This window comes from Leuciscus leuciscus (genome assembly GCF_965113295.1).
Source record: "Leuciscus leuciscus genome assembly, chromosome: 2".
Lineage (NCBI taxonomy): Eukaryota > Metazoa > Chordata > Actinopteri > Cypriniformes > Leuciscidae > Leuciscus > Leuciscus leuciscus.
In genome coordinates, this window is record NC_138726.1 from 43,385,013 (window position 1) to 43,595,846 (window position 210,834).

General features: G+C 37.6%; 5 protein-coding genes across 26 annotated transcripts in view; 1 reads left to right on the top strand and 4 right to left on the bottom strand.

Moving 5' to 3' along the window:
- Positions 1-15,427, bottom strand: part of sox6 (SRY-box transcription factor 6) — a 147,940-nt gene extending 132,513 nt beyond the window's left edge. For 2 of the 4 annotated variants that reach the window (XM_082150038.1, XM_082150037.1), the window contains exons 1-2: positions 15,052-15,427; positions 12,356-12,472 (exon numbers count right to left, since the gene is read on the bottom strand). The gene's annotated coding sequence lies outside the window, so the exon portion shown is untranslated. Of the gene's footprint in view, positions 1-12,355; positions 12,473-14,045; positions 15,032-15,051 lie in introns of those variants that run through there. The other 2 variants (XM_082150039.1, XM_082150040.1) reach the window with 2 other exon arrangements.
- Positions 15,428-26,361: 10,934 nt separating this feature from the next.
- Positions 26,362-128,559, bottom strand: plekha7b (pleckstrin homology domain containing, family A member 7b). Of its 17 annotated transcripts, none has more exons than XM_082149783.1 (28): positions 128,410-128,556; positions 128,227-128,303; positions 127,989-128,046; positions 80,592-80,675; positions 69,590-69,701; positions 67,414-67,518; positions 66,867-66,939; positions 66,399-66,499; positions 59,782-59,957; positions 53,911-54,345; positions 52,333-52,867; positions 48,445-48,528; positions 48,061-48,186; positions 46,997-47,113; positions 45,326-45,394; positions 44,439-44,519; positions 43,646-43,795; positions 43,441-43,542; positions 42,326-42,488; positions 42,031-42,191; positions 41,757-41,948; positions 41,555-41,657; positions 40,236-40,327; positions 39,216-39,434; positions 37,251-37,433; positions 36,496-36,629; positions 34,386-34,528; positions 26,362-27,066 (listed from the first exon to the last, which is right to left on the bottom strand). In XM_082149783.1, exons 1-28 carry the CDS (start codon positions 128,490-128,492, stop codon positions 27,044-27,046), a joined length of 3,981 nt encoding a protein of 1,326 aa, XP_082005909.1. In that variant the 5' UTR covers positions 128,493-128,556; the 3' UTR covers positions 26,362-27,043. The 17 variants fall into 17 exon arrangements, with proteins under 17 accessions (XP_082005909.1, XP_082005900.1, XP_082005912.1 ...); XM_082149774.1 differs by having other exon boundaries at positions 42,326-42,491; positions 128,410-128,554; XM_082149786.1 differs by having other exon boundaries at positions 42,326-42,491; positions 47,060-47,113; positions 128,410-128,552.
- An 8,027-nt stretch (positions 128,560-136,586) lies between these two features.
- On the bottom strand, positions 136,587-138,705 carry rps13 (ribosomal protein S13). Its single transcript, XM_082150509.1, has 6 exons — positions 138,600-138,705; positions 137,964-138,012; positions 137,791-137,869; positions 137,125-137,294; positions 136,922-137,022; positions 136,587-136,664 (listed from the first exon to the last, which is right to left on the bottom strand). Exons 1-6 carry the CDS (start codon positions 138,620-138,622, stop codon positions 136,631-136,633), a joined length of 456 nt encoding a protein of 151 aa, XP_082006635.1. The 5' UTR covers positions 138,623-138,705; the 3' UTR covers positions 136,587-136,630.
- Positions 138,706-139,940: 1,235 nt separating this feature from the next.
- On the top strand, positions 139,941-149,158 carry nucb2a (nucleobindin 2a). Its single transcript, XM_082160742.1, has 13 exons — positions 139,941-140,111; positions 140,627-140,767; positions 140,978-141,085; positions 141,168-141,300; positions 142,275-142,378; positions 143,035-143,220; positions 143,303-143,393; positions 143,488-143,546; positions 145,366-145,458; positions 145,588-145,677; positions 146,624-146,794; positions 146,892-146,952; positions 148,442-149,158. The coding sequence occupies exons 2-13, from the start codon at positions 140,627-140,629 to the stop codon at positions 148,669-148,671; spliced, it is 1,467 nt and encodes a 488-aa protein (XP_082016868.1). The 5' UTR covers positions 139,941-140,111; the 3' UTR covers positions 148,672-149,158.
- A 551-nt stretch (positions 149,159-149,709) lies between these two features.
- caprin1a (cell cycle associated protein 1a) lies at positions 149,710-161,656 on the bottom strand. Of its 3 annotated transcripts, none has more exons than XM_082160714.1 (19): positions 161,515-161,656; positions 160,692-160,823; positions 159,935-159,997; positions 159,747-159,833; positions 159,308-159,546; positions 159,151-159,233; positions 156,246-156,398; positions 156,108-156,157; positions 155,892-155,975; positions 155,437-155,616; positions 155,273-155,363; positions 154,642-154,694; positions 154,453-154,563; positions 154,239-154,319; positions 152,867-153,020; positions 152,546-152,746; positions 152,340-152,446; positions 152,180-152,240; positions 149,710-150,358 (listed from the first exon to the last, which is right to left on the bottom strand). In XM_082160714.1, the coding sequence occupies exons 2-19, from the start codon at positions 160,821-160,823 to the stop codon at positions 150,294-150,296; spliced, it is 1,995 nt and encodes a 664-aa protein (XP_082016840.1). In that variant the 5' UTR covers positions 161,515-161,656; the 3' UTR covers positions 149,710-150,293. The 3 variants fall into 3 exon arrangements, with proteins under 3 accessions (XP_082016840.1, XP_082016839.1, XP_082016838.1); XM_082160713.1 differs by having other exon boundaries at positions 152,546-152,704; positions 154,239-154,367; XM_082160712.1 differs by having other exon boundaries at positions 154,239-154,367.
- Between the last annotated feature and the right edge of the window lie 49,178 nt (positions 161,657-210,834).

Here is a 210,834-nt window from a genome sequence, read left to right on the forward strand (position 1 = left end):
GACAGGTCGTGCAGACAATCAGAGTGGATATGCTTCGGCTGCCTACAATAAGCATTTAAATGCAAATATGTCTGATGCACAAAGAACCTGCAACTTCTGTCAGTGGCAACATAATCAACCTGCAATTGTCTCCTGACTCAGAGTCATTTCCAGTGACAAGGTCTAAGCAGCAAGCATCTGTATTCAAATTACTGCGCTATTTAAGGCCGCAGCCTGTACAGGGATATTTTTCCAACAGTAAGCCGTGGTGAAAGTCAATCATATGGTGAATTACACCAGAATGGAATCAATCGATCCAGAAAAGATCAGGTTACATCCAGGCCCGGCGGTTGCACACAAATTATTTGTCTTGTTCTTGTTCAGACGCAGGAGCGTGTGTATGGCAAAGTCCCATTTTTCAAATATTACATTTGCAATTGAATTGAAACCTTCATGGTTCACATTCTCTATGAATGAACAGAGACAATTTAAATGAAGAGACGTGGTCAATAATAAAGAAAAATAAGTTGTGTGCAGTATTCTCCATTAGAAGAATAGAAGAAACCTCGATTAAGTATGCCAGGAGAGGCCTTGGTTCCCCAATGATGGGTTTTGTGGTATGTAAAATCTGAAAAATATTTCAGGTCTCGATATGAATGATGGAATAACAAAAAAAGAGGTTACGACTCATTGGTACTTGCATTCTTCCTGCACAAGTTCACTTTTAATTCTTTTACCAGCAAAGCAGGGAGGAGTACATTGTGCTCTAGGGTTTTGACTAGTGGCTTCATGAAAATCCAGAAGCATTCTGCCGTGTTTTTCTCAGGGAGAGCAAAGGTTAGAGAAAAAATAAAGTAAAAAATCTACTTTTCTTACAAATTTCTTTTTAAAGTTCAAGAGCATTCTCAAATTCCTGTTTTCACTGTGTTTGATTCAGTTCAATGGGAGGATTTGTGCTATGAAGATCATTAAATAATTCATAACGCTTTTCATTTTTGCATCTATTCTCTCTAAAACTCTTTTTAAAAAGTCTTACAGCAACAATGCCAGCACAGATGTAAATCTTAACCATTGAAAAAATCATTTTCTCTTTTATTTCTAAAAAAAATCACCTCAAAATCCACAATCACTCAGCATATGCAAACGAATCCATTAATAAGAGTGAAAAAAAAAATTGTTGGCTTGAGAATTCTTCTTCGTTCTTAATTTTCTAGAGAGGAAAATGATTTAAACGATGGACACAAATCTCAATTGACATAACTGGGAGTCACACACTCTCCCATATATACAACAGCTTCTCTGACTGTACGAGATAGAGAGAGCTCTTCTCTTCTCTGTGTTTCCCTTCTTACCCCCTCAGAGAAAACAAATGTAGTGTTTGAGTCACTGATCGGTGGTGTAATTGAGTTTAACACTCCTTTTCTGCAGGAAAAAAAGAGTCTTTGAAATGAGGAGGTCAAATTACCTCTCCAGTCAGGCAATAAATAAGTCAAACAAGGTAAGGGCTCCTGCCAGCATATTTTAGTGCAGAATTCAATTAGTGAAAAACAAGATATGCGTGGTTCTTCAGTTAGCTATTAGATGCACGTCCTTTCCCATGATGCTCTCATTTTGCACAAGGCAATCAGGCTGGAGTACACCGCTGATGGAGGACAGCTTTAAAGAAATCCACTCCGTCCCAGTGGTCGTGGGAGTCTTGGCCAAATTACAGTCACATGACCAGTGCAGGCAAGTCGGAGGGTGAGATTATTGTTGGTCTTTCTATGCCCTCTCGCAACAAGCCACAGAGCTATAATATACCAAGTCTAATATTGTTAGAAAGCCACAATCTAAATAACAGTGCTGAAACTGCCGTTAAAGGGATAGTCACCCAAAATTTTAATTATGTAATCAATTACATGCATGACCTTAAGGACAATAAATCCTGTATGACCCTTTTTCTCCAAAAAAAAAAAAAAAAAAAAAAAAAAAGATTTAGAAAAATGTTGTTTTGTACTCTATTAACTACAGTATACCTTTTAAGAGACACTCTTAAGTTTCCATATAGTGACTGAGGTTTAAAAATGGACAGGCATAATATGTGGCGTAATATAATGTTTTTTCCACTATGAAGCTGATATACTGTATGGAACAGTTTCCATTGATTTCTGCACGGGAGTGGTGTGACGCACGTCAAGCGTGTACTTGAGGGCAGTTGGACAATGTATAGAATAAGAAAGCAAGCTGGGAGGCACACGAAACACACATACACGGACCCACACTGCAACACACCCAACTGGCTACAATGTCGCCTTTGTGACATAATGCTCCTCGCACAGTGGATTTTTGGAAAATAATCCAACTTTTCCTATCCTACGCATCCAGCAATAACAACTGACATCACAGGTTCAACCATATGCCCTGTGGTGCTCGTGAACGTTTTGCATTTTCTCAGCACATAGGGGGGTAAAAGAAACACTGTAAAATGGTTATTATATTCCAATCATGCCCAATGAACCTATTACAGCATGGCACAGGCCACATGAAACCCGAGGAACCATGAGGAACCATGAGGAACCCCAATGCTCAAAACAACACAACAGTTGAGAAGCTAACAAAAACAGAGGGAAAAAAAAAGGAAAACTGAGAAGAAAATAAAGACGGAAAAACTACTATGAACCATGTGTGTTTGTGAGATCTGTTTCTCTTATGAGAAACAGTCTTTCCCTGCGAGGTCCGTGAATGTGTGTCAAATGCAGGGACTCTAGCGAGATGAGAAGCTCCCCTGGTGTCGACACACACATGCTCTATAGCTCTAGTGGCCGTTGATGCTGACATGAGGTTAACATTATCACCGCTGAAAGCACGACAGGTGGGTCACATGAAAGGTCTCTAATTTTCTCTTGCAAACGGGACACATGGTTCATATTATTCTCTAGAAAAGCTGACAATGCTCCAATGAAAATATCAGGAGGCTTCCACCACCACTACTGTTCGCCACACACTATTTTCAAATGTATCTTAGATTATGTAGCAATGTAAATTTGCCCTGCCTACTGGGCTTTAGAGGGAAGATTTGGAGGGAACCCGAAACGTAAATAAATAAATGTGGGGACTTGAGGAGGCATGTGGGAAAGTGTTTAAGAGCTGGGTGTGATGTGAATACAACACGACACAAGCTAAACACACAATCGAGTCCTGCACCTTCCAAAGAACTCAAAGAAATGTATATGAATAGAACAATACAAATTTGCCTTCACCTGAAACATCTGCACATCACTGCTGTTTACATGCCATATCTGTGTGTGCATGCTGAAAGAATCCCATCTGTATAAAATATCGATGCTACACTACTTCTATTTTGTGCGGCTCACAACAGAGCCGAGGCTCAAGACACAACAACACAGGCGAGAATTTTTTGAAGTGAGCTGAAAATACAACTCTTTTCTAAAGTGTTTGAAAAGGCTGCCAGATAAGCAGCATTTAGCCATAAATTCAGAGTCGGCGCTAAGCTTTTTTATGTATAGCTCGCAGAGCGCAAAACCATGCCCTGCTGAAATCAAAAGCGGTAATAGTCAGGTTAGCCACTGTCATTCTAAGAGGGAAGTCGGTTGTGAAATTGTAAAATTGTAAGGCTCTGGCTGTCTATTTCACAGCCTACATTTTATGAACGCTCTCTGAAATTATTCATAAAAAGAGGCTATCACATGGCAGTCAGTGTTTGAGGCTCACAAAGGTGAGGCGAGAAAAGACTCAAGCAATCCTAATCTGCCTGCTGAAGACGGCCACTAATAATACGCTCCTTTATCTCCTTTGCTTAAACAGTGCATACCTTGAAGTTCACAAAAACGTGTGATTCTCATCGAGCTCTCCAAGCGCAACAGAGTGGAGAGAGGAAGAGAGAAAGAGAGAGAGAGAGAGAGAGAGAGAGAGAGAGAGAGATCAAGAGAGAGAGAGAGGGAGGACATTTTCCCCTTCACATTCCTCACAGATTCAAGTCCAATTTGCTCTAAAAGTCCTCTGCATTAAGCCCGCATGCCAGGCTGATAGAATACAAAAACAGTCAAATGCCGTCCATCCCACCCTTGTTTTCCCTGATTATACTTGGCAGCCTTCGTACATTGGCCATACAGAACTTAAGACACTACAAAATAGAGAAAAAAAATTCACTCGATTAATTCCCGATGAGCAGGTTAACCCTCTTCAAGAATGATTAAATTAATAAAAAGTTCTAAATATGGCTTCAAACCAAGCTGTTAAAAAATAAATAATAAATAAATAAATAAACTTGATATACATGAATAAATAAATGTCCTAATGTTCTTTTAGCCTCAAAATTACTATATAAAAATATTATATGTATTTTCTCAGTATATAAAATATATTCAATTAATATTGCTATCAATTAAAAAAACACACAAAAAAAACACACACACACACACAATGACATACCATGAACACTATATAAATTAAAAGATAGGCCTTGAAGAATCATGGACTTCAGGGCCTTAGCCTTGAAGAATCATGGACTTCAGGGCCTTAGACAGTTTGAACCTTCTGTAGAATCTCTACCTCATGAGGGTGCCTCAAATATCCTGTAATGTACTTAGGTGCCTAGAGGTTCTCCGAAAAGTTCTTCCATGTGCCGTTTCATTTTTAAAGTGTAGAATTATGTGAAAGGCTCGGATGTAATCACTCAAAGTGGTCTGGAACACACAGTTTAAATGATTTAAAACTGCTTCTAAACATCTACTATAGACAATGCCATACATCAGAGGGTTAAGAGAGCGAGCGAGAAGCTGGACATTAATGGGCCGATATCTATATGCACATTTTCTGCCCAATAGCTAGAGCTGAAAGGGCCCAGATGAAATCTGTGTGGTAAAGATGATATCATAGCATTGTGGTTGCACAGCAGTCTGGCAGACATACCTCACTCTAGAGAGAGAGAAGAAAAAACAAAACTCTAAATAATATTTCTCCTTGCCTTTCCCATTTGAATATTCATCCCGTTTCCACGTCCCCAGAAACTCTTCTAATCAGAGTCACTTCCCCTTTAATCACTGGGGCTGTAATTATGATTTGATAAAGCATTTTAACGCACTCTTCAGTGTCACTCACATATCTATGCTTGGAATACCGTATTAAGAGCTGTCAGCCCTTAAGGGGAGCACTTCCCAAACAGTGCTGATCCAAATATGGTAAACACGCCCATCAGCTCTAATTGAAATTATTACAGGTTTGAACATGCTAACGCTACAGCTAATGTTCCCCCTGAAATCGAGCAAGTCTAGCAGACTCAGCTAAGATTCCTCTACCTCCCTCTCATGTGCAGTAATTGTTTAACCCTGAGTGGAAGTGGATGAGTGCCTTTTTTCACCCTACGCCAAAAAAAAAAAAGAAAAGAAAAAAAAAAGAAAAAAGAAACAGGCCTGTGTAGCACTTTCCTATCCTGCTTTTCGCTTTCTAATTCAGTCCAACACAAGGCTTGAAGGAAAAGCCTCTCTGGTTCCATGTTCATCTTGGAAGAGCAAGCGCTCTAGGATGATCGTTGACCACAAGTTGATAATGATGACGATTTAATTAGAAGCCTCTCTCTGGTCTGGAGTCAGCCCAAACTCCTCCACCCTGCAGATGGAATAAATTTAGCAACAGTGAAGAAGAGTAGGGCCATCTTTTGCTCCTTTCTTCCACCGCTCCCTCCCCCTTCACAACTTCTCTTTCTTGTCATCTAAGTACCACCTCCAATCAGAGACAGAAAACATTCTTCCCCTCTGACACCACACCGCAAGTCGTTCATGCGCCATCATCGCTCAAGCTTGCATCCCCTAAGTGCGCATGCACCTCAACGCTCCCCAATTACCAACACGTGGCACTTTGAAATATTAATACAATGCTTAAATAAAGTTTTAAGTAACACTCTAATAGTAGTAGAAGCTGCTAAAAATGATCTAGGAGGAGAGAAGTGTTTTCAAGGTAACAGCAGGAGCAGCTCCCGGCTCTAGTACCAACTGGAACAAGGTGAAAAAGGCCTGGCTCTGGGACGACCAGCGTTGTGGAGAAAATGTCTTATTTGCATCCTGGCAGGTCTCGGGGGTTTAGTTTAGCCCTGTGTCATAGTTTCGGTTTCTTTCCTGCTAGAGATTCCAGTGTGTGCTATGAGTGAGCTTTTTTCAGCTGCAGGCCCATGACGGAGCGCCGCAGGACGACATGCCCGCCGGTGGAAAAAGGCTGGTGGGGCTGTAAGCCTGCCAGGATCTTCCCTTTATTCCAGCTTCCCTCTCTTTTTGTGGAGTTCGTATGTTCCTAAACTCTGGCCTACGATGAGTGATTCAGAGTGATTTTTTGAGAGCCAGTGTGGGTATGCTGATAGATGTCAAAGAGGCTCCAAAGATATGCAGGGGAGGCAAAACCGCAATATTTTCTCCATTATTACAACAGATTTCTGCCATCCTATAAAATAAAAAAAGATCACTACATTACAGCCCTTTTGACACCACAACTAAGAAAAATGAGGGCTTAAATTATGTCCGTAGACCTTCCTGCCCAAATATTTAACATGACAAACTAATGAAAAAGGGGGTCATTTATTTTATTCAATTTCAATTTGTTTTCCTCTGCAAGAAAACATTCACCTTTTCCAGCCTGGTGTTTTCACTTTGGTGTGATTAATACATCCTGGCAAAGCCAAAAAGAGAGAGAGCGGAAGAGGAAAGACTTCACTTTCAACATATAATAAATTACCTCAACAACACCACAAAATGTGCAGCTTTTAAGCGTGTCCATACTTTAAATGTGAATTCTCAAGAAGATGAGATTTTCTTGCGTATGTATGGATTAGAACCGAGTGTGAAATCTATAGTGGGACTGGATTCAAATTACTTTAAAATTTTACCATTGAGGTTTAGTCACAATAACAAATGTTCATTAAATTTCACAGTCAAAAAAAGGTCCATTGTCTATTGTCAACTGTGTAGTGATGTATGAAGAACGGCTCCCATAAAACTCACTTTCAAACCAAGAAATGATGTGAACTTGAACTCGAAATCTGTGTTGGAAAATATTTCACCCTCAAGCGAAATTCCTGATTATATGGATTGGATTTCGTGTGGACTATTTTGCACATGAAAATTCACCAAACAATGGTGAATTGACCGCACCTTTAGAGTTTATGTCCAATATCTTAAAGCCAGTAGTGCCATGACTCAGGAATGATGAATGATCCCTATGGGATCTTCTGGAACCTTCTTCACTCCAAACAGTTGCTCCCAGCTCTGCAGCTCTGAATTAAGACCAACATCATAAACTGCTGAGTCTCTTCACGTAGAGACCATTGAGACAAGCCACGCTCTAAACTGTGCAGGCTAGAATGGCAGATCAAGCTAACACACACACACACACACACACACACACACACACACACACACACACACACACATCACATCAGTTGCTGTCACCACTTGACCCATCATCAAAAGCTGTTCATGGACACATCCATAATGATAGTCAAGGGCTTTCTCTCAATCTGTCTGTTTGCTGCTGCATTACATCTTATTACATTGGCAGTCAGGTAGCAGAGCCTTTTTCTTATTCAGAAAGAAAGAAAAGAGAGATGGAGATAAGTGTGAGGGAAGGAGAGAGAGAGAGAACACTTGTGGTTTGGTCTGCTGAAGCCATTTTCTTGTGACGCACATGTACACCGACGGCAGAAAGACTTTAAAACTGCAAGTGGGTGCACATAATCGCAGAATAGGAAACAAAAGGGGCTGGTTTATAAAATACTTCAGTTGAACTACTGTCAGACACACAGCCACAGCATTCCTCCCTTCTCCTTACCAACCTCCTTTGTCACTTTAATTTGCTTCTGGCATTTTGCATCCTGAGTTTCCACACATACACACACACAAAAAAAACTGTGGGTGATGTGATTTTGGCATCAAATCTCCTGTTTTTTCCATACAAATTTCCAGACTTTTAGATGTCCTATCAAAAAACATGCCTGCAATTAGCTCCAAACTTCAGCATTTCTTCATTCTAGAAGATTCTCAATAACACAAAAAACAAAGTCTAATTCATTACAAAACTGTTTAAGAAGATAGCAACAGGGTTTCTTTCACAAAACAGAAAAGTCCCAGGGAATTCAAAGGCCCTTTTGTCTTAAGAGGAACTCAACCTCAGGGTGGATATTTCTTTGACAGTTCTTAACAAAAATAATTTTCTATGTTGTGAGGGCTAAATCATGCCTTCTATCCCAAACACGCTAGAATGAACAACTGATTGAAGTAAATCAACTATATAAAATATATGTATATATAAAACATATTAAAATATGTAGGCCTATATCAAACATTTTAAACATTATATTATGGACATCATGTGTACCATCATGGACTAACTTACTGTGGTTTGTGATCCATCACATAAGACAGACTTATAGGAATCTAGAGCATCACATATTGACCTGCTTAATCACATGCGTACTATGAGAGTTAGGTAGAGGGCAATCTGCCAGCTTGATCTTACTGGCTCACATTTGATCTAATAGCAGAGCATTCAGAGTGGGCGGAGTCTTCTGCCGGGGGCTGCACAATCCCTTTGTAATGGAACACAGAGCATTTTAGGATAATGATCAATTATTCTCTACCACGAAAGGCCAGGATTATCACAAATCTCGAACTAAATAGTGCCTAGCTCCCAACACTGTCCTGATTCCCTTAATCCGTGTTTGACAATGATTTAGCTAACACAGCACACTTTCACCATAAGATGATGTAAAATGAAATTCACATTGTGAAAGTGATAAATACTAGAATAAAAAGCCACTAAATTTGTTGTTTAGTGGAGTTGCAGGCATGTAAGAGGGAATTACTGAGTATCAAAAATGTAATGCTTATTATACTAAACTCAATACACATCATTCCTACCCCAATAAAGCATGATGAATTCTACCTCTTATTAATAGTAAAAAATAAACAAGAAGCCTATGCAAAATCATAGTACTTTCCAGTTAAATTCTTGATGGCTATATAACAGTACAGCATTCTGCAGACTTTTTTCAGCATCTACAATAAAAAAGTGACAGTCTAAAAAGTCTAAGATAAAACACAACATCTACCAATCAGCAATATTTACTACTTTTACAAATGACATTATATAATAATTACTTATAAATGGAGGATGAAAGAGGTGAAGTAAAAAATGCAAGGACAATTACGAACAGCAAAGGACTAGTCCTAAACACAGAGTCCATATCAACAGATTTATTTTTATTATTTATTCATGCACCAATTAAAGGTTAAGCATGTGCCAAAGCCTGTGTGTCAGAGAGCAGCTGTAGTGAGCGAGAGGGAGAGAGCGGCCACAACAAGAAGGTTAAGGAAAAAGCAAACTAACTTTGTCTTGAAATGGTTTTGGCCAGGAGACAAGCTCTCCACAAAAGAGCACGGACTGGCATAAACATTTGTACAAAATTATAAGTGCATTTGGAGACGCATGCAGGAGTCAACCGCCTGCACACGGTTCCCTACGCTCACTCTCTCCCAGCAAACCCTCCACCCCAGAGCGCGTGTGTGTATACAGGCTCCAAACCACTGCATTTTAATTACTGCCAGCAAGCACAGCAAACCCCTTTGAAATGGAAATGGCCTCAGAATCTTCCTCTGCACAGCAGAAATCATCTTCTGATTTGAAAAAGAAAAAGAAAAAAACAATATGCTACACCACAGCCTAGACCTGATAATGCTGATTATAACCACCAATAAAGCCAGTGTCAACAACCTCACAGTCCCAGAGATCCCTAGCATTAAATCTACATATTCATGTATGCTTATAAAAGAGCTAGGAGAGAGAACGATAGGAAAATATTTTATAATACAGAAGGCATATTTGTCATGCACCTAATTTCAAAGAAATGTAGGCTTTATGTGTCATGCAACACTAAGTTCGGGACATTTTGATTTAAGCAATAGTGTGTATTGATGGAACACATTCAAAGAGCAGCTCTATTATTGTGCTAGCACATCCTGTTATCAGGAAAATGCTGTGAGAAGATGAGGAAAAGAAAGCATTTAGTAATATTTTGGAGTGAAAAGCATCTATCTCTCCAGTTCATTGTGCAGCATCAGGCCATAGGTGAACATGCGTTTTCAGTGGAGGGAAAAAAAGCGTGGCCTTCATTTACAAAGAGTGTCCAAGACATCAGAGACGTCTTTAATTTTTTTCCTTGTGCCATTGCAACGTCTAGACCTGAGGTTGCAAAAGGGCAAAAAACGAAATGTTGTAGAGAAAAAAGGCCTTTAGTCTGTCGCTGAAAGACACGGCCACCTGTATTGGAATTTCACAAGGCCTCCTAAGCTATAGCTTCACTATCTTAGTTTTTCAGAAGCAAGACTGCAATTTGGGTGTGTTGTTAAGCCGCAGATAAGTATAGGTTGGATAATTTATACTTGCTCAGGAGGAAAGAAATACTTAAGACCTAATGTTAAAGGTCTTCACAAGACTACATATCTATTTATTTACTATCTGTCATTTGATTGTTACAGCTTTGATTTCATTTTGGTGCGTCCAGGGTCAGCATTCCTGCCTATGTAAATCATTAAATCATACTAGAAAGCCCTGAGGATCTCGAGCAGCTGTCAGCTTGCCATCTTCATTGATGACAATGGATCTATCATTTTGCAGGAATGCAGTGGACGGCTGCGAGAAAAGACACTGCATGCACTTAAACATCAGCATGTGTATAATAATAAGAAATTCATGCTTTATGTAATGAAGATCATTCAAGATCTGAATATCATCCACAAGAAAACGCCACCTTCCTAGTGTCTTCCTTATTTCGCTAATTAGTAGACAGAACTTACTATAATTAAAAGTGCAGCAAAGCTTCAATAACACATTACAGAAACTTGAGAGATTCTGCCACAAAAGGGGAAAAAAGCCTTCTAATAAACATGTTGCCATCGGTTTTGATCATTGTTGAAATATTCCACAGCAAATTAGCTAACACTTATAAAGACAGATGTCACAACATGTGCTGCCACATTTCCTCCTCATGCATTCCTCCCCTACGGCTGGCGTGCTGCTTACCTTTACCAGGCCTGCTGTTGTTTACCTCCAGTGTTGTTTATCATTAGGATTCTGCTGGCACTGTTCTAACCCCTCCAATACAAGACAGAACTATAGGCGACACTTACACCTGAGCATCTAACACAACCTCAACTAGCTCTTTTCAACTAAATATGTTACTGTACACTGGGTTACGCACTACTGCACAACAAAAATAAGATAAAAAAATTAACAAGAGTTAAACCAAGAGTATTCGTTTAATAAATTATTAGATGAAATAACATTTTGAAAGAATTGGCTCTGATAAGAATGTGATTGTTCATAAATAAACTGCTTGAGCTCAAAAAAAATTATTCGCTACACTCACTTCATCCTTTACTTTATCTTCAAGATATACATCCACTTAAGACGTATAAACAACATCATTTCAAAGATTAAAGACATACTGCTTTACTAAAGTAGGAAGCGATAAGAAAGGCCAAATTAGGTCAATGAAAATGTAAATAATAAAACAGGCAATAAGTAAAATGCCAAAGCTGCGTAAAACCATTGAAAACTGATTAAAACTCAAAATTACTGGTAGAGAAATCTGAGACAATATTTCTCAAGTACTAAAACATATGGCAGACAACCTCTAGAAACAACAGACTGTGGCACATGAAAGAGAATTATTCAAAGTTCATTTACTGTCCAGATTTTAGGACTGATAACGCATTCAACTGATGCCAGCTCTGCAATTAATGTTCCCAAGAAAGTAATCAAAAGTCCCTTTATAACAGAGAACATAATTATAGCTAAACAACTGAACTTATTATATCCTGCACAGAAAAGTGATTCTCTCATTTCAAAATGATTTATATGAAACACTGAGTATCAAATAAATTGGTCTGATATATTTTATGTATCTTAAAATTATATTTTGTATAAATTTATCATACAATAATTTTGTATGCATTTAAAGATTAAATGAAATGCATTTTGATGGCATGGAATTACAATCACTCAGTCACTGCAAGGTATCATAATGACACTCCGCGAGTGTTTGAACGATTTAGAGCCTCATGATTCAATCCCTTAAACGATGAAATGCCTCAATTAAAAAAGGCAAAACTATCATCACTGCATAATAATCTCTAATAAAATTTTATTAATCCGCATGAACTGTAAGAATGATTAGAGTAGCCTATTAAAAAAACTTAAAAAGACTAAAACCCTACTTCACACACTACGTGTTAAAATACATATTCCAGCTGTCAAGTCTCAGAACATAAGATCTATTCAAAGACAAGTGAGGCATCGCAGAATAGAATACGGTCCAAATCTCTGAACTTACTGGCACCATAAGCGTTCGTCTGCGATCTGTCGGTATCTGCTCGCCGGATCCAGTTAGGAAATGCTCTTTACTTGCACAAAACCACAAGTTCCTCCCCAAATCCACGGGCAGAAAGTCCTGAAGAAAAAAACAACAACATCATCAACGGAGATCGTCATTATCTCAAACGCTTTCATCTCAGCGAAAATGAAAGTGCATTTGTCTGTGAAATATAGTTATGAAACTGCGCAAAAACCTTCAATCATACTTAATTTCTGTCCATAAAGAAAGCATTTGGAAAATCCAGTCTGCATGAAAAATAAGATTGCATGAATAGGCTACTGCGTTTAAACTTGAAACAGCGAGCAGTGGAGTTAAACAAATAAAAATAAAAAAACACTGATGCGTACTACATTTGTGAAGTGTGTTAACACTAATAAAATAGGAGGGATTTGTATAAATTCATTAGATTCTGTATTGGCAAATAACACATTTGATTCCTTTTTAAATCTCGATGAATTAATACAGGTGGTCACGGTCTGTCTTTTAAATGCATGACTTTAGAATAAGTAAATAAATGTAAGGGATATAGGTGAGACCCTTTCTCAAAGGCAGTGAATAAGTCTATCTCTATTGCGTGCAGCACATCCCTGTATAGCAATCAGGACAATGTGCTGAACTGGCAGTCTAATTATAAATGTTCCATTGGGCTCCAGTGCCATCTTACCTTATGAGGGAACAGCTAACAGCAACTGCTCAAAACAAAATGCCATTACGGGCTCAACTTCACCCCAACAGAGGGACAAGCCAAGGGGATTGTTTTTCAAACAGCCCCCTCTCACTTAAGACAAGAATGTATTATTAGACACCCGGTTATTCTTACAGACTAGACACAATTTCAGGAGAGAAAAACTAGCAAAGTTAAGCTGTGTTTAATTAAGGTGTCAGGTTGCGTCCCTGACGGGAACAACAAAGCTTTTGTGTTTCTGCGAAAAGAAAAAAAGGAGGAGAGTGTTTCGCTTTCTAGCGCCGGAAAAGTGTTTAACGAGAAGTAATTTATGTGTATTAATTTTTTTAATATTTTAAATGTCCCGTTTGACGTGTCTGAGGGGGGCTTCAGGAGTTTTTAAAAACCAATACATTCCGTCATAGCCTACGTCGGCGTGTTGTGTTATGTTCCTTATTAAAATATTATCGCATCTCGTGCAGCAGTCGAAAAAAGGGCTTATCTGTGTGGTATGAGGGTCTACTTTTGGGAAACACCCATGAGATGATGGGCTATCGGTGTCCCACAGACTGAGTTCACACATATTGCGCTCCATTTGTCCTCTCATACCTCACCGCTCTGTTTCTGGAAATCTCAAAAGCATAATGCATAGCACGAAACTTTAAAAAGAGGCAGAATAAGGATAATGCAAAGTGTAAATCGCGTATAACGGAAAATACACGTTAAAATTATTTTACTGGATTTATTTTAAATTGAAATTCACTGTGAATGTAATTTTAAACTACTAGCTATTATATTTTTTGTGTAAAGTTTTTTTTATTTTTTATTATTATTAGGCTATTACACATAGCCTATCTGTTTGACGTTTTAAAACAAAAGCGATAAGTACGTTAACAAACGTTTTAATAAGCGCCTTAATTTCTCAGATAAAATATCACACATTCTGATAAAATAAATAAGAAATAATTCCCGGAGTTCACTTACTTTCAGTCTGAATGCAGTGTATATCAGAGCACCTGGGAGATTAAAAGGAGTCTGCTTGTCCAAGTTGCTTATTGTCTCTAAATGGTTCAGCTTTAGATGAGGACTTCATTTTAATTTATGGCTTATGCATTCTTCAAAGGTCAATATGCCTGACCTCGAGCGAAAGTTGAGAAACAATTCCCATGCTCGCTTAGAGAACAATTTTGCCTTCAAACATTTTTATTTTTTTATCTACCTGCTTAGCTATCTCTCGCGGGCTGAAAAGGTGTCTGATCTTAAAAAACACAAAGCATGTCCAGTTTTTAATAGAGAGAAAGTTAAAACGACGTCGAATCGGATACTTGCCAGTATACCACCTATAACAGCGCTTCTCCCGTTATTGTCAATGAATAGTACCGCTCTGTGGACAAAAGTGAAATTACCTCCGGTGTAGTGAACTTATCCGCCGTCCGGATGACAACTACATGATATCTATTACTCAGAAATAAAACTAATTAAACAGCACGGCACCTGGAGTTATTATCATACGTACATCATTAGAAATCAAACCTGCGCATCATTGTTTCCTTTCGGCGCGTGCGTTTGTGAGCAGACTACACTACAATAGTTCAATAGCGGACAATGAAGTACAAACAAAACATTATAACTGCTGGGAGAACATACAAGAACCGCTTGGGTGATGTCTGTTTAACTTTTTTCTGTTAGTCGACAAGATTTTTGCGTTTTTTTTGTTAAGAAATAAGCTCTTAATCGTTCCTCGTCATCGGTCTACGGAGTAGAATATCATGCGTCACTCTTCGTTGAAAATTACCGTTTAGACAAATATCAATCCTGGACAAGCAAACCCTTTCAAATAGTTTGGACACTTACTGTAAAGCTTCTGTAAATAACACGTGAATGTATCGATACGGTAGCTGCGGTGTTACGACGCCAAAAAGACGATAAACACAACATGACGAAAAGACACGAAATCACGGACGACAGGTTATCAATGATAAAAGTTTACCTTGATGTGAGCAGGGTACCAAAACAAGCGCTCGTCTTCGCCGTATCCCGTTATTGGTTTTGAAACAGGTTAAAGATAATGAACACTGGAGTGTAGTAGCAAAGAAAGAAGAAAACTGAAGTGTGTCGCTTCCACTGACCGTAGAGGGAATCCCGCTTTGGCTGAATGAAGTTGAACTGTCAAAACTGCTGAGAGCAGTTGTAAGTATATTTATCGCGATTTCCTCTCTACTCTAAAACAGAAGCGACAGAAGACGATGGTTACTGCTGTCAATCTTGGCAATCAATGCAAGCGGCCATGTCGCAAGTATTCAAAGCATTTCCCGTCGTGCAACATCAGAAAGTGAGTGGCCAGGGCATTGATCTGAGGAAAGAGGCAGGGCTCCCCCTCCCAGACAACACATGAGAGAGAGAGAGAGAGAGAGAGAGAGAGAGAGAGAGAGAGAGAGAGAGAGAGAGAGAGAGAGAGAGAGAGAGAGAGAGGTGGGGTAGAATAGTGTATTGTGAGGTGGAAAAATAACTCAGGTGATGTACATTTTCATATGTCAGGATATTGTTAGCCATATAACATTTCGCGTTAAATACATTAGTAAATATTCACGCGTCAAGTCATCTGTTAAAGTTATAGCCAAGCTATTTAAAAATAAATGGGTTATAAATTAAAACTCATTTGCATTTGCAACGACCATAGTGCTGATTAGGAAAAAGCTTAGGCTACTATCTCTATAGCCCAATATGCAAATTTTGTTATTGGATTAAGCTGGAGATAGGGACTTGAACATGATATAAAGGTGAAAATGTAAAGATTGTGATTTCACTGCTTTACACGACGTTTGAGGATAACATGTTGAAAAAAGTTCTAAGCGACGGCACCAAAAAAAAAAAAAAAAAAAAACTTACCTATGAGCATTTTTATGGAATTTGAAGTTACCTATAAGCTAATCCTCACGCCAGAGGAAAAATCGTAATGTATCTATCCCACAGACGTTTATTTTGTTATAAAATTGAAAAATGGTTAATTCCGCTATATAAGAATGCTTACTGCGTATATTTATCCAACGCGCCTTCTTCTCAAAAGATTTTAAAACAGTGTTTTACACCTGGAACGATTATTGAAGTTAGTCTTGTGCCACTGCCAACAACCAAAGGCCATCTCAGGTCATTCAACAAAACCGAATGTAGAAGAATCATGTTTAAAAAGCATCATATAGCCTACAGTTAGGCTATTATAGCAAATTATTTGATCGATATATTGATGAATTAGGGCATTGTGATCAGAATTTAAACTTATAACATCCAGTGTCTCCCTGAAACTATGGGGAAATAATTTCATTGTCTCATTATTGCAAAAAATAAAATAAAAACTGATTTTCTTTTACACAATAAGCTGTTTAAAATTGTAGGCTATTCCAAATTAATTTCACGGACACAGGCATGATGATTACTCGAATTAAAGTCAACGATTTTGAAATAAATCACAAATGTTTTACAAACCTGTTTTTTCGCGAAGCCTATAATATTTTATTATTATATTATTAAAAAAAATTTTTTTTAAATCATATATGTTTGGCTTAACACTGTCTGATTTGTTCACATCTGTGAAACGGTTTCCTTTACACTGGTAGCCTATATAAATATTTAAGAAGTTACCAATAAAGTGCATGAACAAAATACGGAGACTCTCTCCAGACAGCTTTTTAGACGATCCACCGTGTAATTATATTAAGTTGTGAAGAAACTGTTCGCTCTTAAACGGACAAAGATCAGGTCAGATGAGTTTGAGCCTATATTTGAATGTGCAGCGCACTTTAGGAATGCTGGTTGGTCAGACTGTGAAGATAAAAAAATATATCTATATATCCACAACACTGACAGACTTATGCAGAGATCGGAAACATAAATACAGTTCTGTTCAGCAGTTACAAAGACATGCAGTAAAAACTAAAGTAAGTAGTTAAAAAAAATCGCATTTAGCCTATAATAACTGTCAACTGTCGCGTTTTTTTTATTTTTTATAAAATTGCTTGCATCTTATTTTATTTATTTTGTGGTGAAAATATCATAAATTCAATACGAAAGAAAACAATACATACACAATACAATGTTGTACTTACAATGATAAGGGCAGATGCAGAAGAAAATGCTGTTTGTTAACTGAAGAGTCACACAGGGCTAAAGAAAGGGGGAGATAGGGAGGGAGGAAGAGTGAGAGTGAGAGAGAGAGAGAGAGAGAGAGAGAGAGAGAGAGAGGGGGGGGGGATTAAGGATGTAGCGGGTATGCCAGAATAGATATCCTTTCACAACATCTCATCACATCTGTTCTGGCTCTTGTCTGTCTTTCATTTTCACATTCCCTTTTTTCCTGAGAAAAATCCTATCCACGCGTCACATCTTCATCCCCAGATTCTATCTACACCAAAGAGAAGATTAATTATTCAAACAAAGCCTTGCCTTCAAGGCAATAAAGCCACTGCACTGAAACTTTTTTTCTTTTACAGCCTACCAGCTGACACCGAAAGTATTTAAAAAAGTTTCCCTAAACGCCTCATTTTCAAACAGTGACAATCATTAGGCTACTTTTCAATCTGAAATTCGTTTGGCTGTTCGAAATTTCAGCTTAATATAGCGAAAAGGTGCAGACATATTTTCTGACTGGTTCATTGATGTCGATGTTCTCCCACAAGCTGAAAAATGTAAACAGGCACATTCAAACTGCCACCGCGCAAAACACTTCATGAAATAAAAAATGCAGCCAACAGTCTTCAGACAAGTGTTTCTCTGAAGGTAAACACAGGCTGCGTCTCAAAACCAAGTGAGCTGCCTGACTAGACAGCATTTTTAGGCGTCATATGGGTATTCACCGTCAAGGTAGCCAGCTCAAACGGGTTTCAGACCACAGAAATTTAGTTTTTGCCAGAAAGTAATTATTTTATCATTCAGTTGTAAAATGTATTTTGGTGGTTAGTATTTTTGTGTGTGTGTGTGCCATTATTACGTAGTAAAAAAGAACGTCTTACTTTTTAGGTAGAGTTGCGCTGAATAACAACCAGAGCTCGTGTGCTCCTGCAGAAGGCAGGTACAGCGTCAGGTAGACGCCGCTCATCGATGTTTTGGACAGGGCTAATGCGCCACCCATTGATTACTCGAGGAATTACACCTCTGGATTGCTTCTTAATACTTGCAGTGATTGTCAAGTAGGATGTGTTCTTATTTTTGAAATCTTTTAATTTTAAGCTAACGGTTAGATATGGGGTTGAGCTTCAACGGCATTCTTAAACCTAACAATTGTATTTATTATTTGTATGCATTTTAAAAAAAACGTAAATGAAAAAGGCATGTGGCTGCTAGTCACATTATCAGAGGACCAACAGTAAGTCTCAATTAAAAGAGAAATTCTGACTAATGAGCTTCTTCAATCTGCAAATTTGAGTCAATGTGTAAAAGACCACAACGTTTTAGAGAGCTGTAATAAAACTTCTTTTAAAACCAAATTCTTTTCATGAATAAATTGTAAGTTTGTTTTATTTAATCCTTGGTTATTGCCTCTGATGTAGTTTGGCCTTGACTGCAAAACAGTCACTCAAATACTTATAGGTTTTAACAAGGACATGATTCCTTTTTGTCTCCCTAATAGTGTTCAGGTCTTAACTAATTAGCTCTGAACAAATGTACAAGTCATTTTTTGCGGTCCCTTTGACAAAATCCTAAAAATCACAAGGTCTTTTCTGAACTATGAGCCTGTAATTAAGCATTTTGCGGGTGTGAGCGAGCGGGTTCAAGCCTGTAGGTCTGGTCTGGACCAATGTTCTGTCCAGCTCGTTAGAGAAAGAGGCAGCATTCATCACATTAGCATATCATGAAATGCTTTGATGCATCGTGAAATTCAAGCCTAGCCTATTAATATTTAAAAAAGGCCTGCATAAAAATCAACATTTTTGTTACATTAAATTAACATGTGTTCTTCTCCAGTTCTGCATGTTTAATTAGGCCGCACTCTTCTGTCAAAGGAAATATGGAGGCTGCCATATGATTTGCTGTGATTACTTGAGAACTGGCAAACAACACTTCACAAATATATTTGTCTGATAGATTCAAATGCCTCACAGAGGATCTGCGTATGAGAGGCCTCTATTGAAAACTCATTTCAGACATTTCCATAGCTGCAGGAGCCATGAAAATATGTCTGATACGTTTAATTAATGAGCGATACATTTTCAGCCAAAATCTACAGAACCATGTGTGTGTTGCTCAATGAGACTTAACACACTGGATGTAGATTCTCCACAACAACTTCTATTTAAACCTTCCACGAAACAGCCCCGTTGTAGTCTGGAGGGTTTCAGCATCACTCAAGGGTCTGTGTAAAAAAAAAAAAAAAAAAAAAAAACGAGAGAGAGAGAAAATGACACACTGCAAACCATTATGTGGCAGGAAACACAGGAAGAGGTAATTTAAATGTCAGTGGTTGGAAAACCAAATCCATTATTACGTTTCAAAGAGTTTATGGACATTTTAATTAAATATAAAAGTATTGTAGATAGGACATGTGCATAGCATAACTTGTCAAATAATCTAATAATGAATAATCTTCAATATCAATAATTAAGATTCCAAACTCTTTGTAGTTGGATGGTCTTTGCATCTTTATCTGCATCACTTGCATCTCTGAAACAAAGATCAGTTGTATGACATTTCAACTTATTACCAAAACACAAAGCAAATACAATTACACCCTTAAAGGGATAGTTCACCCCAAAACAAATTTTGTAATCATTTACTCACCATCATGTCATTCGAAATCAGTATGACTTTCTTCTGTGGAACACACAATAATTTATTTCAAGACGAAATTTTGTCCAAACAACACTGGACTAACACTGGACAAACAACACCAAACTAAACTCCCCCAAAGTTTATAGTGAGAAAATATCTTCTGAAAAAAAAAAAAAAACCAGTAAATACTGTACCCATTATTGTTGCACACATTATTATCATTAATATATACGTATATCTTTTTGCCTTGTATTATCACTCATAAAAGGAATATAGGGAGTGTGTTCCATCTAGTGTTTTTAAGGTTTAGTAATCAGAGGGTTTTAACAGAAAATAATAGTGGTTTGGATTCATGAATGTGCTGTAAAATTTAACATGTTTGGTAAGAACAGCAAGTTACATTTACAAGATATTTCTTGTAAAGGCGTTCTTTAAAGTTTTAAAGTATTACAATTTTATGTCCTTAAAAAAAGACTCTTTAACAATTATGTCAGTTTTGTTCTGTAAGCACAACCTCTCTGTAAGGTAACAAAAGCAAGAGAATAATGGCATAAGAGCGCTGTGAGAGCTGTTATTGTAAAAATCAAGCATGTTCCACAAGGTCAAACATAAAACAGTTTTGTTACTTAGAGTCGGAGGTCAGAGCGCTCTATCTACCACACACTCCAAAATACAGTAAATGCCAGAATCTCTAAAATGAAGAACAGCCTAGGAAGTACTGCACTTTTACATTAAAGTTATGTAATTAAAACATGCCTCATTTGCATACATGCAAATCATGCCAGTCCCATTTGGAACTGCAAAGTGGGACACTGTTCTCATTTGCTGACCTAAATATTACTCGTCACTCTACATTTCATCAAAGTTTTTTATTAGTATTATAATTTCCTTTTAAGTTAACAAGGAACAGTTGATTAATTAAACGTTTAAATGAAAGAAAGCTACATGCTCTTAATTACATCATGACTGTGAGCTTCAGCTTCTTTACTCTAGGACGGTTTATGAATATGTTCTTTCCAATTAGTGTAAATCTACATAAATGCAAATCTAAATGACTACGTCCCAGATCCCCTGACGAGACTTTCGGATTTGATTTGACTTTGATCAAACACCAATGGTGCAAGACTTCCGTCCAAGTTTTACATTGGGACAAATCAGTTCGCCCTGTGGTTCTGATCTGACAAATGCAGATTCAAGGTTCAAACATTGTATTTCTTACACCATAACAGAGTTAAATGGTTAACTGTGAATAATGCATGGTAGATCATTAACATCTAATACACACAAAAAATGTAACAGAACATTCTTAATTGGGCTTCTCAAACTCTTGAAGTTATCTTAAAGTAAGGCTTTTAATATTGACCCTGGTAGACAATTTTCAATTCAGCAATCCACAGTCTTTGTTAATGGAGGGTAAATATGCACATGAACTTCCCAACCCATTTGAAAACCCCCTAAAGAAACATGTAGCGCAGAGCTGGTGCAGAACACAACACTAGAAGCTTTAGGTGAGCCTCATTAAATGGTTTCATCAAAGATTAATTGGCAGGTTTTGCAAACACAGCAAGAAAACGAAGCCGAAGTGTTGTGTTTTTCTGCCTTGAGACAGTGCTTCGCTTTAATTTGATGCGAGAGGTGCAGCAAAAAAGGCTTCCTGAAGTTATAAGAACTGTTTGGATGAACTGAAAAGCCCAAGGACATTTACCTCATTTATGTTTACAAAAAGCCCAATTCACTGTAGGTATTGTAAATGCCGGGCATTTAGGGGAAATGTTTCATTGCTTTGTTGCGCACAGCACTTTTTATGCATGCAGAGGTAATCGTTTGTCTGGAACGATTACGGTTTCTCTCTCATCTGGTTTGAAGCAGAAAGCCAAGATGTTAGTCTCTGTGAATTTTAACATCTTTATTGTTCTCGAGAACAAACAAAGACGGCTTGACATTTCAGATCATGAGTAAATCTTTGCTCTGCTGTACTACTGAAGATGAGGCAGGACTCGGAGGTATTATCCGCCTACATTCTGTTCTAGTTTTATCTATTCTTCTGTTAGATATGCAGGAATGTGTATAAAAGAACACTGAATGATGTTAAGCCGACCTCCTCAATTATTCAGCGTCTTTCACCAAACATATAGATAGTAAATCAATGGTGATAAAAGAGCATATATAAGATACCGTTTTGGATTCAAAGTACCTTTTGTATTAGAATCTCATCCTCCCTTAGGTGAATGCATAAGTCAGATGCAGAAGCTATGAGGATCCCTGCTGTGTTGGGAATGCCATGTCGAGACAACACAAAGTCTTAAAACACGGTAATTGTGTGCCTTTGAATTATTAGCACCCGGAGAGACGTGGATGGATCTGGAAAGGAGTGAATTTGTGATTTCAGCTGAATATCATTTGTTGGGTGCACACAATGGATATCATAGTGAATCTGTGATGTCCCTTCACATATAAGAGTCAGGGCAATGAAATAAGAGAGTGAAGAAAGGACGCATGCATATCATTGACTGGCATATTGCCAGAGTGCCTAATGTGGCATGTAACAATGTGGCTTCTTCTCCAGCTCAATATGCTCCTATTCACACATACAGGTTTGGCTACAGGTGACTCGTTTCACAGTTTGGTGCTTAGGGGAATGGAGAGAAACTGAAATGAGTTTAGAGAGACCAGACAGAGATTCTTCAACCCCCAAAAAAGTTTTCTGAAGAGCAATCCCTCCTGCAAAGGAAGTTTTCTTCCTCTAATGTATTTTTTTTCTTTCAATACAGTGCTTTATATGCATCAATCACATGCCACCATGTAGTAATTGAGTTTGATATTAACCACCTATAATGCATTATAATACCATTTGACAGATAATAAAAATGACTATATGCAGCAGATTGATTCTTTTTTAAAGAAATTAATTTTTTCATTCAGCAAACAGTAAAAACTTTTACGTCGTAAAATAAAAAAAATAAAAAAATAAAAGAATTTTGAAAAAAAAAAAATATATATGGGTTATTGGCCCAAAATTGATAATTCTGTCTTTAATTACTCACCTTCATGTTCCAAACCCATAAGACTTTCATTTATCTTCGGAACACAAATGAAGATGTTTTTGATGAAATCTGAGAGCTTTCTGTCTCTCCATTGACAGCAACGCAAGTACCACTTTCAAGCCCAAGAAAGGTAGTAAATACATCATAAAATTAATCCATGACTCCAGTGTTTTTAACCTCAATTTTATGAGGCGACACGGGTGCTTTTTGCGAGAGAAAAATAAAATAAAAAACTATTTACCACTTTATTTACAAAATCTCCAACACATTAACAAGAGCACCATGATGCAATGTGTTGTGTTGACGCGAGAACAGAAGTTGTTACGAAAATGCATGTTGGAGATTAATATTTAGTAAACGAACGAATGTCTTACTGGTTTGGAACGTCATGAAGGGGAGTAATTAATTAGACTTTAATTTTTGGGTGAACTAACCTTTTAAGCAGCATAACTCTTTCAACTGTGAAAATAATAATAAATGTTACTTGAGCATCACATTAGTATACTGAAAATTCAGCTGTCAAGTATAGGCTACATTTATCGACACGTATCTATACGTTATTTAAAATGATAAATATTTCACAATATTACTGTTTTCACTGTATAGATCAAATAAATGCAGCCTTGGTGAACATAAGAGACTTTCAAAAACATTAAAAATGTTCAATGGTCTTTTATGTTATAAATATTAAATCCATTGAGTAATTTATATATTTTACTGGAAAAGTAAAATTATTATATATTTTACTGGAAAATTATTTTACTAATAAGCAATATAATTGTCTATACAATTCAAAATAATTATAACAGAATACATTAAATGCATTTAAACAACAAATGTAATAGACCTGTGAGGCTACTAATATTTTGTGAAGAAAGAGCCCCTGAATTGTATATTTTATTTTGTCACAATGAGACAAACTTGGTCATTTTAAATAAAGGCTACATCATGAACAGAGGGTTATGAGAAATCGCTTGCATTTGTACTGCAAAACCAGGCCTAAGTTTGTGTAAACATTATGTTTTGTTTTTTGGGGGCATACAGTTGCGTCCACACATTAGGTTCATGGATTGCAGTGTGCCTTTGACCTTATAGGGGCCATCTGTGGTTCTTCACTACTAAACGCACTTTGGCTTCTTTTGTGCACTGTTTTATCTCTGTTTATCCCTCAGCTGAATAGTGGCATAAACTACTGGAGTTTTGTCAGCATCGATTCAAAAAAGCAAAAAGCAGGGCTTTGGGCCAAGCTGTCAAACTCCAGGGTCAACATAGCTTTCATTCTTAAGACAAGGTCAGAATAGTTAAAAACCACTCCGGCCGCTCAGATTTCACTTTGAAACAGGTGTGCTATTTACAGAATGGAATGATTTGAGCCGCTCCAAAACACATCATGTTTTGACAAATTTATGGAGACTCATGGAGAAATGCTGCACACAGTTTTAAGCTAATTAATTCAGTCACTCCTAGACATTTAGTAAACAGTCGCCTCCAATTCACCAGAGAGCATTTGGAGTAGTACTGTGGAGAGAACACCACCCAGATTCATGTCAATATTGACAAATAGTCTATACTCAACTGCATATTTGTAAATGATTCTTGGCAATGACTACAGCTCTTGCCATGGACATTATTGCTGAAAATCCCCACAATCCTCCTGAGAGTTTTCACAGTTGGGCGGTGGATAAAGAGCAATAATCCCCCCCTCCCCTACCCTCCCCCTCCCTCTCCCTCTCTTCAATCTATCGTTCATTCATTTAAATGAAGGACATTTACAGTATTCACATTTAAAACAGCATTCCTTCTGCATTTCCAAGGAACATCTATTCTATCCTAAACAGCCATGTATTCATCAAGAATTGAATTACATCAACATAATGGCACCTGTGACGTGCCAGAACTTCGGTATGGAATAATGCAGTAGATGCTCAAATGAATTGGATTGAACAAAGGTTCAATGTTTTTCAAACACTCAATGTCACAGAATCCTTGGATGACAAAGCGTCTAAATACAGTTGTAGGCGTACTTGCATACGTGTCTTAAAACTTCTTTGAACGAGTGTGAAATATTTTGTGGAGCATTAGTGCGAGAGACATTCAGTGCATTTAACAGAACAGGACAGAATTTGCATAATGGGTTTTTTCTTATTCTCTTTGAAATCCAGAGTGCGGAATAACAAATGTATATGAAATAGCAGCCAAACATCAATAAATGGAAATGCCACAATTCTCTGTGGATGGTCTTGGGTGGATTTCTGCTGGAGGAGGAAAAACAGCCCGCTTATTGCAAAATAAGCAGAAAAGCGGATGTGATCAAACTCATGCCCACCAGGCTCGCACACACACACACACACACACACAGTAGCCCACCTCTCCCTTCTTCTAATCAGATGCAGTGAGATGTGGCAGCTCCTGCTGTGGAGCTATGGGAGGAGCAGCATGTCTCACAGGTGCTTTCAAAGAACAAGATACAGCAGTGGAGAGACTGTAATTACTCTCCAATTACAGATAAAGATCTCACTTGAGGGCTGCAACACAAAGTGTCCTAACAGCCATGCAGACCCACTCACACTACAACTCAAAAAAAGTCCAATCAAGAGCGTCTTAGGAAATGTCCTTTGCAGGTACAATGATAATCATCATCATGTAAAGGATGCTTTTTTTAATTGTGGTATTCAAACTAACTTAGTAACAGATAAACAAAAGTGGCGCTGAATCAGTCAGCAAAACGTGGAGTTGAAATAAAGGTCTCGATCTTAAATGTATTCTAATATTTCTCTAATAGATTTAAGAATGGAGACCTTTATATGCATTTTAATTTCACATAGCTTTCTAAATTTCTGATCAGAATTTAATAAATAAATCCAGAAGGACTGTGGCAGACTTTTGCACAGTATTGTATATTTACATTTATGCATTTGGCAGACGCTTTTATCCAAAGCGACTTACATTGTATTTCAAGGTACACATTCAAATTCTTATCAGTTCTTGCTTTCCCTGGGAATCGAACCCATGACCTTGACGTTGCAAGCGCCAACGCTCTACTTTTTGGAAAGCTAACTATAGGAAAGTTTTTTCCTTTTAGGAAAGCTAACTATATTATGTATTAATATATAGGAAAGGTATATATTAAATGCTGATCAAAACTGTAGAAAGCTGTGTGAAATCCGAATATTAAAATGCTTATGTTTATAACCTTATTTATCATATAGTGGTCAAAACACTTAATGCACATTTTAAAGGAAATCCTTGAAGTGATGATGAGAGCACATTAATGGGCAATAAAAAAAGTTTCATAAATTTCTCTGTCTTCAGAAATTGTTTTGGGAGACTGGAGTTGATGACTGCTTTTAATGCAATGCAAATGTAAAACCCTCAAATCATTTCTCAAATACCTTACTTGACATCACTTTTCCTCTGAAGATAAAAAAAAGACTGAAATTGTTATCTCTCTCTCCTTCTTTCATTGATAACACAAACAGAATAAAAGACAAATAGCTTGTTAATATCTTTAATATTTACAATTTCTTAAAAAAAAGAAAAAGAAAAAAAAAGTATGCGGCATATCCCTCCCCAACCCGTTTCACACAAATTCTGTCTGAAAATATTATTTTGTTATTTTTTCCCCTAACTTTGTCAACAAAAATAAAATGCATTTGCAAGCTAACTGGAAACTGGCAGTGCTGGATACATAAAAATAATATTTCAAGTGATTTGGTGTAAGAATATCATCTGAATTGACAAAATACAATCAACATTTGACATTTTTGTACCCTTCATGTTTATAATGCGTCACATTTATAATACTTTTTTTGTCATTACATTAGCATTGTATTTCAAACTGAAATCCATCCAGACTTCTGTCTTGCCTTGAGAAGTGAAACATGAGCTTTTAAATGTTCTCTACAATACGGTGCATATTAAAAGTGCAATAATGTATATAAAATGGCTCTCTATATCAGGGTTATCATGGTTAGATCTTGTACAGCATATGCACAGCAGTTTCCACAGCAAAATGTCCATATCAAATAAAAGCTCTACAAAAATGCTTGTCAGAAGTGAGTTCCCATGTGAGTCCAAAAGTGCACTAACGTCATCTCTAAATGTGAGCGATGTGATTCGATAAGCAGAGTTTAAGTTCGTCCACCACTAGTGGGGTTTTCAGAATGTGACAGCACCTCAATATCCAGACACAGCTTTGGCTAGAAAAGAGATAAAGAGTAAGAGATGTCAAATGTAAAGAAACAAAGCGAAACAAATAATATAATACACACTTAAGAAAAAAAAGGACCCACAAATAAGGGTGTACTAAAGTAACAAATTTGTCAATGTGATAAAAAGAAAGAAAAAAGTTACAGTTGAAACCCATGTTTTGCAAGTACTCAGTCTGTTAAACTCAACTGCCTTTTTTCCCTTTAAAAAAACAACAACAAGCATTTCCTTCAGGGGCGGATCTACCGGGGCGGGGGTGGTAGCTGCCACCCCAAGAAAAATCATTGCCACCCCAGATTTATCCCAGTATAAAATATAAATTTACACAGCATTTTCTGTACCGCATTTTAGAAGCTGCACTTTAATGTGATGAAAAAAAAAAATATATATATATATATCAACACGCACTGTGCAGTCAACTTCCTTAACAGATATGACTCTTACGGTTCTTTTTCATCCACTTTCATCATGGATATATTTTACATCCGACAAAATAAAATGAAACCATTAAGTAGATCCCGATCACAGAAACTAATAGCAGAATTAGGTAAGAATCTAGTTTTAACCAGATTTACATTTTTGAAAGACAGGCTTTAAGTTGGCATGACAAAGTATTTTCTTAACATTTAAAACCGTTTGAAGGTGAGGATAGACAAACCGATGGGTGTTCTGGGTTGTGGTTCAAATGCTGCTATGTAGTTGCTATGTGGTTGAGGTTCTGGGTGACCTTCTGTAATGTCCACATACAAACATTTCCACCTCTGTTAAGAAGTCTCAGATCTTTAATATTTAATGAGCTCAGGGACATTTAGAATGTGTTGATGTGTTCTTTGTGCCCTGGATATTGATATTTTGTTATTTGGGGTCCAAGCACCAATGCTGAATTGGATAACTAGTGAATTTATGATGCTAACTACAAATTCTAAACTATCAGCCATTTCAACTGAAAGTAGAAGGTTGTGATATAAATGTTGCATAGGATAAGGAATATTTTAAGCCTAATGTTTTACTATCAGTTTTCATTACTTAGAAAGGAAATAAATGCATTGATTTAGTTCATTTGTATAATTATGGTGTACTGACAGTACAGTTTGGTTTAATTTGGTATTAATATTTTGGGGATATTTAATTTAATTTTATCAATCAATAAATTCAACTTTGTTGTATTATTTTAATTTAATACTGTGAAGCTGCTTTGATACAATCTGTATTGTGAAAAGCGCTATACAAATAAACTTGACTTGACATATAAATCTGTGAAATGCATATACATTTAACTTTTATAGACTCCAATAAAACATTTTTCAAATTTAACCAGATTTGATTAAATATTGCTTCCCATTTAAAATGAAGAAACAATTGTATTTGTCTTTTTCAAGATATTCACTTTCATTTGAAATTGTCCTGTGACATCCTATGACATGTGATTAATCTCAATTTAAATGTTAAATAAGTCCACACTACCACAAGTGCCTTACAACAGTAAACATTTTTAAAGTGGTATTTTTTGTTTAATCTAACAGTATGAGAGTGATTTCCTTTGAAAGTCCGTTGCCCTTTTGACGAATGTGTGTTGCTGTAACCTGATTCATCAAACCCTAACTTTCAGTGAAGATTCAACTTTTCTGTAAAAACAACATCATAAGATTCATTTTAATTGGACTGCTAATCATCCACATGGGCCATTGGTGCATGGACCCTGATGATTGCCTCTTGTGGTTATATTTTGATTTTAACTATAGTAGATGTAGTATAGATGATCTAGTATATTTTAAGCATAAACGAGTGAATGCTTGTTTGCTTTGGTGTTGCCACCCCTCACAGTCCTCTTGCCACCCTATAAATAATTTTCAAGATCCGCCCCTGATTACCTTACTAAATAGCAGACAGGTAAACACTCTCCACTCTCCTTCTTTCAGTGCAGCATATTACATGAAGACAATGTTGAGCTAAACACACTTCAAACATGACATGCATCATGCAGCTCAATTTCATTCAAATGCTGCTGAAACAGCAGAATAACACAGGCAGCTCAGGCATTCAGTGATTAAATGGACTGGCTAATAAACGTATAAAATGTACAGCTATGAGGTGACTCGCATCTCTCGTACAGTATAATCATGGTGGGGTGCGGCCCACAAATAAAATATAAAACTGGGTTCAAGACTTAAAAAATTGTCTGAAAAAGGAGATTTTTAACCTTCAGAAAAGTTGATCGTTAACATAATACTCAGAGTATTAGTGACTGCTTAATATCTGCTAACACTTTATTTTGATGGTCCCTCAACTGACATTCTACTGACTATATCCTATACCTAACTATAAGCTACTAATAGTTAGTGAATGGGGGGATTGTGGGACAAAGCTAAATATTACAGTTATGGTGATTAATATTAATTACAAATAGAAATTAGTTTTGACTACATCAAATTGAATATCAAATAAAAATACCAAAATAATGACATTGCATGCTTTAAGGCTTCAGGTATAAGGTAAAATAAAATTAAACTACTTTTGATGCTAGGTTCATTTAATTATTAGATAATGGTTTATGTAATAGTTCTCATTGCAAACAAGAAGACATTTGAGCCTTTAACACATTTAAAAAAGTAATGGGACCAGAAAGTGTACCGTCTGTGTGGACAGTGCCTTGTATATAAAATGGCTCACGGCAGGCATATGTCAAATGAGAAGGCATGGCAATGCACTGATTTAGGGCATGCTGGGAAGCAGAACGTCACACAAAAGCAGGTGAAAGTGGGACAGACATAGTGAGCCATTCACAATTTTTCATGAACTGCACTGAAACAGCTTTGTAAAGAAAAGTACATCTAAAGTACTTCTAAAGTTTTTTACAATACCCTGACTGCCATTCTGTTCTTTATTTCAGTCACAGACATCAACATGGCGAAGCTCTTTGCAGATGGCAAAGCAAGTGTTGTTTGGCAACACAACGATAAGTGCTGCCTCCGTGATTCCCAGAGTCTTTGTTAATTACAAACATTTCACAAAAGACAGCATTTGTTTATGGCTTTTTAGGCTTATCAGTACACAAAAAGCCAATTTGCACACAATTTACACACCTCTCTATCTCCAGATGTGGAGGCAGTTGTTAAAGGGGGGCCAATCTACACTACTCATGAAGTTACTAGTACAGCACAAGCCCTGATGAAGCACAACCATGCAGCATGCAGACAGAAAAGGTGTCAAAACACACAAGGAACAATTAGCAAAAGCACATTAGCGTGCTAAGCGGTTAGCGGTTAGTTCTTACTTTGTTTTTTTTTCTCTGATTAGACAAAGGTGTAGTGAAATCCATTGCTCAGGGGAGGGGGAGCAGACTGAGCCGTAGAGACGGCAGCAGGAGTGGGGGGAGGAAGAGGAGGAGGAGGAGGAGGTTGAGGGAGTGAGGTGGGACTGTTAACCGGCGGTGAGGCTAAAGCAGAAACAGGAACAGAGGGGTGTACAGTAGTAACACACAGAGAGCTAGTGACACAGTTAACTGCTGCTACATAAAACAAACAGCTTTTTGTAGGTACATAAGACTGGTCTGAGGTCATCAACGCGGTCAAACTTAAAATGATAGTTCATCAAAAAAAAAAAAAAAAATCCTCAATTACTCACCTTCATGTCATTCCAAACCTGTATGACTTCCATTCTACCAATGTGTAACGCAAAGGGGGACCTTTTAAACAATGAGCTGTACTGGTTGCTCTTGCTTTCAAAAAGGAAGTAAAAAGCACAATAAATGATCATAAAAATGGTCTGTATGATTTACGAGCTTAATACAAAGTCTTTTGAAGCCATACAGGTTAGTTATTTACTGAAAATTTTCTGCAGTAGCTCTCATTGGCACATTCGTGAGAGAAAACCGGATTTAGAAAAAGGAAACATTTTATTAGATTTAGCCTACTACTACTACAAAAAAAAAAAAAAAAACAAGAACGAATACTGTTATTCAGCAAGGATGCATTAAAATAATCAAACGTGACAAAAAAAATAAATATATATTTTACATTGTTACAAATATTTCCGTTTCTATTTTTAAATAAATGCTGTTTGTCGAGACTTTAAATCAAAGAATCCTAAAAGAAATTATCAGGATTTCCACAAAAATATTAAGCAGCACAACTGTTTTCAACATTGATGATAATAAGAAATGTTTCTTGAGCACCAAATCAGCATATTAGAATGATTTCTGGAGAATGATGTGCCATCACAGGAATACATTACATTTTAAAATATATTAAAAACATTTATTTTAAATTATAAAAAATATAGCCGTGGTAAACATATGAGACTTCTTTCAAAAACATTAAAAAAAAGAAAAATCTTACTCATCACAAACTTTTGAACAGTAATGTATTTTCAGTTCACCTAACTGAAAGATCTGGTTCTCGAGTTCAACTCACAGAATATTAACAGAATATTCTCACCAAATAATGACTTACGTTTTGGTCATCTAAATTTAAAAGATTAGGAATATCTCATGGACCATTGACAGTGCTTTTGAAACCTTTTTAAAACATGAAATCCCAAGTGCTCATAGGCACTAACTCCTCCTTTTGGTTCCAAGTTAGAAATAAAGTCATATAGGTTTGAAACAATATTAGGGTGAGTACATTTACATGTTTGGCAAATTATTCCTTTATCCAAGGAAGTCTACCAGCTTTAACCAGGTTGACCTTGGCCCCTCTAGCTGGTAGTCCACCATTGGACCAGTTGGTAGCAGTTCAATTCAATTTTTTATTGATAGAACAGACATGACATAAAACAATGTTGCAAAGAGGGTTAGTGGAACCAGGCGATGTCACAAGCCAACACGTGTTGCCCTCATGTGCACAACAATTCAATATGCTAAGAGAATGCACTGTAAATATCAGAAGTTGAGAAAACTTGAGGCAACCAGCTTCAGGACTTTGAGTACTCAACTTAAGGAAAAATTGTTGTATCAACTTCAAGTTACTTACTTGTGGATCCCAAGTTTTACATTACATTAAGCTGATCATTAATATTACACAAGTAACATAAAACTTAGTTTTGTTGTATCAGTTTGTTGAGCAAACTGAAAAGGTTATACTTCTATACACCGAAACAAGTCGTATATACTCGTATATACTTTGAAATGGAAGAAACTTCACCAAAGAGAACACTTATCACTCTGATGGTGACATTAGTTTAAATTGTACTGCAAATAAATCATTAAAAACACCAAATAAAGCTAAAACAACTATTATTTCTGGAAAACAAACATTTTTGTCATCACATGCTTTGACTAAAAACACAATTATTCAAGTGCATCATCAGTGATCAAACTGAGCATGCTCAGCAGCCTGTTAACTGGACTCTCACAACCAAACTTGATATTGTAAGTTCTTGCTGTTTAATATTTTTAAGTTGCTCATACTAATCAGCGTAAAAACTGTAAAAAACTGTTTTCTACATTCGATAGTTCATTCAACTTTTAAAATAAAGTTTGCCTAACAAAAAAAAAAGTTTTTTTATGTATACTGTTTGCTTAAAGACCACAGCTCTGACTACTTTAGTCTTTACTCAAAATAAATGCACAATGACGTGCAGAAGTTGATCAAAACCCAGACCTGCCCTTACAGATGAGGTATTCTGACATGTTCTCCAATGCTAATTGTGGACTACGCCATACTGCCTTACACATTATGATCCATCGCGTCAGGACGAATTGACTGCAAATCTGTGTGACTAAGAGAGACTGCTCCCTGTCTGAAGGTTAGACCTGGCAGAGTGAATGAGGCCTCTGTAAGAACTAAAGATGAAACGATGGTGTGCTTTTATGCCATTTCAGAAAGATGTTCAAAGTGCTGCCACGGGATGCAGAGTGAACAAGCCCCAGTGCATATTCAACTGGGTCATTGATCGGCTCTGAAAAAAATGGCCTCATCAAGAGATTCCTCCCAGCCTGAAAGATCCGACATGTCTCCCAATTAGCAAGCATCTTTACTCGTCAGATCTGCGCTAATAAGGAATAATGTTCAGTTATTAACATTGCGGCTGATAGGCTTGGCTTTGCTCTTTCTTCTTCCTCATCACGCCTCCATTACCGATGTTTTGAAACGGGGTGGACCGTTTCTCAGAGCGTTCACAGTTATTCCGTAGTTGTCAGAGTGGCGGTTTAGGAAGTTTTATTGGCACTGTCAGATTAGAATTACAAACAACTGTTTCTGAAGGGTTTTCTTCACATTCACCTTGATCTTTTCAGAGTATTTGAACTGTCAAGGTGTACTGCAGACCATATCTGAAATTAATCTTTTCAAATGGAGCTGGCGGTCATACAAGTGTGAACTGATTGTATGGTTATTAAGGGCTACTCATTCATCTTCCTAAAGCCTGGTTCACACGGGACGATTTTAAAATTGTCGGCCGATTTTCCAAACCTGAGAGACCCCACACACGAGGATAAAAAATCACGGGTCTAACAGTTTTGGTCGTACAGTGTGTGGTGCGCAGCCACACGGCAAAATCAACACATCACACACGAACCGATTTGACTCCCGAGCATTCCCAGATCAGACGGGAAATCGCGCAAAATACCTCGAGATCAAACGTGACTTCAGAGTAAACAATCATGGCGGACGAAGAGGATGCAGTGGCAATAGTTTGTAGTTTGTTTTTAACCGGAAAAAAAACGTTATCAAAAGAAAAGGCGATGATCTCTGACGTCCACCGGACTTTCTGGTGCGCCATATCGCCGGCTGTTTTGATTATATTTCCCGGAGTTTCCTCACTGCCTCGTCACCTCGCTTTCTGATTGGCTACACTCCACAGTCCACAGGCTGCGTGCTCGGGGGACACCACACACAAGAAGAAATCGGGCCAAATAAATCCAACATGTTGGATATCCCCGATTTGAGATCGGAGCGGTCCCGACGTCCTTCCGAGCAGACGAGAGCAGCCTTAACACACCACACACGGCAGGAATATCTGATCAGATTATTTTACGATAATCGGAGCATCCTTAAGATTGTCGGAAGGGGTGAATCGGGGCTAAAATCGGCCTAATTATCCTGCCGTGTGAACCAGGCTTTAGCCTATCTTAACCCACATTGTGTACACCCTGTCCTTGCACTTGCCATTTAACATGATTTGTGCTTTTCACAGTAAGTTACTTACTGCTAAAAACATAAATGTACATGTACAGTCTGTAATTTGACTAATAAATGCCATGTAAAATACAGGATGTGTTTCCATAGAATATGGAGTGTATTAACAAGATACAAGTAATTTGAGGAGATCAGTTCACTGTGTAGAACAGTAATCCTCCTGGTTAGTTTACCTGCCACTTGTTTGCTCTTGAGTGAGGCCTCTGATGCTAAGGCATAGGACATGGTGATGATTCTCTCCTGCTCTTGAAGAGCAGAGTCTATGTCTGGAAGCACTGGCTTGTCTACTGCTGCTGGAGGAGGTATATTCTGAACACTTATGTACACACAGACACAAAAACAAAAAACAGGTACACCAGAATGAACTCACAGAGAAAAGTGTGACAAAAATGTTCAGATTTCTATATCAAATAAATGCCTGTTTGAACTTTCCATTCATCAATGAATCGTGAAAAAAATCACACAAAAATATTAAGCAGCACAAGTGTTTTACACATTGATTATAAGAAATACCCTTTGCACTAATTGTATAAGGCCACTGCAAGATAATGCTGTGCAATATTTTTACATGCAATACCTCACTTCAGTTGCCAAAGTTATTGTACTGAATTTTATTATACTTATTGTGTCGTACAGTACCTATTGATGTTGTGCTGTTACGTGTGGATGCACCGTAACTCATTTTGTTGTATTTTAAGCAATGACAATAAAAGGGAAATTAATTGAAATATTTATTGAGCATTAAATCAGCATTTTAGAATGATTTCTGAAGGATCATGTGATGCTGAAGTCTGTTGAATATTCAGCTTTGCAATCACGAGATTAAATCACATTTTAAACAATTTAAACAGAAAACTGCTGTTTTAAATTGTAATAGTATTTCACAATATTACAGATTTTACTGTATTTTTTAGAAAATTCATGCAGCCTTGGTGAGCATAAGGGACTTCTTTCAAAAACATAAAAAAATCTTACTAACCCCAAACTTCTGAATGATGGTCAATAGAGGGTATGCATGTGACGTCACCGTCGGCCGGCAAACATTGGTTTTTAGCATGAATGCAGCAAAACGCACACAAAACACATCTAAAACGGGAAAGAGCTTTGAGATTAATTGTATAAAAAGATTTGTCAAGAAATCTGAGATATATTTTTACCAACTGCAGGAAGCTACAGAAAAGAGAAGCAAATGGATCACTGCAATTCACAGAAACAACTGGACTCCAGGCAGCAAAATGTGGATTTGCAGTTATCATTTTGTGTCAATACGTTGAATTTTGGGGTAAAATAATACCCTATATATTTTATTGTTATATATTGTATTGACAACTCATCAATTAAACATTTACCATCTTAAATTCTTCATAATTGGATGTTTTTTAAATAAACACTGACAAGTTTAAGGGCTGGACGATATGACTAATATATATATATATATATATATACTGTATATACTATATATATATATATATATATATATATATATATATATATATATATATATATATATATATATATATATAATATATATATATATATATATATATATATATATATATATATATATATATATTGTATATACAGTATATATATATATATATATATATATATATATATATATATATATACACACACACTGTATATATATACTGTATATATTTACATTTATATTTATTCATTTAGCTGACGCTTTTATCCAAAGCGACTTACAATTGCTATATATGTCAGAGGTCGCACGCCTCTGGAGCAACTAGGGGTTAAGTGTCTTGCTCAGGGACACATTGGTGTCTCACAGTGGATTCGAACCCGGGTCTCTCACACCAAAGGCATGTGTCTTATCCATTGCGCCGCCACCACCACCATATACATACATACATAACGTTGATATAAGTGATCACCCAGATTTAGCCCTACCTATATTATATTTATATAAAGTGTTCACAGGCATATTTTCTTTATGCATTTCCCCGTTGTCGAAATCAAGCACATATAAATGTCAGGAAACACGATTTCTGGCTGCATGTCAATATCCATGGATCACTGGATCTTTGGTAAGGTGTAAGGAACACTGTATCGAGTCTAACATTTAGTTTAAACTGAAAATCATTTGTTTTAGTCACGTTTTCCCCTATTAAATCTAGTGATGCAGCAGCTCTTTTGCCACTCAGTCCAGCTGAGGGGGCGTGTTCCGGCGGGAAAGTGACGTCAATGCATACCCTCTATATAATGTCAAGAAAACATCTATAAAGATGACTGTTTTAAATGAGACTGATCTGTCAGTACCTAGACTTAGCCAGGATGCTCTTGATTCGTTCCACTTTACGATGCCGGGCCTCCATCTCCTGAGGGCTGAGGGGCTCTTCTGGATCCATGTCCACATAGCGCTCAGGGATGGCCACCTTTTGAGGCTTTGACAGCTATACAGGCATTGAGACCAAACATACACCATCAATCACTTTAATCTGAAATCTATTGTCCATATTTTTATTTGTAATATTTTCTTTACTTTATAAATGTTTCATTCTTGTAAAAAAAACCTTACATTAATGTATAATATGAAACTATAAAAGGCTAAACAATTGCTGTAAAATAATGAAACTTTTTTAACATTCAAGTGTACTTTGCAATGGTTACTGAGATTGCCCTTTAATTAAACTCAGGTAGTTCAACCAAAAATTTCGTACTTTCTTCTGTGGAACAGAAAAGGAAAATGTAGGCCCATTTTAAGAGGCTGCTCACTGCAGAGCCGATGGGTGGAGCTTGATGGTCAAACCACACCCTAATCCTACCCATAACCCTATCGTTAAACATAACTCCAGCCATTAGGTCCATGTAGGTGGAGCTGGATGTCATGTGGTTCTGCAGTGAGCACCACTTGCATTTTAATGGACTCAACATTTGTGGTCTCACTCAACATTCACTTTTTGTACATACAACACAAGCGCATGGTTACTGAGCATTTTCTGATCCACACAAGGAGGAAATTATGTCAGAATTTTCATTTTTAGGGGAATTCTTCCTGTAAGTAGTATGGTTACCTCTTTGCTGAGGTCCAGCTGGTAGTCCAGAGGCTCCAGATCCAACTCTCTCATGGGTGTGCTACTCAGGGTAAGCCATTCGTCTGAGTGAGAGCGCTGTCTCTCTTTGTGTTCGACTGGTCTCTCCTCACCCTGCACGGCCCGCTCCAGTAGCTGCAAATCAAAGTCTTGCTCTCTTCTCCACTGAAGGCACACAAACACACAGAACCCTGAGACGGCCAATCTAGATCTTACACACATCCAACTCAGGACATGAACATTTTAGTAGTTCTTATGATTTACAGGACAAGAAAAATTTACAAAAAACCCAAAACATTTCCAGTTACACTGTGTAACGCTCAAGAGATCTTAACTAAGGAGAAATGAATTTTCCCTGAACCTTAGACACAATTTAAGCTAAAATGACCTTTGCGCTGCACATATCAGTTTACATCCAACATTCATTCTTTACATGAAAAGTTTAAAGAGGGGAGCCCTGCACAAAAACAACACTCAAAACTTGGTTAAACTGCAACCATGAGCATAATTATATATTGTCCCAGTGCGCTCCTGTACCTCTGTACCATGTAAAAGTGATTGCGTCTGAAGTGTCACATGTTCAAGCTCTCAAACCGTAGCGTACAACACTCCTGCAGACCAAGAAAGACGCAATAAAAAGCTCCATCTGCGACTTCATTTACATGCTTCATTCCCAGGCTTTATTGTGCTTACTGGAAAGAAAATAAATCAGTGTGTCGTGAAATAAACTGCGGTTTCACATTCACAGTTGACAGAAAAAGAACAATTACCTCCTTTTGCTTTTTTACTAGCAAAGTGTTTATTTTCTTGTGCAAAAATCTACAAAAAAGATAGAGGAAATTGCTATGCAATTGATTTTCTCTTTGCAAATTATGCTACAATTCACTGTTATATTATTATTATGACCATACAAGTGATTAAAAAACATGTTCAGTAAGTAGTACAATTATAAACACAACTCATTCATACATCACCCAGGCCAATACATTTTGGTAAAACAAGGAGTATTACAATTTTTTAAAAATAACAAAAGCCAGGGTAAGTTAAACCAGGTCTGGTTTTGTAAAATTAAATTATATATTTTTTAAATAAAAAAAACAAAATATGATCTTGTCATTTATTCTGTACAAAGAAGGCCATAACTTGCCTCAAGTCAGACCCAAATTGCATGAATTTTTTTTATTTTGCAGGTTTTGGAAGAATTGTTATTAGAAAGCCAGATGTGAAAAGTTAAATTTGGTAAAATTAGTATAAAACAAAAAAATGCATGAGTGAGGTAAGCACAATATAGTCTGGTTTCACACTTTAGTTATGCTATAATTATTATGGTTGAGTGATGAACAGCTAAAAGGTTTGAGAGCTTGTTGTGCTTGAAATTTAGTTTAGTATATGAGTCCACTAATACAGCAGACATTGTTTCCCATACATTTGAGCATTGGGATATTGTTATATAGGTTAAAAGAGCATTTTGATGTTAGTGCTGCCTTTGGACTTTTCAAACACCCCACAAGTAAAAGCACACTACTTTGATTCACCAACCCAGAAGAGCTGCTCCCTTGAGATCCATGTCCCAAGTTTAAAATTAAACACTCATATAAGTCATTACAACATTTTGAACCTGTAATGAGAGTCAATAGCACATCAGCTTTCATTATTAAACACATTAGTCCACGTCTTTCATTGGCAAATAGTATAACTCCCATCTGTCCTTATTCTGTAGCCCATCCAAGCGTCCCGACAACATATGATAAAATCTCTCCTGTCTCCTTCTGTAACACCTCCCACAAACCCACTTACCTGCGGCAGACACTACTACGGTAAAATGCTGATCGCATTAACGCAAAATCTTACAGTTCTCCATCAAAACAGTGTAAATAGCTGAATGTACATTTATGTCAGGGTGATAATCCTCTCTGGAGGAAAACATGTCATTGTGCTCTAACGTACTGATCCCAGGTCTGCAGACACGGGTCTGGATGCCGAGGAGGAGGAGGAGCGAGATGTGGAGGCCTGGCGCTCGCCCTGGCTGAGCGTTCTCTTGCGCTCCCGTACGAGAGCCTTTTGGTGACGCTTCATCCTCTCCAGCTGCTCTTCGGCGCTCATGCGTCCGCGCTGCTGCACGATCTCCCCAGAGTACAGACGCTCCAAGGCACTCTTTGGTCTCTCCTAGGAGACACCAGAGGATGTGTTAATAATGCTGAAAGAAACCGGACCAAAGCAACAGCGGGGACAAAAACATGCGTCAACGTTTCCCAAAAATATTAAACAGCACAACTGTTTTCAATATTGATAATATGAAATGTTTATTGAGCGGCAAATCAGAATATAAGAATGATTTCTGAAGGATCATGTGAAACACTGAAGACTGCTGAAAATTCAGCTTTGCCATCGCAGTAGTAAAAATTGGTAATACATTGTAATGTTTCAGAATATTAATGTTTCTACTGTGTTTTTGATCAAATAAATGCAGCCTTGGTGAACATAAAAGACTCCTTTCAAAAACTTTCCTTTAAATCTTTTCCTTTCAAACCAAACTTTTGAACAATAGTGTACATTTAATCACAATATATTATGGAGACAATTTAATTTAAGTGATTTTGTATGATGTGTTGTTAATAATGTGTGAACAGTCAGTCAAGAAAGGGAGAATGAGAAAAGAAGAAAAAAACTAAACAAGTAGAAGTGTCCATTTCGAAGATCTGCTGTGCTCATTTCTGTTAACATTTTCTGCATGAATCCATCAGGGTTGGAGACACACACTGCGTTCACAGTCTGCATGGCAACACTACGGCAGTAACTCATTCGCAAAGTACAGTCTGGCTCAAGCCCACACTGGCTGCTTTTATTTCATGTGCTCAGCGGTTTGTACTGCTGCTGCATCTAATCAACCTGCCAAAGCAAACTATGAGACCCTTTATGTCCCTCTGCCTCTCAATAGACACTCTCAGGACTTGTTTGGCTTCCTACCTTCAAGCTTGTGGTGGTGAGTCCTCTTCTAAGGGTGACGAACGATGAAATGTTTGATGACTGGTTCAGTCTTGAAGATGAGCTAGTCAAACCTAACAGAAGTTGGACTGGATTAGACAAATCTTTCAGACCATCTCAAATTCTGAGCTGAGAGATCATACTTTTAAACGTCAAACATCACTGCCCACTGAGTAACCTGAGTCTTCACATTCACATTCACACTTGGTACGCAATTAGGCAAGCGTGTTTTTTCAGCTATGGGCACTTGTGGCCCTGTGGATGCTATTAAAGCACAATTGTTTTTAGTAGTTTTAATTTGCCTGCTAACAATGTCCAACAGTATGTACAGTACATTCAAAAGTTTGGGGTTGGCAAGATTTTTTATAAAAAATTAAAAATAAAGACTCTTATGTTCACCCAGGCTGCATTTATTTGATCAAAAATAAAATAAAAACAGTAACATTGGGACATATTAGAACAAATTAAAGTAACTATTTTATATTTTTAAATGTAATGTTATTCCTATGATGGCAAAGTGTCTCATGATCCTTAAGAAATCATTATATTATGCTGATTTGATGCTCAAGAAAAATGTCTAAATTATTATCAATGTTGGAAAAAAGTTGTGCTGCTTAATATTTTTGTGGAAACCATTATTCTTTTGGATTATTTTGGAAACATTATACAAAGGATTCTTTGATAAATAGAGAGTTCAAAAGAGCATTTGTTTGAAATCGAATTTATTTGAAACCGATTTAATGCATCCTTACTGAATAAAAGTACTAATATCTTTAAAAAGGATATCTTACTGACCCCAAACTTCTGAACGGTAGTATAGCTGTTTCAAAGGAAAATTCTGTAATGTTTTTCTGAAAGTCATGCACATTTTCACCTCAGTATAATTTATCATCACATCTCAAATTATGCATTGTGTTTAACAGTTGAAGAAAATGATGGTGGTGGAAATGATATATTTCACCTATTTGGCTCTTTCGTAGTTCGTAATGTTAAGACTAAGTTCACATTCACAGCAAATTATGTATCCTAAACGTATTCATTAATATTTCCACACTTGCAGAATTTGTCGAAATTCTCCAAATGGGAATTATTGAAGATGGGAAGCACCTGCACAGGCTACAAAGAAAATATACATAATAATTAATTAGTAGTTAATAATTAATAATATTACTTGCGGATTGCTTTCACATCACCAATGAACTGTACTGTGGTTTACATGAACCAAACCTCGCATTCCCTTTTCAGTGAGTGTGGTAACCTTGTGCAAACCTGAGTCTGACTGTGTACAGGTCTGTGTGTACCTCTGTTTGGTAGAGTTTGGTAGCCACTGTCACGGCTCAAGCCCCCCATTTGTCCACCAACTGCCAGCAGTTCAGGCTCACTGAGGAATGCCCGGATCTCAACCTACAGTCCCAGAAGAATAGAGCTCAGAACTATAATAACATTTAACCACTAGCACAGATGACAGTTGGCCTTATCCGGGTGCCATTGAGTGTCACAAACCTTATGATCTCCGTTAGTGTACTGCCCGATCTCACGGTCACGCTTCCGCTCATCAGACTGTCGTTTCAGGCCCCGGACTGACGTGTGGCGGATGACGGAGGTCTCTTTGGGGAGAGGGGGCACAGCTGGGGGCTGTTCATCTGGGCTGTAGAGGTGAGGCAGGGGGGGTCTGGGTGGAGCATCTTCCTCAGGCTGCATATGTAAACATAAACATCCATAAATACAGATAAATAGACTAAAGTAGTATCCTGATTACCTAGTTTCACTCACTCACCCATTTTTGCTTGTGGGCTGGGTTTGAGAGCTGCAGGGGCTGCTGGGTAGACTGCACCGGGCTGAGATGGGGACTGGACTGAGCAGCTTTCAGTTCACCCATGGATGGAGTGAAGAGTGAAGGCACTGCGGACAATGACGCTGAAGGCACGAGTTTCCTCTCTGGGACACGCAAATATCCCAAACGTCGACATCACAAAGCAAAAAAAAAAAAAAACACACAAAAAAACACATGTATTATTATCAGTAGCATCTGTACGCAGTGAGATGCGAGTGGTGATGTTTGACCTCAGTACCTCGGTCTGTGCTCCAGTGCATGGGAGTGATGGCAGGCAGGGGCCCGCTCTCACCTGGATTACGCACAGAGTCAATGGTCACTCTGTAGTTGGCTTTGCTGGAGCTCAGGCCTGCAAGCACATCCTCGATCCGCCACAGCTCCTTCCTCAGCTGAGACTTCTCCTGCTGCACAGTAGCACAGAATTGAATAATTTGGGATGAAATAAAATGGTCCAACTATTAAACTGAATAAAAGAGTAAATTTAAGCCTGAAACAGGAGGGATCAGAATACAAGTGCGCATACTTCAGTACATAATTTTATGCATTACATTTACTTAAATAATAAAACTGAATATATTATTTGATATGCAAATACACACACAAATAAATATATATAAATATAATCAGAATATATAAATGCTATTCAAGTGTATAGAATATTGAAAATGAGTGTCTGTCTTTCAGTATTCAGATCATTAATATAATATAATATAATATAATATAATATACAGTAATAGAACAATATTTTTTAACAAAAATCTAAATTAACCAACAGCTTAAAAATAGAATAGAATAGAATAGAAGTACTTTCTTACTGCTGTGAACACTGTTAAAAAAAATATGATGACCCTGAGGCTTGTCTTTGATTTTCTAAGAGGCAAATTTAGAGCTCAAAGGGGCACTGAAGAAAGGATAGGATTTTCTCTTATTTGTATTTTCAGAACAAGCCATAATTTATTGACTCTGTCTGTGTGCGCTCTCACACAAACACTTGAGAAATCAATAATCTTAGACACGGTATGCCTTGTTCTTATGACTCTATCACGCTGATCAAAAACTAACATTAGATCTTCACTCCGGCTCCGAGAGCTCCATATCTCTTTCATTACTTTGTTCTTTCTCTATCAATTACCGGACTGAGAGATGCATGCTGAATAGAAAAGGAGACACGGTTTAACATCTTTTGATACATTTTGCCGCTCAAACAGTATTGATACTTTAGTTTGGAAGTATGCATTAAAGGGATAAAAGCTGAAAAACAATTTTGGGTTTGAGTAAAGAAAGACCTCTGTCCTTCATTTACATTTTGAAAAGAGCTAAATCAGCTTGGTGTCATTTTCCTGTGGGTCTGACCTGAGAGAGAGCACTGTGGGTCATCTGGTCTTGAAGGACTGAACGCAGTCTGTCCACATCTCTCTCTAAGTGGCTGTATTCTCCCCAAGCGTTCTCCATCTCCTGTTTAACACAGAGCAGAAGCAAGCCTCAATACTAGTGCAATAAGCTGATATTAGTATTGCATTGATATTCTTGAGTGTTCTGTCAGTGTATGTGTCCTCACCGTGGACACCTGTGAGATGTCCGCCCTGATGTGGACCACATCCTCCCGTAACAGCTTCTGCTGATAGGCGATCTTTTCTGCATGGGCGGGCTGGTCCTGGTACTGTTCCATCTGCTGATGGGAAACATCCAGAACTGACTCGAGCTTGTCCTAGATAAGGTGAGAAACAGAAGACGATGCAGATAAAGAAGTTCGAAAAGAACTAGCACTAGGGACCCAAAACATCAGGTTGGACACTAGGTTCCTCTGTGATTAATGAATTCTGAAAACAACATTTCATTTAGGTCAAGATTTGCTTCATGTAGTAACATCTAAAATTAGATCTAAAACCGGTTATTTAATATGGCTGAATCAATCTGACTATATTAGGTTATAACAGCAAAAGTCATTTTAAAGGCTTAGATCAAGTAGAAATAGATCTTCAAGCTAACAATTGCTTTTTGGGGTCTGTTAGATTTTTTAAAATGTTTTTCAAATAAGGCACTTTCGCTCAATATTCCTTAATATATTCATGGAAACCATGACACTTTTTCAAAGATTCTTTGATGAATAGAAAGTTCAAAAGAACAGCATGGAAATATCTAACTTTTGTAACATTATTTTGTAATATTATAAATGCCTAGGATCAATTTAATGCATCCTTGCAGAATAAAAGAATACATTTCTTACAAACAAAATCTTACTGGCCCAAAACTTTTGAACGGTAACGTGCAAAGTTGACATCTTGCAACACATATAGCATCAACGTCTGGGTTACTATACGGAATTTAGATGAGGAAAAAACACAAAGCACCTTATCTTCTTTGAGTGTGCGTATACTGGCCTCCAGTTCCTGTAGGATCTTGTCTTGCTCGCATAACCTACTAAGCTTAACCTGGGAGACAATCACAAACAGCAATAAATCATGGTCACCAAACAGAAGGCATGACTGAACTGAATCCATTAAAGTATACAAACATATCAAACAAGAGGGCCGACGGAAAACATTCTTCCGCTATTCCATATTCAACATCTTCCACTATTGAAGATATTCATTAGCATAAACTCCATGCACCCAAGACAATTTTGGTGTCATTATTTGCAGAAACAAACAGCATTTTCTCAGTGAAAAATGGGTTACAGGGTACGTGCGCGCGTGCGAGAGAGACGGAAGCTGCAGAAGTGTCTTGTTTACGGTCTTCTTCACACTGCCTGTTTATTCTCCACTCTGTTTATCATTCCCTCCAATTAATTATTAAACTGTTATTATTTTAGAGCCATATATTGTTGTTTTAACAACATTAAATATTCATCACACAGATAAATCCACCAACAAAATTCGTATAAATTGTTAAACCGAAACAATGTTAATGATGAAAAGCCAGTACTTCCAGATTATTTACCTCCAATCAACTGAAAAACTGCGAGAGCACTGGAATACAAAAATCAAACTGAAAAATTTACAAGCCCGAAGTATAAAACTCCCATTGCATGTATTTTTCTCTTTAAATTGAGCATTGAATATAAAAAGCCCTCGTCAATAATTTCAATTTCTTCTTGACACCGAGAAAGCTTGCTTCTCCCCACAGTGTGTACAAATTCAGGCTTGAGTAACAGCTTTTTGTGAGAAGCAAACAGAGAGAACGAAAGGGGAGGTCATGATCAGAAAGTGGGCATTAATAAAGAGAGAAGAGAACTTACATCTATGTCACTTTCAGCTATTTTAACAGGCCGAGGTGGTCGATCTTTAAGAGAGTCACGTCCGGTTACCTGTTGACAAAATGTAAAAGCTCATACACTTTCACCAACATTAGCATCTACATCAAGACTATGTTGGCTGTAAGGTTGCATCGATCAAGCAACCAACAAGACTGCACATTCTATTGACAAAATGTTGCTGAAATCATGTAAACAAACTGTGCTATGGCAAACTAAAAGAACAAGACCGTAAAATCTCAAGATGAACAAACAAACAAAAAAAGCATAAGAAAACAAACCAACACTGTTTTTGGAAGCTCTGAGATGATGTGTTTACCAACAAATAGCAACCGGGGTATTTGGGGAGAGCCGCAACGATCCACCCAAAGCGCTGTTCTGTCTCTGGCAAAGTATCAATACTTTCATCGGCAGTGAACTTGACATGAACTCATGTGGGAGTGAATCATTTAGTGATAAACAAGAGTTAGCTAAAGGATACTGCATAAGTAAGAGCAGCTGTCAGTAAACGTTCCCTCATTAACAGAAAACCTCAGACGCTAGAATAATTAGTTGATGCTTAATGTTTGTACTGAAATAATTCACATAATGGTCACAGTTACAATGCAATCTCTATGACAAACCCTCATCAGTGCAGTATTGATATTTTACCAAAAGAACAACAACAACAAAACAAAAAAAGCACATGCATATGAGTATGACTCTGCAGATCATGTGCAATGCACACAACGATGGTCACATGTTGTGCACACGCCATCCTTACATTCAAACAGAACGCACTGTGTACCGAATAGATGAGAGGTTCAATACTTTTCATCTGTTTGAAATGAAGATAAAAAGGGTTTCTGTGAACTGTAGGTATAACTTTAGTCATACATTGGAAATATACATTGGAAATATGAATGATTAATTAAAGCAAGTAATGCACTCCACTTCAAAGAGGGTCGGAAAAGTCAGTGACCATAAAGTTTGTGACAAAAGCGGAGAAACTCTATATAAGATATATAAATGTTACTAGGGCTGCACGATATATTGAATTGATCAAAATATTGTGAATTTGCATATTGCAATGGCTTTATGAAAAATCTGGTGCATTTAGCAATATAACGGGTGAATTATGTATATGATGTGCATTACAATGTTAGGATGAACTATATGCCTTTCTCCACTGACGTTCTGATGATCAAAGCCTTTCTAAGGAAATGTGTTTTAATGGATAAAATGATTGACTACAGGGGGACTTTAAATTACACGCATCACATAATCGCATTATTTAACAAGTTACTGTATATCACATTTTTCTTCAATATCGTGCAGCCCTAAATGCAACTGTACAGAAGGAAAGACAATTCAGAGTCAGACTCTAGCATCCATCTGACCTTCAATTGACAAACTCTCCTCCTGGACTCTTAACATTTGCAGCCATCACTAGTCACTACATCCATGCATCCGCCAAGACTTTAATTGCTAAATTGCAGCATAAAATCTGATTTTTAGCAATAAAAGCTTAAAATGACGCATTGCTCTCTGTGAATATTGACTGATGTAAATGTAATCATCGGTTTCAAAATTCACTCTACACATCCTTCAGGGTTAAAGAGCAGAGCAGCCGTTACAGAGAATAAGGAGGGGGAATAAATCAGGAAGAGTTTATGCCTTGAGGAGAGAGGGAGAAGATGGGCAGAGGAAGAAGGTGAAGGCAGGTCCAATAAAGCCCACCTTCAGATCTAGATACTCCAGGTCCTTCTTCAGCTGGATGTAAGTGTCATCTGCCTTTAAGTGGGAAATGAAGAAAGAGGTCACATGACTTATGGCTAAGAGTACAGCATTCAAGAGTGAGACTGATTTTCATGGACACTGTAAAATGCTGATATATTATAACACCAGTGCATGTTATGGGTGATTGACCCTTGTTTTTATTCCTACTGACGACAAGCATCTTTAATTTGTACTCGGACTGATACACTGTTGAAGGTGTGAAATAAGTTTATTGAATTAGTAAATGATTTGTTTCTTCACTCTAAAGGTCTATACTTATTTAGAGCATGAATTTTTGTAAAGACGTGATTTAAGAAAATGTGAAATGGACCACTTTTACACAGAGTGCAAACATCTGTGTGCAGTAAAGCATTTTATAACAATGCTGTAAATGTTGTAGAATACTAGTTAAGTTTTAATGTGCAACCCTGCAACCGACAGAGATATAGAGTGTGGAATGGGAGTGGGAGTGGGACACAGCTTATGTGTTACTATTTACCAAATGTTTAAACTAATTTCTGAGTACCTATCTGACACATTTCATATCTAAATTTCCATATACACAAGTAAACCAGTGATGTTTTTTATATTTTCTGTTCATGGCAACATTCAATCATGTGAATGCAGGCAAGTCAACAAGCAACATGCTGTTAACATCTGAGAAGCAATCTGAGGATCCAAAATACAAGAGAGGAAGAAACTACAAAAAAAAGTCCCAAAAAAAGCAAAATGCAGAGGAAAGGTTCTTCAAAAACACTAAACAGGCTGTTACGTCAAATTGCGCAGCCCAAGCTGTAACGTTCTACCGCAGACTCCATGCTAACGGAGAGCTAACACCAAACCAACGCAGTCACAACTAGAACCAACAGCGCACAACTTTAAAGATGAGCACAGAATGGGGGTTAAGGAAAGGGGGGTATGATATGCTCAGGGTGGGTTGAGGGGGAAAATGACCCTCTGACCTGCAAAATGGGGCCTGAGAGGCCGTTGTGCTGGTTCTGCAGGTGTGTGAATGTGTCGCTGTGCACGCTGGCCATCTTGGCCTGGTGTCTCCTGAGCTGGATGAGCAGCAGGGTCAACTCCTCCGGCTGCAGGACAGCGGGGAGACGGGAGAGAAAGCACTTCAGGAGGTGACCACCAGGGCAGCGGTGAGATGTTGTGAAATTTGGCCAATAGGAGTGGCCAAATGCAACTGCCAGGCTATAACGGCATATCTCAGATCACTTTCTCAAAACTAGAAAGCAAAACGCTCCTCGTGGCCGAAATGTAATCTACCAAGCAGATCTTCTGTTTCCCTACGTTTCCAAGATAGGTCTGAAAAAGTCTGTTCTTTATGGAAGTCTTACCGTTTTTCCATGAAGACTTGGTGCACTGACTGTGTGTGTGATGTAGCCCATCATTGGCATGGATCTTCTTTCCATTTGCGAGGTCTGCAGAGACACAAAATTATACAGAATGGTGGCGTTGAGAATGATAATGAAGAAATTCACAGTCCTCTCTTACTACTATTCTCAAATTCTCACTTTTAGTTGTGGATACTGTAAATGTTGTAAGTCAAGTAAAAGTCAGTTTAAAAAAAACTAGGGCTCAGCAGAGCACATTTTCCTCATTCATCTGTTTCTTTTAGTTAAGAAAGTGTGTGCTTGATTTCAAATGTGCCACAGGGCTTTGAGGGTTTGACAGTTTTGCTTAACATACAAAATTCTTCATCTAGTCCCATCATAGCACCTCAAAAGGACACAAACAACAAGAGATTTAATTAACTACACATAAATTATCTCCAACCTGCTTTCTTAAAATAACATTTGTTTGCTACCAGCAGAGTAGCACTGTAGACTCCGTTTCCAATGCGAATCCCACGGCACTGCATTTTTGCTGTATAATAGGTTTTTTATTTAAATACAAGATCAGAAGAAAGAGACCACTGCTGAGGCGGTTTATTGGGTGCTTTGCTTAGCCTTTGGCAAATCTTATCAGCTAAACAGTGTAGTGATCCACCGTGGAGGTCCATGAAACCACTCTACGAAACACACTTTTAGCCTTTAAGATGCATCTATAGATAGGCTTCTGCAGCTGGGTAATTGACATCACAGGTCGAGCAGTGACAGCAGTGTCTTTCTGTGTGATATATTTAGTTTATCTGAAACTACTTTTGGAAAACAACATTTCTAATTCTTCTCTAATTGTATACATGCAGTACTTGCTCCTCCATATTAATTGAGAGATTATAATTCTGTACTTTCAAAAACAAACCTGTTCAATATTTTTTTTAAACAAATATTAAAATACTTCACACTGCAAAACTTGAAATGGTCACAAGCTACACCACCAAAATAAACACTTTCCGTATTACATTTTATGTATGCATTTTATTTACAATACTTTTCAAAAGTTTGGGGTTGGTAAGATTTTTTTGTTTTTGAAATGAGTCTCTCATGCTTACCAAGGCTGCGTTTATTTGATAAAAAATACAGTAAGAACAGAAACATTTTGAAATATTTCTATAATTTAAGAGAACTGTTTTCTATTTTGATATATTTTAAAATATAATTTATTCTCGTGATGGCAAAGCTGAATTGTCAGCATCATTACTCCGGTCTTTATGACTGTGGGCAGTCATGGCCTAGTGGTTAGGGAGTTGAACTGGTAACCCAAAGGTTGATTCCAGAGCCGGTGGGAAATGACTGAGGTGCCCTTGAGCAAGGCACCTAACCCCTAATCGCTCCCCGGGCGCCACACAAAGGCTGCCCGCTGCTCTGGGTGTGTGTATCCACGTTTGCAGTGTGTGTGTGTGTTAACTACTCACTACTCTGCTCCTAATGTGTGTGCATTAACTTGGATGGGTTAAATGCAGAGGTCAAATTCCAAGTATGGGTTACCATACTTGGCCGTCACGTGTCACTTTCACTTTCACTTTATTGTCACATGATCCTTCAGAAATAATTTTAAAATACTGATTAGAAAAAAACGTCTTTACTGTCACTTAAAGGTACAATATGTAAGAATTTTGCATTAAAATATCCCAAAATCTCAAGGCCAGTGTTATATATTTGGTTAAGTTGATTACTTACAATATCCCAAATGTTTCCAACTATTTTTAAATCGTGAGAAAATTGCGATTTTAACCAAGGAAACGGGGCGTTAGAGCAGGGGGGAGCTGGGAGTCGCCAGTCAATTGCGTCATATCCGCGTCACCCTCGGTTTCCGCTCGTACTGCGTGGAGTCCTGGACAAATGCGGAAGTTGTAGGTCTAGTTGTAGCGTCTATCAAGCTACAAACTTTAGCTTGTTTCTTGCAGTCGTTATGGTACACAATTATTCTTTACCGATTGCAGCTGGTTCTGTCGACAAAGCGTGCTTAATTTTATATTTTCCAAATGTAGCATTCGGTAATAGTTATGTTTATGTAAGAAAAGTATTATTGCTTTAGATTTGTGTTTAGTTTATTGACATTGTTTATCACGTCTGGTGTTTATGGCCATGTAAATAAACATAGCATGTGTTATACATAAAGATGAATCAGTATTTTGGCAAATGATGTGGGCATGTTCGAATGTACTTTTACAACAATTGTTTAGAACATGTAAAACTGCGCAGCGTTATCACAACAATGAATTCAACAAATACAGTAACATCTATGAAGTATTAAACCTTACTTTTCTTGCGGTTAATTCATTTTAATGAAATAAAAGTGTGATGAGGTTTAAGAGTCAGGAAGGAAGGAGACGCGTCGTCGTGACTGGGACTCGTACTTTATTAAAATAAAGCAAAACAAACAAAAGCCGCGCACAACGCGCATTCACCGTGGCAACCGCGACGGCTCAAAACAGTTCAAAAATGAGAGCTCGGATCCACCGGTTTTCTTCCTCTGCGTCCAATTTTCTCTCCAGTCTCTCTCTCGTTCCAGCGCGGCTTATAAGCGGTCTCTCCACGCCAATAATACTGCAATAAGACACAGGTGCATTTGCACTTGACCTACTTGCTCGTCTCTTTTCTCTCCCATCACAGACCGCGCTGAGCCACGCCCCCCTCGCCACAAAAAGCATGTCATTAAACGCAACATTTATAAAAATAGAACTTAGCCTCATCCATGAACATGATTTTTCGATTCCCGTCTGACTGATTTACATCCACGGTGGAGTTTAAAACGACAGTTCCCATCATTCCACGCTCCTTCACATCGTCATCAAGCTACGCCGTTGTTGTTGTTTGGAATGTAGCGCCCTCTAGCGGCAAAAATTCTTGCATATTGTACCTTTAAGATAAATGTAATGCATCCTTGCTGAACAAAACTATTAATTTATGTTAAAAATGTTTTACTAACACCAAACTGTAGTAGTGAACAGTAGTGAAAGGTACTCATCTCCACTCATTTATATACAGTGGGATTCAAAATTATGACGAAATATTTAAGATTTCTAAGTCAAAAATCAAACAAGCAAATTTGTCACAGTGATGCTCTTTGAATCATTCTCAAAATCATGCTGGAGAACATAATCATCGGGTTTTAAACAAACCTGTGGAGTTGGAGCAGCTTAAATGCTGCTGTAAGTAATGCATAAGTAAAAAAATGCAAAGACATTCTAAAAATAAATGTTAATTTTTCCCACTTAATTTATGCTGATAATTGTTAAGCTGACAATAATATGTAATGAAACCATAGTGAAAGCATTTTCACTAGTAGTCTCAGATTTTCAGATCCCACTGAGATGTTCTTTGTGGTATCACTACATTGACTGAAGCTGTGTTTTTCTTCCCATCTGTCTTTTGACAGCTTCTGTGAATCTTTCAGTTGGAGGCATGTAATTAGTGAGTTCACACGAGTCCCAGCGTATGCAGAGCAGAAGTGGGTGACAGTATGTTAACTTGTAAGAGGCACAGAGGCTTCTGTGACTGCCGCTGCGTGTGAATGTGGCGCTGGGAGCGCTGCTCTCATGTGGGGGGTGTAGCCGGCAGATGCTACAATTTGTCACACAAACAACTTCAGCGACACACATAAACAAAAAGCGCTCTCTTTAGACACACCCTCTGCACCTGGGAGTCAAACCCTGAGAGAAGACTGTGTGAATCCTGGTCACAAAGTCCAAATCAAAGCCTGAGTAGAGGGAAACTCAAGTTTTCCCATAACCCTTCACGCCTTTGGTGGTCAAGGCTCCAGTGGTCTGAACAAAGAGAAGAACTTTCCACAACTAATTTAAAAATGTGAGATTATGTGAACTGCTCCATGTTCCCTACCTTTGAGATCTGGGAACATATTCCTCTGGGAGAACCCAAACTGGGTGTGTCCACGGTGGCAAAATCATCCAGCGGGCGCACCGTCACCCTGTCGGAGGGCGTGTGGGGCCTGCGTGGGGATAAGGACCTGGAAGGGTGCCCGGTTGGGGGCATGTCACATGGTGATGGTGGCACAGATATGGATCGTGGCATTTCCAGAGTGACCCTGAAGCCAGACGAGTCCATGTAGTCAGGCCCGGTGTAGATTGGCGCGGTGGGGCTTCCGTGGCGGAACTGTTGGCGCTGCTGCCACTCGTACAGTTGCCACACCATGCCTTCTTTAGTGGCCATCCGCTCGTCAGTGGACATACGAAAGTGACTAAGACGGTCGTGGGCGTACTTGTAGTCACTAGGCAGGTTGCGGGGCACTGGGGGGGAACTGCCTCCGGAGTGGTGGCGAGCGGTCTTTGGCAACGACTGGTACGTATCCATCATGACGGACTTAGGCTTGAGAGGAGGTGTCCGTCTGGGTAGGGTGTACTCAGCAGTGGGATGGCTGGAATTTTAAGTTTTTTACTGTTAATATTGATGCTCTTCTCACTGTTAAGTAGCATACATATGCAATACATACACAATATTTATATAAAAACAATTATTATTATTTTTATTTTCCCTAAAATGTTTTTATTCTGAGCTGAGAAACACTTTGAGCTGCAAATTAAAGTATAATAATAATAATAAATTCATATTTTATAATAATAATAATAATAATAATAATACATTCATATTTTATATCTAATATTTGATTCTTCTTCCTATTCTTATTCTAATTTAATTTAGTAATAAAATAACATTTTTAATATGTTATAGATACTTAATATTTGATAAACTTTAAAATATTTAAATATGTGCTACAGATATACATTTCAGAGAAAAAAAAACTATTGGGAAAGTTCTGTTTAATACAAAGATTATTTTTTAAGTATCCTAGAGGATGGTTCTTATTGTGAGTGCAAAAATGTAAATGTAATTTCATTTTGAGCTACAAATTAAATTAATAATAATAGCATTTAATAATATAATACTTGAAAACATAATATTTGAATTATTATTATTATTATTATTATTATTATTATTAATCAAAATAAATTAATAAAATAATACATTATATAATACAAATGTAAAAATAAGAATATAATTTAATATATATTATAACCAATATATTATAGATAAAGTTAATATATATTCCACATATATATATTTTTACATTTATTCTAGAGATTGACTCTTATTGTAAGTGCAATAATAGAAATGTAATTTTTTGGGTTTTGCTAACTTAGGGAGATGATATTTTTTTCAGTAGTAACCAAAATGCGGTTGCTAGAACTACTGAACACAAAACATTCCCTTTAATATTCAGTGCGTTTTTATCACAACCACTAGAGGGAGCTCCTATTTAAGAAGAAACCATATGGATACAGAATCCCACAATGGCTCAAGTCCTCAATGTTACATCATTTAATGAGCTTATTACACATAGCCCTGTAATTTTTTCTCCATCACAGCACATATAAGTTTGTCTTCGCAAACAAAACTGACCTTTTGGGATCTCCTTTCTGCACCTTCACCCAGTGCTCGACCTGAGCCAGCGCAGTTTTCCTTTGTACCTTTTTCTCTGTGTCTGTACGGGGGACGAGACCCCTCTTATACACCACATTCCCGTTCTGATCAGGGGGCATGCCCGAGGAGGGCAGCCCGTTCCTGTGAGAGGGCACCGTGGACGACGGGCGAGAATGGGCACCTGATTGGGAAAGCCCCTCCATCTCCCCAGTGGAAATGGTTTTAACAGGATCCTCCAACACTTCCTTGCTGTAAACATAGCACTCGTCCCCATCCCGCTCCGGCCTCAGCTCTGCCACCTCTACATGCAGCGTCTGCTGGAGACCCTCGGTCTGGGAGGAGCTTTTGATGCTGCCGCAATGGTTGGTCTGAGGGACTGCGTGCTGCTCAGGTTTAGAGCTTCTTTCGGCCTCTCTGTGGAGTGAAAGGGAGTTATTTGTTAAAAGGAGTAGATTGTTAAATACTCTGAATGGCAAACATTAGTATTTTAGATTTTTATGTACTGTTGTATGTTCTTATTTCATTTATTTGTTTCGTTTTATATTGTGGTGTGTATTTTATGTATATGTCTACTACGCTGCATCCAATTTGCCCGCAAGTTATCTTAATAAAGTTGAACTTGATTTAATAGTTAATATTTAACCTTCAAAATGATCTGTGACTTATTGGACTTATTGTCTTTTAAAAGTCTTTTATCTAGACTTGAGTCTTGGGTGGGTCTAAAAGCTTCTGACAGAAAGTTTAGAGTAAAGATGGGTAATTTCTCCAGCTCTATGGCACCTCTGACCTGTCTTCCACAGGGCTCTCTTTTGGCTCCTTCTCGATTTTCTCTATACATGCTACCTCTGGCCGCTATTCTAAGGAGTCATGGCGTATCCTTTCATTTTTACGCAGACGACACTCAAATTTATATTCCAATCAAGAGAAACAACCCTGCAGCGATGAATTCTTTTCTGCGATGCTTAGAGGAGGATAAAGCATGGCTAGCCCAAAATTTCCTCTTCCTAAATGAAGATAAGACTGAGGTCATTGTTTTTTGCCCAAATGAAAATTCTCAGTGTATAAGTCCAGAGTTAGAGAGTCTATCGTCTTTTAAATCCCCAGGGGTGAGGAACTTAGGTGTTCTTGTTGACCAGTCTTTAAAATTTGACAAACAGATCTCATCCGTAATCAGTTCCAGTTTCTACCAACTTCGTCTATTGGCTAAAATCAAAGGCTTTCTCACCCCGAAAACTCTGGAAATGGCTGTTCATGCATTTATTGCGTAGATTACTGCAATTCCTTACATTGCGGTATATCAAGTTTTCAAATTGCTTGTCTTCAGTTAGTCCAAAATGCTGCGGCCAGACTTCTACATAAGTGTCACAAATATGACCACATCCCTCCGATTCTCAAATCTCTACACTGGCTGCCAGTTCGACAGAGAACAGATTTCAAATTTCTAATCTTTGTTTTTAAATCTCTTCATAACTTAGCTCCTGCCCATCTCTCTGAACTTGTCCATCCCTACACTCCTTCCAGAAGCCTAAGATCAAACGACCAGGCTCTGCTGGTAGTCCCTCGCGTTAGACTCAAGCGTGCATTTGCGGTGGCAGGGCCACGACTCTGGAACACGCTGCCTCTAGAGATTAGAACTACTCTGTCTGTTTTCAAGTCTCTGTTAAAAATACCTGTTTTCTTTAGTATATTGATCTCTTCTATAATTCCGGAAGCCCTGAACCGCAACAACAACAAAAAAAAATCCGTAAAAAAAAAAAATATATTCTAGCATTTCGAGATTAAAGTCGAAACATTTCGAGATTAAAGTCGAAACATTTCGAGATTAAAGTCGAAACATTTCGAGAATACAGTCTTCTGTAGAAGTTGCGTGTGTGCTTGCCGTTATTTCACATTGCCGCACAGGCATTCATGCGTGTGCGTGCGTGTATGTGTGTGTGAACTGGAACTACACAAAATAATAGCTTTACTTTTATCTTGCCTTTCAACAAAAGGAAAATCTACCAACATGGCATTAGGCTATAGGACGTTATAAAATATACTGCGCCGAAATAGACTTTAGCCATTAGCCTACAGGCGAAAACACTTTTCAGACTGGATCAAGATATCCAGCTGAATGAATGCATGAATGAGGCATTTATATAGCGCTTTCATATGTTTACTGTAGGCCTACACTTAAAAGCGCTTTACAATCATTTCAGAGAATCTCTCCTCAACCACCACCAGTGGTTATATTATATAATATTTTATATTTGAGAAACACACACAAAAAATTCAGAATTGGAAGCACGTCCTATGCACCAGTGGACGCGCGCCGTTATGAATGCACACACACGCAACTTCTACAGAAGACTGTATTCTGGTACGTTTCGACTTTAATCTCGAAACGTTTCGACTTTAATCTCGAAACGTTTCGACTTTAATCTCGAAACGTTTCGACTTTAATCTCGAAACGTTTCGACTTTAATCTCGAAACGTTTCGACTTTAATCTCGAAATACTAGATTTTTTTTTTTTTTTTTTTTTTTTTGCGTTTCAGGGCTTCCGTATATATTGGTTGGTTCTACTATTTTATATTTGAGTTTGATATTGTTTTGCCACTCCTGTTTTTACATTCTATATTTGAGTCTGACACTGCTTTGTCACTCCGGTTTTAAGGTTTTGCTTAGCTTTGCAGCTCTTATTTGTGTTTTATGTGCTGTTATGCAGGTTTCACTATATTTTAATCTGGTTGTTCTGTAAAGCACTTTAGTCAGCCTAGTGGCTGTTGTAAATGTGCTATACAAATAAAGTGAACTTGAACTTAACTTATTGTTGATATAGAAGTAAAAAACAGAAATGAGTTTAGACTTTTGAATTAATTCTTATATAATCTACAATTCAATGTGTTGATTTAATGTGCTGATAACTGACCTTGAACTGACTGTCTCTTTCTTTCGTGGAACATCAAAAGAAGATTTTAGCATTATATCTGAGCTGCTTTCTTCTATAAAATGAAAGAGGAGGGTACAGGGACTGTCACACTCCAAAAAGGACAAAAATGCACCATTAAAGCATCATAAATGTAGCCCATATAACTCATGCACTATATATTTTATACATATTTCAATATTCAATACTGTGTTCCTAAATTTGGAATGTAATATTGCAGAAATATCATTACGACTGAAAAAATAACAGTTTTTTGTTTTAATATATTTAATAATTTATTCCTTTGATGGCAAAGCTGAATTTTCAGCATCATTACTCCAGTCTTTAGTGTCACATGATCCTTCATAAATCATTCTAATATGTTAATTTGGTTATTAAGTTGGCAAATAAGTTGGTTATCATCAATGTTGAAACCAGTTGTGCTCCTTCCTATTTTTGTAGAAACAGTCTTGTATATGATTACTCTGTGAAGACGACGAAATGCACGAAACGAAACTATGCCTTGACATATTTTCCTTGAATATGTTTGACAACTGTGGTCACCATTGACTTTCATTCCATGGAAAAGAGCAGCTTAAGCATTCAGCAACCCTAATTCTTTTTATGCTCAATGGAAGACAGACAATTGGTTTCAAAAGACACGTGCAATATTCATTAACAATATTCAAAATAATTTTTGGATGAGCTATTCCTTTACGTCACATAACCTGACAATTAAGTCTAATTTGACCAGATACGGCATAATAAATAAACAAATTTAACAATTAATACAAATGCATAATTTAGCACAATTAATTAATTAATTTCAGCTACTTATTTGCTTTATTAGATCAGACCAATGGTCATCTGTATAAATCTGTATACAATTAAGAAATTATTTTAAAAGTCAATATTTAAAACACATTCATGAAACATTTACAAGTGAAACTAACAACAACAAAAAGGAGATCTGAAATGCATCGAAACACTTCACTATAAATCAGATTCATAAAACTATCTTCACATGCAATATTGTGAATATATCCCTAGATGGTGCTGTTATTTTACATTCAAAATCTCCCTCAAATGAACCGAGGGCCTACAGCAGAAGGTCAATTAATTACAATACAGTACAGCAGCACTAACTGACATTTTACTCCTCGTCATGATCAGACTCGTGGTCTGGTATCAAAACGACACGAACAGTAGCACTGCCAACAATCCACGTGCTTTTGTGAAAGCCTTTGCCTACAAATTGCAACAAACACAGCCACTACACTAGTCCAACCAACCATAAGCAAAATTATGAACCACCTTCATGGTTATTAACCACCTACTCCTCTTTTTTATGTACACTATAAAAGCCCAGCGATAAGGAAAGCCCCAGGGACAAAGCCTCATGTAAATGAAGAGCATGGGGGCAGCACACTAACATCACGCCCCAGTCTGAGTGCTGTGTTTGGGCCGGCGGCTCACAGTCAGCTGCATGCAGCGTGCCGCAGTGATACTCCTCCCCAGAGCTGCGGAGTCAAAGTGTACACAACTATGGCACTGTGCCTTCTGCACCAGCAGGTGAGTGAGAACACCACACTGCTTTTGCAGTACCCCTGATCTGTGGATCAGACATGAGCTTAAATCACTACAACACATCATACATCTACAGTTTATGACTGCCATGAGTCCTTCAAGTGACTTAAAAAGTTGTTATTTGTTTAAAATAAAATAATAAAGTTTTTTTATTTGGATTCAAAATTCACATCTTAAAAAGGATCCAAACATTTTTGGGGACAAAAAAAGAGAGAGAAAAAAACCATCCCCAAAATGACTTTTTAAAAAGTTGCCATGTCACATACACAACCAAGTCAGCACAAAGAGTAAAGCTGCAGTCACACCGAGTGGACAACATTTACTTAATGCAAACCATGCAACCTTTGAATTCGTGTGTGCTTTGAATTCAGCCAAAAGGTTATTATGTGATTATTTAGATGAGGTTTAGGTCCGCTATAAGACTTTGTGCTTTGTAAATTTGCAGGTCAGATTTCACCAAAATTTGGTACACATTGAAAGATAACCATTCTTTGAATTGACTTGTGCTGCCAGCCTTCTGAGTAAGAAATGAATAGAGCTTAAATAAAGCTTTAACCTTGATCGTCGACTGATATGATGTCAATGAGATCGATTAAATGTTCAAGTAGTGCAGAAACCAGTTAAGACAACTTCACTTCTGTTATTATTATCCGTATTATTTCTGCATGAAATAATAGAAAATATCAATCCTCACATTACATAAAGACGTGTAAAAACATATAACATTAAACATTAAGTGACAGTATAATGAGGGTTTAATAAAGGAAGCTCTAGAACAAGTGGAGAGAAGAATTAATACTGTACTGGGTTAGAGCTTGTTCTTAAAGAAAACATGAAATGGCTTTCATAATGTATTTATCCTTTTAATGCGTCATATTTCCAAGACAGAACTATGTAAGGTATTTGTAAAGACAAAATCCATTGGGGTTTGACTGGACCATGCAGGACTGAAAAATATTATACTGATATATTATTGGGTAATATTATTTTTCTCCAACCATGCAGCCCTGGCCTTGTAAGATATAAAAAAAAAAAAAAAGTTGTTTAAGAGGCCCTTTTTATTAAAATAAAGTGCACTGCAATGAATCCATTAAAGCCAGGAAAATGTATTAAGTGTTTTCAAACTACTATGCTTTTGTATTTTTATGTATTTTAAATTATATTAAAATGCAACCAAATTACATAAAATACTTTTGCTGCCTGTGGTTCCTAATCTGTTTTATGTCTGGTAAATAAAATTCTTAGTAAGGGTTATCCTATAGTTTTTAATAGAATACATTGCCCAGGTTTCTTAGATACGGATTTTGTTGAGACAGCAGCCCTGAGAGAAGAGTTGTTGCAGCAGGAAGAGACTGACCTCTTCACGCCATGGCTTTGCATCAGTGCGGACTGGTTCATGGCCCGGATCCAGCCATTCATGTCCTCTTGTGTGTCGGCGCTGAAGTAGTATGTCCTCATGCCACAGTGCTCGGCCTGCGAGCCAATCAGAGAATTCTTATTGTAAATGTAGGAGCGCATTCCCGTGTGGCAGGCCTGAGGGAGAGACAGAGATACAGAAGGGGACCGTCATCAGTGACCATGTATAGAGGTTGCACGTGCATGTGAGGCCCCGGACCAGCGGGAGCCCCAGTATTGCTGTGACAGCACCACTGTCATTGTAGCAAGCTCAGACGTCATGCTGAACTGCTCTGTTTATTTTGTTGATCTGAGCACAGGAAGAAGATTACCAACCAATGATAACTGCATTATCATTGTTACAAATATTTCCATGCACTTCTGTCAAATGATCTGCACTAGTGCAACAGGTACTGTGCAAGCATTTGAGACTTTTGTTGAAAAGTAGGCTAATTGTTGTACTACAGTCAGACTATGCTTCAGAAAATGGAAGCCCATTATGCATCAGAGTATAAAAAAATTGTAATTGTCAGAAAATGCAATATAAACTTTATACTTATTGAGATAGAAAGTCGCAATTGTGAGATGAATGCAACCATTTTGGGTCAGTAAGATATTTAAATGTTTTTGAAAGACGCCTCTTATTCTCGACAAGGATGCATTTATTTAATCAAAAATACAGAAAAACACAGTAACATTGTGTCATATTATTACAATAAATTTAAAAAACTGTTTTTAATTATCACTAGCCATTACTCCAGTCTTCAGTGTCACATGACCCTTCAGAAATCATTGGTCCTCAAGAAACATTTCTTATTATTAATGTTGAAAACAACTGTAAGATATAAAACAGCGCTTATGACCAGCAGTTAAGAGAAATAAAGAGTGGCAAAAACTTACACAATCGCAGACTCACAAATTGCATTACAAAATATAAAGCCTCAAATGTGTGCAATAAAAACACTGAAGGAAGAAATAAAGTTACAATATTGTCACAACTTTGAGAAATAGATGTCAGTTACTTGTTTATTTTTTTTACTCTGAGGTAGAAACAGGCTTCCATAAAATAAAAACCATCAATATCAGAAAACCAACATTGAAGATCAGAACTACTCCGCAAACAAACTATCCATGCAAAGAGAGATGAATGCAATTGTCTATTTATTCCACATATTCTTAGAATATTATAGAATTTAACAAACAAGAGTCTCTTTTTTTTTCCTCTACCTCTTTTTGTTATTTACACAAATAAATCCTCGAGAAGACTTTTTATGAAATAAATACATTTGTTCAAATACGTTTCAGGGCTTCAGTACTAGTTCCAAAACACACCACACAAATGTAAAACCCAATATTAGAGATGCACACAAATACTTACACACATAAACAAAGCTGTTAAATCTCTTACTGGTGTTCTGTTTAATGCCAGGGTTAACAGCCCCCCCAGCTTAACTTGCTCCGTGCACCTTCTGTCCTGCTAAATCTGCTACTGCCAAAATGCAACTGTTGGTCTAATCTCTCTGATGGGGGTACGGCCACCGCTCACTCATCTAAACGCTTAAACAGAGTCCAGCTCAGCGCTTTTGCCAGGCCCACCCAGACCCAGGCAGCAGACCGTCCTTCCAAACACACACACACACACAGCTTACATCTGGTAACATTGACTCATTCTGTAGAAAGTCAATGCAGCAGCCTCTAGGCTACGTCGATGGCGTCTCTTAATTCACAATTTGACAGCTGCATCTCTGCTCACGGCACATCTCTTCAGCCTCTCCAGGAGTCTATTATCTCGCCTGTCACGAACTAATGGCTAATACAGCCCATCCGATATCTGCACCTAAAGTCTTCATATTACCCTACTCTGCTCACATTGACTTTGTTTCAGTTCCTTTACTGATAGCACACATGCGTTGACCAGAGAAGTCTGTATGATGTTTGATTGTCATCTGGAAAACATCTCAGCCAACTTGAACACTTGAAATGATTGACAGACTAGTTTAAAAATAGCGACCAGTATTTTTTCATGGTTTACAGACCTGTCACAGACAAAAGTGTGTGACACTCGCTTCAGTGATCAGTCAGGTAGTGGAGATATTTTCTGTATGCTATTCCAGAAAAATAATAGCTTTAATCTAACTTAACAGAATATCTCACTTTGTCATACATACACATCTGCACGTACAAATAAACAAAAAATCTGGATGGCAGAATGCACAAAAAAATAAAACAAGGGGAAAAGAAGGCACATATTGTATCTTGCAAACATTTTCATGATGACAAACAATAAGAAGTGGGAGACAAAACTTGGACAAGAGAAAATTGATTTCAGTGCATGTTTTAATATCAAGTATCAGCTACTGGAGGAAAGCATGTCTGCTGATATAAATTCTTCTCACATTCCTGTCTTTAAGAAGTTAATGTCCTCAGATTACCCATCACATCCTGGGCTTTCATTCAGGGTTATCCCACTTAGAGGGATATGTGGTAATTAATCAGAGGAATTTGTTCAATCGCTTCAGAGGCTAAAGGAATATTCTGGGTTATTTTATAAATTGTCTCTCAATTTGTGAAATTGGCCAAAAACACAATTGTAGCTTCACAGTTATGGAGGCGAGAATGCCAAAACATTTAAATATTCAACTGTTACAAAAGAACAGCGAAAAAAAAAAAAAGAAGGTTATTGTGTTTGTATTTATGTCTAATAAAAAATGTTTTTATGTTCATTTTTAAAAACTGAGTGATAAAGTGAAGTTACTATTTAACAACATGCCACAAATGCTGTCCATTGATATCAAGTTGGAACCTGGAATATTCCTCAAAAAGTTAAACATTCAAGAATGCATACATTTAAACTTGAAAACCTATCCTTTTGAGAAATTAACAATCAGCTAAACACAAAAATAATAGTACAGAGTAACAACTCAGATCTGTTATATGCTACCGTTCAAAAGTTTAGAGTATTAAAAAAAATACAAATGTTTAACTTTTATTCAGAAAGGATGCATTCAATTGATCAAATGTGACAGTAAATACTTTTATAATGTTACAAAAGACTTGTTTCAAACAAAAAAAACTGTTCATTTGAACTTTCTATGCAAAGAATCTTGGAAAAAAATGTATCACAGTTTCCATAATAATATTAAGCAGCACAATTGTTATCAACATTGATAATAATAATAATAATAAAAGTTTCTTGAGCATCAAATCAGCATCAGAATGATTACCTAAAGGATCATGTGACACTGAAGACTGGAGTAATGATGCTGAAAATATAAAATATAAAATGTATTAAAATATATAATTTAAACTGTAATATTTAAAATTATAAATTATATACTGCCTGTATATAGTTATTTGTTTTACTATATTTTTGATCAAATGAATGCAGCCTTGGTGAGACTTCAAATGTTTTTAAAAAACATTTAAAAAACCCTACCAATCCCAAACATTTGAACGGTAGCGTACTGTATCTAAATATTTGTATCTGTTAAAAATATAAATACAAGCACAATTTAACAACAGACAACAGTTCATATTATAGTTCACAGTACTGATGACAATTGAGCAGCGACTGAACAGCCAATGAGAGTGGAGAAATGTGTGGATAATAACCAACACTGGAACTACTGATGCAAGTGATGAAGTGATAAGAGGAATAGAGCAATGCCAGTCTGCAACAGTCCTTGTCTTTAATATAAGATTCGCACATTCCCAAGGAAATGTCTGCATTTCCAATATTCACATCAGGGAGATTGGATTGTCGATCTGGCATTGCCTGTTCCTGAGGAAGCGGGATGAGTCGCATGCATGCGGAAACGCAGCAATGCACATGGGCTATGTGCATTTTTCATCTGCCTAGGAGAATGCCATACACGGAATGGTGATGGAGTGGAGATCCGCTGATAGTAATGAATGGAAATTAAAATACCTATTCATGCAATAGGCTGACTCAGGAGACGGCCCCTTCCACCAGATGCACCCGGTTCAGCTCCCATAATGCACCAGGTCACAACAGGAAGCAATAGGCAATTGGAATGAGAGAATCAGAGTGAGTTGTGCAAAAAACAGAGGGAGGTGGATCACGGCCTATGTGAAAAATGTTAACCAAAACTAGAAGATGTGTTGAAATGTCCCTGGTTGTGAAATATCATCAGATACGGTAAGCAGGGTGAGCTGAAACGCAATTAACATTAGAGGCAGCAAAAGCTAAGCAGAATTACGCCACTGGGAGAACAAAAGTTCAGCACACCAGAGAACAGGAAAAGATCATTAATAAACATCAAAACATTTAACTGCTGTAGCTGAATAAATGAATCAACTGAATCAATTGAAGCTGAGCATCAGGAGTTTTCCCATGCGTACTTGCCATATCATTTGCTGAATGAAATTGACCTTTCATGACTTCATTCTCGAATTCATATTCTCAAACGGCCACAGATCAGGGATGGGAATCGTAAAGAATTTAACAATTCTAGTTCTTATTACTTTTAACAAGAGATGCAATTCCATCACCAAATGATTAGATCATTTCAACAATAAATAAATGTAAACAATCCGAATTCACAATTCGTTCCTACGACTTACTAATACGTCAGCACATTTAACTAATTCGTAGCCGTGCACACGGTATAACAGTTTGTTCCCTAATTTTTACTAAATCGTGACCATGTTGTAGTAATTCATTCCCTTGGTTTAGTTAAATGAAAATGATGGAACAAATTAGTTCAATGTGTTAAGTTGAGGGGACAAATTTATAATTCATGGCCACAATTTACTAAAACGAGAGAACGAATTCTTAATTCGTGGCCATATATTTTTTCCGCATCTCATGTGCGGGGCTCTGTGTACATTTTATTGTTTATTATCTATTAAAATTACACAACTATGTTTTTGATTCTCTAAAAAACTGCTCAGCCTCATAAGAGTCATTTGTTCTGTAAGTGGTGTGTATTAAAATAAAATCACCCTTACTACAGAACTTACTACTAAAGAAATCTTACAGAATATAAACATGCAAGACTCTTCACTGCTGACTAAGAAGCCAGTAAGAGTAAAAACATTATACAAACAGCATACCTTGGGGTCTAATTTACATGAAAATAAAGCAGCCAGATGTTCAAATAGCTGCTGGCTAGTTTCACTGATGGAGATCTCCTAACTAACAACTTGCTAATTAACACCCAGAGCACCAATGCGAGAACAAGTCCCCTCACCTTGCTCTGGTACATTACACACTTTAGGGCAAGTAAGATATTCCAAATAGAGTAGATGTATAATTAATCTCCCTGCTGGCACAATAGTCAAATAAATTCCAGCACTGGGGAATACGAGCAGGGAAATGGAGTTTGAACGATGCATCGCGTGCCCATAGGGAAGGATGACTGAGCGATGAATGAGCTGCAGTGATGGGATCAAACATTCCTGGAGTATTGTTCTTCAGAAGAGCTTCAAGAGGAGACAGGGGTAAATTGCGCACACGGCTTCATACAAATTCCAAAATCTTACTAAGTTATCATTGAATTATAGAATAAAACTGAAGATTTTTTCAACCTCCATGGTACAAAGGTTTAAGCCAGAATTGATTTTTCCAATGCAGTAAGTTTAATAGAAATGGTAAGCACTAAGCCTTCTGGGATATTATTTCACTGTCCGCCGAACCGCAGTAAACAGTGGGAGGAGGTTTGTGAGGCTCAATGGAAGCTTGCCATCAATAGGCCTCACTCAGAGAAGGGTTTAGATAATGATGAGAAGAGAAGAGGGCTGTTGAAAACTTGTTGAGCGAGTTGGGTGGAAGCTCAGTGTGAATTCCTGTGAACAAACAGCAGCTTCTGTAATGACAGCATTGTGCTGACAGACACTGAGGGGAACAATACCGGTCAAAAAGAAATGGGCTAAAATAAGTTTAATGAGAGGCTGATAGATACAGATTTATGGTTAAAGCATGCTGTTAGACTCAACACAGCTTTTAACAAAGATTTAAAAAAGAATGGTGGTATCAGCAATTTGATAATTTTTTTTATTTTTTATTAAATTCAATAATTATTATTTTTCATTATTAAATACATTTAATAATCAAATATTACAGTATTTAATGTAATCATTAAAAATACAAATATTTTTTTATTCTTGTGGCAAGTAATATAGTTCACTCATTTAACAGTAGGCTGTTGATTGCTGATAAGCATTTTAATGGCGATTTAATGATAAGCTTTTTAACAGCCACTTTGAATGTGACTCGTTCTAACAATTTTTAGAAGCAAAAATATCATTTTTTAAAATAATTATTCCCATTGTAACCAGCAAAAATTCTCAGGTGTTTTTGTCTCCTTGAAAATAATATTTTAGGAACTCAGTGGAGGAACATGATGCTATTAGTGAAAACAAGCAGAGATTTAGTTGAGCCTGTTATAAGGTTGTGAAGGCAGTAGTAACTGATCTGTGTGGTCAGAAGAGGGCAGAGAGAGGAGTCAAACAACTGCCACATTAATCAGTCACCATTGACTGCTGCCCACACACCACCACTGATAATAAGCCAGTAGCCGAGTAGCATTACAGTGCAGATCATTAGAACACTCTTACCTTAAAGGTGTACTTGCGGCTGATGTGGTCCTCGGGTCCCACGGGAGAAATGACATAGCTGGGAAGAGGAATGCTGCCCAGAACAGTCTCCTCTCGACTATCTGTTAGCAAAGTAGAGATGATAGTTGAAAAGTGTTAGATTATAATTGAACAACGGTGTAATTGGTTTGTTAGCAACACTCTTAAACAAACGCATATGACAGAGCAAGTAAGTGATAATCCACCTCGCCCACCAAAATGATTCAAAATTATCAAAACAGTATTACTTCATGTGAACTGTTAAAATAATATAATTCAATATGATCTGTGTAAGCAATAGGGATGAAAACAGGAAATGAGAAACCTGCTATTACTTATTAAATTATAGGAAATCTCGTAATGCTTTACAGAAAATGTGATTGTGGTGCAATAAAATTAGAGACCGTTCTAGATAATTGCAGCAAACTAAAGCGGAGTATTATAACTCACCTTTATAATAAAACAAGCAGTAATCAGACAACACAAACCATTTCCTCTTCCACAGTCTCATGCCTGAGCTGTCCTGAGGATGGAAGAACAATAACATTTTCAAATGTATGTGTGTGGAAGAAATGGAAATGTACACATAAAAAATTAATACCCTACAAAGACAGAAAAAAACTATATTTAGAAGCTAATTTAAGCACACTTTTTTTTATTAATAATCAACATGAATTTATTGTTTCATGTTATATTTTATATATATCTTCATATTATCTTTTAAAATAAAATAAAAGATAATCATCTATCAGTACCACCCAATGTAAATATTGTTATTATTAGCGTTTAATTGGAGGCCCCCTCTGTTTATATTGAATATTTATTAATTATTCTATGTTGAATATCATGCTCAGTTAATCAGTTTATTGCCTGTGGGGTCTTAGTTCATCATAAGGGCTAATTAAGATATAATCTAACATCTGAACACCATTCAGTTCAGATGAAAATCAGACTCTGTAAATCACTCACACCAGGGTTTCACTTTTGAGGGCCGCACCTGTTTGTAGAGCCATCCTCTCACCACCACCGGGACATTGGGGTTCCTTTTGATGGAATGGTCACGCTTGCCAAAGCAATGCACCTTCCCACTGGGTTTCAAATTCTGAGGTGTTTAAAAGAAAAATGAAAAGCACTTGTATCATTTGGTTTAATTAAAATTGCATACTGTGTATACACAGCAATTAATAAGGTAAAGTGGCAACCAAAAGTTTTCGGATGCTTACAATAAATATAAAATTGTCTTTTTGTTTTTTAAATGTGGCTAAAGTGTCAAAACTTTTTTAGGGTCCCTTTATGTCCAAGGTAATTAGCAAGACTATGTTCACAATAATATGGTTTGTGGCATTTATTAATCTTGATCCATATAAAGTTCACAGAGAATAATACAGAACATTTACAATGAGTTTTGCATTTATTAAAGACCCCCTGTGGTGAAAATCCCCCCTGTGGTGTTTTTCATTTGATTTAAGACAAACCATGTGCAAAGTCTACATCATTGCTGAGTATTTTCTCCTTAAAACTGCAGTTAATCAAAGACAGTCTCAAAAACGCAGTTTGAAATCGCAGTTGTTCTGTACGTCACAAACTACCCTGTAACCAATCACGTCAACGTGCAGGCGGGCTTTAGCATATTTCTGTTGATATGAAAAATCATGTACATTTAGCAATAAAGTGGGTGAAATATATATATGTACATGATTATATTATATACATGATTATATAAGTACATATATATATATATATATATGTATATATGTGTGATATATATAGGACTTTTACGTGCTTTTCCCAAATCACTGAAGTGACGTCGACGTCCGTGTTAGCAGTAGCATGAGCCGTCAGGCAAGTGTTATTTAAATAAACTCCTGATGTACTTACAAACTTTCCAATGCCTCGTTTTATGAGTACAGAACCTGTTTGTACTACTGTAGAAGTTTGGTACCATTCTGGGCATTATTAGTGGGGTAATTTATGTGATACATCCTTGGATCCATTAGCGCCTGCACTAAACCATTCGGCTGATATCTCTAAATAAGCTCTAACTTTAATAATGTTCGACCAAGGGAAAAAAAGCTTCTGGGGGGGTGTTTGGCTCGAGGTCATGGTGCAAAAGGACCCTAGGTTGAAATTACTCCGAACCATCCCTTTAAGAATAGAATGAAAGACATTTAATTAACTGTTTAGAATACACAACAATGTGATAAGATGCTTTGTTAAAAAGAACCAAAGCTGGATGATGACTGATGCCCAATGGGAGCCTGGTTCTTGTCCCAGTAAAGTGTGTGTGCAGAGATAAGGGCCTCTGGGCTTGATCGATTGGTTTGTGAAAGCTCATATGATGCTGACACAGAGCTGTCATTGACAGGCCAGCATCAGACTCTCTACCACACAGTGACACAACCACTGTGTATCAAGCCAGGCCATTAAAACTTCAATGTGTCAAAAACACCCTCTAATAGGGAGACATACCTTCGTCTCTACATTTCCACTTCCAGAGCAGATCTGAGGAAACAGAGGCTTTTACTGAGCTGATATGAGACCAACGAGTCAAGGGCTGCCTAGAGATCGCCCTGACGTTTAGCTCTGAACCAAAGATGGGGTGTGTATGCAAAATGAGTTCTAACCAACCATTATAATATTATTCCTAAAAAAAAAATACTACAGCAAATTATAAAAATTACTATTAAAATATATGTAAAACAAAATTATATAACCGTAATATAGAGAAATAGCGAGAGACATTCAGTAAATTTCTCAATACCCTCCAGATGTTCTATGCAGTATTACCTCATGACCTCTGCAAAATGCAGTGACCCACACAGGAGATTAAGTCCAGCTTCTCTGGGGCTAGAAAAATCAGTTACCCATTCCACCTACTGCTTGGGTCATTTGTCAAAATGGAAGAAATATAGCAAAAATAGATGAGGCCAATTTACTCTTCCCAAATTCCTATAAAACATTATCAGTTTTCAATATGATTTCATATGAGATACACACACATGCACAGTGCGCACACACACATGAAACAGTGAGGCTAGACTATCAGTCAAGCCTTGCACTTTCATGCACCTGAAGTGCTCTGCATGAACATTTCCCTTTATTGAGAATCAGCACCATGACAGAAAACATTAAACCAGTCTCAGATCAGAACTGAACAAGGCTGGGCTTCTCACCCTGGATCCTGAAGTGGTGTCCGCTGGGGAAGAGGAGATGGCGACAGAGGACTCGCTGACCATGCTGGGAGGCCTCGGCTCTGGTGGTGGCTTGGACATGCGTAAATTTGCCCTACAATAGTAGAAGAAAGACATGATCTCTGACACCAAGTCTAAGGTGTGGTTACTAATTCACTATGAAATTAAGAGTGAAATAGATACATTTTTGTGTTTAATAACCAACAAAGTAAAGTTGTTTACTTTGTGTCCCAGGGACACAAGTATACAAGTGAGGAAGAGACTCAGAAGCACACTCCCTTTTAAAGACTCAAGTAACATGTTGTCAAACACATTCCCTGAAGGCAAACTACTCACAGACCAGGACATGAAGAATACTAAACAAACAATATCACCACTCGGCATACGCAGCTCTGGTGAGAGTAGTGTCAGGTGACCTGGACATAGTAACAATGACAAGAGACATTAACAAAATCCATCATACATATCTATTTATCTATTTATCTACATATTTATATCTAACCAGTGGCAGAAGTTTATGGGGTGGCCAGTGGGTGACCAACGCTAATTCAGAGGGTCCATAGACCATGACAGAAAATAATTTATAACTAGGGCTGGGCGATAAAACGATAAAAACGAAAAAAATCGATTTTTCTCGATAAAACGATATCAAGAGGTCGATAAAATGTTCGATAATGTTTATGCGCCAAAAGCGGAACTAAACTCATTTGAACCGCGCGCCACACAGACCATTAATCCGCTCGGCTCAAAGTCCAAACGGCAGCGCAGCGCGAACTCACTAGAGCAGATGCGTTTACTCTGATCGGTTTCGGTCACGAAATCCAGTGAGAAGCGCTTGAATTCAGCGAGGAACACAAATGTCTCAGTGATTTAAACCGATTTAAACCAGTTTAAAGGCAGATGAAACATCGCTGACAAACAGGAGAAACACTGTGCACAACGATACAGTCAGAAAGCTTTTCCGTCTACAAATTCCCATCATTTACCATGGATTTACTGTAACGTTAGCCTAGTAATATTAACTGCACCATGAAATGTGGGATATACATATTGAATTGTATTATATTATTAATGTAGACAATGTATTGAAGGACTAATGGAATATAATTGCAGTATTTAATAATGTATTTAGGCTACTGTTTTTCATTCAAATACCATAGAAACCATAAAATTACATTTTGCCATGATAGTGAGGTGCTATAGGCTATGCCTGGTTTCATCTGTGGTTGTCATGATCTAAATGCATGATACTGGATGACCAATGGTTAAGTTTAATAAAACTCAGAACAGTCAGAATTTTTTTTACCAAAAAAAAAAAAAATAGCACATGCAGAAACTAAGAAATTGTCCAATAAATATATTTATTTTGTTAAGGAAAAATGACAAATGTTTGAATGTTCAACCTCAGATTTGTAAAATGTTCACCTGTTTGGCAAGTGTTTGTCCTGATATGTTCTGACAATAAAGAGTAGTTTAAAACCGCAGTTAACACTCTGGTTTCTACAACTTTCACTTAGGAGCAAAAATCTGCCTTTAAACTTTAAATAAATAAAGATTTGACTTTTATCGTGATAATTATCGATATCGACTGATATAAAAAAAATTATCGTGATATTTTTTTTGGGCCATATCGCCCAGCCCTATTTATAACCCTAATCTGGCATCAAAAAGCATGGATGAATGATCGCACGATTACTTCACATTACCCCCACATATGCTATACAATCCTATACTGTAACTTAAGACACTGTGACCGAATTACATGTATTACTAGCACAGATGTAAACGTAATGAATGTTAGGCTACTGGAACTCGCTTAATTCTCTTATCTGATTAACCATTAAGCAAAAGATTTTGTAAAAATGAATTTCGTAAAAGTTGTTCAGGAAACATAAAACTTAAACTTACTTCAAATGGGGCTGTCAACTTTTGATTTCAGCTTGGAATGAAAATGATTCATGGGGGAATAATTATTCATAAGCTTATGATTCAATATCGTTTATTTGGACAAATACATGGATATACAGTACATGTTACTTTCTCAAGAAATCACTCAACTAATGTTGTAAACTATACAGAGACCCTAGTTATTAAAAGGTAAAATTAACAACTTAATTATATACAATTGCATACAAGACCATTTTTTATAATAATAGCTTTTTAGTTATATACTGTAAGAGTAAAATTATATGAATATGTAATATAGTGTATATTTTTTTGCAAGATGCTCCTCTTTAGAGTAAATTTTTTTAACTACAAAGTTTATGGACTAACTGAATTAACGGCTTTTCTGAGGTAAATGTGACGTTATGTGACATTGTTCTTAAGCTGTTTTATTGACGTCTTTCCACGGTTGAAACATTGAGTGATTACGTGAGACATGATTCAATTCAGCAAGTTGTACAGTTTCTTTCAACATTCCTTCTGATGTTCATTCATGTTTATTTGGTGCTGTTACTACTAGTAGTAAAGAGATGATCGGTTCACGTGTGCTCCCGCTTCACTTGAACATGGCACATTAAAGAGCGCCAAAGCTTTATTTATATTCTCATTGTTTGAATTTTGTAGTAAAACTTACAGAATTTGAAAGCTGAGACTTTGTTTTATATCAAAAGTAACGTGCACTGTCTTGTCTGTCAGCACATTGTCTGTGTCCTCTTTGCTCCGCAATGTTTTCGACTGGGTGTGTGAGTTGGCAGCCCAGCTTCAAATAGGCTATAATGCACTGAGAAGCTGAAAAGTGTCTTATATGTTCTATAGTTGAAGGCTAAAATAAATAAGATGAAATAAAAAAAAATTTAACTGCCAGTATTAATTACATTTTGGGCTGGCCAATCAGATGTCCAGTGCCACCCCAGACACCCCTCTGGCCTTGCCACTGTATCTACCTAGCTACTTAACTATATCTGTCAATTTACCTACATATCCAATTATTGATTTATCTATCCATAAATCTATCAATCCATCTACCCCTCCATACATTTATCTACATATATTTATCTTTGTATCTACATATTTATATCTACCTTTCAATATTGATCTACCAACTTATCACCCTATGATACATATCAATTTATCTTTGTTTCTACATATCTATCTACCAATCTACTTACTTAACTATCAATCTATCAGCGATCCATCCATCCATCCATATACATATCCATCTACCCATCAACCTACCTATTAACATATCTACCTACCTACTAGATGAGCACCAGACAAATTTGTTTGATGTTTGTGCATTAGCTCCGCCCACTACCGGAGAAACCGGCATATATTCTGCTTGTTCTTAAAAGCTTAATAATTCCAAATGAACCGTTATTTTGACAGGAAAATATAACAAAGAATATAATTTACATGTAGAGCGTCAATTCTGGGTGGTATGTAAGACTCTCGCTCGCGCTCTCTCTCTAACACACACACCCACTGGGGAGTACAATCTAAGAATTTATTAGCCAATGGCTAATGATAGACATTATTTAGTTGGCCCGAGTGAAGATTTAGTCGCATATGCAAGTGATTTACTCGCATTGTAGAGGGTTGCTACATTACTACCTATCTTTTCATCCATCCATTCATTTGTAAAGTACCAGAGGAAACATCACTGCAGCGTCATTACGATCCATCACACCTCCTAAAAGCTTCCTTAAGTATAGGTATTTTCACTGGGACAAATTCATACACTACTTAAACACTCTGCACTTCTACATGTCAAGCTGCTTCCCTTCTCCATCCATCAACATTACCTCCACCAGTCACAACAGGATTAATATGAAGTATAACAGTGCCCGATTTGGATGAGACAACCCATATTTAGCTAATCTGTTTGTGGGTGCTCTGTGGATGAGAGGATTGGAGGAATGCACAGCAGCTGAAGAATGCAGGGCATTTGCAGAAGTCACATCCCGGGCCACGGTCACTAAACAGTCTGAGTCAGTTTCACTGGAATTACAGTAGAGAAAGTGTAAACACTCAGGTATGTCATCTCAAAAGCAAGGCTGGTTAATTATGTCATTAATAATAAATGAGTAACCAAATGTTTGCGAAATGTCAGCGCCACGACTGCTGTGATACAAATGTCTTAATGCCAGCCTGCTCCCTTAAATTATTCGGCTCCATTTCACTTTCCTAAGAAGGACAACTACTGTATATAAAAAGCTGCAGTGAGATTTATAACATTTTGGGCACGTCAGTAGAGAGAAGGGATGGGGGAGAGACTAGGGAGAAGGGGGGAATAGAGGACAGAAGAAAGGTGAAACAAATTGTCAAAGCTGCAGGCAACAAATAAAAAACTTCTCCCAAACACTGTCAGAGAAAAGGTGTCAGATTCAGATACTGAAGGGAAAGGTATAACCTAGAGTGAAAGGTACCAATGAGTTCCACAGTTCAACCAAACATCTGTCACATTTCTAAATCTCCTTCAAGGAAATGACAAATCATTTTGGTACCCAGGGAGTTATTATTCATTGGGTACACAGTTGCCTCTTCCCATCACCATGCAAAATGTATTTGTTATTGTGTATACAGTGTTTTTATCCCACAGTGTATAAACTATGAACAAATTCTTGAGTCTCAAAGCCAGAAGGCACAGCCACATATACAGTGCCTATAGTCTGTTTGATGTATATTGCACACAAAAATGCCAAGCGCTGGCTGAAATAACCGAGTGTAATCTGATTGGCTGACTCAACAACTTCCAGGAGTAAGGGTGCATAGGGTTTTTTGAGACTGCTTGGAATCAAAAGTTGTTTACAAGGTACCGGACTGCTCACATCTCCTTTGTTTTCCCTTCTTCTACTTTGGATTACCCATTCTGTGTAAGCTCCAGCTCTGGTTTCAGCTTCATATTCAACTTACACCTCATCTGTGTTGCTGAGCAATGCCTACTCCAAATCTCCAAATCTCTACAAGATAAAAGTTCACTTTGAGGAGCTTACCTATACGCAAGAACCAGATATTCATAACTGCATGTCTGTTTTGTCAAGTCATAAAAATACAAACAGAAAATGCTGTAATAATATAGGTCTTTATTGCTTTTCAGATGTACTACAAATATACAAATCATGTTCTGTTATTTCTAAAACAGCTCCTGAACAAAACCGGTTTCACTTGGTATCTTTCATTCTGGTCTGACTGTCTCTTCCTGTCCAATTGGACGACTCTTAGCAAGAATAAATAGCAAAAGCGCACCAGACAGTTAAAAGACTGGCTAAACATTAGTAAGGCCTGAAGTAGGTACTTCAGGTAGGTGAAATAAACACATCTACTGGTACTCAAGCATAGGATATAATAGGAGTCTATAAAATGTAGAAGACTCTCAGAGGCCTTTAGAGTGGTAACAAAAAGCTCTCTTATGGCGCTTTTCCATTACCAGTACCGACTCGACTCGACTCGGCTCGGCTCGCTTTTCACTCCGTTTTCCATTGCAGATAGTACCTCCACAATAGTACCTGGTCGTCATAGCGACGCCGCAGGAAACTGCCGTGACTTAATCTTTTACGCGAGACGCGCGAGATACACCCGCTACCCACACACACAGGACAATGGAGGAAATCGAGTGTATGCTGTTTTTGGATGTTTTTGTTTTTGCTGTTTTTTATTCAGGATACTCCGTCTGGCGCGTGCAATGATGACGCAGTGAATAGTGACGATTCTCTCTGACCAATCAGCAGTCTGCCTTGTTTTCACGTCACATTTTAGTATCGCCTCGGCTCGCTTAGAACCTCGCCGGAGGTGGTACGAAAAAAGTACCTGGAAGCAGGTACAGGTACAACCTTTACACAGTGGAAAACCAAACAGAGCCGAGTCGAGTCGAGTCAAGCCGAGGCGAGCTGGTACTGTGTAGTGGAAAAGCGCCATTAGTGACAGCCCTGCCTCTCAGGGACACTCCTTTAGAGAACCATCTGAAACTCACACCATCTCTGACATCTAATAGAAAGTGTGGACACATATAGTGTGTGTATGTATACATGTATATGTGTGTGTGTGTGTGTGTGTGTGTGTGTGTGTGTGTGTGTGTGTGTGTGTGTGTGTGTGTGTGTGTGTGTGTGTGTGTGTGTGTGTGTTCTATTATATATATATATATATATATATATATATATATATATATATATATATATATATATATATATTATGTATCAGAATTCATAATTTTCATTTGTTGTTTACTATTATTTACTATATTTTAGTTTTTTTCACTATGTCAAAGCCTGCTTGTAAGCAAGTGTGTTGTTATAACCCGATAAACATAAAAAAAAACAAAAATTATATTGTACATACAGTATTTCTATCACATCAAACTTGAATCTGAGGTTAACAGTTTTTGTTGGTACCAAGCAACAAATACGAGTGCTGATAATGGAAAATAAACCAGCGAGAAAATGCATGATGCATGATGAAATGCATGATGCAACTTAACATGGTCATCAAACCCCCCCAACATTTTTGATTATTCTGCTAAAACTCACCAAAGCAAGCAGATTTCCAAGCCGCATGTCAGGCTGACTCCACGCATTTCATGGGTGTTGGAGCTTTCGATAAAACACAATAACCCCGTCCAAAATCTGAAACATGCGCACACAGACATCCCCTCAACAAAACCATAAACAGCTTTTCTTCCTGAGGAATGTGAAGAGTTCCTGTAGTGTGAAAGAGTCAGAAGGGTTTGTGGCCCGTGTACAACATCAAAACAGCAGGAAGCTACAGCAGCATTGTCATGGAAAGTGCTGCGGACTGGAGCAACACTGCTGTCTTTCTCACTCATTTTTCACCTCATAAACTGGCTCCCGTCCAACATTTCTCAAGATTCTTTGCACCCTGGGACTTACTAGTGTTTTATCTAGGCTTTCATATTATTTACCTGCACTGTCTTTTGAATGGATGGGCACAGATTCATGCTGGAGAGATGAAGGCCAGCAAGAAAAAAATTACCACATCTGCTCCCAAATGCTCAGAGCTCCACAGTGGGGGAGCTTCAGACCCACTAACCTGGTTAAGTTATATAATACATAGCATAAAGCAGTATATAATAAGCTCCACATAATTTACACAATGATACAGCAGTTTTTGTTAGACAAAAGAACCATGAGTGATGGAATCACATACAGCAGTACTTTGATGGGTACTAAGGTACTGAATGATGAACAAATTCAGAAATCATGGTATTAAACAGTACTTTTTGGTAGTGATCACATTATTTAAATTAAAAAAACTAACAAAAAAAAACTTTAGAAGTCAGATCAGTTATAGCAGTCTGTAAACTGTGATTTACTCATCATTTAAAAATAAATTAAAACAGGACGATCAGGTTTTTTTAAATTACCCTGAGGCTGTTAATTTTTTATACAATGACTGGCTGACTGTGCAATATCCTGCTTAATGCAGAACTACCTACCAAATATGTAAATAAAAGGACATGAATTATTCATTGTTTAGATTATTGTATAATGTGAAAAAGAGACATGAAACTAAGAATGGTCAATTAATAGTTTAAAAGCCATTAAACAAAATTGTCAGCCAACAAAACTGATAATTAATAAATCATAATTAATAATCTTTATATTTACTTGAAGTCATAATTCAATATGATGACAATGATAATATAGCAGCACCATTTTTGTTCAATAAGTCATTAACAAACACTACAAAAGGCTTAAGTGACATTTAAAGATGAATATTTAAAATAAGAATCAAAGTTTCAAAAATGAAATTAACTTGTCATACAATGTACATTTACAAAACATACATTCCCCAACGCACGTTCACGCAACGTGTCTTGCTTCTACACAACACGCATGCGTAATGGTGCTCTCATGAACGCACGTTGGAGATTAATATTCTTTAGTTAAATAAAGTGGTCAATTATGTTTTTTGCGCAAACAAAGCACTCGGGTCGATTCATAAAATTGAGGCTAATAATGGATTACTTTTATGATGTCTTTACTACTTTTCTGGGACTTTAAAGTAGTAGTTGGTTAGGCTGTCAATAGAGGGACCGAAAGCTCTCAGATTTCATTAAAAAGATCTTCATTTGTGTTCTGAAGATAAACTATAGTCTTACGGGTTTGGAACGAAATGAGGGTGTGTAAATGATGACAGAATTATAATTTTTGGCTGAACTGAGGATCTGTTAAGCATTATATAATGTACTAATCATGTTCATAATTATGTCAATAAAAGTGTAGTGCAGTTTGGTCATTAAAGGAATGAATAATGCATACAAAAAAAGCAGTCAGCCTTTGTGGCAGACAATGCACCATGCTTTAGTGTTGTCGAGATATGCACTGTGCTCAGATTAGCCATTCAGATCAATAGTACTGCACTACCAGGGGATCAGAACTCTTCTATCACTGCACACATTTCCACTGAAATCCCCACCAATGGGATTGCAGCACACATTTTAGCCCTTCACCGAGGAGGGGTGGGAGTATGCAGCGCTATTAAGGGCACACAGATGAACTGAAATATCAGCATACTACATATTTAGATAAAATCTTTTGATATGTCTCCTAACATATTTCACAAGGCTTTTCCCACAGATCAGCACTTATCACAGCTGTTAGGGTGAGGTTAGTTTCCACTGCTAGATTCCTAAAGGAAAAGGCTGGGTTGATGGGGAGAGAGGACCAAATGAGGCCGGACTTGTGCTTAAAATAGCTCTTATGAGCAGCCAGGAGTGGCAAGTATTCCAGTTATGTCCTGTAACTTCACTATCTCTCACTTCTACAAACCACAGGCATGCTAGAGCTGACACTACATTAAAAGTCTTACCGCCTTATCGACACAGCCGCAAGTGACAAACTTCCTCTCTTACTCTTTAACACATTTGGCCATGATCTTTATCTCTTGGGCACTCAAACAAGAGGTTTGTAATCTGGTAAACTAATAACTAGTCAAGTGACTCTTCTGGTTTTTCCCGATGGTGGTTAATCGGAGCCTGAACCTGGCACAGGTCCTGCACACACTGTGCCCCTAATGAGAAGCATCAATCAACCTTGGCAGCAACATTTACTTACCTGTCATCTGCATGAGAAATTGTCTTGACGGCTGTGTGCGATATTCCTACGAGAGCCCAACATTCTGAATCCATGAGCCCACCTCTATATGGAGCACAATTGAGTGATAACAGGGAAATCGAGGCAGGCGGTTGAACTTCGTAACAGTTTTCACCTGGGAATTGTTTCAGCAGGCAGCAGAACACTCAAAATAAACAGCAAACCCTTAGCCCGTTCTTTCCTTGTGCGTTAGCAAGTAACAGAATGAGATCCGTCTCAGCGGGGCATGTAAATCTGAGCACTCTTAACCCTCACAGCACTGATGAGGTAGAAATCCCAGCTCAGCTTACTGACATATGGGAAGACATAGAAATTAATGGAGAGGAGGAGGAGAGGAACAGGTGCAGTGGTGCACATTTTAATGAAATAGTAAAGAAAATGAGCAATTCTTAATACTATTGTACTGTATAATTGTTGATAATGACTAAATCAACAACACTTAACACAAGCCTTATTCTTATTGATTTCATTAACATTCCCCTGGTTCTCAGTTCATTGTGAGTTGGACATTAAAGTATTTGTGGTTCAGTGAGTAAGTCAAGAAGAATCACTCTGAATGAGTCACTTGATTGATTTAAACCGGTAACTAAGGCTGCATCCGAAATTGCATGCTCTCTGGATACGTTCTCTTCTCTTTTTTAATCAGTACTTCCTTCATGGCTATATAGTATGAATGTAATCTGGAAGTACTACATTCGTAATGTTGTCATTGTCACGTGACCTACCAGCATTAATTGCGTCGCTTTAATGCCATTCACAAATCCTCTCCTGTGGCCTCATAGGATTGTTACGGTAGTTGTCCATTGGATGCACACTTCACAATCTCGCCATCCGGGTACTTTTTGCTAATAGACATGTATTCGTAGATGCCTCATTAGTGACCACCATGGGCAGCTATACGCAAGACATCTGCCATATTGGAACGGTCAAAGCCGGTCCGTAAGCACTTGAAAGCAAGTTGACTGACTGTGTGTCTGCAAGCAAATTTATTCACATGTATCTATTTCTGCAATAGACTGCAACAGATTATTTTCATAAGATTTAGTTTATCATTAATGTTAGATAATTCTCCATGTGCTAACTTTGGTTAAAGCTCTTATAAATATTACTCTGGAGCAGTCAAATGAGGTCTGCATATAGATATCCGTGTGTTTTGCCAACCATTTTATGAATACTGTGAATTCAGACATACTACTCTTTTCACATACTGTTTCTGACCTAGTATGGAAATATGCATTTTCGGATGCAGCCTATGTTTGAAACCAATTTGTAAGTCTATTGATCAATTGATTAAAATAATCTGTTCATAAGAGTCATTTGTTTACCTTCGAGAAGAACAACAAAAAACATGTTGTCTACTTCCTGTACAGTGCGTCTTTATTGTCTTTGTATGACTCCCAATCTTTCTCCGTCATAACAAGCAATTCAATCTGAAAACTTTTTTCCTCCACAGAGTTTAGTTGGAAATAGCAAAATGCAGTTCACTCATTTCTTTTAATATTATTTTGTGTAGGTCGAGTTTCAAGTTATCTTCCTCAACACTGTATGTTCCTGCTTTGCACAGATTACCGGATTCTCTTCGGTTTAAATCAAATTCAGTAACGCAGCTCCAAGCTAGAAAATGCAACACCAGCAATCGTCATCATTACCATTATCTCTGGACATTTCCAGCTGATTTGCAGATTCCAGCACAGGCATATGATATCAGTGGCTCATGGATCATTATATGTCCCATTACTCACGCATCTGTTAAAAGAACAATTCAAAACTCTTGCAGCTACATGTATTAATTTAACCAAAGCCCCTTTAGATCTTCTTAAACATGGTTAAACATACAAACAACCTGCATTGAACACATGCCCTCCGAGAAAACAGGGAGTGTGCTTCCTAAAGTACATTTCATGCAAATAAAAAGGAAGAGAAACACTCACTGGTCCTGTAAAAGGAAGTCAGTGTTTTCTGAGGAGATCTGTCCCGTCACAGGATGCCTGAACGTGGTCGTCCTCTGGTTGTGGCTGCATTAGAGAAAAAGAAAAAGTCAGGAGATGAGGGAAATGGGGGGAAATGACAAGAGAAGAAAAACAAAAATGAGCAATCCAATATTAATCATGTTTAATTTGGCACTTCCCTCCCCGCTGTGGGTACTGTAGTCGTAAGAGCAACATTCTACAGGAATGCACCAAGTTTGAGGAATTCTGATGACTTTCCCGCAAGAGTGCAGAATGTGTGGCACTGGCAGTGCTGAAGTCTGGCCAAGCCCACTCATATTATTTAACACAAAGTGTGGTGCTAAGCACAAACTTCTGCAGAAACTATTGATTTCAATTACACAGGGCCATTCACTGTTTTAACTAGGGCATTAAAACATCTCACTGTCATCAGGTGTAATAAGACAGAGACAGGGGGGCTTCTAAGGGTGAAAGCACTGTGAAATAACACCCATAATATGCCTGCTGTCATCGATTCAGTTATTCATTTTTACTTCATGCCGTTTCTTTGGTTGAAAGAGAGGGAGTGGTAATTTGATGACTAAGGAGACACCCCCCAGTGAGTTAATGTGCTCCTATATGAGGATAATTCAAGTCACTTATCTGCCTATCATCAAATCCATTATGTTTAAAAAAAGCTATATTAAGTCACATTGCCTCAGTGACTCTCTGTGGACTCAAGGCTTATATATGCAGTTAAAAGAACAGGCATAGTCATGCTTCAGGTGTGCTAGTAATCATTAAGCCAAGTGAAGATGTCCTTCACGCAACACAGAGGTTTGAACAGATGTTAGCACAGTTCTCTTTAAACGCTGTTCCCTTTTGCCTCTCTATAGAAAATTAAATGAATAGTAAGTCTAGGCAGTAAATAGTCATACAGTAAAAAGACATATAAACAAGTACTTTAACATTTCAACATGAAAGTTTGACATGAATAACATTTCAGAACTATGGCGGAGAGCAAGATTTTCCAGTGAATTATGACAAGTCTGTTCCTGACACAAATATCATACAGCTTCAGAAGACAATATGTGACCCTGGACCGCAAAACCAGTCTTATGGGTATTTTTCTTTTAAATTGAGATTTATACATCATCTGAAAGCTGAATACATAATCTTTCCATTGATGTATGGTTTGTTAGGATAGGACAATATTTGGCCGAGATACAACTATTGAAAATCTGGAATCTGAGGGTACAGAAAAATCGAAATATTGAGAAAATCGCCTTTAAAGTTGTCCATTTCTATTGGCGATTGTGCTGCATCCATTCACAGAAATAAATGTTTTATATATTTAAGGTGGGAAATTTACAAAATATCTTCATGGAACATGATCTTTACTTAATATCCTAATGATTTTTGGCATAAAAGAAAAATCTATAATTTTGACCCATACAATGTTTTGTTGGCTATTGCCACAAATATACCCGTGCAACATAAGACTGGTTTTGTGATCCAGGGTCACATATAAGGTTTGAGTTTCATGGAAACGTGTTGTTATTATAACTAAAACTATTTAATTGTTTTTGTAAATTGAAACAAAACTTATACAAGATAAAATATAAATATTAGATGAAAAATGTAGTACTAAAAATTACTAAAACTGAAACAAATAGAAATATTTAAAAAACGATTACACTATTTGGAAACACTTTATTTTACAGTATCCTTGTTACAGTAATAACTATAAATTATGCATAATTACATGCAACTAACCCTACAACAAACCTAATCAAAAGTAAAGCAGTTAATATTACTCAGTGCTTAAATGTATAATTACATGGTAACAAGGACACCTTAAAATAGTGGGTTACACATTTAAAGGTATCCTTGTAACCGTGTAATTATACATTTAAGCACTAAGTAGTATTAATTAACTACATGTACTTATTATAGGATTATAGTTAGGATTCGGGTTTATTGTATGGTTAGTTGCATGTAATTATGCATCATTTATAGTTATTACTATAGTAACATGTAATGTGTAACAAATACACTGTAAAATAAAGTGTAAAAAAAAGAAAAAAAAGTGATTTTCAGTCCAGGGCAGCAACAGCACTTCTTACTCTGGTTAGAAGATGTTTAAATACAAGGCAAGCAACACTGAATAGACCATAACTTATTTTTTTCTCTTAGCACTTAGTTGACTGGAAGAGTTGAGAGAGGAAAGAAAATGATATGAGCTGGACTCGAACCTATACAGCCTGCATGAGCAGCATGGCTCTGAATGCTCTAACCGCTGCACAGGAAATGAACAGCAAGAGATCTATGTCAGCATTCCCAAAAACAGCCCCTTATTAGCCTTCCTAAACTTATGGTGGTGGCACGTTCACCATGACCAATAAACTCAGGCATGCTTCTTTCACAGTACACTGTCAAATTTAACAGGCTGTGAAAAACACTTCTCAGCCTCGGCGGAACATGTCATCATACACCCCCAGTGACACAACACTGTCAAGTTCATTCTTTAGTGAACAATCATACCACAGGAATCCGAGGTACAAATGTACTCAAAAGATAGTTCTGCTGAATGCAAACATACGTCTCCAAACACTACAAGCTTTTATCTCTAATTGAACATTTAGTGCATCAGCAAACTCTGCTGCATAAAAGCTTTTCAGTGGTTGCATCAAAGAACGCTTGACATTAAAGCATGTACAACAAAGCCTTCACTACAACAATGGTCTTATCTATCTTGTTGCAACTCGATTCAGTTCCTGAATAAACATGATCCTGAAGTCAATCCTGCTACCTCATCTGTGAAATTAATTTATGTAATGATCAATATCACCACAAGAAAACCCAAATAAAAACTGAAATGCAAGAAAAATATGCAATGGAAAACCATAGTAACACTATGAAATTCAAAAACACATCAATAAAACCTATATAAAAAACATAAATATAACAAATAATGTTTGCTAAAGCACAGGAACCAACGGAAGTGCTCCTAAAACGCTGTGTCCCCGGTTTTCCAGTAAGCTTGGTCCGTCCATCATTGTAATGTAAGTTAAAAGACCCTCCTCTGAAAGGTTCTTCATCATTACAGGGCTTTCAGCCCTTTCTTGGGCAGGCCGACTGCAACCAGGCCTTTCTTTTTTATGTATGCCATCCACATCTGAGGGGAGTCAGCCACAGGCCTGCCATTAGACTCCATCAAATTACATTTGGCATTTCTAAGAGACTTTAGGCACCTATGGAGTCAATGCGAGTCAGGTATAAGAAGCTGAATAGAGCATTTTGATGGATTAAAAGCTGGATTTGATTTCACAAAGTGATTTTAAACCACAATCATTGTAGGATGCATTACTAAAATAACAATGGAAAAAAGCAAGGCAACAATGACATTACTTACCAAAATAAAAATAAAAAATACAACTCCTGTGACCCCATAATATATATATTTTTTTATTTTTTTATTTTTATTGTGTTAAGCATAAACAGTCTGTTGACATCATTGTATAAAAACTCTTCACATTGTAACACAATTAACTGCGATAAGTTAGGACATTTTATTTTTAGACCACCAAACAGTTGATTATCTGAGAAGCAGCTCTTTAGGTCACATACAGTAAAACAGACCAGAAGTGAAACCTGTACAAAAAAAATGATGATGCACGCAAGATTACTGTACCTCGCTCAGTCGTCATCAGCCTGTCAGGCACAGATTGGTGCATCTTTCTGTAAAGGGCTACAAAAACACAAGCACATTTCCTGATTCCCTCTTGCCCTAGCCTTTTTTCCAAAAGCATCATTACTTTGCTAAACTGCATTGGCCCTATACAATAGTTTTGCTATTTTCCACTGTTAATTAGAAATCTGCATTCTTTAGCTCTTTGTTCTCATCATATTACTTCCGAACTACTTGCCACGGAATTCCCTGCATTAGCATTGAGGATAAACAGAATAGCAAACAGTAGCGCTGTTTGTTTAGCCATAATGCAGGTTTGAGGGAAAGCAGTCTATGACATTATGAATGATTATCATGAATAATCTCTCATTGTGTTAGACTGCTACTTTGCCATTTTTTCTTCACCCTTTATAAATTAAACAGTGAACAGTGACATGACAATATATTTTTTGTTTGTTTTTGTTTTTCGATAAAAAAAAAAGAATATTAATGTTTCTAAAAAATATATATAAAAACCACAATATGAAAATGTGACAATATTTAGAATGTTATATATAAATAATAGTGCTGGGCAAAGATTAATCGCGATTAATCGCATCCAAAATAAAAGTTTGTGTTTGCATAATATATGTTTGTGTACTGTGTATAATTATTTTGTATATATAAATACACACATATGCATGTATATATTTAAGATTTTTTTGAATTTATATATAAATTATTTATATTTATATATAATATAAATGATGTATAAATACATATACAGTATATACATGCATATTATTTCTTAAATAAATACATGCATATGTGTGTATTTATATATACAAAATAATTATACACAGTACACACACATATATTATGCAAACACAAACTTTTATTTTGGATGCGATTAATCGCGATTAATCTTTGCCCAGCACTAATAAATAATATTTACCTTTTGGGAATTTAAATTGTTAATGTTTTGCCCACTGGTTCAGTTTACCGCTGGACATGACAGAGCTGATCACTAATGTAAAGAGATGAAGTATGTAAAGTATACCCAATCATTTTGACATTTTGTTAAACAGACCATTCGATTATTGGGTAAAATCATTCATAACAGCTTTGCTACAAAGACAGACAACATGTAACGTATATTACATCCAGTTATACAGACACCACAAGCATGCTAACAGTCAAATGCAAGAAGTTGTGTAGTGGTGCAGTCGGGCCTGTTTATATTCAGTAGATTAAAGTCCACATAGAGAAGTATTACCACAACTCTCAACTCCCCTTGCACTATGACAGCTTTTACACGTGGGATGAACATATAATTTGGCATCTCACAAGAGCAGAACAGGCAATTGTGAAACCAAAAGCCATGTTTATATAGAGAAAGAAGAACACATTATTTAACAAAACTGCAGATAGTAGTAGTATAGCTACACAAAAGATATTGATTTCTCCTAGTCTCAGCAATTCAAGTCCTAATGCAGTACTAAAACTCAGTATCTCTATCAAGAACAACTTGTATGGTAATCTTAAGGTCTGTATTTTAAAAGAGGTCTAAGGGAAGACGGTCTGAAATCATTATCTGTTGTCTAAAATGTTGGAATTGTTTATACATAAATATAAATAAATGTTTATTATTATACATTCTTCTGGTTTTATGGTCTTATTTTTTTATTTTTATAAATGTTCTTTATTGGCAGATGGTTCCATGGAGAAACTTTAACATCCATGATGGAACCTTTCTATTGCACAAAAGATTCTTAATAGTTAAAAAAACATTTTTGGAGATTATTAAAATGGTTATTTTAGGAACAGTTTATTGAAGGGTCTTTAGGGAATGGTTCTTCTAAAAATCCCCTTTTGGTGTTTATGTAAATGATGTATTTCTACAATGGTCATCTCAACGCCACATGAAAACACACTATTCAACACATTTTCAATGCCAAATCAAGATAGCATTATCACAAAGCACTATCAAGGGAGCTTGTAATGAATGTGGTTTCTCTGCCTGATTAACCACATTTCACTCCCCACCCAACTTAAAAATAGCAATAACAAAAAATAACAGAGCAAAGTAGTATTTAACTAAAAGTTTTAACTATTTGCTTTCATGGCACAGTCTATTTTCTCAGCTTTAAAATGTTCACTACGCAGGCTGCAAAGTTATTCAATTGTTTCAATAAGATTCACATTTTGTCCTTGCAGATATTCAGTATAACGGTCAGCTAGCGGGCTGTACCAAGTTCACAATGAACAACATGCTCAGAGGTAAATCTTTATCGAAATTTAGACCTCTTAGCATCAGACTTCAAGCAGCAGCACCATGGCATTCCCACCGATACTTCAGGACTTCAGCTGTACTATACTAGGGGAAAAAACACTTTTTAACACTATTGAAACACAAAGTTCCGGATGTTCTCATTCAACCTCGTTTTCAACTCTTTCTTTACGTGCTGCCCCGTGTTGTCTCACCTGCCAGAGTGCAGTAGATTATCTACTTCCTCCTGGGCTCATTCCCCCAGTCGGGTTTGTCCCCCGAAACGGTGGCAGGATGAGAGAAGAGCTCTGATGGGAAAGTTGAAATCCTGCTGATGTGAAGCAGCCAAAGCTCTCCAATCTACACAAGTTCTCCTGAGAACAGCCTGCCCGAAGTTTCACTCACCGCAAAGTATTTGACGGCCGTTCAGAGATCAAACTCTTTCATGACCAGAACCGAGCTCAGCCACACAGCTTATCAGATATACCCTCTTTTCTCTAACTTTCCCTCCCTCTTTCTCTCTCTCTCTCTCAAACTCCCACCCTCTTGATCTCTTGCCAAACTACAGCCCAATTGGGAGGTGTTTCTGTGACAAAATAAATATTTCCCTATCTGAGCTTCGTAACACAGAAGCAACCCGGCTTTATCGCACTAGCCTGTTGCCCTCCCAGAAAGCATCTCTTGTTTCTATTGTACTGCCAGGTTTTCTTGGCAAAAGCATACAGCAAATTTTTTATTGTTTTTAGTTTCCTGTGAAAAAAAACGACTAACAATTGGAGGGGAAAACTTTGATAATTTGACAACATCACTGCAAAAATGTCATTTTACTTTCAATTTTACCATATGACGACAGCCTGCAGAGAAATGCGTTTCCCCTCCGTTAACCAAAACCTTGTTCTGAGTCAAGGCACACACCACTGCACCTGCATCAGATTCTCTCCAACAGCATGTTTGCAACATTTCAACCTACTGGCTAGACTGTGGGCTGTAAATACTAGTAGGTTAGCTCACAAGAGATAAAACATGAGGTATGCAGACCAGGAAAGTAGGTGTTATTTGCACAGCTCTAAAGCAAATATTGAATCAGATACAAAAAAATAAAAAAAATAAAAAAAAATTCAGCTCACAATAGAACAATGGCCATAAGGCCAAAAGGTTTAAAATGCACTTGGATGGGAAACTATAATGAGTTTGTTTTGATAAATATGTATACTTGTAAAAAAAAATAAAAAAAAAGGTCAACAAGAGCACTGAATAAAACAAAACCTGAGTCAGCAGCAATAATAAACCATTACGCAACTTTGTACAAAACGCATCACGTCAAGCATGCATTTCACAAAGAAGTAAACTCAACACTATAATAATCTATAGCTTTATGAACATTATACATCTTAGTTGAGAGGAGAGACTGAGGAAGAAAGGACCTGTAACTGTAAGAGGAAAGCGCTGTGGGATTTGGTTACTCAGCCTTGCAGTGAATTACTTTAACTGAGCCATTTTTCAAAAGACAAACTGTCCAATTGTAATTCATTTTTTTTAACAGGCCGGCCGGTTTCACTGGATGATTTTAAAGGTTTTATATAATGCATTCAAAAAGCTATTTTACAGAGTTCTGGATAGGCCCTATTACTCAAATATATATTATTCTCCACATTAAAGGCTATGGAGGAGTTACAAATACATACAAGGGTTGTCAATCAAATACAAATGTTAAATGCAAATAATTACATGGTTCAAATGATGATCATTTTGAATTGAATATTTGCTAAGATTTTAATAAATCACACTAAATTAACATTTAATTAACATGTATAATACTTTTACAATTGAAAAAACTATTAAAATGAATGAGTTCAATTCCCAGGGAATGCATGAACTAATAAAATGTGGCTTGAGTATAAAAGTAAGTTTCTTTGGATAAAGGCTGCATGTGCCAAATTCATGAATGTAAACATTAAACCAGCCGTAATATATCCGCATGATAAAACAAACTTCTCTCTTCAAAATTGTTGAACCTATTTTGAGTCTAACCAGCAACAGTGACTGCTCTTTTCCTGCTGGTGGCATCGAGCACCTCTCTCTGAACACACCGACCATCCTTTCAGTAACGGCCCCTAATCTGCTGCTGAGTGACATCATGATCCCGGCCCCTCATGAGTGAGGCATCCCTCTTAAAAAAAAAAAAGAAAAGAAAAAAAGGTTTTGCAAGGTGCTGTCACTGTGGTACAAAAAAAGCAATCTTGTCATTCTGGCTACCTAAAGCTTCCTTGATACAAAGGATAGTTTTCCAATATAAGGACATAAAGCACATTAAAGACCTCACATGTCCAAACAAGCCTCAGACTTTAAAGAACATTGAGAGCTCAACGTGTTCATCAAACAACACATTTCAAAGGATAGCCCCCAAAACTGAAGAGCACCCCAGCAGAAAGCTAATTAGAGCAAAGTAAAAGGACAAGGGTCCCGGAACAACGAATGGGAGGTTTAGTTGAACACAAACACAAATGTTGTTCGCTCCGCCTGGTTGCTCACAGGCTCAGCTGCAGAACCCAGTCCACCGAGCAGCATGACGGACTGATGATGATGTGTCAAGCAAGCAGTGAGTGTAAAGAGAGACTTAAAAGAGAACCAATGCTAAGTGAGACATACAGTAATTACCAAAATGATTAGGTCAATTTCCTACACAAACAAACAGTTAAAGCAATAACAACTACCCCATCACGACTCATAAAATATCAAACCTCTGATTAGGCAGAAAATAAACCCCACATGTTTTTGATGTAACCCATTTAATTTCAGACAAAACTGATTAAAATGAAAATCTGATCCGGTGCTTTGCTCGCTAACAGAGCATTACCATGACAACATTTGCTCAGATGAACTCCTTTGGATTTCAAAGCCCCCAGAAAAGCGCGTTCCAGTGCGCCTGGAGGCGAAAACTCTGGAAAAATCTTCAAAGTTTGAGAACAGCTAACAAAACAAAAGTTGAAGAAGCTGAACCCTTGGCCTTGAAACAGTTTACATCCTCGTTTATGAGATGGAGCTTCCTATATGGTCAGCACTTCTGTTGGGTCTTTTAATAGCCTAATATTAACAAGCCCATCAAACGGCTTGTCATTAGTCGGCAAAAAAAGTCTTAGTTAAATAACTACTGATCAACCAACAAAGCATTATACACACCCCCTTTGTCCATATACCGAGATCTTCACAATGGCCTGAGGGAAAAGATGCTCCCATAAGAATGTGGCAGCATCAGCACTTCCATCACTTCACTGGCACAAAATTAGCCTGCTGATAAATATTTATAAAGAACAATTTCGCAGCAATTTATCACAGAAATCGCTGTTTTACAGCCACCCGGACAGTCATAATGAAATGACTTTCAAAGGCACTTAGAAGATCAATAGCGACAGCAATTTGTGTTGGGGGCTCGGGATGGAAAAAAAAGTTGTTACCTGAAATAATCCAACACCCAACACCCAAACCTGCTTTATCTAAACCAGGAACAGCGACCTGTGCCGGGTTCATTAAGAAACTCTATCTGTAGCAACCCCAACAACAGCCTACAACACGCCTCGTGAGTTCATCTCAGCTCCGCACAGCCGCTCAACATTGATTCAGTTTAGCTGACTGCTCACGTCTAGCAGAGGCATAACTTTACTTTTATGGGCTTTGCTAACACATATGGCAAGATGGGTCCTAATGACAGGAGAGACAGAATGACATGGACATGTGTGGTTTTTCTGAGCCAAACAAATGTCAGACAGGGGGAAAAACAAATGAAATCACAAACCATAAAGTCTGCACGTCAACCAACACATATAAACTGACAGATGCCATGTCTAGGTTTAGTACCTCAACATCTGCAGTAATAGCTGCAGGATAGACATGATGCCCTGAGACTGCAGCAGAACAGCAGCACATCCGGATATCTTCATCTTAATTCAGTTAAGTCAACATTTACATTCAAAATATGTAGAAAAGAATCTTACAATTAATCAAATAACAGAATACCACTGAAATGTCATTATAGTGGTGACTATTCAAAATCATAAACTGTTCCAAGCATTGTAATAACAAGCTTGTTTTTGGAATCAGGGCAGAACATGAGATGCATAAGTTTGTGATACTGTGTTTATGTTCCTTCCTTTGGGACCGCAATTAATCATGGTTGATAATGCACACAACATTTTTTGGCTTCGTTCCCTTTTCATGACTTGTTACTTATTGCATGATGTGCATTCTAAACTATTAAAGACAGCAATTTAACTTCAAAATGTAATGTTTAAAGTGTAACTTCACCGATTTTCTACTCGCTTTGAATTGTTACAATATCGGTAGAATATTTACTCTTTAAACAGCATTATGGAAAAATGAAAAAAATGGAACAGCAGTTTCTTTGACTACAAACACAATGTTCGCAATGTTCTCTCCATATTTATGACTCTTTGCAGCCTTTATCCACTGCCTACAACGCTCTGGATCCTTCACTGGAAACCAAATGTAACTCACTCTAAACGTTCATTCTTTGAATTCTTGCTCCCAGGAACAATACAAGTCGACTCCATTATGACTAAAAAGTAGCCTATGCTGAGAAGTATTTCCTACTGAAGAAAGGCGCTATTTGACTATGGTCAACTGTATCCATAGTGGCCTGGGCATGGCCTTGGAAGGCAACATGCCCAGTGCATTATGGGTGTTGAAGTTTTCTGTTTTCTCTAGCCAGATAGCACAAATAAAAAATAAAATAAAATTAAATTAATCAAAAAAAAATTCACCTTTCTACTGCAAAGGCAGCCAAGTTTTAATGAAAGCTCACTTTGCCAGCAGTGAGGTACTTTTTTAATTCAATGTGTTACTTGCAGACTTTTTTTTATTATTTATGAAATTTGATAGCAATTTCTGAGTGAAAATCGTTTCTATGCCCAAAATGTTTTCAGTGTACCGTACACACATATATATTTCATAAAGGTGTTAATGTAAGGGCAATCTTCTTTACAACTGCATTCTCTGGGCTAGAATAAGGTGTTCAGTCTTGATGGTGTGCTGTTTTTAGGTTTGGAATGGAGAGATTGCTGTAATCTGACGAAGCTAACCAGTAATGACAAACTGACTGGGCCGCAGATTTGTCGCAGTAATAAGGAAGCATGTGGTCTGTAGTCTTAGACAGCCCCAGGCACCACATCACCACGGCCATCCAAATGAGGCTGTCAGAGCGAAATTAGAAACACTGATACTGATTATAATGCTGCAGATTAAATACACGGGAGCTGTGGGGGGGAAAAAATGGAAAAAGTATCAAATTCTATTAAAACGCAATCACCCAGGTTATTTTTTCTTTGTAAATAGGACTGTTCCTACTAAGATTTAAAGCCCCGTGTTTTGCACTAGCCCGAGAGCACAAACTATTATTAAATTTTTATTTCGAAAGCCAGGTAATAAACACCAATGAGATCCACTTAATAAACATGGATCAGGAATACACACAGGAATAAGGCACAAACAAAAGATAAAAGGAGGCACTTGTTTCTCTTAAAATGTCTGGAAATCCTAACCTATTGGTGTGGGACAAAATACCTAGAAAAGTCACACTGGATGAAGTCATCATTGAGACAATCAACCAAATTATACACACAACACTACACTACCTCCTGTTTTAATTGGACTAAAGTGACTGGAAATTAAAAAGTAATACCAGACCAAATATGCACTAACCAAGTATGCCTTTCCTTGTCTTTCACCCCATTATAATTCCTTATCAGATGTGGGTTTCATGTTATCAAATAGATATGTAAAACACTGAGCATTTGACTGCCTCAGTATTCTTATGATCTGTGATCTTGGGAGTGACCTGACCTGCAGTGACCTAAGAAAATGTTAACCTGAGATTTAACTTGAGATGCAATACCTTCTTTCTGACTGTCAGAGGGAAAATGAGACAACGATATGAGACAATACATTGTCAGCAGGGTGCTGCAGAGGGAAATATTGCTGTGACAGTTGTTCTTTGGGCATAAACACGATCCCGTGGACTCCACGCAGTCAAAATCAGAGCGGCCCTGTAATATCTGCAGCAAGGACAAACTTTGCAGGATCATACTGTCATACAGGAAATACACATTCCTCTCAGGCCACACTCTTCCTAATAAGAGCTGTCAACTGCCCGTCCAGAGAGCACACAGAGAATGCTAATGGTGTACCCTAAATTCAACAACTCTAAATTCATAACAGATTTCCATTTTTAAGGCCATTTCGTAGGTCATAAAACATAAATAGATAACGTTCCAAAGTCTGGGGTCATTAATATTATTTTTCTTAAGAAATTAATACTTTTATATTTAGCAAGGATGCATTAAACTGATTAAAAGTGACAGTAAAGACATGTATGTATAATGTTGCAAAAGACTTTGATTTCAAATAAATGCTGTTTTGATACACTTTCTATTAAAACAATCCAGAAAATGTATCATGATTTCCCCAAAAATATTAAGCAGCACAACATTAATAAGAAATGTTTCTTAAGCACACATTAAAAAAGTCACACTTAAAAAAAAAGAAATCTCGTATCAGAAAAAGAAGCATCAAGATGCATTGATAATCATTTTATCATCACATCGCAGCCCTAGAGATTCACACCCCTAATATTATATATATTTATATATATATACACATACACACACACACACACACATATACACATATATACACATATATATACACGTACACATATATACACTCACCTAAAGGATTATTAGGAACACCTGTTCAATTTCTCATTAATGCAATTATCTAATCAACCAATCACATCATGGCAGTTGCTTCAATGCATTTAGGGGTGTGGTCCTGGTCAAGACAATCTCCTGGACTCCAAACTGAATGTCAGAATGGGAAAGAAAGGTGATTTAAGCAATTTTGAGCGTGGCATGGTTGTTGGTGCCAGACGGGCCGGTCTGAGTATTTCACAATCTGCTCAGTTACTGGGATTTTCACGCACAACCATTTCTAGGGTTTACAAAGAATGGTGTGAAAAGGGAAAAACATCCAGTATGCGGCAGTCCTGTGGGCGAAAATGCCTTGTTGATGCTAGAGGTCAGAGGAGAATGGGCCGACTGATTCAAGTTGATAGAAGAGCAACTTTGACTGAAATAACCACTCGTTACAACCGAGGTATGCAGCAAAGCATTTGTGAAGCCACAACACGCACAACCTTGAGGTGGATGGGCTACAACAGCAGAAGACCCCACCGGGTACCACTCATCTCCACTACAAATAGGAAAAAGAGGCTACAATTTGCACAAGCTCACCAAAATTGGACAGTTGAAGACTGGAAAAATGTTGCCTGGTCTGATGAGTCTCGATTTCTGTTGAGACATTCAGATGGTAGAGTCAGAATTTGGCGTAAACAGAATGAGAACATGGATCCATCATGCCTTGTTACCACTGTGCAGGCTGGTGGTGGTGGTGGTGTAATGGTGTGGGGGATGTTTTCTTGGCACACTTTAGGCCCCTTAGTGCCAATTGGGCATCGTTTAGATGCCACGGCCTACCTGAGCATTGTTTCTGACCATGTCCATCCCTTTATGACCACCATGTACCCATCCTCTGATGGCTACTTCCAGCAGGATAATGCACCATGTCACAAAGCTCAAATCATTTCAAATTGGTTTCTTGAACATGACAATGAGTTCACTGAACTAAAATGGCCCCCACAGTCACCAGATCTCAACCCAATAGAGCATCTTTGGGATGTGGTGGAACAGGAGCTTCGTGCCCTGGATGTGCATCCCACAAATCTCCATCAACTGCAAGATACTATCCTATCAATATGGGCCAACATTTCTAAAGAATGCTTTCAGCACCTTGTTGAATCAATGCCACGTAGAATTAAGGCAGTTCTGAAGGCGAAAGGGGGTCAAACACAGTATTAGTATGGTGTTCCTAAAAATCCTTTAGGTGAGTGTATGTATATGTATGTATGTATGTATGTATATATATATATATATATATACACACATACACACACACACACACACACACACACACATATATATATATACATACACATACACACAGAAAACATTCTTAACTTGCTGAAACCGACAGTGATATGTAAAAAAAAAAATTTACAATAAAAAAAAACACAAAGACATTTTCTAAAGGAGATCTATTTCAAAGGCTACCTCTAGGGAAAATTGAAGTCGAAGTCAAAGCCAAAGCAAAGAAAAGTAACACAAGGACAAAATCAAAGATGCCTAAAGCAGCACAGGAAGAATATATTCCTCCTGTCAATCCTTAGGTCAGATGAAGGCACTAAATTATCTGCGTTTCTGTATCTTCAGACATCTCATAATCTTACAAGAGCTTTGCTTCCGACAAGTCCTCTGAGCAGTTTTCAGCTCATCTCTTTAGATTAGAAATGTTCAGGCTTGTGCTATTCTCAGGACACCCTGCAGTTGAGGCTTCAACAGACGATGGCTTCAGTTCAGCCAAACACTTAGCTGCATTTATCACTGATGGTTCTCCTCCAAATGTAAGCAACCTTGTCACAACGTTAGGCTCCATGTGCATAAAACAGATTTACAGCAGGCAGAATACATCAGTGGCATTAGAGCCAGTGTTCTGCCATGCCAAAAAAAACAACAAAAAAAAACGGTACCAATAGTAACAACAGTTGAGTATTTTATTCAAAAAGGTTTTAATTCAGATGAGCCAAAAATGTACCATTTAGACTGTATGACCTCTTATTTGTGGCTTTTAAAACAAGTTACTACTTCCTATTAACCAAGGCAACGGGTCATTAGACTTTCTAGTAGTAGCAACAATGCCTTAAACAACCAATTATCAAGTGGAAAAAGGGGGGAAACCTTTGGTTTGTTTTCCTGCATCTATGGGACAGCTGTGCTAAACAAACCCTTGATAAAATGCTTATATGTTGCATGTAACAAAAGGACATTGTTCTTGTATTATTGCACATGTCACAATCCATTAGACACTGATGCCATTAGACAGAATCCCCAATGTGGAAGGAGAGGACTTTTTTTTTTAAATGCAAATAATCCAGTCTCAAAGAACAAGCAATGACTCTATAGCTGCACATTGTTTTATCTACAGGATGCCATACTGAGTGCTGTACCTGAACAGCTGTTTTCTGGCAAGCATTTTCTTCTTTATTATTTAAAGAATTATTTAAATACATTATTTATTTTCAACTCCCGGGTGTGATAATGACTGACCAAAGGAATTGATATATGTGTAATGGTGGTGCACTATAAAGTTTGCTTTATATCATCCATTGATCTCAATGTTTTATAATAGCAATAACTGAGTGACATTTCAAATTTTTATCCTATCCCTAAACTTAGCTCACAGAAACCTTTCTGCATTTTCATTAAGACACTATTCAGAATGTTTATTAAACCTGGGGACAGTTGACTGGTCCAGGCAAAATCTGACCCACACACATATTCAAACGCTTACCAGTGACCACATATGTTTACATCTGGATTATCCATTTCATCTCTGGTCTAAATGGGGGATGGGGGGCGGAGACCATAATCCCAACAGAAATCATAAGCCATTCCAACTTTCAGAATCTTAATAAAGTCTAGAAAAAGCATTGTTATATTGTTGATACTAAAAATTTTCCTTCAGCAATATCCTCTACACATAAAGGCCAACACAATCCATTATGCATAAGGAGATGTAGCTCACTCCAAAGCCCCGGACTCTCTGCACTGTAATATAAATAATCACTGAGTTCAAATAGAACTGGCACTAACAAGTCAATAAAAAATAAAAAATCAATACACTGCCAACTCAGGCTTAAGTCAAAGAAGCCATAGGACTCTTAAGGTATATTACAGTCTAATTCTAGTTACAGAATTTGGATTCTTCTTCTCCTTTCAGCATACGGCATCAGGAGTTCACCTACATTCACCGCAGAGCAGTAGTCTGGCATCTCCTGCTGTGTAGGGCCAGGGGTGAGTTGTACAACAGACACGGGCTCTTTTTAACAGGCCTTAAAGGACAGAGGCACAGATAGTAGGATATAGCTGTCAGACACATTATTCATTACAGTGAGAGTGCCAGAGGTTTTTCTGTGAACCCTACATCTCAACTACAAAAAATAAAGAAAAGAAAGGAGAAAGAGCCCACCCATGGAGGTGGGCCCTTTCTCTTAAATTCTAAAAGTTGAAATGTGAATTGCTGTGCCTCTAGATACAAAATGCAGAATTGCATAAATACTGAGAAGTGAATTTCCATAATTACCCGTCTACCATTGGTCACACAAACACAGTCCAGCCCTAAACTAATGCAATTGGTTCAGCCAACAGTACAGAATGCTTAAACAAATGGAGAAATGCTGATAGCAGAGTCACAGTGTTTAAATGTTAGGAAAACATTTTAATACTGAAATAAAATGCTATAAATATGCAATTGTTTTTCTAATTAAAATCAGAATCTTGATATGGCTTAGTGTGATTATCAAATATTGTTGTTATTTTTCTTAAATACTAAAATACATTTTGTATTTTACCATTAAATAGTATTACTTCAACAGTAATATAATTTTTTTTGTTTAATATTTTTTATTATTAATAATAATATTACTATTATCATAATCTTATAATTGTTAGGGTAAATTGTGCATTCTGGAGAAAATCGCAATCATGTTTTTTTTATTAAAAAAATATATAATTAATCCAAATATTAATCTTTTATAAATACATTTAAAATTTCTAAATGCATCACATTTTTCCAAAATCGTGCAGCCTTACTACCAATGTGAATAAAACTCTGTTTTCACTTTAGTCATAAACAGGCAAAACTACACCTAGTATATAATGCGTAACCAACTGTAGAAACAGTCATGCTGCATTACTGAAAAACAATGACCATGTGTCCGACACCACAACTAAGAGATGGTTCGAGAACATTGTGGTATTTCTGGGCTGTTTTCCATAAAGATTTAAATGAAGATATTATGAATAATCAGTCACTTTTTTCCATCACAACAGTAGAAAAGAGAGATAAAGAGTGAGAGAGACAAAAAAGGTGGGGAAACCAGAGCTAATGGACTCTATAAGCAATGAAACTTGCACAATCCTATTTGGTTCCAGCAGTCGGCCTTCGTCCTTCTGTCACCTCACAGTCAATATGCTCACACAGACACAACACACTGAGTGCCATTCGCACCAATCCAGTTATAGGACTGCTAGTCTGGTTTTAAAGCATATATATATGCATTAGCCTTGTGAACACCCTGTCCGTACATACAATACGCTGCCTAAAAAAAGCACTGATCAGATAAGGACAGGGACACTGTAGAAAGGTCAGCGAGTCGAATGTTTGGGCTGAGCAGGGTCTGATGGCTAGTTACAACAAGCATTGATGAGTACATAACAGTCTCTGACATAACAGACCATGTTGGATGGTCAGACCATGTTGGATGTTTTAATGCAAATGGTATGTAATTCGGCAAAATTGTGACTTTTTGGATACATTTTTAAATTTTGATCCCATGTTGCATAATATGTATAACACACACTTTGTAGATCAAATGTAAGGAATAATTTACGACAGGCCGTTGAATTATTAGAAAAATAATGCACACCCGAGGTAATGCGGTCACGACACGAAGCGTGTGTGATTTTTTTTTTTAAATCTGACATAGCACAAAAAATAAAAATGCACAAAAAATAATGTTGCTGCTAATCTTTGACATATTCAAGACTGTGATAATCCAAAGCCAAGGTTTTCACTTTGCATTTAGTATATGGAAAATAATTACATTTTTGTGTTTTTTCCTCTTATACAAATTGATGGTATCGTCACCAAAACTGGAATTTAAAGGGTTAAAATCCTGAAATTAAATAAATATTTGGTAGTTATGATGAGGACTGATGCTGGTTAAAAGATTTAACTCAGTAAAGGGGAAAATAATAATAATATATAATATTTTAGGCAGTGTTTAATGTGTGACCATTTTTGGTCCTTAAAGGGGCTATATGCTTTTTTTCTGAAATTTAAACTCGCGACTGACACCTGTGGCCAAAAAACAGAACTGCTCTTCCTTTCTGCTCGCTCTCGCAGCGCGCGCTCGTACGTGCACACTTCACAAGTCATCTGCTGCAAGGAGGTCAACATTATGTTTACTGAGGTAAGAATTATTTATCTGAAATTAGTGATCTGAAACGTTTAACATGAACGCGCTTGACGTCACATCCGCAGACAGCGCGGGAAAAATCCGACCCGACAGAAAATAGGAAAAATAGGATACAGGCTTATAGGTGCACCCACTGTGAGCGGACAAGGTGTCAGTATGCTCATCAGGAGATGTTTGAGTCATAAATGGTAAAATAAAAAGGCTATTGTTAAGTTTATTTTGGGGGAAAAGATGCATATAGCCCCTTTAACGCGCTAAGTGTGATTTTTCTTTTTTAAATCGGACATAACACAAAATCTTTAAATGCACCAGAAATAATGTTGCCGCTAATCTTTGACATATTCAAGACTGTGATAATCCAAAGCTAAAGTTTTCCTCTTTGCATTTAGTGTATGGAAAATAATTACATTTTTGTGTTTTTTCCTCTTATACATATTTATGGTATCGTCACCAAAACTGGAATTTAAAGGGTTAAAATCCTGAAATTAAATAAATATTTGGTAGTTATGATGAGGACTGATGCTGGTTAAAAGATTTAACTTAGTAAAAGTGGAAAATAATAATAATATATAATATTTTAGGCAGTGTTTAATATGTGACCATTTTTGGTCCTTAACGCGCTAAGTGTGATTTTTTTTTGATTTTTTTATCTGACATAACACAAAAAATAAAAATGCGTAAAAATCAATGTTGCTGCTAATCATGGACATATACCAGGCTGTGATAATTCCCTCCCAAGAAATCCACCTAGCATGTAGTACACAATTCTTTTTAATTTTTTTATGTTTTTTCCATCGATAAAAACAGTGGCATCATGTAAACAAATGGCATTTAAGGGGTTAAAATTCTGAAAATTAAATAAATATTTGGTAGTTATTTTCAGGACTGATGTTGGACATTTTTGTCCCTTAATAGTGCATTAAGGATGTATGATGTATGTTGACGTGCATTTCAACGTCGTAAAATATATGATGAGGCATAAGGGTTAAAAAAAGACACACTGTTTACATATCACACACTTGCATCTATATATACACACACGCAAATATTTTAAGTTTACATATACAGTATATAAATATATAAATATAAATATAAATATATATATATATATATATATATATATATATATATATATATATATATATATATATATATATATATATATATATATATATATATATGAAGAGTTCAGATGCAAAAGCCTCTAAGTGCCATCTGAAATTTTCTTCTATGATAATTTTTATCAAGCTCCTATAAGTTCAGTAATTTCACTTAAATTACTAATATATATATATATATATATATATATATATAATATTATTATATTCTCTCTCTCTCTCTCAAAGGAGAGCATCCACACAGATCAGTGACACATCTTCACATCTCTCTTTATTCTCAGTTTAGACTGCAGTGGGGAAGACATGTTCTCCTTCCCAGAGGCAGGCACTTTTAACTCAACCTGTGCTCCATTAGTCAAGAGAGCAAATAGAATTCAGGTGCATGGAGAAGATAATAACTACAGGGGTAAGCCAGCGTGACATTAAGAGATTATTGCTTTAACAAGTGAAGCTGTAAACGTACGGATGGGCAGACCTGGTGAACTGGCATGAATGTGTGACAAACTCCTGAAACAGAGAACATTTATTTGTATACACAGTATGGACTGCCTTCCAAAATAAAATAAAAAATTGACCCAATATTTACTGAAAGATTGACCAATAAAAACTGCCAATTTCTCAGTTTTTTTTATGCATACAATAAATATTTAAAAAAATACTATTACATTTAAATTTGTATTGCATATTTAAATGCAACTAAATGTAAATAAATCTTGAATCCAAATCTTAATATTACATTTAATTATACATGTTAAATATAAATCTCAAATACAAATATAAATCTTTGCCAGTGACGTAAACAGTGCTACAGGCAGCAGAAGTGTTGTTTTATGTAATGTGCTCCATTTTACATTCAGCACCCAATAACAGTGTTGTCACAGTGAGGCTCTGTGAAAAGGACTCTTATTTTGTCACTAGACTGTGAACATACTTGCTTGCATACACTTCTCCTTGTAACATCATAACACACAGGCTGAATCCAAATGACCCCCTAAACCCTCAATCACTATTGCCTACGTTAGTCCACTAATACAGTTCACTTGAAGAAGTGAATGAAAACAAGTGAGCGAATTCAGACAGCCGTTGAGCGTACATCAGCTGTAGACTTATTGCAGCGCAATGTGGGATTGAATGAGCGCATGCAACGTCCACAATGGTTTCGGACACCACTACAAATGAATGTCCCCTCAAATAATGCCCTATTTGAGGGTATGGGGGGTGATTTCGGATTCAGCCACATTATCTGTTAAGCGCAAATTTGAACACCATGCAGTTAACACAGATATGTTTGTGTCACTGATCATGTGTATTGTTTATTGTTGTTCCTGTCCCCATTATGCCATTTGTTTCTCAGTTTAACCTTTAAAGTGTTGTATGTATTTAGAAGTAAAACAAGACCGGTAATCATGTTAAATGTTTATGGTTTCCATAGCAAATTACATATTATAAATAGTTATACTTACGTACTTGAACACTTTCCCCATCCCAAACAGACTACAATGCTACACCATTTTAAAGATTTCATTCCCGCCAATAAAAGGCACAGTTCTTTGTTCTCATGTAGATTTGGGATCTGTTTGTTAAACATTAATAATTGAGTATGTTTTGTTCCAAATGTTTATAGATTTTTGTATTATGATAACAGGTTACATCTTTGTTACTGTTAAATCGCATTTCTTTGTCTTTCTTAAATGTCTTTATTACTTTTAATTTATAAATGGTTTAGTCCAAGTAGGAGGGGCTCTGCCTTTTTAAGATGGCCTCTCAGAGTTGTTTGGAGGTTTGGAGTAGAGTTGCTGCTGTAATCTGGGTCAATTTATTGGCATTGTTCAAAAGTTATATACAAATTAACTTTTGGCTGTTTATTTATTTATTGCATATACTTTTGGACTTCCACTGTAAATACCATTTGCACACCATTGGGAAACCTTAATTTTTGCACTTCTTGGAATAAACACTCTGAACAATTGAGTTCATCATCACAACATTTTACACCTCCATCTTCCAGTACATACAGAGCAGTGGTGCTGCTACTGTTCAAAACATCTTTGGGTTTGCCTTTTTTGTTGCAGTTGGCACACCCCTGTCTCTGTTACAACTGTGCTAGCTAATATAGTGGTTGGCTTTTATGTTACAACTGTGCTTGCTAATATAGCCTAGTGGTTGGCTTTTATGTCCAAAGCATATAAAAAGTCTAATGAGGATAATAGCACTTAATCACACAATTTCCAAGTAGTTTACTGCGAGTAATGCACTATGAAGTAAAGCAAAATACTAGATGGCACTGACTGCATAAAGCCAAAGCAACAGATGCATGCGTGTAATGATACTAAGACAGTCGACTATTGAGAATTTCAAAATTGAATGGCATGTCATCTCTCCAGCTACATTCTACTCAGGGCCTTTGTTCACAAACAATTCCCTCCCAGGACCTAAGCAAAGACATAGTGGTATTTTGGACAATTTCCTGGAACTCCAGATTCCAGTGTTAAATCACTTGAAACAAACAAATGAGGTTTCATGATTCTATTGTAGGAATGTCAGATCCAGGTTTCTGTCTCAACCAAAGAACCCATAACTGATTTACTGAACATCCCCCAATAAAAATAGTCTCTGCAGCTCCTTCCAAGGTCCACATTAAGACCCAGTGGCTGTACCACAGATGATGGCTGGAAGATGACATGCAGTCTAAGCCAGAGCTGTCACAGGGTTTCACAGTGGAGGTAACAGGAAGGGCAGCCAGAGGGGGGAATGATAAATAGATGGATGGATACTGTTTTTTTCATAATCCCCTCTGACACCAAGACCATTGCAGCATCAAAACATTGAGCAGGTCACATAATGACAGAGTAGACAGGTTAAAACTGTAAAAGTAAATCAATGTACTGTACTGTATAAGATATTGTGCAGATTTAAAACAATGTCAATATGAGACATAATAATACACAACAACTTTGGGAATTATAACCCATTGTTAATTTAAGTATAATTAACATCTATTAATATTAAGAAAATAACCGGTTCATGGCTAAACATTGAACATATTATATTCTTTATATTAATAGTATATGTTAATTGTATTGATTTACCATGATTGTTTGTTGTAAATCATCATCCTCTTAAAAGCTACAACAAGTTTTATAATGCATAACTGCTGTACAATTATTCATGAGATGATAAAACATTATACAACAGGTTTTTTATAAGAAAATATTCATATTAAGTTAAATACTTTCTATCATATCAAAAAATTTAAAAAACATCTGTAAGTGAAAATTCAACTATAAGGCGATTAAAATATTGTGCTCAGCCAATGCTGTGAGTTTAGGAGTAGGGCAATCAGTTTGGTCAGCCAATGGTAGTAGAGTGTTCAGGAAACCTTATTGAAAACATTAACTATTTCTGCAATCCCAACTGACAATATTAGTTATTGAGGTAGCTTTAAAGTAAAAATTGCAGTTTAGATGTTTGCAACATTAAATAAAAGGCCTATGCTTTTAAGACGATAATTCAGAAATCTGTTTCTGTCCTCTCTGTGTCTGTGTGTGTCTGTGTCTGTGTCTGTGTCTGTGTCTGTGTGTGTGTGTGTGTGTGTGTGTGTGTGTGTGTGTGTGTGTGTGTGTGTGTGTGTGTGTGTGTGTGTGTGTGTGTGTGTGTGTGTGTGTGTGTGTGTGTGTGTGAGATCATATGAGAGATGTGTGTGAAAAGCTCCCAAACAAGAAACCAGCTCAACTCCAATCTAGATCTGCCTGTATATCCCATGAGTATTTCTAAACTAGAAGCCTGAACAGATCCGACACAGATCGTTCTGCAAATGACCCTTGAATATTTCACCTGAGGATAACATATTTCAAAGCAGATAAAAGCAGGGAGCACACAGCTACAGAAAGCATTAATAAACACAAGCTGCATTCTTAAAAGAAATCCTTGAGTCAACATCAGCAGTGAATCAAAAGCTTAACATTATCAAACAAGATCCATCCTAACACCTTCCTCTATGACGGGACAGTCGTCAACTTGTACATATAAATGCATCATGCATAAGTCAGTATAACTGATACAGGTCTAGATCTGCAGATCTGTGTTTCTGAAGCAGGAGAAACAGAGCAGATACACACCTGTGCGGCACACTGCAGTAGGGCTGCCCGGTTTGAGAGATGTGCTCAGAATAACTCGCCCGGTTCCACATGCTTGCCGCAGATTTGCTAGCTTACGGGAAACACTCCTCTGAGCGGAGCACAGCTGCCGTTACTGCTGCAGACAAGCACTGCCCAGCTCACGAGTTTCATTTAAACGGCCTTCCCGCTCGCGGGATCTCCCACTCACCGAGAGACACGGGGGGGATGGGGATGGTGCACAAACAGCTAGCATGCACATCCAAATACACAAACACAAGACCGTTTCACCTCTCCTGCACCTTGTACCCTTTCACGTTTGTCACGGTCAAATGACGCAAGGGTCTCTACTTATTACGCATTTGTGAAATGGAAACGACTTCAGCAGATTGGGATGATAGAGATGCAAGAGGAGGAAAAAGAGAAGAGGGAAAGGATAGAGAGGTGGGAGGCAGGAAGGGAAAGAAATTAAATGAGACGGTGATAAAAGGGATGAGACGCAAGATTAAAGTAGGCAGGGAGAAAGGTTGAGTCAAAGAGAAAAGAACTGATTAAAATGGACAGAAGGAGAGAACAAGAAAAAGTCCATTTAAAAGAACAAAAATGCACATTTTAAAGTCTCAAAGAAGGGAACTGGCACGGCTCCAACTGGCGAGACTGATTATAGGCTGTGCAAATGGGCGCTATCAGCTAATGAAAGAGTGGCTGCAGGTGAAGGATGAGTCTTGAGCCTTGAGGTAATCCAGATGGGAGACTGGGAACAGCCCTCCGTTACTCATGCTCATCACAATCCCCCAATGAAACCCCTTCAACCCCAGTTCCTGTTCTGTTCCCACAGCCCAGATGTAAAATGAGATTCACTAAGAATACCCAAGCATGGGGTCTGGCCTTCAATTACGGTGGGGTCCAAATGTCATGGAAAACCTCACTGAAAATCTGGGATTCAGTATTATAATTTAAACCTGGAAATAAAGTTTCTGGGTTTTGAAACATTTAAAACATTGAAGCATTATTACGCCAAAATGACTAGGAAATCTTGATTCTGCACCATTTCAAGGTCACTAGACCAAATATGCAAATAGAGATCAACCAATATTGCTTGTTTAAGACCATACACAACTATTTTTAACTATTTAGTGTAATTGTTTAATAATTAACTAGCCTACTATTGAGGAAGAGGAACTGATTTTTAATTACGGTTTTATTTCTGAGGGGGAGGGGGGGGGGGGGGGGGGGACGACTAACTTTTAGTCCTGGTCCACTTAATGTTCACATTGGCATTTTTACCACCAAACCTAAAGGCGTAAGGATACATTCACAACCTGATTGGTCGGCTTCTATGACATTTATTTCGAGACTGAACATCCAAAACAATGCTGTGTGTTGGGATAAATGCGCTCATTGTATGCGTGTAGCCTACATATGATGGAATTTTGACCAGCTGAGAACTCGTGATGCTGTCAAAACAGCGGCAGGAATCCCTCTGTCACACACAAACGAAATGATGGGCTGTGATGGGCAACATCGCGACTATGACAAGAAAAAAACAGGTATGCTTGAGCATTCTGTCCTTTCTGGGGTCGCATCTTGTGACATCATGTCCAGATTTTAGTTTGCGTACATGTCTTTAGTCAGTGTTGCGCACCAGAGTTCGTTTGGAAGCAGACCGAGACCAATCTTTTCAGCGTTCTCGGTCCTCTTGTTTGGTGCGCACCAGGGTTCGGATGGCAGTGTTCACACTAATTCAAATGAACCGCAGTAACAGAGCAATTGCACCAGGGTTCCTATTAATCGAACCAAACATGGCAAGTGTGAACACACCCTTATTGTTGACACAAATTCATTGTCACTCAGTTTTATTTTGATAATTTATTTTTTTATTTTTTTACATTAAATTTGAAAAACAGAAGCTTTTGGACCCCACCCCATAGTATGTAATTTTGAATGCAAGGCAGGTTGCACTAAGACTGGCAAAGGGCAGAAGAGAGGAAAAAAATGAGAGGAGGAGCTCATCTGGTTGAATTATGAAGGATGCTCAATCATGCACATGCATTTGGCACTCACCTGAGTGAGTAATTAAAATCAAACATCACATATACAGCTCACTAAACCAATTACGGTCTCTCAGCCCAAGGGGACCTTCAGCCATTAGCAAGGTGGCAGCCTCCTCCATATCCGTGCTGAAAGCCACTAATGTATAGGTAATTAAACAGCAAATGAGAGGTTGTGAAGCAATTCCTCCCACATATATGCGACATAAAAACACATTCTTCAAATTACATACAGTTCCTTGTAATAACATCACTGTTAAAAAAAAAAAAAAATGTTTTAAGCTCTCCTGAAATTAAAAGGGGTTCAGTCCAAAAGTTGGAGCACAAGTAGCAATTATCTTGCTTGGCAGTTTTTTTTTCCTACAATTTAATGCAATTTTTTTAATTACAAATTATATCATCAGCATAAAAAAATGAGTGGAAAATTTCATTTATAAAAAGGTAACATGAATTTCAAATTTTCTTATAAAACCTGATAACATTGTCACTGGTACTTCAATGGAAGTGTAATGCTTTAGTCCATATGATGATGATAATAAAGATTCAAAAGGTTCCAAAACAAAGGTATTTATTATATAAAACTAAGTGTGTAGCACACGACAATACCAGACAATGAACTGCAAACACAGAGGAACTTAAATATACAAAGATAAAGAGCTAAATGATGAACAGGTTTACAGAATGAATTGAATGAGTGTCCATTGAAACTAATAAGTGGCGGGAAAAATGGAGCAAAGGAACACAGGAAACAGCAAACTGAACAGAAACAAACTAAAAGTCCATGAAAATGAAACCAAGGCTGCATCCAAAATCTCATACTTCCCTAATATATAGCAGACGAAAAACAGTATGTGACAAAAGTAGTATGGCCAAATTCACAGTACTCATAAAAGAGTAGGCAAAAAGTACCCAGATGAACATGACCATTTATTCAAAGGAGTTCACATGATCAATCTGAAAAATTATAAATGGTTTAAAAGTTGCATTACATTATGTGTAATTTTACTATAAAATAATGTTAAATTTATGTTTTTTGTTGATAGTCACATATTTACATATGATTAGTGACTTAGAAATAGTTCATAATATTTCTCTGACTTTTGTTTTATCAAAATACTAAAACGTTCTGCTTTCAGGTTTAAATTAGACTTTTACATTTTCAATGTGGTCTCAGACTCGCAATGTATTTTTCATGGTTATCATTAAATCAGCCTTTAGTTGCCCTCCACTGACATCTGATGTCTGGAAAAGCAAGACAGTTGTAGATCTATACTCTTGGATGCCATGATGAAATCCCAGAAACCTCCATTGATAATACTGCAAAAGCTGCCTGTTCTTCCCATTATCATCTGAAAGCAAACCTTTAACCATTCAAACTAACCACTATACAAGATGTCACTTAGGGTGCTTTCACACTAGCACTTTTGGTGTGCACCCGAGTTCAGTTCATTTGGAGGATGCTGTTTTCCAAACTCAGATGTCTGCAAAGAAAATTTGCAGTACATTCGCGGCAGATAAGCCGTTATGTGCTGACGCTTTAAAAACAAAACTAAAAGTTCAGGTACGGTGTTAAAATATAATCATTATGACGTTAAATTCTGTATCACGTCCCACAATCTTGCCGTTAAAAATTGTTGAATTTGAATTTAGTTTCTTTACATTGTAACTGTGCAATATCTTAATTTTACTTTATTAGAAATATATGAAGCTGGAACATTTGTGAAATTAAATGTATTAAAGTGTGTCCATCAATCTCATGTTATAAGAGAAACTTTAAAAGGTGCCAAAATAAGTTCAGACATCATATTCACACATCCTGAATCACCCTACCAAATCGAAATTTCACAATAAGAACACTATATTTGCCAACAGTACACAGTTCTTCTTTAACTCAGCATTTTACATTCTTGCAATCCACATTAAGTGTGAAATAAATAGATAATGGCTCCATTTAGAAACTGTGTGATATATTAACCATTGCCATAGACTTAATGGATTTTACAGCATCCCTTCGAAATTATAGTCATAACCATAACTTAAACATGTTTATTGGCTATCTAGTTAAGCTGTGGTAATATTGAGCTATAATAATAAAATATGACTTCCATCATGACTGCTTTAGATCATCATCAAAAAAAGAAAAAAGGAACTTAGTCATTTGGTAATTAATGATCATTTGTTAAATACAATCTGCTGAGTCTACATCTTCCTGTAGATAAATCTGTTCCATGGGAATAACAGAAAAACTCATAGTTGTATGGTACTCACCACTTATTTGGCCTTGAAGACCTAAGGACACTCCGGAAAAGACTAAACTTTTCAGTTTCTCTTATGTATGTGCCTCAAGAAGAATTCAGGATATCTGAAGATAGATTTTATCCACAAATCATTATTCTCTCTTCCTTGAGGTATCTTCTGGCACGTGCTCTTAACACCCAACAAGACTGATATTTCTGAGCCTCACAGTTATCTAAACTCACTGGAATCTTACTGAAGGTATGTGTCTCGTGTGCCAAAAATATCCCGGTGCTAATTGCTCAAATGACCTCTGTTTGCTCTGGTTCCTTCCTTCTGTAGAGGGTGTGGAGTGCGGAGTTGGATGGGTGAAATTAGTGCTGGATCAGCCTGAACTGAGCCGCCCCCATTCAGTCAGAGTCAGGCTGTCAGCACCTTCTCCATCTCCCCTGTGAGCTTCTACAGGATGAGGGGGGACAGAAAAGAGGTCTCATCCCTAAATTGAGCAGAGAAAGAAGGGTCTGACCAATCGCCCCCATCCTCAGTGGTCTCAGGTTACACCTGCTGCAGCGGGCCGCCTCAAATCAGCAGTAACTGATGAGCTTGCGGTCCAGATGAAACCAGAACCTTCCTGTCCTGTGCATCTGCCTTCAGGTTTACAGAGCTGATCAAATGGTGCAGAATAGAGATATGCAAGATTCTGAATTAAAAAGTACTCGTGACTGCTGCAAGTCATGATATGGAAAGATTCTTATCTGATCAAAAATACAGTAAACAGTAATAGGCTACTGTGAAATATTTTTAGCACCCATTATTCTTGTCTTGTGTCTCACATTACATAATTCTTATAATATCATATATTTCATATATAACATAACATAATATATTTCAGCACCCATTACTTTAGTCTTGTGTCTCACATAATATAATATATAACACAATATAATAATATAATATATATTATAATCTAATATCTAATATAATCTATTTCAGCACCCATTACTTTAGTCTTGTGTCTCACATAATAATATAATATAATTCATAAGTAATATAATATAATTCATAAATAATATAATATAATTCATTCATAATATAATTCATAATATAATAATTCATAATATAATATAATTCATAATATAATATAATATAATATATAATGCAGTCTGATTAAAGCCACAAGCTTTTATTTCTTATGAAGACAGACATTTGACCTTTATAACAGTGTGTTTTAATATTCATTATTCTTCACTGCCTGCCAGATTACTCCCCTTATTCTCCCAACCAAACCAGAAAAGGAGACACAATATTGACCAATTGATGGCATTTCTTTCAGTGCTTAAATTATCCTTATTTAGATGGCAAAATGTTATCGAAGTAATTATAATCCATAATATAATTGTATTATATTGAGTATTTATTTATGAGTATTTATAAAAAAGCATTTGGACTTAAAATGCATCACTTCAAAACCAGAGGTCAAAGCCAGGACAGACATGACGAAATGAGCCTTGATGGCCTGCTATCAGTCATGTAAACACTATAGCATGGGCAGTGATGCGAAAGAAAGAGTCAGAAAAATATAATCCAAGATTACTTTTTTATCAGGGAAGGGGGAAAGACTTTAACCCAGGCTAACTCTATGATGAATTCAATAAACTTGATATAAATTATAAATGAGCAAGAGGGAAAAATCTCCACAAGCTGTCCATTTAAATCCTGAATGAGATTTGCTCCATTGAAAGAAAACTAATCCCCCACCTCTCTGGTGCTGTCCACGTGTGACCTATGAAAGTCAAAGATTCAACAGCATTCCCTGGTGGTTGTCTTGAGCACAGCAGAGTGTTACTACATTCTCACGCTGCTCAGGCCAAGCAGAGGATCATTGACTCTGACAGAAATAACTTCATCCTCTCACCGTAGATATTTCATTCAGACTTTAATGTGGGCAAGGTGGGAAACTGCCGTAACTAGTGCTCGGGGCTATTTGTCCTGTGATCAGTCCTGGCAGAGTGAGTTAAGATGTGTGTGTTATAGCAGGTGGAACTGAGGGACATACATTTCATGGCTAGAATTAGGCAAATAAATTGCAGCAATCAATGTCACCATTACAGCTTGTTCTAGTATGGAGAGCAGTCAGACTTGATAATGTATGGATAGATTTAGTATGCAAAGACAGTATGTTACAGTTAAATGTGTTACTCAAAGAAAAAAAAGTACCAATAAAGTCGAATATTGACTATTATTTATATACTATTTACAAACTTATTTACTTTTTTTATACCCCTTTGTGGCTTATAAAAAATATATATATCCTGAATCGATAAATTCATGCTATTATATTTAAAAGATAAATAATCTATTTAGGCACAACTTTGGAGTAATGATAAAAAAGCAGTGTCCAAAAAGCGTCATACACTATCATTTAAAAGTTTATGGTCAGTAAGATTTTTTTCTTCATTTAAGATATTAGTACTTTATTCAGCAAGGATGCATTCAATTGATCACATTAACACATTTTTTTTTTTTTTTTTCATATATGTTTATTTGTTCATGTTGTTAATATGTTATGTGTGTTTGTATTTGTATTACGTACGCACCTATGGTGGAAACAAATTTCCTCTCGAGGACAAATAAAGGAAAATCTAATCATAAGTGACAGTGCATTTGTAGTGTGACAAAAGATTTCTATTTCAAATAAATGTTATTTATTTGAAAATTCGGTCACACTTTGGATTAGGGTCCAATTAACTCACTATTAACTACGACTTTTGCCTCAAACTCCTAATTACGGTTTATTATAGTTAGGAAGGTAGTTGTTAAGTTTAGGTACTTGGGTGGATTAAGGGATGTAGAATATGGCTATGCCGAATAAGGCATTAATATGTGCTTTATAAGTACTAATAAACAGCGAAAATCCTAGTAATATGCATGCTAATAAGCAACTGGTTAATAGTGAGAATTGGACCCTAAACTAAAGTGTTAAAATTTCTATTCATCAAAGAATCCTGAAAAATTCATCACGGTTTCCACAAATATATTCAGCAGCACAACTGTTTTCAACATTGATGATAAGAAATGTTACTTGAGCACGAAATCAGCATATTAGAATGATTCCTGTAGAATAATGTGAAACTGAAGACTGGAGTATTGGCTCCGGAAATCAAACATATAGATTTACCACCACAGTAATAAATTACATTTAAAAATATATTAAAATAGAAATCAAATTTTTTTTTTACTATTAATTATTTTAATAGTAATTTGTGCTACAGATATGAATGATAGTTCAAATAATGCAGCTCGATGAGGCATGCTATCATACTTCATAATATCACCTGATGGACAAAACAGGCAAAGAAATGAGAGAGACATGAGTAAAACAGACTAGAACTAGCCTAGATCAGCATCTCCCCAATAGTGTAAGCTGGAGCCAACTGTATTACAGTAGTCCCCTGAATTTTTTTTTTTTTTTGAGACTTTAACATTACATTGTATAAATTTGTTGCAACCACCTAAAAATAGACTTGAAGCACATAGGAATATATATAAAAAAATAAAAAAAAACGGAGAACATCTTGACAACTGCACAGCAACACCCTACTCTGGTAGCCTGTGAGTTTGAACATGCAAGTACTACTCAAATTTTGTTTAGAAAATGTACAAATCTAGTTCTGGTCACATGACTAAGATGAGACAATAACACCAACGTCATTAAATGATAACTGTGACGATATCAGGTGGGATGAAGGACCACCACCTTCAACTAAACCTTGCCAAGACAGAGTTGCTTGTGGACCCGGCCAACCCAAAACTACACCACAACTTCTCCATTCAGCTAGGTTCGTCATCCATAAGTCCATCAAGGTCAGCCAGGAACCTTGGGGTTGTGATTGATGATCAATTGAACTTTACAGACCACATTGCTAGAACTGCCCGGTCCTGCAGATTTGCCTTATACAACATTATGAGGATCAGGCCCTTCCTATCAGAGCATGCTACACAACTCCTTGTCCAAGCGCTTGTTCTATCCAGACTGGACTATTGTAATGCTCTCCTGGCTGGTCTTCCAGCTTGCACTGTCAAACCTCTGCAACTGATCCAAAATGCAGTAGCTAGAGTGGTCTTTAACGAGCCGAAGAGAGCACACATCACTACTCTCCTCACACTGGTTGCCAGTTGCCACTCGCATCAAATTCAAGTCACTGACTTTGCCTACAGAACAACCACTGGCTCTGCTCCCTCTTGCCTAAACTCAATACTTCAGACTTACGTGCCATCCAGAAACTTGTGCTCTGCAAGTGAACGCCGTCTTGTGGTGCCATCTCAAAGAGGCACAAAATCTCTTTGTCGGACCTTTTTCTGGTATGTTCCCTGAATGACCTGCCCAACTCAACCAGAGCTGCTGAGTCCGTGGCCATTTTCAAGAAACGGCCGAAGACGCATCTTTTTCGGCAACACTTGATCCATTAATACTAATACTTTATCTTCTATCTATTATCTTTATCAAATAAAATAAAAATACACGTACTGCATTAGATTAAACTGGGAAGGGTCATAGCACTTGCATATTGTTGTCCTATTGTTAGTTTAACTGCTTCTGATGTTAGAAAGTCGCTTTGGAAAAAAGCGTATGCTAAATGAATAAATGTAAATGTAAGTATCAACATGGAATAAAAATACAAGACTAAAATGTAGTTAAAAAAATTAAATAAAAAATCTTTGAAAAAAAAAAAGGAGACAAATATTGCAGACTGCTTTTACCAACCACTGAGCTTTCATGTTTGCAGTTGCTAGATGTCAATATTTTAAATCCTCCAATCAAAGCTTGTTTTGAAAAGGAGTTTTACTTAACCTTTGCAATCTGGCAACCATACGCACATGCTCTCTCTGCACTGCGGAAGCAGAAAGGATGATGTGAAAACAGACAAATATGCAAACTGGAGTTTAGCAATCTCCAGTGAGATATTCTGCTCAAATGAAAATGTCATTCAGCAAGTCTGTGTTCATGCGACTAAATCTGCGATCAAAGCTTCTCAGTGACAAAATTGTAACCAAGTTCTCATTGACTAAGGATATGTTTAAATGACAACAATGTACACAGACGACAACGTTGTCAAAACGATCCCCATTCACACGGATCTGCGAAAATATGTAATATGTATGCGTGAACATGTAATTCGCATTCGCATGATGTCACCGTTTTCACAAATTCATGTTTTTCTTGTTTACATGGAGACGGTAAAGGCATCGTTTCCAAAACCTTGCACTTTAAAACCCGTTTTCAAATGTTTGCGTTTTCAGGCCCCAAAACGCCGCTGTCGTGGACATGAACGGCCAAACCGCATAAAAAGATTTAGTGTCGTGTAAACATGCCCTAAAACTAGACTAAAATGCCCAGACATTTAGTCGAATAAAACTTGACAGAACAAAAACAGAACAAGGTTGGCTAAATATGATAAAAACTAAAAAGTACATTTGACACAGGACTAAGACTAAATTAAATAGCTGACAAAATTAACACTATATTAAAAAGGCACAACTTCTACTAAAACAATCAACATTCCAGTAGGCAAACATATAAATACCAGAGTATGAAATTTTAGGCTGATCGCATCAAGACAAAAATGCAGTCCTGTCAGTGTGGTCGTCCGTTGTTGAACATTTGGACAACTTCAACACTCTCTGCAGAGCCTGGCGGTCAAGGGCAGAAACTCTGCCATACAAAAATAGGCAAGAGTGTTTTTACTCTTTGCATCAGAAAACGGAGGAGATGGTTTGAGAAGCCGTCTAACCTTCCTCAGCATTTTGAAGAGTGCATTTTCTTGTTTAGAAAAAGAAGTATAGTTGACTGAGCATAAGAGTTCTGCTAATACTGATTGGTTCATGTTTCTCCGCCCAGCTTCCTAGAATCAATTACCAGATGCTTTGAGGAAAAGGTTTTTGTTCCAACACCACACTGCCAGCAAGATCTCTTTAAATCATGTCTTTAAATCACTCCAACACAGGACACAGCACTACAAAACAATAAAGTCCTGCCCGACCAACGACTCCCTTGCAGGAAGATTGCTCGCTCAAATGTTACTTGGATAAATCCCAGGTAGCGCGACTTCCTGCAAAAGGAAATGAAAGTTTGTTTTGGATGGATGACCTTCCTAAGAAACCAATACCACATCCACCTGCCTACTCTGACAATATATCCTCTTGAGAGTGAGTATGATTTAGACTAATTTTCTTTGAGGAGTCAAAGCAGTAGTTATCAATAGCTTTAAAAAAAAGACAAATGGCTCTCCACACCATTTCAGAGAGAGCACATTGATTTTTATTTTATTTTTTTTATTCAGAGAGCTCCTAGGTCTACATTACATTCAGCCAGACTTTTTAAGGTATCAAAATCTTAAGTCACATCTCATTTGGAAACTTTGTTCACATTCAGAAGAGAAACGTGTTTAAAACAAAGGCATAATCTGCACAACCCTGCTGTTCAGAATAAACTAAATAGTTGAGGCTTTACTTCAAACACGCACCCGTGAGACTGTGAAGATCATTCTTCGATAGCAAAATCTTAAGTATTAGCCATTGGAATTTCCTTCTCCTTCAAAAAAGGAGGCCAGCTTCATGGTCTGAATAGCATAATTCCTCGTTCTTAACCCCACAGACTGAAACGTCTGGATCAGAGAGCAAAATACATTGTTTACAAGATCAAGTCATCTCAGCAGCTCCTTTTATGTTAAGTGAAGGCGAGAGAAAACGGCATCTCTGCAGTCATATACATTTGCTGGCTCACTTCTTACAAAAATTCTGCAGGAGACCTGACATCTGTGTTCAGTTAGAGAAAAAAGAACTCTCCAGCACTAGGCTTTCTGGGTCCACATAAGTGTTGTTATTGCTAAGTATGCTAACTATTAAAGTTCCTTGAAAGTTTTAAAAATTGTTTTCATCAATTGAAGAAAAGGTCAAATAAAATATAAATATTATATGAAAAACTTCAAAATCAAAATTAGAAATGGCACCTTAAAATAAGTTCAAGACAAAGTATTGAAATTACTAAAACTGAAATAAAAACTAAGAAAAATTACAAAAGCACATATCCAAAAGACTAAAACAAACTACAATTAAAAAGAAAAAAATGAAATAAAGGTAATGTAAATATTAATAAATACTATAATAGTATACTATTAGTATAATTCTGGTCCACGTCATGCAAACTGAGCAATGAAAATAATAATTTGTACATTCTGAGAATTTGCCATCTGATTAATTCTGATCCTACAACTGCCCTGTTTACTTTGCCCTTTATTAACCTATATAATATTCTCATTACCTTTCCTCCGCTGATGTGGTTTCATCCTCTTCCTCGCTGATAGTCTCCAGTTTAATCTCGGTCCCCTCACGTCCAACATCCTGCTTGGTCACATGGCCCAACGGCAGGCAGCTGCAGCAGGTACCCATGCTGGCGGAGGCTTTAGCATCTCTACGGCCCCTATGTCTGCTGTCTCTTCGGTCTACAAACTTTCTCATGTACAGCAACACACATTGTTACATCTCAACCATGTTTCTGAGTTTAGCGCGGGCTGGAGGGTTAAATACGACAAGTCAATCTGTGTCTGACTGAATGGCCCTGGTGACATACTGCAAAACATAAGCAGCCACTGTCCTCGCTCTCAATTACCTCATTGTTTTTCCTCTGTCCCTTCCTCCTGTCAATGCTCTGTTATTACACCAAGTCCCATTTGTTTCGACCAGCACAAACAATGTGTTTTTAGCCTAGCATGGCTTTCATCTGTCATGGAAGATGTGATGGTACCATGGCACTTTGTGTCTGGTGCCTACTTCTTTCTCAAAGGAAGTATCATACAGTATACTATCTGGACAATATGGATGGCTTGAGGATACAATACAACAGTTGTAAGCAGCAATTCAGCACGACTGGTCTCCTACGCTCCAGATTAGATCAGAATATGGCTGCCCTCGGGCAAGTTATTTAAACTGGACTCACAGTGGTACTCCCGGGATGTGTGTCATTCATTTTGATTTCAGACTCTGAATTGAATTTAGGGAGCACAGGATGCACAAAAAGTGTAAACAATGTGACACCAAAACATTTTGTTGTATTTAGAAACCTTTTGTGGGAAAAAGCCTACCATGTGCCAATAAATTAAATGTTTGTAAAAAAAAAAGAAAAAGAAAAAAAGAAGTGAAAATATTGAATAAAATAATTAGAAATACACTGCTGTTTAAAGGTTTTGAGGTCAGTCAGATTTTTTTTTTTTTTTTTTTTTTTGAAAGACTAATACTTTTATTCAGCAAGGATGCATTAAATTGATCAAAAGTGGCAGGAAAAACATTTGTTACAAAAATTTATATTTCAAATAAATGCTTTTTTTTCTTCAAATTTCTATTCGTCAAAGACTCCAAACAAAAATGTATCATGGCTTCCACAAACATTAAGAACATTGATAATATTTCTTGAGCACCAAATTAGCATATTGATTTCTTAAGGATCATGTGAAGACTGAAGACTGGAATAACGGCTGCTGGAAATTCAGCTTAACCACCACAAGAATAAATTATATTTTAAAATATATTAAAATAAAAAAATAAAAAAAAGATATTGTTTATCAAATAAATTCAACATTGGTGAAGAGAGTTTTTTTTTTTAAATGTTTAACTCTTACCGAACCCAACATTTTGAAGTAATCCTTTTAAAAATACTGTACAATAACATACCATTTATAATATATTTAATTTTAGGGACAATTGTGGAAGAACATTCCATTGCTCTGATGAAGTGAAGTGCTCAAAATTCCATGTGTTTATTTTTATAGTTATTTGAAAACAGTGTGTAGAACATACTGTGCTATATTGTGTGAAAGTAATCTACATACCATGGAATTAATAGGCATAGTCAGACTAAATCAATGATGCGAATAAAATAAATAAAACTGATGATAGATTTTACTCCTTGTACCCCCAGGAGTTCATGTGTTTAACTACTGAAATTCCTCAATTCAGAATGACAGGAAGACAAATATAAACTGTCTTGCGATTCAAATTCAAATTCAACATCCTGTGGGACATGGCCAATTCAATTTTAATTCCTGCTCATGAATTGAAAGGGAGCCAATTCTTACATTTGGCCCAACCCTGGAATTCTCAAGACGATCAGTCATGCCTGGATTCATAAGCAGACCCCCCTGCCGCTGCTGGTGAGATACAAATAACACGATTTCCACAAGATAAATGATTAATGCTGCAGGTAGTTCAAAAGGAGCATTTCTCTTTTTTTTCTCATGAGCAGTTTAGTCCACTGCAGCTCCACTGCGCACAGCCCCCACCGCAACAGGAAAACATTAAGCAGTCCCGTCACAGCGAAAGGCTCCTGCTTCACTGAAAAACGCAGCATAATCACTTTATCCCCTATTCTCTTCAGAGAAAGAGGGTAAGGGGGAGAGAGAAAGAGAGAGAGGTAATACTGGCACAAACATGCTGTCTCATAATGCCTCATGCGTATGCTCAGAAACATCTGAGGGATCAAACAGAACTAGTGAACAAGTCAAGACACCTCAGATTTCAAATCAATCTGACTGCAGTGAGCATCTGCTACTGAGTAAGCATCCATCCTATGTAAACATTATGGTATGAAACAGCTGACTGAGATAAGCCAGAAAGAGCCACTGCACCTATAATATTAGCATTTTTTACTTGCACTGCAATATTTTGTCTGACGTACTGTGACGAAGCACAACCACTGCTCGGCGCTGAGGCTGACTACAAAGCCAGCCAATCACACTTAGGGATTACACAAAGGAAACAAACATTTCAGTGGAGCGGATGTCATGTAAAGGTCACACACACACACTCATAGTATTCATGACGAGGCCAAAACAAAAAGTCTGACAATGTATAGCCATAATAACACACACACACACAAAATAAATCAAGTAGCTTTTAAAAAGCATTTGAATCTGACTGATAATAAACAGATGATGTTACAAGTTGTTGTATAAATCACACGAAGGCATCTCAACAAATCAGTCTTTAATCCAAACAGAATTATGCAGGAGAAAACAACTACATTAGCACAAACGATACCATCAACTAACTCAAACTGAGGGCTTATATACACAGAGCAAACTAAACTAAACAGGGTAAAAGGGTAACTAAACAAGGAACTCCTGAACTGAATGAATGAAACAATGTGTAACCATGGAAACAAACAAGCAGGGAACAGAGAGAACAGAACTAATTAACATACTAGAAAACTAACTATGAAACTCAGGCATGAATGGAACAGAAAAACATAATAAACAAACTCAGAATGTGACATTACTCCCCCCTCCTGGAAGGCCCGACCTTGAGGCAAAAAGAGTCCAACCGGGGAGGATGCAGGTAGGCTTGGAAGACTCTAGGGCAGCACCGGCAATACAGGGAGCCAGGGAGGTACTGGCAGTGCAGGGGGCGCTGGAGATGTAAATCGCAAGGGCTCGGTCTTCTTGAGACAAGGTGGGAACATTAGAGTCTATATCTTTGGAGATGTAAATGGCAAAGAAGCTAGGGACATTTGAGCTTAGAACACTGAAGACAGGAACAGCCTCCGTGGCCGAAACGAAGGAGCTAGGGACACCGGAGTTAGGAATGGTAATACTGCAGGAACTCCTCCACATACTGTTCCAGAGGCTGACCGCTCTGATGGAGGGAGAAGATGAGATGATCCTCAGCCAGTCCTCTTGCCTCAGCCAGATCCATATTTCCCCTTCTTGTTTTGGGGTCTGGTATTGTCACGTACTGTGGTTGTGATCAAAGCGCACAACGATATAGAGTTCATAATAGTCCTTTTATTTAACCAAAACCAAGAGTAAAACCACGAGATAACAAAGGGTAAATAAACAAGGAACAGCTGAACTGAATGGATCAAACAATAGCAGTGTTTCCACTGTTGGTTCAAAAGCAAGCATTCTAGTGCGTGCCAGGGCCAGTCGAGTTTCCAGCAAGTGTATGAAATAACTTCCTTGTGATCTGATGGGGATTCTGATCACTGTATGAGGCAGAAATATATTTATATGCAATGCTAAAAGCTACTTATGCTAACCACTGCAATAATAAATACATATAGCAAATACCAGAGGCTGTTGAAGAACGTAGACAAATCATCTCATAGATAGCCTTTGTTGATACCAGACAAATGCCTCTGCATGTGTCATACAAAACATGTATAGCTCCTAACTCCTGTTTTCTTCTCATGAGCTCCCTCTGTTGCTCTGGCTGAAAGGAGGTGTGTGGAAGCTAAAGTATAGCGTGCTTGCTGCATGACATGGAGGTGCCAACGCGATCACTCAACAGTTTTCCTGATAACAGCGGAAACAACTTAACACTCTGTCGTTTTTGTTCATACAGTTAAACGAACCAGAGAATTAGAGTAATGCATCATTCGAAACTGTAAAGAGTCTACTTTTATTTGTGTAAACTCACAATTACAACAAAACATGTTTTTGTAAAAGAAAGAAAACAAAAAGGGTGTGCTTTCTGCCATCTCAGCCTCCGTAAACTGGAGCACGTCACAACAATGAACAAACTCAGTTTCTCACAGACACGAGAAATATATCTATAGAAAGCTTGAAATGTCTACTTTTAAACTAACCAATTCAAATAAAAAACAAATACTCTGATTATGTAATCTGCATGAAACATGCATTTCTCTCTAAAGTAACTGTTCTTTCAGATATCGTTGGATTTCTGCAAAAACAACTGGTTCAGAAATGACAGCTCATGTCTACAAATACACTTATTCTATGGATGGGACCAAAAAATGTAAAAGAATAGCGATGGGAAAATAATGCACCAATAGCTAACCTCTGTTACTAAACTCTGTACCTAAGCTAAACTGTTCATGTAAACACTGTGTTTGGATTCATCAATCGGAATGATTTCATTCCAATTGAAACTCAAACTGTCGATGTAAACATTGTCTTCTGATGCTAAACAAAAAATACTTGCATATTAAACTTTATAAATCACTGCTTCCGGTACACTGCCATACGAGTGCTCACGAAAGAGACGTTGTACCATGCAACATGAGTGCGTTGTGAAGTTCGAACGAGAAGTGGCATTCCTCCATGCTTCCGCGTTAGTGCTCGCACGAATTTCACAACACACTTACATCACGTCACAACATCTTTCTTTTCAAACACATCGGGGATGGCATGAGTGTAAGCAACTGATAAGATAATTTTAATTATTTGCGTGAACTATCCCTTTGAACATGATTCCAGGGGGTTAGTGAATGAGCTATTTAGTGTTCTGCCCCTGAAAACAACCCTATCAAACTATCAATCCTCAATGTATCAAGTCTAATCTTGATAGATTCAAGAAGGTCTGGACCATCCCAATAGGTCTCTAGGTTAAAATGAGCACATATGTCTACAGTAAATGTTGTAATAATTAATATATTAAACATGACAGTTCACCTCAAAAACACTCAGTAGTAGCCTGATCTGGAGCGTATCTCCACTATATTTTGAACCGATGTGACAGCAGGTAATGTAGCATGACTCTACACCATCAGAAAGTAAAAAGTCAAAAGGTCATTTGCAGGATGAGTGAGCTTTGCCTCTGAAAGAAAGGAATGGGACTACTTAAAAACACATCTACACAGGAACAGTGACGCGTGGAGAGGGTTGCTGGTTTGGCACAAATGCTGCTCCACTGACATTGCTGGGAGATGGTGCCTATAGGGAAATCCATCCTCTTTAATCAACATTTAAAGTGTTTTGCCTCCATTCTACTGAAACACATCATGGTTAATTAACTCATTGCATCCCAAGAACTTCAGTAGACTGAACCAAAAGTGGGGGGTGGGATCAATACTCCATGAGTGGATCAGAAGAGAAAGGGTGATTGAGGTAAAAATACCACAAACTGAAATTCTAAATTTTTTCCCAAGAGTTTGAGCTGTGGGAGTGCCAGAGAGCTGGTGTTTGGGAATCTGAGTCTCTGTAGGCGGTCAATTTAGGGCTACAGTCTCATGGAAATACAACACTTCCACTGCAGCTCTAGTGGGATGTAAACCCAAATGACAAAAAGGATATTGTCACAATAGGACACCATTGTGTCTAAGTGCCTTTGGGGAGATATAGAATTGCACAAATTCAGTACAGAATACTTTTCAGAGAATCTGCTGGCTTTTTGGGGAGGAAAAACTGGGAAATTCTTGTTTCACACGTGTTCGTACACAAAATTACTCAAGTGTATTCACTCAAGTGTAAATATATATACTACAGTCCAAAATTTTGGGATCAGTATGATTTAAAATATAATTTATTCATTACTCCAATCTTCAGTGTCACATGATTCTTCAGAAACCAGTCTAATATGCAGATGTGGTTTTATTATTAAGTTGAAAAAAGTTGTGATGCTTAATATTTTTGTGGAGAAATACTTTTTAGGATTCTTTGATGAATAGAATGTTCAAAAGAACAGCATTTATTTAAAATAGTAAAGACATTTGTAATGTTGCAAAATATTTCTATCACTTTTGATCAACTTCATTTAAATTATTCTTTTTTTATTTTTTTTAAAAAGGGGGTTTGAATGGTAGTGTATATTCTCAAGGAGGATATTTTCTTCCTCCATCGGGGCTCATGTAAATGAGTTTGATTTTACTACGGCCGCTCACACTCAACAGTCCCGCCATTGTGTTGACTCCTCTTATTTCCAAAAAACCTGCTGCACAAGCAGCGGCTGTTGTCACGGCAGCGACATGCAGACTTGGCCTGAGCTCAGGCTGTTGGATGAGCAGTGAAGTGAAAGAAGGGGGTCTGGGGGGGGGCTTCCTCAAACAGAGTCACCATGGACCTTACCATCAGGGTAGACGCCGTATTTAATATGATGTGAATTCTGAAACGAACGACATAATTATTATTCGAAAAATAAAAATACTATTAGAATTTTAATACGTTGCTTTCCTGGCCGTAAAATCAGTGAATCCATGATAAATTCCAAGCATGCAAACTAAAACCCACAGTTATAATGAAATGCACTGGGTGGCGCTGTGGAACGTGTAAACAAGTTGATTTTATTTGATCACAATGTCGTAGCCTGCCTCGCAAAGTTTCGAATTACTTCGATAAATATTATCTAACTAAATGATCTTACAAAATGGAATTACTTTTGATCAAATTAATGAATGAAGCTGAGTTATCATAATATCACCACCACATGAGAAATCACATGAAATCCAAACACAAGTCGAATGACTGCAGGTTAGACCAGCTTTACCCTAATGAGCCGAGAAGATAACTGATAGACTCTGATAGAATGATCTCGAAACGTGCTTCCTTTACGTTTCGTCTAGTGAGACAGGTTTAAGAACAGAAATCACAAATTGCTGTTAGAAACTTTGCTTAGCACACCGTTATCTTTGTGTCTGCAACATTTGTCAGCAGTGTGTGTTTTTTCACCAGAGCATGTTCATATTGTTTTTCTCAACATTTTTGCTAAAAGAAAACCTCAATATACATAACATAAGCTTGTTGTGTATATTGCCTAATTGTAAGCTTGTTCAGAAATGGTGACAAAAACTTGATGAATAAAACGTCATTGTAAATGTTAAACGGCATTTTAATAAACAAATATTCGTTTTTTATGAGGCCAAATATTCAAAAACAATTTTTTTTTTATTCCCATCCCTAGTTTGTTTTTCGAAGCATCAAAAAGATTCCTTTCTAAAAATAATAATAAAAATAATAATAATAATTTAATCAGTAGACAAAGCACTCCAGAAAACATTGGTTGTGAAAATCAAATGACTTCAGCTAGAACAAATTCTACTCCAAATAATCTGCCAAACTTATTGTAAGAGAAATATTGAACTAACCAAAGGACTAACCAACTGGCACAAGAAGCTTTCAAACTCAGGGCAACCCTGACTGTCCTATAGGAAAAGAAATCTCTTATGTGTGAACCTGCCAATATGAGCTCTTGGTAAGAGGAAGGACACACTGTCACTCTGATAAACAACACTGACCCTCGACCCTTCTGAAAAGCTGCTGAAGCGAGACAGATGTAGAGTGGAAAGGACGTCTCCGCACAAGCACTATTCCTCACACGTCTGATCGTCCAGGCTGGAGCGGAGGCCTGCTGAGACCACCTGCCATTCACTCTCTGAGGCTGAGAAACCAATGCAGGATACAGAGATGAATCACCTTGACTCTTTATGACTCAGCCAAACCCTTCTGATGTCTACTGAGTACAATAGGTTTTCCTCACGCTGAGCTGACCTACGAGGACCTTTCAGAAATCATTTGTCCTGAGTCACAACCTCCTAATAAAGTCATATAGGTCATTCTAAGAATACAGGTGCCATGTGTCTGTCATACATGTACATCTGCTAATATATTATGCATATTGTGATGAAAAAATATATTATGAAAATAAAAGCTGGCATTTTATCTTCCTCTCTCTACACAGTATATGTACACATTTAATTTGATTCCATATATATTAACAGTAATATAAACAGTAATATTATAACTATTATTACAGTTTAGAAGATTTTTTTTTTAAATGTAATTTATTCCTGTGATGGCAACACTGAATTTTCAGCAGTCATTACTCCAGTCTTCAGTGTCACATGATCCTTCAGAAATGTAAATGTCTTAAACCGGTCACTTTTGACCAATTTAATGTGTCATTGCTGAATAAAACTATTAATCTAAAAAACATAATAGTAATAATTCTTACTGACCCCAAACGTTTGAACAGTGTATGTATATGGATTGTAGTTTAAATAATACATTGGATTGTCAAATATTATATTCCAACATGTTAAAATGTATTACTTTATCTTGAAATTAATCTGTTTAAAATGTACTTAAAGAAACACCCTATCAAATTGGAAAAGGCACCGGTTTCACAGAATGAACTCTTTAAAGGTCAACTGAAGATCCACCTTCGGTCTCCTGCATACAGGGATGGAGAACATGTGCCTCTCCGTCTCAAAATGAGTGGGAACATCTGAGAGTCTTTTTCCCCCATTCATATCACTTAATTAGATGAATGCTGGATGGATACAGACATACACTAAATCCATTAGCTATACCGTTTTATGGGACTTATTAAATGTTTGGCATAATTCAAGCCTGCAGTATATCAAACATAATTTGAATAATAATCCAGTATGCCGGATACAGAGCAGTCCCCCATGAACAACAAAAATAATAATCACATCAGCAGAAATGATGGTCTCTGAGAGTGGCTAATGTAACGCAAGCGTGCTTTGTCTCAAGGACAGTCTAAGCATCACTCTCTCCCAGTCCCTACTGCTGCACATTTAACAACATCCAGTACTCTACTGTACACTATACTGTACTGCAGTCTACGGCAATGAATGTTGATTTATAAAACTACAAGAGGATAAAGAAAAAGAAAAATCTCTTCCCATAAAGTTTGAAGTGAGGGAAAGCAAACAGCCACTTATGACTGCCAGACTTTACACAAATGGTGCATGATAAATTCTTTGGCATAAGTCAGTCAAATAACCACAGACAGCAAACAATGCAATTTAAACCACAAAACGGGCAGATTAAAGCAGTGGAAGACTCTCTCCATACCTAAAAAGGCAATTTTCACACAATTTTCGACAAAGTATGCAGCCTTTTCTATTCTAGCCTTCTTCGCCTAAAAAAAACCAATCAGCTCCTTTTCTAGCACATTAACACAAAACGACACAAAGACAAATGTTCAGAAGGATCAAAACAGGAACTATACTGTCATTTAGCCCACAAATAAGTTGATTACTTTACAGTCTTGACATTTCAGCTCTCGAAGGCCTCTGAGCTGCACTGTTCAGTATTTGACTGTGCCCAGATGCAGCACAATGAGTCCCTTCACATGCCCCACAATAAAACTGTCAGCAATAACACATTTCTAAAATCATTTTCTTTGACCTTTAAAACACCCCCCTCACTACAGCAGCATTGTCGGGATGCATTTTTCTGGTCAGACACCAGTGGAGCATTGAACTAACAAATAAACAGCTTTATGGGAAAATGGTGCTTTTTAGATGCAAAGAAGAGTGCAAGACACTAAGGCATTCTGGATTACGTGGGCTACGTTGGTGGCACATCAAGATAACTGGGTGATTGTCATGTATTCTCATTTGTAGATTTCTTAGATGCAGAGACCATGATATTTTGGCATCTGTGTACGATCCATATGAGACTTATGTTGAATAAAACAACTAATGAGTAATACAGAGGAAGGTCACATCACAAACATACAATTTCAATAAAGAAACTGAGTTACCACAAGATGCATTAGGTCACTGTAGGATCATGCACTTTATATACTCTGGTGAATGTGTTCAAGGACTCTCCTAAGCTAATATTGAAAATAAGCCACAAGTAAACATCCTTTTCACTGCAATCCTGCAGCAAATCATTGCATGGCAATTGTGTAGAAGACAGCAAAGATGGACTCTACACAATTCAGACACGAATCCGTGATGGGGGAAATCTTATCTAGTAGCTTCACATTGCCTCTCATTTGCTTCTGCTGCCCCAATTGGTTTGTTAATGTGCGCCATAAAGTGCAATCACATCGGTTGTTTACTGCCAGCTGTCGGGTTGATTTCTCAATTCAATTAAACAAGCAGTTTAAACAAACTAATTATCTGTCAGCAGAAGAAAAAAAAAAACTCTTATATGTCACATGGAACAGTAAAAGATGTTGACTGACTATGAATAACTAGATACTTTGACTATGATGATGGTGGTTTGGTTGCGGTTTTCACATTAGTGGAGCTGAATGGGTAAAGTGACTTTGGAAAGCCAAGCCACCATGAATTGGCTGTATGATCTCGCCATACATCTCTGTCATTCCACAGTCATATGGGCACATGCACGTACAGACAGAGTACAACATCCGCTAAACGGGGAGGGTTAAGGTCCTGCACATTGCCGTACATGAGGAGAATTTTAATGAGAAAACCTCATCCAGTCCTGCTGGGCAATGCCCTTTATTTCCAGCGTTAAATGGGCACAGAGAGAGGTAATGGGCTGCATGGGTGACTGTAAACAGTAGTGAGGGCCCTACAATCAGAATTAATGATTCTCTTTGTCATCATATAGCTTAGATCAAACACAAGCAGATCTCCTTCCCATTATCACTTGTAATTGAATGTCATTCAAGAAAACTATAGACAGGTAAAGCTATAACAGAAAAATGCTGTGCTGATCTCAATCTGAAATTCTACCAAACTATAAAAAGGTTTTTAAAAAAAACATGTTAAATTAATAACGGAATGTTTTAATAATGTAATACTGAAATATTCCTGATATTCCAACATTAATACACTCCATTCAGATGAAAAACTGAAAATAGCATCTACTGGTTCCAAGGGAAATCATCTTTTACAGCATGAGCTGGCTCATTAATACAAACGTATTTAATACATTTGTACAGAATTACCTTGGGAAACATTATCTAGGGAACTACTGCAACGCTTATGCCATCTTATTGCAGAGATGATATCTTAGATATTTGCTTTTATTTATGTACTATTCATGCTACCAATTCACAATAGCATCTAGAACAACTTTGTTTAAAATGTAATCAACTGAAGAGGATGACATGTCAAAAAACACATTTTTATACAAGATCAATATCTAAATAAACAACAAATTGTTGTCATTGACATGCTAAGCCAAGCCACACATCCCGTCATATTCAGGCAATATAGGGTGCTGCTGTTCTATACAGCAGCACTGACCACAGCCCCCACAGCAATAGTCCAATACTCAGCACAGGGCTTCTCAAACCTATCTTGAGGACCCCCACCACTGCACATTTTGTATGTCTCCCTCATCTAACACACCTGATTCAACTCATCAAGCTCATTAGTACAGACTGAGGGAGACATCCAGGCTGAATCCGAAAACGCCCCCTATATACCCTCAAAAAGGACGTTATTTGAGTTGACAGCCATTTGTAGTGGTGTCCGAAACCATAGTGGACGTTATTGAGTGCACTTATTCAATCCCACATTGCACCGCAATAACGAGTGTACAATCGATGTACGCTCAACAGCTGTCCGAATTCACTAACTCGTTTTCATTCACTCCTTCAAGTGAACAGTATTAGTGGACTAACGTAGGGAATAGTGAATGAGGGTTTAGGGGGCGATTTCGGATTCAGCCCCAGAATGTGCAATGGTGGGAGTCCTCTGGACAGGTTTGAGAAGCACTGTCTTAGCAGCTAACGTTTCCAGGCAGCTCACTTAGCTGTACTTCTCTCCCTGCCAAAGTCCACTTCATCTCACTTCTGCCGCACACTAGCTGCCCACGAGTCTCCTCACCTACTCACCGTGGTGGAGATGGATGTTGACAAATGGATAGATTGACTGACTACTAGATGAACGAATAGACAGACAGACTGACAGGCAGATAGACAGACATACATACAGGCAGACAGAAGGATGGATGGAAATCAGATTGATCACTGTATAAACAGTGATAACTGTACAAAACAATGGATAAATAGACTGATAGATGAAAATCAGTTATCTGATTTCATTCCCATAATCTACACATTGCAATTCAGCAGTAAATATTCAAACGTTCAATCAAGTGAATTGTCTTTTCATGGAGGCTCGAGCAGACAGCGGACACTGATCAGTGCGAGAGGCGGGAGTGAGTGAGCGCTCGTTGGGGAGGGCTTTGCAGTTGCACTCGCATCCTCACGGTCTCACAAGGACAAAAACAGAAATGTACTATCGCTTACTTTATAAAGTAGCTGGCGCCTTCCTCGGTGAAGCCCTCTTCCCATCCTCGCGGTAAATCTAATGGGAGAGAAATATTTGTACAAAACTCCATTAAGTTTTTAATGAAACAGAAAGTAGCCCTCCATCAATTATGCAAACGACGTGTTTCCACAGCTTACTTTAAACACACTTACTTGCAGTAGCCTATCCGTCTAAGGATTTAAAGTTTAGACTAGAAAGCATGGTTTATTACTGTACCTGATCGTATCATGTGTCCCGAGTTGACAGGTTCGCCAGTGCGGGGATGGAGCCAAGTAGTGCCGCGAGTTTTGTCGCTGGAAAACAGAAACACCTGTTACGAGACCCATTGGAAAATGTGCAGATTTACTAGAACCACAGTACAACACAACGACTGTTATTAAACCCCTAATAGCTGCTTACTTGATGAAAAAAACCCTTCCATCCCTGCACACTCCGTAGGACCACTGATCAGGTAGTGTATCCCGCCCGAGCGGAGCCGCCATGATCCCGGTTTAAAGTGAGAGCTGCGCCGCAGAGTTTCCAGGGAATCGGACAGTCCGATTATCACCACTAGGGCTGCACTGCTGTTTAAAGGGGCAGGCCAAACTTGGAGAAAGTCTTTTGTCCCAGTAATAATAAGCCGACAGAAAAGAATGAGGGCATCACTATTTGGGCGGGATGTTGATGCTGTGAGTGCTGATGTCGCCCTAGAAATTCCACCTTTTATTACAGCAAAGCCAATGCTGTAAGATGCTTTATGCATAGCCAAATCACACAGATCCGAGTTACACTTTGAAACCTGAACAGATTAACATTCCCGCAAATCACACGCGCATTCTGAAACAGTTGGATAATTGTTCAACTTGTCAGATTTGTATTAAAGCCAGATTGCGTTAAAAATGTGTTGTGCTCATGACAACAGAGATTTAAGCTTCTCAACTAGGCTACCGATGACTAATGATTTAAATGACAATATTACAAGGTAAGTGATTATTTTAGTCAGGTTAACCAAAACCTATAACGTGGTTATCCTATGTGATTCCCAGCCAAAATATCCATCTGAGAAACCATATCTTGCTGATTAAACTTTTTTTCTTGAATTCTAGACATTCTGAGGAATATCTCTTTGCTAACAAAACGCAACGTTGCTTTGTTTAGGCCTACTAGCTGTTCGAGGCACTCTACCTGCGCGCGCTATTCTCCGAAGCGCCAGATGGCAGGCTTATCATCATGTAGGCTACTTTGATTACCAGGTGTGTTAGTAGTTCATTGATGTTCAGTGAAAGTTAGCTAAATTCATGAGTAGCCACTAAATACCAATATCTACACTGACTGTTTCCCATCAAGTTAAGATATTAAGTTTTTTTTTAAAAAATCAAAAAATAAATAAATAAAAAATTCAATAAAGATTGAATGGAAAGATTAAAAATACTTTTTTTTTTTTTTTTTTTTTTGCATATGCATGGGTTTTTAATGGCATAGTTAGGCTACACATCAACCTCTAGCATCACGTAACATCTAAGGAGTAGTTTAATTGCTAAATTTTCCAAGTATTCATTTTTATATTGGGAGAAAATTCTGATACTAAATTGGACATCATGCATCACTAGTTATATTTCAACATACAATATTACTGTGGCTGTTGTAGCTCCTTGAAAAGACTTAATCTGCAGTAATTTTTTGTCTGTAGAAAAATATATTTGTGTTAATAGAATGTAATTTGCAGTTCCATTAAAAAAGTAATGTGATTACGAAAATGTTACTTATAATGCATTACTTTACTCATTACACCAAAAGCAATCTGATTACGTAATCCATGTTACTTGTAATGTGTTACTTGTTACATCAAAAGTAATCTGATTGCATTATGCATGTTAACTGGACTTAATATTAACCAAAACATATGCTGGTAAATGAACACATGAGCTCGAGCTAATATTTGGACAAGGATGCACTTCCTCATGAAAGCAAATGTGCCAATATGTCTCATAGTATGAGAAATCTAGTCACGAAACTCATACCTACTCTCCCATACATTCTTGATGATAACTACAGGAACACACCCGCTCAAACATCTCATTACCAAGGCAGGGCAGAGTCACAACAAAAGAAACAATCCAACTGTAACAACAGCTGATTATCCTTCCACTAGGCTATTTATAGCCAAACATAGTCTTTCTTCTGGCTGACAGTTGACGATTGATCTTAAAATACTGTAAAATACTTGTGTGTGCGTGGGGGGGGGCAAAGTTTAACAAAGTGTTTAAAATTAATGACATTATTTAGAGTGCAGCTCAAACAACAGGTGAGGATATTTCATTGGATATTGTGCTATGGGATCAACCACTGACAAGCATATATTGTCCTGTCCTTCGGATGAGACGTAAAACCGAGGTCCTGACTCTCTGTGGTCATTAAAAATCCCAGGATGTCTTTCGAAAGAGTAGTGGTGTAACCCCGGCATCCTGGCCAAATTTGCCCAGTGGCCCCTGTCGATCATGGCCTCCTAATCATCCTCATATACTGATTGGCTTCATCACTGTCTCCTCTCCACCAGTAAGCTGGTGTGTGGTGGGCGTTCTGGTGCAATATGGCTGCCGTCGCATCATCCAAGTGGATGCTGCACATTGGTGGTGGTTGAGGAGATTCCCCCCTTCTATGTAAAGCACTTTGAGTGCCGAGAAAAGCGCTATATAAATGTAATGAATTATTATTATTATTATTATATTCATAACTGTTTACTGTAAATAAGCCCAAAAAAAGTAATGCAAAAGGAAATGCTTTTTTTTTTTTTTTTCATAATGTCATTTTAGAAATGCACTATTCATTATGAATTAATTTATTATTCACCTCGCAAAAGTGTCTTATAATCAGGGTTAAGAGAGAAAAATAAGAAGTATTCAGCTGGTCATTCAAGTTTAATATGTTACCCCCTGAGAGGCAATGGGCTTAATGTAAAACAAAACAACTTTTTATGTACTATGATGTGACTGAAATCTTCATCTCGTGTGAGTGTACATCATTGTAAAAAGTGCTCTTATATGTAACATATGGCAGAGAAAGGACTGAGTGCACCTCTAAAGGTCATTCAGTGCTGGCAGCAGTTAATGTATGGAAGGTCATGATGTGTGTACCAGAGTGAATAAAAATGACACAGCTGATGGTTTCTGTCTATTAGCTCTCAACTACTTGGCTGAACTGAGAATGAGCCATCTCAACCAGCATTACAATAATGCTTACAATGCATCCTACCGGACTTATCCTGTCTTCTCATGCCATCCAAATTTCATCCTGCAAGGTATAAGAGGCACCGCTCAGAGTCCGCTATGTGTCCATGTACCAAAATACAAGGACTGTATTACTGGTAAACTGCTGTAACCTTTCATTGACAAATTCATTGTCTTTATAAGATTTACATCCTGGTAGGGTGATATGTTGCATTTTAAAATACAATAAACATCACTACATATTCAGATGTGTGGTTTTTGATTTCTCATAGAAATATCATATGGATGAACATGAGGTTGTAATGAAAGATATGTCTTTTCCTGGTAGAACATGAGAACAATTAATGCCTTAGAAGAAAAAAAAAGTATATATACAGGTTATGTAAATGTATATAGGTTTTTCTAGAGATGTTCGACTGGGTTCAAGTTCAAGCTTCGGCTGGGCCACTCAAGGACATTCACAGAGTTGTCCATGAGCCACTCTTGCATGGTCTTAGCTGTGTGCTTAGGATCATTGTCCTGTTGGAAGGCTTCTGCTTAGGCCGAGGTTCTGAGTGCTGGACTAGGTTTTCAGTTAGGCTATCTCTATATTTTGCTGCATTGAGCTTTCCCTCTACCCTGACGAATCACCAAATCCCCGCCTCTGAAGATCACTGCCCCAACAAGATGCTGCTACCACCATACATTACTGTTGGGATGGTATTGTGCAGGTGATGAGCAGTGCCTGATTTCTTGTTCCTCGCAGTCTGGAAGAGTCCTTTTGGTGCTTTTTTGCTGATTCCAAGTGAGTTTTCATGAGTCTTCACTAAGAGAGGCTTGAGTCTGGCCACTCTGCCATAATGCCCAGATCGGTGGAGTGTTGCAGTGATGTTTGTCCTTCTGTAAGTTTCTCCCATCTCCATATATGCTCATGGAGCTCAAGAGTGACCATCAGCATCTTGGTCACCATTCTAACTTCTCCATCGATTGCTCAGTTTGGCCAGGAGGCCAGAAGAGTCCTGGTTGTTCCAAACTTCTTTCATTAAGGATTATGGAGGCTACATGCTTCTGTGAACCCCAATAAAAAGTCTAACAGCTGAAAATGCATATCAGAGCAAAAACCAAGCCATAAGGTCAAAAGAACTACCTATTTCTGAGCTCTCTGAATTATTGAATAAGAGGTGTGTGACTTTCCAAATCATACCCATTCAATTGATTTAGCCACAGGTTAACTCCACTGAAAGTGTAGTATCATCTACAAGTAAAATTGGAATGCTCCTGAGCTACATTTCAAGTGTCCAAGGATGCGAATACTATTGCAATGTTATTATTTCAGTTTTTTATTTTAAGTAAATTTTCAAAGTATATGAAAAACAAATTTGTTTGTTGCTTTGTCATTATGGTGTATGGAGATTGATGTGGGAAAAAAATATTTCAACTCAGTTTAGCATAAGTCTGCAACATAAAATGTGATCAAAAATTAAGGGGTACGAATACTTTCGCAAGGCACTGTGTATATTTATATTATTTTTTCTCTCCTTTTTTGTGTTGCCCTGCAATTCTTCATAACTATTTTTTTACATAAAAACTGTAAAAGAAATGTTGTTGCAGGACCAACAAGGATGTTGATCCTGTAACATATCCTACTCGGCAAATTCATGGTCACCATATCATATGAATTGGCTGGGATAAAAGCAGCGATTGATGGAAATTTTGCGCGAAACACGTGAATTTCCCTTGTATCCCTGATTTACACTCTGTTTTTACACTCTGTTCTCGCCAAGAACAGCCATTTGACTCCAGTTGTGTATCTACATCAAACACTTCAGAGGCGTATAAATATTTTAGCACAGAATCCCTTTGGAGTTGCTTTTGTCGGCAAGCCTTTTGTTGGTTTGATGCAATGTTTCCCCCTAAGGATGACTTAAAATCCAACAGAAGAGACACTGATGATACAGAATGGAAAAAGATGCTTGTGGCTGCAGTGTTAATATTTGCTACAAAGGCAGCTGTGGGTTTATTCTGTTTATTTTCTGACAAATCTTTCAATTCTTTTACTGATCTTAATAATAAAGCATTCAGCTACAAGCATTTCTCCCACCACTGAAATACATAAATAATAGATTATTTCGAAAGAAGACATTGGCATTCGTAAGACCCCTAAAACTCTTGTTCATGTAAAAATCAAGCAAAAAAAAAAAAAAGACATCTGCAGAGGGCACTTTGATATTGTGTCAGCAGTTTTATGCAGCCGAGTCCCTTGGCTTTGACTGACAAGCAGTTCATGTTGATTTGGGATTAGATGTGACTTTCAGAACTGTAACCCTACAGAGGCATATACCCACACCGTGGGACCTGACCGTGTTCCATGTTGTGCCCCCAGTCTGCCTGAATAAAACACCATATGCCTTAAAAAGAGCACAGCACATGTTCGGCTAATAGGCTTGTTTGAATTAGGGGCTTTCTGTAATACCACTTAAAAGGTCTTCCATCTACTCTGTCTTATCCCTTGCAGTCGCACACATTCAGTGATGGGGTGCAGTCCTGCGCAGCTCTGCAGTATTGTACTGCTGATAGTTTCCTCAACGCTGCCAGCAGCTCACAATGCTGCAAGGTGACTCAGTGTTACTTTTCTCTCACAGGAGAGGCTCATACAGAGGCAACTGCAGTTAAATCGCTGCATACAGAATAAAGTGATCTGCAGTGGGCGACTCTCAAGATGTCTTCTTCCTCTGTTTAATGAGGTTTTCTTAAACCTTTGAAAAAATGTGCCTCATGCTTAATCTCAAAATGCATGCATATCTTAAATCTGCTAAGTGATTAATAATGAATATATTTAATGCATGTGTATTTAAAACAGTTTCAGTACATCATATTATGAAATGACTAAAACTACAACTATTCAAAAAATTTGTTTATTGAAATAAAGCTGAAATAAAATATAATATTTGAAAAACTTAAACTAAATGAAAATTAGAAATGAAATAAGTTTAAGTTTAAAACACTAAAATTATATTATGTATAAAATTATATTAATAACTGGAAATAAATAAAAACTAAAACAAATTAAAACTGAAGTAAAAAACAAAAAATCTAAAATCAATTAAACCTACATGGCCATTATTTTTTTTAAATAAATACAAATGTGCCAAAAGTAATGACTAAACAAAATGACTAAAAATTTTAACTAAACTGAACTTGAAAAATAAAAATAGAAAAATAAAAAGCTGATTAAAAAATAGCACTATGTAACACATCTACGGTAAAAACAGCTTTTAAGTGTTACATAACACTGTAAAAAAGTGATCAGTTGACTTAACTTAAAAAAGTGAGGAAAGCCACTGCCTTAAAGTTATTAAGTGAATAAACTTCATAGGTAATTGACAAAATCAAGTTGTCAACTTGACAATTATTTTTCAATTACACATGACATTTATTTACTTAATAACTTTAAGGCAGTGGCTTTCCTCACTTTTTTTTAAGTTAAGTCAACTGATCACTTTTGACAGTGAAAGTGTTACACCACACTTTCCATAAAGTGTATTTTATTTCATTTCACAACTAAAAAACTGCCTCATCTCAGTGATGTGACGACCTCTGTCAGCTCTTAATTTATTTTAATCAAACTGAAACGAGCTGTTCATAATAGACCATCACAGCTTTTCAGAGCTTTACAGAAAAACCTGCTTTGCTACAGTGGTGATTGGAATGGCAGCAAATGCTTTTTATATAAAAACCAGACTCCATTCATTCAACAAAGTTCAATGTTTAAAGCATATAAAAGGTGCCGGTTATGAAAGGCTGACTCAAGACATCCTTTGCACTTAAAAAAATACTGTACACCACGTGACTATTTCATTCAATAAATTCTATTATACAGCATTTATTAATGCAGGAGATATAATACTCTTCATTTCACACTTTTGGAAGAATTTTAGTAGGCCACCATTAGTACAAATTTCTTATGGTGAGTGAACACTGACCTCTAGTGGACAATGAGATCTTAACGCTGTGAATTTTTCAACATATTGCAACTTCTTAAGCAGGAGTGGGTAACTCTTGCCCCCTTGTGATGCACTTTCCAGCTCTAACCTCAATCAAACACACCTGAACAAGCTAATCAAGGTCTTCGGGGTTACCCAAAAGTAACAGGCAGGTGATTTTGATCAGGGTTGGAGATAAACTCTTCAGGAAAGTGGATCTCAAGGGCCAGGGTTGCATAGCCCTGTTATAAAGCAGTTTTTTCTCTGTGGTCTTTCTCTGCACATAGAGTTACTAGTCTTAATCTAATTTAAAAATATGCATATAATATTCTAAGGACATATCTATTGAACCAGCTAGCCAACTTTTATTATTAAATTCACTGGGCCGTGCAGATATTCCTGAAAATAGTAACATTTTAGCTCTATCAAGACATAGTTATGGTGAACAGACAGAATGCCTGTCTAATTTTCAGTGGTTTCACAATGCAATACAGGTGCACAAACATTTGTTGAGTAGTAAGAATCCCATCTAGATAAAAAATTACCTCTTTACTTTATTTTTAATTAGAGCCAGTTAAATGACAGTTGTAATTAGATCTCTAGCCATTCAGTGAATTTCATGTCCACAAGACAAAAGCTACTAAACTGACCTTTCTCTTCTTGCTATTCTGTTGTAACAATGGCCACACTTGCCATGTTGAGCAGTGATTTAACAAACTCTTATATTCTCAATGTCCTTTATACAGGGTTTCTACATATTTCAAAATTCCATACTTTTCCAGACTCAACTTCCCAAACCTCCACCATTTTTAAGACCATCTTTAACAAATGGTTCATACAGCATTACTTTTGGTATATAGTAGTCATCTGTAAATATTTTCTTCCATTGGTTTTCTCGAAGTGATAACATGCTTACATGAGAAGAAACTTAAAACGCTTTATAACCTGCATATATTTATGCCAGACAGATCTGTTTGATACTGTAAATGTGGATGTTACACGATCACCAAACAGCAAAGTAGTCCAATTCAGATGATTGTTTTTCCCTTTATCTGCTGCTGATTTGAGCGGAACACGCTCTGCCTAGAAACCCTGTTAATAACACTACCAGTAACATAAAAACATGCACGACTACACAATGTTGCCACAACACTACTTTTAATGTTTGCAAAGTGATAAAGTGTATATTTCAATAGCTCGACTTTGAATCTTCACAACTGCATCACCCATAAATGAACTTTGAGCATGCACAAATACAAGTGAATATTCAGTTACAATGGATTCTGAATGAGATGTTCACATGACCAAAATTCAAATGAATACAGGCATGTGGCGGCCGAAACATCAATTAGGATCACAACAGTTCTGTACCCAACTTGAGTAAAGAAAATCAGTCTGACAACAAACATGAATTGATCCAAATAACTTTATTTGTCCAAAAAAACTGCAAATTTATGCCACCAGTGCAGAAGCTGTGGAGGATTCGCTGTGGATGAAAACAAATGAATCAGTTAAAAGATTCAAAAAAAAAAAAAAATGCATTTTGAAAGACAAAGCAGCTTTTTGTGTGAAGGGGACTGGCAGTGGTGGCACATTCAAGCCAAACTGCTAATTTACCTCCAAAGTTTATCTAGCACATTAGAAATATCTCAGTTCTTACAAGTGAAGAATGGGACAATGAAATGTGCCATACACATACAGGAGGGATTTCAGTTTTGGTTATAAAACGACTCAAATACTCACTACTTCCAGTTGGGTGCAAGTACTCTCTTGGTCTTGTAGTAGCGGGCAAGCCTGTGGATTCTGCTCTCAACCAGAATCAGGCGGAACTTGGCATCCTTGTCCTGCAAAAACAAGCGACAGTGGTGAGAAAACTATTGAAGTGCACTGAACGGATTTTTCTAGAAATCTCCAAAATGATCTTGCATGTGTTTTAATTTCGTTACCTTTCTGTTCCTTTCCAAGTGCTTCCTCACAGCAACAGCCTTCTTGATAAGGTGGTAGAGATCCTCAGGCAGATCAGGGGCCAGGCCTTTGGACTTCAGGATCCTAAGGATCTTGTTGCCAGTGACAAAACGCACCTGGGCAACACCATGGGAATCCCTCAGGATCACACCTAATGAGAAGAGCAAGAGATATCAGCTTCTTGATAATGAAATTGTGCAGACAGACACAATATGGGCTGCTACATGTAGTTTACAAATACGAAAACATGAAGAAAAGTTGAATTGTGTAAGTGCCCATTAAGATGCATAAACAATAAGCCTATAAAGCGACAACTAAACATGAAAGCATTCTCTCTTCTATTGGAAATCAGATTACAAATGTAAGTGTGCCTCAGCTGTAACTATTTTACTTATCCGACTGCATTCATTTTATTTATACTAGTTGATTTTTAAACATGGTTTCCTTTAATGTACTGCATTGATTTCAAACTTGTGAAATGTGCTATAGAGAATCCTGTGAAATTGTTTTATAATAATAATACATTTTATTTATTTGGCGCCTTTCTGGACACTCAAGGAAATGAAATGTGCTATAGAAAATCCTGTGAATTTGTTATACACAATGGACATGGCAGGAACATTCATTTTATATCAGTCAGAACTTACCAATCTGTGAGGGGGTGAGACCCTTCTTGGCCAGTTTGAAGATTTGTTCTTTAACATCATCGGATGTTAATTTGAGCCACTAAAAGACATAATAAAAGGATATTTTAACAGCCTTGACAACTAAGAAAGGCATTTTACTTCCATATATGAGGAATCAGAATCAATGGACTTACTGTGGGGACACTTCGTCTATAGGGCAGTGCCGACTGGGACAAACCCTTGCTGAAAAATAAAACGTTCTTCCATGTTAAACATGTCTTTTAATAAAACATTAAATTACAACTTGTTAAACAATTCCACTTCTTCTGCAGTAAGCTAAGCTGTAAACATGTTAACTGACAGCAGGTAATATAAAATAAAGGAAATATAAACTATAAGCGAACCTAAAGGGGTTGTAAAATCAAAATAATGTTCAAATGAATTGCTCCAGGACATAACATACTTTTAAATGTATAAGACCTAACGAACCGCCAAACACATTTTGACACCAAAACGTAGGTTCCGTGAAACTAAACGACATGATACCCGAACAGCCAGGCCGCACCGACAAACTGCCGATGTTAAATGAATCAATGTGTAAAGATCGTTCATTTATCCATCCTGCAGCGCCTCATACTACGTTACATGTGCTGCCATCACGCTACACAGAGGAAGAGAACGTGGGACTATATTCTGACTTCTCAAAAACTCTTTTCTAGCTCGAATGAAATACATATTCCAGGCTCAATCTATCTTATAAAGAGTTAACTGTATTTTGGGTTGGCAGTGTGGTCCTTAGACGGTGTTTTAAGCGTAAAATAAACATTTACCCAGGAGCGTGCATACGACCCATGATGGCGGTTTAGAGACCGAAGAAAGAGAAAGACCGAGCCTAGGCCGAGAGGAAGTGAAGTATGGGGGCGGAAGTGATGTAGAATATCACTTTCCGTCTGTTGATTCAAGGATCATTTGTTTTTGGATCTTTGGTTCCGTTTTATATATTGATTGTTTTCAAACTATGTTGTTTAGTAAGTTAATTATGATCTTTTTTGACTTAATCTTTACTTGTTAGTTATCAACCGCCTGTTTCAATCTGGTGTAAAATTCCTTTGCTACCATAATAAAATATGGATGAAGAGAGATCTTGAATGCCTCATATTGTTTTTTTGTTTGTTGTTTTTTACTTGTTATAATGTACTTTTTGAAGAAAAAAAATTTGTTTCCTGTCATCTATGTTTGAACTGGGAAAAAAACCCCATTCTATTAATTGTTTATTTCCAACAAATCCAAATAAGTCCTTCTAAAAAATTAGCATACAAATACATTTCAGTGATCATATCATTTTTAACCACTTTTTTTGTCTTTTTTTTTTTTTGTCTTTGTAATAATGTGAATTATGAGTCAGTGGAAGATTTTTCCTCTCTCTAACCCAACATTTTGGGTTCAGTCTACATTTAGCAAAGGTCTTTGTCATACTCTAATTTTGTACTAACATTCTCTGATGTAATATGTTCATAATTGTATTGTCTTATTTATTTTTGTATTTTCAAGCATTTACTTCATTGCTGTCGTCCTATCCTATGTTATATGTAATGTAAAATAATACGTAAAAAGAAAAAAAAAATCATATATTTTTTCCCCTCACTGTTCTCATATCCACCAGCTGGTGGCGCTCCAAGAAAAGACCAACTGCTGTAAGCGTGGCTGGAGTCTCTAGAAATAGAATAAGCAGATTGAACTGTCGCGTACAACAGAGTTATGAAATGGGCGGAGCGTATGATCGGGTTTAGCCATACTTCCATTATTATTATTATTATTATTATTATTATTGTTATTATTATTATCCGAAGACATGATAACACACATTACGGTGTTAAATAATTTTTTATCTGTTACATTTTTCGGTGCTTGTCAGAACGGACCAATCATACACGTTTGAGATGAATGAATAAAGATGACTTATTCTGAAATTTACGTGCAGCAAACAGTATAATTATATAGGTGTAATCTATAATGTTTTAAGTGTACAAATGTTTCAAATAAAAAAAACGCCAGTTGATCATTCGCCTTTCTGAGCCGCCATGCGCCCCCCTCAGGAAGTCATGTATTTGCGTCATAAGAAACAGTATCACTCAAGCCCAAACTGTAAGAGAAGCAGTGCGCTTGATCTACGTGGACGAGCTCTCTGTCTCCTCCTGCTGCTGTACTCGGTTAGCTCGCTAGCTGCCCTGTTACTGTTAGTCATCATCATCAGTCCAAGATAGCGGGCAGTCAGGAAGCCAGCGGTAATGAAAGGAAGCAGAAAACACCCGAGATAGCTCGATAGAAACCGATCTGACACCGTAAGTGCCGTTATTTAATTGTGAATCGATCCGGATACATTGACCCAAATAGAGCATCAACAATTCAACTTTTCACTTATAAAATGGACATCGAGTTTCGCTATAACGCCTGGCATAGACTTCACTGTCAATGGAAAGCTAATGAAATTAGCTTCTGTGTATCGAGATAAGGAGCCCTTTCAAACCACATCTCTGTGTTACAATTATAGCTTGCCAGCAAAACCACGTATATTTGCAGTGTCTCTTTAATATAGTAGTGACCCGCTAACTGCCTGATAATGTCGTTTATCCTTAGTAACGGATTTATTGGAGAGCTGAACTGCCAATCAGTGGCTGTGTTACAACCCTAGTAGTGAGCCGGCTATCCAGACAGATTTTTTTTTTTTTTTTTTTTTTTTTACGTTCAGATTTCCAGAAGTGGTAGTCGGCTCGCTAGGTTTTGCCAAATAACCTATATCTAATATGATAGAGCTGTCGGCTTGACGTCTGATCCATATGTTTGCTGATTTTTCCAGATGTCCTGTTTAAAGGGGCTCCTCACCAGCTGCCTTGTATTGGCGAGTGTGATGTCCTGGGCCAAGGCAGTGCCAATAAGTTTAGATAAAACTAAGGTGAAACTCCCAGAGGAAACAGCCAAGGAGCCTCCTCAGAGTGTGGTAAGAAACATTTGATCAGTCAATTACATAACAAGCTTTGGCAGCAAGATATAAGTGGCCTTAGAGTGTCAGATTGCATTAATATGCATGGTTATTTTTGTGTGGGCAATACGCTCGAAAACACTTCATATTCACACTTTTATATTTGACATTATATTATTATGTATTTATATAATTTTTATGTATAATATATTTATATTATATTTGTAGGACACCGGCCTACACTATGACCGCTATCTTAGGGAAGTTATTGATTTCCTTGAAAAAGATCAACATTTTAGAGAAAAGCTCCACAACACAGACATGGAAGATATAAAGGTAAGAAAACAGCATGGCTTTATTTGTGTTGTATAATACAAAGGTCGCACAAGGCTAATCTGTTCATTCCTGCTGATTTCAGCAAGGGAAGTTGGCTAAAGAGCTTGACTTTGTCAGCCACCATGTGAGAACCAAGCTGGATGAACTAAAAAGGCAAGAGGTCAGCCGTCTGAGAACCCTGATCAAAGCCAAGCAGGACATTGAAGGAGGGAATGGTAAGAATGGCTGTAAAAATCATAATCATAGTTGAATAAATGCTCATTTCATATACATAAGGTGCAATTGCATATTAAAGTTGGCATGAAATGGAAGTTGCAATCATCTTTTCTTCCCCATTGAGACATATATCCGAGTAAAATGGCAAGAAAAAATGTAGGGCAGGACTTGATTTTGTCCATTGGGAATTGATTGGATCGTTAGATCGTTGTGGTTTGCTGTAGAGTGCAACAGTGCCTGCCCTGCTTTTTCAGCAGCTCTAGTTCCGGAAGTTTCATTTTTTCCATAATTTTTTCCCATAGGGATTTTAAAATAGTCTTAGTTAAAGAGTTTTAAGTACAACACTAAAAATTTTGATTTTAAGCAAAAGTCTTTGAAAGTTTGACAAAAAGACAAAGGTGCAAGACTGTGTACTTGACGGCTTGGTGAGGGAAAGGACTACAATCCCATGAAGCATTGCAAACAGCATAATCAAATTAAAAAGGAGAAATGGAGAAATATAAAAACTACTCATTTACAGATGTTGATTATGTATTAAAAACATTTTAATTTGATTGCAAAATATGCATATATATATATATTAGTATGTATGTATATATGTATGTATATATGTGTATGTATGTATATATATATATATATATATATACATACAATTTTTTAAATTGTTTTGAGAGCATAGGGAGATCAACTCAATCACGTCATTCCCAGTGCTTCATGGCAGTGATCTTTTGATTAAAGATTACGAGGGCACAAATAAATTATGTGCACGAATAAATCATTTTCTAATAAATACTGCAATATTCCATAAAAAAATACAAATTGTCAATTTTGATTTCATGGTGGCTTTAATGAATGAACAGACCACAAACACCAAATAAGACACAACGTCTTGTAGATTCAAGATTCATTTTAAGCATATGGGTCTTGATTTTCAGAACATTCTCTGAACACAGTTCTCTCTCATGTTTCACAGATATTGCAGTAGATCACCAGGCGTTACTCAAACAGTTTGAATATCTGAACCACATGAACCCGCACACATTTGAGGTTGAGGATCTGGACAGACTCATCAAATCGGTATGTCATTACTTACAGTTACCCAGCTTTCATAATCATACTTCATTTGATTCTGTCACTTTGAATGCTTGAACGCTCCTTTCTTATGATACTTGATTTTGGTGCTTGTAATCTTAAGTCAATAATATATTTTGCATTTATAATACAATTCATGTTGCATAAAATTAAGTAAAAAAGGACAAATAATTCAAGGTTTCCACACATTTTGTTCAATACATTTTCATGACTTTACAGTCATTTGTGATTACAAGATAAATTTTTTGATAAATCATTTCATAGAGATTGCACGCACAAAGAACAAGAGCTGAACATAATTATAAAAATATATTGTCACTAAAGAAATTTCAGTGACATTTAAAATTCCTTTGTATTTGTAGGACACAGTTACTAGCACATTGTGTTCATTTTTAAGGTCAATTCCCACAGATAACCTGAAAATATTGTCTAAAATATTTCTGGAATCTTCCATACGCACTTTAAAAGAACATTGTGTAATACTCTGTTGTAAATCCAAGGTCAGCATGCAGCATGCATTTCCCTTCTCATTTGGTCACTGAGCAACAGCAATAAAAGACCTTTTATATACATATGATAACTGAAGACCAGAACACATAAAGCTATTATCTTTCAGTTACATTTATGATCTTGCAATATAGGCTACAAATGATCTGGAGAACTACGACAAGGAACGGCATGAAGAATTTAAAAGGTACGAGATGATGAAGGAGCATGAGAGACGGGAACACCTGAAGACCCTTGATGAGGAGGACAGGAGGAAAGAGGAGGAGCACTATGAGGAGATGAAGAAAAAACATGCTGATCACCCCAAAGTCAACCACCCTGTAAGTCTGCGCGCATTAACTTCTCTTGATGTTTGATTTCATTGAAGATATACTCATGTTTCTCTGACGTTTTGGTCCATAGGGTAGCAAGAATCAGCTAAAAGAAGTGTGGGAGGAGGCTGATGGCCTTGACCCTGAAGATTTTGACCCAAAAACCTTCTTCAATCTGCATGGTAAAAATTCTTGATAGCTTAGCCAAATCCTGGATATGAGAATGCTGAAATTACATACTTAATATTATTACATTTTCGCAATCTTGTATTGCAGACTCAAACGGAGATGGATTCTTTGATGAACAAGAGCTGGAAGCCCTATTCACGAAGGAGGTACATAATTGCATACGTCACCATGGAAGATAATATATATATATATATATATATATATATATATATATATATATATATACACATGCATACATACATACATACATACAGTGCTATGCATAAGTTTAGACACCCATGCTAAAGTTGACTAAAAAGAGGAATAAAAAATCATCTTTTTGAAATTGAACTTAATGCCTTAATTAAAAAAATTTGGAAAAATCCAACCTTTAAGGACATCAATTTTCTTTGTGAATGAATAATGTATCGTAAATAAATAAATGTTCTTCCTTAAAATACAGGGTGCATAAGTCTGGACACCCCTATGTTAAATTCCCATAGAGGCAGGCAGATTTTTATTTTTAAAGGCCAGTTACTTCATGGATCCAGGATACTATGCATCCTGATAAAGTTCCCTTGGCCTTTGGAATTAAAATAGCCCCACATCATCACATAGCCTTCACCATACCTAGAGATTGGCATGGAGTACTTTCCATAAGATCATCTCTCAATGCAAATCAAACCAGCTATTAGGCTAACTGAAATAAAACCATGCAGGAAGAACATTTATTTATTTACGATACATTATTCATTCACAAAGAAAATTGGTGTCCTTAAAGGTTGGATTTTTCCTCATTTTTTTAATTAAGGCATTAAGTTCAATTTCAAAAAGATGATTTTTTATTCCTCTTTTAAGTCAACTTTAGCATGGGTGTCTAAACTTATGCATAGCACTGTATATATATATCTCTGTACATTCACTGGCCACTTAATTAGGTACACCTTGCTAGTATCTGATTGGACCCCCTTTTGTCTTCTGTTTTAACTAAACTGTTTTAATTCTTTGTAGCATTGATTCAACAAGGTGCTCAAAACATTCCTAAGAGATTTTGGTCCATATTTACTTGATAGCATCATGTAGTTGCTCCTTTGTCGGCTGCATGTCGGTGATGTGAATCTCCCGTTCCACCACATTCCAAAGGTGCTCTGTTGGATTGAGATCTGCGGCTGTGGAGGCCATTTGAGTGTAGTGAACTCACTGTCATGTTCAAGAAACCAGTTTGAGATGATTTGAGCTTTGTGACAAGACGTAATCCTGCTGAGAGTAGCCATCAGAAGATGGGTACACTGTGGTCATAAAGGAATGGACATGATCAGGAAGACTGGTGTTTAAACAATGCTTATTTGGTACTAAGGGGCACAAAGTGTGATGAGAAAATATCCCCCACACTATTACACAACCACCACCAGCCTGAACCGTTGAAACAAGGAAGGATGGATCCATGCTTTCATGTTGTTTATGCCAAATTCCTACCCTACCTTCTTAGTGTCGCAGCAGAAATCGAGACTCGGGCAACATTTTATCAATATCCTATTGTCCAATTTTGGTGAGCCTGTGCGAATTGTAGCCTCAGTTCTTAGCTGACAGGAGTGGCTCTGGTGTGGTCTTCTGCTGCTCTAGCCAATCTGCTTCAAGGTTCAACGTGTTATGCGTTCAGAGATGCTCTTCTGCCGCCCTTGGTTGTAATGAGTGGTTATTTGAGTTACTGTTTCCTTTCTATCAGCTCGAGCCAGTCAGGCCATTCTCCTCTGACCTCTGGCATCAACAAGGCATTTCCCCCACAGATACTCACTAGATGCTCACTAGATACTTTCTCTTTTTCTGATCATTCTCTGTAAACCTTAGAGATGGTTGTGCGTGAAAATCCCAGTAGATTAGCAGTTTCTGAACAACCATGCCAATATTGTAGGTATAACATGCTCTGCTATTTTATAGTAGCAATGAAAATATTTTGTTAATTTAAATTTTTATTTATTTTTCCAGCTGGAGAAGATCTATGATCCAACTAATGAAGAGGACGACATGGTTGAAATGGAGGAGGAAAGGCTGCGAATGAGAGAACACGTCATGAACGAGGTTAAATGATGATTATAAATAATGGACCAGTTCTCTTTACATGACCTGACCGGGCAATTTCAGGAAAATTGACACATCTAACCAAAAAAAGAGTTATTTTCTGTATTTGTAATCATCTGGCCTTTATAGGTTGACACCAATAAAGACAGACTGGTGTCCTTAGACGAGTTCCTGGTTGCCACAAAGAAAAAAGAGTTCCTTGAACCAGACAGCTGGGAAGTAAGTGTGACACGCTACAGATACATAATTTGACCATTGATCAGTATCATCTAATTCATGCATTCAGTAAACAGTCTTTCATGGTGGATGATTGCGTTACGTTTGACACAGTATCAAAGTACAGTCTTGGTCAGAATTACTGGCAACCTTGGTAAATATGAACAAAGAAGCCTGTGAAAATAAATCTACATTGCTAATCCTTTTGACCCTTTGTTACAAAAATTCCCCAAAATCTAACCTTTTATGGAAGTAAAACAATTGAAAATGAGGGGAAAATCTCATTATGACATAAATGATTTTCTCTAATACACATTGGTCACAGTTAATGGCACAATACGTTTTGCAACCTCCTTTTTCCAAGATAACAGCTTAAGAGTTCTTTCAATCATTTTTGATGAGTTTGGAAAACACCTGACAAAAGATCAGAGGCCATTCCTCCATACAGAATCTCTCCAGTTTTCTATAGGGTTCAGGTCAGAGGACTGGAATGACCATTGCAGAACCTTAACTGTGTGCTTAGTGACCCATTTTTGTGTTTTTATTTTATTTTTTATCATTGTCCTGATGGAAGACAATAGAAGACATAGTATCTATGAATATATCATAATATAGAAGACATAGTATCTATGGCCCATTATAAGATTTCTAGCCGAGGCCGTCAGGTTTTGATTTTTTTTATCTGTTGGTATTTGATAGAATCTTTCAGCCACTTTCTATTTTGTGAAGCTCAGCAATCTTTTGCTGCACATCATAACTATATGATGGATGATTAAGGGAATTTCAAATGTGCTTTTTTAATGAATTACCAATGATGCCAATAATTCTGACCACGACTACTACATAAAGCTATCAATTATAAGAGCGAGTGAGTAAAAAATGTAAACAATGGCATTTAACCTTCATGTTTTCTAAGTAATAATTATCTTGGGTTTTCGGATGACCTCAGACTCTAGAACAGAACCAGGCATATACTGATGAAGAGATGAGAGAGTTTGAGGAGCATTTGGTCAGGCAGGAGGAAGACTTAAACCAGAAAGCTTCTGACCTTCAGAAGCAGAGAGAGGATCTAGAGCGACAGCAGGAGCAGCTCAATGCTCAGAAAATAGAACTGCAGCAGGTAACTGAACTGATTTGTCTTGTATCTGCTCATTGAATGAAAAACAAGTTATTATAAGAGGTGAATGAAAACCTATTCTGTGCGTCTTTCTTATCAGGCTGTGGAGCATATGGAACGGTTGAAAACACAGAATGTACCGTCTCCTCCTGAGACGCATTGTAAGTAATACTTTCATTTGCAAAGATTACATTGGGTAACTGTTGTTACATTAGGCCCTGAATGTGATATCACCTGACACGTTTTTCTAGTTTTACATTATTCTAGAGAATGTTAAAGAAACATGGGTAATTCTGTTCAGTGGGTTAACAGGGTTTCCAATTTCGCAACTACATAAAGCATTCGATAAAACTGTATGTCTGTGTGTGTTCTCGCTCACTCCCCTGACAAGCGTGACTGATGCACTGCAAACAGAGAATGTTTTTCTCATTTCTGCTGGACTCACGCATTACTAGTACATTTGCAGCAGATAAACGCAAGTGCCATTATGTGCTGGTGCGTTGAAAACAAAACCAAAGGTTCAAAGAACAAAATATTAAAGTGAAGTGAGCAGCTCTAAGCATTTTTCCGCCTTTTACTGTGTTGTTATTATCATGTAACAGGGCTAAACAACTGCTGCTTTGATGATGCAAGTGTATCGCAGTTTGGACCCAAATAATATAATGCGAGCACAGTCCAGCGGGGGCAAGGGAGAGTTGAGCAAGAGAACTTGGGTTCAGACCAGGCAATCAAACCAAGTGTGAAAGCACCCTTAACCCTCTGGTGCTCTTCGCGTGGCCGTCAAAAATAATGAAATATGAAATTAATATACTGTATATTAGTTCAATCATGTTTTTTATTTCATATTTTAATGCTATTAAATCATATTTATGCAGTAATTATAATCCATTTATTCACTTTTTAAGCATACGACCTGAAAATGAAATTTCCAACTTAAACTATCATACATCTTGAATGCTTTGGAGAAAAGACTTAAGTTTGGTCTGCTTTTAAAGACGACACTTGGCAGAAGAAAAAAGTTTAAAAAAGTTATAATTTTATGTTTATTGTTATGAAAAAACCCAGAATTCGTTTTTAAGTTTTTATATGAAATATGTATTTTCTAAAACACGTTTTACTCTGTGAGAAAATCAAAGCCATGAATCTAAAACAAGTTGTGTTCCAAATTTAAGACGGATAGCTCTAAAAAAATTTTAGATACATTTTTTCTTTCAAAAAAGATTTTGTTTGGGCGCAGTACCAAATGTTTCCACTAGATGAAATTTGCTTCCCATTCGTTTCCAACACGAGGACTACAAGTGTGACTGTTTTTTCCCAGGACCATTTAACCTTTTCAAATCATATCTATGATTTTTTTTTTATGTGTTCACATAGCAAGTGCCAAAAATGTTACCAAGTTTCATACCATTCCGATGAAGTAAAAAAAAAAAGAAAAAAAAAGCATCAGAGGGTAACATTCTTGGCAAAATATATTATTTCAAAAAATGTAAGTGCAACGTTTATTTTAATAACATTCCTGGCCAAAATACTTGGTTTTTAATCATTTAAATTTGAAAAGAACACATTTTAAAAGCAACATTCTTGGCAAATATACTTGAATGCAACACATTCTTGGCAATGATACAACACTTTTTAAATCTCTCATAACAGTTGAGGGAAATGCTGTCCCTGAGTCACTAGGACATGACCAGCCTCCTGAACACCAGCCTCTGCCCCCTGGACACCAACAACAACAACATCATGATGTACCCCCGAATCAACAGGATCTAGGACAGGAACATAAAAATATACCCCAAGAAAACCAGCCACTGCCTCCAGGACACAACAGCCCACCCCAAGATTCTCCAAAGATGCCCCTCGACCACAACAATGTGCCATAGGACCGTCATATGGCTTTTGTGGATAAACTTACCTAGCGCCAGGCTCACAGAGACTTCAACAAACAGTACCTCCTGTCCAGTTCTAGTCAATGATTATCTGCGTTGTTTATGTGTGCTGCGGTTTTAATTAGTGGGAAAGTGGCTGGTTTCATAAGCCTAATACTTTTAATGCAGACTTTGCTGTTTGGTATAAGTGTGTTTGATTTCTTTTTGTTATTGAAAATATCTTTCATACGTTGTAGATATTTTACATTTTTTTCAACACAGTGGATTGGATGTCTGTGGATAAGCTTTTGTTTTGCACATTTAGTTTTCAGAAATTGTAATGGCCATGAAAAGCTACTTAAAACCTAGTTGTGTGGTATCAGAATATTGTTGAATTGTACTGGGAGATTTTGATTAGGCTACTCTGAATTTTTACCGTTGCTTACAGTGGGAAGTTTGAGAGTTAAGTCAGACATCAATAAAAAAAATCTATTTGAAAAAAGTATTTTTTTTAATAAACAAACAAATATTTACTTTATGTAAAGGAACAGTGCTGGTTCAGTACATATTAAGCTCAATCAAAAGCAAAAATGAACGCTACAATGAGGCACTTTTAACAGATGCGTTTACATTAATTACATTAATTAAATCTGGCATGTTATTTGCACTGTAAAGATGTTTAAACAATTTTTACATGGGTTTTTTGGGGTTTAAACTTTAAGGCATTGTGTTTTCATGGCAACAAAGTTCTAAAATTGGATATATATTGGATTTTTTCTTAAACTAATCAAGATGATGCCACAATGCTTTCAATTAAGCTTAACTTGTACTGAACCCAGAACTATGAAGTGGGTTCTAGGTCACAAGTTTCCGGTTGCGCTATACTTGACTCGTCAAAAACCATTTGTGACCATCATATCAATCAAGCACTAATAATCAAAAAAATTGCTGAGTTTAAGATATTAAATGCACAAGTGTATTTAATTACTTCAAAGAAGATTCGATCTGCTCTTTCTTCATACTAAATGCGTGCAGAATAACTTTTAAAGTGGCTTGTCCTTCAAAAATCATTTATTTGTTAGCATTAAGTCTAATCAACAGTAATAGGAAGAAATACAATGAAGCAGTCATTCAGCCACATACAGTACAATGCAATTCCTGTAAACCATTTGGCTGAGCCAAAAAAAGAGAAAATAACATACAATACAGTACGTACAAGAACATTCTTCACATTCACTTAACAGTTCGTTTGGCCAAAAACTAAGTGCCTTTGGTATACGGTGTACTTCACATTCAAAATCTAGTGGCTGTTCCCAGCTACCAAGTCATTATTCCACCAAGATCGATTAAAATCCAGACACCCATAATCAAAGGCACATGTTCTGTCTCAAATGTGTAAAGGCTGTGCAATAGCATATGATTGAGAGAAAGCTTTGAGAGCTCTGAGCAATTACAGTGCTGGGAGTGCTATAGTCTCATTGATACTGTATTTTCCCAAAACCATTGATTGTGTCCTTACTTGCTAAGATGCAGTCATCTAACTACATGGTCTGGAGTGGCACGGCTTGAGTTTGAGTCCAAATGGGTGGAGGAGATAAAAGGGTGGAACAGGGCTGATATTGGCTAAAGGATTGGGTTTAGCTGGTCTGTTGGGCAGCCATGGGACCCATTCCTCTGCTGGACCGATATGATCCCCCACGTCCTGAAACCCAAATACATCAGAAAATCAATGCTGAGTTAAATAGTCTAGTCGCATTCAATGATTTCAGTGCCAATTACAATGAGCACTTTCCCTGCTTTTGAGATGGTACAAGCTGTTCCTAAATCACCAAACAGCACAATAAAGAATGCACATTATCTACATTATATACTACAAGTATTAAAATGCAAACTGTAAATCCTACAAACTACAATATTCATCCGACAGCTCCAGAACTTATTATAGCCCTCAAATACTCTCACAAGTCTAGCTGTTCTTAACTTGACTTTGAGAATTTTTTTTAATAAAAATGATATAGCTAAAAGGCTCTGCAAATGTAATAAACCTAAACCATCTTTAGCAGTTAAGAGAAAATGTCAGTAGCAACAATTGTGCGCAGCAGGATTCTCAGAAATTTGCATGACCTATTTTCAGTTTATTTCTTTGTAAAAAAAAAACAGTTTTAGCTTTCCTAAAATTATGTGCAATCCACCAAACGGCTGCTAATGTTCAGGTCACGCAAGGACCATTTAAAGGGACAGTTCACCCTAAAATAAACATTTTGGATCATTTACTCACCCATATGCAATTCCAAACCCATATTTTTTTTCTTGTGTTGACAGTATATGCCAATATGCCAACAATAAGGGGATATTATGCCAGATGTTCTTTTCTTTCAGCTTTTTTCCATACAATGAAAGTGAATTGTGATCAGTGAGTCAAGTAGTCTATGCAACTTTTAGATTTATTATTTAAAGTACTCCTATATTTTCCTGTCATGGTCACCATTCACTTTCATTGTATAGAAAAAGGCAGTGTCAACATTGCGCTAAACATGTTCATATTACAAGGAATAAAGAAAATCATAGTTTTAGTATGACAGATTTTTTTGTGAGCATTTTTTTTTTAACTTAAAGCAGGAAAAGCAGTGCATCAGCTATGGATTGATTTGGAGCAATGTCTTTTATCGCTTCCCCAATCGGAGGCAATCTGAGAGCCATTTTGTTTGATCAACTCTTCACACCCAATTAAGACAAACTCTTAAGCTTGTTGAAAAGCAGGATATAATAAATGACGCAAGGGGCAGGAAAGCAAACAGCAGAGTTGCAGAAAATGGACCGATAAGCGGACCAATCACCTGCCTCCCCTTAGAAGACTAAAAGAAACAGTCAACCTCAAACACTTTAGCAGACAAAGGGTCACAGGACAGGTGAGAGGACTTCTCAGCATGGAGAGCAAAAAGGAAGCAGCGGCAGACAAGCAGGTAATGCAACACATCTTTATTGAAACATTCTCTCAAGGAGTGACATGAGCATACAAAGGGCAGGACAGCAGAAAAAAAAAATAATCTTCAAATGAAATGGGGTGAAAAAAAACAAACAAACAATTAATGCCTTCAGTACCCAATAAACAGGCAAGAACCAAGTGTGGAAAAGGGGACAGGCCAAAAAAAAATATTAAAAAAACACTCCTATGGATTGGACCGACAGTGGCAGTTAACTTTTTGCATTTTCTTTTATAAAAAAAATAAATTAATGAAAATCTTTCAAGTTTACAGGAATATCTATGTTTTAAACATGACCTGGCTGAAAAATCACAACACTGACAGTTTCAGCTCTCCACTGTGTCTCTGTAAAACACATCAGTATATTAAAACCATCAAAGTGGGCTTACTTGAATCAATAAGCCAAACAAATAACAAAACCACTGATAGGAGTAAAAATATGGGCTAGGGGAAACATTCTCAATAACTGAATGTTCAAAGTGGCCAAAAAGAAACAAAGTCTTCCCAAAGATTTTAGGATCGCATCGCTTGAGCATTACCTCGAGAGCAACCTCGAGGTCCCTGGGTAGCTCCTCGCTTGAAGCTTTGCTGATATCCGTCCTGTAAAGAAACCACACAGAACTTAAAAACATGACAGATTACAGAAACACATATTTAGGACTTCTCAAATCTCCACGGTATTCATTTTCTTGAAGTTACCCGTTGGTAGGTGTTGTTGGAGTAATCTCGCGGAGTGCTGAACTGAGTTTGCCCATATCCGGTGTTAGGAGTGTTGGGGAATGGAGCACGATATCCATCGTATCCACCTAAACACATAAGGAGAAATAAAAAGGTTTGATTGTATGATTTCGTACTGGAGTTCAGACTAGAATGTCTCGGGACAGATTAAAGAAGTCCTGTCTCACCTCTAAATCCATTTGATGGTCCACGGTAGCCGTTCAAAGCACCTCTAGGATTTCTGGGTCCAGCTCGTGGCATTGCTCTGTTGCTGTAAAAGGACTGACCTGGCCGCCCAAACCCTGTGCCCTGCCCCGAGGGCTGCTGAGGTGCAGACTGGTGTCCCCCTGCAGACGGAATACCTTGGTCTTGAGAATGGAAAGGGCCAACTATTAAGAAAAAAATTATTGCGTAAGATATATCATCACATATTACATAAGACATAATAAGAAATAATTTACACGTTACGCATACACAAAATGGCACAACTTTAGCAGCAAATCTCTTACCCGACTGCAGGGCTTCTTGAGGCATTTCCTGCTGCTCAGCTGGAAGGTTGGCCTGTGTGCTGTAGCCTTGACCGTAACCGCTCTGATATTGGCTAGAAATCTTCTGCGAGTCCATCTCACTGGTTGGAGGAACTGGAGCATTCAAATTGAACACCTAATAGAGGAGAGAACATGTAAGCATATCAAAACTAGCATGCTGCATTATTTATTTGGACTTTTATGCCATGTCAGCCTTTAAGACTATTAGATAAATAAATGTTCAAACAGGACATAATTTATCTACACAAATACGAAAAAAAAAAAATGTATTTAGGTGCACTTGACATTACTAAACACATTCTTTAGATTTTTTTTTTTTTTTTATAAAAATCATTGACCGTTAGTTATAGTCATGCAAGTAATGGCTCATCCACAAATGGTGGACAACAGGCTTGAACATGATAAACTCAAATGCTGATGTTCATAGAAGTATATATTTTTAAACAAAACAAGCCTGTCAGGGGCCATTCACACGGAATGTGGGTTTCACGAGAAACACGAGACGCACAGCACTTAAATTACAAAAAAAAAGGTCTAAAGATTCTTTTTTTTTAAAGGTTGAACTTGACTTGAGATGCGAAATGTCATCGCAATGGTCAAATATTTCTGTATAGCACTTGTTTACATGGAAAGACAATGGAAAAGCAGCACCATGTAATGCAGAAATGTGTTCTGTGTGAACGGCTCCTAAAGGCCAATTTATACTTCTGCGTCGAGTGTACGCCGTAGTGTACGTCGTAGGCTATGCACGTAGGCGACGCCGTCGTGAGCATTTATACTTCTGCGAATGTCTGTGTTGCTCTGCAGTTACACCGCCGAAACACTAGTCGGCGCGGGTGGGTTTTAATGTTCCACTGTGTTTACATTCCTCGCGGCTGTTTTGAGTTTAGGTTTCTACGAGCAATGGCGACTGAAGGAGTCATACAGATGGCTGTATTTCCGCACTTCTTCAAGCAATCTCTCGGTCACTTGGTCTATTTCCATGGCTCTTCACTGATCTTCGGAATTTAAAAATGGCGGGCGGGCGGTGCAGAGTGCAGAAGATCATTCCGGAAATGCGTAGGAGGAAACGCGATGCTATCCAGCCGACCAATCACAGATCTTGCGGTCCGCGACGCGTAGTTACATTTTTGAGGAGGTGTGCGTCAGGGTACGGCGAAGGGTACGACGTATGGTACACGTCAATGCGTATGCTACGCCGTACCTTCTACGCGCACCCGACGCAGAAGTATAAATTGGCCTTTACACAGCATGACAAACAGAACAGAAGCAGAATGGAGACAAACTTAGGGGGTGAATTTGGAGAGGGAGGGGTAGACAGGTTGAGGCCTACCGCTTGCATGGACTGGAATGGAGCTGCGTTAACGTTGATGCCGCTGTGAAGGGGTTTGGAGACAGGCTGAAACACCTGGGGCTGAGAGGAAGGGGTGGGGGGCTGCTCAGACGACAGAGGCATGGAAACCTAGGGTGTATATCCTACGTCACTCACATATCTATGCCATAGTGTACACACAGCATTCTGTGAAGACTGTGGTGTACGACGTTACCTGCAGGGGGTCAATGGAGTCTGTCTGTGGTCGGGGCTCAGAGTTATGAGGGGGCTGATAGAGAGGGGGTGTGGAGGAGTACGCCTCTTTTGGAGCCGAGACCATCGGAACCTGGAAACCAAAAGGGAAAAGGGTTTCAGGATCGCCTGAAAGCATGTTTGAAAGCATGTTTTTGGTCATTGAACTTACTTGCGTGTGTTCAGGCTGCACAGAAAGAGCATTGTGTTGGGGGAGTCTGGATTCTGTATCAGCAGAAAACATTGAAAGAGTAACATTTTAGGATATTAGTGGCATGAACTGGTTTTGGTAATTGAAAAAAAAAAAGAAGCTGAAATAAAATAACTATTGGCAACTACCTAAAACAAGTTGAAGTACTAAAATTACAAAAAATGAAAACATTATAAGTTTTATAGAAATTACAAAACTAATAAATAAAAAATATGACAAAGCCCATAAGCAATATAATTCAACATATTTTGTAACAATATTACTATGTATTGTTTATTATGATAAACAAAACAAATATTAATAAATGCAACAATAGTAATGAAATACCATAATTGCACTGGTGCAAAGAATCTTTGGACTTTGTCATAGCTCTCAAACCAAATATGGTGCCAGGCATTGACAAATCAACATGATTTGGTCATGAAACAAAAACCAATGGCATCAGATGATGTCAATGATGCTCAACCTGACATGATGCACCAAAAGTTGCCATATTCAAATAATAAGAAAAAAAAAACTCACATTTGTGTATAATAAGTGTAAACATTTTTGCTTTAAGAGCACACTATTACTTTAAAGTTTGTATACCAACCTGGTGGACAGACCATCTGAACAGGTTTCATGGGCTGCGCCGACACAATTGCAGGATCTAAAGGCGGTCCCTCAAACTCTAGCATGGAGTCCTGTCCACATTACACAAATTAGAAAAGGCCACTGCTACATTTGAAGAGATGAATAAAACATTCTGCAGTTTACCTGCATAAAGTTGAAGGTACCCTGCATTTGAGCCATGAGATCTTGTACCACCTGCTTTCGGACCACGGGATCTGTTGCAGGAGTAGGGAGGACGGCGTTCAGCGTGTGTGGTTCTGAGCTGACCAGAGCTGGGCTCATGGCTGCAGGGGGCTGCTGAGGTTGCTGAAGGGCACTGACCGCCTGAAAACCAATGATCACATGGTGTAAACAAGGAAATAAAACCCGCTAGGCCTTTTTTTGACAAATCAAGTCAGGGTTCCTACACATTTAAAAATTCCATACTTTTTCAGACTCAAATTTCCAAACCTCTCTGTAGATTTTCAGACCTTATTTAACATAAATGGTTAGTTCATACAGCATTATATTTGGTATATAGTACAGATACCTGTAAATATTTGTTCATTTTCCCACCCACTTTCCCAAGCTGCGTAGGAACCCTGTGAAGTGCATCGTACCTGAGAACTCGTGTTCCACTCTGCTCCTTGTTCTTTGTCACTGCTGCAGTAGGTGGTTTCTGGAACGAACTGTCTGTTTACAAACTATTAGGAAAAAAAGAGGTGAAGAGCATTAAGAATGCTATGGCTGAAGTAGTGCAGTCCAGGAAATGTTTCCACAAAATTAGAGTTTACTCCGAGCATGTACATAGAAAGTATAGTAAAATCAATTCACACCTCTGTTGATTCAACCTCAATAGTTTCTGTGTATTCTTGAGCGGATCCCTCTATGAAAAGACAAGAACATCAACATGAGTCGTCAGCTGTGCGGGGAAGCGTTTCTTTTCTCTGAAATTTGATGGTTTTTGTTTTTACCTGGCTCAGCGGGGCGGTCCTCGCTCTCTGATGACTCCGCTGCTGCCGCGGCGGCCCCCGTCTCCTCTTCACACACTCCATTCTGATGTGTTTGAGCACGATCAAAGTACCCACTTAGCAGCATCTTGTCCAAGGTTTCCTTAAGGGCTTTGTCTGTTAAAGTAACATAAAATTCAAGGGGTCATGGTTTAGCATTGTCCACAGTTAGTCTCTAATCATTTGGACTCAAAAAACATCTTTCTTCACTGAAGGTAATTTCAGCTTAGCTCACAAAAACTGTTTCAGCAACAATATCAGCAAATAAATACAGCAATGTCTCATAAGCTGAGTTTGCACAATCTGATACTGTCGTGATTCCCACCCTCTCTGTAGGAATATGCAAGCAGGCCCTGTCCATCATTGAAACCTCCAGCAGAGAGGCTTTGCGCACACCACTGGCTGCCTGCCCAGCTGCTGACGTGGGTCACAAGTCAGCATGAAGCACTGCTGACCCTTGTGGGCCCGAGACAGAGCAAAGCTTTCAAAAGTCATTGCAATTGCCACCATTCACAGGGAGGCCAAGCGAGGGATGGCCGCACTGGTATTCAAGACTCACTGGAGAGCAAATATTAGTTTGATTATACAGTTGACATTGATCAAGACCATTTTGACGATTACAAACGCAATTTTGAAACAAACAAATAAACAAAAATGACAATGACACAAGCAGTGAAAACAAAAACAAGTTACTCTTACGAAATGGCTCAAACTCACTCTTGTGTTAGCGGTTTGAATTAGATTCACTCATCCTGTAAACGGTTCTAGTATGGATTGTTAAAGTGACGCAAGTCTCACAATCCTAAAATATACACCACCCTTTACTAACTGGTTGTTCACATGACAAAGTGTTATTAAAAGTGTTAGTGAAGATAAACATTCACAATAGAGCTTTGTTATACATGACTATTACTGTCATAGGAATAGTATTATAACATTATAATTATTATTAGTCGAAGTAGTAGTAGTAGTAGTATTATAGTATAGTAGTATATAGGAATGAAACGGATTGCAGTTGATCCGTACGGACCAGGCCCCACGGTTCGGAACGCATGTGATTCGAGGATGAACTGCTAAGTTTAACCATCATAGAGTGTAAGTTTGTCATTTGGTCAACTTGCGCACAGCCGAACACACACACACACACACACTGAGAGAGAAAGGCACGTTTCAGACAGTGCCCGAACACCAAATTGATTCCTCTTTCGCGTTTACCTGCCCTTCAACGGACACATACACACAAAATGTCAAACTACCCGTCTCGGCAAGTATTCCCTTCGGTTATGTCATAAGTGAACAGTTGAGAAAGAAACCGGATGTTTGTCATTTTATTCGGTCCGTGCATTCGGTCTTAAGACAGTCACAGCAGCCTAATATTCCTGCTGTTGTGTCTCATTAATGTTAATAAAACAACAAAATACAGCGTTAATAAAGATGAACCAATATTTAATTTCTACAGTGAACAAATATAAATAAATATATACAGTACTGTGCAAAAGTCTTAGGCATGTTAATATGGTTTTAAGTCAGTTATTTATATATTTTGCTGTAGTGTGTCAGTAGGAAATATCATTTACATTTCCAAACATTCTTTTTGCCATTAATTGTAATAATCCAGTGAGATTTGTGAATGCACAAGGAGTCTGACAACAGCCGGTATAATCTGATCTCCCCATCATCGAGTCCGTCTGTGATTACATGAAGAAACAGAAAAAACTGAGACAGACTTAATCCAGAAGAACTGCGGGAACGTCTCCAAGATGCTTGAAGAAACCTTCAACTAATAATAATAACTAATAATCTCCTAATGCATGTTATTTCAGGTCTACTTTCTGAGTATGAATTATCAAATGCATTAAAAGAAAACAATATACAAGCACTGTAAAAGGTTTTTACTGACTGGCTTTTCTCCTGTATGATTTCACACGAGTCTCATCAGATCTTACTGTACATTTATGAGCTTTCAGAACTTCTGATTGAGGCTGTGTGTGACCTAACTGAACTCCTTTCCACAAATTGAACATAGAAATAAAAACAGTATAAATAACAAAAATAAATAACAGTTTTCTCTTAGTCTTAAGTGCAAACAATAAGTGCAACCATAATAAAAGTACTGTAGTGCACAGACTCTTTATCGTTGTTGTGAAATTGCCGTTTTATTTAGCACCGGCAGTTATAGGGTTAATGTGGCGAGTTCAAGGCCAGGTAGAGAGAAATGAGTGAGTGCGTTTGTCCCTACAGTTGTTCTTGCGTTCCGATTAAAAGTTCAGAAACGGAGGCTCCCTTGTCTGTTGTCCTTGAGATGTTACAGTACTCTCTCAATATTCGAAGTGCAAACAGAGACCATAGCCACAACTAAACAGTCCAGAGACGGGTATTGGGAGACAGACTATTGTATTTATGCAGCCTTGTATTTATGCATCAGGGAGCTTGTGTTTTACTTTTACTTTCAAATTCACGATTGCGTGTACTCCGTGTATAGGGAGCGGACAGGAAATCTCATCACATTTTAATCTTGCGAGATCTTGTGCCACACCCCTAATATTTATATTTATATATATATATATATATATATATGAAGAGTTCAGATGCAAAAGCCTCTAAATGCCATCTGAAATTTTCTTCTAGAATTATCATTTTTTTCAAGCTCGTATATTTAAGTTCAGTAATTTCACTTAAATGGCAATGAAGATTACCTATTAATTGTCATTTAAGTGAAATTACTGAACTTAAATATACGAGCTTGATAAAAATTATCATTCTAGAAGAAAATTTCAGATGGCACTTAGAGGCTTTTGCATCTGAACTCTTCATATATACCCCCAGAATGATACTCATGTGGCAAACACTGTCAGAAAACGTTACTTACATGTGGTTCCAGCCACAGCTTTATCCCTTCCGTCCAAAAGCTCCCACAAATGCACGGCTGCTTCCTCAAACTGCTCGGCCAACCTGGAATCAGAAGTCATTTATGATAAAGATATCCCAACATGCCGAATTATCTAACACAAATGAACTGTCCTCACCTTACGCTAGAGTCCCGCTCAGGCCCAATCAGCTTGTAGAACTCGTCCAGGCCCGTGAGTTCTGACTCTGTTAGCAAGGGGGCTTCCCCACTAGACTGAGTCAGGTCCTGCCTCACACTCTCCTCCCCCAGCTGCTCCAGCAGGTACTGCACCTCCAGCACTGCCTTCAGTCTCTTGCGCTCTGCCTCCTCCCTCTTCAACTGCTCCCGTCGTGTCGCCTTTTTCACAGTTTTCTGCATCTGCAAAAGAACAAGCAACAAATTTTAATATCAACTTGTCGAAACAAACTGGAACTCTGCGCTGAGGTCAAGACGAGATTGATTTTGTTGTGTCCCGCAGCATTTTTTGCATCAAAGGTTTTAGCCTAGATGGTGGGAATGAGATTGAATGTAAATGCTGAGATGACACTGAGGCAAACTTTAATCAAAAACCCACTTACCTCCACATTTAATGCCAGGAAGTTCTTCTGCAACTCACGGGCAAAGTCCAAGTTGTGAGCCACCTCCGGAGCTTTAGATAAAGCCTCCTACACATATAAAACAAAGTAGCACATGCATTTAATATATAAAACAATACCTGCTGATATATTGGAGCACAAAAAACAAGCGTTGAATATAGGCCACATACCAGCTGATCCTGGTTGAGGCGTTCTCCTTTGTTCTTCCTTGTCTGGTAATCATCCAGCTTGCTCTTAACAGAGAGTTTGCTCATATTAATGGTGAGGAGTGGAATGCACATTGCAAATGCAGATTAAAATGCAAATTCCATCAAACCGATCAGATACGACTATCTTTTTTTTGTAAAGTTGTCATCATATTTTATACCATTAAATTAATACCACAGAGCAGTCTGTTTTCACACTATATTATTGGTTGAGGTTCATTGTAAATTAAGATTCATCAGTCATGTACAATTTTTATTTGCATTCATTACACTTTACTAGACTAACATTTCAGAAACCCAATGCCGTCTTAAAAATCTAAAACAAATGAATTATTGTCAGTAATGCAGTTAAAGATATGTGACATGTAAGACACTACATCAGTTTTTAAGAAAGAATTGAGGCAGATTTCAAGTAAAACAGGATAACAGGAGAAAAAAAAAGGTATAGGAGAGGACTGGATCTTTCCCATTGCAAACTGATTTGATTATATGGCTATTCCATACTACAAATGAAGCCAATGATGCAAAAACATGAACTGCATTTATGTTAATCTGCATTAGATAACTAGCAAGATTTCAGTGCAATTTTTGCTGAAATATTACAAAGACAAAAAATGTCTTTGGAATTACATGCTCTGATAAATAGCGCACAATAACATGAGGATTGTGTATGAAGTAAATAAATAGGATCCAGTTTAATATCATCTTAAAATTAAGTTACCTTTTTCTTTTCCATGTTGCGAACCTTCTTGTCAATTACACCAAGAACTTGCTTGAGGGCATCAGATGGCGCAGAGCCCAAATCCGGACTGGAGGAGTGAACAGCATTGTCGCCAGTGGTCACTGATGGCATCTGTAAAGAGAAAGCCAATGATGCTTTGTTGTTATATTTTTCAGATGTCAAAGAATTAACTACATAAAAAAGTATGCATGAAAATTAAACATTTTATCTGAAGATATTCAATGATATATTTATACAGGTCAAAAAGAAACAAGTTTCAGCTAATTAAAAACTCAAAATTTAAGCCTGCATTTTTGGTCAAGAGAGCAAACAAAGGTCTATCGGGTATCCCAACCGAAGACACTGAAACCCCCACTAGTCTGGGATGAACCCCTAATTTTCCAAATCCATCAATTATTATATAAACAAACTGCCAATCATCCACAACAATGCAGAAGGAGATTATTATTCTTGGAACAACTATAGTATAATTCAGCGTGATCCTAAAACACTTTAAAGTCTAACGTTAGCAGACTCAAATCTTTCTTCTTGGCCGGATTGTCCGACTGTTGGCCAAAGCACACCCCTTCAGCTCTATTAGCTAGACGTATTAACACACAACAGAATGAATGAGCAATCAGACGTCATATAACACATCAATGTAAACATATGAACACAAAACTGCAGTTAAAGGATCAAACTTTAATCGCGTGCTATTACATTCTCTGACTTAGCGGATTGTGAGCGTTAGCCGCTAGCTTGAGCTGGTCATCGCTTTCGTGGATGCAGAACATTGACTACTCTTATAACCGTGGCGTCTTACCTTTACTTTCAATGTTTTGAAAGATTTACTTGTATAATACAGTTGAATTTCAGTGTTTTAGATGTTATTTTCTACAAGTATAACAGACGCTCCCCGGCAACTCCAGCAGCTCCGCGAGTTTCGTCTTAACAATGCAGAAGCGCTTAAGGACCCTTATTAGGTGTCTGTGTCTGTTGCCTGAACTCATATCTAAAAGAAGGGATCATTTATAAACAACCCCCTTATTTATAAACAAGGTAATTATTTTGTTAAAATATTTAATAGATATTGTGTCAGATATTTATCACCACTCTGTATACTGGGCTTGTCCGTCCAAAAATATATTGATGCCTTATATATTCATATATATATGGCGTATATATACATATCATGTTCACACACACACACATATATATATATATATATATGAAGAGTTCAGATGCAAAAGCCTCTAAATGCCATCTGAAATTTTCTTATAGAATGATCATTTTTATCAAGCTCGTATATTTAAATTCTATATTTTCACTTAAATGGCAATGAAGATTACCTATTAATTGTCATTGAAGTGAATTTACTGAACTTAAATATACAAGCTTGATAAAAATGATAATTCTATAAGAAAATTTCAGATGGCATTTAGAGGCTTTTGCATCTGAACTCTTCATATATATATATATATATATATATATATATATATATATATATATATATATATATATATATATATATATATATCATGTTCATATATAAATATATATATATATATATATATATATATATATATATATATATATATATATATATATATATATATATATATATATGAACATGATTGAAACAAATATATAAGTAAAATAAAAACAGAACCAAGTGCTTCCAAACTTGTGGAAGAAAATACTGACTTATTTTAAATCTGTCTGTCTGTCTATCTATCTATCCATCTATCTTTCAAAGTCACCTTCATTTAGGCTATATAACTCCTTATTACAGAGCAGCTTTACAGTGATAAATAGGGAAGATAATGACCAATGATGCAAAAAAGAATCCAATTCTGCTGTTAAACATATCTAAAAAAAACAAACAAAAAACAATAGCATTACCATTATTCAGCTCAATTCAACTCCGTTCAGTGTTGATTCAGTTCAGTTCAGTAACAGTAAAGTTAATCAATAAGCCTATGAGTTCAATTCAGCTATAAAGCCGCTCTGCAGAACAGTGATGTCATCATCCAGCTCTCAGCCTGTAGTATAAGGTTCTTCCACTAGAGGCCAGACTTGAGCTGTAAAGTGGCACTGCAGAGCTCCTCTGGTGAACATTTCTCATTGATGGCTACACTAGTGACAACAAATTACCAATTTGGAGTGTAAGTAAAACAGGGTGCACTCTCTCACTTTCCACCAAAGCAATCTCCTTCACATAGACACTAATAATAAATATATATTATCATCATTTTAGTGTCTAAGGATAACATAAAACATATATTATTATGATATCAGTGTTCAGAGATGATAGTTCAGTGGCTTGAAATATTAGAAATCTTCTATGAAAATCATGTCTTGCTTTATTTTCAGGGATACTCTCTTTCCTATATTCGGTATGTCTGATGGCCACAAGCTTAAGTTGCCCCACCATTTAGTGTGCTATAGTCTCACCGCAAAGTGGAGTGGTAAGAGACCCCTTTCGTCTGAGGGGTAAGGAATTTATCCGCACTGACGGGAAAGGAGACTTTTTTTTTGAGCATGTCGAAAAATGACAACTGAGAGTGATTTAGCCACCCACAAACACGCAAGGCTGCACACATGCATGTGTCTTGCATGCATGTCCTCCTGAACTGAAGCTTTTATGTGGATGTCTGTTTTTTTTAGAATAATTATCTTTGTTTTATCAGTCAAAAGCTCAGACCAGCTTCAATAATCACTCAGCTATATCAGGCCACATTTTTATACAGAGTTTGGCACCATAAAGATCAATGGTGTTTTAGCAAAGAGCTGGTGAGCTTCTTTCTGTGGACCACAGGTCATTTAACAGCTCTGTCTGTGTCTGCATCTGTTCCATACAAGCGGTTGTACTGATGTGCACAGAGTTCTCTAGTAGTGATATCACTCACAGATATTATTTTTGGTGAATCATATGAACTGACACGGAGAAAACTATACTGTCCTACCAATGTGAAATGTTTATAATGCTAGATAAATCACTCTCCAATTGAGCTCAAAGCTCAAAGATGATCCCATCAGGGGATTTGAATCGCTCTGTGTCTCTTCCATGATTCAGTAATTTATGTTTTTGTTATTCTTCAATATGGTCTGGTTTTGGCTCACTATTTTTTACGGTCTCATCTCTGAAGAAGACTGCTTGAGATATAAAGAGCTGTGTGTGGGATCTACTGTCATTATTGACATCAACATGTTATTTATGGTACCGTACACATAAAATTAGTAGATAAACTCGATTGCAATTTTGGCACTATGCAGCAAGGCATGCATTTTTAGTGTTAGGAATTTAGTGAGTGGTGAAGAAAACTGTCTCTGGGGCCTTATGTAAACATTAATGTAGGCCCAGACAACAAACCAAAATGTATATATAATAAACTATATTTTATATTTATAAATGGGTCAACTCATTTTAGATATTTCGTAGGAGATAAGATTGTTAGACAATGGTACTTTTTTTTCCATTTTTTTTTTTTTTTTTTTGCCATATTGTAACAAGTGAAGGTTGCAATTGAAGCCCTAGCCAATAAGATAGATATAGTATAAAAAATTATTTTATTTAATAACTTTTATTCAGCAAGGAGTCATTAAATTGATCAAATGTGGCAGTAAAGATTTTTACATTGTTACAAAAATATTTTTCAAACAAATGCTGTTCTTTTGTACATTCTATTAATCAGTCACCTGAAAAAAATGTATCACGGTTTCCTCAAAAATGTTAAGCATCACAGCTGTTTTCAACTTTCATAATAACATAATATGAAATTATTCTTGAGCGCCAAATCAGCATATAAGAATGATTTCTGAAGGATCATGTGAAGAGTAATGACTGCTGAAAATCACCGAAATAAATTACATTTTAAAATGAATGAAAATTTAATTAATTAATTCAATATACGTTTATGTTGTATTTTTGTATAATGCATGCATATAATTGTATTTAAATTTTTTTTAAATAATTTGTTTGAGATCAAAGAATAATCGGAGGACCATTGTGATAACAGAGTGGCACTCTGGCCCATAGACATAAGGATAAACTTCATAATTTTTCTTTCACTCACTTCTTTATCTAATTTTCACTAATGCTAGCCGATGGGAGAGATCTGCAGACTGGAATACTGAAGAGGAGGATAATTGCATCCATGGCTGCTATCGCCGCCATGTTATTTCATTTGCGTGTGAGGTCCCAGAGAGTATTTAAATCTGTCTTAGTCAGGAGTGGGAGAGATGGCAGCAAAAGACACAAACAAATGGTAAGCGTTTGGATTGTGAAAGGATCCCAACCACATGAAAGAGCATGATTACTGGTCTCTCTGCACAGTTGATGAGCCCAAAAAAAAGTAAAGTGAAAGCTGGGATGAAAAAAGCGAAGAGAAATGCAAAGTCGTTGAAGCCACTCCTAGCAAGCGTCTTGCAAGCGAGACTTGATGATGGCCCACAAATCTCCAGGCAGCGTGACATATGGAGCTACAAACAGGCTGACTCTGAGCCTGAGCCAGGAGCAGCGTCCCAGACAGAGGGTTATGATGGTAATCAGCACTGTGTCCAAAAATGTTTGCTTCATGCTTCACATGGGAGACAAGAGACAGACATTGACAGAGACACCATAGCGAGTTCAAAAATTGCGAGTTTATTCATAGAATCATAAACCTATTCTCTGTTTTGATTGCACTGAAGATTGTCAGTGTTGCCAACAGGCCTACAATTGTGTCCACCTGTGATGATACTGTATTTCAGCGTGTCCTTGAAAACACTGGCCTCAAATCTGAACACAAAACAAATGTGCAAGCCAAACACGGATTTGCTTGAATACAATAATCACTGGAGTTCATCAAACTAATATGCAGCCATGTGAGAGCTGTTTTTATCTTAGCAACCTGAATGTAAACAGAGAAGAAACCTTTAATAAACTGTATGAGAACGTCTGGTTTCAATGCCTGTTCCATTCACCCGGTATCCCCTTAATCATATCAAAGACAGACTTCTTGTAGTACCAGTCCCATTGCAGTATCCATTTATTGGTGAGCAGTTGTTCACTGCATGAAGATACTCAGATGTGAAGTTGCACACCTAGAGAGCATGGGAAGTGTAATCTGAAACAGAAGATGGCGCTAATCTCTCAAAAGACATTTACTTTGGAAGAATGTAAACAGATAAGCAACAGGGTAAAATGACTATGATCTTGGAGAGTAAATAAATGTATAAGAAAAATGCATACATACTGTATGACTTGAAAAGTCATGGTACAGTGTACATTTAACATTACATCAGTGGTTCTCAATCATTGAACCAAGTCCAAATAGGGGCTCTCAGCAAACATCCAAAGTCTACAAGCTTTAAAACCAGCTGGAACACCTTAAAATTAAGACATTTCTTAAAATAATTCACCCATAAACTTCTGGAATTTTACTATTTAATTATTTAAATTTGAATCATAATTATTAGTTATTTTAATCTATGGACAATTAAAACAAATTAAAACTAATTCAAGATAAAGGGGGCTTTGAATAATGTTGTGGACAGTCAGGCCTTGTCGTAGTCAAAAAGGTTGAGAATCACTGCATTACATTTATGCATTTACTAATACAAATGCATCTGGTATACTGTAACGATCACCAGCTGGAGTGCCCTTGAGAGCCACCAGAGGGCACTCCACATAAGACTCTCCTATTCACTCACAAACTACAATTCCCATAACTCACTGCCTGGACTCATCATCACTTATCACTGATCACATTCACCTGTACCTCATTCACTGATTGTATTCACCTGTCTCATCCTGTTAGTCTGTCTATTTATACCATGTTCATTCATTCACTCACTGCGAAGTCTTGTTGTACTGTTAGTCTGCATTTCCGAGCATTTTCCCTGGTTTCTTGTCTGGTTTTTGAATATCTCGCCCTGGTCCCTGGATTACTCTCTTGCCTCTGGTCCCTGCCTGTTTTGTTAGTTTGTTTCTTTATTTGTTTGTTTGGACTGCCTACCTGTGTTTTGACCTTTTGCCTGTACTTTGGATTACGCCTTTGGATTACCCCTTCAATAAAAGCTGCACTTGGATCTTAACCTTCGTGTCTCGGAGCAGTTCATGACAGAAGACTTCGCCACACCCAGATCCAGCAGCTATGACCTCCAGCAATCCAGCAGTACGGATCTCTCCTGATCTTCCCAGCATGAGCCGGGAGTTCGCTGGACAGATCGCGGCCTTGGCCCTGGATAGCCTCGATCTGTTCCAGTACACCTGGGGGTTTGTTCCTCTCGCTGCCTCTTGCTCTCTAGGTGACGAGGCAATTAAGTTGTGCTACCGGCTGGGGGCTAAGGAGGTCGACCCAAGGGAGCTCCCTGATCTCTCTGGTCTGGATTGGAGAGAGGCACTCTCCAGATGTCTGGAGAGCTTCCTTCCGTGGCACGCCATGTCACCGTCTGCACTTCACGCCAGTCCAGCCGAGCCCGCACTTCACGCCAGTCCAGCCGAGCCCGCACTTCACGCCAGTCCAGCCGAGCCCGCACTTCACGCAAGATCTGCCGAAGCCAAGGCAGTATGCGTCATGCCCGCCGCCCCTGAGACTGAGAGCGTCATGCCCGCCGCGCCTGTGACAGCAGGCGACATGCCCGCCAAGCTAGAGCCTTCACCGCTGGTCTCGTCCAGCACAGAGCCCTCTTCACCACTGGTCCCGTCCAGCACAGAGCCTTCTTCACTGCTGGTCCCGTCCAGCACAGAGCCCTCTTCATCGCTGGTTCCGTCCAGCTCAGAGCCCTCTTCGCCGCTGGTCCTGCCCAGCTCAGAGCCCTCTTCGCCGCTGGTTCCGTCCAGTTCAGAGCCTTCATCGCTGGTCCTGTCCAGTTCAAAGCCCTCTTCATCGCTGGTCCTAACCAGTTCAGAGTCCTCTTCGCCGCTGGTCCTACCCAGCTCAAAGCCCTCGCTGCTGGTCCCGTCAAGCTCAGAGCGTGCTGATCCTGAGCCAGAGACTGTTCACGTCACTTATGCCGAGCCAGAGACTGTTCTCGTCACTTCTGCCGAGCCAGAGCCAGAGCTTCACGTCAGTCCTGCCGAGCCAGAGCCAGAGCTTCACGTCAGTCCTGCCGAGCCAGAGCCAGAGCTTCACGTCAGTCCTGCCGAGCCAGAGCCAGAGCTTCACGTCAGTCCTGCCGAGCCAGAGCCAGAGCTTCACGTCAGTCCTGCCGAGCCAGAGCCAGAGCTTCACGTCAGTCCTGCCGAGCCAGAGCTTCACGTCAGTCCTGCCGAGCCAGAGCTTCACGTCAGTCCTGCCGAGCCAGAGCCAGAGCTTCACGTCAGTCCTGCCGAGCCAGAGCCAGAGCTTCACGTCAGTCCTGCCGAGCCAGAGCCAGAGCTTCACGTCAGTCCTGCCGAGCCAGAGCCAGAGCTTCACGTCAGTCCTGCCGAGTCAGAGCTTCACGTCACGTCCGCCCATCCAGAGTCTCGTCCAGCCGAGACTGAATCTGTTCCTGAGCCTGAATCTGATCCTGAGCCTGAGCCTGAGCCTGAATCTGATCCTGAGCCTGAATCGGTTCCTCTTCCTCTTCCTACGCCTGTGTCTTCGGACAAGATGGCCGACTCCACGCCTGTGTCTTCGGACAAGATGGCCGACTCCACGCCTGTGTCTTCGGACAAGATGGCCGACTCCACGCCTGTGTCTTCGGACAAGATGGCCGACTCCACGCCTGTGTCTTCGGACAAGATGGCCGACTCCACGCCTGTGTCTTCGGACAAGATGGCCGAAACCACGCCTGTGTCTTCGGACAAGATGGCCGACTCCACGCCTGTGTCTTCAGACAAGATGGCCGACTCCACACCTGTGTCTTCGGACAAGATGGCCACCGCCGAGCCAGTGTCTCGGGACAAGTTGGTCTCCGCCGAACCAGTGTCTCGGGACAAGATGGTCTCCGCCGAGCCAGTGTCCTCAGCAGAGTTACCCTCAGCAGAGATGGCTGCCGACATGCCTTTCCCTGAGCCGGTGTCTGTTCCAGATCCAGAGCCGGAGCCAGTGTCTGTGTCTGTTCCAGTTCCTGAGCCGGAGCCAGTGTCTGTGTCTGTGTCTGTTCCTGTTCCTGAGCCAGTGGTGCCAGTTCCAGTGCCAGTTCCGGTGGTACCAGTTCCAGTGCCAGTTCCGGTGGTGCCAGTTCCAGTTCCTGAGCCGTTGGTGCCAGTTCCAGTGCCAGTTCCGGTGGTACCAGTTCCAGTGCCAGTTCCGGTGGTGCCAGTTCCAGTTCCCGAGCCGTTGGTGTCTGTTCCAGTTCCTCCGCCGTGGCCGCCCGAGGGGTCTTCACCGCCGTGGCCGCCCGAGGGGTCTTCACCGCCGTGGCCGCCCGAGGGGTCTTCACCGCCGTGGCCGCCCGAGGGGTCTTCACCGCCGTGGCCGCCCGAGGGGTCTTCACCGCCGTGGCCGCCCGAGGGGTCTTCACCGCCGTGGCCGCCCGAGGGGTCTTCACCGCCGTGGCCGCCCGAGGGGTCTTCACCGCCGTGGCCGCCCAAGGGAAAGTCTCCGCTCAGGCCGCCTGAAGGTTCGTCTCCTCCCTGGCCGCCTGAAGGGTTGTCTCCCCCCTGGTCGCCTGCACAGCCTGCGCCGCCCTGGTCGCCTGCACACCCTGCTCCACCCTGGTCACCTGCACACCCTGCTCCACCCTGGTCACCTGCACAGCCTGATCCGCCCTGGCCTCCCATCCTGCTGCAGTATCCAGGTCCTCTGCCGCTCCACGGGCCTGGCCCTCCATCCCGCCCCCGGGTCCGCCTCCGCTCCACCTCCCTCCTGGACAGTTTAGGAGCGTCTGGAATCCGCTCCTTAAAGGGGGGGCTATGTAACGATCACCAGCTGGAGTGCCCTTGAGAGCCACCAGAGGGCACTCCACATAAGACTCTCCTATTCACTCACAAACTACAATTCCCATAACTCACTGCCTGGACTCATCATCACTTATCACTGATCACATTCACCTGTACCTCATTCACTGATTGTATTCACCTGTCTCATCCTGTTAGTCTGTCTATTTATACCATGTTCATTCATTCACTCACTGCGAAGTCTTGTTGTACTGTTAGTCTGCATTTCCGAGCATTTTCCCTGGTTTCTTGTCTGGTTTTTGAATATCTCGCCCTGGTCCCTGGATTACTCTCTTGCCTCTGGTCCCTGCCTGTTTTGTTAGTTTGTTTCTTTATTTGTTTGTTTGGACTGCCTACCTGTGTTTTGACCTTTTGCCTGTACTTTGGATTACGCCTTTGGATTACCCCTTCAATAAAAGCTGCACTTGGATCTTAACCTTCGTGTCTCGGAGCAGTTCATGACATATACACTTTTACCCCAAACAAATTACTTTGCATTTAAGATATACATTACATCAGCATGTTCTCCATGAATATCAAACCTGTGACCTCAGCATTAGCATCAGCTGGTAGGCTACCAGCAAAACAGGTAAACAGAAGATACTTGTGCTTAACAGTGACTAATACATGACGAGAAGCAGATAACAGAACACGACCTGTCGGTCACGAGTCATGACCCGGAAAACAGTAATAACTTCCTATGTGATTGGGTTCAGGTAATGACATGGCTGTGCTGATTTAAGACCAACGTTACATTGCAAGAGTGATAGTGTTTTAATAGAACAGTTAAATAAACACTCAATTAATATTAAGTAACTTACATTTTAAGCACAGTATTGCCAGTTAGGCTACTTTGAGTGTTTTTGCACTGCAAAAGAAAAGTGACAGTCAAAAGTCACTTTCAAAAAGTCTTTGGTGACAGTAAAGTCATTCAGTGATGTTTCCGAGCAACACGCATTAGTGTGTTTTGTTCCTGAATGATCAGTGTTTTGAACGATTCGGTTGAATAAACGATTCAATGAGCATGTTTACATGCAAACCGGTACGCGGATGACACCCTTTACAAGACTTTACTTAGAAATCAGGTTATTTCCCGGTAGAGACCTCAAAAGATAATAATTTGTTTATCTGATTCAGGGTATTCCACTTGTTATGCTGGTTGTGATGTTAAATAAAGCATTAAAAAACCGAAGAGTTTTCCAGCGGAAAAAATACGGACTCATATATTATCCTCTCATGCAGTTACAGATGTGGCATTTTGATTGAACCACTTCTACTTCGGCTGCATGAGATGAGAACGTCTCAGTTACTCTTGTAACCCTCGTTCCCTGAAGGAGGGAACGGAGACATTATGCCAATACTGACGTTATGGGGTCTCACTTGGGAGCCCAATTACAGTCGGTTAGTAAGAAAACGGGCCAATGAAGATTGTGGAAGTTGTGGCAGGAAGGACGTAACGTCTCCGTTCCCTTTCTTCAGGGAACGAGGGTTACAAGAGTAAGCAAGACCTTCCCTTTCAGTCAGTCGCGTTTGACGTCACGTCGATGCTGATGTTATGGGGTCCCTGTAGTAAGCGCCACAACTGCTGACCCTTCCCAGCATCCCATGTAAGTCAAACAGACATCTGTACCTAGTGGGACGAAAGGACAGAACTTTCCAAGGAGAAGGTCGATAGCTACTGTTCCTTTCTGCTTTACACTATTCAGCCATGACTGGTTGGATAACACTGGGGAAGTGTGCTAAATCCAGATGGAAAGAGACGCTACGGAGAGCACATCCTGCCCGTAGCGAGGTAACATGTGGGGAATACACATATGGATTGACCTTTGGGGCAGTACAACATATCTGAAATCTCTGTGGTAGAAATCTCTGTGGTAGATCCTACCTAGAAAGGGATAGGACCGCTACAAATGCAGAGCTATGACAGAGCAGACACTGTCAAAGGAAAAACATGGATTTACCAACGGGGAAAACATACCGTGGAGAAATACACATATGGGATTACCCGAGGGGAAACACTACATATGGGCTCTCAGCACAGTACAGGGGCTGACCACAGGGGCATGCACACAATTACTGGGCCTGGCATCAGACTCATTCGCTAACACCCAGGGGGAGGCTACACTCTGAAGGGGCACGGCATGCCTTGAGTTTGGTACTCCAAGGCAATGGAATCCACTATCCAGTGGGCCAACCTCTGTTTGGAGACAGCCTTTCCCTTCTGCTGACCTTCAAAGCAGACAAAGAGCTGCTCTGAGCTCCTAAAGCTCTGCGTGCGGTCCATGTAAATGCATAGGATTTAGTCTCCTGGCGCCTCTCAGGAACCTGATGACCAGGTTGTTCCACTTCAAGGCCAGTTGTGTGCCAGTGCATCCGTGCTGAGGGTACCTCGGTAAGGGTGTAAAAAAGCTGTCAATGGGAGGATTCTGGAGAGGAAAACAGGTCTACCTGCACGTCTCAGAATCGATTCAAGATCAGCTGGACCACCTGGGGATGGAGTCTCCCTTCTCCCGGGAGCTTGAGCTGTCGTGGGAGCGTGTTGGCCGCACAATTGAGATTGCCCGGAATGTAAATGGCACGGAGCGACCTGAGCGTCTGCTGACTCCAGAGGGGGAGATGGCGGGAGAGTTGCGACATGCGACGTGTGCGTAACCCGCCCTGGTGGTTGATGCACGCCACAGTCGCAGTGTTGTTAGTCAGCAGCAACAGTCAAAACCAGCGCAGGGCCAGCAGTATTGCTAGCAGCTCGAGGCAGTTGATATGCCACTGCAGTTGAGGTCCTGTCCAGGAGCCCGAAGCTGCATGCCCGTTGCATACAGCACCCCAGGCTAATCTAGAGGCATCTGTTATGACAACAACATGAATTGACAGTTGTTCTAAGGGAACCCTGCCCATAGAAATGCAAGGTCGACCACGGGCTGAAAATGCGGTGACAGATCAACGTGATGACCACCTGATGTGTGCCGGAGCTCGGCCATGTAGCTGAAGCAGTCTCATATAAATTAATCCGAGAGCCGTGACCGTGGCTAGAATAAGCCAGTCATTGAGTTAAAAATACGGATGCCCACTTCCGTTAATGGGGCAAGAGCACCCTGTGCGACCTTCGTGAAGAGGTAGGAAGACAGGGAAAGCCCGAAGGGGAGGACTTTGTACTGGTATGCCCGACCCTCGAAAGCAAATAATAGGAATGGTCTGTGTCGAGGCAAAATCGGAACATGGTAGTACGCTTACTTTAGGTTGATCGCTGCAAACCAATCTTGGTGGTGAACGCACGTGAGGAAATGTTTATGTGTTAGCATCTTGAACGGGATAGTGTGAAGGGCCCGGTTCAAGACTCGCAGAACCAAGATCGGCTGTAGTTGCCGGCCAGCTTATCTACACCTTCTGGCATAACAATTTAACCTGCAGAAAGAGTCAGCGATAAATCCCCACTACAATAGATTCTATGAACACACACTGTCTATTTATTTCCGCTAAAATCTCAGTTCTACTAGAGCTTCTGGTATAGTATTCTCCAATAGCATACTGTGTTAGTAGCAAAAATGGTCGATCCGAATGAATTACAGTATATTGTAATGTTCTATATATTATATAAAAAATTATAACTTATTATATTGAGATCCGTTAGCTTTAAATACCTTAAGTATCAAGGTGGATTGCTGTCTCCTGTTTGACATTTCCTCAAGATTTAATTTTCTCACAATTTTCACACTGCACTGGAAATCAGTGGCCACAGAGACTTAATGTGGAAGCATTCATGCATATAGTCCATAGAATCCATGACAGCCTGTCACTTCAGCACTGGAACTAAACTGTTGTATAATGCTAAATGAGCACAACAAAATCTTAACAACTAGCCATCTGAATAGACAAATTCAAGAGATCCAGCTTCTCACAGTATAATCCAGACATGCTCTCTCCCTCATTCTTAGCCCCACTCTGAAAACACTCTGTGAGCACTGGCTGTCATTTAGGTTATATGTCAGTGGCCTGAGCTTCAGGAGATCCATTCTTTTTCACACCTCGGCAGAGCTGACCGTCTGCTCGCAGACTGAGAAAGAGGAGGGAGTTGACTGCGCCGTCCCAGGCCAAGCTCTTCTCTCAGATGTGGGCCGCTGAGTAATGGCCATACATCCTTCAGCACTCCTCTGCCTGCACATTCTGCCCATATTAAAGACATGCAGTGGATTTATTGGTTGAAAAACCACAGGGGCCCCACAAACACTTCAGCTGAAGCCTCACTCCCGCTGCACTGCAGACAAGCACTGGAATTCTCCAGATGCCCCTCTGATTTCTGCACACTCTTCATCCGTTCTCTCTCTCAGCGTCCCACCACGTCTCACTCTCCTTTTCCATCTTTCCGATTAGTCTGTCCACTTCACCCCCATTGACCTGCCGTCCATCTGGGCCTGTCTCCTTATCTGTACGCATCACTGGCAACATGGCTCGACTGGTTTCAACTATACATCTAACTACACATCTAATGGGTTATTTATAGTTTTTATTTAGTTTTTCTGTTTCTGTTTCTTAATCTGTAGTTAAATTATAATCTGTAGTTTGTTCTTTATTCTTATATAATAGCAAAATAAATGTTGTCAGCATTTTGGAGGACACTAGTTTATAGATGGCCTTAAAGCTAAAAGACTAAAAACCACAACAACAACAAAAAGAACCCCCATTTCAGGGAGTGTTTAAGTCTAAATTTTCTCTGTTACATAATCATTTTTTGTCCTTTTATTGATGGCAAAAGGTAAGCGATAACAGGAAATAATGAGGAAAAGAACATTACACAGGTTGGATTTGAACCCAAGACTCCTAAATGAACACTAAGACTGGGGTCAGTAAGATTTTTAGACCGAGAGAGAGAAAGAGAGAGAATTTGTAGGCAAGGATGTATTAAATTGATCAAAAGTGACAATAAATACATTTGTTATGTTACAAAAGATTTCTATTTTGAATAAATGCTGAGAAAAAAACTTTCTCTTCGTCAAAAAATCCTGGGGAAAAAAAGTATCATGGTTTCCACAAAATATTAATCAGCAAAACCAATTTCAACTGTGATAATAATAAAGAAGTTTCTTGAACACCAAATCAGCATATTAGAATGATTTCTGAAGGACCATGGGACACTGAAGACTGGAGTAATGATGCTGAAAATTCAGCTTCTCCATCACTGGAATAAATTACATTCTAAAATGTATTGAAATAGAACATTTTCCAATTTAAAATAAATGTATTTAAATTTAAATTTCACAATATGACTGTTTTTACCTTATTTTTTAACAAATAAATGCAGCCTTGGTGAGCATAAGAGTCTTCTTTCAAAAATATTTAAAAACATTTTTACTGACCCCAAACATTTGGAGGTTGTGTAGATTATTTTTCATTACCTTTTACAAAACACTGGCCAGTCATTACAATATCCGATCCAAAATCTGCATAAGCAGTGCATTATTCTACAGAGGTCTATGAGTCTGTGTGTGTTCAGATGTCACTGCATCCAGCTGTGGGGGTTATGACCTCTCATAAATAACATGGACATTCATCAGGACGTACATCCGTCCATGCACAGGTGGAAATGATGGTTAGCTAATGGTCAGCTACCTTTTTTGTTGTTGTTGCTGCTCTTTTTGGTTCTTTATTTACTCCTCCTTTCTCTTTCTGTGTGAGGATGTTTACCCATATGGGAGAAAGGAGCTGTATTTGGTGCCAAGACTGAAATCAAAGAGAGAAATATTCTTTTCCCCAGGAGGGACCAGAAAGAGAGACAGAACGGCAAAAGAGAGGGGGGGAGAGAAAAGAGGCGCTAGCTGGAGTTTTGACTAGACGTCTGCTCGCCAGCTGCAATGAATGCAGATCTGCTCTTCAACACTACTCAGGGGTCTTCCAACACCTCAACAATCTGGTCAGCTCTCTTCCCTTGGTGGCCCTGTTTGTCACAAGTGTTGACTTACATGCCTGCTGACTGCACAATTTAAATCAAAGACTTTACATAATTTAGTCTTAAAGAGACTTTGATTTAAGTCAGGGCCATTTCCCATTTGATATTTAATGAAAGGTCTTTGCTTACAGCCATGGATTCACAACATGTGTCATGTAAATTCCAATGACACTTTCTTTCCTTGTCGTGCACACATGGTGAGATTACAGCTTGGGAGAGGATGGAACATAAACGCATTTCACTCTTATTAGAAGCACCTATTTATTTTATTAGAGATGGCTAGGTTGCTTTCTTACTGTGGAAAATGTTGTCAAAGACTTTGAGAACCATTTGGGACTTTTGATGTGCATTGAGCATGGACTCCAGGCCTAAATAAAAGTTCTACAGTGCTTTAAAAGTGCTCATCTCGATAAGGCTGTTAAGACACTCATGGTTTGCCAGATGAGTTGGCTTAGTCCCCCACATGCCCCGCACTCTTCATCCACGGCCCTTGAGTGCATACTTTCCACTGGCAGTAAAAGTGGAGCAACTGACATTAAAGAAGGGAACACTTCATTGTAGAGCACATGGTGAAAGCCTTGTTTTCTCACTAGGGTCACATGGGCCCACCTGTACATTAAGAATCAGATGCATAAAATATTATGTACAGCTCATACACTGTAACATGAACCATATCAGAACACTTGCTATACATTACAGATACAAATATTTTTCAGAGAAATTTTAGAATCTGCTAAATGTTTTATTATTATTGTTGTTATATAATAATAACATAAGTTTTGTTGTATATTACTTATTTCTCTTATAATTGAAACTATATTTCACAAATGCAACTTATATATATTATCATATTTATATAATAGCCAACACCACCATTCAAAAGTTTGAGGTTAGGAAATATGTAAACATTCATCAACTTACACATCAGTTGTGGTAAACGGAAGCTCAAGCATGCTTGCTTGATGTGCGAGAACCAATGAGGTTCATTCTCGTGTGTTTCGCTGCACATTTAGGCTTCCGCAAGAACCAACGAGGTTTGTTCTCGTGCATCAAGTAATTCTGTTAATGTACGCTGATCAATGTTTATATGTGAATAAAAGCCTAAATTCAATCTGTTTATCATATTAAGCAATCCAGTCTCTTCATAAAATTTTTACTAAACCGTTCGATTCATATGGATTAGTTTTACGGTCTCTTTATGAACCTTTTGAAGGGTCAATGTGGTAGTTGCATGGACTTTCAATAGAAGGCCAGAAATCTCTAAGATTTCATTTAAAACATTTTCATTTGTGTTTCGAAGATGAACTAAAGTCTGACGGATTTAGAATGAAATGAGGGTGAGTAAATTATGACAATTTTTGGGTGAACTTTTACGGACCCCAAACGAACAAATGTGTGTGTGTTTGTGTGTGTGTGTGTGTGTGTGTGTGTGTGTGTGTGTGTGTGTGTGTGTGTGTGTGTGTTTGTGTGCATACACAGTTTGAAAAAATTAAGATTTTTTTAAAAGAAATCTCTTATGCTCACCAAGGCTGCATTAATTTGTTGAAAAGTACAGTAAAAAAGAGTAATAAAAACATCACTCAGTTCCTGACACATGGTAGGAGTCCAACAGTCGTATCTGTTACACACATTAAGAATGCTGCTTTGGTGAGCTACTGATGCTTGTGCACATGTGTGTGTGCAGTGCACCTCACTCGTGACCTCCCTCTCCTCTCTATACCACACCTCCCCTCCGAGGGAAAGAGCTGCAAAGGCCCACACTCACTCGTTCTATCTTTCAGTTGCAGCTGATCTTCTTCCTTTGAAGCAGTCTCTCAGGACTGAGACTGACAGAAAGCAGACTACTTCTGTGAGGCCGTGAAGTTACAGCAGCAGCGCATCCATCTCCTCGTGACCTAGAATGTGAGAGAAAGTACTTTTGATTCATCACTGCAAGCAGGACCATTTAGCAGCTGCCCATTAAAATGGACACAATGAAATATATGATTTTTCATATTAATCACATATTCAGCACTTAGCCTATTTAAAATGGGCCATCCAGCCATAATTCAGTTCAGACATGATACATTTATTTTTCAAACAAACGCTTTTTTTTCTGGTTAAAAAGCTACTCAGAAGCTAGTGTTACACAAACTAAAACATAGCTGAGTTACTAGTTAATCTACAGAAAGTCATAGAAAAACTAAACTTGAAACTGGACAACACTATAAGCTACATAACAAAAATAGCTTGATACATTTCAGCAACTTTAATAAATATTAAAAAACACTACCGTATTCATGTACCATTCATAGAATATTAACTGGAAACCATGCTAATGCGGATATACTGTTAGAGTTTCAACACTATTTTGTTTGGAAAATGTCTTTACCTAAAGTTCAAATGATTCAGACAGAATCAAGAAGCGTCTCACACAGTTTTGTTTATTCCTTTGACTGATTCATTGAAAATATTTAGACTCAAAGGAAGTGTAACCTTTGACCTTGGGTCCTATTTTTGTGTAGCGTGACTGGCTGTAGTTTGGACTGTACTGCACTTGGCCCTCAGATGTGGTGCGATATTGCATCTACTCTGGGGGGTTAGCACTGAACAGCGCTTGTTGCTGTACAGAATTCACACAAACCCGATCTTATCTCCCAGTACGAAACCTGAGCACACCCGTCAGTCTGCTAAAACAGACCAAAGCACAGAGGGCATTCTGGGAACTCCTGGGACACTCTTTCTTGAGCAAGGAGCTTCCCAGATGTCTAGAGTCATGTGACATAACTTTCATAGTCAGCTGTCACTCAGGATCACAATGTCCTTCAAGGCTGGGCTACTCTAATATCAACTGCTATAGCTTCTGTATTGCCATTTAATCTATGCTGAGGTACAAGACCATGAATAATGACTATGAATAAAGCTTGGAATTTAATGAGGTATTTGTGGGAAAATAATTAGATCAATCAATCAATTGAAAAGAAATAAATATATAAAAAAAGAATTGTATATATATATATATATATACATATATATTCTTTTTTTTTTAACCCCCTAGTCTTAATCTTATTGTTCTCAAGCATTCTAAACATGTGAGTGATATGGAAATATATGGAATATACTGTATATAGTGTAGAGTAATTTTTAATTGAAAAGTTAAGGGCCACGTGCACAGAGAGTTTAGAGAAAAAAAGCCAAACACAAGGATCTATGCTTGAGAGGACAGGATAAGTCAAAATAAAAGTTGTTAACAAAGGACTTTTCTAAAGCATTCAAGAATTTCATCAAACTCTTTCCACTCTACATAGAAACAGATGGCGTCCGCCATGTTTACTCTGAATTCAGATGAAAATCAGTTTAGATGGAAATCTAAACCCAAACTTGGAGCAGAATCGCTTGCACTACAGGTCCATGTTTGTCTTTAGGCTTTATGGAGGGTTTTAAGCTCCCACTGTTACCTAGGGTGAAATCTATCCATATTGGAAAAGCAAAATAGGAACTGATGAAGAGATAACAGAAATGGACATTTCATCCAAACAACACAAACTGGAAACATGTTTGGATGTCTCCTCCTTCCTGCTGAATGTCATGGTATCAGCCAATCACAATTACGTCAGAATGAGCTTTCAGCCAAAATTCCGATCTATCTTTGTAACGGGATCTAGGAGAAAATGGGAAAGGGATGAAATTAGAAGGAATGGATTCAATACATTGTTTAGACTCTAAAGAAATTCTTCCACTTTGCAATGACAGTGGAGGAAGATTTTGTTGGTTAGTATGGGCCAGTTAGCCCCTGCTGGTAAGTGCTGTAACTACAGCACTATGAGGCAAATTTTTTCCACTCATGGCCATTCATTAGCATCCTTGATATCTGATTTTTTTTTTTTTTTTTTTTTTTTATGGGAAAAATAAATGTGTGTACTTGGATGTGCACTTGTAGTGTACTCAAAATTGTATAAAAAAATTGTTTTAGGAAACTGTAATTGCAAATAATATAATATTAATGAAATCAATGGTTTCTTGAAATATACTTTTAAATGTGCACTTATTCTTAAGTACAATTATTTTGATGTGTTGACTAACTATATTTAAATACATAACTTATACGTTTCAATAGTAATTACAAAGTGTATTTTAGTTTACCACAAATATTTTTGACATTTCAAAGACAATAGTGGTGATTATATAAAATTACATTTAAGATTACATACATATAAAGATATAATTAAGTCCTGCTTAAGTGGGTCAAAAAAGCACTCTAAATTTAAACTATAATTCATTAATTTAATTGCATGATTCATTTAAATGTCTGAAAACATTAAATTTAGTTTACACATAAGTAAATATCTATTTGACTATATCTGTTGAAGAACAGGCCACTAAATGTAGATCCCAAATGTCTCTGTGTTTGGCGAGAGAGTGTCCACACTGGCAAATGTGAATGTTTTCTTTAGACTTCAGGAAAAAGTCATACCCACAGTGGTGTCTGTCACTAAAGAGCCTCTGGAGTCTGTCACTTGCAGAGAAAGTTCAGTAATGAGGCAAGTTTAATTTAATCAACCGGGCCTGTTGCTAAACTCCTGGCAATTCATAAACCCTTCATCCTCCCAGCAGGTTTAAGGTTGAAATGACGAGAAGAACCCTGTCTCCTTCTCCACCCAGCCCAGGCAAAGCAGGGCCGCAGACTGTGGCTTACTAATAGGGATGTGGCTTGACATGCCAGGGCTCTGTAGACGATCTAGGGTCAACTGGCCGATTGAGTATGATGATTCAAACAGACCTCTGCGTTACAGCACGGTAAGAGAGCAGAGCGATCCAGACGTGCAGAACACCCCCACAGGCCACAGGGGTCACTGAGTATGACACGACATGGGTGATCTTGAGAGATGCCTTGTCAAGATTACTTCAGATTGATACAGTTGAAATGAACATGACACTGCTCAGTGCAGCAGGCATCAAGGTTTACTTCAGAGCAAGAACAATATAGGTCTGATTACTCTCCAGAGAAAGGATTGTACGTTGATGTCTCGTAAGGACTGTTTGGAGCATGTACTGTGAGATCATGTTTGTATGCATGCTTGAAAACCGTATGGCTTAACATCAGAGGTCTTTTCCTCAATTATGTCATTATGGCTTTTGGTTAGAGTCTTGTTACTCTTCTGTGCTTGTGACTGTGCATTCATTATGTGGCCTGCTGTTCCCAACAGGTAAAGGAAAATAGCCAGCACATTTTGGAGCAATTCAAAAACTCAGTTCTTTCTTAGCAAAAATCCTCAGCTTTGGTTTCCTCAATATGTTTGTCTTGTGCAGATATATACATTTTTAAGAAGGCCCTATATATTTCACAGATTAACATTAAAGATTTTTCTCTGCCAGTAGCTCAGATTTGAGATATATACAGTTATAACAGTATATAAACACATACTAACACATATATATATATGAAGAGTTCAGATGCAAAAGCCTCTAAGTGCCATCTGAAATTTTCTTCTAGAATTTTATCAAGCTCGTATATTTAAGTTCAGTAATTTCACTTAAATGGCAATGAAAATTACCTATTAATTGTCATTTCAGTGAAATTACTGAACTTAAATATACAAGCTTGATAATTCTAGAAGAAAATTTCAGATGGCACTTAGAGGCTTTTGCATCTGAACTCTTCATATACACACACACGTATATATAAATATATATAGGCCTATAAATGCTATACTTTCTTTATAAAATAAACAATTATTTAATAATTTGTAGTAAAATATATAACATGTTAATAAAAAAATATGTAAACAAATAATTTAATTTAAATTGCTTAAAACAATGTGCAATAAAATATGCAATTTTAAGAGTTATAAACTCGTAAACATACAATGATTTGTTTATGCTTTTCAAATCGTTTAACTGATGTTTCACAACTGTGAGACACTCACATTTTCAACAATTCCTCATTTTTATATCCTGCTGGATAACATTTAACATTCCATACTTTGGTGACATTTAAATTTGAAGAATACGAAACAACAATGTTTACTATCACTTGTTTTGTCCTTATTATTGGGGCTTACTTCAGTTGTATATACAGACCCTTTCCAAAAAATTTGAATATTATGGAAAAGTTGATTTATTTCCATAATTCCATTCAAAACGTTAAACTTCCATAGATTATAGATTCAGGGCCCACAACTTAAACGATTTCAAGTATTTAGTTGTTTATTTGTACATAATTTGGGCTTCCAGCTCATAAAACCCACGAAAACAGGATTTCAAAAAATTTGAATATTACATGAAATCACACAGTAATTACACAGTAATACCATGGTCATTGAACCAGGTTTTGGTTCTTTTGTCAGTGTGGGCAGGTGCAAATCCTGCTGGAAAATGAAGTCAGCATCTCCATAAAGCTTGTCTGCTGAAGGAAGCATGAAGTGCTCTGAAAATGTCCTGGTAGACGGCTGCGTTGAGTGGACAGCACAGTGGACCAACACCAGCCGATGACATGGCTCCCCAAACCAACACAGACTGTGGAAACTTCACACTGGACTTCAAGCATCTTGGATTGTGTGCCTCTCCATTCTTCCTCCAGACTCTGGGACCTTGGTTTCCAAATGAGATGCAAAATTTGCTCTCATCAGAAAAGAGGACTTTGGTCCGCTGTGCTTTATTAAATCCAGAGTCAACGCAGCCGTCTACCAGGACATTTTCAGAGCACTTCATGCTTCCTTCATTTTCCAGCAGGATTTGCACCTGCCCACACTGCCAAAAGAACCAAAACCTGGTTCAATGACCATGGTATTACTGTGTAATTACTGTGTGATTTCATGTAATATTCAAATTTATTTATGGGTTTTATGAACTGGAAGCCCAAATTATGTACAAATTAACAACTAAATTCTTGAAATCGTTTAAGTTGTGGGCCCTGAATCTATAATCTATGGAAGTTTAACGTTTTGAATGGAATTATGGAAATAAATCAACTTTTCCATGATAAATTTTTTGGAAAGGGTCTGTATAACAAGTATTTAAAAATGATTTACCATCATAAATATAAAAATTATTATTCAAAATGTTTTAAAATTACAAATAAGTGTGTGAGACATTTTTTGCTCTTCCACAAGAAAAAACGATAAACAACACGGGCGTCTCCAAGCAGACATAAGGATGCATCATGCTGTCGTCATGGCAACACAAAACTAACAATCAGCAAATAAACATAAGTGCAGTCTCCCAGATCATGTTGGAAAAAGGAGATAAAATGTGTATTATCTCTGAGAGAAAAAAATGCCAGCAACCATTACGTACTCTCACAAGCTCTTCACATTAATCAAAATTCTGCAAAACATCCTCACCATGTGTATACATAATGGCATCATGCCTTTCTTGTTTTGTCTCAGCTATTGCTTCAGGTTGTGAGAGGCATATTCTATATCTAATTGTTCTGAAAATATTGGTTATATGCATATGGATTTCATTGACATAATCATCAGTGTACACAAATGAGAACTAAATCCAATTACAACATGCTGATGAGGATCAAGGATGATCTGCATGTAAATGTCTAATCACTACAGTTTCAGCTCAAACACCAAGATAAAAGATAAATCTTTTGAGGGCCCCCGAGAGTGGCAACCGGAGGAGAGTTTTAAATATGGCACTGTTCAGCCAGGCCAGCGGCAATCTGTGCAGCGTAGAGAATGCACAAGATGACCCGCTTGCCAGCAGAGCTTTTTTTCCCCCTTTGAAAGTGAAAAAGAAGGTCTATGAAAAGCATAAACAGAGTACTTCCTCTCATACTCTGGTTTTGATTCTCAATGCAGCTAGTCCTCTGACATGTGGATCAGCTTAAGGGCATACTGAAGTTAAGTGACCTCTGACACATAAATACACAAATACGCACCCTTGCGGAACCTTATGATGGGCCTGTTGTGAACAAACGTGATAGAGGAGGCATACAAGTGTCCCTTTAAAAATGTTTTATGGATATCCACATAAACTCCACATACCCACAGTAGTTTTTTTTTTTTCTTCATTAAAGGGTATTTCTTTTGGGCATTTCGGCCCCGTGGACTTCTTAGAAAATAAATGTTCTTAACACTCACTCATGTAACACTACAATGTCCAGCAGTGTAAAGTATTTGTTATTTTTGTACATTTTTTTTCAGTCATGAAATTTCCACCATAGTGTCATTTCCACCAGACATCAAATTTTGCTCAAATGATTGGTTGTTTCAACCCAAATTTGGGTGTAATATGGACAAATGTTTTAATACATTTTTTAACCCAATGGTTGGGTTTGTCCATATTTGACCCACATTTTAGTTAAAACAACCCAGCATTTTTTACCATTATTAAATTAAAATAAAAACAATTGCATTAAAATGACCTACTTGCTAGAGTTTGAATTGGTGGAAATAGCAGCACAGTTATATCTTCTTTGTAACTGATAGAAATACATATTAATGATTATTACGCCGCACTGTGGAATACTTGATTCTGATTGGTCAATCGCGCCATTCAGCGGTATGTTATGTAAGGGTTAATGTACATCCAGCTGGTTGTTCCGCTTCGCGTCGGGGTCTTCATCACCCTGTCGGGGGTTTATTCTGAGATAACAACCGGCTGGATGTACATCATCTCGCTTATTACACGGCTACTTGCCACATAAGTAAATAATTAGACACGAAATATTGATCTGAGTTGAAATGTTTTATTAGTCTTTAAACCAAAAGCTTCCACGGAGAGAGCAGTTGCTAGCTCAGCAAGTTCAAACTAGACGGACATTTAAGAGATACGGTATACAGTCATACTACTTATTACACAGCATTTCGCCACATAAATAATTATGGAGACAAGAGATACTGATTTCAGATTTAACTGTTTTAAAATTGTACCTGTTTGTATTTTATAATCCAACAGTGTACAAAACAATAGTCACAAAATGGCAGCAGCTGTGTTTGTATGAAACAAGAGAGAGCGAGTCCAGGATACTGGATGGCATAATTAAATAACTGTACACAAAATATTGATTTGACTGAGTTTTAATATTTTATTAGCTCACCAAATTTTCACTAAGAAAAAACTTTCCTAGCAAGCGTACAGCGCTGCTGACTCCAGTAACCCGGATGAGCCTGCCTAATCTGTTTTCAGCGCTTGTTATCTGGGATTTTTTCACTCTGTTTAGATTTTTTTTTTTTTTTTTTTTTTTTTTTTTTTTTTTTGTACATATAATTCATATTTTCTGTTTAGAAAGTTTGGAACATGTGAACACTATATGAAAAGTATTTGAAAAGTATATAAATATCAATTGTAAAAAAAAAAGTCTCCAAGACTTTAAGTGAAATTAGTATTACTGAAATTAAAATTATTTTAAAATTATTAAAATTATTATTATCAATGTTGAAGAAACACCCAAATGTTTTAAGAAAATGGTCTTCGAAGATGAGAGCAGAAATGATTACTCTTAAAAAATCTATCTAAAAGAGGTCACCAAAAAAAAAAAAAAAAAAAATTATTTTGAAGACAGACTACATGAGCATTAAGTTGGATCGCCAGCTATCTTGCATGAGAGTTTTAGAGGCCTCTGGATTTCCAGCTCATGCTTGCTGGTTGTTCTGCAAGACAAACAAAGCATTGCTGGGCAGGGGCATGGATTAAAGTTCCCAAACAAATCAGGCACAGGAAGTGATGGCATGGGCCTCTGGGCCGGATCATGTTGTTGGGAAAGTGAGTCAGGCAATGAGGTTTTCAGCTGAGGGGGTGAGGGAGTTTGGACGAGTGTTGTCAGGGGCTCCGAGAATTAGAGGTGTGAACTGAACACTGCAGTGCGGCCCGGCACCATTCGCTATATCATGTCCGTCATGGGAACATCATCTCTATTTTCTTTTCATTACAGGACCAATCCCTCCTCAAGCCTTTCAAACAACAGTGGAATAACAGCTTATTTGTTCTGTGTGGCCTCTGCAGAGGGCGGAGGGATCGTGACGGAGTGCTAAGGTCCGTCCGGATCCACTTCACTGTGCCTCATCCCTCGCTGAAGGTGGAAACAATCTTTCCTCTTAGTGTAAACTCAATCAGTGGAGAATCAGCCAACCATTACAAGATTTCATTTTTTTCCCACGTTAATAACTCCTAAAGGCCAGATCTTTCCTGGTCGACGTTTGCGCTAATTTAACCTCAGTTGTCCGCTTTAACTTGATAATGAGTATAATCATTTTTGAGGACAGTTGAGGAGAGTATATAGATAAGTTAACATGAACAACAACAAAAAAAGTACTTTTCTTAGCTCTGAGACTGTAGAAAGAACCTGTGTCAAAGATTTATTTAATTTTCAGACAAATTAACTTTGTTTTGATAATACTATATAGTGAGCTAGAAGACCAGGTGAATGAAGGGAAAGATCTTGGCAGGCTCATTATGTTTGGCACAGTGCTGGTTGGAACATGTATCCCACCGACGGACTGCTTTAGATCAGCCTGACATGATGAACGGTGAACGGCGGCGGCCACAGGAGCCCATCTCTATACATTCAGCGCTCAAGACATTCAGAGATCCACACAGTTGCAGTGAGAATTGGTTTATGATCCGTTAAACTGCACAGGCAAATTTGGCTCTGAAACCTGGCAAGAGAGGCTTCAGCCTATTGAAAGAAGATGACCGCTGCAAGTGTATTACAGTAGAAGCAATAATGTTAAATGATGTCCGTCGATCATATTTCACTATAGTCATGACTAGGGTTTGAAAGCTATGATCAAGAACATCCTGCCTCCAGGGAAGCATTATAGCTTCAATGTAAATGAAATGTTACATAATTATTGTTCTATAAAATTCAGTTTACATAAATGTTAGACGTATTATCACTGAGCAAATTATACAATTACCTTTAAGGGAATTTGAGTAACACTTTACAATAAGGTTCCATTAGTTAACATTAGTCAATGCATTAACTTGCATTAACGAACAAATTATCAATATGTATTAACATTAGTTAATAAAACTGTTCATTGTTAGTTCATGTTAGCTGAGGTTCATCATAGTAACAAATAACAACGTATTAGTAATATTGAAATTAACATGTAGTATTTTTTATTGTTAGTTCATGTTAAATAATATAGTTAACTAATGTTAACAAATGAAACCTTATTGTAAAGTGTTACTGGAATTTATCTGACAAATTTTCAAGATGCAATCTTAAACATGTTTTAAAAAAAAAATCTTTAAAGAAAGGTTATCTTGTGCCATACAAAGCTGTTTCTACTAAAAAGCAGACCGTCTTAAAGATAAAACAATTTAGTCTTCTATGATATATTTTTGTGGTATCTAAAACAAAGTGATAAATAATTAAAGTATTTATGTTTTGTCAATGTTTTTCTGAATAAAATCCTAATAAAAATGGCTTTGGAAGTATACTGTTGCAGTCAAGAGACAATTCTGACCTTGACTAACTTTCTAATCTCACTGATTGAAATATTTGAAAACTTATATCACCTATTTCGCACTCATAATTCACACCTTTCTTATTAGTACATTAACTCTCTGCATTCTGACGACAGAGCATATGAAGCAAAATGATCTATATGAAGCTCATTTTCTCGAAGTATAGTAGATGAAAGGCAACATTATTTCCATATATGTAGTTGTTTTTCAGCAGATTGTAGGATTATACTGACAATTGTCACTATCGAGAACCACATGAAAAAAGCATGCAATGAAAATAAGGAGCAGATCTGGAAAATATCTGTTCAGCAGTATCACAGGGACAATCAAAGGCTATTTAGCATGCTTTTAAAACTCCCCTCAGTTTTAATATGTAGGCAATCACCACAACAAGATTTTTGAAGCCCGGCCTTTATCCTTTCAAATCCCTCCAAACGTGAGTAGTTTTGGAATTCTGGAATGCCATCCCAACCGTGAAGCCCCTCTGCCTCTCACCCGGTACTTCGTGGAGGGCAATTTTCCTCTGGCTGAGCCTCCCAAAGCTGCCTCACCTGGAACCAATCTGTAACACAATCGAAGTGTCCTAACTTGAAAGCCTGCTCCCTTCCTTTGATAGTCTCCTCCTGGTAGTCTGCGTGGCGCTGGAAATAGACCCTTTGTAATCTTCAGATACAAAAGAGAGCAAAGATGGAGAGCTAATATCTTGCCATCAAAGTGAATTATGCAAATGGTAATGCTACAAAGCTCAGACACTCTCTGAGGGAATGGGAAATTGGGCTGACTGTGGACATTTTCAGCGCTGTTGTCATCTACAATGTTCCCTGAAAAACATCAGGACTTTGCCTGGTAATTGTTGAAGTTAAGTTGAAGGATTGGGCTGAATGTTCATTACAGACAGGTGTCGATAACCTTGTGCTCAGACTCTTTTTGCCTGCTACCTCTAGATAGCAACTGCTATTTTCTTCACGTGAACACGTGATAACCTCCAAAAAGACAAGACAAGGCAAGCAATTAAACTTCAATAGCTGTCCATTGAGGGGTCCTGGGGGATTTTCTCCTGAGTCAACATGCCAAGCCCCATTTCCTTTTCCTCCTCTCTTTTTCTCTCAGCAATCTCTCACTAGAACTGCGGTTTTTAAGGAGTTTATGGCTTTTCGTGAGCTTTATGTCCTAGCCTTTAGCGAGCCTTAGTCATACTTTTGCACTTGGAAAAATCTGTGAATTAGCACTACAGTTTATATATATATATATATATATATATATATATATATATATATATATATATATATATATATATATATATATATATATATATATAGCCTACTGTTTGCACACATTCACTACCATTCAAAACTTTGGGGTCAGTATAAGATTATTTAAAAAAGATATATTAATACTTTTATTAAGCAAGGACAAATTATACTGCAAAGAGTGACAGTAAAGACATTTAGAATGTTACAAAAGATTTCTGTTTTATACTGTTCTTTTGAACTTTATATTCATCAAAGAATCCTGAAAAAATACCACAGTTTCCACAAAAAAATATTCAGCAGCACAATTGGTTTTCAACATTAATAATAAGAAATGTTTCTTGAGCAGCAAATCAATGGAACAATCAATGATTTCGAAGGATCATGTGACATTTATTACTGTGATGGCAAAGCTGAATTTTCAGCAGCCATTACTGCAGTCTTCAATTACATTTTATAATACATTAAAATAGAAAACGGTTATTTTAAATTGGAATAATATGTCACAATAGTAGTGCTTTTACAGTAGTTTTGATATGCAGCCTCGGCAAACATAAAAGACATCTAAAAATCTTACTCACTGCAAACTTTTGAACAATAGTGTACATTTACTGCTTGTAGCATAGCACCTAAATAATAAGAGACAGGGAATTACAAATAAATACATAACTGCAGAAATGCAGATGAGAAGCATTTAAAAACTAAAGGTTATCTGGTGTGACATTCTGGTAGCTTAATGGACATTGTAACTATGTCTTTAAGTTTAATAGTGTTGGACGATTGGGATGTTTTTGACTGGTGCTATAGATAGAACAATGACTTGAAGCCGTTCCCTTAACATTCCACCGGCAGAATGTTTCAGAGGAAAACAACATAGTTTTCAGTCTGCGGGTTTCTGGCCCATCGAGAGGGCCTTATTGACTTGCTGGGTGCATGTGATTTTAATTGTGTGATTAGCAGTTATTGAATTAGCAATTGAAGGGCAGAGTGCATGGATGTAAGGGAGAAAATAAAAGTAAGTGTGCTGAGTGGAGCCTTTGTCTCCCAGTCACAATCGTTACCTTTGAGCGCAAGTCACAAGTCTTAATGGGCACATGGCCAGGATGACCAGCAACACTCGAGCACAGCCCCTGCACCCCCTATACAGGCCTAATCTACTAATGACTCCCACTTATATTTCTGCTGCTGTACACACACAGAGACCCACATCTCTCATCTGAGCGCGATTTTTGTAATCGGGTTTCATACTTCAAAGTCCATTTAACTCGTGCAAAGTATTAAATTAACATTTGACCAAACTTTCATCCAGCTAACGAACGTATAGGCCTACATGCCTTTAATTGGTGAATTAACATCCTATCTTGAGAAGATCCAAACAGGAGCCCCACTGAATTTATCAATGTGTAAAAAAACGACCAATCCACTAATAAAAAAAGTCATTATGGCAATATAAAGTTCTAAACCACTGGTCACTGTTTTACTAAATCATAAAGTTGTACAGTGAAAACATGTGTTTCTAGATGTATAGCTCATTACAGTAATAGGCAGCACGAAAAGTAAAGCCTGTTGTGTCTGTATGCATACGGCAAAGGCTTGGTTTTTCTGACTGGCAGTAAAATTTTATTTCAAATCACTGCCACTGATTCCCAAGCAGGAAGTGGGGCTTGTTACAACAGTTGTGAGGAAAGGAAGAGGGCAAAATGGTATGTTAAGGCACCACATGCTGTTTTGTTTAATTTTCCTTTCCTGAGCCAGAGAGAAATTATGGAAACTTTGTTTCTGAGTCAGAGTAAATAAAAAACTTTCTCTTTCTCTTTAAGACAAAAAAAGGTAATTTTGACAATTGAAATAGTCACATTATGACATATTACAAGAAACTAATTAGCAAAATCAAGATATAAAGTCGCAAAAGCAATAAAAAACAAAAAACAAAGCAGCAATTCACAATAAGTAACTAAATTTCTAGATTGTGAGATATGGGGTCACACTGGGAGACATAAAGATACATTGTGAGTTGCAGTTATCTTTTGAGTATCCCCCCTCTAAAGCTGAAATGGGATTCAATAAGAAATAACCTTGCATATTCTTAGGGGCAGTTTACATTACACCGTTTTCAACTAAAACGGAAAAACTTTTATGCATTTTGGTGTTTTGGTCGCCTGAAAACTCTAACTTTTGAAAACAGGTTTCAAAGTGTATACGTTTTTGAAAACGAGATTGTTATCGTCTCCGTGTAAAGTACAAAAACGCAAATCTGTGAAAACGGTGACGGGCACCTGTTTATTACGCATTTAGTCTATATGCCATGCGCGTTTGAATGCATTTGTGCACAGGCGCATTGTTTTTCTTTACAAAGTGACATCGCCAACTGCTGGCCTGGCAGCATAACACGGCATTTTTAGTCGTTTTCACGGATCCGTGTGAACGGGGATCATTTGATAACGTTGTCGTATTAACGTATCTTAAAATGCATTTACTCTCAATAATGTACAATTGCAAGAAAACTCTGCATAAAACAAAGCTTGAACATTTCCAAACGTAAAAATCATCTTTAAAATGCCCTAAAGATTATCAACGAATCGCATACGTGTCACATCACCAAACAATAGCTCCATAGATAAGTTGTTATATTGGCTACTAAGTGGACAGGATAAGCTGGAGGGAGTTCTTCAAACTCTGCCGCTGTAATGCCCCGGGTCCTCTGCGACTGCCACGTCATATTCCGTTGTTGACAGGAAGGCCTGTAGCCTTCAGGCACGGCAGACCCTTACCCCGGCCTCCACTCTTCTCTCAGGCTATCCTACCTCTCCCGCCTCACTGGCGGAACTCTCTGCATGCTAAAACAAATTGATTTTTCTTGCCTCTTTGTGCTCTGAGGTCACATATTAATCTGATTAATTGGTTGAGATTGTTCTAGCGCTTTGGGAATGTTGGTTATATTTCAAAATACTTCGAGGAGGAAGTGGGTTTTGGAGTTCTTTTGGGAAGCAGGGGTGAAAGGTCAACTGAATCTCAGTCTCTGAAACTTTTCTTTTTCTGAAGGATGTGGTCTGTGTGGTCTGTGTTTCTTTTATATATAAAAAAATCTAATGTCAAAATGCTATATTACTGTTAATTGAAAAATCAATATATACAGTTTCTCCAGAAAGGGCCCCGTTCTAGTGCTCTTTGTTACTTTGAGGATCAGACGTGGTCACACATGACCCTTCGACCTCAGCCAGTAAACAGCACTTGAGCTTTGTTGAGAGCAATCTCTCTCTTCACTACCTGTATCATTTCAGCAGGATATTTTTATCATATCATAAAGAGAGAAGAAAAAAAAAACATCATGTACTCTAACTGTTCACATTGTGAAAGGACAAATTAAGTTTGTTGCATATTATAATTAATAGTTCAAACAAAAATACAAATTCTGTCCTCATTTACATTCTTAAAAATAAAGGTTCCAAAAGGGGGTTTGGAACTCTTTTCAGTCTTTAAAGGTTCTTTATTGGCATTGATGGTTCCACGAAGAACCTTTAACATCAATTTCCATTCCACAAAAGGATCTTTATGTTCTTCACACTGAGCTGCTAGTTTAAGAACTGTTCACTGGAAGGTTCATTTGGGGAACCAAAAATGGTTCTTCTATATGGCATCGCTGTGCAGAACCATTTTTCCTTAGTGTGGAGAACATTTTAATAATCTAAAAAACTATCATAAACCGTATAAATAACCTTTTGTGGAATGGAAAGATTCCATGGATGTTAAAGGTTCTTCATAGAACCATTTAAGCCAACAAATAACCTTTATTTTTTAACAGTAGGCTACTCACCCTCACGTCAATCCAAACCTGTGGGACTTTCTTATTTTTATTTATTGCAACTTTATTTATACGGGTTTGAGAGTGAGTAAACAATGACAAAAAATTCATTTTTGAGTGAACTATCACTAAGATTCAGGTTCTGCTGTTTAAATACAGGATATTTTAGAAAACAAAACTGAGGATTAAAATCCATTTATTTTAAGCAGCTCTCACCTGACGATCGCTCTTACACTGAACTAGAAACATTTAGAATAAAATAAAGCAATGGCTGAAATGAATGAGAACAACTTAAAATAAATATGTATATCCATGTGAAAAATATGTACCATCGGGGATGAATATTGCTTTATGGTAGATGGATGTAGTAAAACCCCAAGTGTTCATTATTGCCATCCTCTGTGAATGAATGGAGCTGTGAAGAAAGGACAAGTTCTTCCATGCAAGTGTCCTCCTAAATTAAATAAGGAACATGACTCTGATTAGGACGCTATTTGAAAGAGCTTCTTTCTGTCCATTCCAGGACATTCTGGTATGTTAGTGGCAGACAGACTCCCTTTGTTTCCTGCTTTGGATGACCTCTGCCATGGGAGCTGGCGCTATTGCAAGCCTGACAGCTCCGGTAAAACATTGGCAACCGAGCCCACAATAACTGCATGAGCCGCACGGTGTGGTCCAGGCGAGCTTCCGAACAACAGCATTTCAAAACATTCTGGGTTAACTTGACTCAGGTGCAGGTGATCCATGTCACACAGTCTAAAATTCAGAGCAGAGACTGAATTTCCTGGAATCATTGTTTGTAAGACTGTATTTTCTAATATATTGCCAGATGCAGCAGAGACCGCATCTGTTAGACAGAATCAAACAGGAGAAGATTTTTTTTATGACACAAACAAAAAATACTAATAATTTGATCCATCCCACATCTATCGAATATTATTAATGCTTTTGGTCTTGCCTTATGTCTGTCTAAGCCAAAAACGAATTAACTTTGCTATGAGCTTTAAATGTAAAAAGCTGTAAAATTAATCAAATTCAATGTATTAAGGAAGTTTTATAATAATAACACGAATAATTATTAGTTCTAAGGTCTGTTTGCATCAAGAACCCTTTCAAAAAAGTTTATTCAAGTTTTCTTTTAAGCTAAAAATACACTCAGTCTACTTTATAATAAGTACTTCTCAGAAATATTCTTAATATTGCACTCAAGTATACTTGACTTATATTGACAGAAAGTTTAAGTTTATTTGGCCTATAAAAAAAGTACAAAAAGTTTTACTCAAACTTTTTAAGATATACTTAAAATTATAATTAAGTATTCTAAGCATACTTGGCTTGTAGTTGTGTTTACTCTTTTGATGGAGTAGCCTATTAAATACCTTTTTTTTTCCACATAGTTTTACATATCTTATAAACTTACATTATTTTTAAATATTGATTTATAAAGAAAGCAGATAATATTATGTTCCTGTAGTTCACTGGTGAAATTTACTTCAAATCTACTTAAAGTACAGTTTGAAGTACAGGTATATAAAAATGAATACCTAAATAGGAATATATAGTATACTTAAAGTGCAAAAATAATATATAATTAAAGCTGCAAGCAGCGATGAAAGGGCCCTCGCACCCGTGCCATCGTCACTCGTTGGCTTTAGGAAGACAGAGCATGGTTGGGCAATGTGCATTTAAGGAGGTATACAGTATATAGTAGTTGCTAGCATGTTTAGTATGTTTTTAGCATGCTTAGTACACAATAGGTATGTGGTTAGTACTGCATTACTGTGTTAACCAGTTCAGTTTCTGTTGGCAGTAGGTGGGGTTATATATCTGAATATTGCTTTGTAGATGTGTTCAGTGCAGGACTTTTATCAAGTATGTGAAGTTTGGGGCAGATTGGATATTGTATGTTTGAGTTACAGCAAATTCATATTTAATTGTAGTAATAGTATGGTTTAGTACTTATAGTGTTTACTAGTATGTTTTAGCATGTTTCTAGTATGTTGGTAGGATGTTAAGCACCTACTGGCATTTTTTTTTATATGTTATTAGGAGTCCACAACAGTGTTTAACATGTCACTTCCTGTTGCCAGCAGGTGGCGCATTGACTGTAACTGAATATGAGCATTGTCATGTGTTCAAGACAGAACGCTTATCAAAAGTGTGAAGTTTGGCGCAGATTGGACATTGCCTTCTTGAGTAACAACAACATCCTGTTTCATTATATTAGCATGCTTTAGCACTTAGCTTAGTATTGCTAGCATGTTTTAACATGTTTCTAGCATGTTTAGAAGTCAATGGTATTTTTAACATGTTGCTAGAACGGCATCAACGTGTTAAACATGACACTTCCTGTTACCAGTAGGTGGCACTATTACTATAACTGAATATTCTCATGTAGATGTGTTCAGGCCATGACTCTTATCAAACGTGTGAAGTTTGGGGCAGACTGGACATTCCGTGCCTGTGTTACAGCAAATTCCTATTTAATTGCAGTATTAGCATGCTTTAGCACTAAGCTAAGTGTTTGCTAGCATTTTTTAACATGTTTCTAGTATGTTGTTAGCATGTTTAGCACATGCTGGAACTTTTTTATATGTTATTAGGAGTCCACAACAGTGTTTAACATGTCACTTCCTGTTGCCAGCAGGTGGCGCTATGACTGTAACTGAATATGAGCATGGTCATGTGTTCAGGACAGAACGCTTATCAAAAGAGTGAAGTTTGGCGCAGATTGGACATTGCCTTCTTGAGTAACAACAACATCCTGTTTCATTGAATTAACATGCTTTAGCACTTAGCTAAGTTTTGCTAGCATGTTTTAACATGTTTCTAGCATGTTTAGAAGTCAATGGCATTTTTAACATGTTGCTAGAACGGCATCAACGTGTTAAACATGACACTTCCTGTTACCAGTAGGTGGCGCTATTACTATAACTGAATATTCTCATGTAGATGTGTTCAGGCCATGACTCTTATCAAACGTGTGACGTTTGGGGCAGACTGGACATTCCGTGCCTGTGTTTCAGCAAATTCCTATTTAATTGCAGTATTAGCATGCTTAAGCACTAAGCTAAGTGTTTGCTAGCATGTTTTAACATGTTTCTAGTATGTTGTTAGCATGTTTAGCACATGCTGGAACTTTTTTATATGTTATTAGGAGTCCACAACAGTGTTTAACATGTCACTTCCTGTTGCCAGCAGGTGGCGCTATGACTGTAACTGAATATGAGCATGGTCATGTGTCCAGGACAGAACGCTTATCAAAAGTGTGAAGTTTGGCGCAGATTGGACATTGCCTTCTTGAGTAACAACAACATCCTGTTTCATTGAATTAGCATGCTTTAGCACTTAGCTAAGTATTGCTAGCATGTTTTAACATGTTTCTAGCATGTTTAGAAGTCAATGGCATTTTTAACATGTTGCTAGAATGGCATCAACGTGTTAAACATGACACTTCCTGTTACCAGTAGGTGGCGCTATTACTATAACTGAATATTCTCATGTAGATGTGTTCAGGACAGAACGATTATCAAAAGTGTGAAGTTTGGGGCAGATTGGACATTCCATGCCTGAGTTACAGCAAATTCCTATTTAATTGCAAAAATAGCATGCTTTAGCACTTAGCTAAGAGTTTGCTAGCATGTTTTAGCATGCTTCTAGTATGTTGTTAGCATGTTTAGCACTTGCTGGCACTTTTTTATATGTTATTAGGAGTCCATAACAGTGTTAAACATGTCACTTCCTGTTGCCAGCAGGTGGCGCTATGACTATAACTGAATATGAGCATGGTCATGTGTTCAGGACAGAACGCTTATCAAACGTGTGAAGTTCGGGGCAGATTGGACATTCCATGCCTGAGTTACAGCAACTTCCTGTTTCATGGCGAAACATCGAAATTTGTCAGGCCGCCGAGGACCCGCCCTTCGACGAAAACTCAAGATCTTCGCAATTTAACGTCGCAAAGGCCTTAAGATTACACTCACCAAATTTGAAGATGATCAGATTAAAACTGTAGGAGGAGTTCGTTAAAGTACGAGGCATGAAAATGGCAAAAACTGCACAAAAATCTGAGAGGAAGTTCAAAATGGCTGACTTCCTGTTGTGTTTAGGGCTATGCTCCAAGAGACTTTTTTGTAGGTATTAGGTGATTACATGTATGTACCGAATTTCGTGCACGTACGTGGAACGTTGCGGGAGGCGCACTCCGTTGAACTTTTATAGGTGGCGCTATCGAGCCATTTTGCCCCGTCCAATTCTGAAACCTATATCAGATGTAAATTTTCGCCAGTTCTGACGCGTGTGCAAAGTTTTGTGAGTTTTCGAGCATGTTTAGGCCCTCAAAAATGCAATTAAATGCGGAGAAGAATAATAATAATAAACAGAGCAATTCCAAGAGGGTCCTCACACCATCGGTGCTCGGGCCCTAAATAGTAAACTAAGTATGATGCCAGGTTCACTTAAGAAGACTTACAACTTGCAGTGTAAAACTACTAAAGTAGTAGTTTAGAGTGTACTTCAAGTGTACTTTCATAAACTAAAAACTACAAGCATTTAACTAGTAAACGATCATATACCTAAGTTCACTTGTAGTATAGTTGCAGTACAAAAGAAAAACATAATTGTAAACAAGCTGTGTACTCAAACTACTGTTAAGGCCTGTTCACACCAAAAACGATAACCATTAAGATAACTATAACGATAACTAGCGTCCACACCAGTGGAAAATAATCGTTCTGTTTAATCTTAGTGTTCACTGTCTGCCGCTCAAACTCTTTAAAGCAAGATGGATTCTGATTCTGGATTCTGTTCATCAGCTGGAAAAGAGCTTCATGTTGATTATTGATTATTGATTATCTGCACAAAATGCAAAATGGATTAGTTTTACGATCTCTTTATGATATTTTTGAAGCATCAAAGTGGTAGTTGTGTAGACTGATCTTCATTTGTGTTCCAAAGATGAACGAAAGTCTTATGGGTTTGGAACGACATGAGGGTGAGTAAATAATGACAGAATACTTGAATTTGAAGTATCCTTATTTTTTGGAAGGGTAACTATAAAGATAACTCTGGCGTTAACTATATTAGCGTCCACACCAATATAAGCATGCACTGGAGTTTTGTATTTGTCCTTTAAATGCTCAAGCTCTTTATAGTCTGTTGGATTCGGATTGGTGTCAATGTTTTGATCGTTCATAAGATGAAAAACATTGTTGCGAAAGTGATGCCAATGATATCGATCCTCTGTGCCGTTATAGTTAGTCGTAGTGAGGACTCTGCTTTTTGTTTGCATTTATATATATTTTTTTTATGATATCATTATTGGCCTTAATATTACAATTATTTTATATATTATTCATATAATTTTAAGTGATATATCATATTAGAAAACCAACAGGTGTTTGAAATTGACCTGAAGGCATTATGAAGATATGATTCAGTTTATACTACCCTGCACTGTAAAAAAATATTTTCATGATTTGTTATCACACATTTATTTATTTAAAAAAAAAATCAACTTAGATAATTAATGTGGTTCAGATAACGTAATATTTTGAGATTCTGTTGATTAAACCAATCTCCTTCTTTGTATTAACTAATTTTTTTAATTTCAATGAACTCAAAATTAAGACAACCAGGTAACTTACTTTTTTTAAGTTAAACCAACAATTATTTTTTACAGCGTAGGTTTTTATTTTGGTTGGTTGTTATACAGTATCCCCCCCAAAAAAGTTTGGAAACTTGAAACACATATAAAAATTAAATTTGATACAATGCAATAACTTAAGTTCCACTAAAGTTTGACAACCAAAAAATGTTTTGTGATTTAAACATCAAAACTTTGCTTTCAAAAAATTCATAAATTTTTAAGTGTGAGTTGCACTGTAAAAAATCCAACTTACGTTTTGTATGACAAATTCAGTTTTTAAAGTTTATTCAACTATTTAACATGAAAAAAGTTGAGAAAAGTTGAGATAACTCAAACACGTAAGTTGAGAAAACTCAAAAATGTCCTGCAGCTGGTAGCCTTAAACTTTTAAGTTTTCTCAACTTTTTTTTTTTTTACAGTGCAGATACTCTATATGCTTAATGTGCTATCTATATTATGTTGTTAAATTGCTGAGGAACTTGTAGACACTTTACAGACCCAAAGGGTATCCAGACAGCGCTTTGCTTAGTTTCAAAAATCTGTGATGACATGATGGCAAAATGATGTCAGCACCATTTGCAGTGGCTGACCAGAGACTTGTGGTCCATTCTGAGTCACCAGACAACATTGATGTCACACACTAAATTCACTCCAGCCAGTATATAAACCCCAACAAACAACAAAACTATTTGCTTCGAAAAGTGTACTTTAACTGCTTGTAAGAATAAAAACAGCAGCTAACCATGGCCAACAACTTCTGCCATCATGAAGAGTTTAATAGCAGTGTTTTATGTCAGAAACACCCACTATATCATTAAAACACAGGCAAAGATATCCATAAAATTTGCAGCTTGTTGGGCTTCCTATAGAAGCTCCTAAAATTGGAGTAGCGACATTTCACTCTGTCCGCACTCTGAGAAGACCTTTTTTTGTCTTTCCCTCAGTCTAGACCCAATAATATCACTGCACTTGGTCCGCTGAAATTAACCCGGCAAAGTGAGTGATGTGGTCCAACGCTTGTTAAACTGGTGAACATAGTAAGAACACATTGAAACACCCCAGTCTGATGCCACTTGGCCAAATCTCCATCTCCAACTCCTCACCAAATACTGTAGGCCTTTTTCTTTGGCATCACTTTTGAAATATTTCATGTGGAAAGCCATGTAAATTGAGATTGTCATTGAGAGCTTTTAACAACTGTTTCTCTTTTTCAAAATAAATGTTCTTTTGGTCATGGTAATTATCCCACAGCAGGACCAAAAGAAAGAGTCCACAAGCCTTCAGTGTTACTGCAGATGCAAGACAGACAGGCGTCTCTCCTCACCACTACACAAAATGAACATTCACCGAGAGAGAGAGAGAGAGAGAGAGAGAGAGAGAGATTTTGAGATTTGAGATTTTGTTATTACCTTATGATTAATTCCTCACTTAACAGTCTGAACCCCATTATTAAAAATATAAAAGGTAGAGAATATAAATATATAAATAAATAAAAATAGCATGACTTGGAATCTGCTTTGCCGAAATCATCAGCTTTATATATTGGTTATTGTGAACATGATGCCATTGGACAAAAACAAAGGAATTTAAAACCATCTTTTCTTTTGCAACCAGACAATTTTTTCCAAGATCAACGTATTATTGAGAGTAGACTAATATACAATAATAGAAGACAGGCTATTGTAATGAGGATACTAATTAATCAAGACAACAGGGCAATCTTAAAATGAGAGGAAAAAAACAAGTTCCCTTAGAAAATTGCTGTTTTCAAAAAATTAATGAGGTCATAGGAAACCTGCTTGAGACTATAGTCTGGAAATGACTGGAAATTAACTATCATAGCCAGAATTCCATGGCAGAACTCAGATTTTCGTAAAAGACTCAAAGTGTAGAAAGACAAGATTTTAAAGACAGCCTAAAGTCAGATTCAATAAACCATAGATGGTTTTAACTCTCTCCCAGAAGAATACAGCCAGAAAGAGCCACTAAAAAAACACCTTACTGACTTACGTAGCTTTAACCCTTTCAGACACTGCATCTATTCCACCGGACATAACTTTGCTCTTGCTTTGAAATTAAGCATGGATACCTTTGATACAAAACTGAAAACAATGCATGCAGTAATTCTATTTCTATCTTAAAATGACATCAGAAATTATTTGAATAAAAGTAAAAGTTGACATTAATAATAAAAAAAAAAATACATTGCAGTTAAATTTTTTTTCTATTTTTTTTTCTATTTGGACGACTGTAATTGACAATGATTCTAATGTTGTCCAATCATCACCAAAATTGAGTCAGTTTATCAAGTGATTTATTAACAGCCTGAATCTACAACAATGAAGCATATTAGTAATTATTTTTTTCATGAAATTAATGACAAAGACCATATTTATAGTTTTCTGCCGCCTGTAACTTAATTTTGGTATGAAATGGTCAGTGATTATATCGTTACCATATCAGATACAAACTATGTGGGTTGAAGACATTGAAAGATCTGTCAAATACATTAATGTAATATAAAATGTAAATGAAAAAAATTACAAGGCGGGCTATTATCATTTACCAGACAAAAGCATGTATTCAAGTAACATGTATTTATATATAAAATATTGTGCAATTGCAAAAAGAAGCTGAAATCCTCTACACAGAGGCAGTTCAGTTTGGCTACATTCTTTTGCCCTGACCTGTCTGTGACCAGCCTGTCTCTTCCTGCGTGATCCTCTTAAACGAATGTTTAATTAAATTATGGTCAAGTGCCCGAGGGGAAGGCAAGGACAAAGGGGAGACACAAACCCCATGATAACATTTCCACTTGCCGCCCCGGTGGCAGAAGGGGCATGAGAAGGGCACAGAAAGGAAGAGAAAGTGTAATCTGGTTTATGTCTAACAGCCAAACGGCAGGTGAGTGACTGGTCTCAGATAGGTCTGTTTGGAAGTTATCCATCTAGGCATTGGCTTAAAGCTCTGTGACTGACTTAAAAGTCAGCAGAAACCAGAAATGAAAATACTTTAAATATGAGAAAATTTGGCGATTTTAGCTAAACTATGGCACCATTAAAAAATTGGGGGAAAGTTTTTTTTTTTTTAAGAATAATGCTTTCATTTAGCCTAAAAACAAAACATTAATTTAATCAAAAGTGATACTAAAGACATTTATAATGTTACAAAATGCTGTTCTTTTGAACACTAAATCAGAATATTAGAATGATTTCTGAAGGATCATGTGACATTGAAGACTGGAGTAATGACTGCTAAAAAATTCAGCTTTGCCATCACAGGAAAAAATAAATAAATATATTTACAAATATTTGAAATTGTAATAATATTTCACAACAGTATACTGTAATTGTGAAATGCAGCCTTGCAAAAGAGGCTTATTTTCTGCTTATCAAAAACATTTGAAAAATCTTACCGCCCCAAAACCTTTGAACACCAGTGTAGATTTAAACACCATCAAAAGGCTGTGAGAAAAAAAAAAATTGTAACAAACAGTGAGAAAAATGTACTAAAAATAATATGTTGTTCCACCCTAATAGAAGTTACAGAGAGCTAAAATAAAAGTAAATAAATACAAATATGTCCACAGATCGTGATCTTTGACCCCTATATGAATATCAGTCATTGGTCATCTGCAATACTGCCTTCAGCCTCAGGAGTCCTGGGTCTGCCCATCAGTGAGTTCAGAGGTCACAGTGATGACAGCGGGCACCTCACTGTGAGAGTGTGGCCCACCTCACTAAGACAACAGCAGCCGATCTGCTCACCAACTTCCAAGAGCAGAACTGAGGATCAGGCCTGCGCTTGAGAAAACAGAGACAGGGTCACCAGATGACCTTTGAGATCACACTGAGCTTTCATCCCTTCCAAATGCACGGAGAAGGAAAGTTGGGAGAGACCAACCCTGTTTTTCTTGCAATGGAATCATGTTTGACACTGACAGAAACAAATTATTTATTCTTCACTTCACAACATTACCATGCATTCGCCAAATTCATGAAACTTCCCATTTGAAAGACTAAAAAGAGAAAATGATCTCGAACTGATATTGTGATTCAAAATGAAATGGCCATCACATTTTTACCTTATTTCACTGACATTGTTTAATTGGGATTTCAAACAAATCTCAATGCATATTATACTGCGTGTCCTCCTGCAACTATAAACACAGCAAATCAAAGCCAATGTTTGTTTAGTTGAACTCTTCCAAAAGCCCAGGGTTCTTAAGGATTTAGAGATGTTCAATGGGCAAGACTGCAGTGAGAGCGCCACGGATGTAATATAGTCTTGGGATACAAATAAAAAGACACTAAAGCTCAGCCAAGTATGATTTTCCACCCACAGCTAGATTTTTAACGTCAAATCTATGAGGGAGTCATTCAAGAAAAAAAGGTCAGAGAAAATCAAGTTCTATAAACTCATGTACGAAAGTTTGAGGATAAGTCCCTAATTGTGACAGAAATGCCAGTGCCAGTGCCAGCTCTACTAGTTCTACTATTTGTGAAATCCGAGGTTAGCACACAATAAAAGCACTTGCACAATGTTATACACACCCATCATTATTGGCAGCCCAATGGACAATGTTTTTGCGTGATACCGCACAAATTCTTTGGTATATTGGCAATTAATGGGGTAAATAAAAAAAATAAAATAAAAAAAGAAAAACGTGTAATTCTTAACATAGTCACAGTCGTTCACGGTTGAACCAGAATTCTTGAAAGGCAATTCTATAATGACGCTCATGACCCAAAGACAAATTCATTCCAACTGAAAAAGAAAGTCCGACTGGTGGTCATGGAAATAGCAGGGTAATATAATTTTGTGCCAGAATTCCTCCTCTCCAATGAGGTTTTATATTGTGTTATGGAGCAGATGTGAAGACACGTCAGAGCAGAATGGGAATGGTATCATTTTTGTGGTCAATATACCAATTTATTGTATAACAACTTTATTATAAAATATGACAAGCAGCTATAAAATATAGATTTCATCTTTTTTTTTTTATGGGGGACTTGGATTTTTATTAAATTATAATAATAATAATAAACTTTTGACCATGTCGGTATGTAACATATACATATGGGGCCTATCATTTCCAGAAAATGGCACATGAACCTTATTTACACCAAATTTCATGTTGTTCAATAGTGTTCAGCATGAGGCATTTAATGAGATTTTATTTTTCAGCTTTTCGCCAAGTGTAAAAAATAACAACACATAATAGTAAATGAACCACCATTTATCTAAATTTTTACTTCAATTAGAAAAAAAAATAATCAGGCAAATGAGGCGGCAGTTAAACTGCTCGGCGTGCATTAGGCCACACACACCCATTTGAACTAGTCTACTTCATGAGACTAAATGAAGTTTACTTAAACATTTAGGTTCTTGATTCCAATAAACCCATTTTCCAATAAACTGGCATTCCATTAGACTAAAAAAACAGTCAGTGTCTTCATAGCATTTCCCTTTTACTCACCTAATTCCACACAATTTGAACCAAATTTGGGCTCATTTGAACATTATGGACTTGTTTTTCTTTCTCAAACGGCAAATTGGCAAAACTTTTGCAGAACAATAATAAACTTCAGAGAGTAACAGGCTCACATGAGCACAGTGACAAGTATATTACTCAAGAATAAAGAGCTACATTTTTTTATTAAAAGCTCCAGCCCTGCATCCTTCAGCTAAACAACTCCTGTAGCAAAAGCAATATAGACAAAAATATATACCAACAGATTTTGTCTCATATGCTCACATAAAATGCTCTGAATAGTTTAATAGTAAGACTGAAAGTGCCATTGTCAACATGTTGTAAGTCAAGTGGAGCATTATTCTTCTCATTACAGGTTAAATGTAGAAAAGAATCTCCAGAACCTCAATATATAACAGGAGTGTGACAATTGCAGCTATCTAAGCATTTGAAATCATATCAAACAATTATTGCTCATAAATACAAACAATAAGTATAAATATAAAGCCATTATGGGTATAGATAGATCTGGAGGAAACAAGTCAGATTTAGACCAGTGTTCATTTGAAAAGATGAAAATACAGTATAAAATTACAGGAAATACAACAGATGGATTTCTTTCACTATTTCTATAATGTACAGATAGAGCTGAGAGTGCCTGTCCCGTTTTCAAATTGAAACCAATTAGCTGTCCTTGGGATTGAATCTGTTTTTAAAAGAAAATTCAAATCCTGGTGCTGCAGTGGTTAGCCAAGGCTTGTCCTATGACTATCATAAAAGGCATCCTTGACTGTTCATTTCACAACTCCACATTTCACAACTCAGCATTTCACAACTCCACACATAGCAGACTGGACTGGTTCTGATTGGTTATATCTTAAAGATAATTCAATGCAGATCATAATGAATTATGATCCTAGTCAACATAAGCTAAACACAAGAGATCTTTTTACAATAGGAATAGCTACCAAATCAACAAAATAAATGTCTACAGAAGCACAACTGTTGTTTTATTATCAGACACTCAAACATAATAGAAGCAACCACAGCACCCAACACTCCCACATCTGGCTTTTCCCAAAGGAATGAGGGAAGAGAAGAAAAAAAAAGACAATTGCAGGACATTTGTGTAATTTATTCAGAAGAAATTGCTACCAAAATTGCTGTCTGCAAGCCATTTGCACAGCATTATCTGTGAGAAATGTTTGGAGATTCCCTCTGCTACAAGCCCATGCCTATTGGGGTGTCATGCATTCATACAGACTTTAATATAAACTTTTTTAATTATTATTATTTCTTTCAGAGAGCAGCAGAATGGAAATTGTAGCATGCGCTCTTAAAATGCAAGATATAAATAAATAATGAAAATGAATATAAATGAATATAACACAAATATAAAAAGGCATGCTAAATATTTTGCTTGCCATTCTTCTGCTTTCACATACTGGTAAAAGTAATCTAAGTGGCTGCCATGGGATAAAAATTAAACGCAAGACACTCACAGCACTCATAATTCTGCCCAAGCATGAGAAACGGCAGTTATTTACATACCAGTGGTCAATTGTTGGATACTTTTGGTATGATTGGTGTTCCTTGATTATAACTGGAGTCTTTCTGTGCATCTTTCGCAAGAGAACTGCTGATACAATAACATACTCTGTTTTGAACCAAACATGTTAGATTGACATAATTGCAGCGACACTGACTCATAGAATGGGTCTATTTTTTTTGTCCACAGCATTGATGACTCTCATTCCATTTCTCCAGAACACGAAGTCATTCTTTTGATCAATAATAACCCAGAAGAAACTGCGGTGCTTCTCTTATCCTGCTTCGAAATGATTAGAATAATCCCTCCCGCTTCTTTTTTCTCGTTTCCATCGCTCTTCATTTCTCTTGTGCTTTTTTCCCTCTCTTTTAACTGCCGTACGGCTCATGTCGGGTGTGCTCTGAATTTGATGAAGTGGCATAATTCACCCAACTGATCATATCACTAAAAGGAGCAATTGAAAGATCAAAACCAGATTCCAGCATCAGTAACATATGGAAATCATTTTTATAAATCTTAATAAACTTTCATCTACAGATTAAGGGGGTCCCGGGCACAAGCACAAGACCTCCAGTGTGATTAGCAGATCCGAATCCAGTGAGATGTCACAAAAACACGCCTGGTTTTGGATAAAGGATGAGAAAATCACAACGGTTTGATTCTGTGTTCTCCAGCATGTGCACCAGTGAATGATACTGAACAGCCAACACTGGGTCTAAAAATTGAAAGGGACAAATTTAATTCCTGAATTTCTCTCCACGGATGAAAGATGACACTTATCATGCACACATCTGATGGCTCTTTGGTCTTAACCGCAACTTTTTAAAGTCTGGCTGACGCCGGTTAGGATGGAGTATTGAAGGCCTGGATCTGCCACTGGGGGTTAAACTATCTTTGACCAAGAGGACAGTGGTGAGAAGGGGTACTGATGACTCTCTCGCCTCCCTTCCTCAAGTCCTGTTTATTCAATTAAAGATCAGTACAACCGCTGCCTTTCCCCCTCTCTTTCTCTGTTTAATTTGATCAGAAAATCTGCTGATGCAGGCTGCCCCCAACTCATGTGAAACCAATTTTAGCTACACATAAAAATCTGGAGCAGAGCTCCAAATAGACATGGCTCATCCTCGCCCATGAAGATGTTCTCATGTCTGGGTGAGTCGGAGAGCCTCATACTCATGTGACCGTGCGGAGGTGAGGAGCCAGACCCGGCGCAGGCTTGGGTTCAGCATTTGTAGGGTTGCGTCTCAGAGTGCACAGACACCGCCACAAAACACACAACGAAATAAACAAGCTTACAGCCAAGTCTGTGCGTCATGTTGCATACGAGCAGGACCACAGCATGACTGTGGTGGAAGAACACCATCTGGTTACCATGGAGAGGTGATGGCAAAGATTCCGCTCCTCTCTCCCAAGCATTCTCTTCGCCTCACACATAGGAATAATTCTGATGGGAAAAAGATTGCCTTTCGAATGATTCCAGGGAAATCCAGTAACTGATCATATAAATCCCTGTGTTAAATGTTGTTGAACATCTACTCTACCAGTGTGACATTATCAGAGGAAAACAGGTTAAAGGGACAGTTCATACCTAAATTAAGACATAAGAAAACAAAAATATTATGAAGAATGTTCAATTTTTTTGGTCCATACAATGAGTCATTGGAGACCAAACTATCTTCTATCAGTAATACATGTTTGGAATGACTTGAGGGTGACTAAATCATAACAGAATGTTCATTTTTGGGTTAACTATCTCTTTAATACATGTATACTTTGCATCAAGGCAATGTAATTCAACGTTTTTGTGTCCTCTAGATAGCATTTTGTACAGTAAGATTTGTTCATGTTTTTTTAAATCTCTTATGCTCACCTGTAGCTCAAACAGTAGTGTTGGCGCTTGCAACACCAAGGTCATGGGTTCGATTCCCAGGGAAAGCAAAAACTGATAAGAATGTAAACGTACCTTGAAATGCAATGTGAGTCGCTTTGGATAAAAGTATCTGCCAAATGCATAAATGTAAAAATTATTTTAATATTTTAAATGTCAAATAATTTAATATATCATTTTAACAATTTAGTCTTGGGAGCCATTACTCCAGTCTTCAGGTCACATGATCCATCAGAAATCATTTTAATATGCAAATTTTCTGCTAAAAAAAAAACATTGCTTTTTATTATCAATGTTGAAAAAAGTTAACATTTTTGTGGAAACTGTTTTTTTTTTTTTTTCTTGACGAACAAAGTTCAACAGAACAGCATTTATTTTATAAATAGCATATTCATATGCTGTCGCTTTTGATCAATTTAATGCATCCTTGCTGAATAAAAGTATTAATATAATTTAAAAAATCTTACTGACCCAAAACTTTAGTGTACATCAATCAAACTGCATACAATGTATACTTGCTTTAGCCCATGTAGCTCCTATGGACTTTTAAAGACTTTTGAAATGAAGGGAGAGAATCAGCACTTGAAAGACTATAACATATGTTACCTCAATGAGAAAAATAAAATAACACATTGCAGCTTTCAGTGTTGCTGTGTGGACTGTTGGTGTTAACTGCGATTAGGAAATTAGGATAAATTACAAATCAAACGGCGCACCGCAGTATATGCTGTCAGAGCGGGCACAGATGATCAGAGCAAATTTGGGTCGTGTTCTGAATGAATGCATGATGTGTATTGCACATATGCACATGCACAGATGAAAAACTAAAACGGGGCCTGCTCTTCATCTGAACATTGAAACGCATGTCAAGTTTGTTTGATGGCCAATTAGTGTTGTTTATTGCCTCGGAATTAAGGCATGTTTGGACTCTGGTAGAGATGCACTTGGATGTACTGAGCACTCTAGTAGAGCAGGGATAGGGGCAATTTAAGCACAATGGCATCCTATTTCCTCTGCCCTCGGCACATTGCTCAGACTGAGATTGATTCGCAAGTACTAAAATAAAGTGAGGAACCGCTTTGATGTTATCAACCAAATCGATTAATAAAGCGTGAAGTGACTTCCAAATAAAAAGACAAAGATCATTTCCTTGCTTGTTTTTCCTGCTGTCTGTCTTCGCTGCATCTGCACTGAGAGTTATTGTGAAATGCTGTTACTGAACAAAACCATCAATTATGACTCACTTGTCACACCAAATTAACATGTTCAAACGGAAGCATCCACTGCCTTTGCCACAGGCCAGTTCCCCCTGTGACCGATGATGTATTTTCATCAATGGTCAACTTGAAACTGCTTCCATAACTTTTAAATATGTTTTGAAAAATACAGAAATAGATGACCCCCAAATTGACTTAAATAAGTCCCATTGAAAACACTGTCAAAGGTCATTTGCAGACATGGTGACCCCTCTCGTATCAGAGTGAGGAAACACTTGATAATGACAGAGTGAAAGCATAAATATTGTAAAAATAAGTGCAATAAGCATTAAATTTAGAGGAGAGTTACATTTGTCAGCTTTTGAGCTCATCTGTCATAAATCTCATGTTGTAAAAGAGACGTTCAGATGAGAGCAGAGCATATAATATAATAACCCATGGCATCTCAACATACTAGACTATTTTACCTCAATGCAAACCAAACAATAAGAAGCAAATCTGTTATGCTTTACATGCAAGTTAAAAGTTCTAGTACACATATGGTAAGGTTTTCCAGAGCACAGTCTATAAATACAAGATTCATAACATGGCCTGAATCCATTCTTTATCTTTATGTCACAAGGTTGACTTTTTATTATGAAATTCTTGACCCTACCTCTGGTGGAGCAAACACTTTTTTTTCCAGCTTGTGTTATTTTGTCATTAAAACTGTCAAATTTCATTGTCAGGTATCCTGGAAAAAGTCAATTTGTGATTATCTACAGGCCTACTTAAAACATTCTTAGACTGAGACTTTAGGCTCGGTATTTGAGTATATTGTGCAAGCCTACGAGAGCACATGTTACACTATAATAAAATGTAACATTTATATGGACCATGGCTTAAATAGGATATAAAAAAAAGCACTAAAGGCATGAGGAATTAAGAGAGAACAAGTTCACTGCATTATTTGGAGCAAAATATGAATATGATTAATCTGGCAGAATGAGTCATTAAATTATTTTATTTTTTAGTGATAATGATTTTAATAATATCATCTTAATGAAAGAAAATGTGTTAACATTTCTGTGTGCTGCTGTCAGACAATTAATCTAATAAACATGCATTTTCACTCTCTTTGCAAAGGCTGATAAAAAGTTTTCATGCTTTGATATTTAACCCCTTTTGTCAAATAATTCCACAGAAAACAGAGTGAAATTCCAGGATCAAGGCTTTCATGGGGTTGTGCGTCACCACAGTGGTTTGTCACTTGTGTGGCTCAAACAAAGTATTATCGAGTTTTAATATATCAGCAAATTTGACAAAATTTCTACCAATAGTCTTTTTAATGTTATGCATAGTTAATGCTGAAGAATTTATATTGTTTCCGAACAAATAATTTGACACTAAAAACAGACACAGTTAATCAAAGACTTTTGACAAATCAAAAGACAAATCAAATTACAGACAAATGTATTTGATTTAAAGTAATCCACATAAAACATTGGATTAGACAACAAGAAACAATAATTAAATAATAATAATAATAATAATTAACACCAATCATTCACTTAAGCTTTTGATGGCGTATGCATAATGTACACATTTAAAATACACATTTCCATAAAATGCCACTGAAAAACTGTTGCAAAAATGATTTTGCCAGTAAATCTATTTTGTGTCACCACGCTCAATGCGCTGAATTATTAAAGGCATGCAGGTGGATATGTGGTTTAGCCTAAGCTTTCCAGAAAGCTGAAACTTTTTAAACAGACAGTGTTATCTTTCACTATAGCCATTTGCCACATTTCTATTCTGCTATAACTCACATTTACAGAGCATGGTTAAACAATTACAGAGAATGAAGCTGGGCATGAGAGCAAAACAAACCGCTCTGAGTGTAGCACTACATATATATATGGCCCATTTATATATATATACATTGGACAGATATGTATGTAAAATGATATGAAACACAAATGTGGTAAATATAAATGCTATTTACCTAGATTAAATATATTTGCATTGTCTGAATATGTTACAATTTCACAAAGAAAGAAAAGTGTGGATTAAAGCTTGTAAAACGCATTAACAAGCAAAATAAATATAATTTTAGTAACTTCTCTCCTGCAAAAAGAAAGAATTCTGAATGAAATGCCAATCATTACAAAGGAGCCATATATAAGTTAAAATGTAAAGTAGACAGATTAAACTTTTTAACAGCATTTTTCACTTAATTGTAGTAAAGTAGGAAATCATGAAGTTTGAAAGCAGAGTAAATGTGATTCCACCATTTACTATATGCTACTATTAACAAATAAATAAAGATCAACAGATAAAAAGCTTAGATAACAGATAAAAAGCAGCAGTTTTAACGGTCACATGCATACGGTCCAAGATAATTCATTTGAAAGCCCATCATTAATCATCCCTTAATGCTGTTTGATTGCAAATTCTGAAATAATGAATCAGTTGAATGGGTGGAATGATTTATGAAAGGTGAGGGCAGACTGTGCTCAGAATAATCTGCCCTGACATATGCAGACAGTGATATATACATTTACAGGCACCTTTTCAGTGGACTAACTGCCCTTCATTTCCAATCATAAGGAGAGAGTGCTGGAAACAGACTGCATGGGGCTGGTTCACATTTGTTCTGCTGTGGCATGTGCTCTACATGCAGGATATAAGAAGCAGCTCTGTCAAGCGACTGAAATCTACCACAATAAATGTTAGGTCACTGGAACACAACCTGATGTATAAATACACATGACATCATGTCTGATATACCCAACACCTGTCCACATGGCAACCACATCCTGCAAGCATCCTTAAAGCCATCATGTGGCGCAAACACAGAATTATTCCTGCACACCCTGCTTAGACTTTCTATTTCTAGTCATCTTGCCCAAGAGCCATCTGTGGAGTCATGGTTTAGAGAGATGCGCCACTCATTTGAAGCGACTGTTTTATTCTCCATCTGATGCCAGTTTTGTTTGGGCCAGCGCAGCTGTGGGCTTTCATTTTCTGCAGGGCATGAGAGACTAGATAAAAAAAAAATGAAGAAGAAAAAAAACAAAGTATAAAGAGGGCTAAATATGTTGGCTTTATTCAGCATGTAAATGATTGTTAACATGATG

Excerpts from the sequence above, each read along its gene's own strand:
- plekha7b (XM_082149774.1), bottom strand. The coding sequence starts at position 128,492 with ATGGCGGCTCCGCTCGGGCGGGATACACTACCTGATCAGTGGTCCTAC. Across the intron at positions 66,500-66,866 it reads CTGCTTGTTTTATTATAAAG|ATAGTCGAGAGGAGACTGTT; the intron begins GTGAGTTATAAT and ends CTTTGCTAACAG. Across the intron at positions 41,658-41,756 it reads ACACTAACGGAGATCATAAG|GTTGAGATCCGGGCATTCCT; the intron begins GTTTGTGACACT and ends CTGGGACTGTAG.
- rps13 (XM_082150509.1), bottom strand. The coding sequence starts at position 138,622 with ATGGGTCGTATGCACGCTCCTGG. Across the intron at positions 138,013-138,599 it reads GGTCGTATGCACGCTCCTGG|CAAGGGTTTGTCCCAGTCGG; the intron begins GTAAATGTTTAT and ends TTTATTTTTCAG. Across the intron at positions 137,295-137,790 it reads TCTCACCCCCTCACAGATTG|GTGTGATCCTGAGGGATTCC; the intron begins GTAAGTTCTGAC and ends TCTTCTCATTAG.
- nucb2a (XM_082160742.1), top strand. The coding sequence starts at position 140,627 with ATGTCCTGTTTAAAGGGGCTCCTCACCAGCTGCCTTGTATTGGCGAGT. Across the intron at positions 142,379-143,034 it reads TGGACAGACTCATCAAATCG|GCTACAAATGATCTGGAGAA; the intron begins GTATGTCATTAC and ends CTTGCAATATAG. Across the intron at positions 145,678-146,623 it reads TTGAACCAGACAGCTGGGAA|ACTCTAGAACAGAACCAGGC; the intron begins GTAAGTGTGACA and ends GGATGACCTCAG.
- caprin1a (XM_082160712.1), bottom strand. The coding sequence starts at position 160,823 with ATGCCATCAGTGACCACTGGCGACAATGCTGTTCACTCCTCCAGTCCG. Across the intron at positions 156,158-156,245 it reads GGACCGCCCCGCTGAGCCAG|AGGGATCCGCTCAAGAATAC; the intron begins GTAAAAACAAAA and ends GTCTTTTCATAG. Across the intron at positions 155,364-155,436 it reads GTACCTTCAACTTTATGCAG|GACTCCATGCTAGAGTTTGA; the intron begins GTAAACTGCAGA and ends TAATGTGGACAG.